The sequence below is a fragment of the Adelges cooleyi genome, unplaced genomic scaffold, assembly GCF_023614345.1.
Source record: "Adelges cooleyi isolate 19-005CV unplaced genomic scaffold, UGA_ACOO_1.1 ACOO_flye_CR_arks_rails_tigmint_CR_PRNA_23, whole genome shotgun sequence".
NCBI classification, from domain to species: Eukaryota; Metazoa; Arthropoda; class Insecta; order Hemiptera; family Adelgidae; genus Adelges; species Adelges cooleyi.
The window spans coordinates 11,439,424-11,727,781 of record NW_026095893.1 but is presented as its reverse complement, the minus strand read 5'-3'; the positions used below and the strand labels follow the sequence as shown (position 1 = coordinate 11,727,781).

At 30.7% G+C, this 288,358-nt stretch overlaps 10 protein-coding genes, 1 long non-coding RNA gene, 1 other non-coding gene and 1 pseudogene across 18 annotated transcripts; 6 read left to right on the top strand and 7 right to left on the bottom strand.

Moving 5' to 3' along the window:
• Window positions 1-54,454: 54,454 nt before the first annotated feature.
• Window positions 54,455-59,908, bottom strand: LOC126835717 (uncharacterized). Its single transcript, XR_007685242.1, has 3 exons — window positions 59,307-59,908; window positions 54,895-55,069; window positions 54,455-54,801 (listed from the first exon to the last, which is right to left on the bottom strand). It is a non-coding gene; the product is annotated as an uncharacterized LOC126835717 (long non-coding RNA).
• LOC126835715 (uncharacterized) lies at window positions 59,651-63,443 on the top strand. Its single transcript, XM_050568479.1, has 2 exons — window positions 59,651-59,934; window positions 62,832-63,443. The coding sequence occupies exons 1-2, from the start codon at window positions 59,778-59,780 to the stop codon at window positions 63,395-63,397; spliced, it is 723 nt and encodes a 240-aa protein (XP_050424436.1). The 5' UTR covers window positions 59,651-59,777; the 3' UTR covers window positions 63,398-63,443.
• A 54,862-nt stretch (window positions 63,444-118,305) lies between these two features.
• Window positions 118,306-119,388, bottom strand: LOC126835716 (uncharacterized). Its single transcript, XM_050568480.1, has one exon. It carries the CDS (start codon window positions 119,274-119,276, stop codon window positions 118,698-118,700), a length of 579 nt encoding a protein of 192 aa, XP_050424437.1. The 5' UTR covers window positions 119,277-119,388; the 3' UTR covers window positions 118,306-118,697.
• Window positions 119,389-145,167: 25,779 nt separating this feature from the next.
• LOC126835710 (hemicentin-2) lies at window positions 145,168-196,471 on the top strand. 2 transcript variants are annotated; one of them, XM_050568472.1, is made up of 12 exons: window positions 145,168-145,679; window positions 189,661-189,847; window positions 190,199-190,659; window positions 191,121-192,296; window positions 192,520-193,103; window positions 193,441-193,593; window positions 193,729-194,035; window positions 194,116-194,290; window positions 195,003-195,172; window positions 195,316-195,486; window positions 195,552-195,734; window positions 195,811-196,471. In XM_050568472.1, exons 1-12 carry the CDS (start codon window positions 145,640-145,642, stop codon window positions 195,999-196,001), a joined length of 3,798 nt encoding a protein of 1,265 aa, XP_050424429.1. In that variant the 5' UTR covers window positions 145,168-145,639; the 3' UTR covers window positions 196,002-196,471. The 2 variants fall into 2 exon arrangements, with proteins under 2 accessions (XP_050424429.1, XP_050424428.1); XM_050568471.1 differs by having other exon boundaries at window positions 195,003-195,178.
• Window positions 196,472-198,656: 2,185 nt separating this feature from the next.
• LOC126835603 (hybrid signal transduction histidine kinase A-like) lies at window positions 198,657-202,484 on the top strand. Of its 3 annotated transcripts, none has more exons than XM_050568291.1 (3): window positions 198,657-199,154; window positions 200,632-200,835; window positions 201,428-202,484. In XM_050568291.1, exons 1-3 carry the CDS (start codon window positions 198,888-198,890, stop codon window positions 202,277-202,279), a joined length of 1,323 nt encoding a protein of 440 aa, XP_050424248.1. In that variant the 5' UTR covers window positions 198,657-198,887; the 3' UTR covers window positions 202,280-202,484. The 3 variants fall into 3 exon arrangements, with proteins under 3 accessions (XP_050424248.1, XP_050424247.1, XP_050424246.1); XM_050568290.1 differs by having other exon boundaries at window positions 200,632-201,000; XM_050568289.1 differs by having other exon boundaries at window positions 198,658-199,154; window positions 200,632-201,006; window positions 201,428-202,482.
• A 3,208-nt stretch (window positions 202,485-205,692) lies between these two features.
• LOC126835545 (ubiquitin-60S ribosomal protein L40) lies at window positions 205,693-207,291 on the top strand. Its single transcript, XM_050568210.1, has 3 exons — window positions 205,693-205,812; window positions 206,148-206,348; window positions 206,992-207,291. The coding sequence occupies exons 2-3, from the start codon at window positions 206,159-206,161 to the stop codon at window positions 207,186-207,188; spliced, it is 387 nt and encodes a 128-aa protein (XP_050424167.1). The 5' UTR covers window positions 205,693-205,812; window positions 206,148-206,158; the 3' UTR covers window positions 207,189-207,291.
• Window positions 207,292-210,454: 3,163 nt separating this feature from the next.
• On the top strand, window positions 210,455-210,527 carry Trnar-ccu (transfer RNA arginine (anticodon CCU)). The gene has a single exon. It is a non-coding gene; the product is annotated as a tRNA-Arg (tRNA).
• A 1,349-nt stretch (window positions 210,528-211,876) lies between these two features.
• On the bottom strand, window positions 211,877-216,477 carry LOC126835518 (zinc finger protein 699-like). 2 transcript variants are annotated; one of them, XM_050568172.1, is made up of 5 exons: window positions 216,131-216,477; window positions 215,997-216,035; window positions 215,795-215,936; window positions 215,621-215,732; window positions 211,877-213,878 (listed from the first exon to the last, which is right to left on the bottom strand). In XM_050568172.1, the coding sequence occupies exons 4-5, from the start codon at window positions 215,716-215,718 to the stop codon at window positions 212,132-212,134; spliced, it is 1,845 nt and encodes a 614-aa protein (XP_050424129.1). In that variant the 5' UTR covers window positions 215,719-215,732; window positions 215,795-215,936; window positions 215,997-216,035; window positions 216,131-216,477; the 3' UTR covers window positions 211,877-212,131. The 2 variants fall into 2 exon arrangements, with proteins under 2 accessions (XP_050424129.1, XP_050424128.1); XM_050568171.1 differs by lacking the exon at window positions 215,997-216,035.
• Window positions 216,478-225,890: 9,413 nt separating this feature from the next.
• Window positions 225,891-231,033, top strand: LOC126835292 (facilitated trehalose transporter Tret1-like). Its single transcript, XM_050567783.1, has 8 exons — window positions 225,891-226,038; window positions 226,104-226,223; window positions 226,310-226,454; window positions 228,802-228,937; window positions 229,016-229,300; window positions 229,368-229,750; window positions 229,838-229,964; window positions 230,059-231,033. The coding sequence occupies exons 2-8, from the start codon at window positions 226,216-226,218 to the stop codon at window positions 230,550-230,552; spliced, it is 1,578 nt and encodes a 525-aa protein (XP_050423740.1). The 5' UTR covers window positions 225,891-226,038; window positions 226,104-226,215; the 3' UTR covers window positions 230,553-231,033.
• Window positions 231,034-232,421: 1,388 nt separating this feature from the next.
• Window positions 232,422-237,527, bottom strand: LOC126835293 (UDP-glycosyltransferase UGT4-like). Its single transcript, XM_050567784.1, has 5 exons — window positions 237,120-237,527; window positions 234,120-234,709; window positions 233,178-233,400; window positions 232,881-233,100; window positions 232,422-232,809 (listed from the first exon to the last, which is right to left on the bottom strand). Exons 1-5 carry the CDS (start codon window positions 237,340-237,342, stop codon window positions 232,551-232,553), a joined length of 1,515 nt encoding a protein of 504 aa, XP_050423741.1. The 5' UTR covers window positions 237,343-237,527; the 3' UTR covers window positions 232,422-232,550.
• A 1,929-nt stretch (window positions 237,528-239,456) lies between these two features.
• On the bottom strand, window positions 239,457-242,000 carry LOC126835886 (platelet-activating factor acetylhydrolase IB subunit alpha2-like; annotated as a pseudogene).
• On the bottom strand, window positions 241,869-260,628 carry LOC126835133 (ATP-citrate synthase). Of its 2 annotated transcripts, none has more exons than XM_050567426.1 (13): window positions 260,291-260,628; window positions 246,959-247,124; window positions 246,687-246,872; window positions 246,432-246,622; window positions 246,112-246,370; window positions 245,505-246,038; window positions 245,263-245,442; window positions 245,071-245,194; window positions 244,432-244,547; window positions 244,148-244,344; window positions 243,108-244,077; window positions 242,764-243,037; window positions 241,869-242,559 (listed from the first exon to the last, which is right to left on the bottom strand). In XM_050567426.1, exons 2-13 carry the CDS (start codon window positions 247,112-247,114, stop codon window positions 242,468-242,470), a joined length of 3,279 nt encoding a protein of 1,092 aa, XP_050423383.1. In that variant the 5' UTR covers window positions 247,115-247,124; window positions 260,291-260,628; the 3' UTR covers window positions 241,869-242,467. The 2 variants fall into 2 exon arrangements, with proteins under 2 accessions (XP_050423383.1, XP_050423382.1); XM_050567425.1 differs by lacking the exon at window positions 260,291-260,628 and adding an exon at window positions 249,595-249,777.
• A 3,898-nt stretch (window positions 260,629-264,526) lies between these two features.
• On the bottom strand, window positions 264,527-267,579 carry LOC126835500 (serine/threonine-protein kinase 16). 2 transcript variants are annotated; one of them, XM_050568139.1, is made up of 7 exons: window positions 267,325-267,579; window positions 267,023-267,260; window positions 266,663-266,909; window positions 266,403-266,589; window positions 266,181-266,335; window positions 264,879-265,007; window positions 264,527-264,816 (listed from the first exon to the last, which is right to left on the bottom strand). In XM_050568139.1, the coding sequence occupies exons 2-7, from the start codon at window positions 267,052-267,054 to the stop codon at window positions 264,664-264,666; spliced, it is 903 nt and encodes a 300-aa protein (XP_050424096.1). In that variant the 5' UTR covers window positions 267,055-267,260; window positions 267,325-267,579; the 3' UTR covers window positions 264,527-264,663. The 2 variants fall into 2 exon arrangements, with proteins under 2 accessions (XP_050424096.1, XP_050424095.1); XM_050568138.1 differs by lacking the exon at window positions 267,023-267,260.
• Between the last annotated feature and the right edge of the window lie 20,779 nt (window positions 267,580-288,358).

The window sequence follows — 288,358 nt, the reverse complement described above, 5'->3', positions numbered from 1 at the left end:
TATGTAGGGGTTGTTCCGACATTATTATGCACGGTACACGCTGTACAAAAGTATAAATTAGTTTGGCCAACTAATATGCGATTTTCATATTAGTTTTTTATATTCAATACAACATAAATAAGGATTGAAATTTGTTTTAAAGACTATAAACATTAACACAAGCGGTTAGGATCTGAAGGAGCCAGAAAAATATTGATTCCAACAAAAAACAAAATAATTTGAAGATTCTTCAAGAATATCGCCATTGAATTATTAATGCATAGTAAAAATGCTGCAGTAGTCAAGTGGTCAGAAATCAAAGTTTCTTCCTTGATAGGTATAAAAACCATACCCTTTTGCCCAAAACTGATTCATTTTTACTTTGTTAAATCCTAATAATAGCACTACTATCTTAATTGAATTTTTAGTAAAGCCTTAACAAATAAACATTATTATAAATATATAATCTTAAGCGCATTTGAAGATGTATTAAGAAATAAGACACTCATATAAATTCTCTCAAAATAATTGCAGTTTTGTAGTTTTTTATTTTGGAAACTAGCTTACGTTATTTTACAATATTGTTATATTTTATTAACTTACCAAATTAGAAAAATTTCCTGAAAATTTAGGACGGGAGGCTTCTATCCAAAACTTTAGGCAAGTCAACATTTTTAGAAAATTATTCTTAATTAAAAAATATAATTAAATATATGGTATATGAAATAGACACCAGAGACATCCTAATCCTTTAATTGCCGACCTGGCCTCCAATAATTTTCCTAAAAACCCATCCCGCCACCTAAAAAGAAAATGGTGTAGAGACCTACTAACCCAAATTCCACTATTCCAGCCATTAGAGTTCCATCACTGGATGATTTTTAAGTGATACACTCATAATTAACCATACCATATGCTTATTGTACGAATATTGTAGTGTACAGATTGTATATTTTTCTAATAAAAAAAAAAATTTATATATATGTAATATACGTTACAATTTAAATTTCAAAAGTTGAAAGAGCTTTGAAAAATACTAAATATTTAAATAATATTAAACAATTAAAAAAAAAAATGTAATTATTTTACTGTCGAAAATGTGTGTTTTATCTTTAATACATAACCCTCTCTCCCTCTCACTCTCTTTATGTGTGATTTAAAACACTTCTAAACACAGGCTTGGCTACCTTATCAATACTACCATCAGGAAATTTAAATACAGACTTCTATTTAAAATATTATGTAGATTCTGAAACAGTCTTCCCTCTCAACGCGCGAAGATAAATATTGACATCCATTAAAAAAAATATTATTAAGATTATACATAAATATATATATATCCACATCATGTACAACAATCTGTACAATATATAACATTAAAATACTTACATATTTTAACAAACGTCAATTTATAGCCACACAGCTGCACGTAACATTGACACGCTACGGTTAGCCTGAGTGTCTTAACACATACGACGGCTGTCATTAATTCTTCGAACATATTCGTCAACGATAAAACCAAATTATATAAAGGATATAGGATACGGGTTTTAAATCTATAAATATTTTATTCTAACAATAAGATATTAACATGTTATCTGCTGAATTATGTGTCGACAGAAGATGTTTATGATATAAGCACATTCAAAAATGACGAGTTACTTAAAATAAATGTACTCAACCATTATAAAGAAGTGAAACAAAATGTCAATGCTGTATGTAACTATTGGATCAAAATGTAGTGATTACAAACAAACTATTGTCTATTTCTAAAGTTATATCTAGATTTGGTATGAGAAGGCGGGGCACGAGTTGCTCCTAAATTATATCATCCGTTAACATAAATAATGCGTTAACAGATTAGTTAGATGTGTGATTTTGTTATTGATTGGGTAATTGATAAATCGTTATTTTTTCTTATTGCAGAATAAAAACTACACTGTTTATGTGCGGGTTTGTAAGGTAAGTTTCAATTGAATTCTTATTTTTTTACGAAAAAAAATATGTTTAAAGATAATAACCTAGGTAATATATTTGTGGTACAATAGTTATGTTGTATATAACCCTATAGCCTATCGTGTACTTCGCCCGTTGTATAAAATATAAAAGTTGGTTAATATTTTTCTACGCGCTTCGTTATATTGTTGTTGTTTGACGATGCTACCGTCCAATCTGAGCGTTACTGCGTCCTTCAAAACTCATTAAAAATGTAATAACAACGTGTTTCTTTAGGGTATGTAATTATGCAGCGTGGGGCCGTCGGTGTAATGATACAGCATGCGTGAGGATATACCTACCAAACAGGACCCATCGTCTGTGGAATTTAATATAATGAACTCTCCGATACACGCTGAAGCGATTGTCCAGCTCGTGTGCATGTGTTTGTATCACGTGCAGTGAAACGGTGGTAATGACGGGCTGATACGAAGGTAAAAAAAAAACTTCCTTAAAAAAATGAAAACAATACAAAATAGAAGAAGACGTGATCACTACTTTCGGTGTATCGTTACTCGACTTATTACACTTTCTATTAAAAATATCAAACGTAACGGCCTCCGTTTGGAAGTCGGCTTAAACGCGCTATGTCGTAACCCCCCCGGCTTCTGCTACCAGCTAGCATTTTAAAATTCAGAAAATATATTATAATAACTAGAATGATAAAAATATGCATGCGAAAACCTAATTATATTATAAAATAAAGAAAGCAATCGTATCGTATAAAATTCTGTATAATAAGTAATGCATTTGTTTGGTACCACCAAAGATACATATTTTTTATTTGTATTCTTCTTCAAGTATTATAGTTGTTACAGCTCAATGTTTTTTAAAGGAAACACAGTGATTGTTTATTTTATTATAGAGTTTTGTTAAAAACCTTATTTTTATTGAAAAAACTTGTTAAACGGTTACGACTAATACAATTTTGCCTTATGCTCGTAGTAGGTTCTATGGGTAAACGAGTTTTATACCAATTAACAGACATATATTATACATATCTTTGTAACCGACTTTTTACGGTTCACAAAACGTAATAATTTATATGATATCGAAATGTCATATTGGCTGGAATTGGTGATAAAGTTGAAAAAGGAGGACAACTAATGTATAGGTCTATCGGTTTTTGAAAACTAATATTAGCTATGAGTGTAAATCAATTTAAACAACGACTTGTAAAAAATATATAGTAAAAACGTTTTTAATATAAATAAAAAAACATTAATTCTAGCATAATCATTTTTAATATGTAACAAAATATTAAAAATATAACTACTAAAAATGACCTTAACTTACTAAAAATTTAGCGGGCTTAGCTTATCCAAGCCGAAAGATAATTCCAGCAAGGACACGTGAGCTCACATTTTTTCATTTCTATATGTGGACGAACTGTTCGTATCAAAATTCTCTCTTCTTCTATTTTTCTCCTCTAAAATTGTAGAAGTCACTTACACACACTATATTGACTCTATTCATTTTATATGAAATTAAATTATTAAAACTTTATAACATATAATTTTCACCCACTTAATTAAACTGTACTCTTCTATATATTTTATACTACTTTAAACTCCACAAGACAACATTGTATTCCTCTCCTCCTTTCCTCCGTTATAGACGTTCATTTGTCAGTAGAGGGTTTCTCTTTGTTTTCTTTTGCCAATATGCAAAAACAAGAATGTCGTTCACGGTTCACAAATTTCCTAAAACGACTAGAATAAAAAAGAAAGCAACTCTAAAAGGAATTCGAAGATTGAATTCTTTAAACATATTCCCTGTGTAAACCGCAATAGAGACGATTAAGTTGAATATTTAATTTGTAAAGAACGATGTTTTTTCGCTTGAGGCGGCGAGCAAAGTTTGGCAAAAAAACTGAATCCTCTTTTTCCCGCTTCACCGAATTTATCATTATTTATTTATTCTCGTATGAAATACCACCGGAATATATCAAAAATTGCAAAGGGCTCACCACTCGATTCTCTTTTCGCTTCTGCCGCATTTCCTTTCAAAATCCCCCCAAATAAAGATGCGACTACGTTTGCGTTGGGTTTCTTCTAAAAACGAATCACGCAAGGACTTAGTTGGCTCGAAGAGACAAACAAAATCGGTAATCTGGGGGGAAATTTGTGCGGTAGAGCATCTAGAGATCGGATAAAACAGTTTTCCTTTCGATTTCGAATGTTTTCAATCATTACACTTTATATCGATGTATGTGTAATACTATAACAAAAACATTTTTGCCGTCGTAGTTAGATTTTTCATTATTTCCTAAAATGAAAAATGTGTTCAGCGTCTTTTAGTATACATTATATTTGTTTTAACACATACTAGAAACTTGGTATTTATTTTTCTTTATTTCAGCACTATACTTATAAGAAAATATTACTAAGAATAGTACTATTTTCTCTAAAATCTGAAGTCAAACTTTTTTTCTATTAAGTAAACCCCTCCCCCTCCCACAAAAAAAAAGGAGGTAAATCACATTCACGCCGTTTAACATTTCTAGGTTACTATGTGTAAATGCATCGACAGACGACAGGTAACAAAAAAAATATTTTTATTATAATAATGTTAATTTTCAATTACTATGTTGGGTAACAATAACAACAAAACATTATAGACAGAAGATCAGCTGTAATGACACCTATTCAAATACCAAAAATACAATTGTTTAGATTATCATTAAGTAATGCACCACCAGGCTGGTTCCGGGGCCACCTGCGATTCAATCGAAAAAAAGATTATCAATAAAATACTTTATTTAAGGAAATTATATATTTTGATGATAAAATTATGTGATATGGCGACGGAATGAAAACATAAAAGTAAGTGGTAGAAGAACAAAAAAGGAAAATGCGAAAGATCTTTAAGGAATAACAATAGTCATATTTGTTTTATCCTTCTGATGTAAAATAATGAAGAAGTATGCTACAGACAACTGAGTGAAATTCAAAGATAGCTAACCTTATTCTCACTTCGGGGAAAAATAAGTAGAACAATAAGAAGGAAATTTACATCCCTTAGAAAATGGTCCCAGACATGTTTTCTACACATGTCATTATTTTACATGCCGTTCCACTTGATATCACATGAAAATTTAATAAAAGCCAGAACCGTGTAAAATGTCAACACAGTCAACACGACTACCGATTTGTGCACAGTAAAATATATGAACACAAATTGATAAATACCTTTTTGAAAAAACGAAAACGTTTAGTTATGAATCTGTAGATAGTGATAATATTTATTTTCGATGTATAAGTTTTTTCTTTTTTTGTAATAGTATATTATTTTAACTGCATTTTTAAAAAAAAATGTTGTTAGACTTTTGAGAATAGTACAAATATTTAATACATTTTTTCCTTTTGTTATATTGTGTATGTTTCTTAAGTAAACGATTATCTTTGTAATCACTTATATAATATTAATGGTATTCAAATCTCCTGTCATGTCTAGACTAAAATTAACGTTGTTTAAATGTTGTGAGGAAACCGAATGGTTTAATTCGATGACAAGCAATAGATATCTGACCTTGTAGTTTATTGATAACGATTTAATTACACAAATACAAATATCTTCAAGCTAATTAAAAAAAAAATGAATAAAACAATTTTGTGTTTTAAAATATGGAATGTATATTGTATACGCAAATAAAAAAGGCGTAGGACCTTTCCAGTCCATCATAGTTTAATGAATGGTTTATTTTTGAGATTAAAATATGTATGGACTACCTACATTCGTGCATATCTATAGTATTTATAGAAGTATGATAAACTGAGAATACATATTATATATTAATTTATTCCTTAATAATTTATACAAAATCGCGGAATTAACACACATTAATAATATTTGTTTAACATTTATGTGATTAAATACTATTTTGTTAGAAGTGTTGCGTTATGGTGTATGGTGTATGTTGGACGGAATAACAATTGCTTTTAACTGTAAGCACATATTTGCACCAAAGCGTTTTTACTATAGAAAATATATTTTAATAACATATTTGATATTAATATGAAGTAATTGTAGTATTTACGTACATTCAGTCATCCAAAACAATGCATACTCCAGTGTGTATAATATCATATAGATAAAGTTTACCCTTTGCCTGTTTTTCCTGTGCAAACAAACGACTACCCCGAATGGCGAATGGAATCTAACCCTTTTATTGAGAGTTGTTTGCTTTTCGTGTACATCAAGTGGATACCTTTGCTTAGTTATAGGTTATTATAATAAAGAGAAAATTAATATTCATCTACGTGGGTTAATGGTTTTTGTAAAACTAATGTAATTACTACTTCAAACGTCAATACAGTGTGTGAATTGATTATTGGAAGTTGTTAAATGAATTAAAATTTACTATGTGTGCTTCAAAAACAAATAAATTATAATTATATTTTCTAATTTCCTATTACATTGTATAATAATTATTAATTCCGTTTGATATTTGTTGAAATAAAAAAAATATTAAGCACGTATATTCTTTTTGTACATTGTTTTCTAATATTTTCAATGTTTTGGGTAAACTTTCAAACCAATTTCAAAAAATGCTTTTAAATACGGAATGCATATAATTGTTTATCTAATATTCAAAATTATCGTGTGTTTTTTATAATTTTTTTTTTAACGAAAAAGAAAAAGTGTAAATTCTAATCACAACTTTTCTTTATGTGAGAGTAGGTATGTACTATATAGCGCTAGAAATTTAAGAAATATTACATGTTATTTAGTTTAATCTCAAAAAACTGTGATAACTTTGGTAATACACGTGTGTGAAGCCAAATTCGGATTTGGATAGAAAATCTTGTAAAACCAATAATGATTGTATTTTGTTTCTTGGAGCGAAAAATAAGTTGTACGCAGTGTCATAAGTAAACTAGCGCTCTTATATAAAACTAATTTTTTATACCGAAAATTACCAAATAAAACTGTAGTATAACGTTTTAGACATAAAGTACGGAAATATAACTTTTTAAAAAGTTCACACATACGGTAAAGCGCATTTTTTATATACTTATATTCCAAAATGGCACAACTATCGGGAAATAGCTTTTATGATTTATACAGTTGGCGAAGAAATAAAAATAAGAAAAATAACGAAGGGAGTGTGTCATATCTCTGGCGCAGAACAATATTATGACCGGACATTTGTTGACAGCAGCTATATAACTACGACGGGACGATGTCTATTAAAAACTCCCGTCTATCATTGCCGAAGGGTGGACAAAAAAAAATGCCCATTAATCGAACACAGCTATATTATTTGCGCCCTTATGTGTATCGTAGTCACTATAGTCGCTGCTATAGCATATATTATATTATACCGAATGCTTGACAATACTTTATAGCCCAGGGAAAAGAAACGAACGCGTTTTTATGTTTTTATATGACTCGGATCAATTTGGCCGTACATAAATTGTAAACTGGAAGAAGTAAGGAGGAAGAAACGGAAAAAATATAATTTTGACCATTTACCGAAAAGTGTGCTGTATTATAATTTGATCGTTTCCAAAAAAAAAATAATAGTAATAATAATAGATAAATATTAAGCCAACGACGCGACGTCCAATACCTACAGTTTAATATAATTTAATACTCTACATTTTATAAAACAGTACCGTTTTTCAAACGCGCTTAGAATATTGGCGACGGTCGGCAACATTTTATGATTATTGAATATAAAAGAAAAACAAAATTATTATTTAAATATTTAATTATTGAAAGCAACGATATCCACAACAGCATCCATGCGCGTAGACATGACCGTGCGATTATATTATACTCATGCATGCTAATCAATATGTATGCCAGATCACTTGTTCAATTTTTATCATATTTTTTTTCAGGCTTATGCCGTTATTATCAAGAAAACATGATGTTTTATTTGTTACAGTAATGTTGCATTAAAGCCGGTATATAATGAGTAGGTAGTACATTATAATTGAAAGGTCACACAATTTTATTACAGACAGATTTAATGTAAATACTACACTTGACTGCGTTATATTTATTCATTTGGGTGCAACAACCATACCAACTATTATTGTAAGATAAAGTTGACTTATTATTGTTCTGTAAAAAAAATAAATTCTTTGTTAAATAATAACAATGAGTTCATAAATATTTATTTCAAAATCTCTCCCCAGTACTATTCTAACCTATTCTGATTACAAAATAAAGTATTTTATAAACTTAAAAAGTGATTAATTCAGTTGTAGTACTCAAATCTATGTAGATATTGCATCATAAACAAATAAAGTTATTTTAGTTTTTATTCATTTTGTTTTTTTTAATAATATAATCATATATTTATCGAATTGAATTCGATAAAAATTAATAACTGTTTTAACGCCAGCTGTACGTAGAAAAATAACTAAACTGAATTTTCATTTTGTGGCTTGGGTCGAGAAAGGCAAATGTCTAGGCTCTATTGTGTTGCGTGATACGTACTAAATACAATTCAACAAGTTTGATTTTTATGTAAAAATAACGCACTAGGTTAAAAACTCAAAAATTGGTAAAAGCATATGAAAAAATTAAGGCAGAGCCTTACAGAATATAAACAATTTAAAGTTAATTTTCCAAAGTACTGACAAAAGGTAAAATTACCCTTCTTGTCTCAAACCACCGGTATTAATTATTACAGTTATATCAAACATTAATAGCTATTATATACATTGTTATTTGTTAGCACACTGAAAATTCTCGAATGATATTTTTATAATAAGATAATTGGACTTGGCTCGTTTCCCATGAAACTGTCTCAGTTCTACACCAGACGTGTATGCCAATTTCCAACGGTCGTTTGTATTGTAAGCCTTGTCCGTTGTAGCAACGAAGATTTGTGTAGCTTGCGGTCAACGTTGTCGCGACCGTCGCCTAGGAATATTTTTGGACGTGTCAGACCTCAGGCCGGACATCCGGTCCGACTACCTACTAAGGCCCTTAGAAAAGAAACTCGTTTTGACCTTCTCCCTAGCACAGTGTAGCCGAGTGTGCAGTGCGGCCGAGGTGGGGACTTTAGGATATTAATCGTTGTCCATTATCTGCCGTTTCCGGTGTTCATTTCGGGTCCGTGTACTAACGTACATTTTTAGTCAAGCGTGGGGATAGAAGCAACTTTAAAGGGAGCTTCAGGATATGGCTGCGATAGTATTCGCGTGCGAGCCAATAACCGCGTGTCGTAACTCAAAAACTAAGGGCATGCTGCAGAACCGATCTGTCGTCTCACCGCTTTGAGACGCATTGTTTACAGTGTAGGGGGGTTAGTTTTTGGGTTTTAGAGGGATGGAAGGGAAAAAACATATTAATGTGTCTGCCACCGCTGTTATAATGCGTTCAGAAAATAATGGCCCTGACGACGGGGAGAAAACAATATACGCAACTTTGGTCGATTTGTCACGGTTGTTCCCACGTGTATAAAATGTGTGTAAAATAAATTGAAATCAAATGTCTTTATTTCACACATCCTGCACCACGGTCATAGCGCAGAGCCAAGTAAAAGTATACATACATTGTTTCCTTCTTAAAGAACAAAATAATCGAATATTCAATTGAATATGACATAACTACATTGGCTATTCAACGCTCTTGTATCTTATAGTTAGAACTTAGAAATATACTTTAATTTTACAATTTACTTCTAATATTATAGTTCTAATAAAGCAATTTTCTTTAGTTAAAAGTTCCATAATTTTAACGAGATTTTAATTTTAAAACTGTCGAGTAAAAGGAGATTATAATATTTGTTTAATTTATACTTCTTGTGTACTGTATATTACATAACTATACATTTGTTATTAATAAACTTATTTTGATTAAATTTCATAAATCGCAAAATGATTAAAAAAACTTAAAACGATAATAAGACACTTATTAACTAAGAAAGAAAAAATTGTGTAGCTACAACACTCTATATTGTCTATAATTATACTAAGAAGTTTTAGTTTATTAATTATATTTTTAAGTAGGTACTCTTTTAGTAAGTAGGCACTAGGCGGTTGGTAGTTACATGCAAACTATTGTCTTACAGTATGAAAATTATAATTAAACACACCCAACGATGTATAACAATAGGTCCTTCTAAAGTGCGAGTGCGTACAAAACAAAAGTATTACTCTGAGCTTTGCCTGGGACCATAAGGATATTTTTAAGTAAAAAGTTGATTATGTTGCCTTTTGTACAGGAGTTAAAACCAGTGGCCGGAAGACATGAAGTGTACGGTCTGTACGAAGCCGAAAACAATGTAATTACTTCCTGGATAAATAGGGAGAAGGAATACTGTCGGACCAATGGGTATACCACGTGAGAATAAGAAAATAATTTTAAACGACCCTTTGTTTGCCCCGTAAAATATATTAAAAATATGCTTGTTGGTATCCTGCGTGATTAGAATGTGTTTATGTAATAACCATATTTGTATAATAACCGGTCAGGTAAATAATTTTGTGTTATCTAAAAAAATACATTTAAGTTCAGGCATAAATAGAAATATAATATTACTAAGGTTAGGTCAATAAAAGTGTGTGTTTATTGTCTATTGTGATAAAAGTTGACTATTTGTACCTATATATACCATATCGATTAAAGCGCGATATTGTAATACACGATATTTAATATTATTAGAACATATAATCGGGGACATAATGTAATATTTTACATTGAAATAATTAGAAATATGCGTGTTCAGGCTTTGCACGAATTATATGTTATCGGAAACAAACAATTATTTTTGTTTTTTTCAAAAAAACTCAATCATAATGGATTTAAAGATAACGTGATTTTAAATTGTATTTTGTTTTTTTGTAAATCAATGTCAATCATTGGGTATATTAATTTCAATTCACCATTTTCCAATGAAAATTAAACACTAATTTAATTTTCATACATGCACATCCTTTTAGGAATTTTGCCACCGTCATCAATCAATTAGGACATGCAAAATAAAATGAACTACCGCAAGCGGGGTGGTTTATAAAAACCACAAAATGTTTTGGTTAGGTTTTAAAGTATAGATATATCGTAGTTTAGAATTGAATTTTTTTTCAAGTGTTTGTCGTTGCACATTTTAAGCTTCGATGAGGAGCAATCAATCGTCTTACAAAACTGGTCTATGCGAAGAGGATACAACAAAAGTTGCTACCTATATAAACAACCCAATATTTTTAAGACCTGTATAGATAAATGTTAATACAATTTTATATTTTATACATAAATTCATATATATCGTTCATATTATGAAGTTTGTTTGTATAATGATGTACTGAAAAAATTGCTTACAGTTGATCTTTACCATTAGATGGTAGTATTTTCAATAATAAGGTGAATTATTTAAAAAAAATGTATAGTTATATCTTTTTATAAAGGTGGTGAATTAAATTGTTGTACAAATTAAAAGCCAGACATATATATTTAAAGCTAGATTATTTGGTCATACAAAAACATTTTTTTTATCAAACTATTTTGATTCACACAAATTATAAAGCGATTCAAAAAAATATTTATTTATTTTAATAGAACGTTTTGCTCTTTATATCTAGGTGTTAAATTATCGCGTATTGTAGTGAGAAAACGCTAAAAGACATTGTTAGTTTAATTATTGTAGTACAATAATATATGCCCGATGTTATATTAATGTATTGATGCGAATCATTTTGCTTACACGCGTGAGAATGCTATAGCTGCACACTAGTTTTAGTAAGTAAATTGAAAAAATGTTCTGTTAATGGACCGAGAAACAGGAAAACATATTAATATTTCAGTGGCGGCGTATTCACCAACTGGAGTCATTTATCACTATATATGGATAGCATAATTTAAACGTGTGTTTATAATATGAGTAGGCTGAACACAAAAATTGAAATATAAATAATGCGAACAGATGCACCGTGTCGGATTCTGCGGTGGCGGCACGGCGATGACTAGACTTACCCTGAAATACGAAGCACGCGCCATATGGTCTTTGGAATACCATCTCGTCGGCTGACACGGCTAAACGGAAACCTCAAATCTAAATTATTTTCAGCGTTAAATTATTATTATTTAGGTAAACCATGATTTCTTGACCACATGTTTTAAGGTCTTATGTGTATTATGTTGCCTAATAGTTAATTACACAACCACAAATGGCGCGTCTATCAGCTAAATCGTGATCGTTTGGATGTTACATTATGGACATTTTTGGCGATATATAATTATATTTTAATACTATGTACTAATTCAACGCAATAGATATCATTTCAGCGTGGTCGGTTCGTTATAATTTTGATGGTATGATATTTAATAATAGTTTTGAACAATTTACCATAAAAATGTGTAATAACATGAAATTATTTATCCGTGAAATTACGTACCGTTTACGGTTTAGTTCGTTGTTCAAGCTAAGCTTTATCGAAATTCATCTTGGCGCAACTTTTTAATAATGCCGTTCAATATATTATTATTCGCTTAACATTTTAACTTGATTGAAGAGCTGATTACCCGTTTTGATTACCCGTTTTACTGCATAAGGAAGGTATCAAAATAAGTACAATGATAACAAACGCACAATATTAGTTGTATAGACACGATTTTCTAGAACGGATGGATCTATCTGAGGTATGCTTTTTTCTTCTTTGTAACCAGCAAAAAACCAAAAATATATATTTGAGTTTAAAAACTTTATTTTAAAAATATGAAATCCAATTCTACAATATTTCTCTTGGTTAATTTAATTTTCTAATGAAACTATTTTGGGTTTAAAAGACTGGAATTAATTACTGGTATTAAATAACTACAATAAATCAAAAACGTAATATCATCCTAATTTATAGTTCCTAATCAGCATATAATCATTTTTAAGGACTATAATTTATTATACTGTTAAAAGCTAACGAAAAAAAAACATTTAAGCTTTTAAGTTTTAAAATCGAGCAATTAGAAATTTACGATAAAACAAACCAGTACAGTGGGGTCGAGGCATAGTGGGGACGGAGCATAGTGGTGGCGAGGCATAGTAGTGACGGGGAGGTCACAGGTTTACAGGAATTTTTAAATTATGTTTAAAATGATAAAATCACTTTCGAAAAAACGCTTCGATATGCAAATCAGTAGTTTTAAAGACAATACAGACCAAACCAACTACAGTGTAAGCCAGCAAAGTTAGTAAGTATTAAATTTAGGTGCTGTATTTACAAATAAGCATCAAAGCGTTTATTTGAAAGTGGTTTTATCCGTGATGACTAGTACAATAGAGTATAGGCATAATGGAATCAAAGCAACGAGAGGACGGAGAGGTCACATGTCTACAGGAATTATTATAAATAAAAGTGATAATATTGAATAAATAAAGGAATTGGTCCAGTATTAAAAAAGTTACAGTGTATACAGACACAAAAAAAAATACACATAATAGTAAAACTAGTACCTTCGCTGCTCTGCATCGAAGCTAAAATGTATTAATATTCAGGCTGATAAATTTTAACGTAAGACACTAATTTTCTCAGAAAGTTATTACAATTGTATGGTTCTTCTTTTTGAAAAAAATTTTTATTTATGTTAAGTATGGAGTTAAATCTATGAATATGTACAAGTATTTTCAACCGGAAGTATACATTTAAATTTCGTTAAACTTTTGCTACTTATCTGTAAGTTAACTCTGTAAATCCCCAAAATTTATATCACTTATATTTATTATCTACTCATGTAAGTTTTCATTAAATTATTAATTATATTTTGTATCCGGGTAGGAGTCCATGTATGCTTATGTGGATGAAACTTCTAATATGCTAGGTGTATCTACTATTTATAGCTTCTACTCAGTAAAAAAATATGTACCTCTATTGTGTAAAATACAATAGGAATTTTCGGATTCTGTATTTCTTTATACTTTTTTGTTTCACGGGAAATACAACTTTTTAAAACTTATTTTAACGATTATTTTTAAGTAACAAAATACGAAGGAAAAAGCGGAAGACTTTATTATAAGTTATAATTTATAACCATAACTAAAGAATTTTTAAAGAGTTTGACGTTAACAAAAAAAATATACTATTATTCAAAAAAAGTAAGTTAGTTAAAATTAGTTAGTTAGCTCTAAAGAAAAAATTAGTAAGACGTTAAGGCAATAAGGAGAGTGGGAGGTATTAATGATCAGCTAGACACTTAAATTATAATAATTTTTTTTTATAATTTAAGCAATCTTTATTATTTTCAACAAGACAACAAGCAATTTGTATAAATGAGTTATAGTGTCCGAGCACTGTCGAATTTAATTAGGTATATTAGGGTATTTTCACATTTGTAGTTACGATTGGGAGAAATGCATGGTATATCGATTAAACTATGCACACTTTATATTATTTTGTTTAGATAATGTTCATATTTAAAGCGAATACAGTTAATTTGATATTTTTTTAGAAGAAATCAATAGGATTCCAAGCCTCTAGATCAAATCAAATCGTGAGTCTATTCGAGCCAATTTATAAAAAAAAAAACATTGGTTCCATACGGCGTAGTCGAAAGAAAAGGGCACAATTTTATTTTTAACTACCTGAAGTTACATAGTCTAAAAGAGCAACCATTGTTCATATGTTGTCATATCCTAAAAAAACACATAGGCAAATTATATTTTATTTCTCTTATTTATTTTTGTCTATACACGATATGCGCGTGACTCTTCACACTTGTTTTGAACCTACAGTCACACTTATCAACATTTGTACCACTGTGTTAACTCAGCTTGAATTCGTTAGGTATCAATATGATATCAAAAGTCTGGGGGCCGGGCTATGTTCGCACGCATGCAAATGTACCAATTACAATGCATTATTTCCTGCGAAGAGACATTTGTTTTATTTTAGTTAATCAAAAAAATGTACGCTGTTTTTGGCTGAAGTTTAATGCTTTTTGAGGCATTATCGTTTTTGCCGGTTTAGGTTAACATTTGGGTAAAGTATGCTCTTTCGGGTAACGCTCGTCCCATGAGCCGTTAATGAGCTATCGTGATTGATCCGAACCCAGCTTATGCTCCCAAAATGTGTTGTGCACCACACCGCATAAAAATTTAAAAAATCAATTAACGAAGAGTTTTGATGATTTTAATTTTGAGAGAAAAGGTTATAAAATCTAGTGTTGCAAAGTTAATTTTGGATTTTTATAACCGTTTTGTTACTTATGTAATTAGGTATCATTATATGTATGATCGAGGTGTTTGGACAAATGGGGATGAGTTTACATGTTATGTATTTTCTTTTGTATAAATATTATAGTTTAACTTTACTTAACTTTACGTCACTAACCAGTACCAACAAAAAATGTAAAATATAAGTGGTTATCTACATTAATCATCAACCCTCAGTGGCCTAATGATTATAGCTACTTTTAATAACACGCGAAAGTGCTAAAAACTGCAGTACTAGGCCTAAAGGTAAAATGTAAAAATTAGTATTAATTTTAAAATGAAGTTATATAAGTTCAAAAACTATATGTGTTTGTTTATGGTAAGTCGTACTTGTTAACGTCGTAGCCAATAAAATACATTTTTGTAAACACACCGGTCTACCGTGACCTTGTCAGATTTCACGGTCTATGCCTTTGCTGCTGTAGTAGTAGCGAGGAGTCGACGCGACGGTGGAAGATTTAATGAGACGTCTTGGACCGTTGGCCCGGAACGCGATCACGTCTACTGTGAGCACCCCGGTCATCGTTGTCAGGGTATTCTCTTTTCCTATCTATTCAACTGTATTCTTTTCATTATTTTTCTTTTATATTAAGTTTATTTTATTTATTGATGCCACTACCTCAACCGCGGCCGTCGGTGATGACGATTATCTGCGATCATTGTGTGTGTGTACACTAGCGCGCGCCATGTTCCATTAAGAGTTGATGGGATCACGTTCACCGAGACAAAACCCAGCAGCGCCCGATTTTCTTAAGACCGCGCGAGGGGGAAAACAAACACGGGAGCACGTGCGTACCAAATTGGTGTTTCCGTCCACTTTAGACTTGGCTCGTGAATAAATACGGCGAAAAAAAATTGAAAAGAAAAATATCAAACAACATTATAACATAATAACTATGATCAAAATAATAATAGTAAGGTGTTCCAATATTGTTGGAATAGTGTGACGAAGATTTCAGTGGGTCACCTCCTCTTTGTGGTATGGCAATACAAAATAAAGAGGATGTAGTCTTGTCAAATAGGTAATAGCTTATTGTGATAGATATAATCTATATTATATAACATATTATTAATATTATATACATTTTAGTGAAGTGATAATTTTTGACAATTTTGTTTAATAGGTAATCAAATGACAATTGTTTTAACCGTTTTCATAATACCTCACAAAAGTAGCGTCTTAAAATACACAAACCTAAAATTAAAAAAATATATTTCCTTCACCATTAGTTAAAAAAACAAATAGGTATTTCATAAAACTATTTAGATTTTTCAACGTAACTTAAAAAAACTACAAAAATGTAGTTTCACATGATAAAAAAAAAAAAATACGTACATTATGCCATGTGAAACTTCATTTATTTACTTTCGGAGTATTAAAACTTTTTGAGTTATTATTACTAATCTAAATATTTTTACTAAATATTCCTTTTTTGACTTGGGCCGGAGGAAATATTTGTTTTGCAATTTTTTTTTTACTTTAGTTTGTATCAAAACACCACTTTAATGTGGTATTATAAAAAATATTAAAAAAATTTCTTTTTTTGGATTCCATACTAACATTCATAACTTCGCATAAAAACTTACAATTATTACTACAGAATGAAGGCCTATGACCAATATTATTTTTATAGATATAAAATCAAGTCATCCCTTTACCCTCGTTTATGTTTATTACGTCTAACAATCATTACGTTAGCTGTTAGCACTAGCAATATATTTACGTTCTCTGGCGTATCAAAACTTGGCGTTTTTAACTTATGGCTTTGTTGTAGCGACGACACTTTGATTCATTAGGTGTCTACGAAAAGGGATCTTGTACCTCATTTCTGCACTTGTGTTTATAACTCCAATCTAATAATGTAATTATAATATGTAACACAAATAAAGTGTAATAGTTTAAAGGGCACCCGACGCAATCCCACCTATTCAGTTGTTTTACTATATATGTACGTATATACCAGTATATTCTTCTATTTTCTTAAGATAAAATATGAAAAAAAGCTACACACACTGGATAATGTTAAGACTCTTGGCTGTGTTGCCCACTGTGTTTCGGCTAGTCCGATTTCTTCGCGGAAGTCGAAGAGCCGTCGTTACAGTTAGTTAATTACTGAGATAATTAATGTAGGATAGGTACAAGTGCGAATGAATCGAAAAACACTGGTACGTGATAAGGAAAAGTACACACGGACGGCTACAATCCTATACTCTTGACTGTTAAACATGCGGTATACTGAAGACAACTAATAATGAATAATGAAATGTTTTGTATTTTTATATTAGTATGTTTTTAGCAATTAATCGTTGTTTTAAATAATTTAATTGTTTAGCCATCAGCCTCGAGTCATTGGAAGCGCTGCCCGTATTTTTTTATAAATACAATATTATATCGATGACGTGATCGTCCTTCAACAGTATTTATTATACTTATATACAATAAGGTAATGTCAATAATAAACAAGGGATACTCTTAATCGAGAAAGTATAAATCAACTTTTTTACTTTGAAAAGATTACCCTTAGGGTATCCCTCAGGACTCAGAAATCATTCTACACCAAAGATAGATTGCCTATTGAACTATCAACCCACGTCAACCTCTTCGAGTTTCGACGTCTTGTCGCTTCAAGTTAAAACCAGAGAAAAGAAAAAAGTTCTCGTAACACATTGCATGGTATGTCACTATCAATGTCAGGTAATGTATTAACGAAGGTATAGCGGTCAACCCATTTACCAGAAAACAGATTTATCGAAAATATAGAATTACTGATTCATACACACATGCTTTGTAGTTTGTATTATAGTATATAGTATGTATACATACCAACTTTTATAGTTAAAAAAATATATAAGAATGTGTAAAATAAAATTTAAAAAAAAAACACTCTAAACGTAATAAAATGTTTTCAATTAAGCTTAAAAATTTAAGTAACTTATCAATGTGTAAAAGGTTTTTCGAGAAATATCACAAAATAATGTTTAAGTTATTCATTTTTTAAAATTTTAATTTTTAGATAGGAAAAATACACAGTACGACTATTTGATGGACTATAATAATATTACACCGTTTATAATTATAATTAATTCAACATTTTTATTTTGTCAGGATTTGCTGCTATTGCTTGGCCCGGATCTACTTAATATTATTATGTGTAAACACCTATAAAAAAATATGTAGATATAATAAAATTGCGCGATGCAAGTATAAACGTGTAGGTTACAGGTAATACTATAAGCTACTTAGAAATCAACAAATAATATAACAAATCCGGATTAGGTTGTACTTTCTTCTAAATATCTACTATGAATTTATACGATGTAAGAAATAATAAGTACCAGTTATTATTTCTACCTTCAGTAACATTAAGTAATGTATATTTGATAACCGTCCATGCTATGTCGTCAATACAAGAACTTAAGTAAGACAAAGAAGATCAATCTGTTTGTAAATAGCTATATTGATGTTTTTACTTATCCAATAATAACCAACTAGCTTAGAATTCAAAAACATGTTTTATCTGATATATTTAGGCTCTCACTACATGTTGGCTCAATAGTAACTATATAGTTAACAATTTAAAATGGAAGTTTTAATTAACTAGGTATAAAATATTATAGGTATGTTGAGAAATAAACTATTTTTAAAAGTGTTACTTGGGTAAGTTATCATTTTTTCGATGACTGTCATTAGAATACATTTTAATATGATAGAAATGTAAAATACATTTTAGTTCATAATAGTTTTGTATTGGCTATGAAAGGTAATATATTTTATTTCTGCAATATGTTTGAATTAAGAAAACTATAACTAAAGTATTGATGGTTAAGAAGTCATTATATTATGTTATCAAAGTCTCGAGTGTGGTGATCAAAAGACGGATGAGTTGAACAGTAGCAGAATCTCATTTTGGCTAAACGGGTATTATTAGTTTGTGTTTCCAGGGGTGGTGAAAACGCCGTGGGCTCTATAGCCACTGGCTCTTTGCATTACATTGACCCTCATTGATAATTTGTTTTCCTCACTCTTCGGCTACATCTACTACAGCTCTTGCAATTATTGCTGTAAAAGATTTTGTATTTTTCTTTTTGTCTATAGAGCGACACACGCTCAGTTAACACTACACGTCACAACTAATATCATCATTATTTTAAATGCATCAAGAGGTGCTTGACGTCGTCACTCGTCACCGTAGACATTTGGAGTGATGCACCCCACAGCAAACCCATCCTACCGACAGTCTTAATCAATGTGCTTTCATGTAAGTGATGCCTGTTAGCCATATTAAAAACAGTGGAACTAAAGTTGAGATTGTAGCAGAACGGAACTCTTTTCAAGTTCTGTAAATGGTCATTGCCAAGTATCTGTGATTGTAATTTTTAATCCAACACCATTAAGATAATTTTACTTGCCTACAGACCAGTTATGTTTTTTTTTACTTTTGAAATTATGTACTTGATTTGCCGTCAATATATGCAGTCGTTGCGTTAACTATTAAACAATATTATTTGATACATTAAATATCTATGGACAAAGCGCCGTGTAGGAAAAAAGTAACCATCTCTTGACAATAAAATGTGAAAAGGTTAAAATTTGGCGATTCGTGTAGGTGGGGATAATATTATAACTGACTATTAGACTTGGCCTATATATGCTATTTCGGGTTAGGATTCGCTGGCGACGTGTCACACTCCTAGAAATAACTTGAGAGTAGAAATAGGAAAATGAATAGAAAATATAAAGAAATTGTGTAGTATGCAGGTAGAGAGCTCATAAAAATGATACATGGGGGACACTTTTAGGAATCATAATATTCAGGCTTTGAATGTACCTAGTAATACCTGTAAAGCAATTTAAACATTTTTTGATATGAACAAATTATTTAAGTCTTAAGGTTTTTAGTATCACAATCATTTTATTGGTAATTTTATTAAGGTCTTGTATGATTCAGCAAAATCTATTATATTAACAGATTTAAAAAGCTATAATGTATTTCCTTTACTATGTAGTCCTGGAGCATAGACGAACTATAATTATTTGACCAACCTCAATTCTAAATTGATTGATTAAGTTCACATCGAAACTGAAGAAGGTATGAACAATTAATGATACGCATAAAAAATGACGATAAAATACGGTCGTGCGTTAGTGTGTGTTTGCTTTGAGATCATTAGATGTTATAGTATAGTAACCGACAGTCCGTGATACCGGTTAAAATCAAAAAAGAAAAACGGTTCATTAGCCGAGTGAATAAGACTTGTTAGCTCGTTAGCAAGCAACACGTCATAATACATCAATGAACCTTAACCACGCGGTGTCTGCACATAACAAATAAGGTGTGAACTTCTTGATACCACCTAGTTATGTTAAGAGAACGCTACTCCTCATCCATAAATTATAATGTTGAATACGGCTATAGCAAAGGAATGCTGTAGAGGCTGTGTTAGTAAAAAATTCAGAAAATGTTCATAGCAAAATAGACCAAAATATTATATATATGCTAAAGCATGGCAATATTTTGATTGATCGAATAATTGTTTTTTATATGAAAAGTTTTATAACCTAAAAGTTTAGATTTTTAGTATTTTTAATAAATTATTAAAAACTAGTGGATTGAGTTATCGAAAATTTAAAAAGGCTTCAGCACAATATAAAGTAATGTTCAATTTGCTATGGAAATTTGGTAATTTTACAACAATTCCAAAACAAAAGTGTTTTGATTCACGCAAAACTGTTTTGTTGGAAAATTATTTTTCTAAAAAAATGACTGTGATAGTTGGAAAAAAATAAGGTATATCCAATTTTGTTCAAAATAACTTTAAATTAAAAATGTATATATCTATTTACAAAATTACTATTGGTATTGCTACAGTAGTGCCAGATATATTTTAATTTTACATTTTAATTTTGGTTTACGTAAAACTATTTTGATGGGAAAAAACTGTAACTTCTTCTATAGAAATAACTGTGATAGCCTGCTTATAAAAATAACAACTTCATTTCGGTATTAATAAGTTTACACTATAATTTAACATTTTGCGAAAAACTGTCTATAATTTACTACTTAGTAAATGGGTTAGTAGAGTCCTCTTATGGTGTCTACCCTCCAGCATATTTCATAATATCACTTTATCTAATTTACGGACAATTTGATATTATAAGACATCTTCGGTTTATAGAGAAAGAATGTTCACGAATATAATACATATTATTTAATTACAAATTTGCAGGATTTTATTGCAAATGTTCTTAACAGTTAGTTTTGCAAAAAAGGAGGGCAATAGGTGAAAAAAATTCTGACCGGTTCATAAATTAGAATTTATCATATTATCGGCACCCATGACCAGCCAGACGCCGGTATCCGGGTATCAGTGTCATTTATTTGGTATTTCACAACATCTGGTTTTGTCATGTCATTCTTAATTCACGTATTAAATGATTTAAGTATTTGTGTTATTTAAGAATTTTCCAAACATATTTGGTCATAAGTACAAGTAAGGTTAATCAAGTTCAAATCCTTCTAAACTCTTTCAGGCTCCCAACAAATGTCAGCAACTAATAAGGCACAGTCCGGCATAGTTGAGGTTTTAAATTTTTACCGAAATTCTAAACAAGCTTTATGAGTTGATTAAGTGTCTGTACTTCATCAGCTTTCTCCCCATTTAAGTTTTGGTAATTATTGTAAGATAATTAGACTAACGGTTTAAAATCAGTAAATAATATTAGCAAATAAACTTAAAAATATATTTTAATGATACAACATAATATAAAAACAAATAATTATGTAAACGTGTATAAAATAAATATAAATTTAATGAAATTCATAAAGTAATGTATTTTGTAAGAGCGTGAACACCAGAGATCGTCTTGTACTTATTTCTGTAAACTGTAAAAGCACAACATGCGAAGGCTTAACACGATAGCATTATAAAGTCTATGACTTGGTAAAGACATTTAAAATCAACATAATCTGGAAGGTAAATACGTTGCCAACGTTTGAAGATAAAAGAGAATCTATAAAGACTAAAGAGTACACATATATTTTATTTGATAGACATGTAAATTTTGTCGTAGCAAAGTTACATCCTGTGGATGACGTAGGTCTTATGTACATTCTTTGTGTATTAATTATTTATTATAGAGTTCCTCACTCAACCGCGTAGTCCACGTAGAACGCCATCGCACTTTGGTACTTTATACTAAGCTAAGCAATTGGCTAATAATTTATTTAAAAAATCCACACGTGTAGTTTGAAGTGTACTACTCGAACTGCAGTGTGTAATATTTACATTTAGTGTGTTCGCCAAAAATAATCATTTCATCTATATTAGAGCGCATACCTTCTACTCATACGTTATTAACGTGTCACTTACTATCACTCACGGACTTTTAAATATGTGTTTCTAAAATTAGGCAATGGTGTTTTCAACCTTGAAAAGGTTAGTGCAATGGTCCATGATTAATCGGTGACCGGTGTAATATTAATTAATATAATCTTTTCTTTTCTTGTTGTTTGTAAAAGAAGTCAACCGCAGACATTTTGCAAAAAAAAAAAGTATTTTACCTTGAAAGAAAATTTGACGAGTCGGTGATTACAAAAATATATACTTATTAAATCACCAGTAAAATGCATTACAATTATTTATTTTAAAGTGTATATAACAGTTTGTAGCAAGATTAATATAACATAGTGGCCTATAGATGTACACGTGTATATGATGTACACGTGTATATGATGTAAGGCCCTAATGGTTGGAATTTCAAATGTGTTTGCTAGTGGAGCTTACGTTTACAGTCAATAGAATCTTAGAGATTCTCTGACAACATCTCTCGTCATGTATTTGACATGACATTTCTCAATACTAGAATTTATTATCATAATAATATGATCAGTAATAACTAATAAACGTATCGTGTATATGTTTTGTTGCGTTGATAGATGATTTTATGTTGCTGTTTTTTTTTTTACTCTACGTTCAATTAAATTGAAGTAATTACATAAAAACGACTCGCGTGTGCGCAAGATAAATACCATTTGAGTAGTCCTGTGTGTTGGCGGCCGTTGGCCTTCACTCGTGCTAGGAAAATCATACAAACGTAATATAAAACCCGTCCGAGACCTATTATAGAAGGACAAGTAATCGTTCCTCCGTATTTTTTATTATTATTTTTTTACCATCGTACCTCCTTGCGCCGCTGCTGTAAATAATATATTTTTTTTATTTTCTCAAAGAGCGTCAGTAGCTTATACAATTAGGATGCGGACGCCTTCGTTGCCTTCCGCTGATATAGCGTCACACACACACACACATACAGGTGGAAGATTGAAAGGATATAAGAGTTGTCGGTATAACTACGTGTGTTTGTTTTCACGGACGATTTCCTGTGTTGTGGATTTGTTGTTGACTTTTGTGTGTTATATTAGTAACGATTTAGTAAGTACCGACTTGTCCACGGAATAAAATACATTACACCTACTGTATACAATAAGACCATTGTGGTCGACGTTTGACGGTTCCAGACACGTACCAAAAAAAAAGGGAAAGAAAAAGAAATAGTCTTGACGACACGAGGGAGAGATCTGTCGACGGATAATTATCACGAAAACGGTAAACGCTGCGGTCGACCACAGTGATAGACCGTGCCTATAATATAACTGCTCCCATACGAAAAGCCGTTGGGCACGAGCGACTATAGGTTATGATGATACGGTTGTTTTGTGTGCATTTCCATCATCATTACGTCCGCCTCGTTAAAATAGTATAACACTTCCGATGCGCGTTTACGTTCCAGTCAAATATCGGTACGTGTTATCGTTGTTCGATTACCACTTTGCATTCAAACATGACATGGAATATGTGTGAAACTGCTATGTAGGTCGAGTCGCCTAATACCAATGCACCAGACCGGAAAACACACATTGGCCTTTTCCATAATTATAGTAATGGCCGTACAGCCCCTACCGGCGCGGCAGTGGGGATGGGTTTTTTTTCATGTTACCTTTCGTCCAAACTAAATAAAAAAACTTTAGTTCATTTATCGGAAACGGCAATAATAATTACCGTTTGAATTAAACATGTACATGTTTTTTTAGCGTCAAATTACTGGTAACACATTTTTATTTTTCATTATCTATTGCCGCCATTGATCGTTTTGTTATAGATTTTATTGATTAGCCATCTGTTTTATTATATTAACACTCCAGGCGGATAGAACGCCATTCGCGAATGCAGTTGGACATCGATTGGAAAATTAAAGCAATAATAAATTGTACTGCGGTTTGAAATGAGTATTTTTTTTTTAGTTAAGTAACCAATTAAAATGTACATGGGCCGAAAGAATAATATTGTTATACCGATAAGCGTGCCTCCACAGTCCACATGTTACTGTTCCAATGAAACATGTTCACATGTTTCATTTACCGTAATTTGGCCAACTTACAAGATAAAGTATCGTTTATCCGTATCAGGTGGGAAAACATATCAAGTGCGGGATGTTTGTCTAAGAGCATTTGGGGGGATTCGCTGTCAGGATTTATGTACGTGTGCACGCATGCTGTGACGAGCAAGGATTAGCTTACACCAACCTTATTCATCTCTGGTTGCTCTTGTGCATTAACGGTTGTGTGTAGAATCATTTCCTGGAAATCAGAAACGTCTCTCTGCTTTAGACACATGACACAAAAAGAACCAATGCAATGTAGTTAATCCGTAATTATATTTTATAGTCTGTTTTTTTTCGCATGAACATTTTTTTTTACTTAATTTGTTATACTTGTGGAGGTTTAGTAGATATGATAAATCTTCGGATCAGTTACAAGGAAACAATAAATCATAATCGTTATTAACTTAGGGTTTTAACTTACTCCCATGATGGGAACTTGTTAATTATGGCTTAATTATAACTTTGTGAACATTATCTTTGAGTAACATCCCGGACAGCAAAATATAATATTAAATTGTATTATCTCTAAAATATGACATAACAATATTTGTATGTTATTATGAAAACATTTTTTTTGTGCTGTTTGTGATGCATATAAATATAAATCAAATTTGTTGTTGTCTTTATTATTTTCTTTATTACTAAAAGTTTCATCTGAAATGCGTACCAATTATATCAAATATAATTTTTTAGAAAAAATATCGATTTACTGATATTTGTCTTTGAGAATTCAGCTCTGATTGTTAGACTGGTATGAAACGTTATTTAATGTATATGTCGACTTGATTTTGAAAAAATTACATATTTATCGTCTCGATAATAATACATAGTGTATGACAAATATAATAGAATGTTACGCCGAATGTAGTATGCAAAACATATATGTGACTATTGTTGTTTGTTTTTGTAAATAAATTGCTACTAATTGTAAAAGTTAGGACATTTGGCCGATGGTATGATACGGCAGGCAGTACATTTTCTGCGATGGTTGCCTTCTTTTATAGGTTCCACTTCCGCCCTTCGCACTTTCTTTAGAATTAAACCCGTCCCTAGAGAGGTTTACTTTTTATACTTTCAATTGTCACCATAAAAAAAATGAGGTTTTATTGTTATCCTTACGAAAAATATTTGCAATTTATTCGAATGAACTGTAAATAGTTTTATTTAGATATTTAACAATCTCCGGTCGTCGTAAACGTTGTGCGCGATTTACGATTCTTCAAGTTCAACGCTATGCTGTACGACGAATTGCAAAAGATGATCTGATAGCTGTGGCCATCGCCGTGCGCTAGAGGTTTTTGTCGACTGTAAAAATCAAACAAGGGCCCTACAGTCCTCTGGGAAATAATGAGAAAATGTTTGTAGTTGACGACACTGATCCTCCCTCCTGGTGCTTAATATCTCGATAGCAGTTCTCAGTAGTCTTACATAAATCCCGTTTTACTCTATCCCTCATCCTTCTTTTTTTCTCCAGAGAAAACGATTATTCTTCAGCTATTCATTGTTAATATGATTTAAATTGCTTTTTTCCAAACTTCCAATTATTGTTTTTCTTTTTACGATATTCCATTTTAAATTTTCCGTTGTTCGAACTTTTGTTGTTTTCTAATAATCGACTTTATTCCGAATGATTTATCAAAATTGAGTTTTAAAATTTTTTTGCAACACCCAAATTAGTTTCTTACGTCAACCAAATTACTATGCAAAAGTACTAAGAATTTATGAAATGAAAATTAGTTCAACATTTTAAAAATAAAATGTATTTTTTTTAGTTACACAAACTTTTTGTGTGTACTACAGTTATTTTTATTAAAAGAAATTCATCAAAGTTTTTTGTTAAAGGCCGAGACTTTGACCAGCTCAAAACCGAAAATCAGAGATAAATAAGATGATTAAAACGCTTATTAAATGTATTAATGTGTTATTATAGTTTGTTAGATTTCAGGAAACATTCTAATATTACAATTTTTTTTTAGAATTTTAAAGGTACTTTTTAATTAAGCATTTTATAAACAATAAATGCATGTATTGGTTTTGAGATACATATTATCGTGTTCTTTATTTATACAATGTAAAATTGTCAAGAAACCAAAAACATCAGTTGTGAATCAAATGGTTTCCACTCGACGTTTTTATATTATTTAATACAATATACATTTTCTCGATGGAAGCTAAAAGGCCGGTTTTTTATTTATGTTTTCCAAAAATATTTATAAGCATTTTTATTTTTACTTTATTATAATTTTTCTAATACATCTAACTACTTTTTTAGTCGTTAAATCAAAAATCGGCCTTTTAGTCCCCATAGAAAAAATAGTACGCTTCGCATAAAAATAAAGAAAACTTGAAAGCCGTCCAATAGATACGCCAGAAATTACTTCTACGAAAGTAATTTTTTATCAAACATCCGTCATAACAAGGAGAAAAATAACTTTAAAAGTATTATAATTAGAAAATTGTATTATGTGTTCACTTTGAAATTAGAAGGCATATGAAAAATGGCTATTAAATCAATTTTTGGCAAATATTGCCTATCCTTTGCCCCTTAGTAAATAGCGCTTTCCGTTCCCCTTAAAAACGAACATAGAACTAAGTTTTATACTTCAACAAAACTTAGAAATCCAATGTGATTGCAACAAAACGAAATCATTATTTCCGCTTTAACTTGGGTACGAACATTCAGGAAATTTAATTAAAACGTTCACTGGCGAAAGAATGCATTATGTATGCAAAAAAAAATAGTTCATAAGTACTACTTAAACTGCACTTTTGTGGTGTATCAACGAGACATTCACTAATATCAGTAAGGAGGTATAATTATCATTCTGATTATTTTTATTATTATTACTGCTTTTTCTCTATTCGCATACTTTGTTTAATATACAGATATTTAAGTATACGGATTCATATATTTGTTACGTATGTAAAGTATATTTTTAAACGGCCGTAGAACACTTACGGCTTACGCTGTTGTGAACTTATTACGAAATGATAAAACAAGCTTTCTTTTATAAAACATAATATTATATGGGTATCCGATAACAACAGCCCACATCTTTACAACAATACAATCTCGTGTTAATCAAAAAGTTAGAGCTTACACGATATCAAGTATATTACTAGTGACCAGTGTGATTTATAGTTTATTGTTGGAATTTAGTTGTTGTATTAATAAAGACTAATGACTTCTGTAGTTTTTCCGAACTGAAAACTTCTAAAATTGAGTTTTCTTTGAGAAAAAAAACCTGATCAGGAAATAACCTGATAAGATTTATTAAACGGAATTTGTAATTTGTTATCCATTTTTCGTGGATTGCATTCGAAATTTAAAACATTTTGCAGTATCTATCTGTAAGGTTTTTATTGGACATACAGTAATTTTTTCATATTTTGCCCTCAATATAAAAATAAATATTTAAAAGTTTTAAAGTAGTTTCTAGTACATTTCATAGTAATTATTTACCCCAAAAAAATAAACTTGTATCATTTAGACGACTAACAAGTAAATAATACAAGTTATTCATATAATTACAAACTAAGGTGTGGTGTAAAAGATAACAAACATTACGATATTAATATTTGAAATCCTAGAAAAAACAGAAATTAAATCGAAATGAAACACTATCATCTTAACATTGATTAAATATAGTTATAATATTATGTTGGAATCTTTCACAGCTTTTATTTGTTTTTATTAGTTATACCGCATAATGCACCTTGACATCGAATTGTAGCCAATTGTTAGAGACTTACTTTTCTACCAAATGCATCATACTCTATAGTTACCTAATTGTTTCTTAATTAGTTATTTAATTCGTATTGGTTTGCTGACACAGCCTTATAAATTTTTCCTTTTTTTATTTCTTATATTGGTCTTTACCATCGCCATACAAATAAATAAAATAAAAAGTTAAGAGTATCCACATTTCATGCAGATACATCAATACATGAATATGTCCTACCATAAAATGATATGATTATTTCCGATCTATAATCTCCTTGCGATATATGATGATAGTATAGTCTTAATTATATGTTCTGGCCAACCGTTTTTAGTAGTTTTATAATATCTGGCCTTAATCGATTTACTGGCAACATTTATCAATATTTAACGTTCTCATAAATCAATTTCCGTGGTTCGCTAGTAATTAAGTGCCTACCTAACAAATTCATTTAAATATTCTAATCCATATATATTATCTCTAATATATATATATATATATATACACATTGAAGTTATGATAATGACGTCAGCACTGTGATACTTACATGTCACAAATTTTCAGAAAGACCCTAGCCATAAGACATGTCTATGTCAAAATCGCATTATGAAAGTACCATGTGCTGAGTAGATATATATTGTGTAGAATTTATATTATATATTTAAAAATTTTAATGCATTAGCATTTGTCACATTATTTTGGTTAAATTTGAATTGTCATTATATTGTGTTAAGCATGTTGTAAAATTGTTGTTTTAATACTAACACTGAGCCTATTATTAATAATTATTCGTGGAAAAGGCTGATAGTCTAAAATAACTTAACACTTTGAAGGACCTTTATGGACCTTTATAAAGTTCAGTGCTCGTTAGTAATATAAAAAAAAAATATATGCTCTTATATAGTTAGGTATATTAATGGTAGAAATAATTAAATTATGTTCACACAGATAATATGTTTCTGAAATTTGTAATGTGATTCACAAAAAAAATTTTAGTTTGTCTATAAATAATATAGTATAAATTAATTATTTAAATAATAATGTTGTGTTAATACAAAATAGTTGTATTATTTAGAAGTGTCTTTTTAATTTAAGGCTTGCCAATAAGAACCGCTTCACTACACTTTTTGAATTTAATGTTCTAGTACCAGAGAGAGGTTCCTTTTATGGCGCCTTAAAATGTCTTAATTGACATTACTCTTAAAAGAAGGGGATAGTATAAAAAAAGGTCAAATACTGTTATAGCCTATAGAAAACCTTCTTTTTTATATTGCACTATCGCTCGTGTATATCGTAGAAAACCGCTATGTACTACTATTACTTTTATTTGGAGTACCTAGTTTATTTTTGGTATGTAATTAAATTTTGATATATCAAATATCATATCACGAAAGAAATTTTAAAACGATTGTTTTTATTCGAGCGTTAAGTTGTATCGTCTATTTAGTTTTTACAAGTAGTGTAACACATATAACATTTTTACAAATATTTATTGACTTGAAATAACATAAACATTTCAATAGTCAACACTTAAATAATAAATATAGATCTAGAGTGCAAAAACACTGACGTTTTTGGACTTATAATCAATACATTTGGCCCATTAACCACCCTTTGTTGTAAGGTTGTATCAGATGGGTTCATATAAAATATTGCATTTTGGGAGAGAAGGTGGTATGTGACTTTTGGCAATATGCCATGACCTCTGGATTTCCTTCCTGAATTCATATACCTTATATACCTCACAAGAGCATGTAAAGTTCAATTAATAAGAAAAATTACATTCCACTATAAAAATATTTACCGCAGTATACACCTATTTTTAACAGTAAAATTAATAAAAATGTAAGTACATTATATTTAAGTATATCTATCTATTTATCTATAAATATTATATATATAAAAATGAATGTATGTGTGTGTGTGTGTCCTTTATGCATTAGTACACCATTCATCCGATTGCCATGAAACTTTGGGACGTTGTTTAGTACACTTCCGCAAAGATAACTGGAATAGTACTTTTTGAAAATTCCACCCCTAAGGATGGCCTCAAACACGAATTTTCTACTTTAAATACGAAATATTTTTCGTTGCTAACCCAAAATAAAAACTTTGTTTGTACTTTGCAACCATGAGAACCACGGTACTCGAGCGAATGGTAGGGGAATGGTGATGATTAAAGGATTAGGCCGATTCTGGGGACGCTATAAAACTTGAACTGGATCTGGGACTGGGATTTGCACGTCGATCGTCAGCGGCAACAACTTACGCGCAGCAAAAATTACATTATTTAGTTATTAATGTGACGCAAACTGTAGGACTAAAGTCAGTCTGTTAGAAGAAGAAAAATATCGTGGTGAAAAGATATCAATGATAATAGTATCTTAAAAAAACAAAAATATTTTAAGATAAGGGGTAAAAATCTAGAAAAAACTTAAGCATTAAAAAAATTGTTTTTTACAACACTGTGTTTGAGATCAGTTTAAATATTCAAGTTATTTGATATTTATACCATTAACTATTTATTGCATTATACCTAATGACATTATATCTAATGACGTTTAAATTTAATACGTTTGATGGCATCAAACGCAATTATCGTCTTAGTTCTTACCATTTACATATGCTTATGCCATTCAAGAAAACATGATTAATGAACCATGTAGACCTTTTATCCTTTGCTCTTTGGTTTTCTCGACAAACCCAAAATAATTCAAATGATTTTTCTGTGCGTACAAAAAAAAAAAAAGGACTAGTAACTATATTATCATAATCATATTTTGATTTATATATTTCACACTTGGTTACTTATAAGTCAAACGATATTTGTTACGTATGATAAGATGCATTATTTTTAGTGAGTTGTACTTATTAAAAATTCCGGGTACGTTTACTTTTTACTACTATACAAATGTTTTTTTTGTAGCTTAACGGGCCATGAAGGCTCAACATGAGATGGTTTCACACTATACAAATGTAATCAACAATATTTATACATTGATTTCGTAACTAATAAATATATTTTACTCAATGCATCAGTATTATTACTGTAAGGCGTAATGAAAACGTATCGATTATTAATATATATCTGATGTATATGTAAGAGAATAACTTGATCATATCATAGTTTTAAGAGGACGCTACATTGTTAATATGAAATCGAAAGAGAATAGAGGGAAAGTCATGTCCGTTTTATAAAAATATTTTCAAGAAAAAATGTGTAAATGTTATAAAAAAGTAAATAATAAATTTTTAGCATAAAAAAAATAATTCATATACTGATGATATTAAGTATTTTTTTTTTGAGGAAATCGAGTAACCTAATAAATATTATCTAAATAATTTTTCGTTTACCTAAAACGTTACTTACTATTTATTTCATTCATAACTTATTTTTTATCGCTTTGCATGAGGTCTTAGCCTTTTTTTTGGCGTTTTCGTAAATTGTTACAAAAATACAAGTAAGTATTTTGTGTGTTTTTTTTACCAACTACTCGTATTTATTAAAAAAATGTATAACACAATAATAATAATTATGTCATTTTCGACGTAGCGTTATCATACAAGTATCAAATAGGTTTTAAACTTTAGGTTTTAAGTAATTATGGCCTTTATTATTCGAACCGCAAAAAAGTCATCTCGTATGTACATTATAAATGTATAAATAATTGGTTTCCGTGCTATCGGTCCCCAAATGACCTTAGACAATAATAGTAGTCGTGTTTAGCAAGTTCACGCACGAAAATCATAAATATTCTAAAATAATATCGTTTCATTGGGGGGGGGGAGACAAGGGGTAAATGGGAGGTGCTATGGTCTCATTATAAAATGCGAATACGTAATCATTGATCACTTGTCTTGCATGCAACAAAATTCATTCAACCGCGTAAAATAATAAATGTATTTTTCCAGTCAATACAATATTAGAAAATATATTTGGTAAATTATAAATTTAAACTTATTTCGGACTGGATTGGATATTACACCTTATGTTTTTCCAAGTATCACAGGCAATTTTATAGGAAAAATTGTTTTTCATCAGAACAGTTGGGCGAGAATCAAAACTTAAGTACCTTGGAACTGTTGTAAAATAATCAAATATTCTCAATACATAGAAGAGAACTTTATCTGTTGCTTAAGTGTTTTTAAATTTTCGATAACTCAACCCACTAATTTTTAATAATTTATTGAAAAATACATTTAACCTAAATTATGCACAGATAATATCCTCCTCTATTTTGCTATGAAAATTTGGCGAATTTTGTACTAACCCAGCCTCTACAGTATTCATTCACACAAACCCTGATTTCACACTACAAACTATGGATGGGTAGCGTACTCTTTTTAGGAGGATATAGAGGAGCCTATACGCCCTGTACTACCTTTTATTATTTTACTCATATTGATTTCATGGTAATATATTTTTATTTCCTATAATAAAATAAACGTTTTGTACTTTTTAAAATTATCTAGGTGGATACGAGTATACCCAAAAAAATAATATTAATAAGAAAAAGTTAGACCGAATATTAATAGAGTCCTGTACGTTTTATACGGTATCGCTATACATTACTTAAGTTTTCGTTATACATATTTTAATTTAACTAATAAAAATTCAGTACATTGGTGTCGAGGTATAGGTAGGGACGGGGTATATTGGAGCGGGTGAGGGAATGAAGTAAATATTTGTAAGAAAACCGTGTATGTTATAGCTTCACTCTAGATCTACCTTCAGCCTAATTTTCAGACCTTAAGTCTTAAAATGGGTTAAGGCTTAAGTTAAAAAATATGTACATATAAATGAGTATTTTTTATTTGTTAAGTATAATTATAAATTATACATTAACGCTTGTTTGTATATTTTGACAAGGGTTTTAGATTCTCAATGTATAATTCATATTGGTAATGATCTAAAACTATTTTAATAAGATGAAAATTTGAAACTAGTTTAAAAGCTGGTTTTTTTACACACGAACGGCAAATATAAGCCATTAGACATGCAAATAGTTAGAATAAGTACTCTCATATAGGCAACTTTTACTAGGGTTTAAAAGATTTATTAGAGAATAAAATACATAATAATTTTACTACGGACAGATTTTTAAAGAAAAATTATCTTGTAGTAAAAAATAACATAATAATCTAATACAACAGTAAGTTATGAATTGTGTTAATTTATACTGATGTTTTGTCGGCATCATTTTATTTAATACTCTATGGATGTTGATTTTTAATTAATTTTAAATATAATTTTATGTCAGGTACTGTTAGCCTGGGGTCTGGTAAACAGAAAAATCAATTATACGTTAAGTAGTACTGTTAAACAAATAGTATTTTTATAAGAAAAACAAAGGGGTAAAAATACTAATAGAGCGACACATCACGTCATGGTTTTCCTAATTTGTATATTCTCACATTTGTATTTCTCACTAATAAAACTGAAATTTACAATCGTTACGTGATTTTTCCTTATTGAAAAGATACCGATTTTCATTAAGAAATATAATTTAGGTAAGTGTTGTTACAATGGAGTACATTGCATTAGTATTTATAATATTAAGTTATCTAAGCTGAAACCAGACTATAGGAAGAAATAATACAAACCACTGTTTAGAAAAAGGATAAACTCTTAGTCGAGAACGTTAATTGTGTCGTTAAAATATCAAGATAGCTGAAAGCTGGTAATTACATACGTATATTTTATTATTTATTACCTATTTAAAGTAAAATACGAATATTAAATAGTAAATTTTACTATATTATACCGTTCACCCCTGTCAATTTCACTTAATCATTTTTGTTTGGGATAAAACACTAATAAATAATTTCTAAAAGATTTTAGGTACCAACATTTATTATTGATCGGGTCAATTGATAATTTGATAATCACAAAAAAATACATATTTTCGTCTAAGGGGCTTTTCTTGACACAACTAGAATACTACATTTCGAGTAAGAAAAACAGTAGTTTTTGCAGTGTAATTATTTTTGTAACTATTTCAGTCGCTATCCAATCTTTGATATTTGTTGTTTTCGGCTGAAATTAAACGTGAGTGCAATGTTGTTACAAGTCAATTGCAGTGTTATAAATTGTAGTTTACGTCCATTAATATCATTACAATTGAATAACCCTGGTGTACTCTCTAGTGTATGTCTATATATTTGAGTGGTCTATTTTGTCTGTTGCTATAGAAACACTCGACATTTATCTTTGGCTCTCATTAAATTTATTTTTTTTAATTGGTTTTTGTTTTCTTTCACTTTGCTTAACTAAGTAACAGTATCATATTGAAAGTTTTTGATTTGTTACAAATATTTTTTTTTATATAAATGACCTACTCATTTCTTACACACTTAAGCACATAAACATTAAAAAATTTGGGTGTTCATATACGAACACCCAAATTTTTAACTCCCATTAGTTATTTATGTCTCGTAATGCTATGAATCTCTGAATTATCTTCAACGTTCGAAGTTAGCTTATATGTTTAGTGTTGACTTGACTAATGTAAGTAATAAATATTTACAAGAGTCGAAACTAAACATTAACATTATTGTTGAGCTCCAAGTATTTTAATAGACGGCTAATAATATATAACAGTATTATATTAGCAAGTTAGATAAAGTTTCTTTGTCGAAGCAACATATTTTATTTATTTAACGTACCTCTTCTTCATGTTTGTTTAAGAATTTTAATTATGCTTGGTAAAGTAAACATTTACAAACATAAAAACAACAAAAATCTATGATGTACACGCGTGGTTGTTCTTCAATAAAATGTTCAAACTGTTATGCGCCAAGAAGTTTATGTTAACGGAATGTTTAAATCCTGTAAAAAAAATGTACGATGAACGTTGTAGTCAGACAAGAATGTACGAAAATCATTGATTAATACACAAAACAATATTTTTGTAATTAAAACACGGAAAGCGGTGTTAAAAATTAAAAATTAAACAAATGAACAACCTACTGTGATATTTGAGAGTTGAGACGCCCATTTTCCCACACCACTTACTAAAACCAATAGAAATAAATTACAATTTTTTTATTATTATTTTTCTATAACACGATAGTGTAATAATAAAATTATAGTTATTAAACTCAAGTTCTGATTTTGATTTGAATATTTCAGTGTGAAGTATTGAAAAAAAAAAGCTTTTTACAAATACTTTTTGTAGATTAATACTATTCTTACTCGTCAAAACTAGTATTGCATATTGAGTTATATTGATTAGTATTAAATGAATGATGGACATTTTACTTATCCATAATAGTCAGTTTTGGTTAAGTTTTTCTAGTAAATTTAGAAAGTTCATATAATTAATGTTTTTATCTACGTAAAATTATCACAGACCTGTAAAAAGTGTTAGTATTGATTGCAATGTCAAAAATAAAATAGAAATTTCATAAAATATAGAATATAATATTATGACTTTTTCACTTCACAGATGTGTAGTATGATATACAATATACGGCTACAGTTCATGATTTACGGCTGATATCACTTTACATACAACATTATAAATTATAATTACTCTATTTTAGTTGCTGATGAAACCATTTTATTGTAGTAGACGATGGTTATCTGCAAATCGTATACAATATAATTACTGTAAAAAAAATTCTAGAACATTATGTTGCACACTAATTTTATGAGTCTTTTTGTTTGATCTTCTTTAAACATACATAAAATATTATATAATACTTGGCCATAATTAATTTTTTTTCCCATATGAATAATTACCCAAGATTTGCTGTATTGTCTTCTAACTAAATTAAAAGTTTATTGAACTTAAAAAAGTAAAAAGACTGAAGTCAGATTTCAAGATAAGATGGTCCATAAAGTTAATTTATCATAATAATAACAAAACCGTTAAACCGTAAAAAATTTACAGAACCTACTCCTTATGAAACTTTGGGACAGCCCATAAGATAAAGATACTCTTATAATTAGAACAAGATTGATACAATACAGTCTAGTTCATATTACACTTAATTAAATGCTAAGTCAAGTATAATATATAATGTATTTAACGATTTATACTTACTGTTATATGATAACATAATTATTATATTGACTGTATTTATTTATTAACGTCGAGTTGTATACTTACATCATAGTCGATATCGGTAATTATTATTATATAATATTAGTTTATACGATTGGCATTTTGCTTATTGTTTTGAAGAACAAATTAGATTTATATTGTACAGTAATCATTATAAATTCTTTGAATCTTATTTTTTCTTCATCGTATTGAGTTGTTTTATAGATTAAATAATGTATCTTTGTTTAATCTATGATTATATTAAGCAATATGCCGGCTGCGGTTTTAGTGCGATTACAGGTAATTATATATTACTAAATTTATTTGAACCGTAGTGATTTGCCAGTGATAATAACTGTATTATTATTTCGGCATAGACTGAAATACAATAATTTAAAGCAAAACCTTGCTGCATCGTAAATATGAAGACAGCTTGACTCCAATAGCCGTATTGCTAGGTGTTAATCCTGACTATCAAACGTCGATAAATCCCATAATGATCCATAAATAACCAATCGAACCATTTATTCAAATTACACTTATAATTCAGTATCAAAGGCATAAACCCTCTCTCATATTCATACAGTTTACCTTTAGACGTAATATGGTAAATAATACTTGATAACCATTAAATAATATAGTTGTATTATTTTATATTAGTTTAGGACTCGAGTGTGCTGATTCTGCGCAACCTTTTTGACCTGTCACTGGTCACTTGTTCTACCTATAATATTTTAAGATATGTGACCTGAATACTTTCACTCCATTTATATTTACTCAACAACATTTTTTTGAATTGCAAATAATTATTATATTTCTACACATAATAAATTAAGCGGACAATTTTTTATAATATAATAAAATCTACTAAAACGGTTTTTTAAAATCTAACACATTTTTTTTTTGCCTGAACACCCTTCTATATGAGTAACGTCATCTGAGCTAAATAATAATCGGTTATTAGCATTTGGTATGACGTTTTAGGTGGAAGACCAGCAGGTGTTTTTTAATAACGTTCACGAGTGTAATAAAAATAACACCTATACTATTCGTTTGTCAGATGTAAGTTGTATTCAATTACAACCGCTAATAAAAGAGCTATAGCTGTTATTGAGTACAATGTTATTAAAAACTTTAAAAGTAGAAAATAAAAGGCATAATTATTCATATTATTTATGTTGTTAAATTTTTAGTGTGCTAAAATATTTAGTGCAAGATAGTATTTAAATGAGATTTTAGCAAGTATGCATTATTGCAAAACAACTACGAACTACCAACTAATAATAAGATTAATAATACTAAAGTAATCCTAAAACTGAATATTTAATACTAATAATTTAATATTAATAATACTGTGTTTATTGTAAAATTATAATAAAACAATATTTGTTTTGTTCTGCTAAAAATACTGCAAGTAAATAAAACTACTATAAGTTTTTTAAGAATGCATATTATATTAATTTTAATTAAAATCATAGAATAGTGCTTATAGTATTTCTAGAATGTGCAATATCTATATTATATTATAATTCCTTTGTACAATCATAATTATTAAAACGGAAGAACTGCAGCATTAATAATGTCAGTAAGAACCGGACGCGAAGAGTCATCGTGAAAAATAAGGGGGTGAAGATGTGTATAGAGAGAATGAGAAAGACGATTTTTCAAAGCACAATTTATGTCTGACGTTGGATGACTTGGAGTTTAAGTGGGGGAAAAGGTCTAAAATAATACAAAAAGAAACGAGTAAATTGAATTTTGACGTGTAATTACCTACGTGCCAACCACATGGCTCTGGCGCAGCGGCTAGTCAACGAATTTTTAAACAAACGGCGATCACCACCTGAGTTACCCTTTTATTATTTTTTCCTTTCATAACTGCTATACCCTTTTTTTGGGTACCTATCATTGTGCTTATTAATTTTACTACAACCAACTGTTCTTGTATGTCATGTGCAGTAGTTGGCACTAACCGCTATTTCCCCACAATCGGGCTAATCAATCACACCATGTGGTGTAATACTAATTTATAAGCAACTGTAAAGAAAACGGTTAAAATAAAAATATTTTGTCTTATGTCTACAAATTACAAAATCTTAATAATCCTTAAAACAAATAAATGTATGTATGAACTGGCTGTCTAGTAGTATACAAAAAAGTACAGTATGTAGTTGCATTGTATGTGCAAAAAAACGATACATGTTACTATTATCAATTATTGACCAAATTAATATTAATAAACAAATGTCTAAGAAGAAATGTTGTAAAAACAAATTGTTTGAAGAAAGCTATGTATAGTGAAATATATAAATTGATGAAATATATGTTTTTAATTACAACAGTTTTTCCATTCAGCAATTTTTTAGGAAATACTTTTACTTAGAAAAGTAAAAATATCTAAACCCTGTATCTTAGTGAGTATTTATAAGACTAAAACTACAAATTTTAATTATTATATTTTTTTTAAGGTGTATAGAATATATAATAGCTAAACTCCATTTCTTAATTTTTTTTTCGTGAAAATTAACACTTTAAATTTAAAACTTTCAATTTGATATACACTAAAAAGAAAACATTTACTTATCGATTGTAATAATACATATTTAAAAAACGATACATAAGCAAGAAATTAATAAGTTATTATTCTTAAAAAGTCTATAATAATTAAACAATGTAAGTTTGTTTTTTAAATAATTAAAAAAGTATTATATTTTTGGGGGTACTATAACAATACTAAACGTAAGTGTATAAAAGACTACAAAGGCTATAAAGACTTTTTTTTGTAGTTAATACTGTGTGTACACAGTTTTGCACCATTATTAAGTTTCTATGAGTAAACATAAAACACATATTGTCATAAGATAATTAACCATTTTCTCGTTAAAAGTGTAACAACGTTAAAAACTTAAGTAGTTTTGTACAATGAAAAAAATTAATAAAAATAATAATAGACGTATTTCTTGTTATAGATTTTTGTGTCGAACAACGGTTATAGGGTATAATAGCGGAGCCTATAATAGTCAAAAGAAGGCGATATATTATGGTTTCTTTAAGTCTTTGTTGTGGCAAGAAAGTAGGTAAACGAGAAACAATGCGATCTTTTTAGAACTATTTCGATGAAATACGGCTACTCGCGTTTTTCTTTTAGTATATATAACAATATCTTATCTTGTATAAAAGAACACTGGACATTATTTATATATATATTTCTGGCTTAGGTCAAAAAGTGCCAATGCTGTTTTTTTGGCGAAAGCCGAGAGCAAGTTAAGTTTCTTGTCATTTACAGTGCTATACACTTTACTTTTTCCAAAAAATGACATTCACTATGTTATGTTTAATATCATATAAAAGTTACATGTTTATTTCCAATAAATTTAAAAGCATGTACCTTAATGGAAAATGAAAACTTCAATTCTCATTTTCCAAACGTGACATCAGCTCGTTAAGTATCACATGGTCTACCAAAGCAAAATGTTCTTGACGTTGTCCGCCGACTTTTTACACGGGTATTTACAAAGGGAAACCGCAAAAAATGTATGTTTTCTTTGCCTGTACTGCAGGTCAGAAACCGTAAACTACTAACAACTTCAGAAAATTCTTGATAACATTTCAACGTCTTTCATTAGGGGAGTGTGTTCGACATTCGCCCTTTTCCTCGACTCGCCTAATATTTAAAGGTCAAATAATTAATATACACGTCAGTGTAATATTATAAATGTATATCTGTAGTAAGTGTATAATATAAGGGTAGCCGTACTATTGCGTCGCATGCGTTTTTTTGGAAGCACATTTTCCGATTTATTATTTATTACCCGAAACGACGTATGGATATTGTCTTTTGTTATAATAATATATTCGTGATAGAAATCACTGAAAATAAAATAATAATAGGTATTGTGGTTTCTACTTTTGAATATATTATATTTAACCTAAATCCATGAACTTAATTATACATATTTGAAAATGATATCGTTGTCGTTTCTCAGGCAAAAATATGCAATTGATTGAGAACCTAAAATAAAAGAGCATTAACAGTAATCGGCTAGATCATTTTGACAACATTTTTTTCGTAAATCAGAATGTGCATGTTAACCAATAACATCTTAAATTTAAAATTATTGCGAAAACATTTCCTTGTAATTTGCTATAAGCTGTGCTACATTATTATATTATAAGGTTTAGTCATAGTCCATAGTGCTTTACAATAAATACAGTCGTGAAACCTCGTGTAAGTTTACATAATTCCAGTTATTAACATCTAACTTTTTATAAAACGTCTGGAAAATGAAATCAACAACCGTTGTTTGTATAAACATAAAGTACAAACAAATATCCCTTTCTGTTGGTTTGTACGGTGGAAGCCGTATAATAATAAATAATAATATTAGGTTTTGTTCGAAAATCAGAAAGTTCAATAATTGCTTAAGTAGAATATATTGAAGTTTAGTAAAATAAGGCAATCCGGAGTTTGATTGTACCCTCCGGAGGAATAATATTGCGCAAATCGAATTAAAAACTAAAATTATTAGTTACATGTGATGATGCTTTTCCCACTTTCTTTTAACTCAATACCTTCCAAAGTTCTAATGGGCAATGAAAAGTACACCACGATGTAAATGTGGAGATTTTCTAGACAAAAAATTTTGTCAATTAATTATTTAGATCTAGATAAAACTAAAAACTATTTGAATAAAATATTTTACATAACAATTGAAAATTCATTAATTATTATGAATACTTATGTCACAACAGAAAATATCTATAAGTTATTTCAAAAGGTAAAATCGAATCAATAAGCACCAAAATCCAAATGAAAGAGTATTTTTTAGAAGTCTGACAAATTTTAAACAATATAGTTACCGAGAAAATGTGTTACTCAACAAGGTTTTCTTTCACTTGAGTAGAAAACGTTGTATTTAAATATAGAAGATTAATTAATTGGTTAAATAATGTAATATGACATAATTTGCTTAATTACAAAAAGAAACCGTATCAGTCTTTTAAATTAAAATAGTGCTTAGATTTGTATAGTTATGTACATACGTGTATCATAATATGTATTTGTACAGTTTACATAGTTAAACTTCAATCAGCGAGTAATTATTCTATAATTTTTTTTCAACTGTAAATATAGATCGTTCGAAAAGGATATAATATTAAAAAAGTTAAAATTTTATATTATGTGTAAAAATAGTCATTATCTTACAAAAGTTCGTTGCATTCATAAACTATCATTTAAACCCCTGAATATTAATTTGAAGATTAAATAATAGTATTTTAGTTGTGTGTATAGATATTAAAAAAAAATCGATTTAAGAATGCTTTAATTTTTAGAGCTAACGGTTTGTATGGTATAAGCTTAAAGACAATAAAAAAAAATGCAATAAAGATGTTTGCATGCCCAAGAACGTTTTTCTGCTTAATTTATGTTTGGCTTAATAAACCATATTTCAAAGGAAAATATATTAAATCTATTATCTGGTGACACAAAATGCGATGTATACAGTGATATATTATATCATACAAGTTAATGTTTTATGGAATATTACTATTTACACGTATTTTGTAATATTAAAAGTCCACAATAATCAAAAAGTGTATAAAGCTCATGTCTAGTTTAGGCCCCTTTTGTTTTTCATTATTTTAATATTACTTTTTTATCCTTGCTAACACAGTCAGCTATGGTCAGTAGCTGTACCCATTTGTTGTACTATGCTTTTAGCTAATGAAAACAATGGAGCTAGGCTTTGTTTTGCACTCCGTACTGATACTGAGTTAAACAACAAATGTTTTGTCAAAATACACTTTGTTTGTAGCTTATATCTATTATTTTTTAACTTATTTTTAATTTGTGCGAGTGTTCTGTAATAATATTTAATTTATTAAGAATAATTTATTAAGAAGTATATACATTTTAAATGTTCTCAAGTTTAAACTGAAGTGAAATATAATAAATAAACTATTTAAAAGGTTAATTTTTAATTATCTATTTTTCGTCTACAGTTTTTTATTGTTTTATTACTTATAGTAAAAACATAATTCGTTTTTTAATATTAATAAAGGTACATTAATAATACCATTGATTTCATAATAAATTATAATATAATCATTAAAAAGTAGCATATCAATTTTTAACACGTTTTTAAAGCTATTTTCAAAGTCTCTTCTTTAAAAAAAAGATTGATAAAGTTAAATTAATTTAAGATCAAAATGTGTTTTAAATATCGAGCTATAGTCTGGAATAATAACAACAAAATGTGAACAAATTAATGTGTATTATATTTCAAGAGAGTTGCAAGAATGAGATTATGTGAATGGATTTATGTGGATATGTGTTTTTTGAATTAAATTTATAACATAACAGTTTGGATGTAAAAAATAAATAATAAATGATAATTAAATTATAATTGCAATACAATGTTTGCAAAACTCTTCATTAATCAATTACTGCCCAATACATTTAATTGATTTTGTCTTAAAGCCTTTTGCGCCCTAAGGAATAACCGATTAAAATTAGAGTAAGGGTTCTAACCAGCAAACCCAAAGTAATGTAGTCATTATAATTTTCTAGTTTTAGAAGAAACAGATTAAATTTATTATGGTCGATTTTGTGGCCAAACTTGTATAAGTTATTCTTTATAAAATATGATATTTTACGTTGATGAAATAAGAAAATATTATTAATAAAAAAGAATATGATTTTCAAAAACGACTTTACCGTAGGCTTTTTTAAATCTGGATAATATATTGAAATTGCAATATTATTAAACGATTATTGATTTTCAATCAGTTTTTACTTGTTTTACTTATTTGTAGTGAATAAACTCAATTTAAATACGATTTGCTATTACTGACTATTTTTTTTGGTATAGGATACTGTTTTTTTTTTTTAAAATACAAAGTTTTACTCAGGTGAAACAATCGTGTAGCAAATCCATAGATACCTGAAAGGTACCTTATTGAAACAAAATTTAAATGACATAACACCGCTTTCCTTTTGAAATTGATAAGGGTTTCGACTTAAAAATATGGCACTTTATAACTCTCTAAAAATTAGTTAAAATAAATCCAAATTATTTTGAGGTACTTATTTCTCAAGTATTGCACATAAGTTATGTACAATTGTCATTTTTTTTTAAACTATAGTCTCACATCTGTTAGTCAGTGAATTTAAAAATGTTTACAAACACGGTTGCTTAGAAACTTTGTATCTTACTTCGTCATATATTTTTGTAAATTATAGTGTCAATCACTAAAACACAGTTTGATTGTTTAGCTTGCTTGCTAAAATTAGTATAGCTATATAGATAGACGATGGTATATAATATGTCTTGTTTAAGATCGTACTAATCAATTTTAGCAATAGCTAAAAAAAAAAAGATAAGGTATATAATTTACCAGTACTGGTAATTATTAAAAATTACCTAGAAGTAAGAGCCTAGTATTAATAATGGGGAGAGTCCAAGGGTAATTTGTAGGAAGTAATAAGCTTGGAAGAATGATTTTTGGTTTTAATCGCTGCATATTTTGTTTATATTTATGTCATAATGCGAATTTTTCATTTTTATTTTGAAACAAATTAGTTTGGCATGTCTCAGATCATACAATCCAGTTTTTTTGTAAAAATGTATTAGAAGTATTTCATAATAAGGTCCTTCGTTTTTTAGAGATAGTCCACTAGTTTCTCGTAGTATATCTTTATTTGGCGTTGGCCAATAAACCTCAAAAAGCCATTTCACTTGAAAATAGTATTGACCATTTGTATCTTGCACCTTACTAGTAACATATAATAACTGATGATATTATGATTGGTGCCTAATTATTTATGGTTAGATAACATTTTTATTGGGTTACGTTCAAACTGTTGTATAATAATAATACAATTATATTTGTTTAAATGTTATGCTGTGATATATTTTATTTGTAAAAACCTTGAATATACATGATGTTACATAATTGCATCTAATTGCAGAGCAGTAGTTTTACTTATGAAACACCATAAGCGTAAACAAAAACAGAATAAAGTTTTTCAGAGTTTATATTTATTGTGCCAAAAAAATAAACTTCCATACGCGTTGTATAATTTATGAAAAAAAAAAAATTAACTTTACATTGTTGTGTTAGTAGAATGTATCCGTTGATCGAAAATTAACTTGAAATTCCAGAGGACTTCCCTGGAAAGTTTACTCTGCATTTATTCAAGATATATATTATATTATTTCCATTTGAATGGAATTGTCTTTAAAAATATTTAGAATTGTACGACGAGATTAATTCTGCCACAAGTTTTGAATTCCATACAGTTTTATGGTAAACAAATTCGGTCTATAATTATATCAATATATATATAAACTACTCTGTACCTATACCTATTCTGTATTAGGTGACCGAGCTTTTAGAAAGCATTTGATTTGGTTTTATTCTGAGTCTGTATATCATTGTCGACGGAGAATATTTGATTTTTTTTTTTTTGTTCAGCCACTTCAACTCTATTGCATCTGTAAACCATTCGTGCCAAATTTTTTAGTCTAATTTTTTTTAAAATTTTTTTTATTATTATAAAGCCTAAACTACTGAGTTATTAAGAGTCTAATTTTGTTTGCATAGCTGTCAGTTTTACGATAATTAAACCTATCTTAGAACACTCCTGGTAATAAAAAATTATTTTAGTTTATTTTATCAAAATCGCTTTAGTAGGTAGTAATGAAGAACATACGTTTACTGCTATTTTATTATAAGCCTCGCGAAGGGTGAACAAATATTGCTTTTTATATAAACAAAGAGCGATGTCAAAATAGGTTTGAAACAAGATTGGAAACAAAATACGTAGCAGAATAGGGACGCGCCTTATCGAATTGTGAATCCCCTTTTATTGGACAAAACTACAACGATGTAGAGGGGATTTCTCAATCTTTAGACGCTTTTGATCAGGATAGTAAGTGTTTTTCTTCTTTTATTATTACATCGTTTTATTCTTAATGAACAGTAATAATCAAATGGAGCAATTGTAGAGCGGAAAACAAACTTGGAAAATGCACTCGTAGTAGCCACAGAGAAGAGAGTAAAAAAATACAAGGAAAAAAACACTGTGTTTTCTGCAAACTGAGGAAAGTGCAATAAATCTTTATTATCGCGTAAAAAACCGAAGGGAAAACAGAAAAGTAATCTCCCAAAACGGCAAAGTCTTGTTTCAAGCGAATTTACCGCCTTTGATTTAGCACACAGCTCTTCTATTGCTTTTTTTTTTTTTGGCAATGCGCAATTTTATTTTTATACATTTTTTTTTGTTTTATACATATATGTATGACGTGTTAAATTCAAATGCAAAGCTACAGTGATTGTGCTTTGAAAACTATAGTAATACAAATCGTTGGCATTTAATTTGTTAAGTTATAAGTTTTGGTCTGGTCTTTTTACGTCTAACGTTTTTATGTTTTTAATATTTTTTTAACCCGTTTGGTCTTTAATATATGCTTCAGTTTTAAAACTTGGAGAAATAAAAAGTATAAATCGTTATTGACACAATTATTATTTTATGTTGATTATTTTTTCTTTCTTAATTGCACAATAGCATAATATATTATTATTTTTTATTATCGTATTGTGAAAATATATTATGTTTATATAAAATATATCCTTTTTAAAAGGTAATTTTTTATTTGTAAAAAAAAAATGTTCTAACAAATTTAAAGGCTTAACGGGAAAAGCAATCGATTACACACGCTATAAAACATTTTGTCGTACAACTTGAAACTCGTCTGTCGATCTGAACATTTCATTCTATTTTTAATTTTAATTTTGTTTAGCTAAAAGAAAAATACGATCATAAAAATATTCTTATAAAAGAACCGTAGTGCATTTAAGAATTGACCGTAATAAACGAGCTGGTTGTAGAACCTATGACATTGAACTTCACCGTCGGTTGCCCGAGTGAACAACCTGTCACTAATTACACACCATTAAAAATTATTAGTATCCGCTCTATGTGTCCGCCGCAAACTACATAAACAATTCCGTTGAAATATTTAATAACTCCCCCTGGGCTACTAATATAAACTGTGTTCTTTTCAAGAACGCTGTATCTTCGAAGTCTTCCAATTTGAAGCAAGTGTCCATACATAGTTAACGATTACATTAAATGTAATAATAATCATTTTTATAATACATTTTAACATGTGGTAGTATTATGTTTTATGAAATAGGATTTATGATTTCCTTCGCCATGTCTTATATAGTAGCATACATAAAACGATATTACCTATGCATTGGACTGCCTATATAGTCAATATAGCCACAAGCTGTTTATGCATTCCAATAATAATTTGATAAACTATTTTATATTTTTTGCACAATGCATGTATGTATCCACTTGTGAAATGGCTTCACAAAGTCACTGTTCATAAAATACTGGAATTATTTTGAAATACCTTGGTTGGAAAAGAGACAAGTGAGACACAATTTCATACGACTGATATTTGTATAAAATTATTACTTCTAAATGGCGAACATACCGAAAGCCGTGTAGGATCTCAACAAATATTGCTTGCAATACAACACATTAATAACAATATTCTATTCCTCGTTATATTCATATTCAGCAAGCGATGTCTTTTAATAACACCAACAACTGTTTTGCCTGTGAACCCTATTGTTGTGCTACCTATTGATAAATAGAATTGTAGAAAATGAGAATGGTTTTAAGCTGTTTACTTGTTAATGGTACAAAATAATTTTTAATCATTGAGTATAATAATATGTTATAAGCCATTAGTTTATAATTTTTTCCATCAACGTGACGGCGGTGGTCTTGTAGCTTAATGATTATAGTGTCTTGTAATTACCGAAGCACCGTGTTAAAGTCAAGAGTATAATTTACTTACAGCCTACTGATTGTGCTTACCAACAGTACATATCATGTGACTAAAATAATAAATATTTATTATTCACTGAAAGTATTTCTGTGGCTTGGAGCAAGAAGGGCCAATGTCAATTTTGTGCATAAACGAGTACTAACTGCTAATTGCGAAAATTGAATCATTCTTTATATACTGTGAAAAAATCACACTCTGAGGCCAAAAAATGAATTACTCATGAAGAGTTTGATGAAAAAATTAACATAGAGCCTAATGAAAAATAAAAACTTCAAAGCTCATTTTCCGAAAGTTTCAAAAAGTGACATGGCCCTTCTTGCTCCAAGCCACAGATTTATTCATATTATTTATTCACTTAAAATTATGGTATGTCTCCACGCCACGCCGGTGTTACTTTGCATTTCAATTGCCTTTGAAAACGTTTTTAGGAATTATACTCTCACCGTTAACCGCGTATCATAAACATTTTTGTTTATTTTACATAATCCACTTATTAATTTAACTGAGTTACTAACTAGTGTTTAACCAACAAAATTGTATTGCAGCTATTTGGTATAATTTTAATAATACGGTATTATTTATGAATGATATTAATTATATATTATTTTAATTCATCATTACCGAAAAAAACACGAAAAATGAATATAGCTTTATTGATGACTTCCTTAAATTAAAGATCATGTTACTTATTGGAATTTTCTTATCCACATAATATATACATAACTTATTATTTGTTATTAAAGCTTTATTTGATATTTTTTAAAAATATCGTCTAAAACAATGCTTAACATCAAAAACTGTTTCTTATTATTACATATTATTATATGATATTATTTTAAGTTTTTGCTTAGCAATGGTATAGAAACATAGAAAAAATACTGTAACATCAAATTTTAATAAACCTGTACATAAAATATAAAAAATAATAATTAATATGACTATTGCCAATTGTCTAATAAGAAAGGAAATACATTGTGGCACAAATAAAACAAACTCTTCAAAAGTCCAATTTCGCAGCATGTTATAAAGTAATAATAATAAACTTAATAGCATTATTTTTTTATGATTTAATCCTTTCTTTGTCTTTAATACTATTGGTTGAGCTACCTATAAAAAGTAAATCCCACATTTTAGCCAAAAAATGTGTTTTAAAATAAAATGCTAAGATGAACCATTTTAGTCGACTTATAAAATATATACTTAAAATTACACAATTATAAAAGTGAAAATAGGATTGGTTTTCATTTTAGTGATTAAATTTAGTTATGTTAGTAATTGTTGCATAGATGATACGAATAATATGTGTATTATTATTTATTTATATTGAAAGAGTCGATAAGTACAATAAAACGGCGGATATTGTATGCATCTTAACAGCCGAAATGCTGGTGCTACTTGAAGCAACAAAACTAGCTGAATCGTATCATCCAAAACTCGTCCTTATCATCAATGACTCTCTAAATGCTCTAAAAAAGAAAAGCCAAGTTTTACTGATTATACAATAGATTATTAATAAAAAATAAAAAAAATAAATCGGGATTCAATATTTAGTGTATTTAGAAATTTGGAATTACATACTAAGAGCCCTGGTAATGATTATGTTTTTAATACTCTTGTATTCCTTATATTGTCCATCAATTAAATTCAATTTCCTATTTTAATTTTTGCTTTCATTTTAAATAATGTATTATGTATAAATAAATTATGGTTAAATCGACTGGTAGAGGTTCATTTTCCATCACAATTTCCTGTGTGATATTGTGTAAATACAATTTTCATACAATTTGGTCAATCTATATGGTTTTAAAAACTCAATTTATCCAGATAACAAGTCTCTTGTTTTTCTCCCATTCGATTTGGGCATGAATTTTTTTTTCTCATTCGACATTCCATCAAGCTTTCAATAAACAACTATTCTTTTAGCACAGTTCATAATAAAGACTCATGGTAATTTGTGATATCGGTCATGTATTATTTGAATGCCTCCGTTATCTACATTACAAAATGCATTCTTAAATTATCTGCAATTTATGAACTCTCTAAATATTTTCTATAAGATGGCGTATTTTAATATGTATAAGGTATAAACCTTTCAGACCCCACGAACCATTTAGTTCATAACATTAAATTTCGCGGACCACGCGTTGTATAACTTATAATTTATATAAATATTTTTATAAAAAAAATTGTAAAATAATGATCAGAGAACTCCCATTTTATTATTATAAAATAAACCATTTTTTAATATAACTTTTTTTAAATAAAAAATTAGTTTAATTACTAAAAAATAATTGAAGCTTATTTAAGGATTAAACATCTTTGATGTATAACATTAATTATTACTGCTTGTTTGAAATAAGTTTGTGGACTCTTGTCTCTAATGAAGTTATTGCAAGAAAGAGAGTTCTACTTTAAGGTTAAAAAAATAAAAGTGCAAATAAGTCCAGATTTTTCGGCGGGCCACCAAAATTCTACATTATATTTTTAAAATTTTGGACCACCTGAACGACCATTAACACTGTTTAAAAAATAATTTTTTTTCCATCGCTGAGTATATTCATTTTTTAACCAAGCAATAATAATGTGAGATTTTAAATTCCTTAAAAAATATTTCTGTTGACAAAAAAGTTAAATGTCTTTAGCCAGTGACATCCATTATTCAACTAATAAGTTGTCGGTAATTTACGGTTTTAACTAAATACTTCAGAATTAGTAAACAATGTCATTGGTTATATTCATTTATATTCATTCAAACTTTCAAGCGGCGCCGTCTTTTTGTTTGTTTATATCAAGTTGGCCATCGGTGAAGTGGATTTACATTAACATAGTAATTTATTAAATAAACAAGGAGGCAGTTTTAAGGTACAACGGTTATACAAAGAAGAATTAATAATTTACTGACGAAAATTAACAGCTGCCTGACAAAATCTTTTTGTTGGCTTATGTAAAAAAGTATATTTGCAAATTTTCGGGAACAAACATCTAAATAATTATGCGGTAAGCTCCAAAGAAACAAAATCCTCCTCAACCAAAGTCCTCTTAAAAAAAGTTAGGTAGGCTGATACACCCGCATAATGTTAACGTAAATACGTCACGTGTGAAAATTAGGAGGATCGAAATTATAAACATTTTATCAAGTTGGCCGCGAAAGGAAACCAAATTATCCTACAAAGATATTTGCTGAAGAGACAAGATATAAGTTAGACATGCATTTGAATCTTATCAATTCGCTTTATCCCTCACTCCCATAACATATTGTGTAGTATATGTTTCATCGTCAAATGATTTAAACAACCGAATACGTCGTATGTACTTAAACTTGGATTTTCCTCGAGTATAAGCTGACATTGGTCTGTTCATTTATTTTTTATCACAGATCAATCCAAATTAAAAAAATATTTACATAACAAACCGCCATTTCCACGGGTTAGTATCCATAGTTTGTAGTGTGAAAACAGTTTTGTGCGAATGAATACTGTAGAGGGCGGTGTTAGTAGACAATTCGCCAATTTTTCATAGAAAAATAGGGGAGAATATTATCTATTCTAAAGCATGACAACTTTTTGATAGAGCAATTAATTTTTTTTTATACGTTTTTAAAGATAAAGGTTTTTTAGTACTTTGCAATAATTTTTTAAAAAATGAGTGGATTTAATTTTTGAAAATTTAAAAACGCTTAAGGAAAGGTAAAGTTCTCTTCTAATTAACATTTTATTATTTTACAACAATTCCAAGATACTTTGGTTTTAATCTGCTCAAGACTGTTTTTGATAGTAAAAATGTAATTTTTTCTATAATAATTACTGTGATAGCTGGACAAAAAAAAACTAATAAAGAAACCGTTATTACGGTATTAAGAAGTATAAAATATAGTTAAATCTCAAGATTAAAATTTTGCGAAAAATTGCCTATACTTTACACCTAAATTAATGGCTGGGTAACGTCTTCTTTAGATTTGGTTATTTTAAATTTACCATGACATGACAAATATTTAACACACTAAACCAAACAGAATATATACATAAATAGTAAATTTAAAATTTGAAGCGCGCCGTCCATTTTGTGACATTACATTTCACAGTAAGTGAAATAAATTATTTGGATTTTTAACTATCTTGTGGTATAATATGTAAATTATATTATACCGCAAGATAGGCAATCACAAGTTTTTGAGCTACAATGTGAAACTTAATACTTCGATTTCGCTATCATAGTGTTTTTTCATGTATACTGACGTATAAGATATAGTCACATAAAAATATCACGGCATAAACAAAAATTATTGCATGGACCCCACACGAAGAAAAATATATATCGCGATGATCTTTATTGTACAAATAAAGCTAAACATTCACAACAAATATTACGATTTATTTTCGGGTTGCATAGTGGCTTTGCTAGACCAAAATACTTGTTCAAACCGGTAAACTAAGGAATTAACGATTCTTTTTTTTTTAACGATTAAAGACTTTAAATGAATAAAGTATTTATCTAATAAATAATAAACAAGACTCGGCATGAAACCAGTATAGCTAAAAAGCTATAATAATTTATAATTATTTACAAGATTGGTCTAATTATCAGACAGATTTATTAATTTTTTTTTATTTTCATTTGTTTTGCATTTTAAATACCATCATCTTTTGTACAACATAATTTTAAGTTTTAGATAAGTTAATTTTGAGATTCTAGTAATCGTAGAAATAAATAATTATAAGCTGATATTACAATAAAAAAAAAAATTTTATCTATATTTTATCTCTTGTCAATCTTCGTTTCTTCTTAAATAAATGCCCTTTTATGCACACGTGTAATTATTTATTATATTTATGTCTTAATATATTATATTTATAAACAATGATATAATTATAGTACTAAATAGGTAATGCACAACACAATATGTATATACAAACTAAAAGTATTTATTTACAAAATTGTTTTGTAGAAATTAAGCTAACCTAATAAACTTAGTAGGTATTTTGTAGAATTCATTAACCTATTTTTAACTATAGGTGTATCAGTTTACTTATCAGTGAAATTATTATTTTAATTTAAAGAAATAGATGAAAACAATTTATTGGTGTAAGAGATGAATAAGTGTATTGCTATTTATGGTGACCGGTAACGACAGCGTACGCGCATTGAAGAAGTTTGGTTGAGTTTGGTTTCTCGTGGTGCTATATGGTTATGCTAGCAATAAATCGAAATTAATTACCTGCTAAACTAAAATGCTGCCACTGCTGTAAAACACATACGTCACTATAGCAGCCCCTTTGGTTTTCTTCATACTTGGGCGAGACCTACCCCTCGTCTGAAGGAAGGTCCGTTTCCGGATGATAAATAGTTTTGTCTCTTCGTTCTGCATATTATTCCCTTTACGTATTGCTAGCAGGCAATAATTATATTATGGCGAACCCAGTGTCGTTATAGTACCTCTCAAAGTATTGTAAAGACCATAAGCGAGAGCGACTCTTTTAAAACAATAAAAACGCGTTTTACAAGCAATGACCATATGGCCACGGCGGGTGATCCTATATATTATAAAAGCCGATACACAGTCATCGTTGTCATACCGTTGTTCTCCAGGTTATCCAGAGCGAATGTATGGCAGTTGTTATAGTTGTTACCATATCGCGTGGGGGATCACCACGCCGACTATTTTCAATTACATTACATGTATTATTCAGTTTTCATTTGATTTTGAAAAGCACACCTGTGCACGAAAACATCCGACACACTGCAGTAGGAGTTGATTGACGTTACAAAGGATAAATTATAGTTTTTCCTTAAAAAAAAAAAGTAGGTAACACGTTATGCTAGTTTAAAAATAAACGAGAAATTATAAATGAACGCTCGGGCGAAAATATGTGGTGTACGCCTTTACTCGATTTTTTAATCCGTTACGGGGCTTTTAAACTGTATTATGTAATAATAATTTCTATGTAGTAGTATCAGAATGGAAAAAAGGGATAGAATTGTAAAACTCTAGCTATAATCGCGTGACACCCTTATTATTAAGTCCATGTGATCCGTACTATACATTTAAATTTGGCTACTAAACGAAATAATACTTAAGTCTATATAAAACAAAACTTTGAAAACACACGTTTATGTCCAAAAATATGCATTTTTGAAAATTAAAAGGCGAAACAAATTGATAAATTGGCTTTTAGAGTTCAAGCCTATAGTTTCAGTACTGTAAAACTATAGTTATGTTTTAAGTAAAATTGATGCAAATGTAAACCGGCCATCAGGCTATCAATGTTAGAATAATATATTTTACTTACATTCTACATTATTCAAGTTTCAATGAAAAATGACAAAATATGTTTTTCCGTTTTACTATCGCAAAATCAGTTATTTGGTCATGTGGTTAACATTTAACGACTCTGATTCCGAAAATACAGTGTAACGTTATTAATAAATATAATTTGGTATATAATTTTGGAGAATTGTAAGATTTTAAGCATTCGAGGTTTTTGGATTATTGCCAATTCTTGTAACTTGTTTGCTCTTTATACTGCTGAACGTATTCTAAAACGATTATGCCAAGCAAAATACAAAAACAACGAGGATAAGTTATTGTAGATACAAAAAACACACCACCGCATAAAATATTATAAAAATATTTTTCCTTAAAGTCACAAACTCTACGTGAGTCGCGTGACGTGTATCTTTATTATTAATGTAGATTGTGTGGAGTACTATGGTCTCGTAAATTTTGTTCGGTGTCAGTTAGGGAGAAGCTTTTTGTTGCTAAATTCCTCACAAAGGGAAAAGAATAAAAATATTTAACATTAGTATGTATTATGGAAAAAATATTATATATTTCTATTTTTAGCGGGGAAACGTTTTATAATGATCGTAGTTGTATAATTTTATTAAGGAAAATTATAATACTATTGCACGTTTAATGGCCGTTTAAAAGACCAATTAAAATTGGATACTTGTAATTATTGGCAATCGCCGCTAACGGTTTTTACCAAACAGTACCGTAACGGACTTGAGTCAACAAGAGAGAGAAAAGAAAAAGCCATAATTTGTTTTTTTGTCGTGCGAACCTCAAATGAATAATTCATATTTCCATCCTCCCTTTGACACTGTAACGGTTAAAAAAAGAAAAAAATAAGAATATTATGGTATATATTATATCTTTCCGTTTACAGAACAATAACAACGTATTTAATAATGATTATATTATTATTATTGTACTAAAGTTTATAAGCGATGGGTATAAAATATAATTGCCGCGCCGCAAAAACAAAAACGAATGATTAAGTCGATAAACTCGTTTTTTTGTAATGTTATGAATATTATATTATTTAAATAACGCGGTTCTTTATTTAAAAAAAAAACTAATGCGCAGCCAAGACGTTTTTAAGAGGGATAAAATTCCAATATCCAAGCTCTTCGTTATCGGCACTTGGCCGAGCGTCCGAACACCGGAACTGACACTTTCATTAAATCCTATTGTTTTTCATCGGTGTTCAGTCATCTCGAAATGTCATTGTAACGACGGCCAGCTATAACTTTAATCGTATATGGTATAGGATAATCTGGTTTCACGTGCACCGGTGTAAACCTGGGGATATAATTTAATAATAGTACATAAGAAAGACGGATGCACCGAACCCGCCCCCGGGGTTTGGAACCGTGTATGCCTGTAAACACAAACCATGTAACATTGTATTTATCATTATAGTAGGTATGTCCTTAGCCGGCATATTGTACTAGCTGGCAATGGAAAACTATCGTGTCCAAATGATTGATACGACGCTTCAAGTCTTCTGGATCGATCGAACCGACATCGAGTCGACCGCGGATACCTTCTTCCGTAGTCGAGCATACAGCTAAAAAAAATTAACGCATTATTAATAGAATTATTTATAATACGATAATATTATATAAATAATTCTCCCCCCCCCCCTCTGAAAGTCGACAGTATCGGACTTACGTCCTACGTCATAAAAGTTAAAGTGGTGAGTGGATAAAGGTGTACACTGACAATTTTTAAAACAGCAACATTTTAGTCGAAATTATAACATATTCATTCAAATAGTAGGACATTTTTTCATTTTTAAGCTCAACACACATTCGTCTGCTATAATATTTTGCTAAATTGTGTAATAATAATATATTGCTAACATTTTCATTCATTCAAACTAAAAACTATTTAACACAAAATGTAAGTTAACACTTTCATCCACTCACCCCTTCAATTATTATTCATACCGGTTCGTACAACGGCTGTGCGGACTATACAAATTAGGAAGTATATAATAATATATTATGATACACTATGAAGTAACGGACGAGCCGTACTGTGGCGGATGATCGATAAATCATTGCAGCCGTCATATTATAAAAGACACGTATATCATAATGTACATAATAATAACAATATTATCGGCGTCCGGAACTCGAGTAATCAAGTAACCGTTTTAAGAAGATGGTCGTTTTTACACGTCGTTAAGTATTGTAACGAATATCACTCGATGAACTTATACCTACGCTGTGCGTGATGCCGCACCTCGTCGGGTAGGATACAAGGTACCTATAATCTATCTGCCGGCTCGTTACCCCGGCCGGTGCCAAGGCGTTTAACTTCGTTTGTAGTATTCACTAATATCATTCGGTCGATTCGTCATGGACCACCTTGGCCGGTCGTCGTCGAGGCCCGGCTCTGATGTCAGCAGCGGCAGCGCGCGGGTCTATTTCACTGCGGTTGATGGATGTTTGAGCTGATTCGTTTTCTCTCTCATTCCCCCGGTGGTACCTCGCAGGTCGTTAAAACCCATTACGCTTCATATTTCTGGGTCACCGATACTTTAAACGGGCGCGGGACAAAACGCAATAATTATATTACTATTCTTATTAATATTCACTGTGAAAACCGCGCCCGCTGACGGATGTGTATCTTTTCATATCGGAGTCCGCGTGTTAACGTCCATCCGATAGTACACCATGATATAGAATATCTCAAAACGCGTATAGTCTCATAGTCGACCGAATACGAAACGATGACGGTGTCGAACAAGGCTTTACGGACGTTTATCGAAAATCAAATTGGTAAGAAAGTAATGATAATCAACAAATGAGATCAGGTAAAGAGTGGTCGACCGAGCGTTTTTTAAATTCATAAGCGCTTTGTGTTCTTCTTTTATTTTAAGCGTGATAAAAATATTCACTGTAAAAATATACACACGACGGCATAGTGCATGCAAGTGCAGTTCCATTTTTACCCTAAGGGTACGTGAGGCACCAGTCCAGGGCCCCCGGCCTAATGGGGACCCCGAGTAAAACAATTTACATCTTTACGTTTTCTTAAAGGACCCCCCAAACTCTGTGTGCCCAAGGGCCCATGCGTGGCTTAAGACGGTCCTGTGCAGGTGTCATAAGTGCATTTCTTATAATTTTACCAGTACGACGTCTGAAAATGTATAATACTATCAATATCATTCTATGTATTTAAGGAACATAGGCATTGCCTCTAACAGAAAATAGTTGTAACTTACTGGCTTCTAAAATTTTACAAAACGCGTAGAAAACTCTTGGGTTAATTTATGCTATACATAATTTAATTTTTAAAAAAATGCACTGTGTCGTTGATATCAGACGTTTTATAAAAATGTACCGTAGTACACGAGCTAAAACAGTATAATGGCCAATGTACCACCAATTCAATTTTTAGTTAAAAAAGAAATTAGGTCTTCAAACGATAAAAACGCCGATGCTATCACTAATGTCCTTCCTCGTAGTTACTTTATCTTCCATCGACTTACAACATAATATATTTTGGGATACCAAACCCCAAAATATATTATTGTACATGCAACTTTTACCATATTTTCCCACTGTGTCTATCCGACATCACACTTTCATCTTCTCATATTTGTTATCCTTTAAATGACATTCAATACTTTAATTTTTTCAGTTGCAAATATGATATAATATAATATTCGGGGTTCGTCAATTATCGACATTTTTATATCAATATAATGCTCATTATTGTTTTGTATCTTGTAGCTTTGATGTTTTTTTTTATGTAATCTACTTGGTTAAAATATTTTATGTAAATTATTCTCTCAGAAAAGGATTTAAGAGATACTGAGAAAGCGCTAAGAGAATTTAGCATTGTAATTTTCTGACAATCGGTTTGAGTGATTATTTTTCGCTAATTTGTTTGCTTCAAAAATGATATAAATTTCAAAATTAATTTTATTCGAAGAAGTTTGTTGTAACATCCGTATTGGCAAATTTTATCTCTAGATATTGTGAAATGTTAAATGAAAAGTGACAGTGCTTCCAATTATTTAACATATTTTAAAATAATTAGGTAAATTATTAAGATTTTTATTCTAAAAGATTTCCGTAAATTATGTATACAGTTTAAATGCTTACGAGAATTATTTATTTCTTCGTTCTTAAAGATTTAATTAACGAGTACACAATTTAAGTAACATCTTCGTTATTATTTTTCTACAAGTCGTTTATATTCTAATGGTTTTTACGATTATTTTCTGTTCCTTATTAAATATTATTTTTAATTAGTAGACCCATAAAGTTAAGAGATAGGCCAAAAAAATTAGAGGCTTGTCTTTATTTATCCGTTCCTTGAAATGGCTACTTTTTTAAAATGTTTATGAGATTCAGTAAGTTTGTATTCATAACAAACATTTGTGAGTTCTTACATAATAATGTTATTTTTTTTTTAGGTTATAATTGTGAACCCCGTCTCAAATGTTAGAAAATGTTTCCCTGCTCTTATACCATTAAAAATAAGTTTTTAATTTAAGAAATAACTACAAAAATGTTTTTCTAAAAAGTTTAATTGTGTTATTTCCTTTGGTTATCCTGCTTCTTACTTTTACTTTTAATACTTATGAGCTTATACATAGATATGATCTATTAAGTATGAATAGTAAATAAAATTACTTTTTAATTTGTAATAACATAAGTAGTCATTGCAATATTGTTCCTTACTCTAACTGCTAACATGTTGTATACTACGCGTATATTTGAAATAATCTAGAGTTTCAAGCGTGTCAAAAATCTAGAATTGTTATATGTAATTACACTTTAAGAATTTTATGATACACCCTTTTTTCTCTTGTTCCCTACACATTTTCTTGGTAAAAATGTATAAAAAAAAACGTTAATGTCTCTCTTCTTTGAATCGTTTATAAGACAAATATTTTCTTTTAATATGTTTATTATACAGGTTGTTTGATACCTACGAGGTTTTAGAGTTCTTTCATGTAAATGTTCACGAGTCCCGAAGGTAAAAGGCCGCCTTCCATCGTTTTATGTCACCCGGCGCCATAGGCTCGTAAATATAAAACAGGCTATTACCGCTGAAGTGTGATTTACCTGTAGGTATGTACACAGCGACTGTTATTCGCTGGTTTTACATGCGGGCAAGAGTTATCCAAGCGATACTTTGGATAAAATTATCCATAAAAAGTTGAAGATAATAGTTTTATGAAAGATTATGACCGTGTTTGTAAATAATATCGTACCTAGTCACTTTATAAAATATGTTATCATAAAACGTACATATTGTTAAACGTTATAGTTTGCACACTGACCTATTCGGACAGTTCAAAAATTTGTAATTTGTAACAATTTTTATTATAATCCTTAGCTGGTTTTTGTTTTTAACTGTGACTTGCAAAAAATATGTATACTTAAAAATTTTCCAGTTTGGCGCTTGGCATCACTAAACATTTGTAATTTGTATTAATTGATTTGATATTTAATTGTACAATGTTTTTTGTAACACCTTCAAGGGCACCCACGGGGAGGGCAGGGTGGGACAACTCCCCCCCCCCACTAGCTTCTCTGAAACATCTTCTCTTTTCATCTACGGGCGCTTTCGGTGACCTTATAACATTATCTGACCAGAATTGGGGACTATTTTAGAAAATGGTTTTCATTTTTACCCAGAGGTCGCAAAGTCTCGACACCTAAATATAATGTAAAATTCGAACTTTTAAGCGTACATTTCTTATCCTTCTAAATGTATTTAATAAGTGGTAGGTGTATGATTGCATCAGTAATTCTATTACTACTGTTTAATACACTCACTTTGTAATCATTCGTGGTAATAAGTACTTTCGTTGCAGTCAAGGTAACTTTATGGAAGAATCATATCCATGGACAAGCCATAAACCAGGATAGGAACAAAAGCGGCGCCATTAGAGTGCAATAAACCGCTAAAGTTGCCAATACCCATGTATTATGGTAATTGGCGATAAAATGATATATTGACCAGCGACCGATCGGTGGTGACGGCGGGGCGATTTCGTCCGGTAACAGCGGCGGCCGACGTTAACAACGTTGGCAAGACTGTTGCCGCCGCCGAATCGACACAAACCGGCGGCGACGACGGTGGCCGCCCGCTTGCAGCGGGAGCGGGTAAACGTCCGGCGAGGCTCACGCGTATACGACGTACACACTATAAATTGCGATAGTGTTCTTATCAGATCTGTTTGTCACCAAGGTCCGTAGATTGTCGTGTTGTTTTTCTGGGAAAAATCGCAAATCAATCGTTTGGAAATGGCCGGTCTAAATTCAAATTTGGTGGACACGAAATGCCTGATTGCAGAAGTCTTGTGCCGACCGGAACTCTGGGACAGGCAACATCCCCAGCACCATAACAGATCCGTACTAGACCATCACTGGGACGACGTGGCCGGCGCTCTCAACATTACCGGTAAAATCACAATCACGTCATTAGTCATTAGGGCATAGTGTATTTATTGCCACGACAAATGACAATCGATATAATAATATGTAACAATTATTGACATTACATTAGACGTTTATTAAGTAGGTACTGCAGTTATCGTTACGTTATAATGTATGATTTTATTGCAGCGCTTCTATGTCGATAACTTTCCATGGGCAGACACAACGTACGCCGAACTGCGTTGTTGTCTCCTGGCCCCGCGCGCCCACCCGTGACCTACCCGTTCCTCGTAACCGACACTATCCGTAACGGCCGGCGCGGTGTGGCGTCGGCGTCGGTGGCGGCGGCGGCCAGACGCTAGCGGCTGCAATGACGACGCGTTTTAGGACGCGTTCACACACGTCTGGCGGCGGCTACCCTAAGACCACGTGGACGCAACCGTCTATCGCCTTGGCCGCGTTGTCTGAATTAAAGCCTGCCTAGTTCCAAACTCGAGCGAATGTGTCCCCTGGGACATCACTCTCCACTCTGACATCCATGACTCTTTCCCCCCTCCCCTAAAAAAAAATGTTTGACTATTTGTAACTGGTACCTATAACAATATTAGACAAAAACATTGATAATAATAAAAATAAATATGTTTATTATTTCCTAAATGAAACGTTGCTAAATATTAAGTTTTAAGGTAGGTAATTACCAGACCAAAGATCTGCTATTATAAAAAAAAGAACCGTGCAGTTTACAGTTATTTATAATTTCTTACTTTTCTATATTTTATATCTATAATAATTAATATCAATTTTATTGGAATACTAATGAGATGCTTGAGCCATTCAACTATTTGGTTAGATGCAGTGACGAATCGAGTTGACCTAGGTGAATGTCCTAGATCAGGGTTCTGATTAGAAACTACAGTATGAGGCCACTGTGCACTATATAACACCAAGGAACATCGATGAAATATGAGACGGTACCTTCATGTCTCTCGGTGCCATCTACACTCACAACTTTGCTTCACAGTTTAGTTTAGAAAAAAAATTAACGTTTTTGCATTTAACACATTATAATATGTTCTAAAGAGTTCTGTTTAAAAAAATGTTACTACATTTTTTTTTTGCTCTTTTAAAAATAATTTGGGAATTTCAAAGAGTTTTACAAATTGCATTAATTACCCTACCATCCTGTTGTCCTACGACCTACTAGGATTAATGGTAATTTTATTTTTAATGATAAGCCGAGATCGGCTTTAAATTAATTATATGTTTGGGTTTTGTTGGTAAAGCTAGAACACTTATAATTCATTGTTGCTGAGAAAGTCGATTTTGACAGACGACATTATAATAGGCAAAACATTTTTATTTTTTTGTAAATTTAAGGAGAACTAAAAAATTCAGACCTCATACTATAGGGTGTTCCAGAAAGCAGGCACATTTTGAAAATTCTATAACTTTTTTAATATTTGTCCAAAAAACAAATAACACATACCATTGTGTTACTCATAAGAAAAAGTCGCAGGGGGTAAGGTCACAAGACTGGTGGCCACGGAAATCAGACGAGTGATGGGTGATCTAGACGTCGAAATCTGCAAACGCGTTATGGCTTGTAAGGCGAGGACAGACGGTCATATAGCCGATGTTACGTACATAAATCTCAGGAGTCAGGACCTCCTGAACACATTGGTATATATGTGTTATTGTTTTTTTGGACGAATATTAAAAAAGTTATAGAATTTTCAAAATGTGGCTGCTTTCTAAAACACCTATATAATACTATCACGTTATTAAAAAGAAAATTAGTCATTCACTGAACATAAAACTACAATGGTTAGACTTTTCACATACTTGAGAGGTCCTTTAAATCTCTGCCCTGTAATCTCCGACTATTACCTTACCGTAAGTAAGGTATTTTCTTTTAATCGGTATTAAACGGCATACATGGTCATTGTTTTGAGTTATAATTGGTATCTTTGGAATTTTTTAATACATCTTTAACGAATTTAAAATGTGTCATGCACTAGTAAAGTTCACAGGAATAATATATTTGAAAAACGGTATACCATTACGCCAATTTCTCAAAATTATAATAACATTATCAGATACCAAACCATTAATTATTTATTAATATTGTTAAGTAGTAATATTAAGTGTTATTAATCAATAACTAAATATTTATTTTATTTTAAGAATTCAACGAACAGCTCTGTACACCAAAACTAAACTGCCATTTCCAAATTACATGCATTATTACTTTAATTTTAAAGCTTTAATCCTTTCTGTGTCCCATATGTTTGCCTGCTTACTAAGTCGTGAAATAATGATATAAGTACTTAATATTTTTGGTATATTGTGGAAATAATTGGTACAAAATATCTGTTAAAGCGCATATCCTCTAACCTCAAATATTAAACACTCAAGGATACATTTTACGTTTTTTCTGTAAGATATCAGAGTAATTTTATTAAATAAGAGCTGTTTGATTTTTTTGTTTTGTTTTACTCAAAAGTTTAGACGACAAATACCCAAACAATTTTTAAACTATTTCGACTATTTTTCGGATATATTAAGCGTTTTTATGGTCATGTTGAAAAGGACGTCAGTTGTTAGTGAATTTTTCTTGATATCAAAAGGATGAGGTGAGTTTTTCAAATTTTAGCCTTACGTAATACTCTTAAGGCTTACGATTTTTCATCGATTGACTTTATATGCGAACAATTCGGTTCAGTTTTTAATATGTTACTGTGGATTCATATACAAAACATCCGTATCAAAGCTAATATAAAATCGGGTCCTTTCAAATTTGAAGATCTCATTAATTTCCTGATTACAAAATGAATAAAAATATTATTTTATAACAGTTAATGGTAGTTATGAAGTTCTGAGTGGAAATAAAATAATTTTCCTCACTGTGTTTTTCATTTACAGGAAAAATTGCTCGAGGTAAATGGAAAAACTTGAAAGACCACTTTCGCAAAGAATATAAGCGTTGCCTAGCTATGGATAGTGGCCAGGAAGTATCAAAGTGGCCATATTTTCAAAGCATGATGTTTATTAAAGATCAAATCACCCATTCCGCATCGACTTCGGTATACATGTCGGATATGCAATACCAAAATATTTATCCTGAGATAGAAATGACTGAAGAGCCTCTAAAACTGTCATATTCTTCAGTAAAGGATCTATCAAGTCAAAACGATGCCGACGTCGTTGACGCTATATGTTGTAATCAGTGTGAAAACTTCTCTGACGACAAGCATTTCTTACTTAGTCTTTTACCTATGTTTTCCGCACTTTCGCCAGAAAATAAACTAAGAGCCCGAATTGGCATTGAAACGCTGTTACTCAATATAGCGTTTCCAGAAGTCAGTACCGCTAAAACCGATGATAGTATTCAAGTGGATAACCACGAGGGTAACTCTACTAAATCACCAACCACAAAAGTTGTCGAAAAAAGAAAACGAAAGTCTGCAATTACACGAAAATACTGTTGACAAAATTTGTTGTTAATTATTTATAAAATTTGTTACCATATTTTTAATGCTCATTTTAATGTGAACTTAATTAAAACTCAAGGTTTATATTATTTTTGTAATTAATATATTTCTATGACCTTCATCCTATTCTATATTTATTATACCTATTTAACAAAACTCCTATTTTCCACCTACCGATGCCAAACGTTGGGTGAAGTTATAACTTCGATTCCGACCAAAGACAGTATTTTTTTTTTGAAAGTGATATTTTTATCTTTGCATTTGGTCCCACGACATCTCCTAAGCCGCCGAGTTAACTACTTTTTAAGAGCTGACTATTCTTGGGCTTAATTTTAACTTATTTGTGGTATTATTCTTATCAGAGCTCACTTTTCACCCCATCAACATTTTAATATGTTGTTTAACATGTTAATATGTTATACATTTTAAATGAAATACTAAAAATTGATCCAACAAAAATGATAGGTACTAAATATAGACATCTTTTAGTTTTTTAACAAAGAAATACATTTTCGTGTTAATAATAAATCTAATGTCATACGGCAATGAATCACTAAGCCTATAAATGCATGTACAACAGACTTTAAAAAAAACATAAAACAATTTAAAAACTACTTCTATTGTGTTGGACGTCCAAATGATACACTACTGTATAAGCAGTATACTGTACACACATGCGTTGTTTTTATTTTTACTAAAAGCAAACAACGATTTCTAATTATTATAAATACCATCATCAAAATATGAATTGTAACTTGCTTAGAACGAATATTATTACACACTTGAGCGTGATAAAGCTCTTTAACACATTATCTAGTATAGGTAGTGCCAGCAGTCTTAGTTCAAGTGATTCCCAAACAACTGGACTCGGACACCTGGCATCTAACGTGCTAATGGGTTTACGATTTTATGAAGACAAAACATGATTCAATTTTTGAAACTTAAATAACTGCAAAAGATATCAAGTTTTATGTTAACAAGATTAATAAACCGTTTATTATTATGGTTATCTTTTATATCATAATTATGTATTTACCAATAAGATAAATTACTAATTATCATAATAATATAAAATATTGAATATTAAATAATGTTATATCACCTAAACAAAGTCTTTTTTTTAAAAACTTTTACACTTAATTGAACATAGGGAGTACTTACGAAGAATATTTTACTCTCCAGACTTCATTGGCCACCGAATCTATGTGTCGTTAGCCGGGCTTAAATCCCTTTTGGGTAATACAACGCCAAATACGGATGACCGTGTCGCTAAGCTCTGTTTAAATGGGATGATTTGTGGGTACTGGGATTCGAGATACTTTATCTCTACAAAGTCTACTATGATTCGGTCAGTGAACTAATAGCAAAAAATATCTTTGATTAACTAAACGATATTGAATTGAACACTAGTTATTATTATTATTATTATAAGATTTAAGATTTTAAGATTTCTTAAAATGGGTACTCGAAGAAGAATTTGTCGATTCTAACGTATAAAAAAACCTGGTTGACTTTACAAGGGATGACTAGAGATAAGATAGCGATTGATATTGTGTATTTTATACACTATGAAGGTAACGTCCCAAAGATGTATTACGCTTTAAGTTGACGAATGTTTGATAACCCTATTGAATCTAACAGAAATTAAGTCTGAAGTGAACGACGAACCGCTGGTCTAAACTATATAGTAAATAACGCGAGTTGTACGTTATTCTAATTTAGTGGTTGTTGTAGAATAAATGTGTGTCTAGAGTTTAATTATTGCTTGAGTGGATAATTTTTCTTTAGGGTTTAATATCTTTGGATCATGCTAGTAAATGTATGTTTAGTTTTATCGCAGTCACGTCTTAAAATTATATGAGACCAAATATCTATTAATAAACCAAGTATCTAGTATTTTTACATTAGTTCGAACTTTCTGCACTTGTATTTCTCGCCCTTTTTTTTCGCTACTGCGTTCAATTACTCGGATGCAATCGGTCCCCATCTACCACGTCGTGCAAGCACATACGAGTATCAAACAAATGTCTTTTGTTACTCGACATTCTCTCCAGAGACCATTAGACAGACGCGTCTACTACACATGTGGGGTACTATAGACCAGTAGTTTAATTGGGGTTCGTAGGCAATATCTAATTTTTGATTAACAAAGTCTCCTGATGTAAATAAACAAAAACCTATCGAGTATAAATCACGAGGGTCAACTACCAGTAAGTGAGATCTAATTACGAGGCTCTTTGCAGTCCTCTTGAAGTTTTATAGTGGACCAACATTATTACGGGTGCTATTTGAGATTTATAATACGATTTCTCTCAAACAACATACTTGTATATGCACTTAATTATGTGGTAATGGTTTGACAGATATATACATGTGTATAATAATGTATATATATATATATATATATATACTCTTCGGTTACAAATTTATGTCCCAGAAACTACTGATAGGATTCGGCTCATAATCGCAATAATAATGGTTTTGTTATAGTTCTGCAGTTTTAATTGTGAGTTATAACATGAATATAACCTATAAAGTATAATAATAATAAAGTATAATAATATAAAGTATAATAATATATGGCCAAACAAATATTTTAAAAATATTTCAAATATTTGTTTGAATTATTAATTTTATTGATTTCTGTCTGACCGTGAGTGATTGAACAAACGTTATTTGAATATAACTGTTAGCCTGAACTATGGGTCTCTTAGGTGTTAAAAAAATATAATAATATAGTTTTGTTATAAATATTTTAGAATTATCATTAAAATTGATTAAGTAACAGAGAATATTTTTATTGTCCTCATGGCTCACGTTGAAAAATAATTATTAACTCAACTAATTAATTTTTCACTACAAAACTCATATTTTTTATTTGAGCTTAGAAAACTTAGGTCATTATCTTTCTTGTTGTTTTGTACTTTGTGCACAAACGGTAGAAAACGTAGAATGGGCCGATGTTAAAAATCCCGGTTGGTCACCCATCTAGAATTAATCAAAGACAGACACAACTTAATTTCAGGTACCTCTCAATTTTCATAATTAAAAGTCAATTTGAAAAACAATTCTCAACAAGGATATACTTTTTAAATTTTACACTTGGCGATTATTTTACAAATATTTAACAATGTGTTGCCATGTGTAAGACTCTTTATCATTTTTAAAAATATAAGAGGGAAACCGTAAATTTGCTGTTCAATAAAACAAACGACTTTTTTAGCAGTTTATTTTGTACTTATATACACATTATTATATAGTTTGTGCGGTTATGATTATAACAGATAGTACTATCTTTAATCAGTGATTATACACAAAAATCAGCAATCTAGCATACCTAACTAGCAAATTATATACATAATAAACTTACTAAAGATAAACTTTTTCGAATTGTTCAACCTTGAAAATGTTTTCCTATAATTATTTACTTTTATAAAACCCAGATAAGTCAAGATTAGGTAACTCGCCCTAAATGCAAAAACTTTATAAATATACTTTACCTACCGCTCTATTAAATATATAAAGCACCAATTTTAACATTTTTTATAATTTCGACTAGCTTTCTGATTTTTTTTTTTCGATGATAGTCATCTATATTGACATTATTGTGTAATATGTTTTGTATTATAATCTATTTTTAGCTTTACTGCAAAACTGGAAGGTACAATATATAATTTTTCGTTAATTTTACATTTTTATGGAAAAGACATGATAGTATAAACTATAACAGAATTTAAAGATATATATTTGAAATTGGCACCACCTAACACTAATGACAATCTATGACATTTTTTTCTCACTGTGGCGTTGAATAAAATGTACATGAATCACTTACTGCAGAAAGGGGACATATTCAATTTTTGACAAAGGTTAAGTTATCATTGGATTTCTTTTTCTCTAGCTTGAACACATGTATTGTGTATGAACAAGATTAGACTATAAAACCATAATGGAAATATCAGCCGTTAAAGTTAGTATTTTATGCAGAAATGGGATTTAGTTCAGGTCATGTGTACATGTCACCTTTTTGCACTAAATTTCTTGATGTATGGTAAATATCATAATTTTTTTAATTATTATTATTCAAAAGCCTCGACTGCAGGGTCATTGGCGTACAATTTTGGTATACATATATCATAACTTTTTTTTAACTCTTATTAGAAATGTAAATATATAAGCTCTAGAGACTCTTAAAAATATATATTCAAATTAACTAAAACCATGTTTTTATTACAATATCTGTATTTCAAGGGGATTGCAAGTGGTCTGTTTTTAAGGGTTTTGTATAGGCAAAATTTAAGTAAAAAAGAGGTTTAAATAAATTTGGACCATGTTAATTTACCGGTTAATTTGTGTAAGCTTCAAGGTATTATTTTAATTACATAGGATGGTCCAATTTTAAATTCTGTAAAGAGATTCGAGTTCTTTGGCTACTTTACTATGTTACAGGTAGATAATAAGGTCATTTATTCAAAATTGACAACTAGCTCCTTCCCAGTCTTGCCTAGACATTATGTTGTGCCACCTGTAAAACTTGGGTTTATACACATATTTTCTTTCTGCAATTATTATGACCGATTCATATTTTATTTCAACATTCGTTAATCACGTGTACTTATGCTGCGTGCATATTACAATGATAACAATATGTACATGGGAATAAAATCGCCTGTGAGTATCTTTCGAACAGACTTCACAAAAGTCCGTTAATGTTACTATCGTTTTTTGTTATTATTATTATTATTAATGAAAAGCGTATAATTATCGTAGTCATAATAATTATTACAGTAGTCCATGGGAAGTGATTCGAACCAGAACAACGAGCGTATAAGTAATTCTCCTTAGTGGTTCTATAGCGACAACGGTCTTAGTCATTTCCGCCTAGAAAAAAAAGGGCGATTGTTTAGTTAGTCGTTACACCTCATACGTCGAGGGCTCGCAATGATACGCCCTACTCTCACATACATACGTGTGACACATTACCACCGAAAAGTAGTTACTGTTTCATGGTCGGTTACTACCATAGGAAGCATGTATACCCATGGTATTGTTTATTTTTTCACTCGGTAACCAATTAAAATTTTCGTTTACTTAACTTGGACGAGCCTAGCTCATCCGTGCGAGACTCATTCGAAATTTGTTCCACGGATTACATTATTAGTAGAACTTGTACGTTATCATTATCACCTAACGCGACGGCAAGTGTGTGCGGGTTTTATATCTCGGTTTATATTAGTGAAAAAATAATAACAAACAAAAAAAAAACCGTAGAAACCCTAGTTTTATCGCTGACGAAATGCATGACAGTAAAACGGATGTAATTTTTCAACTATTTCATACTTTTGAAAGAATAAATTTAACTTTTACTGTCGCGTCGGTAGTATAAAATATTATAAATAATATTAGTCCAAAGCAACTATAATAAAATAACAAAACCTACAACAGTGTTACAACACTGAACCGATTATAATTTGTAGCTTCAATAACACGAATGTATGGAATTTTAACAACACGATTATCATTAAACAAAAAAATTGTTTAAACCACGAATTAAATATTTAAAATAAGAATCCAACATTTAGAATTTAAAAACAACTTAATTCATATGTGTTAAGTAAGTAAAACAACTATTGTTAGTTAAAATAACTCTTCAATCATTTATCTATATTTCAACGTAGTATATCTACTAATGCACACTGTGAAATAAAAAAAAATCCATACAATTAACAGTGTTATCAATAATTGTGTTTTTAAATCAATCAATAGAGAAATTATTGAATTTTCTAGGAGATTTGGTTCAGTGTATTGGAGTAGTTGAGAGCAAGTTGATTTTAGTTCACATTGTATACCATAGTTTTATATTATATTTTGTGTTATTTAAAATTAATTGATTAGCGAAGACGAACAATTGTGTTTGCACAGTTATTTCGTTTTTTCGGAGTATGCCGTAAGCCATATTATTCTTTATAATACAATCAATATTATTATTATACTGATGTACGTATAGGTGGGACACATATGTTGTTAAAGACAAGTGTTCACAAATGAACTGCAACGTTAAGGAATAATACTATAACGAGGAGGAAAAGAAGAATTGGAGTAGTTAGTTTTTATGGTACTGCTGCGACGCCGAATAAAATCACTTCAGAATATTTAAAAAAAACACATGCACGTACAAATTGTGACTTTACGGGCAATCTTTTAAAGAGTCACCATAATATAGTGACGACGGACAACAAAAGCCGACTTAATAGGCTATTGAATGAATAAAATACCTAAATCTTGAATACATACAAATTATGCGTGTGAGTTGGGTAGTTTGTTTTTTTTTTTTTTGTCAAGTTATGTGAAAAGGGTGACTCTGACGCACCTGCTGCTTACCAAACGCCCCAGTCATTGACGCTAATTCGGGGACAAACATCGTGCAACAGTCACCCACGCCTAAATAAATCTGGTTAACAGGTAGCCGTTGAGTGTAAGGGCATTTTTTTTCATTGTATAATAATCAATCCGTTCGCCGTATGTTGTATAAACAAAAGTTACATTTACTTACACAACAATAATATAAAAAAAAAAATTACTTCATTTTTTAATAAAAATAAACTTTTAGTTGTCAGGAAAAAAAATACTTCATTGTTTGCATATATTTTATTTTATTATAATATTGTTCTGTCTAATGATTTATAATAATAACTCGAGTGATAACAGAAAATACAATGTTTTAGAAAAATAGTTTAGATTGTTCCATTCATAATGGTAAAGTGTAGTTTATGTATACTGTTCTACTTCGTGTTGAACCGTCTTGGTAAACATACAGGTTTTTGAACATTGCCTATATTGAACTCCTTAATAACGGCTATAAAATATTATTATTGTTTTACTCAAATTAATTTTAAAAAAAATGTTCTATAATTCCTAAAGTGTTGACAAAATACTTAAAAACATATAAAAAATGTTGAATGTTTGTTTTTAATTATGCTTAAAAATAAAGAACAGATTCGTTTTGTACCAAAACGAATTTTATAACAACAAAATAGTTATTTTTAAAAAGTGACTTGCCTATTTTATTCCATGTAACCTTCAAATGTAAAGAAATATTATATGTATTAACATTAAATTATGTTTTAAAATATTTTCCTTAAAAATGTCGATTGAAATTTCAAAATATTTAAACTAAATGGTCTCGGTTGCTAATATTTTGATGTACATTAATTGTATTTCCAATACAATGTGCTTTGTTTATGTTTGAAGTTTTATCAAAGGACAGAATAAAGTTGAATTTTACCTACAAATACTTTATTACACCCATCTAGCATGCTCGTCTAATCAGCTAATGCCTAATGTACAACATGTGAAAATACCTACTTTGATCCTACGCAAATTCGATGTAAAAGCAATTTCCTGGTTTATACACATAGGCGTATGCATATTTATTGTATGTGTGTAATGAAAAATTTACCACACTCATTTACATATTATTCTCAAAACTACACCGTTCAATTTTCTATGTACATTTCCTCTATGCCGCTCGTTCACAGCCGCAATAGGAGGCGGCAATGTAACACTAAGTGTTGTATAGAGTGGGTATCGAGGTGGAAGTAGATAACATAAAAAGGGAAGGAAAAGAAAATTAAAGTAAGAAAAAACATGTTAGATTGCTAGACCGTACGCCGTTCATTCAATTGTTCCACAAGCATGTGGGCCGCAGGAAATGATTACCATATCATCGTTAAAAAATACAAAATGAGATACTGCTAATGTTTAAACAATCGTCTTAGACCGTTTATTTTTATTTATGTACTCCTCGCTGTGGCGATGTTAGTGGTCACAGTTGAGTGCCACTAGGTAGCAGGTACCACATTATGTATTCATAAGATATTATTATAAACTCATTCGGATTCTTGGAGACCTTATTGGAGTGCCTGTTTTGTTAACAAACACAACATCCTTCAAGTGTTGTCAAGTCGAAACACGCTCGATAGGTAATTTCGACTTACATACGTTTGTCAAATGTAATTTTTGTTTGAGAGGAGGTCGCCCTCTCCATCTCCCTCCCCTCGTCTTTTAAGGTTTAGCTAAAACAATTTTTGGATTGAACATGTTTTATTTTTAATCACTTCTCCCATCTTGAATTTATAGGTCTATAGATATCAATTACTTTATCGTAGGTTATTTAATTTTGTAAATATGTTTGTTATGGATTCATATAATATCTACCTGTAATTTTCAACAAAACATTTTCTGCTAAGGACGTATGGAGTGAATGAATGGGGCAAATGTATAAGCAATTTTTCAGGGAACCCAATAAAGTTTGAGTTTTGTATAAGTGTGTAGTATATTAAGAAAAAATTCAATCAACGTAAATTTATCTGATATTTTATTTTTATAAATGTATTCCCTATGTATTTAGAAGAATCCCACTTGAACCTAAAACTTTTTTTTTAAATAGGATTTATATTAATTTACATGACTGGCTAGTGGTCAATAGTTAGAGATTATTTTTAAATTTAAATTTCCATATTTTTTCAATTTAAATATTGAATAAAACTAATTTGTAAATGCATAACCTTCTACGAGTAAAAATATGAAATTATGAAAGTAAAATTAAAAAAAAAATTAACTCCTTAACTTTCATAAACTAATTTTTTAATTTTTACTCATGTACACGTAAATCATCTATAGCGACAGCCCTCTGGAGTCCCGAGTCATATAAGCTTATTATACATACCTTCACTATTTGACATCGGGATATTATTACTATTATTATATGGATCCAATTAACTGCATTCAGTAGTTTTAAAATCGATTAGTTTCCTTTTTATCACGGTTATTATTATAATAATATGATGTGCTAACGAAATCGTAAGCGTCGAAGTTTAGGTTAAATGTTATCTTTGTTGGTATTGAATATTTTATTACATTTCGATAGCTAGCAGCTGTTGTAAAGCCATACGGCGTCTTATTTGTGTTGGTAAAAGTGTAGAACATGTGCTAAGTGGTTTATGTTATGTTATTGACAACTTTATAGCTTAATGACATTAACAAGTAAAGGTAATCGCCCATTCCAAGAACAACAATAACTCACACAATAATATTATTCTGTGCATAATATTAATAAATTACAACGATGTATTGGGGTACTTATAATCATAGTAAATTTGAATTAATTTTATTTTGATATTCAATATGTTTGTTGTATCATCCAGAATATTGACTTTGATGATACATTTTATACAAGACCTACCTTCGGCCTGTAACACTATACACCGTCAAATTACAATTCTCAATATGAAGTGGGTACTCTTCAGTAATTTAAAACCGTATATGTATTTACAAAACTCTCAAGAGTCAAACATTTATTGATGTTTTGTTTGTAAAAGACCTATGGATATTGATAAAACAAAATGTGTTTAAAAAATCGACAATGGTCGTAAGAGTATGTTATAGATGATAAATCTATACACAAAGCACATTGAGCTACAAAACGTAAAAAACGATAGAAAGGTGTTTACATGTTTATTAATAATTATACATGTACACAACAATATAGTTGTATTAATATAATGCTGGACCGGGTTTGGTGTGTATGTTTCTGAGAAATGTTTAATTATTCTCATAACGAACTATCTTCATTATGTATAAGTTGTACAACTATTATTGGTAGCTACGAACTAGGTAATATTAAAACGAACGATTTTTTTTTTAATTAACCGTCTTTATTTATTTTTATAATATAACACGTTTTATTTATTTTTTAAAAACATAAAACTTCCTAATTAACCATAAATAATTACTAACGTTGTTACGTTTAATAGGTTTTAAGTAAAATTAATAAGATATATATATATATATATATATACAGGGTGATTCTTTTATTATAAACCACTTAATATATCACAGGGTGTAATAAGAAATTAATTTTTTTTTTCATATTGTTTTTATACAATGTGATCTCATTTTTAAAAATAAAATTTTGTTTTACCCATCTTGCAACTAAGCTTTTTTATAGCAACTTTTGAAACTTAAATGGTAACGTAAGTATTTTATTATTTTTTTTAAATTGAGAATAAAATACTTAAAAATTTGACTAGTCGATAACCAGTTTCGGATAACTATTTTTGAAGTTATTAAAGTTTCAAGTTTAGGACAGAAAGAAGAGTGTAGTGTAGTATTATTTTTATCTGCGCACATTTCCCAACCGCACTTCCCCTCCCATTCGAACTTTAAAACTCTTATAACTTTAAAAATAGTAATCCGAAACAGGTTGTCGACCAGTCAACATTTTTAGTAAATTATTCTCAATATAAAAAGTTAATAAAATATACACGTTACCATTTAAGTTTCGAAAGGTGCTATAAAAAAAACTAAGTTGTGAGGGGGGTGAAAACAAAAAAAATTGCGAAATATTGAGATCACATTGTATAACAACAATATGAAAAAAATTATTTTATTTTCTTATGAAACCCTAAGAGATATTGAGTGGTTCATGATAAATATATACATATATATACTATATATAGGGTGTTCCAGAAAGCAGCCACGTTTTGAAAATTCTATAACTTTTTTAACATTTGTAAAAAAAAAAAAAAAACACATACCATTGTGTTCAGGAGGTCCTGAGGTTTATGTGTGGAACATAACATCGAGCATATGACCGCCCCTGCTCGCCCTACAGGCCATCAATTCAACGTCCATGAAATTTCTGATGACTCGTTCGCAGATTTCGACGTTTAGGTCAACCATCACTCGCCTGATTTCCGTGGCCACCACGGTCTTTACCCCCTGCGAATTTTTCTTATGAGAGTGAGTAAAGTCAAGAAAACGTCACAGGGGGTCAGGTCACAACACCGTGCGAGCAAGGGCGGTCATATGTTCGATGTTATGTTCCACACATAAACCTCAGGACCTCTCCTGAACACAATAGTATGTGTTTTTTTTTTCGTACAAATATTAAAAAAGTTATAGAATTTTCAAAATGTGGCTGCTTTCTGGAACACTCTATATAAAGGAATGTATATAATTAACTTTGTTCTTTGTCAATTCGCTTTGTTCAAATAAAAGCTATAAGCTATATTAGTAAAAGCTAATAATAATATTAATTTGAAACTATATAATGGGAGTGTATAGTTACTTTTAGCGAATTCGCCAGGAATCCACCTCTCTAGGCTGTAGCGAGGCCCCACATAGACTGTTTAAGCTGTATTCATAGAATTACCTAAACATAAAATTAAAGTTTGGGATCTCTTTACAATAATCTTCTGAAATAAAACAGTTTGTTCTTTAGCTAATTCTTGATTAATTAAAAACTACCCAATGTAAAAGTCATCAACTATCGAATCCTATAAAGAATAAGGACACTGATATTAACAAAAAAAGTAAATGTATACACTATCCTAAGATTTGGTAAACATTATGCGATGACGATGAAGTTATATGTGTGGGACTAGCATGAGAATGAAAACCAAAACTTGTCTACAGAATTAGCTAACCCGTTTTATCACATATAACTTGCAAAGCGAAAGATATAGTTTACATCTAAGTAATTGTTTTAACTACTAGTATGACTTAATCTTATCATATTGTTACTTACAATTTTAATACAATGAAAAACACAAGACAAAGAAAATATATTTTAAAAGTAGGTATAAATGACAAAAATTTGTTCCTAAAGTATTTATTTATTTATTTATTTAACTTCCTTAATATTTTACACATCAGGGTCCCTGGTTTTAAAGTAGTAATAAATAAGAAAGTGATAAAATCACATTCCAGAAAACCGCTTTAGTACAGGAACTTAAAATATAAGTATTTAATATCCACCTCGATTTTTTTAAGTTAATTTATATATATAATTATATAATATATTTTTTCAGTGCAGCGTTTAGTATGAAAGAAATTGTATATCATATTGCGTGAAACTGTTATCTTCTACTCACCACGTCGGATTTAAAACATAGCTTTCGTTGTATTGACGTTTTAAGCCTATTGGGTACCGGCCAACTTTTAAGGAGTTTTCTATAGGAAATATTTAAGAAAAAAGTGGTTTTAATAAATTTCGGTAGGTATTCATAAATATAATCATAGCAAATAATAGTTTCAATAGCTTTAATTTCAATGTTATATTTTGTTTTTTTGGCCAATTGTTGTGTTGAAACATGAAATTGTTAGAAATGTATAAAAGAACCGCCGTTTTGTAGTAACGTTAATTTCCTACATTTTTTAAATTAACTTGAGATGTAAAGGATTTCTTGATTATTTTAAAAAGTTATTTTTATTACATCTAATATGCTGGCGGATAATTAATTTACCTTATTATTTATTAGTATTAAGCATAGGCTTACTCAACAGTTTAAATTTATTTTCTTTTGTGATATATTTTAATATACGCTCATGCTTTATCGACCCCTTAAGTAATAAAATATCGGATATGGTTGTGTCTGCAAGTTGCATGTCAAAACTTTAAAAGGTGATCGTTCTTTCACGTGATGGTATCGCAAAATAATCATCTCGTGAAAAATGACTTTTTAGCCTTATTGTCATCCCCCTTTTATCCTCAGTAAATCGCTTTACAAAGTAAACTAGAAGGGAACAAATGGTAATAGTTAAATATAAATGTATAGATATACATTTTTAAAAAAAAAACGTCTTTAGTTAATAATTGTGAAGTTTATTTGACTATTTACTATTCACTCTACTTATAATTGTATACAACATAACAAATCTAAATTCCCTTAGATATCATATTTTACATTATATGGGGTGCTGTGTCAGTAGGTTTAAGACGCGAAGTAACGGTCAGGTGAAATATGATCGTCACAATAAATAGATAGAGGTTTGAGAAGAGAACAATTATGGCTAGCTGACTTCATTTGTATGAGATAAGGTTAAGTTAGGGGGAAAAAATAAAGGTTTTTTATCATTAAAAATAGTACTCAATTTATCCATTCACAGCACTATGTCGTTCGCTTATGAAATATTTCAAGAACTGCGGTTCTGTGTTTTCAATAAACAAAACCGCATTGCTTGATCGCCATAATGGATTAATACTTTAGAGTATATAAATACTAGTGGTGGATATTTGATAGATTTGGAAGGAATAAATTGAAATATTAATATAATTTAATGAACAAAAATAAAATTGTGTATGTTTTTTTAAATAATAACTCCGTTACTTAACCCCATTTTGAAAATTCACTAACCGCCAACGTACAGCCCTCTGAAAAATAATATTATTGAGCATTGAAAATAAGTGTTCTAAAACAAATCAGAACGACCATGTTTTCATAACAAAATGTTTCAGCGTCCTCTTAATATTATGATAATTTTAGGTAAACTACAAGTTATTATTACCTATTTGTATTAAACTCGTGTTCCTGTTGTTTGTGCAAAAAATGTATATTTTATATTTTATTTTATTGGGATGACGGATCTGAGTTATTTCGACTGAGTACCGAAAACAACGCAGACATTGATCGAACCTCTATCAGGATGCTATTTGGCATAATATTATAATCGGTCATAGTTTTGACAAACGCCCCTTGGCGTCGGGTGGTTATGTCATCAGTGACTTCTTTGTTAACCAAAAATCAAAAAGGGAAGCGAGAAGCGTCGAGGAACCGTTTAAAGGGTTCGAGGAAAACAAGGGTGCGCGATAAAATAACGACGTCGAATAATTATTGATCATTCTACGCCTACACTGACATCGTCGTTCACCGGCTATTGCAACGAGACGCTGCGCTGATGCGGTGTTATTTATAATATGTGTATAAATGCATATTATAATAATAATATCTATGCATATAATATCCGTTTGTATATGCAACTCTGAAAGGGTGTGCGGGTCGCCGCCAGCGATAATCACGTGCCGAATTCAACGATGGGGTGACGAAATTCTGTTGGCGATGAGTCACTGTACTATAATAATAATATAAAATGCACAATGGTACATAGTGGCCGGAGGCTGTTTTTTGAGGGTGAAGGGGCCATGAAGTATAGTGGTTGTACGCGAAAGGACGATGTTGTGGAAAATGTATGTTTGCTGTTCACTTTGTATTTGCGACGTAGAAAAAAAAATACAAAAATGATAAGCCGAAGAGACTGATTCGACAAGGCCTCGGCTACCGAGGGTAGGTGACACAAAGCTGCCCGGCGGCAGCATACTCAACATCGTTCATCAGATTGAGACCAGAAATGATATGCAAATTGGCTGAAAAACATAGCCGCGGTGTATAAGAAAGAGAAAAAGGTTTATTTTTAATTTTATTTGTATACCGTCTATACTCTATCCTATTATACTTAAACCGGCTTTGGTTTCTGCGACTTATAGTATAAAATAAATATTCCAAATGTATGTGATAAGATGTTCTTTAGCGTGCACAAACATCATAGTCATAAGTCATGACCAGAAGGCAGAAACACAGCCTTATGCTCATGTATTATTATAAAATATTTATTACTATTATCTGAGGATTATCTTGAACCACAAGCAGATTAAATACTTACGAGGATGCCCCACGTCTGTAATTTTGAGTGTAAAGACTAGCTTAAACTTTTAAGAGAATATGATACCTCCTATTTTTTAAGGCGTAAGTATAGGTAATTTTTCGAAAAATCTTAATTTCGAGCTTAAACTATAGTGTGTACTTTTATTAATACAGTGATGAGGATTCTTTATTGACTGTGTATTTTTTTGTCTGGCTATCATAGTCATTTCTATAGGATAAACAACAATTTTTTTCCATCATAACTGTTTTGCGAGTAACAAACTTATGAAGTTTATATGACTTCATGTGTACTCACAGTGAAATTACTATATTTTCCCAATACACAAAGGAGACATTTTATCTGCTTTTTTATTTTTTCTATATTAATAACTACTATTTTAATAACTTGCCGCCAGTAGCTATACAATTTTTCGGTGTAAATTATTATTACTATTAAAATAAGATAAATAGATTTCAAAAAAGCTGTTAGCTTTTATAAATCAACCGCCAACTTATCCGCAACGTATTTGACTTGTATTGTTTCAGTTTTGTACGTTACACGTAAGATCTCTTTGTTTTTATTCCAAAGTAAACTTTATACCGTTGGAATCGATTTAGAACTTTTTCTATTATTACTTTTAAAGAAAAACAAATGGTGTGTGTTATTTTTATTTTTACAAGTCACAAACTAAAAATTGTATTACAATATACGAGGCAGTGGTATAATCTAATGATACATTAGTTTTAAACCTCAACAAATTATTCATTATTATTTATTTTACTTATCAATCTTCTAATACAATTTAATGCTATAAGTAACACCATTGTTAATAAACTAATAAAGCTATTTTAGGAAAGTAGATGTTAATTTGCACACAATTTGAACTTTCTTGAGATCAGAGAAAAAATGTCCAGATTTCTACTACTCTATAAAAAAAAAAGTAGGAGGATTTATACGTTTTTTATTTTGATTAAACTTTGTTCTATTTTTATCGTTTATTTTCATAAAAATATGTTGTAGAATAAATAAATTAGTTTGGTATAAGTAGCTAGTATGAAATTAAGCTGTATCGTATAATATAAATAATTGTTAATTAATAATTGTGTATTTTTATAACGGGTTTTTTAACATTTTTTTATCACGTTATGCCATCGAATTTGAATATTTGAAATGTAAGGACCAAAATATTTTTTATTACTTTTTATGGACGATTTCTAAGGATAAAAATATTATGTAACCATATCATTTGTGTTATCAATAATAAGTGTGACAACTGTAACTTGTATATGAGTAGGAGTTATAAAACACAAATATACAACAAGTGGCTATTATGAAGACATTAGGAAATAAATGTCAAGGGGACTATTGTAGTCGGCGTAGTTACCCTTAACAACAAATCTTCTGTATGCCACAGTGAAATATCACCCCGTACCGACTGCAATACGATTACTTGCATTAGGCGTTAACTGGAAATACTATTATGTTATCAACACAATACCTACACTATATTATACACCATTTGCGGCAACAGTAACTAATTAACCATTAAAATTGTAGACTATTTCTCTCACGTAGTTATGTCTGATTACGAAATTAACAATATTTGTTTATTTTTTAATCAAGTTAAATTAATATACCATAAATTATAATCACAATGTTCAGAAGTTATTAAAGCAAAGGTACTAATTAAATCAGTTTTTTAACTAATTAAAATATTAAAAATAAATATATTAATAAATAAAATATAACAAAGGCACACAGTTTTGCAAAAAAAAAAATATCATTGCCCCATGGTCTTTAAGAACACTTTTTACTGGTCGTTAATCTCCGTTAGGTTACGGGACACATGATAAGGGTCCCGGGTCCCTAGATGAGTGGTATGATGCTATCCGACGACGCGATGGCACTGTATAGTCTCAAAATTTGCAACACCACGAGAAATGTTGCTATGTGTTGGGACCTGAACTGTGCTCAGGGGCTCCACATGATTAGGTTAGGTATAGAATTTGTCGTTTTAAATAATGGTATTTAAGATATTAAACTTATTGTAGCAAGCTATAAAAGTATAAAAGCATTTCCTATTATTTTTCATTAAAAGTAAATAAATAAGAATAAGTGTCTAGAAAAAACCTAGATTCGCTTGTGGTTATATAACACATACCCTTGGTACTAAAATTCTAATTTAATACCAAGTATTAATAGATATAATAAAATATTTAAAACCCTTTCGTCGCAAAAAATAATACATTTTAGCGAATACGCTCACAACAGACTACGCAGGCTGATGATTATAGCACTTCTACCAAAATATACTCTAATATAATCCGCTAAGGGGTATTTTTTGTGGTAAAAATTAAAATGTTGTTTAAATATTTTAATAACTTAAGGTTGAGTGTAGAAATCACACTTTTCAATAGGTATAAATAGAAATTTACTGTTATTTTTTTATGATTATTGGAACTAACTAGCCGAGAAATCAATTTATAAAGTACAATGAATAAAATTCATGTCCTTGTTTTTACGGTTGTATTACCTAATAAATGTGGACAAGATCATTAGGTAACATTTTACTTAAATGACTCAGTTTTGATTTTACACTACACATTTGTAAGTATTATCTTATACCAAATATATTATCTGATTATACTGAATCGTTTTATTAGTAATTAAGTGTATTTCATGCTACATGTAATCGAGTGTACAGTTATTATGACGCTTGATCAGGATAAATACTATTTTACAGCGACAAAATAGTAAATACTTATTACTACTTTAAAGGAAAACACTCGATGGATGTTAGAGCACATTAAAACATATTAACAAATAATAAATAACATTGTACTTCATACAAAATGAACAGAAACTTTTTATTATCCGAGTTATTTGTAAATAATAGACATTTAGTGTTGTAACAGCATCGATAAATGTACCAGATTTTCTTATTGGTTGAATTAATTTAGAAGCTAGCATTTTATATAAAAAGTAGGGGGCATGAAAGGTAGTTTTTTGCATTTGATAAAAAAGAAATTCATTAAATAAATGCATAAAAAAAGAGCTTTCAAATAACAAATGGTTTTTAATGAAAAGAGTTTGTTATTTTTAAAAGCAATCATTAAGTTGGTGTAACGAGGTCAATAATGTTTGATTTAGTAAAATCCAATAAGAGATTATTTCGCAATTTAATTAATTTGAATTAATAATCAACCAGCCTTTACATTTAATTAATATCCTAAATAATATATATCACAAATTTAAACACGATGTTTTTAATATAGTGAGGGTAACTCGCAATTAATTTAATCAACTTAGGTGTTTTATAACATTTCCCTTTTTTAACACTACCAACAATTGGATACATACCTATGTAGATGGAAGTATACTTTTTTTTAAATAAGAAAAAACGTTGTTTGATTGAACAAATTAATTTTAAAGCGTGCATCCTTTTTGCAGGAAATCAATGCCAGGCGAAAAAATAAACCATAAATAAACATTTTATTCGCTGCTAAACCGGATAAACCTTTCACGAGCCGCCGGCAGGTACAAAAAAAGTTAAAAAAATATCTTTTAATTTACGTCGTTTAACTTCCGGGGTTTCCACGAAGATAGATATACCTTATCCGTTTTTTTTTCATTGAAAGCTGCTGTTGTTTGTAGTAAAGCTCAAAGTCTCCTTTATGCGCCACAAATAAACACCAACAGGATTAGCGTCAATTTATCCAGGAACGTCCTCGGAGCTTAACTAAAATTAATCGAAGGAAATAGGAATTGCATAGAAGAACAGTGAAACGAACACACACATCCACGGGCAGTTGTTCTATTTTCGATTACAATAAGACATTTTTCAGGGAACCGTAGCCTCTTCCTCTTGAGGTAGTAAAAACAAAAAATATAAATTATCGGTTCTCTTTTTAAATCACATGAAATAAATTTGTATGTTATTAAGCTAAATTTTAATTAATTAAAACAACAATGCAAAAGTCATCATCGTTTATAATCTCGTAAAGCTACTCTTAAGTACTTTTAATTTCTAAGGGATAAATGGTCCAACAGCTTATCAGGTTAAACACGGTTAATTATTTTTGTCAATTGATTAACCGTAAACATTATATTAGGGGAGTTTACTGTACAGTACTTCTCGGTAGCACTTCATGCGTATACAGCTGTATACATTGTAGGTATATTTTTTTGTGCATGAAAAACTTTATTAGTTTCTCAAGACCTCTTTTCACATTACAAACCATTTACCGCACTTGAAAGTAGACTGTAGGTGACGCAAGCGATGGACACCACGGCTAATATAATAGGGTAATGTAAAATACATTAAAACGTATTTTAATAGGTAATGAAATTAAAAACGCATTTTAAAAATATCAGAAACTCTCAGGGTCATAAAACCGATTGATTTCTCCGGGGACTGTGCATTTTATATTTAAGCTATCCCGTTGTTACTCAAATATAATAAATTGTTAGCAAAAAAAAACAAAAACTGTGTTTAAATCGTTTTGATAGAATAGTCTATACCTTTTAAATGAACACCTATTTCGTTTTATTACTTATGCATACGTTAACATATAATAAACTCGTTCATGTTAGGGTCATTATATAGTGTAGAATATACATGCACTAAAGTTTGGTTTTAATTTCTAAACGTAATGCGGTCTGTCGTTCTATGTACAAAATAAAGGATTTTTTTTAGAAAAATGGAAATGGAAAAGTGCACAATTTTACGGACATCTACGTTGCATATATCGCACACCTAGATCAAAAGTGTAGCAACTCAAAAAACACATTTTTCAGGAATTCCAAAAAACTTATTTTCTAGTTTAATTACTTAACTTGTTAATTAAACTTTAACTGTTTAATTTAATAAAACAGTGTTGTACAACCAACGTACGTGCACTCCGCTTGATGTCTGAGCAGAAACTAAAGTTTTAAACAATTTTGGTAGTTAGGATTATGGGGTTAGTCATTTTTACAAAAAGTACCTACAGCGCCATATTTTGGCGAATAATCAAGATAAATTTAAATTTCATTTTTTGGTTTATGCATCTTCGTTTGTAGAATCAGAATATACAAATAACTAAAAATACCTGTTTTGAGTTGTTACAGTTTTGATCTAGGTGTGCGATATGTAAAATATTTTAAATTTACTAAGCGATAGAATAAATATTTTTGGCATGTTATATGGCATAAACTTACACAATTATTTAGTAACTAAAATTTAAAAATATTTAAGTAGGTTTTATTCTTAACGATTCGTTTTTTTATAGTTACACTAGTCAAAGAAAATAATACACTGATAATTGATTTTATTCTGCATACAATTATATTCTTAAAAAAACATTTAAGCTACATCTGCCGCTCGCTCGTTTCTATTGACTAGCGGTAACAATAAAAACTCCACAATCGTTATTTAGATCAAAGCAATTGTGGACGGTCAGTATTTCTATAATTAATTTTTGATTGACCATTTCCTTTTCTCCCCTCGTTGTTATGGTATATTATTATACACCAAGAAAAAACCACTTCCCTTTTCGAGTAAAAAAAAAAAGGAAAAAAGAAGAAGAATTGAGTTAACTAAATTACCTTGCATGCGTTCATGTATTACATGTAATTGCAGTGCAGGTCAATACAGAACATTCTACTTAAAACCAAAAAATATACCGTAGACTTATTTTGACTCACGGTATTTTGTACTTACAATATGGAACACGCGACATCATTGAGTGTAACATTATATATATATATATTATATATATATATATATATATATATGTAATATTAATATATCTCTGTATATATATAATATACAGATCAATTTAACACAGACACTCATTTTCTCGAAAAGTAATGACAATATTATAGTATTAGATTTTGAAAACTAAACTTTAGTGACTATAAAAATAATTAGCCAAAACTGGGTATTGACCATTAAAAAATTAATCTAAAAAGTTAATATACATTAAGTATACGTTACCATTTAAGTTTTAAAAGTTAACAGAACTCTGTCAATAAAATATAAAAAAAAAACAAATTTGAATATTTCAAAGTGATATTAACTTAAGTGTCTCCAAAAGAAAATCTACAAAACCGAAGTTATTTTACATTAAATTGATCACCCTGTAAATAAATGCATATTACACCTGCTTACAGTTGTTTACAGTTATATTTAGTATTAGGACGTACTATTGTTTTTTACTATTTTCTTTTTTTACTGTGTAATGTGACATTACACGCGTATAATATCTTTGCGGGGGGGGGGGAGTTTATACAAAATTAGAAAACGATCCGGTTTGAGGACCACTCGGATTGAAACGCAAACATAATATTCGCCATAATCCGTTATACATTGGTATCACATGTACGGTAACCACACTCCCACGTCATTAAAATCCCCGGTGCAGCAATTTGTTCTCCGCCATTATATTATCTCTTTCGGTCGGCTAGTAATCGTTTTCTACCATAACCCATCACGAAACACCACCACGGTGCATCCAGATATTAATTCTGCCCGAAAAACCGACATTAATATTATAATATTGAAGCGTTTCGTGGCAAAGTCGGCAATCTCAATCTCAATTTTTATTAAAAAGAAAATGTATGTTCATAAACATTGCTTTTGAACTTTTCACGCTTCGTCGAGTGATAACACTGATTTTTATCACAACTGCTTACCCGCAGTGATAAAACGGTTTGATAGCGTCCGTGGCAAAACGTGGAAATCCGATTTTCAAAATTTAATTTAATTTTAATTTAGAGATTGCTCACTTAAACGCTAATAAATTCGTAAATAATGAGACTAGATTCGTCATCAAAGTACCGTTAGAAAGCTCTAAAGCAGACGTATTTTTTAAAGAAAATGTTTGATTCTAGTTTGTAGACACTAAACAGCTAACTATTTACTGTACAGCAGTTTCAGTAGAGAAACCCAGATAATAAACTTCGCTTTTAGTAGTTTAAAGTTCAGTAAATAATGAAACACCCAGTTACTAAAATAAATGTTGAAAATGTTTAAGATGCAAACATCTACAAGTATATCATTTTTCCAAATAGTGAATTTGAGGTAATTGAATTCGTTTTGACGTACTACATTTTTAAACATGTTTTTCTTAGGTTAAATTTTTGCCGCACCCTTTATATTTTATACAATTTATAAACATGAAACTATTACATAATATTTGTCGTATACATATTTCAAATGGTTGGGTGTAAAACGTTTTCAATAATAACTCCTATCGGACTTTTTATTGTTCATATTTAGGTAGTTATTAAAATGTGTACTCAGACTAGTTATGGCGAAGGGTTTTTACAATTTCCACATTCAACTAATAATTACAGTCATTCGTCATTTTTACTTCACTATGTTGAATATTTTCATACTATGTCTTATCGTTTTCTTCAGATTTAATTATATAATAGAATATGTTATAACTTATAATGTTTGTAAATATTTTGGTATTTTGTATCCAGCGTTATTTGGACTCAATAATGTAACTCGACCGTCTAGTTTTAAATAATAAATAAAGGTCAATCAGAGTTGCGAATTTTCGTTAGCACTACTGAAATAGTTATGATGTTAACCTATAACTTTGCGTTACGCTTTATTCAATTTCCAACCTGTAATCATTGCATTGTTAAATCTAGAATGGCTATATACACCTGTATACGTTTTTGATCTTCAGTTATTTTCTTGACGTTGTCTTTACATTCTTGTGTGTATATATCAGTTTCACGTGTGTACACTTATACTCACATTTACTATACTTATACTTATATATACGTCATGACTACAGTGGAATGCCCATGAAAATATGACTAGGTAGCATAGCAGGGAATTATCTTGATGGGTTTACAAAATTCACAAGTACCGATCGGTGATATCAATAATAGTAAGCTCATAGTACATTTTGGTTTAATAAAGAAATTACATTTTTTTTTAAACTTAAACAATGACGGCGACACATTCTTATAAAAAATATTTTTAACGATACCTTCACTTTAGGTAAGTACCTACTAACTACGCGTTTGCGAAACCAAACCGAAGGCGTGGTACTCGGTTTATACTGTGATGGTTTTTAAACTTATTTAATTTATTCAGCTCATAAAATTAGAATCATACGAGTACTTATAATATTTATAAAATACTCGTTTTGCCTGTTATTATTATGTCGAGAGTATAGGTGTAATATTAGTGTAATCGTTAGTTCATTATACAATTTTAACTTTACAATTTCATTGAAATGTTACGTTTTAAAAACATGTATATTAAAAATATTTACTATTAGCATTGGACGATTTTCTTGTTTCTTTAGTGTCTCGCCATTTGTACAGAAGCCCTGAGAACAAAACAACAAAAAAAGGTATCACAATTTGAATTTCTAATAATGTATGCATTTAACGAAGGCGTTTCTATACAATTGACACTGCCAAACAGTAAATTGAACAGTCGTCCCCTTTTGGTCTTCAATTTTGCCATTATTACCGGAAACGTGTCCATTGCGAAGTGGCTAATTTGAATTGTTGATGAGCGTGTCGTCGGCTCGTTGGAATATTCAACATCCGCTGTCATGGCGCAAAGAAAATGGCTTTCAAGTGAACGGCAAACAAACGGCCGTATATCTGTTCTAATCGGTCGCCGTCAACAACCGTAGACGCAGCACAAATCCAATCAGACCCCTAGACCGGCGCATAAGCTTTTAGATGGCTGTTGCACCCCTAGTCGTACGGCAATAAGTACATATCAACTGAGTTTTGGGGTCTGCGGAGAGGGTGGGTAGTATAAACTTCAAATCTAGAGTTCGGCGGCCGTCCAAACATAAACACGTATTAATTGTATATACTGCATTGGAGTTTGTACATACTACGAGGACAAAAAAAAAATAAAGATATATTTACTCAAGATACGATTGTATACAGAACATATAATATAGGTACGCTCTACTATTTGCTCTAGTCCGCTGGGTCGAAGAAATAACGTTATAATATGAGCGCCGTCTTTTATCGCCCTAACCCTCTGTTTGTACGATGATACGATATTATGACAATATTAAAGACTGACAAAGAAAACACATAATACTATAATTAACAATGAAATATATACCTGCAGTGTATGCTATAATATATCTGTGTGTAATCAAATCGAAAGTTTTATAGTTAGTCTCGATAAAATAAACGATCAAACCTTCGTTGTTTACATAAATGTCTATTAACATTGTAGACTTCTTGAAATTATTTTCTTTTATAAGTATTCGTTATTGGAAGTAGTGTTAATGGGCGCTCCCTTCCTACACGTCGTCTTGTCTAGTTTCTATATTCAGCTCATTTACCTATTGTATTATTTTGTATACAGATTGTAAATATTGTCTTTATTTTAATAAAAAAAAAGTATTCGTTATTGAAAACTTTTTGTTTAAATGAGTAGATTTTAAAAATAATTGTGCAAAAAGACTTACTTATGTTAAGTTTATTGTCGACAAAAGTATTTGTTGCGAAAAACAACAAAATAAATTGAATGACTTCAGAGCATATATTTATCTAAGCTTAAAACCTTCTTACTGAAAGTTTAACGAGGGGTAGTGAAATATTCTTTGATGACACGGACCACAGTTGAAGTGATTTTTAAATAACCACTTCAGATTTGCAGCAATTACTGTAACAAAACTATTGTGATGCACGACGACCCTCTGACAGATTTAACGAGGTGCCTATAAGGGACATACTGTCAAAAACAGAATAACAAGGGGACATCATAGTTATTACAGTCATGATGAACAGACAAGAATGAGAGAAAAATAAAATTACAAATCGTGATTCATAATATTTGAACAATACAGTAACGACATTACTTTTGGAGTTACTGATAAGTAGTACCCGTTTTTTAACAAAAAAAAAATAACGAAAAATCTATAAGCTGAAAGATAAGTATTGTAATAAATAAGATATGTAATTTCTATTTAATTTTACACTGTGAAGCTATACAGTATTGTTTTTAATTGTAATTTACTACGATCATTTTTTTTAATATTTAAGTTTGACGTCTGTATTAGTTTATTTATTTACATATTTATACTAAGCAAAACATTTGTATGATCTGATATGGTACGGCATTATATAGTGAATCAAAAGTGAAAATCTTGAAGTGATAATTATCTAGCTTTTTAGATCAAATAAAAATGTCTTTGGTTAATATTACGTCGTACGGCTCTACGTAATATAATGTTGATACTTGAATAATGTTACAACAACACAATGTATATAAACGTATAGATTTTTTATCATAAACAATTTAAAGAAACCATTATTAGAACCTAATAAACAATTAATTATTGTTTGTTTATTCGACTATATTTTGAAAATGGTGATCGCATAATTTCTTAAGCGATACAGCATTATATCCATTAAGCATTGCATAGTGAACAGTTATGCATTCTAACATTTATCGAAACATATTGTTTAATGGAACACCGTCTAAAATTAAGTGATATTTGATGTACCAAACGATAAAACATTAAAATCTTGTATGTTAATTCTAATTTTCTTATAAAATCGATTGGCCGCTTACAAATAATTTAAATCTAGACGGCACTTTTATGTAAACGAATAATATTGTTAATAATTGATTATACGATAAATTGACATAAAAATATCATTTTATTTCAAACCTGTTTAGGTTTTTACAAGGATTCGTTTAAAAGATTTTATGGTTATACTATAGGTGAATTAATGCACAAATCAAATTGATCAACTGCAATACTTTACAAAAGATATAATTAATAAACATGTTCATAAAACAGCTTATTATCCGATTAACAAGATCAATATCAACATGTTAGCAGCTAAAATGCATGATGAAAGGTAGGATTAATATAGGTACGTGACATTATTGATTTCAATGTTTGTAATTACTACTTTTTTATTTGTTTGAATATTGTTTAATAATAATTGATTTCAACATACTATAGAGAAGTTTTTTAGGGATATTTTAATATTATACAAATATCTACAATAAAAACGAGATTAAAGCAACGGGGACACAGTAGACTTGAAGCGGTCAAACTTTACGGTTAAATTTTAGGTATTTATTTTGAAAGAATTTGTATAAAAATATTTTTCATATGAAATGATTTGTTCAACAATTTGAGTTATGTAATAAGCGGAAGCAAACAGGAAAATAGGTAGTTCTTTCCGCGGTATTAGTATATTTTAATTTTAACTATCTAATCAATTAAATTACATTTTTAAAAAACCTAAAAGCTAAAAGATTTTGATCCTTTAATATATCCTTGAATTAATGTAACATTCTAGATATCACACTAAATCAATTATTATCAAATAAGGGTAGTTAACTCTTTCGATTATACTTTGTTTAATTTGGTATTTTATCATTATGAAATGCACGTTCTTGTCAAGTTGTGTACTGTGTATCTCGTTTTAAAACAGGGCGGGATCGACTATTTTTCAATAAGCGTAGGGGTGCTAAACCATTTTTTTACGCTTCGTTGAACGAATGATGTAATGATGTGATGGATCGAGACACATGGTTCTCGCTTCTCCTGTCATATACGGGATTCGTAATGATCAAAAATTGTATTTGACAAGAAACAAGAGTATAGTGTTATTTCAAATTTTCCAGTGGGGTTTAAAATATAATAATAATAATTTCGACAAAAACATGTAAATGAACAAGTGGAAATTGTACGGATGAACGATTTGAATTTCAAAGGCTACCACCGCGCTGCCGGTTTTCCTCTTTTCTACTTAGTATTTGAAAAAGTTAACCGTTAAATGCAAAAATATTCCTGTTTATACTTATAATATAGTAATTGTTTATTTTATTTGTAAACCTAACATAAATGCAAATTCCAACTACACGAATAAATTAAACTACATCTATCTTGCCCCTAAAATCAGAACAACTATTTTTGTACTATCGAATTAGTTTAGACTAATTGAAAACACATATACAAGTATGAGTTCATTAAATAAATTGAGGTATTCGCATTTATTGCTTAATATACGATACAAATTTGATTTTTCTAATTACAGTAATTTATTTAGTAACAAATTATGTTTCTGTTTAGGTTTAAATAGTAAACATTTTATTTGACTTTTTTAAACCGGGTTTAATTTAGGAGACCTTCTAAACTAAAACCTCTTATAAGTTATAAGTGAGGTAATAACTGTAATCAAATGAAGAGAATATAAATGCAGTTTTTTTATTAAAAAATAAATAATTGTATTATTATTTTTATTATACATATAATTAATTTAAAAAAATAATTACTATTTCTTACATTTGTTTATAGCAACCTTACTTGACAAAGCGGTTGATAATTAATAATACATTTACTTAGTTATATTAATTATTCTTAATTAGTATATATTATACATGATTGTTTTTATAAAATTATAACTTTTAAGTAGTTAATTAATTTAGTTCTACGTCAAGTCTAATGAACTGTTTAATACAAGACGTAGTGTACTACTTATAATTTTGCTTCGGCGCAGGCGCGGCTACAAGGGGAGCCATGGAAGCAATGGCCCCAAATCTAAAAAAAAGAGGCTGGTGAAAATTATAGGTATACAATATACATATACAGTAATAAAGCTATATGTAACTTTATCTTCTATAGGTTAATATCAAAACTTGTATGAGAAAAACATTAAATTATTCTTATTACATACCTATTTCTATACTTAATATAATATTTTGTTAAAATTATATTGGTTTTGGGTCAATTCTATTTAAAATTTGTTTTTGTTTATTTATTACAATAAAAAATTTAATTAGTTATTGATGGTTACTTTTTGGAACTAAAATATAATGAAAAATAACAATCATTTAGGGCACCAATAGTCTGCACGTTATATTTTAAATTTTGGTCTACTTAAATAAATAATTTCGAGGTACCTAAACTTTGTCTCAATCATAATTATCCTGATTTCAAAAATGTTAACATAGTAAACCCTGATAATCTCTATTGATATTTTTTGATACTCCCCCCCCCCCCAATCAGACATCCTGAATCCGCGCCTGCTTCAGCGCGGAACTGAAATTACTATTATAATAACATTATTATAGGAAAGATATTAATTACTTTTATAAAAGTCAATTTAACTTACTTTAAAATATTCTATAATCAGTTGTTGTTATTTACCTATTTACGATATACAGTATATGGCTGTTACAGTATATACAATAGATACAGTACATATCTATTGGCTATTACCTGCTCCAAATTGTATTGTTTTAGAACAACAAGGTATTTCTAGTGCCAGTTTGTATTTTTATAATCAAAGTGTGATACTCTACTAAAGTTTAAACCGTTCGATCCTAAGTGACGTCTGTTTAGACGCGTTAACACGCGGTGCTAGTTCGTCCGCGATACATGGGGTGAACACGGCGGTATTTATTCCTGAGACACTCAACTTACCAATGTCAGAATTGTTCATTCACGCTCTGTGGAGCTTGCCAATCTGATCAGTCAAATCCCCATGGTACATATATGTGGATAGCGTTTAGACGTTTTACAAAGTGATCGTAATGACGGATAATCATTTTTTACCCTCAGCTTAAGCCGGCGTCACCAGTACTCGCCGTCGGATCAGAGTTGAGTGCAGGATTTGTTCCGGAAGACAACACATTTGTGGGCTATCCTCCCGACCGTCCGGGTTAGTCATGTGGAAAATTCGAGCATTGATGGTTTTTTCGATTTTGTATACCCTTGCTAGCAATCTAAATTCCGTCGTGATTAAACTTAAAAATCAATTTATTTAATTATTATCTGATTGGTAAAAACCCCGTTGTTCAACTAACTGTGTTAGTAAATCCTGTTATAGCTATATTATTCCGCAACGCATTTAAAGATTATCGATTGAATTTCGCAAAACGCGTATGTTGTGAAATGTAGTGCAGTATTTAATTCGAATATAGAAATTTACAATTTGTAAATGATCTCTATAAAATTGTCAATGTTGTAGTTAAGAAAACTAAGTATTTTTTCCAACACATTACTATTGAACAAAAAATGATTTTAGGTTAAAGCGCATATGAAGGCTAAAAGCTGATTTTTCATTTGGTTTTTGATAATATATATTGTACAAACTATACAAATGTAAAAATATAAACGCTTAAAACTTAAAAAATATAATATTGGCCTTTTTAATTGATAAAAAAAAGTTATTATCACTCTGAGTATTTAATTAAATATAGAGATTAAATGACCCTTTGAGATGTTTTCTTTACATGGTATTTCGTATTTCTCAATATAATACTACTGTTATGACTAATGTCAACCTGTTTTCTAATTTCGGACATTCTAAATAGTTTTAAAGAAACTAACACCGGTTGTACCGGATATGATAGAAGTGGGTAGGATAAGGGAGCAAAGCCCAACACCCCCTTGACAAAATCTGAAAAACGCCACTGGTGGCAACCCGATTTAATAGTTGATATGATTAAAATAAACATTCCTTTCGAGTAAATATTTATTACGGTAAACTAAATTAAAGAATGATGATTTTAAAGTAGGTAACTACCTACAAGTTAATAGTAATGATTTCAGAAATAATTAGACTATACCAAGACGTTATATATATTACACTAATAGTTTTAAACGTTAGAGCTGCAATAATTATTAGCATAACAATAGAAATGTACATAACCTATATATGTATGTACTTATGTCGGGCTTTTAAAACATAGAGTTTATCTAGTTGCTACTTCCTTTTCCATTAGTAAGACATATGGTCAATTTTCCCGCGCCAACTTGGGGTGAGTTAAAGTAATTATTTAAACCGTAGCGGTGTGCCGTATTTAAAAACTACATCTAGACGGTTGTCAATTATTTACGACCGATGAAAGTTCCTTTAGAATGCCTGATGTTTTTTACTTATTTATATAAGTCGAAATGCTAGACGGTCGGTTTTAACTTCTTAAAGTTTGTAACTTAGTATTAATTATTCCACACTTGCATAATTAATTTAACAGATCGATAGTGAATACATTCCTTTACTTCCTAGTACTACATGGAAACTCAAGTTATTATTAAAGCTATCGTAGTTAAAGAAAATATAGACAGTTTTATTTAGAAGCTTTTTTATTTGGCTTCTTTAGATATTTAAGACAAATTGTATTTAATTGTGGTAAAATCAGAAATAATACCAACGCAGTGGTCCTAGTAGTTGTAAATTTGTAATCAATATCATTAATATTATATTTAAATTAAGATAAACTAAATGATGTGGCTACAGTAAATGTAAAATTGACTGAACTAACACACAGCGGTCGATTTACTTATGATTTAAATTACTAACGTGAAGCTGTCAGCTGACAATCGAAATTGTTATTTTTATTATTGTTACTGTGAAGCCACAGAGCTTCTTACTAAAATGTAATATTTCAAGTAACTTTCCACCGTCGTGACATACCGTCGTCGCGCTCATATCCTTTTTTGCTACCTTTGCACTTTAATATCCATTCTCTCGGTACTCGCGTTACATTATATGGTTGACATATTTTTGTAGTTATCTTCACATGTGTTTTTCGTTTAACCAGGAACAACTGAAAATGAAAGCACGGAACAATAAAAATAACACTAAATAATATGTTCAAATCTTTTAAAAGGTATAAATCGAGGTTAACGAAAAATTTGTGTCGTTTCTAAAGAACAGCTTTATAATATTATGTTTGTATAGCGTATATTTTTATCTTTTATTTCAATTTAATTATTTTAACTTATCATTCTTAGACTTTTTAAATTATCAGTGATGTGTTATCATAATGCTAAAGAAATTAACTGCGTTTGGTATGACAAGTTTTGAGAAAATTTAAAACAAAAATCTTTAATTTAAAATTTTTATATTTTCCATTGTTGTATTAGTAATTTTTTTACAGTTCCATTTAAATTCATTTTTTTTGCGTTAATCGATACGTTCTTAATATTATTTTCTACATAAAATTACTTTATTATTGACAAATATTTCTTGTGCTAGTCCATTAGAACGCGATAACCCTATATAATATTAAGCGGCTTCGTATAGTCTACTTTTCATAAATTAAATATTAAGTGCATTTTACTGTTTTTACTGTGGCACGCAAACGATAAATTTGTAGTAGGTACTACCTAGGATATTTTATTTAGCTCGTATAGAATTTTTTAATAACTATTCAACATAAAAACATGTCATTGGACTTCTATTATAATACTACAGTTAAATTACCGTAAAGAAAAGACCAAGACATACTAAATAAAAGATTATAAATGTTTATTCTATAATGTGTAATTACAAAAGCAATAAAACCTTTTTAAAAAAAATGTTTATTAATTTCCCAACGTTTTTTGCCGATAAAATTATTTGACTTAATTTAATACACACATTAGTAAATTATAAGTCAAATGTTTGGCACAGTTTAGTAGCTAAATAATACCATTTAATATTTTCTTATCAATCAAATAGTTCAAATTAATTTTTTTAATTTTTAGAAAAAGATTAAGTAGGTATACTATTATTGTTCAAAGTTGAATATTAATGCCTTTATAAATCAAAGCTAAATAAAAAATATTTTAAATTTCAAAATTTTAATGCGATTGCAAAAGATAAGGAAAAACTCTTTATTTTAATTTTACTCGATATAATTAATTATGTTAACTTAAACTTTTCACTTATTAACAATAAATTACAGTAAAATTAAAGTTACAGAAAATGTAATGGAACTTAATTAAACAGATTACGCTAACACGTTTTATAAACATAATCTAACTTAACATAATAAAGTTAATATAAATCATTAACTTTCCAAGCTTTATAATTTTAGAAGAAAGAAAAATTGCATTCGTTAGAAATGTATACAATATTACTTTAACAGTTAGGCACTATAGAGTATAGTTTAATAACGGAAGGTTCGCCGCAGCATAAAAAAATATGCTATTTGTATATTTATAAAATTAAGATAGTTTTATACAGATATGGTTAAGTACTAAATATATTTATTCATATTTTATTATACGAAACAAACGAATAAACATTTATGTCCATTGCATTATTGAAATATTATGGATAACCAAAAAACTACAAAAACAAAACAGATTTGTTTAAGTTGTTTAACATAAATACATTTATAAATACTGAGCATAACGTCTGAATGTTTTTCAACGACATGTCGACCGAGGTACAAATAACAATATGTGAACAGATGCATGTAAAATTAAATTTGTTATTTTTAAGGCGATAAAACGCGCCGAACGAAAACCATTCGAAATCGGTTAGTTGCCCTCAACTTTGTTTCGTTATTTCCGACGTTTTATGGATAAAAAGTAAAATTTTTTTCTCCCTTTTTATATGTAAATGATCAAACAATGATTTTCAATTACCATTGTCACGCTTTAACGCGTGTATAATTGATAGGCCACGCATTTTCCTATGTTTATTTCATTTGATATTATACTGTGATATGTGTCGTTCTCACATCACGGGTCATTTGGTCCGAATTATAATTCTTATTACTGTTATTTGTAACAAAACGAAAAGCTGTCTACCCATGGAGATGCATGTGTACTGTCTGAATCATATACCTACGCCCACATTATATTATACAAACGACAAATTTGTCGACAAATACACATACACACACACACACACATAAAATATGTATACATACTATTGTAGAAATAACTCATATGAATACAATCTCATTTGACGGAGGGGTACGCTTAGTTAGTACATATTGGGCTACCGACAAGGCACTTGTTTTTATTTTACCCTAAGAAATACGGTCTGAATGGGAAAAAGACGGGAAAGGAGTCGGTATTGTCTGAATAAAGAAACAAAAAATCGTAAAATAAAGAATACGCTTTACTATAGTTACACTTATCAGCAGCGGAGACGAAGGACAATACCGCGATAATTTGTATGGCCGGGCAACACGTTTTTCTTGTGGGTACGTGATGAGTGTTAAAAAATATAAATGTTACGGTGCACGCCGTACTGTGTATTCCTATGATATACGAGCATTAATACAAAATATACATTTAAATTATTAGTGTTAAAGGAAAAAACAGTGTACGCTATAAATGTGTTGGATTAAGAGGAAGTTATACCCCCCCTCCCAATTTCTAGCGTAATACTTAAAAACGCAGAATACTCGACCCATAATGGTTTTAGTGCAAAATCAGAACATGTTGGAAATTATAGAAAACAATCAACATTTTGTAGACTAATGACAGATCCTTTTTTCAAAATATTTCTTAGAATAAAGTTATCACTGTTTTAATAAAGTAAAAAATATTTATTATTAACATCAAGCACCAAGCATATTATTAAAGAAAAAATATTTCGTTGTCTCTAAAATACTATCATCTATCGATTTTATAGTAGGTGTTTAGGTTCTAACACCACCGTGGACCGAGTAAAACGGATTATGCGTAGGTATGTTGACATTTAGATGACAAAGATATTTAAAATCGCTGTCAAGGATGTTATAATAGTGGGAGGAGGGAATTAACTACCATAAAATAGTAGTTCTTGCTGAAATAAAAATTACCCACTACAATTTAAGCGTTAAATTAAGGCAAATTTCGCAAAATTGGCTTATACTAACTTGAAACTATATTTTTGCAGTGTTCAATTTCAAATACTCATACACATAGAATTTCATAACAATCGTGCTGTTAAAACTCGTGCTGTCAATGTGCTGTTAAAACGTGTTTACTAAATATCTCATAATCATGTTTTCCTCTAGCTTGCACATTAGGCTTAGGTCAGTATTAACTTGCTTTTCAAACATAGAGACAGAAGTTTGATAGCTACACTACAGTACTAACTCAGACTTAAAATTGGTATTATTAAAGCAAATAGATAGGAAATATATAAATATATTTTTATAAGACCAGAAGGTGTCATAATTATCTTAATACAGCGTGACGTAGTCAACGTTTATCACGTACCATTGTTGAATGAACATGAATAAAGCAAGTAATTTTACGCTGGTTATTAAATTAGTCATAATATTTTTTCCCCTATTTTTTGCCATTTTTTTAGTCGTATATTTGTTCATAAGAATTAATTCAGTTTTACAGTTATGATGAAGTATCCTGTTATCATAATAACTAATAAGTATGTTCAAAATTCGTAGAAAGAAGCCTTGTTATAATAACATTAAGGATGGCAGTGTTTTTTAAATTAAATTAAATCCATGATAAACAAATAAACAATATATCGAAATGTAGTTTCAAAATGTAGTGTGAATCATTTGAGATCATTTGTAAAGGTGTAATATTAATACAATTTTTTTATTAAAAACCTCATTAGTTTTCATAATTTTTTGAATTGTGGTAAACATCACAAATTATAATTAAAGTTTGCCATTTAATTTAATATTTTTCAATTATTTTACTAATAGAATCTCATTTTTCAAATAAATATCAATAATAATAAATAAATAAAATCAAAAATTGCTTTAATAAAAATGGATTACTACATGTTTCTAATGCACATCTACACGGTTGAAGTCAAAATATACTAAAGTATTCTGTCTTTTTTTTTCGTTTCAAGTAACGAGAATTCTATTTAAGCAAAAAACAAATAACACGTTATTATGTCATAAACTCATGCAACTTTGCTACAATGGTCAATGCGCACTCCAAACCATTAATACATGTATCTAAATGCATTTTAAAAGTCTGCGGTAGTCACTAATTTAAACAAAGTAGTGTATTATATTAAGACGTACAAAAGTGTTATGCCTACAAAGTAAAATATTGAGGTAATGAAACAATAATTTCGCTTACACGTTACTGTAATACATATCGCGTGTGTTCCGGCATAATACATTTTACTTGTTTACACTAAAAGATAATATGCAAGTTACGTGTCTATATTTTTATTTTATAAGTATTCTATGTAAGTTTCGGCTAAATGCCTAAATCCTAGTCACAAGCTATACGTATCCCTTATAAATTGCTTACGGAGATCATGTTATCATCTTATATCATGTTTCTGAAAAATATAACAGTGGCTTTCAAATGTTATGTTTAGTTAATAATATATTAATGGAAACAATAATTATTTATTAACTCTGCTTATCATCTACATGCACAACAAAAAAATTGTTTCTATAATCAAGCACTTTATCACTTATATTACTATATATAAGTAATATAATATTATAGCAATTAGTAATAGTTAATACATAAACACTAAAAATGTATCAAAACACATTTGGCTTATAATTTTGAAAAATCCTTCTATGATAGGTGTATGTGTATATAACACCTGGTACCCACATGGTGAATATATTTTCATACTATACAACACTAAGGTAATAATAATAACTTTCAAAAATACTATTATTCGTACCTTAATTATTTTACTTTTCTTATACATTTATACAAACCATAATAGTCATTAGAAAAAATAAAAACTGGCGTGCAGAAACTATGTTAAATACCATATTACTTCTGCATGCAAGGCCAAAGTAACCAATTAGCAATTACATTTCTAGGAACGACAAAAAATTCTAGCTTAAGTTATTAAGCATAATAAGCATAACGTCAATAATATTGAGCTGAAAGTAAAATGTAAATATTATAATTATATGGTGAATAAAATCGAAGCGTGAATATACAATCAAAGAATTGATGTTACTGATATTATAGTACATTATACCATTAACCTGATGTTCCTTGGCTTTAATGGTTCGCCCCGAAGGGATCCCCTACGACTGCGGACCGACTAGTAGCACTATGTGCTAATTGCGGGCCGAAGAAGGTGTGTCTCAAGATGAAGTGACCAGTCAGAAGGCCACTTTTCGGAGGGCTCTACGTCACGTTAGTCGCCTTTTACGACAGGAGCGAGGACCTTGGTAGAATTCTTTCTCCCCTAACCACGGGGATAATTATACCATTAACCATAAATAACCGGCGCTAATATGATATTATAGTCCGTAGGTGAAGTTACACTTAACAGTGTCATAATGAACATTAGTCTTGACGATGCGGTTGAAATAAATTGAGAAGAATTATTGTTTTTTTGCATAGCACTTAATATATGTAGATTAAAAGTACATTGATTCTGCAAAACGGGGAAAAAATTATAACTGTAGAATACTAAATTAGACGTACCAAAATGTTACTAGGTGTACGTTCAGCGTTTTAATATTTTCTTCAAGATATAAAAGGTTAGTCCCTGGAGACGTCATGTCAAGTCATAAGACCTAACCTAACCTACGCATGCATGTTCTCTCGCCGGATAGTGCCGACGGAACTGCGCAGTTTGATAAAGCCTACTATTTAAAATTAAAAAAATACACTACTTCCTTAGGTTTGTTATAACATTGATACACCCTTATAGTTATAAAGTAAGCCATTTTTTTTAATACCTACTGATATTTTTTCCTACTAATCAATAGTATGACCAATGAACAACTTTTCTTGGTAAATTAAGTGAAAACAAAGATGCGTAATTTTTATTGATACAAAAGTTTAATTTTATAAATATTCATTAGCGTTAATTTTATATAAATATCAATCAAATGTTTCATCATAAATATCTAAATAAATAATATATTTTGTAGACATCTATATGTTTTACGTTTGATTTTATTCGCAATGTGATACATTTTATTTCTATGTCAACTGCATGGTTTTTATTAATATTTCTTTTACTTGTATACTTACTGTATAGGTAGGTGTATGTATATTAATAATAACTGCTTTTGCGGTTTATATTTTTTTTTTACTTGGCTACGCTGGTAAGTTTTTTAATACGAAGGGTAAAGTTTTCCAAGATATCTACTATACCGTTGTCTCTTTTGCTCTCTTACGCTCATATACATAGCACCAGAAGTATATAAAACAATGGACTACAAAAAAGTTTTCTTTTAAAATAATAGTTATGACAATTTAAATGTGGTTTTATTCGACAGTTGTTTTTTATTTAACTTTAAACTTAACCCAAGTTTTTGACTGTTATTGCATTGCATACAAACAGTTTTAATAAAACCTAGTGAGTGACATACTAACACTAGTAATTAATATATATTTTATATACTCAGTTTTTATTAAAAGTTATATCAAGTTTAAATATGTACATTTCTCTAAATTGTTTTAGGTACATCCAGTAGCAGGATTAAAATGTATAACTTAAGTTAAATATTAATTAAGTTCGAGAAAATAAATAGAGTTAACAATATATATTAAGTTAATCGATTTTAAGTTAAACAATGTTTTATAATATCTATAAAGTATAAAACCTTGGTAATGTTATTTTGAAAAAGCCATGATTTTATTGAATTTTTCCAAATTAGTCATAATTTGTTCGGGCCATATCTCGCAACCAGTATATATATATTGTTTGCAGGCTCATCATATAACTAATAGTATAAATGTGTTTTTATTCTATAACGCGTGAATATATATATAAATTATCTTTAGTGGGAGCACTTTTTTGGTTATGGAAACTGATATAAAAAAAAGTTGAGGTTTAATAAAATACTATAGAGAGACATGTATATTATATATTGTATACTTTTTATAGTATATACCCAAAGGTGGTGTTTGCTAATGCCTTTTTATCGAGAGGAAACACTCGCTTTCGTGAAATTACACAGAATACACTAGCGTGAACCTTATACGGGGCGACGTAGCGTTTAAGAATCTTGGAAAAGAACAAAATTATTTTGATAATGTGGTAATCGCGATACGCCGAGGTACTGAGCGCTGCCGGTATCAACTGCATGTTCCAAAAGTTGAGCCAAAAGTGAAAACCTCTTATTTTTATAGCCAAAAACTAACGCAGAAAGTTCTTGAAAATAATCGTCAAAAGATAACATTGTCATATTTTCGAGATTATCAGTTTTTATGCAAAGTGCGATTGAAATGAGGCGGGAGCATGTTGTTCATACAACAAGATTATTGTACTGCTATATGTCAAAATAAATTATACGGTTTTCAGCTTTGAATTTTCTAATTACAGTTTAAGTTTAAGGATCATTTTGCATATTATAACAACGATAGAAACCCATTGTCACGCATTATTCTACTTTCTACGTCCTAATCGCATGGTTTTGAGTAATTTAGTCCAAACATCTGCAAAGAAAAAAAACTATCGTTTTTATTATTCTAGATTTAACGGTAGCAATACATTTAATGATTTGTAAATCTCACAATAAAAAATAAAGAGAAAGAAAATATATTTAAGGTATTTAAAATAGTACTTTGACAATTAATCAATAATTATTCTAAATGAAAAATGAAAAGCATTGCGTTTATTAAATTGTGAGTAAAATTTTAATTATTGTCTAATTTAAATTATTTATTTTGGAATTGATAGACGCAATTAAAGTTGTAACTAACAATTAATAGGATAATTTTACATGCAAAAAAATAACAAACATAATTTCATTATTTACTTTGACCCTACCAAGTTAAATTTTGGTTTGTGTGTTATTGAATACTTACAAGACACTATCTAAAAATTATTTTTATTTGATGCGTAAAAAGACACTTCCGCTATGACAGTAATAGAGTTATATTTTTGTTGAAATCGATAAAAATTGGTTTGAAAGGTTTCTAAAATATTTAGTAATTGTGAAATCTACTTCAAAATACAACATGTTTGACAGTTGACAAAGCCTGAATAATAGCAATGGATTTTATTTATAAGGTATTTAAAAAAAACTACTTCTGAGTTTTGTATTAAAAATTATATACATATTAACTTATGTACAACTAAAGCTATTATAATATATAAGTCCTCTAGACACTGTACTAGTGCTGACTTATTCTTTACTAATCAAGTCTAAATTAGTTTAAACCCAGGTTTTCGAATAGGACTGAATGACTCTTTTTTATTGCAGTTTTATTTTATTTTATTGTGACCCACTAACAACAACAAAATGATACACTTTAGCCTGTATGCGTATTTCGGTAGCAATGCTATCATCATCGGCGCTCACAACAGACCAAGACCAATTACGGGCAAACAACCTCCTTGTATATCTATACAGCAGTGTCGTACCACACGGAAAAAACTATATAGTTGTCCCAACCATAATTTTTGGTTAATTTAGGGACACAATCAATTTTTAGTTGGGAGTTCTAAACTGAAATAGTTAACAAATATAGTTGGATCAACTATATATTATGGTTGGATTGACTAAGTATTTTAGTTGCATCTACCTAATGCTAACTATATACTAAGGTTGGATTTACAATAGTAGATTGTAAATATAAACAAAACCAAAATAAAAAATGCATTAAGTATTAATGTGGCTAGTATGTGCGCCTGAGCATCGAACCCGCGGCTACTTACATACCTATCATTCTACAGCCTAACGCCTAAACCTACCAACCTTGCCTAATTGCTACTGATACACGGTATTTTGGGGTATTTTTTATGAAGTTTAGTAAAATGTATTGCAATGAACTTAAGTCCCAGTTACACTAATTGTTCTTATTTTTCAACATTTTTATTGCTAAAGTGTATTATTTTTTTGGTTAAGGTTTTTTTAATTATTTAATTATTTCATTCTTTATATTAGGTGTACAATTTAAAAATGTATTGTTCAACTTTTTGTTTTAGTTGTTTTTTTTTTACGCCTGTTTACTTTTTTAAATTTGGTTAATGGTTGGATTTACATAACTATCCGCCCAAATATTTGTACTTGATTAACAAATATTGTGCTTTTGTAGGTCAAAATATTGCAACATATATTTAAAATTTTGAGTAAAGGTTTTTTTTAGTTATATGAAAATTATTATACGAAACATGTACTTATCGTACATAAGCAACAAAAAAAACGGGCTGTTTTAAATTTCGCCGTTAGAAAAAAATATTTTTTTACCAAAATCTATAAAAGATTTAAGAAAATCCAAATACATAGCAAACGAACGTAGATCTTTACAATCAATCTCAATCGGTCAGAAACAGATGTTCGGTAAGAGGAGAAACCCCACATCAGATTCACGTCACTTCGATGAAGACGTTTTTTTATTGAAATCACTCAACGCGCGCACCGGTATAATACTATATTCCTTTACATTACTATTATATTATTATTATTCATGCTTTTTTTCTTTCTAGAGGGTCTCTCGAACAAAGACCGGCTTGAACCTCCATACAGTCTGAGTGACCGACCGCGTTACTCTGTCATCAGCTGTCAATACGCATATTATATCATACATTGTGCGTGTGCGTTAAGGCACGCTTCTTCTCAGTTCAGAAAAAATAATAATAACTGTACCTCATCACCTCAACAGCCGTAATTCTGGAATTCCTTATAAAGTATCCAATAACACAACAAATAGCCCAAATAGTTATAAAAATGCATGACTGCCTCCACGTTTATTCTGATGCAGAATCGCAAAGATACCTATAATATGGGTATTATAAGCTTAATATCTTATAACAGTTTTGTAAAATACGAACGAGTAGGACAATATTCAGGAATCTACTCGTTACAATAAATATGTTGGTTAAACAACCTGAATTGTTTATACTAACGTCCCAGTTAGAATTTCACCCTAAACGAAATACTGCGCCAGTACTGAACTTCAACTAACATATCAAGTCTGGGAAGATTACAATATTCTGTACTGAATTGTCAATATTGGCCCAATAATGCGCCAACGTTTGTTACCATTGCTTGTTTTCAAGTATGAAACAGCACTATGAATTGTATTGTAATCAGTACTATGGCTGAACGGGCAAGTCGAGGGTTGGAAGCCATATGTTTTATTGGTGCAGTACTGCACTACCTATTGTGAGTATTGTTGTAAAACTGAAACTTTTGGTTGGGAATTTAGGGTTTGCTCGCTGTAAATTTATAAACACTCAGAAATCAGAACTCATAGAAAACACTTGAAATTATTTTTCTATACTGCCTTCTTTCTAAACACTAAATGTTACAATACGCACACACTATTAATATTCCATTAGAAAATGTTTGTAGTACATGATAATCTTGAGTGGGAATAAATTAAAATGGCAGGTATTATCAAAAATGTACGATTTACATATATTGTTAAAAAAACTTGAACTATTATTATATACACGTGCGTTTAGGCAAAATCCTACCAAAACTGGTTCGTAAAATACTACTAACAAGATATTATAATTTTTTCTAAAACCATAAGTATGTTATGCTAATTTAAAATGGTTATTTTAACCGTGGTCGAAGCCAAATAGTCAAAGTAGTGTTGTGTAATTTACAGTTTTTAATATAAATTTAAAACAACTTTTGAGAAATTATTATTTATTTTATTTTCATAAACGGAAAACTAAAAACAATATTATTGAGTTTTTATAAATATGTATTGTGTTAACAAATATGATTATAATATGTATTTTAAATGACATAAGGCACTTTATTGTGCTCATATGTATTTTAGGAATAAAAAATTAATGTACTCAAATAGTATATTTTCACGCTAATATGTTGAATAACAAATAGTATTTTTTTTATAAAATAACTACTCTCGACACTATTTTGTAAAAGTAATTACTAATTTGAAATCGAATAAAAAAAAAATTATAAAACTATTAAATAGTTTACCACGCCATTGAATATATTATGTTTTTGTGAAATGTCAATTACTCCAATTATAAAATGCATACTACCAAATTACTCTTTTGGATATGATCAAATTAAAGTTTACAATAAAATCCCCTTGTGTTCGCTCTATCATTTTACCTTGCTACGATATTAGTTTTTTAGGTATCAATCGACTCTCCTACTAAATGGCAAAATGCAAATAACCATAATTTGTAACTGAGTTCAAAGTACACGCAATACATAAAACGAATTCATTAGCCTAATACTTGATTATTTCGTTAAAACGAAATTGCTTGTCTGAATATCAATGACGTTTTTTACCTCTAAATAAAACAAATAATGCAGCATAATGACCTATTATATAATACTACGAAATGGGCAATGACAAATTTTTGATTTAATGAATTAAATAACTGCAAATCTTATATATTATAAGCTGTATATTATATTATACAACTTAGATTCACGTTAACACTAAATAGTGTTGACATAGTTAAAATTGCTAATATTTCGAAAATATATAATATAAAATCACATTTGTGTTACGACTAAGAAATGTAAAGCTTAAAAACAATCATCAAAATTACAAAACAATTTACTATGCTTATTTATCAGTAAACTATTATAAACGAAAACTTTAACCGTTTGAAATATATTCATATTTCAAAATTGTACACCGAAAAGATAATTTTTACTGTTTATAAACATTATATTTGTATAAATTTTGCTTTATAACTTTAAACCAATAAAAACTATGCTTACAGCTTAGCAGTAGCGTAATGAGGAGGACTAGGAGGATTAAATGCCCAACAAGAGTTTTAAAGAATTTACTCACTGTTGGTCGCATTGGTTAAAGACAATGCCATGCACCTAATCATAATTCATAATTATGATTATAGGTGGGATAAAACTTCCACTTCCCTTTACACTTATATTATATGGGTCAAAACGACAAATACGAACGAACGTTTGGTGCGAACTCCCCTCGGATTTTTTTTAAAAATTACACTCAGTGTCTGTTACGGTGAATAGAATGTTCTCAATATTTTTTTCTATTATTTTGGTCATGGTTGTAAAAGTATTTTCAGTTTTTTTTTCTTGACACTTCTTTTTTATTATTTCCTTATAGCATCTTCGGCCGTCAAATATTTTATTAAAAATCAGTTTCTTAAGTAAAATAATCTCAGCTTTCTGAAAAAATATTAATTTATTCTTTCGAGTAACAAAAAGTTAATAAAATTGAGTTTATAATTTAAAAAGTTTATTTTTTGTGTTGCCCCAAATTTGAGAATTTTTCTAATCTTTTTTTAAAGAAAGCTAAGATAATTTTACATAAAATGTGTGAATCTAAAATTGGGTTCTCCATGAAAACGCTCAGAAAAAACAAAAAAAGAGGTGAAATTTCATAGAAAAGTCGAAAAAACGACCACAGTAATCAAAATAGTTGAAATAATTTTTAGTAAAAATAAGATAATTTTCGTTAAAATTGCACTACTGCAGCCGACTAATGCACTATTCGAATGATTTAAAAACAAACATTAGGTGTTGTACGTACAACAATGGTTTATTGTCCATTGTATAATGGCAAACAATTTTTCAGGCAATACATGTAAACAGTAAAGATGCGTTTAATGGCAGTGTAGATAGATAGTTATTAGAGAAATAGTGACAGATATTGAACGCGTGTGCTTTGTAGAATATTATCGACGTGCATTTAATTTAGACAAAACGATATAATGGTAGTTTAATATGTATTTTTCTATTGCAATGAAACCCCATGTACTTAGGGAATATCAGTTTGTGCCGGCTCTAAAAAATAATCCGGGACATTGATGTGACTACGGTCATTTTTTAAGGGTACGCAACACATTTTTCAACGTTCCCCTTTTTGTAAAACGGGTGAGCACATACGCATACTTGGAGACTAAAAAATTATGTAAACGAACAGTTGCATTGTGTGTATAATATAATAAATAAATCTAGATTCCTATTACCCAACTACTACGTCGTAGTAGGCACACATACCAGGAACCTGGAAACATTTATGTACACTCGCGGAAATTTAACCGATTACATTACTATATTAAGGCGTAGGTTATTTTGTATATTATGGCGACGGTACAGAGTCGGTTAAAATTCCCTAAAACATATCTACGCGAAATAATCTTCGTTGTAAACGAGCCTATATAGTATATATTATATACAAATGTACTGGTTGTAAAGTTTTAAAATATTTACGCCCTTTCCTTCAACTAAAAAGCAGATTTGTACACTTAACAAAGTAGCCGCGTTCGTGACTCGGTCTGAAAAAAACTGGTTAAAGAAGTGCTAATTTATTTAGATGAAGATAGAACACTTGTAACGAAACAACATATCTATTGAAATCCGATTATAATAAGATTTTATTCAGACATTTTTACACAAGCCGCCTACACTTATTTTTTAGTCTAAAATTCCGCAAAGATAAATTGTGATCATAACTGTATTATATGAATATTAAATAAAAACGGGAAACACTTTTTTTTGGTGTTCCCAAAATATTTTATTAGGTAATTTTATATTTCAATTAGACTAAGTACATAAAATAACTTAATTTGCATAATACTTAATATAGTTGTTGGATTTGAAGAACATTTAAAAAAAAATCATGTATCAACAAAATTAAAAACTCGTCGATAACACCCAACCAGTATGGTGAATAATATTCACTATATAAAAAAATATCAATAAAAAGTCTAATATTTCAAAACAAAAATGTTGCTTAAGTTAATAACGGTACAGAATAGCGTACTATGTGTGGCAAATAAAATGGCCTCTATACAGGTGATCCACTTATCGTGAACCACTCAATATCTCTTAGGGTACCTATAAGAAATAAAAATACATTTTTTTCATTTTGTTTTTATACAATGTGATCTCAATTTTTCACATTTTTACCTTCCTCCCAACAAGTTTTTTTGATAACAACTTGAATTTATACTTGAAGTTATTGAAGTTTCAAGTTTAGGGCAGGAAGAAAGGTGGAGTGTAGTACGAGTATTATTATTATCTGCGCGCATTTCCCAACCGCACTTCCCCTCTCATCCTAACTTTAAAACTCTTATAATTTTAAAAAATGTTATCAAACAGTTATTAGTTTTAAAAGTTGCTATCAAAAAAACTTAGTTGGGAGGGAGGTAAAAACAAAAAAATTTGTGAAAAATTGAGATCACATTATATAAAAATAATATGAAAAAAAATGTAATTTCTTTTAAACTCTGTAGTATTTATTTTTTTTTTTGTAGAATGAACAACTTGTAAAATCATAACGAGTACTACAAATTACTTGTGTGTTTATACACAATATAAATATATATACTTTTTTTTTTAATCACTTGAAAAATATTTTTTTCCCAATTGTAATTAATCAAGACACTATAGACTATAAACATAAAATAAAGTCCAAATTATAATCCTATTAATTACGATTTATTAATTTTAACATAATATTTTATACCAGAAACTAAGATAAATGATTATTTCATGTTTAGGAAATTTCAGTTTATAAAATTACAAATATTTTGTTGTTAAGTGTTTGTAACAAAATCTTATTTTACCAAAAGAATAATGTACTCTTAAAAAACCATCATACACATAATACGATTTAGGCGAAAGTTGATTATACTAGCAATAATTTGTATATTTTTTGGTGAAACTAATACATGTTATAATATAATTATGTATCATAAACTCGATTCTAACCCACGGAAGAGAACATATTCTTGCTTGTACTGGTAAATGAAAAAACAATATTAGCAAACCCATTTCAAAATAATTAACAGAGTAATACTATACGATTATAATACGTATGCAAGGTATTATTATACAAATACAGCTTATATGATTTCACTTTTTTTTCCACTAGTTTCACCATAATGACTGCATTATGCACTACTAATATTAGAAGTTCTATGAATTACTTATTAGGAACAAGTATTGAATGATTGGATGAACTAGTAGAAATGATTCAACGCAAATTATTGATATACGTTCAATTTCCATGTTAATAAATACATTGACATGGACATAATATACGGTTTCTTTTTGGTGTGTGCAGTGTGCATAATATCTAGATAACCACCACAGACCAACTAGTAAGGCCGAACAAACATATATTTACGGTTTTCATTACTCGTATTACGATTGCGATGCATATTCAAATGTTACGTTACACGTGTTATATTATTATATAAATTTCAATTTCATTTATTTCCCAGATACTTATTTACACTCATTCGACGATTTGTATTAGTTAGATACAAAGTAGTACGTATACAATAATCATTCAATCATCCGGATGTGTTGAAAAGCGGATGCAATTTAAAACCACACTTTCGCTTTCAGAACCAAGACCAGCTATAGATTTTATTGTACTAGCGGCGTGGATAATTATTTATAAATAAGTGTACCTGCATGTAAATATACGTAAATAGATACAAACAAAGTAATCAAAAAAATTAATTAATGAAATACTACTAAAAATAATCTCGAAAAACATTGTAGAGAGTTTGTATGATCTACTTTTAACTATTCTAATGACAAAAAAAAAATGGAATTTAAGAAATTTAGGGAAAACAGCATAAATCATAATTGTCTATTACTCAGGAGCTCCATAAATATTCTAAAGCGTTGAATGTTTAGTGAATTAGAGTTAACCCTGTACATTTGTACAGATAATAAATTTAGTATAGGTTTCTTAAACTTCGTATTTTATTTTTGATGGTATTTCTTATATAGTCGTTTAGGCCCGTTTTGGCCTCTTAAGTGATAAAGGTCTTGACTTGTATCCATTTCACAAAATTAACGCCAGTAAAGAATTATACTTACTACAATAAATGAAATGAAAATATAAATAGCAGTGCTGCCAATCGATATATATTTTATATAATGCATAGCTCCTATAGCCAGAACGCAATTTATTTACAAAAATAGATTTTGTAAATAACAAAAGATTAAACGATTTCTAAATCTCTTTTGGTAGAACTTTCAAAATATATTTTTCCGAGATTGATTTTTCATTCAACTTGTAGTTTTTTTCAAGATAAATATTACTTGTCTGCGGAAAATTCTGTCACAAAGCGATTTAATTCGAATGGGAAAAAAGTGTTTTTCGTTTAAACTAAAAGTGTTAAATTTAGTGCTCGGGACATTAACTTTATCCGAGTGTATTGTACCAACAATATTGTATATATATATATATATAGATATATGGATTTCCTTGAGCTCTTGGCCAAACACCATAACGCACACATACACATGCGTAACACACTGCAGTGAATGCTCGGTTTCTCGTCTTCTTAAATTCACGCGCGTGGCCAAACAAATATTTATAATATGAAAAAATACATACAACAGTAATCAAAATAATATACCATCTCCATAGTTTACACACATGACAATTATTGTCATTGTGCCCTATTGTCGAGAACATACCCGAGAACGAATCGCTTTACGCAATAATAACAATAATAATAAATATAAAAAACTTGTTTCATGGAGAGTCGGGTTTTAAAGTGGACACTGTGCCGGTTAGGTATACCAGCGACCTCTTCTTAACTAAAGAGACGCAGATGTTTGCCTAACCAGTTTTCTGAGTGTACGACACTAATAAAAGCTTAATATTCAGGTAAACAATCCATTAACGAACACACAATCCAAGACAAAGACGTCCCGAGTGCGTTCTCCTAAAAACGCCACTATATAATATGTTGGCTTCTAAATGCACTCTGCGTTGTTTACACATTGTTTATGTAAATATGCACCCCGACCAAAGACCGTAAAAAATATCTCATCGTGTCGTCACTGCACCAACAAATTAAAAACTTACGACCCTATTCTCTTCGACTGTTATTATTGTTGAGAGTAAAACCTCAACATCTATGGGACGTTGTTTACAAATGAAAACGTTTTCTTGGCACATTCGTTTATTGCATATTGCTATAGCACCGTTTTACTCCAAGAGAGTTTTAATAAGTTAGTTGTGCAAGCGGGGGGGGGGGGGGATTAATATTTAATTACCTACCTAATCTAAAATCATTGAAATAAAATATTAATTCTAATCCGCCGAGTCCTTACTGAAATAATAGCTTACTAGTTTTGTTTGAATACCGGTTTTACTAACATCTACTTTACCAGTTACTTATATCCAAAAAATATGAGCATTGTTTACATCTACATTTTTTAGTATTATATGTATTATTTTCATAAACGTATTCTTACCATAATATTAAATTATTAACTCATGAACCCTCCTATGAAGTAAATGCTGTTATAACCCAAACACGATTCTAAGCAAACATACCGATATGTACTAATGTTTAATACTACATTTAAATTATTATAAAATATTCACAACTAAATGAATTTATTTGGATTTCTAATAATTTGTATGATATTATATCCACACAAAAGAAATAGGGTCAGCTGGAGAAATTATAAACGTACAGGCAAATGACATTTTTTTAATAAAGTAATCAACAATTTTCAATTTCAACTCCATACAATATTAACTTTAAGATGTTAATATACCACATAATTAAATAAAATACGAACACTAATTGTTCTTTCTATAAAAAAATTGTATTTACATCTGCCTCGTTCGTTTTAAAATACCCCAATTGACCCTACAAAATGTGTTATGTAAATATATTATCATCACTCTGTAATAATATTTATGAAATTCCGTACTTTGTGTTTTTTACATTGTGAATTTACTCAATTTTATGTTTGTAAAATAGTAGAAAATATGTTAGACCGAGGAAATACCTACAGTTTTTTGTGTTTGTTGTGTGTTTGACGTATTTGCCACAGGTGTTGTTTTTTTACTTCGAAACACAATTGTTCGTCTTCTCATACTTAATACTGTACCTAATACAGAAATCTAACATGATAATATTTTGAAATCATACTACCTACAAAAACACTAACAAAAATTATAATTCGCATAGTGACTGTAGATAAAATATTTAATAATTATTATTGCAGTTCCTTGGTAGTTATTCATTTTTGCTTTTTTTTGTACTTAAATATAATACAATAATTCCGAACGAATCTAGTAAATCTTGTATTATTATAGGTTAATTATTGAACATCAATGTAATAAATGTATAAGGAAATATGTATTGATAAATAATATTACTTTATTTTTCTGAAACTCTTCCCTTTATTAAATCGAAAACAAGTCACAAGAATACCTATTTATAAAAAAATATTTCGCCTCCAATACGTTTACATAATAATTACATTTAACCGTTATCAAACGGTTAAAAAAACTAAAGCTAAACCAGTTTTAAAAAAATATTTAAATTATATTAAAATTTAAACGATTTGATCTCTATATTCAAATACGGCCAACCACTTATATTAGAGTTATTATTATTACATCAACAAGATCGCTATAGTATGATGCACTCGAAATAGTTTTAATTGTTACGATATTAGTCTATAGAATTAGACAGAAGGGTGATAAAATTATAAATGACTTTTTTTAAAAATTACTCTGATGAATATTTCTCATTAAACTGATAAATATCTCACCACGGTACGGCTTTTAACCGTCTCGTAAATCGTTTAACAATATAAATTTGTTGTATAATAGAACTCAAGCTGAGATCGAGGTCCGTGTAATAATACCAAATATTATGTGATGCGGTGTTCCAGAGATCCAAATCACGGGCATTGTTGTCTGCACTCTGCAGCCCGTCGTGATGAATAGGCCCAGATATATATACATATATATATATATATATATATATATATATATATATATATATATATATATATATATATATATATATATATATATATATATATATATAAGGGAAGTTCGACTATAATATAATATATTGTCCAAAAAAACAAAACGGATATAAAATCTCGCGAGCCACCTGACACGGTCCTTTTATTTTATGTAAACCTATAAAACGTTTTCAGCATTCATAAATCATAATCACGGTGCTCATTGTGACGTGTGTATTGAAACAATCGATACCCATTGGAACTATTAACATGCCACACTTGGGGCTATGGGCACGGATGGTTAATATGCATACGATGCAAACACAATGGTATTGTAATAATAATACTGGAATATATAATAAAAACCATTACATTTATAAATATTATAATTTTGTACACTGTGTACGTCCAAGGCATTGTTTAAACGTTTGATTACTTAAAGTTTAAATTATAATGACAATGCCATCCGTTACGAAATCATAAGTTAACCGCTAAGAACCACGGTAAAGCGTAGTCTATGGAACATATACCTTTACTTTTTACTACAACTAATTTTTTGAACAATTATTGCAAATAGACTCGTGGTAAAAATAATTAATATGAACACCAATAATATTTGTAGTTTGCACCTATTACGAAACGTTATCTCAAAGCGTCTCTGATTAAGTCCACACAAAAAATGCCTTGTTAATTAATAAATAAATGTTATGTTAATTGACAATTTACACTTGTTTCTATTTAAAATATTTAAATGTATCGCTGTACCAATCTAGTTATAGGAAACGTGACATTACGTCTGTGCTGCCATAAACTGCTACTATAATCAGCACACATATTTTGGTATGCGACATTTTCTTTATACACTATTAAGTCGTATGTATGATTATTTACAATAGTACCTATATTATAAATAGTTTATAATTGTTATTCAATGTAATAGCCACGAATGCAATATTAGCACAACAGCGTCTAGTTAGGAAATAATTCGTTATATGCCAACAATATAAAAAATAAACCAATTAACATTTAACGTTTGAGTATAATTTAATAGTTCTAAAAAATACTCTCAATAATAATAGTTATTCGCTCTACGCCGTTCACGTTTAAACCATCCTAATTCTTAGCCAGTAGTCGCTGTCATATTAATGGTTTTCCTCCATACAAAATATTACATTTTTTAAAAAACCTGTCCTTATACTGTATACATAAAAATCATTAGATATCGTCTAGTATCATTACAAGTATTTAGCCACAACATTTAGGTTAACACTACGAGTATATGTTAAGGCTTTTAACTAGTTCCATATATTATTATTATTTACACATTAGTATACTTTTGTAATGTCAAGATAGCCATTTCTCCGTCACGATTACTAATTGGTCAATCATAACGCCAAACAAATGTAGTTATTTGTGTATATATTACATAACTTCTTACAGAGTAAATTACATTTTTTTTAAATATTATATAAAATACACCAGACGATATATAGTTTAACGTTACACTAGTATAATATGAGTCATAAAATATGACTAATATTATGGTTAATATGGTTTTCCGAATAGGTAACTCAGTTAGAATTTACTTAATAAACGTAGAATAATTATTTCGGCAACATTTTAAAAGCCATCATTATACGTATTCGCTATGCTTCCTCTCAATAAGGTTTTCATTATACAATTTATTTTATTAGGTTATAATATATTATTGAAATTTATAATAAATTATAACTAATTTATGTGCTTGTCCTTAGATCAAAACGCATTCTAGTAAAGTAAAATGCATTTTTATAGTTTATTTTAATATTAACACATGATGTGTATAATAGGCAAACGAGTTTTTGCATTTATCATCTAGGTTTTCCTACTTCTTTAATGATATAATAATTTACGGAGTTAGTAGTATATTAGTAATTATACTTGTTAAGTTATAGTGCTATACAGTTTATACAAAAAAACCGCAATAAAAAGGCACATATATTTTTCATGATGAGCGTATGTTTATTTAGTTGTGAAAAAAAAACCTGTTCATGTATATGGTTACAAAACAACAACTGCAGTTGTTTTTTTTAAATATTTTACGACGATATTCGATGTATTTTTTTTCGGATTATATTTTCAAAGACATATTATTACAAAAACAAAGAGGTACGTTAGGGTTTAAAAAAAAAATGAAAACAAGTTATATTAAATTTGCTATATCTACTCGAAGACATAACTTTGTTTTTTTTTATTTTTTTACAGACGAAACATACATAAACCTAATAAAAGTCATAAATAGTATCATTAAAAAGGTATTAAAGTCTTACGAAGTTTCCTTTAAAGATATCGTCAATAGTTTAGACTTGAGTTTTGACCAGTAAATTTATGTTTAAAAATCCCTATAATAGATATATAGTTTACCTAAGGCCTAAATTTAAAAAAAAACCTACAACAGTCTAAAAGCTCTTTTTTTCTTTTAAGTTTTGCTATAAAACTATACTTCTCAGTGCCATTTGCTATACCTCTGAAGCGAAAAACATAGTATTTGATGACTGTACGATATATACATATTTATATATATAGAGGTATAAACTACAAACCCTACAAGTTGGCCCTCATAATAATTCCAATTAAAAATATAGTAGTGAAAATACATTTTGATAAAAATAGTTGTTGCAATAAGTAATTGGTTTATTTAAATACAGTAAAAATAAAACGATAGATACAATATCGTACGAAATATTTATTTACTTTTATTATTTCAACTTTTTAGCTGTTTACGCGTTTATACAATTTCTTTAACTCTTAAATGATTATCCTGGTAATGGTAGCATTTTAATATTATCACAACCGTCTATTTCGTTAACATGGGTGACATTGACAACGTATGTATAACCAATAACCATTCAATAGACCCATTGGGCTTACATTGACACCTTGGTAGAGTCAAGACTCTTCACACGTCATGCCCTGTTAATTGCATAAATCAATCTGCATAACTCATAAGTACCTGTGCTCTTAGTCGAAAGTGACAAAGCTACTACAGTATATCATTGCGGATTGCAACGACATCACGTTGGACGCTACCCTAATGGTGAATAAACACTTGACTATAGATTGGGTAGGATCGTGTGATCCTATGTGACCCCGTCTTCGGTCCCACAGTGTATGCTACAGGCACACGAACACAATGAGATGAACACGTACGTTTGTCGAAATTCATTATCGTCACTTCATCGATGACAGAATTAAAAAAAAATTGTAAATGACAATTATAGTAAATTTTTTTAGAAAAAAATATTATAATCAATTTACCAGTGAAATTCGAAAAGGCTTTACAAAATTGAGTTATAAGAAAAAACACAAACGTACATTAATCATTTCAAATTAACACTTTAAACCCATTTATTATTGTTGTATAATTAAATTATTATTAATTATCGATGTAACGTTATAATAAAACTAGGCAAATAAGCGTTCATGACGAACATCAGCATTGAGCAAAATAGCTATGGTTAAAAATAATGAGTAATTACATAGAATGATTTCTTTTTTAGTACTATAACTTAAAATATATAAAATTTAATTGTCAATTCTTTAGGAATAAAGATTTGGTTTTATCAAACTACGTAATACATACTTTGATACAACTAAAATTGAAGTTAGAAAAACTTTGTTTTAGTAAAATGAATCATGCAGATGATTAATTTCAATAAATAGCGTTTATCATAGTTGAATTACTCAGTGCCGTGGAAACCGCGGTTAGGGCGGGTCCTTGCATCAGACTCATCGCTTCAAGTTCTTGTATGAGGCCCCTACTTATAACTTTTTTTTATAGTGAAAAGCAATAGAAGACAAACATTTGAAATTGAAAAATTATAATACCGTCTGGGGGTGATAGTAGAAATATATTAACAAGAATACTAAAATTTATTTTAATAGCATTACGTGAGAATGAGTACAAAATAATACTCTGAGAGGAATTTTCTCAAACTACTTAATTTATTTGCTGAATTGACCCTGTTTACGAATGTTGTTAAATTCAAATTAATATTGTACTTCAGGCTAGAAATACAAAATGAACTGATTACAATTTGATGATCAAGTTTGCAAGAAGTAATTTGTGACGAAATTAGGCAATGTTCTTTGTTTGAAATTATTATGGAATCTGCCCAAGATATTACTAAAAATTGAACAACTTAGTGTTATAACTCACTATTTCTTAATGTATTTTTTATGAATTACGCTTGAAATTCACCTCAGCAAATATGACTCAGTATTAGATATCACAAAATGTATATTTTACTGTGTAAAATAAATGCACATTACTACACAGCAAGTTAGTGAACGACAACGTTATGCTAAATTATAATTTGATGAGTAGATATAGAAAACGATACGATGTGACTGAGGATAATTAAAAACATGTTTATTAATAATTAATACATACATTTTATTTATTTATTTATTTAAATAAAATATGAGTGATTAAACAAACGACATATTCAAGTCCCTTTATGATTATGTTTTAAAATACAAATGTGGCATACATTTTTATTTTATGAGATAACTTTTATTAATAATTAAAACATTTATTTATCCAGATCTATCTTCTTATGTTTTATTTTTGGCGTTAAATATGCATATTTAATAATCCTAACAATTCCAGTAACAGTGCTCTCGGTAAAAAGGTCGTTTCCAAACTGAAATTCCTTAAAAATTATTTAAGAAATTCCCTGTCTAAGATAGAATTTGGAAACATTGCTATTCTTAATTTTAAAAAAACTACACTGTTAAACTTAATTATTAAAAAATAATTGACAATTTCACTGATGCTAAAGCCAAGGAAAAAATGTTTTCTATTTAAATAATTTTGAAATATATAATATTATATAATATTAGATTATATTTATATAAAAATATTTGTTTTGTTATCATAATTATAGATTATTTTATAATTATCAACTGGATAATTATAATGATGAGATATCTAATGGATTTATATACATTCTTTGTACTGTAATGAATAAAATAATATTATTAGAAATAATATTTCTGTCATGTGCAGTAAAGAAAAAAATTAATAATATTTGTATTTTATATTTTAAAACGCTGTTCTTTTTCAAATATTTTTTGACGACAGTAACCACTATTAGTTGCATTGAGACAGCTAAGTATACTTTTTCTACTCCTCAAAAAGAAAAGTCAAATATTCCCTAAGGATGTTTATTTGTGGAAATAACATTTGTGACTTACCTTTTTACCTGTGCCCTTTATAAGTTTATATACCAGATGTTTGACCAACGCTTTTCTATCAAAATATATTCTCTTTTCCCATGAGTCAAATCGTTTTGAATAATAAAAATGTGAACTTTTCATACGTTCAACAATTTTGCATGCCCATGAGAACATATTAGAATATTTTTTTGAATATAAAATCATGTGTATGGTCTCATATGACTACCCTCGAACACATATGAATGATTAGCTTTGGGTGAATAAAATATACCTTGACGACCTAAATAAAAAGATGAAATAAACTAAACATTTTGTCATAACTAAAATAAAGTTCTTTCTTGTCAAACATCTCAATTTCATAAAAGTATTATAAAAAAATCTGTCTTAAACAAATACATATTATAAAATTGACTTTTCTAAAAACTAATTGGAACTGTAGTTGTGAAATAAATAGATACCATTCAAATAAATTCAATAAATTTACCATTAAAAATATTTACCTGTTTATCTGTGCACATGTATAACATTACCCTTTGTTCTTAAATAACAGCGATGGTGTCAAATACCTATATTTTTTAATAATACTTTGTATAAAAAAGCTTTAACTCAATACTATAACAATCAAACCTGGTCTATTTTTATTGTAGAATAATTGTTTATCGTGCTTAATATTATTATGTTTAATACGACGTTTTGCTTAATTGGAAAGTACCAATATTATGTACGCTATATTCTTAAACACATATTGTGTTGAGTTGACCGTAAAACAAATATATAACCAAACATATGAGAATATTTAAAAAAATTAAAAAACAATCGTTTTTTATAGTTATAATTATTTTTTATTTTTTTTACAATATATATTATATTGTATTACATTGGATAATAACTCCGCTATACTAAAAAAACCGTGATTTTCAATAAAAAAAAAAAAATAATAATAATGTAATAAAACAATACAACAAATGGTGCAAACATAAACAAATATAATAAACTTATTGACGTGACTAAAAAATGTACTGTATGAAAATCATAACATACAACGATATACAAGAAATTAATTAACGCTATATGTGTAAAAATTGAAATCACGGAGAACATGGACGGATTACTCATTTTTCGGCTTATTGATAATGGACTGGAGTGTATCCAAAACGTTATCGATTGTTGTTACTTTGTCTACCCACGTGTCGACCTGATGATCTGCTAACTGGACTTCCACCTGGTCCGACTTGCACATTTGGTTGTTATCTTTCACTACTTTCATTATAGACTCGGATATCGTTTCAGCGTTCTCAGGGTTGATGACCGTACTGTACCGGAGTACAGATTTCTCGTACACTTTTTGTATTCCGACAACACATTGGTTACTTTCGTTATGACCGTACGCAAAGACTGATCTCCGTTAGTTTCTGTCTTCAAGAACTGTGACATCATGTACAACTGGTCCATAACTACGCACTTAAGACCTTCTTGGCATATTTTTTGAACTTCGTCAATAATCGTGTCCGGCCATTGGTCAACCGGTAGTGACTCGTACTTGGCGAACGTCGCGGCCAGCTCGGTGGGGCCTTTAGCCGACAGTGCCTTGGTCTTTACCTCGTTCCAAAGTTTCGAATTCTTGATTGCATTCACATATTGCTTGCTCACCATCCGATTGCCAAAATCATTTCCTGACTTAATACCATTGCTTCCTAGATCCACGGCCACTGCATAATCTTCGCTGCTTTGGGTCTCCTTCGCCTCGATATTGAATTCTACAAAATCTTTATTCTCTTGAAAAACTCTACCAAATACCGCAGTTCCCGTCAGTGCAAACGCCAAAAAATACACAAAATTACCCATAGTTAATTATTTAAAATATTTTAAACAAAAAAATTATATCTGTGTTACTATATGCAATAGAAGACGTTTGGATAGGAAATGAGTACAAAGTCTGACATAGGTTTGCAAAAACAATATCGAGCTCTCCTGCTGGCGCGCTGACTTAAAAAACGTAAACACCTGAATACACATACAAATTAAACAGTTGGCTCGAATCGCACTGCTTTACAATCAGGCTCGTACTTTTTTTAAGCAAAATAACATGTTATTCTATGATTTTCGTACTCAACAATATATTTTACGTCGTCTTTAGCCGAAAAAATATTTATTATGTAGGAAAACGAATAACTGATAGTAAAATACGAAAACAATGGTATTGGTATTATTGAGAAAACTTAAAAATATAAAAACCCTTATTTAAAATGTATTCCATTTCTTAAATGATGACAATATTATTTTAGGCGGCTATCATGTAAATAAATTACGCGGGTATCCATTATTTAGCAGGTGTCTGAATTCTATAGAATCTTATTAGAATTTTATCTGTTTCTGTTATCCGGTTACTGCGGTAATATTCGCCTGGTATCCGAGTATTAAAATGTTTTGATGATAAATAATTATTTTAAAATAATTGAGATACTAACTTTGAGTTAATGTGTTGCCAAAATACATATAAACCTATTATAACTGAGTTTATTTTGAACTGACTTGAAAGCTTTATGTAATCGAAATTTCAATATGACCTGTCTTACTTATTTCTAAGTATTTTTTTTTGGTATAGAAGTCATCAATAAATTGGATGATATTTCAATTTGTATTTATAACATAACACGAAGGTTTTCGGTTAGTATGCATATGTGTGGGGTCGGCGAATTTGGTAGTTAACTTTAGGATGGGAGGTATAGTGCGGTATAGTAATGCGCGCAAATAAAATGAACTCTACCGCACTCCACCTCACGTCTTAACGGTTTACTTTTAATAACTTAAAAATTAATTATCCGATACGGGGTATCGTTCAGACAAAATTCTTAGCAAATTACTCTCAGCAAAATGGTTATCTTGAATTTAAAAAAGTAAAACACTTAAGTGCAATAAAAAACGCGGTGTTTATAGCGCAAATGAGTATAAGTTAATTTTAAAAATATTTACTAGAACAATAGTTTTTTATTTGTCATATCTTTGTGAAACACTCTGTATAAATAAATAAAAATAAAATTATTGACTATGGTCTATAATAAACTTTTACATTTGAGGTGGTTTGTAAATAGGGGCATCCAGGCATGCAGAATAAAATATATTCTATAAACAATAATCCTACTCGATCCGACCGTTTTTCACTTAGCTATAGCAAGTCAAAGTTGAAGTTTAGGTTCAGGTTTTCCCAGTTTTGGAGACAAAGGAGTTAATTTTCTCTACTTTTAATCCACCAAAATACCAATCGATATATCTGTATACGATTACAGTTGATATAGTTGCTACTCGAGTAAATCGATCTACAGAAAAAAAGTTATCATGACTTCAGAGACAAAAAAACACACCATTATAAAATCTATCCCTTCATAGCTATCGTATCAATGTTAAAATGTGTTTAAAATACAATTGTTGACAAACATAATCAATAAGTAGTACAACAAATATTTTTATAAGTAACTGTTCTACACTATCTTGCATGAGACTGGCTAGTATATTTAATTAATTTCCATTTCTAATCGTTGATGGTTGTATATCGAATCATCAAAAATAAAATTTAAACTTATATTTTAACCAATGTCATTTGGCGCTATTGAAACATTAATCGTGAAAGTATAGTATGTTGTTAAGGTTTTCGAGTGTATAGGAGACAAACCAAATGATAACTAGCATAATTCGTTTTAAAAAGGATACTACATTTCTATACTTGAAAATAACAGTCAAGTTGAAAAAAGTAAAATGCCGTTCTTATTTGTTAAACGATTTTAGACTACCACATGCATACGATCATCTTCTATTCGAACTCTGGTAAAATATTACTTCTATAAATCAAATGCCCACGTTGCATAAAATACGTATCTAAAATAATATATTCACGGTACGGCACGAGCGATGGCAAGCGTGCAGGGTACTTAGAGAAGTTTTAGATCGAACTAAGTTTGCTTACTTTATTTCCTCTACCATACCGGGGTTATAGTACATGTATATATAATATTATGTGCGGTAATCTTGCGGGTCAAATGGTCAACGTTGAAGCCTTGGAGCGTAGGTACCTACTACTTGCTTTTCTAACATTAAACAGTAAAGCATCCTAAATTTTGTTTCACTTTTATGCATAATGTAATAATTATTATTATTATTATCGGACACGATCCGCCAAACGAGACTTTGCACTGTTCCATCAAAAGTTTAAGCTGCACCTTAATGACTTTTCAGACCATTCGATTATCGGTAAATTCAAATTCTAAAGATAAGGTCTTGGTTAACCATCAACGTTGATAAACTATCACTTAAACAAAATCGGTTTAAGTAGAAGAAATTAAACTGTATTGTAAGACTTTTTATGATATAATATGTATATTTTCATGTAAAATATATATACATATATATATTATTATGAAACTATTACTTTTGTTGTCAGTTCTTTTAATTGAAATTACATTTTTTACCGATGATACGGTTTAAAATATACTTAAACAAATTCAAATATTTGTTTAGTGAGTAGACTTAATCAAGTATTGAAGTTACAAGTATGAACAGTATTGTGTGTATTTTATTTTTAAGTAAAATAAAAAGGGATTTTCAGTAAAACTTTTTATTTTCATCAGCCTTTGAGTCGTATACACATTTTACCTAACTTTTTAGTGGGTCGGTGTTTTTATTTGAAGAGCCTGAAACGTATTATTTGTGTATGCGAATACACAAACATTGAGCATGACAGCAGCTGCCGTTTTTAGTTACGTTTGAGTTATTCAGTGACTCAGAGTAAACGGAGTGTTCAAACTCACATACTAATGGCCGTCAACCGGCTAAGCGAAAAAGTTTTAGGCTACCTGCGTCGACGTTTTGGGGTTTTTATTCAATATTTAAACGATTTGCTCCGTACGACAAAAATAAAACACTTGGAGACCGTCGAAATCCAACGAGAGGGGCTAAAGTTGTGAGGAAACACGTACGCATGGCCACGGGACCCTTTACTCTTATCTCTCGGCTATGCCATACACGCAAATAAGATAGATATTACCGTAAATAAAAGTTTTCGGCAACACGTTAAACTACAAAGTCGCTGGAGATAGCTTGTATCTGGAACGTCCTCGTAAAATGACTTTAACACGTGTCACATACTGTATATATAATCGTATGCTTACATTTAAAGTCCATGTAATCGGTCACCGTTTTATTTTCGATATCGCTATCAGCAGCTTTCACTGTTTCAGGAAAAACGTCTGACGTCGGCTACTAAAAGACGTTTTCGTTTAGCTTATCTAATCTATGTATTAAACTTGGCTATATACTCGTGTAACAACAACTAGGCCGTTCATTATTATTATTTCTAATAGCCAATTAACAATAGAGATAAAGTCGCACACAGAATCTGCAACGACCGACCGCGTGTGGCTTTTTTACTTTTCAACCATTTTATATATACAATACAATATATTCCTCAGAAAACAAATTGTTTTATAAATAATACAGGAAATAGTATAAAAACTTTTTTTTTTTATTTCAAGAAGAGCATAATATTTTGTAAATTGGAAACTCTATAAAAATCCTCTATAAATAAAATAATGTTTAACAAATGGATGTAATTCACCATTTTATACGTAATAAATTACCATTTGTTTAAAACGAGTTAGCGATGATACTTGTTACGCTCTTTACCTCTAAAGCTGTTAGCTATGATGAGGAGCTGAGCTGCTGAGGTCTAGATTTTGAATGATATATGTTTCTTTTTATGTCTGTAAACACAATAACTTTTGCCTCTAGACCGATTTACTCGGCATAGCAGTTTAGAGATCTAAATTCGTATGCGATTGATACTTTAGTGGGTCAAAAGTCGAAAAAATCAACTGCTTCACTCACAAAACTGAAAAAAATTGGCCGGTTTTTTAACTTTTAACTTTAAGGGGCCTCTACACCTGCGTATTTTTAGTCGAAAACAACTCATTCTAATTCAAACGTACTGTTCCTAAGAATACTCCGATTTAAGTTTTGAAAAAATATTTGAATTCTTCAAAACATTTTCAAGGCATCGGTCGTGGCACAATTTTAAAATTATTTTTAGTTAATTAATTATTTCAGTTTAAAAAAGTTAAAAATTGCATTTTTTTACATTGAAATAATTAATTACTGAAATTAATTTTAAAATTGTGCCACTACCGATGCCTTGAAAATTTTGTGAAGAATTCAAATGCTTTTTAAAAATTTAAATCGAAGTATTTTTAAGGACAGTACGTTTGAAGTAGAATGATGTATTAAAGTGAAATTTCAATTTCAAATTTTGTGGTTTCAAACAGTTTATTGAATTGTGCCTGCGAGTGCGTGACATTCCTTATCGACCGCTATCGTCGTCGTCGCATAGTACCCGCAAATTGCAGATAAGGATATTATTTTTAGATATTTTGTCATGTACGGTGTATAACAAAATACTATTAAAACGAGGATCATTGGCAGGGCATTGCAATTTATACTTAATTGTAAAAATGATCGTTTTAGATTTTAGTCATTCGAGTATTCGACTAGCGTTGTTGATGTTGTCCATCGTCAGGTCGTCTTATACTCACACAATTCATATTTTATATAATTTATATTTCATATAATAATGAATAATAAGTCTATTAGGAAGTATTAACCTAAGTATAGAAAACCCTTATCTCGCAGGATAAAGGCTAAGGGAATTTAAATTCGCTGAATACAAAAAACTGTCCAGAGAGAGGTTAGATCATGCTCCGCGAGTTACATATTATTATGTCTAATTATGAATTAAACGAGTCCTTATGTATTATATTTTGAAGAACGGCATATTTTACCAAAAAAAAAATTTTATTTTAGCTTCGATGCGTAGTTGAGAAGGTATTGTTTTTACAATGATGTGGTTTTATTTGTATTTATTTTTGTTTTTTGTGTCTGGACGTATCTTCTATGCCGTTAACCGATTTCTTCGTGTACTTACTTTATATATTAGAAATCTAATCTAAAAGTTAATTTCTTGGAGCAAAATTTTGAAAGTTCACCTCTCCCCTTCAAAATTGGGAAAACACATAAAAATGTACATATTACATATTTATTATAACTTTTTTTAAAATAGTCGATTTTGTTCCAAATTTCTATGGAATATTCTTCGGATAAAGTACTATACAACGTATACGGAAAAACGTTGACAAACCAAAAAAATATCTTTATATATTAAAATTGTATTAATTTATTATTATAGTTATAATTAAAATCTTTATCAATAACTGCTAGTCTGTTGTTATTATATTTGTCAAAAGTAAGTATTACAAACTCGTAATTTTTAATGTCTAGTAATAATCATTATCTTCGTGCTTCTGTTTGTCAGTGTATATACTCCTACAGAAATAATATAAATGCGACCCCAGACACAATTAAAGTAATATCATTTACCTGTCCGCGCGTTAGGCGATAAAATTTTAGATAGTATGGAATCAATAATAGTAAGTTATTATCTTGTTATCGCACTTTCGCGGTCGCGACTCCGTATACGGAGAATTATGATGTATATGTATTATATACATAAAATTGCTCACTAACACTAATGTTCATTTACGAGTAAACAGTTACTAACACAGTGACAAAATGTTTTTTGAAATTGCCTATACAATACGCCTTAATAAATGCTGGTGTAGAGGCCCCTTAAATTGCGAAAAAACTATACTAATTTGGTCTGTTCTGGTTTTACTGTGCTTAGTTTATACTACAGTTTGAACTGTACTGGCTTAAACTGTGTTTGGTTTGAACTGTACTGTAAAAATTAGCTTCTATTAAAAAAAATTTTAAAAATTGACCCTTTCTACCTGGGACCGAAGAAATATATTGTAGTGGTTAAGCAGTAAGCCTTATAAAATATACCCAAATACATACTATATAACTACAATAATTCAACAATTTTATGGCTGCTGTAATATTCACACTTTAAAATAAATATTTATTTGAACAGTAACGTTTAACATCATACAATGATTTTGCCTAACATGTGGTTTAAAAAAAAAAATTTGTTTTCATTTATTTCAAATGGTTTTATATTGATTATACACATGTGGTAACGGGTAAATATATTGTTTTTTAATTTACAAAATCTAGAAAAATAACGATGCTTATAAATTTTATACTAAGAACAAAGCTATGGCCAAAAATCAAATTGTACTCACTAATATAAAAAAAAACAGTGGGACCTGTAAAGCTAGTACAATGGGGTCGGGCATAGTGAGGACGGGGAGGTTACAGGTCTATAGGAAATATAATAACTGAAATTGTTAAAATCCCTTTCAAATTAACCCTTCAATGTGTGGATAGTATGTTCAAACTAGTACAGCCCAAACCAAACGTAGACCATCACAGTAAAAAAGTATTTTAGTGAGGTTCAGTGTTCATAGATTTGTATCAAATCGTTTAATTGAAAGTGACTTTATCAAATTCATTTTTAATAATTCTGTAGACTAGTGACTATGCTCCATCCCCACTATACCCCAACCCTATTGTACTGGCTTAAAAAAAACTATAGTGACATAAATCACACATATTATGAATGTCTTATAAAATCTAGTTTGAATGCCCGACGATTTAAGTAACAATAGCTTTTACTCAATAAAAATATATATTTCCATTACAATAAACCATTGTGATCTGAACATAATGTATCTCAGTAACAGTCAACTACGTTTTTGAGTGTCAAACAACTGAAATTTTAAAAGTACACTGTACTGTTTATAGACACTTATTACAAGAAATGTTAGGTTAGGTACCTCAATTCTCTATTTTAATATATGGTTACTAAATGTGTTATACATATTTTTCTATCAAGATTAGAACTTAGGTAATAAAAAACTGACACTATATTATTGACCTACGTATCCTACTTTTTTTACAGTCGAGTGAATTGATATTTGAAAGTAAATAATGATATTTGTTGTTAAATATACTTACTAATAGCAAAAATCCAAGACTGTTACATTTAACTACAATTTTATAATTGAATACTTCCAGAAATATTGTAAATGGGTTGTGTGAATGAGTATTCATATATTATAGTCATCATGTTGATGATAAAGAACCATCAGTCGTATGGAGCCAAAATAATAATTATTAAAAATATATTTAAAAAAAACAGTAAACATCAGACTCCAGACTTTAATTATGTAAAATCGGTCTAAGTTTTTAAGTTTCTTTTGTTGTTTCAATTACTTTTTAAAACGCCAGTTATTGCGTGAAAAATAGTTTATTTTAAAGTAATTTTTAACATTATGAGGGGCTAGCTTGGAACATTTTTTTTATTGAATATTTATAAATCCAATTATCGACGACAACCCCTCGCCCCTCCCCTCTGAGGTTGGAAGTATTTGTTTTTTGTTTTATTTTTGACGTGTAATTTTAGGATTTAAGAGCTGAAAATCAGTCAGACGATATGTCTATATATAATATATACGGAGGAGTGGCCGAGTGAGTAAGGGCGGCAGTGTGATAGCGCTCACCGTCGCCGTTTCGACACTCAGTGAAAAGTAACCGTCACCGCCCTCTCCGGCGACAGAGTACGGACTGACGACCTGTCCCGGATAGCGAATTCGTCAAGAAACCATCTCATGATGGCAGCGTTGGGCCTTCTTGGCCCGTTTAGCTACATGATGATGATAATGATAACATGTGTAAAAAAAATTCTGTAATCTTAAACAACACTTTTTATTTTTTATGAAAACCTAAAAAGTTACTTAAACACAATAAATGTGAATTTCAAAGGCTATTAAAAGGTTTTCAAACTTAAAATTACTAAAATATAAACTACAGATTTATGTAAAGATGGGGAAACACAGCTTATTAAAATAAGTTATTTCTACTGATGTGGAACTTGATTAAATATAATAATAATTTACCTGACACACTTACAATCGTGTAAGTTCATTTAGCCCCGAACCATTTTACCGCTAACCGTTTTCGATCCGTATGGCGATCAAATGATAAATAATTAATGATTATTCATTCGCTAGTAACGGTGTTGACCATACGGAATTGGACATAGCTCCCGATCGAATATTTTTCTTAAAAATACCATACTGAGGATATCCTTTCATATAGCCCTGACAAGTGCTGACCGAAGTGGCAGTCACATAATGAGAATTAGCAACATAATGGCAATCAACTTAAAGATTTAAGTAAGTGTAGGTATAGATACATATACAATATCGTATTATTCTTGTTTTGGTAGCCTTGTTTTATGAATTATATTATGCCCAGATAGTGTTCCCACGGCAATCACGACCAAAGGAAGTATATTTTTTCACTTAGCCGTTTGCGATTACAAAGAAACCTACACAAACGGAGGTTACTAAGCGACTCAACGACCGGCTTGCTCAGTCGCAAACCTAATGATAATGCGATTCTAATAATACGCTTGTAGCTCCTGTGTATATTCGTAAGTATAGTAAATGTCATCCTTAATACTACTATAAAATTCTTTATGTACACATATGTATTATAATATATATAAATTACGCACCAAAAATGTTCATATGTATGTCGAGTTAAAATAGCCCAATAAGCATCTCAGTCGTTAGGTAGTAGTCCGAGGAAATACTCAAACTAATATTTTTTAATTATCTATGTTTTTAATTATTACGAAACGAACATTAATCTCGAGTTTAATATTATTCAAAATCATTGTATATCAATCTACAAATTATACTACTATGTAAAGCATAGCCATTTTACAACATTACTTACATTAAACAAGTAAAGTTAATGTTTAAATATTAAAATTCTAATGAAGAAAAAATTGTTTGAAAACTAATCTGTACATCATTATATTTTAAATAATACCTAACCTAACCTATTGTTTGAATCTTACACGGAACAAATGTTTAAAAATATATTATCATTTTTTCTACAGAGTTTTCAAAGAACATAAGATGTTCAAATAACACACACTGTCTCCGAAGAAATAACAAACACCATCTGTAACACTAAGTACAGTTGTTTAAGCATATTTTTTAATTATACTTGTTGAATTGAAAATATTTATTAATTTTGTATGAGAAATTACTGTGGCCATTATATCCAATTTCCTTTTTGACATATTTTACATAATTTAATTTTTTTAAATCCTTTTTTAAAACAATTTTAAGGATAGGAGATCAATTAGTTAACATTATACAAATTTTCTAATTCATTTGACATTTTAAACGTTTAAAATAAGAGTATTACTAGTCAATACCAGTTATTACAATTGGCTAGTCAGTCGTTCGGTTTCTTTATTGTTATATATTTTCCGTACTTCCAGAACCCAAACAATACCTCATCTCATCTTTCATCTTAGCCCTTTACACAGTAGTTATTGTCATATCGTTTTTTACCACCGTAAAACTCTATGGAATATTATTTCAATACGTCATAACAGCACGATTTTTCAATTCTTTTATTTTTTTCTAAGTTATCCTCGCTAAGAAAACATTTAAAAAAAAGTGGGTAATGTTAATTTTTTTTTTCTTTTAGACAGACGAGCTCTTCTGGAGCCGTCTCGCCCACTATCCGCACTTCCATCAATTATTCCATAATCGGGATCACGCTGACCGCAACCAGTTCTTGGATTACAATTATCTTGTCATTTTATGGCTTTTGCGCGAAACGACAAGGCAATACCTCTCGTGCGCCGTGTCGACTATTATTATCATTGACTTGTGCAGAGACTATAATAATATACGTCGGAATGCATTTTTCTAAACATCCTTATTTTTTTTTTTTTTTATATACATAAATCATTCCTATATAGTATATAATATAATCTACAACTATTTTTCGCCATTTGACCGGCTAACGTCACTTACATCAATCGTAGTGACCATGGTCATATCGATTTGCTTCTTTATGAGTTCTTTTTATTTTTACATCGTTAGGCTTGGTCGTTGTTTACCGACCTAATCATACAATGAACAAACTGAAATGTAAACGTATTGAAAATAATAATGCTTATTTTCCGACGTTTGTCCTATTTCTCTTATTATTTCTTTTTAATAATAGTATCATTCGCCGATTCAGTGGGATTTAAACAACAATAGAATCATATTATACCTTCAAATTGAAAAGGAAAAAACTGATATTTCATATTATTATGCAAAATATTTTTTCATGGGCATCGCTGATTGACGTATGTAGTTTTACCGTTTTATTAAATTGTCAATGATATTTCAAAATTATTATACAAAAAATATCCATAGTATTAACAGTTATAATAATATAGTTTATAAGTTTTAATAATTCCTGTAGGCCTGTGACCTTTCCTGTTCTCACTACAATCCTTCACCACTATGCCCTCGCCCTACTGTACTGGCTTTTTAATATAAATACAATTAGAGTTGTCGTTCGTATTTTTTTTTTTTTTTTTTTATGTTAAAATCCCTTTAATTTCAACGTCAAACTATTCTACTAAAGGAATTAGTTTTAATTTAGTATATTTTTTCTTTTAGTTCCTGGTTTTCGTTTAAGGTAAAAGAAAATAACTTAATGATTAATCGGTGGGACGGGCCGACGGACGTCTTCGAAACCGAGACCGGTCGTGGCAAATAATTACTGCCGCGGTCGTCTAAAAAACAAAAATTATTAATCATTTTGAATATGTGCCAGACAATTATTAAAGAGATTAACCCACGACAGGGGTTGGTCAGCATTGTTTAGATCGAAATCAAGTCGACTTTAATTTTTCTAACGCACTGTGGCTTACAAAATAGCCTTGCATGATTATGTTCCACTGTACATGCTCGGTATCAAAATAAAGGTAAATTCTTTGTTATGTAGTTATGGAAAATTGAACGAGTCCCCTGTCATGAGTTAGTAAAAAAATTCTTTTCCGCGCGGTTAGGTACCAACGAGAATTGTAAAAATAATTATTATTATACATTACAAGGATTGTATTTTTCGTTTATTTTAGTTTACTTTTACCCTTAAAACTTATCAATATGTATTTTATAAAAAAAAAACTATATACAATTTACTGAGTAGTAAACTGTGTCCAATTGGCAACTCACTTGGTGAGCAGTCCACCTTTATATTTTAATGATGTTGTTTATATATAAAAAAAATTAGTCTGTAGAAAAAAATTAAGAACTAATCTAACATCTTTTTTCATTATTAAAAAATTGGGTAAATAATATTAAAGTAATTAAGTCACTGACTCTGAGTCAGTTAAGACATTAATCAAGCAGATACCTAACTCAAAGGTTGACATTTTAATAAACAATTAAAAACATTTTTTATGTCTTCAATTTAACTTAAAACTCGTTCATACTTCATTGCGATGTAATATTCGTCCATTTTCGATGCATTTACTTTTTTTTTAATAAACAATAATGTATAATGGAAATTCGAGAATTAATTTAAAGAAACTATTTTTAGAAGCTTGTAATTAACTGCACATTTATATAGAAAAATATAACAATGCAGTGTTTGTAATATTATATGAAACTACATAAAAGGTTCTAGTTTTCGTTGTTAGATTTTTTTTTTCACAATAATTAATATTTATATTTTTACAGTGCACCATTTCCTGAATGACTTTAACTAGATGTAGATTTTTACTAACCGATTTGTTAATTTACATATAATAAACAACATGTAATTATACTGTAGACTATAATAGAAATACAGCGATGTAGTAATTACCTACTTATAATTTTATTAAAACCCAAATATTTCAGCATAAATTAATTTCCACACATTACCTATTTCAATATAATGAAACGGGTAACATAGTATAGATTAAAATCTACATAATAAATCCGGTTATTCAAGAAGTTTTAAATGTTTGTTGGTCATTCAATCATCGAATTATTTTTTATTGAAATAATTAATATATGTTTACAAAAAATGTATGATAAATAAAATAAGTGTCATAAAAAACTCTCTTTCAAATGAACGCGCTATTAATACAATAATATACATACATATTTTCTATTTTCATAACATAAATTCCAAAAACTATCACAATATAGAAATATACACCCTTTAAAGCTAAAACCAACAAAGAGAATCTTTCATTTAACGCTTTACTTATGGCGTGGGTAGGTATACCAATTAAATTTTAAATTTAACAATTTTCGTAATTCGTAAAAATGAATAATAAATTTAAACAAAATTAAGACGCTTGGACTATTAATAATTGTTTATAATACTTTATTTAAAATTATCAATTAAAGAATGTAATAAAAAAATTTAAATTAAAATGTTTTTGTTTTAAATAATTAATAGAGCTACTAATAAACACAAAAATCGTTTAATATGACTCAATGCCAATTTTTTACAGTTAGCCAATGTCATTCGTTGGGTGTGTGAAGTCGTTATTGTGAATTATCACTTATCATTTAAATATTATTATTATTAATTATTTGTATTAATAAGTATTAATGAAAATGTACACAAATTAAATCGTTTTTGAAATTAACTTTCGAGTGGTTAATAAGTTAGATTCAGCTGAATTCAAAATTGATACGATCAGTAAAATACATAAAAAAACAACAGTTAAAACACGTCATGTGATAATATAGATCAACATATAATTAGGGTTTATTAGACGCCTACTTAGACAATAACAAATAAAAAGGAAATCAGAATATGGTTTATTATTTATGGCGTACACCATAACCAGAAGGCTAAATATGTAAGTACTATTTAATAACCGAAAACCGTACAGAAACACACATGCACACGATAGCCTGTTTTTTTTTTATTCCTTAAATATTTTCATAGTATAATATTGTATGGCCTAAACCTATAAAGCCACTGACGGCGTAGTAGTACTGCATTAGCTTTTGAGGGTAATATTTAAAAGCGTTTCCGGTTTCTGTAAATGAATGCAAGCCTTTAAACCGCCACGGGCAATCTGGCTGGTCCTTAATGTATTCATAACGTTCTACGCTCATACACACTAATCATAAATCGTACTCTATAGTTGGAAATTGATTGACAGCTAGTAGCGACCGAGCCCACTGAAAAGTTTCTACGCGTGACTTGGCTATCAAGTGCAACTGCTGCAGCACATTACCCGACAGCCGCATACCTACCATCCAATCTCATTATTCGCGTCTGGTGTAAAATAATCATTACTATTGTTATGTTATTATACAACGACCGTCGACAATACAAGCCGATACTGTTTTATTGTTTTATAGTCAAAATTATAGCTTATACATATATACATGCATACCTATATAACATAATAATTAATGGTATGCTTCATACACAATATATTATAAAGCAAGCAACAATGATCGGGGCCTAGGTTTTGCGGTTTCCGTAATGCATACTATAACCTAGGTCGTACATCGTCCTTTGAGTTTAAAATCAGGACAGACCTACAGATCGGGAGACCGGGAAATTTCCTGATGGGCCAGCCAAATTGTGCAAAAGAAGGGGCTGAAGCCGCTGAGCGAAGGGCGGGCGTGAGCCTAGACTAGGAACAGAAAGGCAGTTGGTAAAAGGTAGATAAGTAACATAACCAGTCGCATCGAAGCGGTTATTCAATATTACATAATAATTCTTAAGTTAATTTGTCACAAATTTATTACAAATTAAAGTCTTCAAGACTTGAAGTTAATAAGTCTTGAAGACCTGTCACCTCCCAGACCCAATATGTTACATTCTCGCTAACCCAAAATATTTCTATGACTTACTCCTCCAATTGATGGTCGCTTTTCTAAGTAAAAAATCCCCAACATTTCAGACCTCTAGATGAACTCAGTACTTTTTTATTCATGTTTTATGCATTAACTAAAATGGGATATTTACATTTTTTATTTATTAAATTCTGACTTGAAAACTAATCAAAATGTATAGCGGTAATGTGACATTTGAAAATCCCTTAAAAAGTTGTTGATACTCGAACTTGATAAATGATACTTGAACACTTGAAAGATTGAAAAATTAATAAAAAAAAAATTTTAATCATGAAATATCATGAGAGGGATTTTCAAGAATCACATTAAGCTTTAAGAATCAATTTTTAAGTTATAAAAGTTTTGATTAGTTTTCAAGAAAGAATTTAAAAAAAAATGTATTTCCCATGATAATTAAGCGCAAAAAAAAGTGCTTCAATTGTTATTTGATTTTTTCTAAGTGCTTAATTTAAGAAAAATATATTTTGCACGATCCTACTACAAGTCATAATATTTTATATAATTATTAAATGGCATCCAACTTATGATAATTATGGTAATTGACTTGTATATGCAACTATGAATAATTATTGCCTTATAATATATAAACTAATACTATTTAAGTAGGATTTATAGGAATAACATTTATATTGATTTTCCATATCCACACAAAATATCACAACTGACAACTCGACCCCCTTATGTGAGATTAATTTATTGCCTAGACATTACTTCTTAATAAATGTTTGTGTCGAATTTAATAAGGTTATAATGTGCGTTCAGTTTTTTTGAGTAACCCTAATAGCACAAGAAAAATATGCTGCTAGGAGGATTAAATTATATATTAATTTAAAAACAATTAAATTCCCTTATTTAATGAAACTTTTATCTTTTGCATCTGTTTTTTGCGTATTTGAAATGTTATTCGTATTATATTTTAGTGTTTTATCGCTTTTATGTCCAAAGTCCGCATTCTAAGGTATGCTGCTTAATAGTATGCTGCTTCAAACGTTAACCACATATTATTGTTGTTCAATAGTATATGGCTCTACTTAAATATAGTATCTATCTATACCTCGGAAACATTTGGGAAATGTAGATGAAAAGAGGTCATTATAATCATTTTTAAGACGATCTTTCAATTATGTTCATTCATGTGATTATTCTATACAAAGGCATACGTCATGTAATTTTGTAAAGACGTGATGTGAGATTTAGGCCTATACAACAACAAGTAGAAAACTAAACGAAGACGTCATACCCATGAGCTTTAAAGGGCTTTTCTACTAAACCCTGAAAAAGCGTTTTTCGTCTCCTCTTTCTTCACCTTACCTTACTCTTTTTCTACTCGCCACTTCGTGTTATCCTTAAATGACTCGCTTTGGCGGTAATCTCTAAATTGAAAAATTAATGATCCGTTAAATATTATATAGCCATAGTATATTATGAGTAGATCTTGGTAAACGATACCTATTTAATTTTCGCGGCTTATTTTTAGAACACCTAGCTTGCGATTGATACATTCACGCATTACTATAACAATAAACTAGACTTAAATGACTTCAAATGTGTATTCTATGACAAAGTATGACAGTTTTTTCCGTTAAGCCGAAAAGCTCAAAAACCGCAAACACCGTCCGTCGATAAAAGTAAAATCCGATTTATCGCATTGTGACAAGCAATTTAGTTTATGCAATTCATTTTTTCAGTTGGGGGGCCTCGCGACTGTGATTTATTAAGGGGCGTTGTGTAGGCAACTTTTCAATAAAACTTAATATTTATACTAAAATTTATAAACAAATACATTAATACATGAAAGAGGGGTCTATTTTGATATTTAATTTATTTTCTTCTATTATTTTTCATCGTCTATAACACATAAAAGGGTTTATTTTTGAACAAAATAAACCCCTGACATTTCCACCATCCTGTGTTCCCATAAAGTCTGATTTCCATTCTGAACAAATTGTTGAATTCCTGTGGTTTGTAGTATCAAATACTTTTTATTATTATTTGTTTCCATTTTAAAGAATATTTTGTAAAAAAAAAAATTTTATCTATTCCAAAATATTAGAAAATAGTAACAACTTAAAGCCAAGCCGACACTACAAACCACAAAAGAGACATTTCTGCATTTACCTGCATTAACTTAATATACCTAATGACGGTGGTTGTTAGGCGGCTAAAAGTCCAAATCGTAAATACCGTATAATAATAATAATAATGTGTAATTACAGTTTATAATATTATAAAACATATGAAAATGCCGCGCCGTCATGTAAAATCTGCAGTTTACATAAATATCATCCTCTTGACATCTAAAAGGAATGTGTTAATATATTAAAACTGTAACTAAGTATTTTAAGTACCTAATATATACTCTTGTGACGGGTACTGATTATTCTGTACATACTCGTACTGCGTACATAATAAAGGTTTCATGTAATTAATAATGTAGTTTTACAATATCTCTATTACATTTAATTGCTTAAAATAAAAAATTAATAATTTTAGGGATACAGGGTTGCTTGCGTTTAAATGGCAAAACATTCAACATTTAATACATTTATGGTCAAATTAAACACTATGTGGTAACTAAAACCCCGTTGAACTAATGCATTTTTAATATTTTAATTAGCTACTCGAATTTATATAATGCACATTGCGTAAAAAAATACATGTTAATGTGCTTATACACTGGAAACATTATTTTTAATTGAATTCTTAAACGCTATAAGGATACAAAGTATACAAAATTGTGAAGTTCTATTGCTATCATCTAGCGCGCGCAGCCTAAACATATTATTTTTGATAAATGGGTAATAATATTAGTGTCTTATGTAAAGTATGTATACCATATGACAAATCGTTTGATATAACCCCCAAAACCTGATACCATTTTTATTATATATTAAAACTTAATGAAACAATAAAATACAAGAATGTTCAAATATATCTTTAAAATATTATGCTAGATAATATTTTACCATTTCGTTGGTATATATTTGTAAACGTATTAAAATAAAGTATAGTTTTCCCAAAAATCAATAAAAAATGTCAAATTACTAATTGGGAAAAACATATGGTATATTCATATAACATTTTTATAATATTAAAAAGAAAAAATTATATGTAATCTTATATAAGAATTAATCAAAATTTGGTTTCATTTTTTAAGATGAAATTTAAGTACATGAAATGCATTTACAATTGTTTACCGGCAATTATTTTTATGATAATTGCCTTTTTTATAGTGAAATTTAATGTACTGGGATTAAAAATTAATCTGTACAACTGTACAGTAATAGTAAATAATAGTAGTCGGGTAAAGCAGCATAACAATGAATTATAATAATTATACGTTACGATTTTTATGTTGAGAATTTTATCCGTAAAAACCATTAAAGGACATAATATAACATGTTTTGCAAAAACCTTTTAGCTCAAGTAGAATTTTGACCAAAAGAAAAACAACAAAATAAATTATATATGTAGTTTACACAGTGTAAATACAGGTATTATTTGTTTATCTTATTGAAAATCTATGAACAAATGACCTTATTGTACACAACTTTTATCAGATTGCCAATTTAGGTAATTACATAATTACAATATACTATTGATTTTGTTAGTAATAGAAAAATAGTTTAATAATCCACCACTGTTCTTTATTCTTATTTAGAAAAAAAGAAAGCTTAGGAAAATTAAACAAACAAATGTATAATAATAATTTAATTATGAAAATATTAAATAATGACAGGGGACCAAGAAATAAAACTTCTCTTTAAAAATGGAATTTATTTTATATATCTTTCTTTAGAAGTAGTTTGAAGAAGGCCTGATAATTAAAATGACAGACAATTTTAAATCTTTGCCCTTAATTTACGGAATAAATAATTCAAAAGGCTGCATAATTGCATTTTTTGACGGGATAAATAAAGTGTTCGCAGATGAAAAAAATAAAGAAGTTCAAAATTATTTTATGTAAAAACAGAATTTTAATTTTGTTATGTAAATAGTCTGTAATAATCTATATCTTGGTCTATAACCATGATGATATATTTGTTTTAATAAAATGGTATCAAATATAAATCGTGTCATAACAACCATTCAACATACATTTTCATTCGTTTATTTCTTTATCAAAAATAGTACTCAAAATACTTAAAACGATATAACGTTGATTTTCCGTACAATATACTACCAGTATAATAGTTTATTGTAATAATTTTAATGTGTTCAAGAGTCAAGCACATAAACGTATCACGGGTTTTAAAATCCGCGAATCGATCAAATCATTGCACCTACTATTTTTTATATTAGTATAAAGCCGTGAAGTTAACGTAGTAGAGTCAGGGTAACCACTATATAGTCTATAAGTAGGGTTTATAATAAGTACTAAGTAAGTAATAATAAATTTAAGAAAATAATAAGGTAGAGATAAAAAACTTCCGATGGACTGCATCGTAGTGACTATGTAGATAATGTCATAAAACATTTAATCATACTAAAAGCACTGTTTATTATACAATAGTATTGTCTGTCGTGCGAATTAAAGGTTAAGAAAAAATTGATGATAAAGATTAGATTAAATTTATATTCTAAATATCTTCAAATATTTCTTAAATCTGTACGACGAATTAAAAGTTGTGCTCCTCGAAGCGCTATTATGGTCGTATTTTGGGAGAAATACTTGACTAAGGAAATGTATATGAGCTAGAATAAATGTTAACTTGACGCACCTTGAATGATATATTTTAGCTTAACAAGTTTACCTAAATTACTTATCTATATAATTAGAAAAACTAGCGTAAGACTTAGAAAAATAACTTCTTTATTTTATTCTATTACTTTATAAAAGTTTATGTCGAATGTTATAATGTAAAAAAAACAAATGTAAAAAGTCAAATGTTAAAACATAAAAATGTTATCTGTATCTATGTATATTAGGTAACTGCGCGTTAGTCTAGTAGTTGAGGTCCAGGCGGCTTACACTAACTTCTTGTTGGCGAAATGTACCGAAATCTGGTCAATAAACTACACTTGCAATTTTGTGTCTTCGTTAAATCGAAGCCAATATTTCACAAACTATATCTCAACATAATTTTTCGACCTAATACAACATATTATTGTGTTCATAATGTAAAATTTCAAAAATGAGTTTTGATAATGGTTCCATGGTAATATCCAACTATTAATTAATATAAGCTTTGTACAATGTTTTTAAATTTAATAATTTATCATAATTAGATTCCATTGTATCTCAGTAAACAATATTTTTTTTTTATTATCCCTCGTGAGAAAAAAATAAAATCGACACAGTTTTTAGCACAATATAAAAGTGTATGATACTGGAAATAATTCACAAGTACTTGGGTCGACGAATAGATGGTGCCATTCTCCGACTATATAGCCTTTATAGCTTTGTTTAAAGTGTATGACATTGCTTGTTAAAAAAATGAAACGAACTGAAGTTTATAATGAAAATAAACTGTGTATTTCGCTATCTAAAAAAAAAAACTATAATGATTGTTCTACTGTAAGCTCTGTCATTGAGGTTTTACTTTAATTTATTTATCCAAGTGTTAAGCATCTTTCTAGACTGTCTCATCGTTTTTAACAATTTATTACATAAAAGGAATGAACCGTCTTTCTGATGAAAATGTCCGACTACAATACTTAGCGTAATTGGATTAATTTGTCATCCAATTGAGATCAACCAACGTGAGGGATCCCAATGTCCCCCACGCCCAATCCTTATATTAGTGTAAGCTCAACTTTCACCGATTAAAGTTATTTAAAAACATTGCCGATTTTCCCACCATAATTCCGATTCTACGATCATAAAATAACATTTAGTTTATCGTGCAAAAGTGAATCACTATATTATAATTTAAATATAAACAATATCATCATCAGGCCCAACTCTAGAGTTTAACCAAACCTAGGCAACTTTAAGTTTTCAAGGCAACATCAAATAATTGTTTATACAAACATAACAAAAATATACAAGTGCTGTGTAAAATCGATTGAGAGTACAATTATACCTTTTTTGTATCTACACATTTATTTGTCTTATATCTATATATTTCTGGAATTACTCGCATAAATATATGCGATAATCGGATAGTACTTTTTAGAGCTAATAATCTTAAAAGTCTACCCTTCTACAAAGTAAACTATAGAAAGTCACCTTTAACTTTTACAGTTACCGTATTTTAAGTGTCAATTTTAATACAACATAACTTTAAAACATGAATGATATGTATGTGGCTAACAAACATAACCTTTAATTCAAAATCCGATAAAGATCCTGCTTCAGGAGTAAAATTTTGCTAAAAATGTACAGCAATGCTTATGGATAAAACCTATGTATTACACTAAAGCAGTGAACGTATATCTGGTATAGTGGTATATATTATACTGTATCGAAACAAAAAACGGAAAGTGCCGTGTGAGCAGTGTAGTGCCCAAGCAGCAAGTAATATAATGGTATAAAAGTAATAATCAATAATCAATTTAAATATTATTAAATTTGTTTTGGAAATAACGATTTGATGAGAATAATTTGTAAAAATTAAAATTTCAACGAATATTTTAAAAAACCGTTAAACGTCTTTTCCTTCCACAAGAACACACAACAATAGTAATATTTATAAATGTATACTCGTAATTTGAAAGCAGGCCGTTATTAATTTAGTTAATAATTAGAAAATACTGTATTGTGTATATAAATCATCTGTATTATTTTTACGTTTTTATTTTTCGCTCTATAGGGACATGTGTTTTTATTTTCTTGACCCTTCTGTTGTAGTATTATGGTTAGTGGTCAAAATTCGGACGGCGCAGTAGCAAAAAAATAAAGAAAAAGACAACACACTTTGGATGTATTCGAACACACCGTTCAGGGTTATATTGTAATGTAAAGGTATTCCAATCATTATGTTTCACCTGCCTGCCAGAAAACGTGGCCGTACCCAAGTATACGCATTATAATAATAATAAAAAATAAATATTCGTTACTTACACAAATTAATATTCAACAAACGTTTTTTTAAGCCGCCGAAAAATAAACACGCATACGTTTTAAAACGCCCTGCATACATTTTGTTTTAAAGTATTACTATTGACGTCTTTTTTTCTTATCGAGCGATGTCGATGAAACGTGCCCAGGCGATTGGAAATTATAAATAAATTTCTCTAATTTATAAAAATTAACATAAGATTGGAGTAAAAATACCGGTTGGATAACAGCTCTTAAACGATTATTGACAAAAAAAAAATACAAGTTTATTTGTATATTTTTAAATTTATACACAGGTCAGATATAAGAATAAATTTAATTTCTGAATTATAATAGAATATTATTAAGGAAAACCCCAAAAAAATGGTAAATTGACTTTAGTTTGACCGTAGTCAATTTCCAAGATAATATTACGATTTGTCTAACAATTATTCGATGAATTTTATCTGTCTAGTCTTCTTCTTAATACTCTGTAAGAGTAACTGTCTAGTCATTTAATAATAATTGAAGCATGCTGTTTTACATGTTTAACTTCCTTTAAACTATCTTAGATTTTATATTAATTATTATTGTGACTATCAGAGTAAGTAAAAAAAAAGCTTTGTAAAATACGGTGTTATATTATAACAGAAATGTATTTAATAATATTATTTCGGATTATTAAAGTGCAGTAAAATCCTATAACCATTTTCTGTATTTGAAATAGCATTTCCAGTAAATAATACTTTTTAACTTATTGATTGTTCTGTTTTTTGTTAATTATTAATAGCCATTGAAAATCGTATTGTTATTTTTTTAAATACGTTTTTGTACATCAATAAAAAATAACGGATAATAATAATTATTCCACGGTTACAAGACAATATTCATATGCTCCTGTGAGTTATGAATATGATTAATGCTTGTGAATGGTAATTTTATTTAACATTTATCGGTTTGCTAACTCATATTATCATCATTGTTTTTTTTTAAATTGGAATTCTACTCGTGTAATAAAACCAAGATGTGCGTTTTAATTTGATTTATACAAATGTAAAAAAAAGTCCGGCAGTAGAGGAGATAAATCCATTTAAACTGGCCTGTAGAGTGTAAGTCTTGCCAAGTAAACAGAAAAAACTAAGTACTATTAGAAAGTATAACGAACCTTAAATCGTATGCTGTTGGTTGGCAAATGTGCATTGCTCTTGGGTCGTAACTCTATGCATGTACATAGGTATAAACTCATGTATAGTATAATATAATGTTATGACCAACACTAAAAGCGTATACAACATTCCCTCCAGCTCTCCCCTCCTATGCTAATAATTTCGTTGAACCGATATAACTTAATATACATATAAATAGTAGCCATGACACAAATGTCTTTAGAACCTGCATAGATATGTCGTACGTTATGATGTTATAGCGTTTTAATTGAAATTATCCAATTTATATTGAACGTGCGTATGTATTAACTTGCTAATACCGCGCTCACAAAAATTACCTCATGGCTCATAAAACCAAATCATGTGTAATTAATATTTAACGTAATGTGTAGACCTCATTAAATAGCCGCATTTCGATCGCATTAATCGCATTTTTATGATCATTTAATATAGTTTTCAAATTCGTATTCATATTCGTAGTATACCTAGTTTTGTAGAAATTAAAAAAGCAAATATTCTCGGGTAATAACTAATAAACGATTTACCTGACGTCTTGAAGTTCCTGTTCGGCAATAGTTTAGATTGGGCCAAAAGCCTATTGGTATCTCTATAACAACATGTGATCGCAGGTAAACAAATTAACGACAAATCACGTAGGTATTCCAAGCAAGCGAGGGAAAATTTATTGTAAAAACGTTTTTGATTTTGTACGTGCATAACGAGCGCGACGAATTTCTTTTTAACCATTCCGAACACCAATCAAACCAAATATGTAAACACTGTTTGATCATGCAGAATACGTGCTCGGTCGAATGAAAACTCCCGAAAACGCTAAACGAAATAATTAGCTATGGATCTCGTGTACATAAACATATATAATATATGATAGTATACATATATTATTATCGTTATACATGTATATACGAACGCATAACGACATTATTTTTTAGCATAATAAAACTTATATTCTCACAAAACTTAAACGTATATGTTAACTAGCTATTGGCTATTGGTTTTATAGGTTTTCTTATTTAGATATGGAGTGCTATTGCCTAAAATAATATTATAGTATACCTAATGAGCTGGGTAACTTGTACAATTTAGTAAAAATAATTAGCCCGACTAAATATATAGTTGCTTTAACTAAAAATTTAGTTATTCCATCTGGAAATGTATTGTATCCCCCATATTAACAATTATTTTAGTTGAACCAACTAATTGTAAGTATTTTTTTCCGTGTGTAAATCGACGAAAAAATATTTTATGATAAAATGTCAACTCTTATGTCACTTGATGGATTTATGTTTAAGAAATAAAAACCCTATGCACAAAAATATTAATTTAACACAAATACATTGTCCTATAGTCACCAAAATACGTAATCATGTTAAAGTGCATATTTTTGTGGATAGGATTCTTCTTTTTCGGATTTTAGATAAATTAAACCGAATAAGCTTTTAGGTGAATGTAACGCATAATTTTATAGTGGATAAAATTGAACCGTTGATGGTCAATCGGTTGGTATTAAGGGGGTACGGGTTGGAACGGGTAGTGAAAATATACGGATACCCAGTTGTTTTACGGGGCAATTTTACGAAATAAATTATAAGCCCTGGTATTTATAATTAGAGGAGTTTTAGTTTCTGCGAAGGTTCCACCGGAGTATGGTTAGTATGTTAAATTGATTGCATTACAAGTGTATAGCGCGCACTTGTAATAAAGCTACCCTACAATTCTATCATCTGGATTTTTTTTTTGTTAAATACATACTATTTTCTACTCATAATAATCGTTAACTGGCGTCAGTCAATTAAAATCTGTCAAAAATCTGTTTTGCGATGCGATTCTCGCACAATATATCAAAACACAGAATATCCTATCCTATCCTAACACAAGAACTGAGTGTACTCTCTCTCTCTATACATATATATAACTATGATACCCAATTTAACACATGGGTACACAATACACAAACATATCATATGTTGAGGTAAAATGTAACGTGCAACAATTATGTGCAATCGAATTTTGTCGTTCTAACTCTCGTCTTCCATAAAGGCGAACGTGTTGAACTACCCTTTGACAATGGACCACCCTTAGGGCCGAATATTCTTGTTCTCTAGTTCTTTGGTACTTGCACCTATAACTAAACCTGACGTCATTCCACAAAATGGTTCAATTCACGTTTTCGAATTACTACGCTTTGGAATATCACAGTTGGATACATTACGAAACTTGACCCTTTATTACCGAGCAACTACTAATGTACCTTTACAATATTGAGAAAAAACGACACGGATAACGTCGAAATACTTGGTCTAACCCCCTTTTTTTATCTATTCAAAAACTCCTCCTATATTTCGAATATACATATTAATGCCAGTATGATAATCCAAATAAATAGAAAAACTATAAATGAATGTATAAAACAACAGAAAAATACATAGAACACATATAACAATAAATTATAAAACTGGTATAACCTCTCACCTCCAATTAATTAAAATATGTTTTACCGTTAATATGACCAGTAGGTATACACTAAATTTTTAAATGAAAAGTTTACAAACGCTAACATTTTTATAGCGGTCAATTGGATTTTAAATTCCCGCATAAAAACAATAAACTATGTTATGATAAATCCAGTAAACAAACACAACAGTGTAGTCGAAAAATTAAAATACAGATAAAACAAATGTACCAAATAGCCTAAAGGTTTTCCAAACGTTTATTTGGTTAATCGAGGTAGAATAACAATTAAAACAACTTCACTTTAATTTTACAAAATTATTATGGCGCAGTTTCACCTCCCTTCCATCATATAACATGAAACGGTTTGGGAAATTAATTAATATTTTATTGTATTAACCAATTATTTAAAGTATGGTAAGTAATTATTTTTTGATTCAGCGCACATATATAAATTTAGTATTTAAATTAACACCTTCACGTGTTTCAATATGTTATTATTTAAGATCGGTGAGTGTTGAATTTAAATTAATGTTTTTCGGTCATTGTTTTAAAAATGGTTTTGTACATATAAGGGGGATTTAAGGCAAAAATTAATGAATCTGCAGAGTACAAACCGATTTACTACAGCCAAAAACGTACGTTAATTTAAATTATTTTATTTTATTACATTCATATTTGTCTTAAAAAAACTAATAGTCATGCTACTTTTTATCATACTTCAATCATCTGATCATTATCATAAAAATCTAATCTATATATTTTATCTATCTACACATGTGCATGTACTATATTACCTAATCTGTATATTATATGTACCTAAACCATAAAATATTATAATTGACGCCTCAGTTTGCATCAACTTAAAAAATACTCAAATACGTGTCCATATTTTTTGCCATTTTACAACGATCATAGTTCATAAACGTAATCTAATGTAGCTATATTATTGACTATTGTGCATAACACAGCATTTATTTCACCTTAGTCCTACCATTTAATCAAAAATAATTTTATATCATTACACCCGAATAAAGTTTCGAGTTGTCGCAGTTGTGCAACTGGCGCGTCAATGTACAAATAAGTTTGACTAAAGACAACATGGTGTTTTTAACGGTGCACCCATAGGTTTGGAGACCTGGATAATTTTTTTGTTTTTTTTAACAAAATTTGTGTTAATAAAATAATTGGAGTTCTGACTTTTGTGCCCGATTTGTGTAAACCTTCTTTACTACCTGCTGCTATTTCGGGCGCAATTTTCGGCTGTACACAGTTGTTGTCATTGTTGTTGTTCTACAACACGGGCCGCTTGGCGTCGCCACGGTACGGCCGCAGTGGCTGCTCCGGCCACTCCGACTGGAGAAGAAAAAACCGGCTCCGACCCCACCACGTCCTCGTGTGGCGCGCGTCCGCCGGCTCAGCATTCGGCCGGTGGCTTCCCGTGTTCGTTGTGTGTTTGTGTGTATCACCGCCCGAGTGTCGATGTTAGCGTTGTCAACAGATTACGAAACTAATATTAGATAAATAACAATACAGATTTCGCGTGTCCATCGACTAATATAGGTGTTATCTGTACTAATATCTTATTATTACGTATTATTTAGTTTTCCGTTAAGTCGATTTCGTGTCCGAACGCGCAGACCGCAGAATTATTTATTTATAGTTTTTTTTTTTTTTTTTAAATCATATTTCGGGTGATCGATTGTGGAGTTGGATTGAAAAACGATTATTAACAACAACAATACAACGAAATAATTATCCGGGAACATGCGGTGAACGTTGTCGACCGAAAACAACTCGGGCTTGTGCGTTTTTTTTTTTTTAATTTTCATTAGTATCTCATTTGTTTTCGTGCGTTTTCATATGGTTTACATCTAGAGAAGACATACAACGGAAACGACAACCATGAGGATTCCGCTGTGCGCTTTTCTCGTCTACTTATCAGGTTAGTGTGTTTCCGGAAAACTTTTACAAATCCTCCCGCCTCGGAGATTTTATTACATTATATCCCGGCATACCGCCCTGCGGTTTTACGAATTTATTGCTTGATCGTCTTAAGCCGGCCAGCAAATCCGGAGTTAAAAAAAAAAAAAAACACCAAAAAAAAAGATACTCGGTCGACACTATAAATCCCGTTTTATGTGGCAAAAATAACCCGCACCCAACATCTATTTCTCCTAGTGGAAAATTTTGCCTGAATTAAATATAATCCCGGGACGCCGCATGGTCCAGTAACCTAAAGGACTGAGAAGGCTATTTACACCGATTCGACCATGTGGGCAGTTTGAAAAAAAAGATAAACCTTATTCATTTTGAATATTTAAAATTTAAAAACACCCGAGTCTGCTGAATGTTACCTACTTACTGAATAAGGCTGAATCACATTGTTGTCATCGTTGTTATCGTGTTTTTCGAATGCAATGCGTGCGCTTAGATACTATATTAATATTTACATCAATACATAAACACGATTGTCCAGTGACCGATAGGAATAAGCGAGATATGTTTCAATTTTTTTTTTTTTTTGTGTAATATGATATAAAACATAATCATAAGTCGATAAATAATTAGTCATTTGGCGGATGTCGATCGGTTTCTGCGAATCTATTGAAACATTTCCCATGCAAATAAATTCACGTTAACGCAGCTAAAATATTTCAATCGCCCGTTTTTAATTTGTCACATTATTGTTTTGTCTGCATGATTTCCATGTAAAAACATCTGACCCTTTTGTCTTGTCTTGTAACCGCTTGTCTTGTAATAATGTAATGCATTGTGAAACTGTAGCCCCGCGCGATCGAACCCCGGCAAAACTGTATCATTTTGGAACCACTGGGGAATTTTATTTCTTACCTACATTTTATTTTCACCGTGTATTTAATATAATGATGGGGAGGTAGAAGTAGGTACAGGTAAAACGCGCATTATATTATTACCGATCGCAACATTGACGGGCATTGTGTCCACCGAAGGTCTCTCGTGTATATGTAATAAAATATATAGGTCCTTTTTTTTTCCCCCGTTGGTTTTAACGTTTGGTCTCCTCATTGTTGATTGTTGTATCCCTGCGATCTCATATGCCATAATATTATAGTCGGAATCAGCTTTCTTGACCCATGTAGATAAAGGCCTATGCATTATGTCGGTTGTATTTTATATACGTACATATTTTATTCACCTAAATCCTAAAACTTATGTATGTACAAACGGAAACTATATTGTATTGTGTATTTTTATTTTTATTGCTATATATAAAGTGTATACAGTTTATAAGTGTGTAGTACATAAAGTAATGTTTCCAATCGATAAAAATAACCTTAATTGTCGACCATCGTCATAGGTAATTAACACTGTATGATTGATAATATTACTGTTGCTGCTGCTGTTGTTGTTTGAACATTATCCAAGACTTCTTTCCGGTCCGCGTGACCGTCTAAAGATTTAATATATTCAAGCGCGTAAATTGCAAACTCGATTCGGTCGTTCGTAGTCACGTTCCGATGGTTAAAAAACATTTATTATATATATATTTTTTTTTTTACTCTTCAAACCCCTTAAATTAGCGCACATGTTGCTTACAGCCGCCGGGGTGGTCCGATTATCGTACGGTTTTTTGCTCGAGGGGAAAAGACAAAATTAATAAAATCCAAAAAATAAAACATTTTTGTTGTTATTATTTTGTCGTGGTAAACCTTACCCGTTTTAGCGTTTGTAATTTTAACGGGATGCGTAAAAGAGACGACCGAGACGCTATTCAAATAACATCTTACATTTTATTATTTAGAAACGACGTAAGCCACATACGACAAGGCGAAAATTGCTTTTATTCCATAATAATGTTCCGAATGTATTATTTAATATTAAATTTTGGTACAATATGATAACGCGGACGGATATGTGTTTCATTATTCGACATTGAAGAGAGCGCAATTATTTCGTTAGGTACAACGCCATTGAACGTAGTAATAGTAATATCGTCGTCGTGAAAACATATTCTTTCTTTATACGTTAAATGAAAAAAGTTATCAAATTGACTTGGATTACTGAAATCTCCCATAATACTCGAGGTGTATAGTAATAATAATATGACTATTATGCAAATATCTATGAACACAACAATGTACAAGGTGAGTGTTCTCTACGACGCTCGTGTTTACGGCGATAATGTTTCCGTAGAATTTTCGAAAATAATACTAAGAGGTCAATTTTCTAGCGTTAAAATATACCTATGCAGAAAGTGTTTTACTCTCACTATGATAATTTTAGAGCAAAAATAACTATAACAAAAACGAAAGATGACAAGATTTTGGAGACAATGTCATATCCTTTTTTTGATAAACTTACTATTTAACATTTAAAAATCACATTTTTTACTTTTTTTAAAGAGCTATAACTTTTTACGTTGTTATTCGGATACGACATTGTCACCATAATGTTGTTATTTTTCGATTTTATTTTAAGTGTTTTTGCTCTAAAACGACCATGGACTTGGTAAAACGCATTCTGGGTTAAAAGGAAAAATTATTTAAAATCGCTGACAAAGATGTGTAAGTTAACTACCAAAAAATAGTTCTAATTACTAAACTAAAAAAATTGCCTATGTCTAACTCCTAAATAAATAGAGGTACCACGTTTAATAAATATTGTAAAGCGTCGTCGAATCAGCCGCAATGGAAAAACTGGCGCTTTTAAATTTTATAATTCTATTTTATAAATACGCAAACGCGTTTTAAAAATTAACTTTCAGAATAATGTGAAATAAAATTGCTTAAAAAAACGGCCGTTTCATTATAATCGTAAAATTGTTTTATTAAATTTGATTGAGCTAATTTAAATATTTATGTTTTTCCGCAGCAGTCGATGTCTCATTTTACGACGACAGTTATACATTAGGCGTTGAATATATTATTATTATATTGTTTCCGGAGTTGTAAGTCGTTAAAAAAAAAAATAATGATTACTTACAAATAATTTTGTTGTAATCCGAGTAGACCGAGTCCACATTTAATATCATAATGCATACTATAGAGTTTTTTATTTAGACAACACAATGACACATATATATATATATATATATTATTACTAAATAATATACTATATATTTGATTACCGGTCAGGGACGCCATTTTAGTCATCTCGTTTATATAATATTTACTTTTATTGAAAAAAACACTTTAATCCGATATGGCTCACACACACACTTTCTCTCCGCCGCGCCGGTCGGTATTTCCGATGAATCAACTTTAATTCGGCAGGTGTGTAGGTATAAAGTATTTTACCAGAAATTACATTTTATATACAGGGTGGATATCAAGAGCGTTATTTACTTTTAAAACTTAAAAAGTAGCGTATTTGCATTTATTTAACTTTCTAAAATAAGAATAATTTGGTGAAAATCTTGACTATCGATAACCAGTTTTAAATAGTTACTCTAAAAGTTTTTATAGTTTAAGACAAGATGGAGGGTGGGTTAAGTATTATTTGTAGTCATGCGCGTATTAATAAGCCGCGCTCCACCTTCAGTCCTAAATTTTAAACTCTATAACACCTTTATAATAACTTAAAAATAATTATTCAAAACTGATTATCGACTAGTAAAATTGTTTACAGAATACTGTTCTTATTTTATAAAGTTAATTAAATATATACGTTACCGTTTAAGTTTCAAGAGCTGATCGCGCTCTAGAAATTATCTAAACAAGTTAATATATCGTAATTTTGTAATATTGTAAAATAACATAAACAAAAACGTCTTCAAAAAGAAAAACTACGAGTTTTATTTATTTTCCAACAAATTTAGCGTCTTACGTTATATGGATCACCTTGTACATTTATATATTACGGGGGGTTACACGCATACGTGAGCACAATAATACTACACGTTTGATGTTTCTCGAACGAGAGGTAATTGAATGTTACTTTTTAATTTCTATCCCAGCTCGTGGCGCAACGGCTGAAGGTGACTGTCGAGCATGGCGCCCGTACTTAGGTATACGCCATGGCACGTTACAATACCGAATCTTTATTTACAATTATCTCGATATATTCCGTAAACGATTGCGCAATATCTGATTATCATTGTTTCCACAGCTCCGGTTATATTTTTCTATGCGGCCCGCAAGATGTGTTTTTCTCAGGCGTCTTGTTACTAATTATTATTGTCGCCACACGTCGACTTAACGACCATTTACACGGTTTTGGCGGCTTGCACAATGCAGCGGTGCGCCGGCATTGTTCTCCTAGGCACCCGTCGTGCGGCGCCCCAGTTCTCTCCTGGAGATTCGCTGAAGGAAGGACCGTTTACTACCTGCGACGAAACGTTCTAGTTTATGTTTTTTTTAAAAATTGTCTTTTATTCGTTTGACCAGAATAACGTCAAAAGTTCTTCGACCAGAGACGTGGATTCACTATATAATCCGTTTGGATACACATTATTTCTACTACTTAATCGTTTCCGAACAAAGATGACCCACGAACATCTCCATTATAATTTTTATCTCTATCTATCCGCCAGAGACAAACTAGTTCATGTCAAAATGATACTAAACACAATAGTTGTAGAGGTGATTCCCAAATATTGCACATTATACTTATATCAAATTAAAAGGTTACATTGTACAGTGGATTTACTGGAGAAAGACCGACGTTTGATACCGCGATGCCGTTTTTTAAATTTAATAAATAATTTTCGGTATCGTTGCTCCATCCAGTACCGAGTGATGAACAGACGAGTTAATTTCAAATCCAATGGTTATACGCGTACGAACAAAACTTTATTACCGTCAACGGCAGCGATATTTTTCACAGAAACGTTATTCTTTTGCATGCCACTCATTGTTAGATCACTTGGCATATAAGGGGCTCTATTGTCAATCGGCTTCGACTCCGCCCGACTATCAATATTATTATTTCCTCAGTATTGCATTGTCACGAGATTAACTAGGTATACCTACAGAAATAGTGTGGTACTCACAGTAGCGAAAGTCCACCGCTTACGGTGTATACGAAATCACTTTATCACGGACCAATGAGCTTCGGGCAGCCGTACGTACGTTTTCGTTTCTTAATAATATAATAATGTGCAACGCCCGAGGTATTAGTATTATACATGATCGAAGGCGTTGGAGAATATTGACAATACACCGGCTATATATACATGATAACAATAATAATAATATACATAGAAGTGATCGATTTACTTGCTGTTATTTAATATATTAACGTTGCCAAATATCAAATTCTACGTTTGGTATACGTAAACCAGTTTTTTATATCATATAATATGATATAATTCTTATTTGGTCCTACTTTACTCAATTGCATGCATTGAATGAAATTTAGTTCAATTTTTATTTGTATTATATAATATACATTATATAGTTAGAATATACTTATCATACATTTCCTAGTAAAAAAATATTATACTTATTTACAACTGAAAAACCTTATAACACCACCAAAGCCTTATGGAAACGAAAATGACATTATGTTTTTTTTCGAGATTGACATCACTCGGGATTGACCCTTTTAAACCCAAGATCGTTTATTTATATAATAATATTATCATAAATGAAATTCGTTCAGCGTTCAACGAGAAACCCAGGGTCCCGTTTCAATTATTGATCCTATCGTTTTTTTATTATAGTTTAAACAGTAGTAATTATATGTATATGCCGTATACACGGAACTGATTTTCACGTTTAATTGTCACCGTCCTTGGACGCTACCGTGTGCGTTTAAAAAGGGCTGGTGTATTTATGTTTTCAATTTGCCCGTCTGTAAATCAAGACGGCCAACGGGGTTCTGCTCCTGCCGGTTGCGCCGGGACATGTTGCACGCCGGGGTTCTCCAGTAATAATAATATACCGTCGACACTAATGTCGAATCTCATTACCGTCGAATAAATATCCGGATAAGAACACCATAAACAACGCGACGTTATTGCCTTGTATACAATTTTATCTCCACGTCCCGTGCGTGTGCGAGTACACCGTGGGCGTAGGTACACGTAAATGTGGATATGCACATTTTATCTATCGTACTATACGTATATTATATGATGATATTTTCTAGTAAAAAATGAGAAACCGTTTTGGCTAAAACTGGTAATACACCGTAGCCGATAACTCCAAACCAGTTTCCTATACTATGAGGACGTGTGGGCAGAGCCCCTGGCCGGTGGTGATCAATAGGGCGCCGCGTATAGGTTCTTTTTGTGTTTTTATTATAATATTATATATCCTGACCGGTCTCCGGTGTAGTAATTTATCATAAACGACAAACGTTAACGGTACGAAACCACACGACGGGTTTTTGACGTGCCTGGCGACTATGTTGACATTTTCAATATCATACAGCTATTAAGATTTTAATGACCGGCTGATTAAATATACAGATTCAATAGTATTGTACGTGCAACCGGCGATCGTGTCCAACGCATACCACCGCGGGTTATTGCTTAACATTATCGCGCTTTTTAACTTTTTTAGTGACCCTCACCCGCATGTGGACCTCGGTGGTAATTCCAATGCAAATCGCGCACAAGTCTCTATAATTACGTCCGAGTCGCGGTCTGTGATGTAACAGTCTTATAGCCGGTGTGTGTGTGTGTGTGTGTGTAAGTTGTGTCTTACCATTCCGAAAGCGACGGCGCGTGTGCGTGCACGACGGTGGCGACGGCTAAGGCACACGACTTGTCGTGACCGTCTAGATGGAGAACAATGGACGCAACGGTGGCAGTAGTGGCAGTAAACCCTTTCCTCGTCGGCGTCGGACCGGCCGTTTAAACGTAGCCGTTGTCGACGGTTTGTACTGCAGCGTGTTTGTCCATAAGGATTAAAGTGAGATGAACGGATTAAGAGATTAAGAAAGATAGAAAGAAAGAGATAGAGAATGGCCGAGAACGGAGCAACAATAATAAATGACGGAGAAAAGAAAAAATTCTCGAAATAATAGTTTTTGTTCGCGTTCGTGCCACGAGCCGACCCGGGGGGGACCGCGTGACTGGCGACAATACTTAAAACATGCCCTACGGCCACCTACCATTACCATTAATATGAAAAAAAAGGGGATGTTAATTACACTTTGGTGATGGTTGTGCAATTGCGATTAAATTCTACGGCGGAGATGTCAAATGATGAAATCTTATAAGCTGAAGAAAACGATACACACACGAAAACCGGTTGATGTTATTTCGAGTTGTCATCTTCGATAGTGTGTTATGTATATTATATTTTTTTCACTATCTAGGGAAACCGTACGGATTGAAAGCGCCACCTGCACTTGTCGGTCGCTGTGTAGTGTTCAAACGAAATACTCGGGCTCTTATTAATACTCGTGAAGATAGTCCAAAAACTCGTTTTTCTAGTATCTCTCCGGTGACAATCCCATTTGAAAACATTTACTTTACGACGACGATAATGTGAATTTATACAGAATATCGTATATGGCAATGGCGCAATGGCCACGACGGTAATGTTTAAATTATAATATTATTATATTATGTAAATCACCGTGTTTGAGGTTTTTGACCGGCGATTTCACCCTTTCGTTGAACGCGCTTCTCGTAATTAAAAAACCCCCAAACGACCAACAGCGGCCAGCGCGATGACACGTTTATCCGCATCCGAAATTTTTGCATGTTATTCTCATTGTTTTCCCCTATTGGAAGACCGTCCAAAGTCACTTTGCTCCTAACTCTCGGGTCTGATAATCGGAGGAGGGATATTGAATTTCGTCCGGTCCTATGGGCGCATTGTACACGGACAATAATACTTGCGGCACACAAACGCAGCAACAAGAAAAACGACGGCCATCTGCCAGATTGCTTTTTAATGCAGCCCCAAAGCGATAACCGCCGGGACAGTTTCTGCAACAACATTCCGCCCTCGTTAGATCCGTTTACACACACTATCAAAGAATACATACACCGTTCACGCAAGCCATTTCAATGCAAAATTAAATACTTTTATGACCGTTGCCGTCCATACATGACCAACAGTAGTAATATTTTGCCTGTTAAATAATAATAATATGACGTACATTTATTACTCGTGAGTCATGACGCTACTAAAATAATATAAAATAATCTACAGAAATCAATTACGATGGAATGAAAAGGGTTTTTTTCCAATTCCGTGACAACATTAAATGTGGGAATTAGCACGTTTAGGTTATCATTTAACTCAATTAATTTAGTTAGAAGATGCGTCGGAAATATTAACAAAAAAGTCAACGTCAGCTTTTATAATTGGAGATCATGAAAAAACGTTAAAATGAAGTAAAAAGTAATTTTAAGAAAAGTAAAAACATTTTGTTTTAGTCTTCCCTATTGTCTAAAAACTTATTCTTCCAACAAACTTAAAAATAATTCATCATTTGTCATTGAATTATGAATATATCATGTATAATGTATTGATTCCTCCCTCCATTTACCTGGTAAAATTTAAAGTATTTCATGCTCATAATTATTTTTCACGCAAATTAATTAAACAAATCAAAAAGCTTTTATGGGATAGTTACATTGAAAAAAAAACTTCAGATTTTGGTGTATTGACTTTCTACTTGTCGACAGTTTTAATATTATAGTTATAAAATTGAATGTATCAATAAAGTTTTATATATTTGCCATCAAAATACTAATTAATGATGAAACGAGACGTCGGAAGAGCTGACTGACAGCATATCCGATAAAGAGTCCACTTGGAAAAACGCCGCTTTTTTTTATTTGTTTGCCTTTAATAACAATGGGTTTTTATAGAGAAAAAAAGGATAATAAAATTGTTTTTTAAATCTATGCGACATTATTAAACGAGTACCGAGATTATTGAAACCGGTTTTTATTCGAGTCCTGTGTATTACATGGCTGCGACGGTCTTTGTACACAAAGCCCACGCTATTGTTTTATTTGTAACACCCCCGTGGGTCTTAATAAGTAAAAAAAAAAGGAAAAAATTGTACTTCTAGACGGCAGTCGCTGCCGCCGCCGCAGTAGGCGTCTGTAGGTCCGGTGCTCCGGTTAAATCAACCGTGACCGACCGGCTGAAATGTTATTGAAGCCGACACATTTTATCCGTTAAGGACTGGATTCAGTGGTAGCTGACCACTGTGATTATATTTATTATTTTCCATAAATTATTACGAACGTCGTCTGATATTTTTTTAAAAATTGTAATTGTCAATTTCTTTACATACAACCAAAGCACTACACCGTTACTTTTGTATCGCACGGACACATGCATTCATTTTAATTTACAAAACGTACCTACATGTACTGCAGTCTGCAGTTAACCTAATCGAGATTAACGTTGTATTAATTCGGCATCACTAACTAGTAGAAAATATACACCGAGTGAGAGATTTCTCATTTGTAAAACAAAAATATATATATTTATATATTAATCCACTTATACTCGCGTTATAATTATAATTTAACGTTGTATATACAGTGTATATGTTGCATACAGTGTAATATAGACCGTGTGAATAAACGAAATCGATTTGCGTGTGGCGACTAGGTAAATTACCTATGGTAAATGAATAACCTGTACTATGTAGCTGTATTTTTGGGCATTTTATTATTCTCACTTTGACCTGGCTGTGTTTTGTCCAGGTCATTAATAAGCATTCAACCCCAGGATTTGGGAGCGCAGCGAATTAATTTCAAAATAAACAAATAACAAACAGAAATGAGTGAAAAAAAGAACATAGTAATAACAGACTCCCTGGGCAATTTATTAGTCGGAATCTTTTGGTCGTTAGCGGAGCTTTGTCAAAAAAAAAATAACTTGGATCTGCCCCTTGAGAAATTACTTTGGAAGAGTTTTTATCGGTACATCACGTGGGGAGAAGACGAACAAGGATATTAAAAAGGTCGTTATCAAGTTTTTTTAATAGAGATATTTCATGCGTTCCAAATGCCAGCAAAGGGTTTCGTGATTTCCTTTGTGCTGGGGTGCTTGGGAATGAAAAATGGTCATGCAAATTTGTTATTACGTAGCGTTTGTTCTCAATTGCTGTTGTTACTTGTTGAATGAACTAGAAACTAATTTCTACATTATATAATAAACAAACACCCGATATGCTGGTCAGATTGACGCTGATTGTAAATTTATCCCGGCCACACACTGGTAACATAATGATGAGTGTGGATATTAGATTCACAAAAACGTCGCCGACGATAATATTTTCTCCCGGGGACACCCTAGGACGTTGACCCAGCCAATCTGATGCAGCGTTGACGACGGCCAAGTTTACGGTCGCAATCGCCGTTAATCGCCATCCATATAAGTATATATATACATATACCGTATTCGCCGTCTCTGTGGGCAAGGTTTACATATATGTACTTGATACTATATGTGGATAACGATATAGAAAGAGAGAAAAGAAAAAAAATTCGATACCTGGTTTTGAGGTTATAAAACAGAAGTGGCAGCTGCTGTAGCTGTCTGCGGCGAGCGTGTGCTGGGGAGAGAGAAATATTGAAAGAGCGAGAGAGAGAAGAAAACCTGTGGAACGGGTTAGCAGCATTGAGGCCGGCTCGAGTCGTTGCCAGCCGCTTATTATAATATCCATACGTCTTGGGGCTAGTCAAACCGCTACGTACCACGAGACCTCTCCTCCTATTGACTTTGACCCGCGGTCATGTGTTACTTTTTAAAAGAAACACACGTGGATCCGGCTTGGTGTGTGTCGGCGTCTTCGGCGGCCGAGACCTCAGCCCGCGGCTTGCATACTTCCATTAAGTTCATGAAATCAAGAGGTCCTCGAAGCTCTGAATGATTATAAGATGCATTCTAATATATTATTTTTGTTGCAAACGGATCGATAGAAATCGCCAAACACACGCGTTACATTGCACTTAACCGGAACGCCGCGTGTGACCAGGGATGAGGGGGGGACCTATTGGGTAATGTGAATATGTTTCTTGTCGCCTGCGAGGGTAGGTATATCGTATAAAACTAAACAGAACGAGATACAAGACGTGTGCATTAGGACAAAACTCTTATTTTAATGAATAATGTTATACTATTTTATAATGTGTCGTCGTAATGCGTGCTTATAGAAGTTTCGAAACGTCATGCCGTCGGCAAAATCGAGTCGTAGGAAACTCGGCCGTTGTTTTGTGTACTACACCACCCACGGTCATACGTAATGTGTGTACCGTGTACACAACAAGTATACACTAACTTCATCGCCGGGTTAAGCTTGTTGTCAATTGCTTTTTATGTAGTATAGTTTGAAGATTATCTACATAGATCGGTCAAAGGAGCGTGTGTTAACCGCAAAAATATCAATTCTTCATTTACACATTTGTACTTTTGCCTCGTACAATCACAAAATAAAGTTGATCGCACGCACCCGAAGTAGTAGGATCGTATAACGTTGTAGGTATATGTGTGGCCGTCGTGCGCGTGTTTTGGACAGTCAAGTAATAATCTAATAATTATATACAGGTATGTGTGTGTGTAGTTTTGCGGAGAAGAAAAAGAACAAAAAATAATAATTATATTTATAATAACCTCATGTATATATAAACCGTATAAACGGAGGAATGTCTATAAGAATAATATATAGGTACGAATTATTGTTATTATGTATAGATATACTACTAAATCCGTTCAAAGAAATTACACTGTGAAAAGGAGTCGCGTCCGAGTATAATAATTATTTTATGCACTCATCTCGTGTGTAGGTTACTCTGTGTATTAAATATTACAACGCCGTTATAAATGATCGGTAAAGCCTGTGTCTATGTATGTTTGCGCGGACCCATATTCATCTTACCGATGATTCATCTTAAACACAAACGCACTATGCGGTTTAAACATATTTTTTTATGTTGAATACAAGTACACAATAAAAAAATATTGTATTGTCTTAGCACTTACACTTTCTATTTTTAACACGAATGTGTACATTTTTTAAAAGTTTTATCGCAAACACAGTAACGCATAATACGATGGTCGCGTATCCATATAGAAAGCGGCCGTGGCTCTGCAATGGGAGTTAAAAAATAAAAATTACACTTTAAGGTGAAAGCAAACGATGTCGAGATGAAGATTGATGCGAGTAGTACTTTACTTAATTTACGTGTCCATTATGTATATATATATATATGTTATATGACACCACCCGACGGTGGTACTCTGGATATTGTGTAGACCAAAGACAAACTATTCGTATTAATATTAAGCTTGTGGTTTACGACCATCGTAGATCTCTCTCTCTCTCTCTCTCTCTAGATCTTGAGGCTTTAATATTAATACTAATAGTATATATATATCTATATATATATATATATATATATATATATATATACAACATACCGTTTAACTAACACACTCATAGCACTTGGATTCCGTGATCCTTTTTATTAACTATTAACGCAGAAAATAATATAATTTCATTCTAATAATTGTATATTGTTTGTTTTTTTGTTACAGGTAAGATGTGTTTGAAAATACAATAAATAGATATATTGCTTTGATCTCGGCGTGTCGACTAACGTACGAAACGTATACATTTGTTTTGAATAACGATGTCAGTGAGTATATATTTACATTCGAAAAAAAATGCCCCGTTTAAAAAATGCATTTTTTTTACACTTCCTCTGAATTGAAAAACGTGTTAGTTAAGGTAATAATACTATAGTCTTCCAAGTGTGAAATCGTGTTGTAATCCTAATGCCTAAGTTTTTAGTTTTTGCGATGGCGCTAGGAGAAAGTTCCTTTTTACAAAATCCTCTGTTTGTAAGGATTTTTGTTTGTTCATCGGTAATAATTTTGTGAACCTTTAGGTTGTTACGGATGATCCTCCGACCAAAGGTTTCTCTGCAGTGATGTGAGTGGTGTTTTTTTTTAAGATGCTTGATTTTAAGCGTAAATAATCTTATTTTCGTCTCAGTAAAAACTGACGTCGCCGTCGCTTTAAGACTATGGACGGACTCTTATCAAATCCGGTCACGTATTTAATAATCTATTATTCAGCCAACCGTCATAATATCCCGCCTCTACGTTTCATTTTAAGATAGACAATCCAGATCGAACTCGATGCATCACACTACGATTTTGATAGATCATGTCCTCGGCATAATCCGCGACAAGTACCTATAGCACCATCAAGCTACGGGTTAATTGTAAAATAACTTCCCCTGCGCACTTGCCGTTTGTTGCTTAATTATCGTTGTCATAAGATATAAAATCTGCGAAATCAATAACTAGGTATAGAATAATTTTTCATTCACTGTAATAATATTTCAAATATTTAATAATGTTTATGAATAATAATATTATAAAAATAAACTAGTTTTTTTTCCGAATACCACACGATCACGTTGGACAACAGAGTCCAATCATACACATTTTTACATTTCTTGTTTGACCAATCAGCTGACCCGGACACTGTACTTTTTTTCATTAAAAATATGACGATCGTCAATTTTATCACATTTATATTTATTTTTTTGTTACGGATTATAGCTGTTGAACATATTATGATGTAGCCAATGGGTTTAGTATAAAAAAAACAACACAATTTAATTATGAACACTCTGAAACGAAGGGGGGGGGGAATGAGTTTATTTACGACGTTTTGTTTTCCATAGAACAATGTATAACACCCCCCGGAGTGTTAAAAAAGCAGAGGGAGAATATTATCGATGGTCTTTGTTATTTACGAGCAAACGATATTAAAGGGATAAACGGCGGCTGGAACTTTTATCATGCTCTCTGATAGTACCATCAACAATTACGTTTGGCACTTGATAAATAGCGCTCTATAATTCTCTCGAATCCCCTAAGGGAAGACCTAACATGTGAATGAACTAGTTTCAACAACAGTCGAATATATAATATACAATCGTAATCCGAGTCAACGTTGGTTGATTCGCTTTGCATTTAAACGCGGGTAGTGTATGTGTGTGTATGATATTATACATTTATTATATGTTTGACTTTTAGATCGAAAGTGACAGTTCTGCCACGTATCTTATTGATTTTGACCTATTGCTAAATATCATGTCAAAATTACATATATAATTCCGTTTGATCGTTGATTATAATATTACATATTCATCAATCGTCATTAATTATAATGATAAATAATATACGAAATTATATTATTATTATATCTCATTGTAATCATATGTTCTACCTTAACGACCGTTTGAAATAAACACGAGCATCCTGTATAATGTATAGGTACAATTATCGCCAATAGGATTTTCAGTAGTCGTTTAAATTATGTTAATCATGTTTTCTCAAGACTTTACCGAGCGAAAAAAATTATTTATTTCCAGGGAGAAGAGTGGCTTATTGCGTTGTTAAGGATGCATATTTTAATTGAGATGGTCATCATAATAAATGGTTTCCCAAATAAATATTGTGGCATATTATACCATGTCTTTCGATATTTTACTAACCGTTCAGTACTTATTTCTTAAACATTCGACACAATTAAACGGTGTGGCTGCTATACACTATATATACATGCATAGAAGAAGTCAGATGGCGGTAACAGGTGAACCGTAAAGCTTCGAATGGATAATAATATAATAATACCGCTGCCACTTGCTGCCTGAAACGGCAAATAATATTGTTAATGACCGTCTCTCGTTTAAACCGAAGAAATCGGTGGAAATTTGATCACCAACTCACTAGTCATCGCAAAATTTGCACAAAGCCAAGGTCTAAAGCTTGGCGAACTTGAACCGCGTACAATAATAACGGCGATGGTTACACGAGAGAGTGTGAACACCATAGATTCTTATAATTCTTAACGCATTAGTGATATTTAATGAGCATCGACACGAATTTTTGTAAAGCGGTTTTGATTGTCCGACACCGGCTTAAACGTTCGCACAGGTATCTATAATCTATTATATACATACATAGGACCGGTAATACACCGTGTAGGGGATCAAACAAACATTATGGTTAGGCTAGCTACGTATAATATAACTAATAATAGTCGATCCAAAGGATTTTGTGTGTGCGTAAACGTTTTACAAAAGAAAAACGTGAGGTCGAGAGAAAACAACTATCCCTGTTGTTTTTTTTTTTTTTTTGTAAGCTAGCGTATTTTCCACATGAGTGGTTTAATTTTGGTGGTAGTATATCCGAAATAATTTTGGAAGCGACCCAAAAAACTGTAACGCTTTTACAGTATAGACGCACTGATTAAATTCTACTGTTTTCTCTCTCTCTCTCTCTCTCTCTATACATACATATTATAGTACGCCTATTAATGTGGTGGTAGTCCCTAATGTCGTCGTGTACAAAATATAACAATGTTTCGTAAGCTTAAATTTTTTTGTACAAAAAAAAAATATATAAAATACGGTCATGTAGATATGAGAGGATTATGCACACTCGGTGGCTGTTTAAATCGTCATTGGCCGACAGCCGTAAACGGCGCTGATTAATTGTTATAGTCATACGGAAAGAGGGAAAGGGTATTATAGCACATAACGGTCGGTTGGCTTGTCATTAGTATTTACATACAATTTTTGTGTGTAATACGCGTGCCGCCATTAGCGTTCGTTTCATCGCATCTGGGGATCTCTTGCGCCCTTTACACACACACACATAATGTATGTATTTATTATGTGTGCCTGTATATATGTTTTAATTATGGACGTCCTTCTCGAATTTGACCAAAATCCGTAGTATACCGTTTTCCAAGATAGTTTGTTTTGCAGGCAGGCGGTTCGAGACCGTTACTAATATTATTTTCACTCCAGTATTAATAATTGTTCAACGAGGACACAGGACAAATAGAAGGTCGGAAACTTTTTAATGAAAACACATTGTTAGCTGTTTCCCCGAGTCCATAATGAAAGAAACAACTTGTACAAAGTACACACACACACACACCCATATGTATATATATATATATATATGTATATATATATATATACATTTATATATTTCTTGTTTGCCATATATAACGTCAGTATAGATAGATTTTTGATTCCACTGAACGCCTAGCTCCGAGTGGCAACCAATCGAATACTTCAGGTGGTTTTATGATCAGAGTGTGTATAAACAACGCATAAAACCCCTTTGCAAACGTATCTGTATTCAAAAGCAATCGTTTTAGCATTCACGACCGATCGACACGAGTTTATGATCCATTAAAAAGAGGTTTTATTTTTCTTATATTTATACCGAAATAAAGTACAACCCGGCATGTGCGACTTTTATAAACCATATTTTACTTTACGCCCTGCAGTTTTCGGTCCGTTAAAACAAAAACATATTAAGTAGAATGTATTCATTTTTTTAACATTCGCGGTGGCTATAATAGTTTGATCATGACATAAAAAGTATCGATCCAAGCATCGTGTACTGAACATTTGTTTACTCAACCGTTAAATCATTATTTTGTCGATGGAAGCAAGCTGAAGATAAAAAAAACGGCGATTTTTACTGTTATAAGATTAGCGGAATAATACGAGGCAGTTTTTTTTCTGGTGGAAGGGGTCATTTTTCTCGCTGTAATTGTGTCTCCAACGCTTTCGCAGTCTGCCGAACGGTTAATGTCAATAATGATTGGCTGTTTAAGCGAGGAAAAAACATGCTCCAAATTGTTTTTATCTTATCGGTCAGTAGGTGAAATGTGGAAAAAAACCGAATATTGGTCACTGGTTTCTGTTGTGATAACATTGACAATAGCTAGTTCCGAGACACGAGTCCCATGCCCGGTAATGTTCCGGTCGCAATTTCACGGCTAATATTATATCGCCCGTCGAGTTTTTGCACAGTGTTTACGAGCAAAGGAGACTCGTTTAAGACTACACACCGGACCGCTGTGCCCTAATAACACTACTATTATAATTTAGCGAATCGTGTTGTGTTAGGAAGTAGCTTTTTTTTGTGCTTAGTTGTTATCGATGCTGGGAAAAACGGATATTCGAAAGTTACTTGTTTGTTTATTTAAGCGCTAAATTGTTTAATTTGGCGTGTGAGCTTAAATTATTATATGGATTATTATGGACACTTATGGAGTCGATAAAATTAACACTTATCACGTATCCGCCGAAGGGTTTACCTTTCTTGGGGTGCTCATCATTTTTCAAAACGCCTACAGGTCTTGTTCAAAACATATTAAGAGAGGAAAGATAAATATAAATGAAACTGCGGCGGTGTGATGTCTAAATTTAGCGAAAATCGTACTACCCCTACCCTTACAGTCTCACCCACCTCTCGCGTGTATTTTCAGCTCAAAACCCCTTTTACTCGTGAAAATACGTGCGGCTGGTTCGTTCAGTATGTTTGAAAATTACAACGGTATTGTGCTACTGTGTATGTCCCACCTCTGTCTGAATTATAGCACGTAGCTCAAAGGTGAAAAATTACTTCCTCGCATTCGTCGTACACTCTGAATTCGTGATGTTGCCCGCGATAATGAAAATAGTTTCGCATGCGGTATATGATGATGATTAGGATGATTCCAGAGTCGCGCCTAAATCTCATGCGACCTAAGCAACGCGATACATACGTCATCATCATGAAGTAGCTTAGCATGCGTTGAAGGCCTGACGCTGCCATCATGAGATGGCTTCTTGGCGAATTCACTATCGCCACGTACTTATATATATATATATATATATATAAATTTGTTATTATTGTATATTTTAGTTATAAAATACATATTATATAGGCATAAAAGATTTTGCAGACTTATTACGATGCGAGTATCCGGAGACCGTTAATTAATTAAATTCAAAGACCGTTTCCGACGGTTAAAAATATAAAAAATATTCATAATATAAATTCTGTATAATAATACTGTTTTCTATTTTGCGTTTTTTTACATCCAAAGTCAAACGTTGCGTACACGCGTATAGTCAGTGGTGTGCAATGTACGAGAGTATATGTGTATATATTAAGAATTGTGTAATAGCTTTTGCAGTTTAAAGGGATGTATACTATATAATACCCCTTTTCCGGTCTCTTGATTTCAAACGACGTCTGCAGCCTGTTGTATTTTCGGTTGTTACTGCTACTGCTGCTGATATATCGGTGGGGAGTCTGTGTTCTAAACGTTATGTTATATTACTATGTGTAGTCGGTGGCGCGCCAGTAAAAGAGTCGGCGGTTATCGAGTAAAATTGATCTGTGCCCATTTTGTTTTTTAATATAATTGTTTTTAATGCTTACACCGCTGGCGTATTGGTACAACATAAATCTTTTGGAGTCGACCAACAAAAATAAAAATAAAATGCCCATTCTGAAATAATTAAACGGTTCGTTAATGAACGTCAAAAATACCTGTTCCGTTTTTTAACGGGTACAAGAAAAAAATGCAGTGCGTTTAATTTCGTTTTGTTATTAAACCTTCGGTCGGAAATTAATTTACACGCAACTCGATTAAACATCCGAACTAGGAGTGGCAGTGCCGCCGTATCCGTTGAATAATTAAAAAAATGTATATATATGTATGTGTATTATTAATATTTCTGTACGATATGTACGTTTAATTGGTTCGCCTTCTGCTTACCTACTTGAAAACAATAATTCCACTTCGGCGTGTGTGTGTGTGTGTTTATCTATCAAACGATATTAAGTTTTTTTTTGTGTGTACAGCGTCCATGTCGTCGAAAGGCACTATAAAACTGTACGTTGATATAGCGCAAGAAAATATACTTACTAATGGGCCAGCAGGGTACCAAGAGATTGCCATCGCCGAGCCGTCCTGTAATAATAATATTAATATATGTAACATCAAGGTATATAGTAGGGGCAGGGGTTAAAAGAATATACGACGAAAGAAAAAAATAAATAACCATAAAACAGGTGCACATGCAACGTGGAAAAACTGGTTACCGATCTCCGTCTTAATACCTAGAAGCCACAAGTGTATAAATATATATGTACATATTAACGTACCGAGACAAGCGGTCATCCACTCTACCGGCCGCGTCCCGTCTATGGCCTCCAGAAGCGTTTTAATTGTACTACGTTCTGGCTACCCGCCATCGTACATGGATATACTATGGGCACAGCCTCCGAATTGCTCCCGGGTAGACTCTAAAAGAAGGAAACCAGCAAGAAGAAAATAATAGTAATAATAATAATAACAAACCTAGTGTTTGTATGTGATTTCGCCGTATATCTGATAATACCGAGATTGAAGAGGAAAAAAATTACAATAATTACGGTCTGCTGCCGCCGTCAGTGCCGGCCTTAGTTTATAACATGTAATAACATCTCCCCGGGCCCGATACCGGAGGATACACACATACATGCATAGACATTTAATTAATTATATGCGTGTACACTGTACGGTGTTACCTAGTGTATTATTCGAGAAATGATCAAGAGCTACCACGTAAGATGTATATTAAATATTTTTATAATGTTATACTCTGGATTTCGTCAAGGCGTAGGCACAAAGTCTTTTGTAAAAAAAAAATATCAAGTATAATAATATGATATGTATTATTCGTAGGAAACAAGTAACAACCTAAACAAAGTATCTAAAATAGTAATACTTAACTCGCCGTATTGGAATATGGATTATGTATACAAGCGTCCACCAACCACCAGCGAAGACTGCATTTTCCTTATAAATATATATTTATCCATCGCGGTTTGAGACTTTTCCATTCATGACGTGTAAACCAAACGGTAATATTCAAAAACTTCACCCAAAATAGCGACAATTTACATGCATATCATTTCTCCCGTCATAGCGGATCCGTTACCTAAGCGAACCGGCGTGTATGAAAACTGTCGTACAATAAAAATAATTGTGTATTGTATTCCATGTTGGGTATTTTTTTATTAATCGAGTATATCACATGGTCGTAACTTGTAGTGTCACACCAACTAGAAAAACCGTCTCCCGCTGTCAGTCACGTGACATACCACCGACAGATTTTCTTTCCGGTATTTCCCGTTGCGCAATCATCACTTATATATCAGCTGTATAATACACAAGAGTCTATAAATCTATATCGCCAAACAAAACTAATGCTGTTTTGAGTGTTGTGTGTAATATCACTTTTATTGACATTTTGTATCGTGAAACGAGGTGTAATTTTATTTTGCTTGTTACTGGAAAAGACTACTTCGCCGAAACCGCTGGCTATGATGATTATTTTTTTAGTTTCGCCGAGAACCCCAAGATATTTAGTTTTACAATAACTATAATATAATTGCGAGACCGGAATTTTTTTTATTTCATATGAAGTTTATCGGTTAGAAATAATAAAGGGTATTATAGAAAAAAAAAGGTCATAAGTTGAAAAAGTATTCAAACGATTTTTCTCCAAAAATGGAGAGAAGGCTCGTCGATGATATATAATTAATAAATTAGTAAAATACATAATAGTACAGAACAAACTACTATAAAAATATGAATTTATAAAAAAAAAGGAAATAATAAATCTTTTAATTACTTATTCTGAAGAACTAGATTTATTCATTAACGCCCGTTTAGTAAAATATTTCTATATAGTAAACTTTTCCAAGGGACTTATCTTGCATATTAAATTATTCCTAAATTGATTATTTTAGCTGCAAGGATAAAAACCCAAGAAACTTGTGGCTAAAACAGTGTAGGTGTTAAGTTAAGGAATCAAGTCGTTCAACGTCGTTGACCAGTCTAAAAAACTGTTACCACTCGTTTCAACATTTAATATTTTGTTATTTTTCACTCCAATCTTTGTTAGTGTAATTTTTAATTACATTTTTCAAAATTATTTGACGCATCATTAATTATTCATCATACTGTTCCGTTAACAGCGTCTAACGTTGACAGTCCGTCCACAAAGTAAATCCTGTTTGCTCGCGTTTCAATTAGCCACCGTGTAGGAATCAATGGCCCCAGATGGCGATTAATTTTCCCTGAGGAACGTAAAAACATTTTACTGGAGTATAAAAAAAAATACCATCGCCTTCACACGTTTTGTTGCGTTTACAGAAGAATAGAGTTTTATGAAGCTTATAAAAATGTAGATCGACCTAAACAGAGGCAGAAGAAGCATAGCGAAGGAGCACAAGAGACTCGGCGGTTGGCGGTGAGCACGTTATAACCGAGACGAATTGTATTTGCTCACGGACTTGCTGCGTTCAATTGGATTTTGTTTATGTTTATACATCTTTTTTTTTATATTCATTATTATTATTATTCCAAAGCGTTCATTTTTTGTTGTGTGTGTACTACACAACACAATAGACTCATCTTTTATTATTTATTTTTTCAAAACACTGTACGCGTTATTATCGTGTTATACAAAGATCGGAGCCAATTTACAAAACAAATTGTTCCGGAGGCGACGACGGCCACCGTCCATTATTTTTGTGCGTGCGTGCACTCCTCTTTTACAACACAATTCGCTTAAAATATTCAATTACCCCCGTGAAGAAGAGCATGTGTGTTTGTGTGTGTGTGCACCACCATCACGTAATTTTTGCCTTGTCCCCTCGAACCGTGTAAATCGCGGTTGGGTGGACGATTTTTCCACGGCGACTTACAATAAACAACATTTATTATTTAATATGCGATCTGACGCTTGGTCCATAGCCGTCTCACGATGGTCACGAACCTCTTTTTTACCCGTACACCAAAAGCTGGGTTTGTCAGTTTTTCCATCTTGCGAACAAACACAAGACCACCACGCGGACACTACTATCGCCATCCGATCCCATTTTCTCGGTTTGGTATTGTCTGTATGTCTTCATAGTTCATACCATATTTCAAGATAATATACTATGTTGAAATCATCGACTTTTGGGCATTTCTCATAAACTGCCGTTTTTTAAGATTTAAATAACGTTTAATTGTAAGAATTCAATTGACTGGGTTGGAAGAAATTATAATCATAGTCAATAGTTTGTCGAGTTTATATATTTACAGTCATTGAATTTCTTCCGTTTCAGCGATTTAAAGGTCTTTATATGTAATGTTGATGTTCGACTCGACACTTTCTTGCTGTTGTCGTGTACACTGCTAAAATTTGTTGTTGTATTCTCTATTGAAACTGAGTGTATTTCGAGTCGACTGCGAAAACTTATAAGAAAAAAAATACTTTTAATATTCCCCCGATAAAGCATAATATAACAACGTATAGTTACCGCAGTCATTATTATTATTATGTACGTATGAAACTACTCAACGGCAACGTATCCAAAAGGCAGCAAAGCGGTTATCTGATGTAAAACAAAATGGGCGTATGAACCGAATGGTCGAGTCGAAGGAACAAAAGGGGTATTTGGCAATTTAAAAAAAAAACTGTTCGTTAAAATTTAAATAATTATTATTGGTAATATAAATACGCTGTCGCGTGCTTGGTTATACGAATCCTTGGACTTCGTTAACAACAGTTCCGTGCAAAATTATTGAATTTTAAAAGGTTTTTTTTTGTATGAGTGTGTGTGTGTGTGACTTCCCGGCTAATTGTTTTAACGGGGTTTTTCGCTGATCGTTAAGTTCAGTATAATACACACATACTTATACTGAACAGCATTTGCCAAGGAGGACGGTATTCGTTCTACCGTTCAAGTTATTGAAATTCGTCACGCCATCCTATTATACAAACCATCCCCCTCTCACCTCCTAGTCAGGGACCGTCAATGTCATACGCGGGCCTAAATTGATCAACGAAATTGACTAACTAATGTCGATAATTATTATTATATTATATAACTTGAAATAATTCACCGCCGTTTTCGTTTTAAGTATCCTTATCTATACAAAATCGATGCCGTGACAAACTGCTGTTTTCGCGTAAATTAGACGACAAAACACACACAGTTTATCTATAACGAAAATAAAAAAAAAAAATAATAATAATCGTCGCCGTTATTATGTTATATACTGGTGTTGTGAGCGACCAACGAAATTAAAAAAAAAGCTATTTGTCAATCGAATTTGGGTCATCGTTCGTTGTTTTCGTGAATTGACCGCGCTATATTATAATAATAATACTATATTGTATTATTATGAGAACCGTTTGTCAGTTGGTCGAAACGCATGTTTTGCATAATAAAGTACATATTGTATACATAATGTACATAATTCTAAGTATTATATTTTGTTAAAAGATATGCAATGCCCAATAATCATATTTCAAGCTAAATTATCGGATCACCGTGCAATATGTGCAGTTCCCTTCTACATAATGTATAATAGTATTAATTTTACTTCTTAACGTCCGACGGTGATCCATTGATACATGGCAGATAGGTATGAGGGTATGGCTTGCCACCTTATGTATTTGGTCTTAGGTGTGCGTGATTCACGTTCAATTTCCTTTTTGTCAACTGTGTACGTTTGTGCGAGCCTATCGTAACTAGCATCACGAGTGTTGGAACGGTTATACTATTATAATGTTTATTCTATTCTGTATGTTAATATGTGTTAAATTTCCTCGCTGTTAAGACTAGAATGTTATAATGGTGCTAGAGCAACTTAAGAGAGAGAGAAAATTTCGGTTTTAGACCCGTTTCATAAGACGTATACTATTTAGCTAGGTAGAGTTATTTCAAGCGAATATCATGTATCCAACGTGCTTGGACACACGCGAGTTTTCTGTTGTGCTTTTCTCCTTAGTATGTATAGTTTTTTTTTTTTTTACTCACAGTCATTGTGTCCAAAAACGGTCTGAGGTCAAATCGTTGACCAAAATCGTACAGTACCTAATATATAATAACATAATTATAATAATAACGTTGAAGAGTGGACGGATTAAAGAGAAAGAAAGAAAAAGAAAATATCGAACTAGCTGCATAGTGTATGGTAACGTTATGCAGTGGTGGTGTTACAGTGATAAGGAGAAAGCACTTGGAGTGAAAGGGCACACGGCCACTGGCGTGTGTGTACAATTTAAATTGACAGCTACGGAGAGCCGCGATTGCCCCTTGGGAGATTACAAAGTTAACGTGTATAATCTCAGTGGTGTCTCGACTGCCGCGTCGCTACCATTAACCCCATAAACTATGGTAATAAATCGGTTATAATGACTTTGCATTGTGCCAAACCCCCCTATTTCCCTTTTTCTCTGCATAATAATGTACAATATAATGATTGAAATCACAACCGTTATTTAACGCATGTTTGGTTTGTCTTGTTTCAGGTATGTGTCACACGGTGCAATCGTTTATTTTAAAGTGGTCAATAACAGCGGTATAAACATTTGTGAGTATACATGGAAAATGTCTTAATTTCTATCACCAGTAGCGTAATGCTATAAACTATCATGTGTGTTTTTATAATAATTACTCGAACGATCCTGTGAATAATTTTCCAAGTCCATAGGTAATAAAAAAAAAAAGATAAATTATTTCATGTATACGAACAGGAATAAGTTCAACACGCCCTATAATAGTAAATAAGTCATTATTTTTCTTTTGTATCTCGCAGTGTTTTCTGTTGTGTCGGGTAAATACCGTAAAAGGGAAACAACTAAACGCCAGTGCGGAGTGATGAATGGCACATCGTAGGGTTTAGGGAAAACATAATTATCCAGTGCACAGTTGCAGGCGTCGGCGGTAGTGGAACAGCTATACATTTACAACGCTCATAGCCGTGAATTTTAAAAATCTACTTGCCTTGAGGTAAGTGGGCCGTCCGTTTTCCTCACTGTACGTCTCCAATTTCCTGTTACACTTTTAGAAATTTAATATAATAAAGTATTTTCCAGAATAATTAAGTATGCAACGTGTCACGAGAGTAGACCGCCTTCGTCAAAAAACTTAATGCGTGATATTCCCTGTAATCTAATCGATCACTATATGTCTATATGATATTATGTTATATAATAAGTATACACCGTAAATACTATACGGGTACCCCGAGCAATATTGTCTCACGATATTGGATGTCAACACTAACTTGATCCTACCCAGTACCCACAAAAACTACTTAACAAGTTGTATTATTATATTTGACTACAACCATACTAAATACCGATTTGAAGACTGTACAAGTATTAATGATAAACTTGTGGATTTTGTAAGGTGAATGATATGCCTGGAAAATGCCGAAAAACTAAATAGCGTTCGCATGTTTATAAATCTATCCCATTATTCTTCTAAAAGTAACATAGGGATTTGCTAGCGAATCCGAGAATAATGGCGGCTTGAAAAATACCATGGGCGTAATACAATTCCGTCTCCAGTAGTCTGAAAATGACCTTTATGATAATAGTGATGCGGATTCAAATCATTGGCGGTCGAAGGGAGGAAACCTGAGAAATCCTACCGGGAATATCAAACAGGATTAACGGCACACTATGTGAAACAAAAGATATTTCTCCTCTGCATTTGAGGATCACAATATATATGTGCATGTATATATATGCATACTATATTATACTTATAATATATATCTATAAAGGAGTATATCATTACGCACGAGATACGAGATGAATGTGGGTTCATACAATATGCATACCAATACATGGCGTTTTCACATACATAATCATATATACTCATATGTAATGGCTTACCTAAAAGCTCTAATATGTATATTAGTTACTTATATAACTGTTCAAAACCTTAGACAAAGTCAACTCTATTGCTGTTCATCTTATCAGTCGTATATTTAATATGATTTCCTCTACATATAATATTCTTTTTAATGACCAGCCCAGGTGTTTGATGTCCCAATTATCACCAATATTGAATTATACATTCGTTATATTTTATCGAATTAGTGGTTCAACAGTAATGCGTTAAGTACTTGTTTTCAATTGTATACAAACTCTTGACTCATAAAGGGACCGTATAATATAAGTAAATAATATTTTAATGTCTCTGTATTTTTGTATAATATATATTTTAATATTGCTCGGAGAACTAAAATAACACATCCACCTGTGTCACTCGCTGGATACGGTCTTTTCAACGTTAAACAAAAATTTTTTTTAGACAATATACAAACGATGAATTGTTGAAAGAAGTCATTAATTTAGTTGCATTTGGACGGAAAATGAAATTTCCGGATATATGTTTGTAGACAATCACTGATGGTAATGCCTGTCACAGGTCCCTACAGGATAACAATGTTGGGAAGGTAACGAAAAACTTAAAAGCGCTAAAAGTTTACGCCGAAGAGATGCGGCGGAGCTTTTGACGGGAAATAATGAAGCCATCATCCAAATTGCTTTTTTTATCATTCTTTATTTCTTTTTTTCTACTTCTCCGAAGCGTTTTTAAGGCCAACGACCAATAAATAAAATTCATACACCCCCATTGTTTTTGCCGTATCAAGTTTTCGTTATTTTTACATTCAAATTGAAGGAAATCGTAAAGGGGAGAGGTGAAGGAGGCCAAAGTTCGACAAGGTCCGAATTGATTAACGCAAAAACTTTAATTGGACGTCGTCTGCGTATACATTCGTCATTTATACAACTATTCAGCGGAAACTGTCGAAAGTTTAGCCAGCACGCGGTCTTATATGTAATTGGAAAACATGATGAAAGGTCAATCTGCTGACATTTATCTTGCTAATCGGCTTATGCTAGTGCCACGCTAACTGGCAGACATAGTTGCCCGATATCTACATGTATATTGTATATACGATCGTTTTCCTTTGCCCCAGCACATTAATCTGATTATTAATTATCCTATAACAACGTTCGCATTGTTCGAAACACAATCCTGTTGTCGCAGAGCGCCATCGCTTTATTAGCCTCCCACTGACTTTTGCGGGTGTTTCATACGGCATATCGATGACTTGTTATCAACTTTTATCCCGAGGCTCAGTATCGCTTAAATCCAAATATTCGACGGCAAAACATGCTGTTGTGTGAATCTGTTCTCGAAGAGGGTACACTATAGTTACCTATATATATATACCTTGACGACCGAGATCAACATATATAATAACAATTCATTAATATAGTCCATGCAGACCATACTTGCGTAATGGGAAAATTTACATGATTTTGGATTTTCGTCTGCTAACTCCCTGATTGACAGTCTTGGCTCTCGGTCAACTCTATTTTACCATATTTTTTTAATTTGTATTCCGATTGCACCTTAACTGATTTTGTTTTGTTCTCATAGTTCACATGACGTTCTTATAAGAAATCAAAACATGGCTTTAGACATTTTCATGTTTATTTGTATTAATAATTGTCTACGTGACAGACGCGCGATTGGACGAGCGCCAAAAAGCTGCCAACAATCGTGTGACCGATGGACTTGATTCCGATAGCTTGCATCGTAGTGTTATTATTTTTTTTTTGAACTATGTTAAACATTTTTAGTTTTCGGAGTACAAATTATTTAATTTTCTATAAACTGCGTCGGTGTGGAAGAGAACGCAATTTTTAAAAAATACACAGTTTTTTTTTTATTATAATAATATGTGTATGTATAGATAGAGATAAGTGTTAACGTCAACCAGGGTGGTCGTTGGATGTGATTAAACATCGTTTGCCGCTCATATATGTCACCATTAATGTCACGGGAAATGCTTTATTTTTTAATGTATGGCTCCGATTATTGCGGTGTATAATTTATTTTATTTTGTTGTTGGACTCGCACCAAGTAGTTTTTAGCAATCGGAGGAGTGCGCGGACATAAATAATTGAAAAAAAAAAATACGTTATACAGGAGAGAGAGCTTGCGTGGTGGTGGGAAAGTGCTCCAGTTTCATTTAATATGTGTGTACAAAACGCGTAATAACGTTGTGTTATTATAATACGAACAGCCGCCACTGGCATATGAAAATATTTATCGAGCTCTTGTCCAAGGATTACGGTGGCCCCCGGGAGTGTCGGTTCTCTTGTGTGGACCAGAACAACGCGGCTGTTGTGCAATTATTGTTGTCGAATGCACCGCGTATTTTCGGCATACAAGGAAATTGAAATACCTCTGCGGCTACCTACTTAGCTATGCGCAATGGGCTCGTATATAAATAGAGGCCGTTGTTATTATATTCGAAAAATTAAATATTTGCCAATCATCGTGACGCGAAAACCGGGTGGAAATAAATGTTGTGCCAACGGTTTATTTTTTCTATACAATACCACTTCCTCCGCATCCCCTAACCAAAACATCTGTAGACACTATATATATATATATATATTTCGTTATAAACATATATTTATTTTGAAAAGTACCTACACATTCTCGCTTTACATCAAAGCTATACAACCGTGATTAGACTAGATACTTTTAGACACATTTTGCATTATCATAATATTAAATAAACAAATCAATTGTATTATAAATAATATTATAGCTGCGTGTATGTCATATACGCGCGATTTAAAATGTTTTTTAACGACCGTGGCTGATCTCGTATTTTACAAAGCGATTAACTTGGGTTTAAGAAGTCTAATTATTTACGAAGTTTAATTATTTATATCTATACACAGCATCGAAGAACGCTTTACAAACCTAACGCCTGGATCGAATAATAACTATTATTACAACGTTGTGTCTTACGGTACTACGACTGCCGTGTATCGGCTTATTATTCTTGTACAACTTATATGGAAGGTATCAATTTAATAAAGCGACGGCGACGGCGATACATATGAAATAGAAACCAGCGTGAGCGTAAACCGTGAACCAGTTTTCGCGCCATGGCCGCCGGTTTCGGTCAAGAGTTCAAGCGTTCGGTCTCTACAATAATAATAATAATAATAATATATAGCATAATATATTTTTTATTTATATATCTCGTGAGGGGCGCGCCTCGCACATAAGAGAGTTTGTCGACCGCGCCCTGAACGGCAACACAACAACAACAACATTATACTCTAGGAAACTGTCAATTGTCTTTTAACAATGGTCCTCTACCACCGAGGCGGAAAGGTTCACGGCAAAATCCGTAGGTACACAACAACACCTCCTACGCTTACGAGCGACACAAGCGCACTCGTCGCAGATGGCCAACATTAGGAGGCGATACCATATACATTGCGGTGTTGTGCGTTTGTAAATCGAACGTATTACAGCAATGTATGGTCAACATCTTAAAAGTATGAAATATAGATATGGCCGATTAAAAACTGATGACGGTGATTATCAAAAAATCCTACGAAACCTGTGTTTTAACGCAGTAGGGGTATGACGAGTAGTGTCTATAAGAATATGATAACTTCAACGGCCTTTCGACGTTGACAGGTCTTAACCAAAATTAGTTACGTATAACTTGTTCAAATACCTACGTACTTCTGTACCTACACGTTTGGAAAGCTTCAATTAATTTGATTAATTTGCTCACGTTTTCCACAAATACATTAATATATTCATGCGTAGATACGCTTTCTTATCCCTATAGTGAACTCATTATGTGCAGTGGTAGTCAATGTGCTGTTTTCGTATCGATAACATGATACAAAATATGTTTAGCCGTTTGATTCTTATAAAAAAAATCTCAAGAAAAATAATTTAGTATACAAAAAATAATTTAAGTATTCATTTTTAAAAAAATTATTCAAATTTGATATAATTTCTAAAGTGAGAATACAACCAGACCATATTATCAAATATTACCTTGGGACCTTGGAGATATTTTTTTCCAGGAATTCGGTGAATCGTCAGTATCAGTTTACTAATATATTACTCGAATCGTTGTATTTAATAATAATAAAAACCGTGTTGATAATAACAGTAGACGATTTTTGTAGGGAAAAACAAAATACCGTCGTCGGCAGCTGATGCGAAAAAAAATAGGTATCCTTCTTCATAACAAGTTTGAAGTATACTATAGGCGCGGATAGGCCTATACTCAATGTTTATTGGTTGTATAAGGCTCTGCGCTCAAGTGGTGCGTACCGAATTTCGGGATACTATACATACGAACAATAATAGTAATAATAATAATAATGATAATAGCAGCTGAATAGGTTATCCGCCGAAGTCATTGGAGTGTGAACCCCCGAGAATCGATCCGACATATTATAATATGCATGTGGGGTGGGGAAATTTGATTTCTTTATGTGTTGTCCGGCGGTGGCCGTCTGCCATACGCCTCTCAACTCCACCCCGGTGCTCAGTTCGCCTCGCTTGACATAATATAGAAAGAGACCGTCGATAAGAAAAAATATACCCCATTTCTTTACACCATGTTGACCCGAGTAATTTTCTTACTCGCCTAATAACAACAATAGTGCGCGGGTCCTCTGCGTCCGACAGGTATCGACTACAACGGCCACGCCGATGGTGTTTATTATAATAATTTTGTATGCTGTTATATATATATATATATATTATGCAGTGGAGGGAACGCCTTATCTCGTCGGAGTATCGTGACAGATGGTTTTGCACGTGTTATGTGTACCGGCTTTGCTTTACGAACAGCACTTCAGATGTTTTCAATTTCTTCCCTACTTTCTTATCGAAAATTTAAATCTCGAGCGTATCGAATTTTCGAACGTACAACATTCACGTTTTTTTCCAGGTTTTTTTCGCTTATAACGGTTTTTGCACTGCCATTACGAACACATTTTAGGGGTGCGATGAAATGAAATCATTCATTGTTTGTGCGAGTCATTCGTCGTTAGCTTTAACCCCATCGCTCTTACATTTATAATTTATACATAAACGAAATAAAATGCTCCGAGAACAATAAGTTCGTTTAAAATTTTAAAAAATATTCTCAGGTCTTGCTGATTTCGGTTGATACGACTCATGTTGAGTTCCATTCTCCCGAGAACTACAAACAATAAAATATTCTAATATTAGAGCTACAACAAACCTTAAGCCTCGTAGAATACTAATAATTGTTGAGTTTTTTTTTATATATGTATATTTATTGTGTAAAGCAGTCGGTACAGAAGTACAATTATTTTACAACATATTCAACAATCGTGTACTGTTGACTGTTGTTAAGGCACATTTGAACCTTTGTACCATAGTACAAATGATTTCTATAAGAATAATCAATCGGCTCGGTGATTTACAGCAGTTATAATAGCAAATGCACGGTGAATAATATAAAGGTAGGTACTTCAAATAAAAAAAAAACGGCCGACAAGGGCTGATCTAGACGACGGTCATCATTAATATTTTTTCGACAAATACAATTTTATTGCATTGATGTCTGTACCCAATCGTCCGTGAAATATCAGAAGAGTTTTTCTTTTTATTGAAATCAAAAATGAATATTGCCCATATAATACCTGGACTGGACCTCGCCATCGTTGCACCGGCACCACATGCTGCGCGTGAATCGTTTCTTACAACAACCCCAAAATCCCCTATCGACTCCTCCCCTCCTCGAGACCATCAATAAGAAGCATTCGGTTGAAGCACCGTGCGAACTGGCGGCTGCTATCGCTTTGTTATTCTTTTATTGCAGTTTTAAGGGAATTTGTCAAGTATTTTTATCGGGATAGCTATTCCTCCACGACGTCGTATAGATATTATTTGAAAACGACTTGAAAACATTCATTGTAAAAAGTCACCGATTATACTTTCTACCGCATATGCGTGTGCCCGTATGCGTTTATATATGTGTGGCCAGCTCACCTGTACCGATATCGCATTGCCTAAGGAGCCAGTTGTGCCACTTTCCACGCGGTTCCCTTTTTTTCTTCAACATCGGCCGACACAAACCAGCCCATTAGGTTTGAACAAACGATTTCATTTTGTCCGGTGTAAAAAATACCAGTTCGAGCACATGCAATGAATGAAGTAGCTGAAAAATACTTTTACAAAAAAAAATAATGTATATCATTATATTGAAATGGAGTAACTACACAATATTCCAATATATACAGTACAACATATAGGTGTATTATAATCTTAGATGCATTACAAAACAACCACATAGCGCATTATACACACGTTTTATTATTATTATGTATATCTAATATCGTTACTTTTGTGTTAATAATTACTGATGTTGATAGTGCTCTTGTATACTATCATTGTAAATGTTCGGTTTCTAAAAACTATTTCAAACTCTCGAAAAAGTTCTTATAAACGCTACAGCTGTTATTTATTTTTGTTTTATTCTACAACCCTAATCTGATTTATTTTAGGTATCTATGCATAAACATAATTATACGGTGTTTCTTAAATAGCACAAAGCGTAACCCAACGTGTCCTTGCAACCCTCGAGGGTAGAAAAGGGTTCAGATTTGTGAACTTACCCTTCGTGTTAGAAGATAGGTTTACTGCAAGCCTACAGATATAATTTTCCCTAAAATCATCTAGTTAACATGAAATGTTGTACACAGTAAATGCAGTTTCTAACTATACAGTTGTCTAATTTCGCACAACACCATTTTACTAATAAAAGCATATTGTTCCGTCTGCTCTTAGCGAGGTAATAATAATACTAATTAAAATTTATGTCCGAAAACAAAAAGAAAAGGTAAATATTATTGTTGATATTTCAGATATGGTTTTAACAATTACATTTTTAAAATATTGACTTCAATAAAAGTAAAAAAAATAATCAGACGCCGCCAGAATAAATTAAAGGTATAAAGACACGGAGTGTTTTAATGACATTAAAATTCCGTTTTACTTCTGAATTAAAAGTCGATGTTTATCTTCATTAAGAAATATTTCCTGTCTCTTAATTAGAAAGAGTGAGAGAATCCCTAGATCTGCCAGGGTTGGCGGATGTGGCAAAACGCATTTTTTTTGCTCCGTGATTTATCATTACACTTTTTGCTAATTTTTACTAAAAAAATTACCGTTTATCAAATTAACTTTGTGCTTCGGAAACGACAGTGTTTTTATTTACTAACCCTTTATTTAACTTATGCAAGTAAAGTTTTTCCAACTGTAAGGTCGATGTAATTAAATTAAATATCGTCGAATCGTTTAAATAAATTAAAAATGACAATAAACATTGTAGGAACGATCCGAATGAGTTAAAAATTGTAGAGCTTGGAGCAACAACCAGACAAGTCCACTTTTTAAAATTGTTCAGGACGATCAAAATAAAATTCCTTATCCCATTTACTACCATTGGCGGGAGAAAATGTGTTTTGTATTATCTTTGTAACTAACAGTCAAATTGTACTGTTCGTTCCACCAAGATGTAGATTATTTTTCGTTGATAAACAATTTTTTTTATAAAAATGGGCTCTTGACTGGTTATTGCTTCAAGCTCTTCAATTATTGTTCATCTATAGTTCTAAAATAAAAACAAGTATTCATTATACTTACGGAGCAGAGGTTATGAACATTGAAATAAACAACTTGTACGTTTTGTATGCAGTATGTGTCAAACTTATTTGTTGAGATTAAGGATAGTATGCGGTGTATTTAGAATATGTTCAGCAGAAAGGTCAACACATAAATTATGAACACGCTGACAAGGATGCATAGAATGTCATGATGGTATTTGGGTCCGGTAACAAGCAAGTTTTCCCTAGAACACCAACCGATAATAAAATATGTCCATCGCGGAAACAATTCGAGAACGAAGAGATATTATCTCCTATCAGCCCTTGATTGGCGGTTACTCGTGATCCGTATAAATTACTACCGCTTAAAGTACAATCATCAGCATAATAATATATAGGCGCTGTATTATATTATAAGTTTAGTTTAATCAAATCCAATAGGGTTATTTAGTCACGTGCTTGTCTCGAAGTTAAATTTCTCTAGTTTCGACGATAACTAATTGTTTTTATTGACCAACGTCAAACGCATAAGAATAAACTGCAAAAATAAAAGCTTATGTTTTTTTTTCTAGAATTTCTATAGACCGGCACTGCTGGAGATACAAACGTAATGTTGTTTTGTTTCAACTTTCTGTACCTAATAACAATAACACTGTACCTTAAAATGGTCTTTAGGGAGCAAATGACTTTTCCACGGAGTTGGAATGTTCTACCTTAAGAAAATTAATACTATTTCATTATCTCATCCGAGATATAACTCGACTTCTAAAGTGGAGTTGGTGCGCAGAGAAAAAATAATAATAAAAGCACAACAGTGCTGTATAGTAGTATTAGACTTAGACTTTATTGTTTTTCGGCGAATTCCTCCCAACAACTGAGTTGAGTGCACGAACTGTTAAGTGGACATTAATTCATCCGTCGCATTTGAATCTGTATGAGAACGGTACGCAGACTACTTCACCTACAGGTTTTGCCCACACAAAAATATTACAAACAGTAAGACGTTTACAAAATTGAATATACCGGTGTATTTTTATAACAGGGCCACTAATGTGTATATGAGTGGACCAAAGACGTTTTATTTTGTATGACTTTTTACGTACTCAATTTGAATTAAACTAAAATTCCAGAAAAGGCAAGTGAAAGCTAACCGAAACTAAAGAACAATGAATCATAGTGGGTTTTTATCGGGTGTATGTTTGAGTGTGTGTACTTGAACAAGTGTGACCAAGGACCCCGAAGACTGCTGTCAACCCAGCAACACTAGTCCTCGTGTCAACACTTAAGCCAGACAAATTGTTGTTTTACGGCGACAATGTTTTGAATTTTTATTTATTTAAACACACGAGTGTTATCCCATATATATATACATATATATATATATATATATATAGATACGTCTCGAACTATGTAGGCAGTCGTCTCCGACTTGATTTCAAGAAAACTGTATAGGTACCTTAACATTACGAAAATTGTATAACCACTCTTATATCTTTTAAAATGGAATTTTTAGCGCCGTTCTTCGGATCTCGAGTCGTCTTTAATGGCTATTAAAATACACCTTTTACCTCTACGTTAAATGTTTTAATTTAATATTTTTCGAATATATTATCACATATAATATACCTACATCACTGCTGACAATACAGTTTATATAGACAATATATATATATATAAACTTTTATGTATATAGACTAATATTTCGTGTTTTGGAGACCCCGATAATCCGTCAACACGGCTGTCGACGGATAAATAAAACCTGGAAAGAAAGAAACACGGGGAAGGTTGTCAGAACAACTGGCAATGGCAATATCTCAACCGCGTTTGAAAAGTATAAGCTCTGGCAACAATACGCAGATGGCACTCTCCGTTTTCGCACACAATCATCCGACAAATATATATATAAACACATAAGCGCCCACCTTCGACGGTCGGCCAACGGAAATCTGTGGGAAATTCCAAATCCCTGTGGAGAAAAAGTGAAGAGGGGCCGATATCCCCGTAAATGGATTACACCGCTTAGGGCGCGCTTTTCGCCAGTAATCGAATAAAGATGTAGTCGAGTGTCCGTGCACACTATTATATATATATACGTATATAAATATATGTACCAACCCCTATATTGTTGTCGTCCGCGGACGGCGGGCAAACGTTCCCGTCCAGTAGCAATAACTAGACTATATTGCAGAGTCGACACGTTTACACATATATGGCAGGATTTCCATAAAGAACTACTACTACTTACTGTGCGTTGTGTGTGTACGACCCGACAACGGCGGCATGTCCATAACACGAGATCCGGTCCTCTGAGTTTTTTAACCTGGAAACTATATCTTTTTGACTCGTATGTATGTTTTTTCTGTTATAATAATAATAATTACTACCGTGCGAACCGATACTGATAATGAAACGTCGTGAGAATGAGTACGTTTTTCTATTTTTGAAGCTCTAGTTTAAAAATAATAATATTACTTACTACCGAGACGGTAGTATGTAATAGTAGCCGCGGTTCTCGTTCACGGGTGATGCGATATAGTGGTGGTGGTAAAAGTCCCCGTGGACTACCACATCTATCATGTATTATTATTATTATAATTATAATAAGCGCACGATTGCCCCTATACACTTGCTCACTTGCTACGATTTTAAACAAGTGCTCGTCATTAAAACAGCCGCTGTGTGCTTGCTTTCTGATGCGTGTCGCCGTGGGAAGCGCATGCTCAGCCCTTTGCCCGTCACATTATACATATAGCAGTCCATCTGTCCGCGAATTTCATTCAACCCCTCCTCAATGGTGGTTTTCCACTGATTTTTCTAGTTTTTTTATTGTTCTAAATACAATGCCGAGCACAGTTGCCTTTTTTTAAGGTTCGATAGTTTTTTTTTATACTAGGGTTGTTTATTCTTTATTATTGTCACCCCAGCCATAATATAGGTATTGTCAGCTAATTCAAATCCTATATGGGTGTATCTTTTTTTTTTTTTTTATTATTATGTACGCAAATCAAATTCAATAGAATTAAGTAAATTATGCTTTTTGCACGCATATGTGTCAAAAACCACCCTTATCCTGTATGATCTTAAATTTTAATATATTATTGTAAAAAGTTTAGTATGTTGGTTACAATAAACAATACGGAAATACGACTTACATTATTCACTATATTATTTTCTCACTAATTATTAGTTTATATCGAGATCTTATTTAGGTTGGAGAAAAACGACGACCCTCGTATGAAAGATAATATTTTTCTAGGCCCGGTTAAAATCTGTAAAACAAAACGGATGGTCCGCGGTTAGTCTGGAACAACGGTAATAAAACGCGAGAGGATCGTTAAAATCGTAAATGCAGTTATCTACTTTAAAAAAACGGTCAAAGAGAAATAATGCAGTATCAAAATAATAATTTACACCACATCACGCAATCTCTTAGTATTTTTCCTTTATTATAATTATTTCTCGTTGCCGTTCGTCACCTCCGCCCTCCCTCTGATTTTGCTGCTGCTTGTCATTACTTTTGTATAATATGTATTATGACACCAACTACTGGAGTGTTACTATTTATTTGTTGAACGAAAAGCACACAGCACGCGATTCCAAGAGAGGAGGAATCACGTGCGTGCGCGGATCCCGTAAACTATAATATCTATGTCGCTGAGAACAGCCTTCCTGTCATGTCCATTATATTATACTTGCGCAAATAATATTTCAATTGACTCATGCTGTTATATTGTGTTGTATCATCTATATGCTATTTTAATTCCACGCATCTAATTGGCTCTGATTTTGTGTTTTTCCAGGTAAAAACAATTCTATTCAAAACATTCTTGTAAGACCGGTATAGTGAGTATTTAAATCCGGCCGAGCACGGAACACGACGTTTATCCGGCGGCGATAAGTGGTACAGGCTGCAGTTGTCGGACCTATGTATAAGCGGCTGCTGTGGCATTATACGAGTCAACCAGTTTATCAAGAGCAACGAAAAGCGCTAATACTATTTTTATTATTATATTATACAATATAATGTATACATTGTATTAATATAAGATTTTATCCTTACCTTCCATTTGATAAATCGCGCCAAGAAACTCGGCCCCGATTACACAACACGTTAACATATTTTCTGTAGTAATTATCGTAAAAATTATAATGATTTTACTATTATTATTAAAAACTAATTTAACAGTTAGACACCATAAAATATTTATATAATTTAATAGAGTTCGTTTTTATAACCATAAGCATACAAAAAATTAATTTCGTGATTTCCAGTTTTCAATTAGCTAATTAGAATGTATACTATTTTTAATATTACACTGTTATTCGGGCTATGTATGCAATTTCCAATAAAAATACAATTAGATTGATTATTAGTTTTCATACTGAAAACGTCCATCAATTTTCCCGGACAATATTAATATGACTGTTGCAGTATTTAATCACATATGTCGTTGGATCTGTTATTAAATATTTAACACAATGTTGTTGAGCTAACCGGTAAAACACATAATAATGTTGTGTCGGAGTATATTAACGATTTAATTCGCCTTCAATAATGTGTATTTCCTATTAAATTCCCGTATAATAAATTGGTAGGCAACAAATTAACGCTTTTTGACGTCGAATTAATGGAAACGCGTTTGTGACGTGTTTAACACACAGCCCAAAGGGTTGTTATAAAAATAAAAAAATTAATTTATAATGCCGTTTCCGGTAGACAAATTAGCTCGGCAAAACAGTCATTACACACGAGTCTGTATGAACCGAAATTTGCGGCAATCCGACCGTCACGTCATCAAAACAGATATTCGTATAAAACGTATAAATTTGGCCAAGGAAAACTATGAAAAAACTTGGAAAACTTCTCGAGGTACGGCAGATGCTGCCGTAAGTTTATGCACAATCATTTATATTTCTCGGCTCGTATACCTAAACGTCCGAGAAATGATTTACAACCACACTTGCTTGCTACGCCATTTCTCGATCAGATCCGGAAAACCCGCACGCACTTATTTCCGCTGCTTTTATTCTGCACACACAAGAGGCGCGTTTAAACGGTTGATAACTGTTAATTTAGTGGTCGGCAGCATCGTTCGTGACTGGCACGCTCTCGACGAGAGCCCAGATATTGTGTACAACTGCTCTGTTGTACACAATACTATTAGAAAAGTATAATATAAGCATATATTGACATTGTGTGTTCTGTCCGTGGTGTTCTATCGCCTTGATTATAGGCATTTATGTTTTGTCCGTTGTCACTTGTAATTTCTCCCCCTCCCCCCAATTTTGGTTACTTACGTGTGTCTATACAGAGTTATACATCGTTACTACCGCCGCAATCCCAAGTTAAGAGTACGGTGTTTCTTGTTTTCCTTTGTTTGTTTGTCGTTTTGTAACGTTTGTTTTTATCACTTTAGCGGTCGATTACCGTACTCGCGTACGCAGTCAACGGACCATGAATTTAGTGTATAGTATTTAACCAATTTTTTTACCTTCAGTAACCATTGCGTTTACCGACAAGAAAACCAGTATACAGTAGTGGTCTTCAGTCTTTAGATCAATATAAAATTGTTTCCACAGTATTTTTGATTTGTGCGTAAGTACGAAACTTCTAAAGTAATGCCTGCAATTCAGCAGACATTACTATGCAAATAAAATACGTCGATATCATATAATAATCCTTATCTGCTTCATGCACGCCTCAAATAAAAAACTAATAAACATGCGTCGGGTATGTTTATTTTATTCTTTCCATAAATGTCCTATTCATACCGTCACGTTTTTAATTTACGCTATTGGCGTTATTCCGATAACATTATCCGATATAAGAAATTGTATAGGAACATTTACATTTTTCACCTTTGAGCATAATATAATGACCTCATTATTTTCCCGTGCGGTCGTTGTGTTATCGAAGTAAAAAGTTTCTCGGCTTCGACTTCGTCGTCATCGCAGAGGCGTAACGACTAAGTAAAAAGTTAAGTTGGTTTTTCTTTCTTCGGTTGCCAGAAGCAAAGTAAAAAAAAAGTTTTATTAAAAAAGAAGCAGTTTCGAAAGTGACGGTTCGTGTGAAACAATTAATTACTCTATTTATTAAGAATTAGCCGCGACCACTTTCCTTGTCGACCGGTTGTTTGAACTTGAATAACAAACATTCCATTACTCCCTAGTGAATTCAACTCAATATGCTCCCTATATCATTATTTTATATACTTTTCATGATGGAAACATCTCATCGTCTGATTCGGACTGTGTCTAGTAGACCACGAAGGCCACTGTTGTAAAGCAGATGTTTTTCACCACTAAAAGGAGAACGTACACCGTCATAACCATCATAGTCATAATAATTATTATTTATTTGCCGTTTGTAGTTTTACCATTACCGATACGGTTAGGAGGGGAATGATTAAAAAGTCACGTGTCTCCTTTACGCCAAAAAAAAATGTGTATATATTTGATTGATGAACACAGAACACATCATGTGTTGACAATTGAATTCTGCGCTAGTGATTTGTCATCTGCCCCAAATATGTTATTCTGAACTTTTCGAAGAGGTTTTATACAAATTACAATTTTTAAATATAATTATTTTTGGTTAACGCACGCTTATAGTTTTTAAAGAAAACCAGATTGATACATCCTTCATTTAGCAATAATATAGTTCCAAATCTGCAATTCGTTATATAGTTGGTAGCATTTTTCTATTCTCGAATTTCGAAAACACGCGGTATGCTTTGCAATTTTTGGCCATAATTAAATTGACAGTATATCTCAAAACCCAAGTATCGTATCAAATTTCTCTTTTTTTGTTACCTGATCAAGCAAAAAAACAAAGCGGCGACACAAACACAAACACATCTGCCACGTGAGCAAACACATCACACGAGCATTGTGCCTATAGAATACGAGCTACCCCCCATATGGGTTGTTGGATGATGATAAAGGTTCTACTAGGGTAGGCCGTTGTTCAATATTTTATTTGTAATTACTAGGGCGGGAATGACTGTACATTTTTTGCTCTTTGCCTGAGTAGGAGGGTTATTTTTAAGTTATTAATTTTCTTTTGTATTCACATTCCTCCTCATACAAATCCACCCACCGACCCCAAAGCACAATTATTAAGATTCCACAGTGACTTTAAGAGGAGGGACCTGAATGAGCAAAATACAATCTCAACTCGTGTTCGAAAGAAAAACATAAAGCGGCGAGGGGGCTGAAGTGGGGTTTTCGAAGTATGAATACTAATGGTAAAATTTTAATTGCGGTAGCGGTGAGTGTTGTTTGGAATGTTTTTATTTATAAACCACTGCAACACTAAAAAGTTATCGTTATTATCGTTTTGGCAATTAAATATATATCTCTTTTGGATGACAATGTTTGTCACAGTTGGGCATTTCGTTTTTTGCTTCGTTGTTTATATAAAAACGACTTCAGCGGCGGTCATTAGCATAAAGATTGGCTAAACCTGTGTATTTTTACAATGTTTTCACTTAGTGTCAATAAAAATGTGTAATGTAATAGTTCGAATTATAGGATGTTTGAAAAAATCAATTACATTAATTCAATAAACCACACAAACATATTTACATAATTTATTAAAAGTATCGATTGCATAGTGCACAGATTTGGTGATAATGTCAATTGTCATGCATTTAATAAATTCCATACCATCAACTAACATTGAACTAACCTTCCGAAAAATATGCACTTATTACATTTGTGTAACTATGCCATACAAATATTATAAATATGCGTTAACGACATCCAATGTAGATGAATTTAACTAGAAGTCATTAAATTTTAATTGTTTATGTATTTTGTACTATGCATATTTATAATTATGTGGTACCGTATTAGTAATAGAATATAATACAGTTTTAATAGTTATACGTTATAGCTTTTTAACTATGTAAATAATAATATAGCGTTAAATGTCGTGTTATTAGTAAAAACAGTAAATTGCAATAACCATTGTCCATTGATTCTTGCTCGTGTCGTCCACGTTATAATACCTTAATCGATTAAGTTTACTTGTTCTTATTATCTGCACTATTAGACGTAGACCGTTAATAATTTGAGGTTTATTACATAGCCGAATTGTGGCGAAAAATACCATGTATTATAAACCATTATTTACACCTTTTCCCAAAAATATAATCAAGTATATGAGTTTATATATTTATATAAATTACCCCAAATTCTAGTTAAGGGCGTATGGTTTCTTTTATTACCCGTAGGTATGATTACGGAGCGTTCAATTTGGACGTTTCGACTTTTTCGCCCTCGAGCAAATTATACGATTATACGAATTTGTCGGGTATAAAATTAATAACCGACCAGGTCGAGGGGGCGTATGTAACAAACGTGTTTTCATCCCGTTACAGTCATTTCATTATGTCTTCGCGATGGGGGTTGTTAAAACCAAAAAGAACAAGACGGCCAACAAAACAAAAAAAAAAAGGCCGTGTTATGATGACGAGCGCCGGCAACAGGTGCCAACGTTATCATCAGATCCTCTGCCGCCGTGAGGGCGTCGGGCGTGAAACCGACTGGCCGCCGTTAAAAACGTCTGGACAGATGTTAGGTCGCACCTGCCCTACTCTTGTGTACCTACCCCGCCGTCGGTCTGACCCGCGGGCCATCGGGCACTGATTAATCGTGATGGCCTTGAAAATGGTTTTTAGTAGAAAGAGGAGGATGCGGCTCTAATCGAAAATCAAATCTAGGCAATATAACATTGCGAGACGTGTTCTTCTTCTGCCCTTATCGCGGCCGACGTTCGACGACTACGGTTGTCGAACAAAAGACCGTTAGTGCCGCCGAATACCCGGCGGAGAACAAATTAATTGGAACTCGTTTTTTAATGATTTTTCAAAACCAACTACTACTCGTCGGCGTATAAAACAATTTTCGCATTGAGACAAACGCTCGTAGATAATTTCAAAGCCTACAAACCCCTTAAATGGATTTTTCTTATTATTACGCGGTTCGTGTGGACAGATGGTCATCGTACACGGCGCGTCTTACATGTAAAATGAGCTCGGCGGAGACCATTGAGTCTCCCTCTGTGTGTACCACCATTACCACAGCCTACACTCTGCCGTCATCGGATTGAAAACAAATATACAATGCGTCTATAATAATGTATACAACTTAAGGTATATACATGTGTGCGTGTCGTTACAAAGCACTACGGCGACGGAGGAATATCCTTTTATATTTTATCCCCTTACATGTGTGTAACCCTTCACATATATTTCACCGTGCCCGGTCGCCGTTAACCCGAAGCAAACCATAATATTTCATATGCACAGCGGCCACCATAATATAGGCATTTGTAATATGTTATTATTATAACTCGTGCCCGCAGTACAACACCACCGACCGTCTCTTTCCTCTGCGCCAAAATCTAACCCTTTTATGAAAACTACCTATACCTATGTGCGTGCACGGCTCGTTACATATCCATATTGTCCCGCCACTATGTCCTTCCGATGATAAGAATGTGTCGTCGCCACCTTACATATGCATGCGTGATGACGAATTTGTAATGGCTCACGGTCGCCGTCCTGTGTGAACAGTCTTGTGAGCTGCATTAGAAGAAATGTGTATAGAAGACATTCACACGTTGTACACAGCAGCGGTTGACCCACCGTATCTGATTTGGTTACCTTCGCTATTATGAATAACAATGAGCTTCAAGAAATCGACTCGCTGCTCTCGGACACGTTGAAAATATCTAACACACACGCCTGTATCATAATAATAATAATAATATGTGTATTATGTCTTCTTGGTAGATGTAATATATGTTAAAATGTGTTCGTCTATTTTCGAAACGACGGTGTTGATTTCTGCAGCCAGCAAAGTTTAACGCCACTCATATTATATAGACAAAAATAAAACAAAGCGTGGGTATCTGCGAAAACAAGAAAAACATATTTAACTGTTGGATATAAATCGAAATTTGTTTTACCAAAAGGCATACTACATAATAATATGTCTCATAAATACCTGTAGAAAATATTTATGTCGATATCCTCTGATTTCCATATAACAGCTGAATTTAAATCACAAACACCTTGTATTTGGTATAACGATGTCTTTCACTGACATTTTCACTTACCTCTTGAATCGGTACTTTATTGCCTTTTTAAGACACGAGTATATTTTTCATTCTTTATATTACAATAAACGCATGTATTCATCGCCCCCGCTGTTGATATTCTTTACCTATTACTACATTTTGTCTAACACGATCGATATGTTTGAAAATAATTTCAATAATACTAGCACAGTGTTTGTATATGAACAAAAATTAGTTCTATAATTGTATTCTAACCAAAAAATTAAAATATTTTCAAATATTACCAATTTGGCTGTTGTTATCGTGTGTACAATTTAGGTAATACTGAGCACAGATACTTCATCTCCATCATAATATTACACTTGTATACCTGCACCTCGTCGCTATCAAGAACAATACTAATTTCTCTTGATTACTATTAAATGTGCTTAACTAGAGTAATAGATAATATGTAGACTTCTCAGTTTATGTAAGCAGGACATCGTATAGCCCGCCTGTCACGGCAATCGGATAGTCTTATGAAATATACTCTTTAGCAAATTTACTAAGGATTTTCCTAAACGTACACCAATATCAAGCGTAGTCTTATGGGCGGACGGCACGCAGTGCGCTTTATGGATCCCTCCCGATGAACTGATGATGATTTGAAATAGTGTTTCTACGAGACCATTAAACACATTATTGTCATATTGCCGTAGTTCACCTGTACTAATATTTAAAATATGTATTAATTTCAATGATGTGTCAGTCTTTCTTATGATTTTGTTTTGTTTTTTTTAGTATGGTCATGTTATGGTCAGGAAGGGATGACCGACACACGAGAGGGCGAAGACATCTCGTTAAAATGCCGGTTTAATGGTCAGCTGCCGTCTACTGTAGCAGAAACTCAATATTATTGGCTTAGGACAAATAAACATAATCAAGATAACGTAGCCATCAAAGCTACTCCACTGGAAGGCAACTACAAGTGAGTACATTATTTTTGCTCCCGCAGTAAAAAATTAATAATTACTCTTTTCAACGTATGTCTTCTGATGTTACAACAAAAAAATCTTAATTATTTTTAATCACACGATTTACTTAAATAATACAAACATAATTTTAATTTGATTTGTATATTTTACTTTTTCGCTTCTCGCGCACTAGTTCAAAGCAATTATATTATAATAATAATAAAAAAATGTGGCTATAAAAAGACGACTATATCGAGAAATACTATGTTTAAGAAGCGTGTCTTTTATTTTTTTCTTATGTTTTATGTCTGAATACTATACACACGTACTGTAAAATAATCTGAACGTATCTGTGTTTATTATAGACTTGATTTCCGTCCAGAATTGGGAATTTATGACCTGTTAATATCAAACTCTACATACGAAAGGGATAACGGAAAATTCGAGTGTCGACTAAAAGCAGCCGGTACCGGTCGTGAAATTCATTCGCAGAGTTTTCAAATTACAGTCTTAACACCACCGAGTCCACCGAGGATCTTGCCAGGTCCGAATCCCGTAGCTACCGAAGGACGTCCCCTAGAGCTGTCCTGTACGAGTTCCGGCGGTAGTCCCGACCCTGTTATTCGATGGTATCGCGAAGGCGTTCAAGACCCAATCGAATCCGTGACTCGGATCGCCAACAGTAATAAGGAAACGACGACGTCCGCTGTTGTACAAGTAACTCCTAATCGTGAGGACGATGGCGCTGTTTACAGATGTGTAGTTTGGAACAGGGCTATGGCCGAAAGCGTAAAATTGGAAACCAGAACTACACTGAGCGTAAACTGTAAGTATAGCTAATGACGTATTTATAACTTGTAGACACTAAAAATAATCGATATCGAAAGAGTTTTGAGTGAAACAAGAAACACGTGGCCGTATCAGTATAAATAGATTTGTACATTGATCTCAATTCCTGATCTAACAATCGCGTTGATTGACAAGACGGCTGTGTAAAGCTATCGAAACAGTGTGCTGTTTACCCTGTTTTCCGTCCCTTTTATAAAAGAGGAAGCCCGAGAGATTTATATACTTCGCGGTCTTAACTAAACAGAATAAATTACGCATCCGGTTATTGCGTGCTCTCGGCCTGAATACTAATTGACGTACTAAATCAAGCTGCGTACATTATTCCATTTAAGACAAATAACCGACAATCTGTACGAAAATAAACATTTCATTTTTACACGCGTGTCTGTCTTTATATGCTCATTTTACATAAAGTATTAATACTGTGTACTGTTACAGATTATCCACGAGTTCAGATTGGCCCAGAAAATCCTCTGCGTGTCGAGAGAGACGATTCAATTACGTTGCAGTGCAACGTAGATGCCAAACCTCGTGTAAACAACGTCAGGTGGATGCGCGACGACCGTTTTATAGCTACCTCGTTCACTCACGTCATCCAAAAAGTCACCCCCCAAGATGCTGGTACTTATACGTGCATGGCCGACAACGGTTTAGGACAAACCCGTGAAGCTGAACTCGTGTTGGATGTTCAATATCCTCCACAAGTGACCGTCGAGACCGGACCCGGCATGGCTAGACAACGCGAAGCCGAAGAAGGAGAGAGCATCACCATTCAATGCAACGTGTCAGCCAACCCTCCGCCCGTTTCCGTCGAATGGATCCGCGAAGGACGTCCCGACTTCCGGCAATCTGGAGAAGTTCTTCGCATACCCAAAGTCACCGCAGACGCAGGAGGCGTCTACACTTGTAGAGCTGTCAACATACTTTACCCATCTTCTCTGACTCGCCAAAGAGTCAACCGCATTGGAAACGCATCCGTAACTCTGCTCGTCCGTCATCGACCAGGATTGTCGAGGATCACGCCAGAAAGACCGGTGGCCACCGAAGGTACAGGAGTAACGCTTACTTGTTCAGCATCGCCTCCCGGCTGGCCGACGCCTCAGTACAAGTGGTGGAGAGAATTCGACTCGGCCAACCCGTCCACCAGCGCAACGATTTTAGCCACCGGTCAAAAGTATACCATCCAATCCGTACATCTAGGCAGTGAAGGTCGCTATAGATGTCAAGCATCGAATGAAATGGGAACCGGAGAAGCGGCATCTGTCCAATTGACCGTACATCACGCACCGAAATTCGTTACCAAATTACAACCACACGTCACCAGACGCGCTACTGACATTGGATTTTCAGCAATCTGCGCCGTTCAAGGCAAGCCAAAACCGGCGGTAACATGGTTTAAAGACGGTAAAGAGGTTTCGCGCGATTGGTTTGATGTGAGCACAGACGAAACGGAAAACCATAATGGAGTAACCACCGTGCACAGTACTCTTAAGTTTCACGGTAAGGAAAGGCCCCGAGGAAACCAGCTCGTACCATCTGACCGCGGTGTATACTCTTGTGCTTTCGAGAACGACGTCAAGAAGGTCGAGTCCAGCATGCTTCTCAGAATTGAACGTAAGTATAGTGTAACAGTTTATTATCATAATAATCACAATCGGATGCCTTTGAGATAAATCAGTTGCTGAGCGATTACTCTACCAATGCACATATCTTATTTCCATTCCCAGTTGGTTCTTTATTTTAGTCTTTAAATGAAAAACTACGATTTTTGGCTTCATTAATAAATTCATCCTGTTCATATACACATGTTTTTTAATACGACTCATTTTCTTTTTAGACGAACCTATCGTGTTGCATCAATTTAACAAAGTGGCCAGCGATTTGTACGAAACGGCTGAGGTCATATGTAGGGTTCAGGCGTATCCTAGACCGGAGTTCCAATGGAGCTATAACAATCACTTAGCTCCGCTTTTAGCCGGCAGCGATGGTCATTATGAGATCAATACGACCATCAACGAGAGCGGCGGTGACATCTACACAAGCGTTCTGCAAGTGTCCAATCTTCGGGAAACCGACTACGGGGATTACAGTTGTCGTGTAGCCAACACTCTAGGAAGCGTACGACCCACGATAAGACTTCAACCCAAAGGACCGCCAGATCACCCGGAAAACGTGACAGCTGTGGATGTCGGCCACAATAGTGTCGTTTTGCAGTGGAACAGTGGGTTTAACGGCGGCGTAGCTAGTACCAAACACTTTGTCAGCTACAAAAAGGTGGCTGCGGACGAAAACGAAGTCGACAGCGATTGTTACACGGCCAAGAAGTCCAATCAGCCAGAGAAATGGCAGGAATTCGACTGTCAAACAAAAAATCCTTGCAACGTTACCAACTTGGAACAGCATCAGAGCTACTTATTCAAGGTAAATAAGCCTCTTATCGTCACGTATATTAATAACAATCATAGAACGTGTAACGTGTTAAGTGGACGCGAAGTGTTAAACAAATGAAAAAGGTATCACGGTTGAACGAGTTTTTAACAAAAGGGTAGGAAGCAACATAGTATAGTTAGATGTGATGTCAAATCACCTGTGAAAACAATGAGCACAGCCAGAATTGATACTGCACTTTATAACGCAGAATACCTATTTCTCCCCATCTCCAGTTAATAGACTTTTTTGTGTCGGCATTGTTACTCGTTTTAATAAATTTACAAGGGGAAAAAATTGTTAGATTAACAGTTCCTGCTTTTATTTTCAGGTAAAAGCGTACAACACGAAGGGACATAGTGAATATTCACAGGAGGCAATTTTCATGACCAAAGTGGACCGTATACCAGCGCCACAACGTGTAACATTCGACCCCGAATCCCATGCGTTAACCATCAACATAGGAGCAACTTGCCTACAACTTGTAAGACATACGATTTATTGTACTTTTTGTTGTCAACATTATATATATATATATATATATATATATGGTTGTGTGTGTGTGTATGTAAGATATTGCAGTATTGGCAAAAGTTAACTTATTTTAACATTTTTTTAGGTGGGAGTCGTTGAAGCAATCATAGGTGGAACTGGGAATGGTGCTAGAGAGGATTGGCATTTAATTGAAACTCTTCCTTTAGCCGTCAGTGGCAGCACGTCGACACACAGAGAAGCTACCATAATATCACTTGTTTCGAGACGCCAAAGTACAGGCGCTCGTTCATTAGATGACGACGACTTAAATTTGATTGCTAACAATGAAGAAGAAGACCCTATTGACAAACCAGTAGATGATGTGCGCATAAGAGTCAGATTATGTTTGCGGTCTAGTCAAACTACATGTGGTGATTACACAGAGGCAGAAAGTAAGTAAACGATTTTTTCGAATTGGATATAGCTTTTATCACAAATTGTTATACTAATGATATTTTGTTTTGATTTTTAGTTGGAGCTAATTTTGTTAAGGAACAACAAGCCATTGCCACTCCGACACTCATTGCATTGGTTGTATCATGTGTTGTATTCATACTGTTTATAGCTTTACTTTTTGTCTTTTGTCGTTGCAAACGTAAGACAGCAAAGAAAAGTACTGGAAAAGACTACGAGATGGATTCTTCAACGTAAGTTCATGTCATCTTTTACTCGACTCTAATCCTCATCATCTTGTAATTACAAAAAAACTTTTCGTGTTTAAACAATTATTTATTTCCTATCTCGTTACCTATGTATTATCTTTTAGTCAGTTATATGTTCATAAAAATGATCAGTATTAAAAGTCTTTATTAGATTTCAAAATTGCTATTTTATTTAGTAATTATACAGACTACTTCTTGTCCTTAAATATTTATAAGTTAAGCCCTAGATTCTTTAAAGAGAATCTGGGGTTATTAGTATTATAATATAGGGAGAATTTATGATGTAATTGTGAACAATTTGTATGTCTTTTATTTTGTTCTTTACAACATTTTATTTTTATAAATAACAACTTTCTAATATTAGTTAAATAGAGTTATAATGTGTAGGTGCTTAAGTAGTTAGTATACACGTCACAAAAAGATGTGTCATCTATGTTTTTATAAATATGATATTACTTTTAATTAATAGTATGTATTTTACATTATTCTCTCTATGATTACACGCTACATACTGGCGTTTTTGTAAATTGGTAAGTATTTTTTGTACTTAGTGGGATTGTTTTTTAAATTTGACAATAGATGCTTTATTAATTCCATTATTACTTTTCAAAACATAATCTAGACTTTTTATACATATTTTTCATATACATTTTATTATGACCATTTGATTAATCAAATTTGTTTTATATGTTTATAGTGTTCACCCTAGTATTATACATGGACCCCCACCTTACACTGAACCCGGACTTGAAAACAAAGCTTTACAACAGTCTGTAGATTTAGTCCATGATGTCACAAAGAATGCTGTGTATGGAACTCAAAACGATTATAACACCTATCACACGGGCAATGAATTACGTCCAAATGGTGAATGTAAGATTTGAATAATAATAGATAAACATGAACACAAAAAAAATATATTAAATTGATATGTTTAATGTAATTTTAAAAGTATTTTTTATTTATATATTATTTTTACTTATAAAACTTTATATTTTTTTGTATTGTAGGGGTAAATGTTGGTTATATTGAAAATAGCTATTCTAACTCAAACAATGGTGGATCAGTTAATTCACAGGATTCCTTATGGCAGCTGAAAATGGGAGGCAATGGTAGTACTGGAGGTACTCTCATATCTCGAGACGATCCTTTACAAATGGGCGATCGAATAAATCACTATGGTAATTTTCAAACAAACAATTTTTTTTTTATTAAATATTCAAGTCTAATTATTTATTTTAATTAGGTGGCTATGATCCCTTAACTCATGGTGGCTATGGTAATATGGATGATTATGTTCATTACCCTCAACTGACATCTGCTAGTCCCGATTATAGCACACATAGTCACGCTCCGTCAAGACAAGATTACATTCACAGCGGTCATCTACAACCTGTTGATAAGACTCGTAGGCGGGAACCACATCTTGGTAAGTGTATTTTTATTATAAATGTTGTACCATAAAAACCAATGTAATTAATATATGTTAATCTATTAATTTACAGAATCACCTTATGGCGATGTGAGTGGACTACCCGATCCTTATCTTGAACAGCTGATTGAAAATGAAGAACACATGAAAACTCAACCCCACCCCCACCCACATTTATCCATGTCATACGACGAAAGCCTCGAATCTGGTTATTCAACGCCAAACTCACGGACAAGACGGATTATTAGAGAGATCATTGTATAAATATGTCTCTGTTTTCCTACATGTATAGTGTTTATTTTTAATTTTTGACATTGTTCTTGTAAATAATCAAACGTTATTGTGTTGTTATGGCGTCATCAGATCTCAACATTTTATTTGTGCTCAACATCCACAGTTTTATAATATTATGAAGTTTGTTTACATCATAGTTTGCATCATGTAATTTTTTCCCATTTCCACTACACTGCCTATGTGTTCTTTATAAATATGTGTGATTTTTTTTTTTAATTTAGAAACATCCTATACTGAAGTGTTTTGTTCGATAACTTAACACAATAATTTTCATTATAGTCTTGTTATAATGTTTTGATAACAATTTTAAATTGTTTAGTCAAGCGTTTAATACAATTTCTTTTAAAGTAATATTATTGTATCATTTTTCAGTTGTAATTATAAATTACGTAAATAACTGTAAATGAAGTTCTACTTCGCATCCGCCACTTATGATACTATCACATAAAACAAAATATTTTTCAACAAATTTGATCTTTAAATTTAATACAAAAAAAAATAGTGTTCACTCTGATGGCCGAAATTGTAAATGGTTGTAATGTTTTAAATAATTAAAAATATTTGTAAGACATTGAGCCAGTAACAGGATTAACTTTTGCGCACATTGTTAAAAAATGAATATGTTCCTAGATTTTTTCTTCAATTTAACGATCAATAATATTATTTTTGTTTAAATGTTTTGTTTTTATATTTAGTCGTGTTCTGACTTAAGACTGTTTTATCTAAATTTCTTGACCTCTCGTGTACACTCATAAGTAATTACAGGCAATATGATTAATCTTACTTTTAATATGCAATTAATAACTAGTTCCTATTTTCAACAAGGTTCAAAAAGTATGATGAACAAAAAAAAATATTATAAAATATGAGTGTATATTAATAGGTCAAGAACATGGTGAAAATTATTATTTTATAGTAATAATAATTTTTATTATTTTATTTTTATTTAATATTATTAACAGATGAACAAAATTAGGTATGTGCCATTATGTGCTAATTTTAAAATTGTAAAACTGTAGATATGTTTTTTTTTATTTAATACTGTCACTATATTTACATAAGTTTATTTAAAAAAACAGTCAAATATATTTCCATGAAATTGTACATTTTTATGATTCGACTGCTGCAAGTACTTCTCAAGATTGTTTATTATTATTTATGTTTTGTACATTTTGTTTTTATTTTATTTGTACTTAATAGTTATATTAAAATGTACATTCATTTAAAATACCATAAATTATAGTATTGTTTTAGCTTAGTATTCTTTAATTTTATATTTGTGAACAAATGTATGGATATTTATAAATATATATTATAAGCAACACATTTATTATGGTCTGCTTAAAAATACACAGTCCATAGTTTATGTTTTACATTACTGAAGTATACTTTTCCAGAGTATTATTATTTTTTAATAACTATAATGACATTTGTTTCATATTAATTTTGCTCTTAGTCATTATACTTCTCGTGCAATGTGTGGAATATTATATTAAAATAAAAATATATACTATACAATTATAATTTACTGTGTTAAAAGTTTATTTTCCATTAAAAAACAAAACGTTAATTACTTACCTAAATAAGTATTATTGTAGTTTAGTTCGTTTGGAATATTTTTGAGATGATGTCTGCTTATTATTACAAATTTACAATTTAAATGAAGTATACTTATATAGCCCTATTAGTATCCAGAAATCAGTTATTGCTTACAATTACTGAAAACAGTAAATTGAACCAAAACTTATATTTTACCCTAATCTGAACAGTAACAAAAAAAACCATGTATGTGCCAAGGCAGTTCACATTAATTTAACATAAATGAACACTTTTATGGACAATAACAAAAAGTCAAAAAAAAATTATGCTTTATTAATTCTTAGTTTAACAGCTCATTCAAGTCCATCACTGCCACTTTCGAGGAGATTTTTAATAATTTAAGTACTCTGGAGTCTTGTTTATGTAACAATTTATTAGCAGTTAATGGAGCCAACCATAACCAAATGACGAATCTGTTACAGTGAACGCTATTACTGTCGCCTAAACTATTCTAATGTTAACGCCTCCTATTAATGTAAACTGTTTTATTTACTAATTCGATTTTAATACCTCAGATATAACATGTTTTAATAATGATAATTAGAGAGCATATCTTTGAACAGAACTATTACTTATATAATTACATATGGTCGATCAGTGAAGTTCACTGAGTGAACTATCATTACTAAACATTTCTTTAAAAATAAGTAATAAGTAATAACATATTTTCATATGATAAAATAAATATGAATCATTACAGATAGTGTTTAATAATATCTTATTAACTATTAATAAACTGCTGTTTGAGACTTTTCGCTCTAAAATAAATTGATTCAAAGAGATACTTTATTTTAATAAAGTAAAACAACGTTTTACATGGTATAAAAGAACAATTTATTATTTCTGGAAAGTGGAAGAGTTAATATCAATATAGCCTGTTTCAATCATTTAGATAAGAATAATATATATTTTATCATTATAATTATTATCTCGGTGTTCATTTGATTTGCTTATGGTTATTTCATTATCGATAATATTATTAAAATCCCGCCATCAGCTAGTTGCAATATACTATATAGGCCTAATTTGATTATTATCAGATAGATGTTTTCGTGTTAATTATTAAATAAATAAATATGTAATAATAACTCTTATATTTTTAATTGGCGTCTGTGGATGCGCTATAATATTACAAGTTATAAGTTATGATTTTATTAATTGGAATGTTTGAGGTTTAAATTGTTAAAATTACGTTTTGGAAAATATAAATAAGTACCTAAATTTACACATCTTTTGTGATCTCAAATCTGATCGATAATGGAAAACCATTCATCAAATAAACGATCTCTAGACGTTGTCGACCAAGATAAAAAAGAGGAACCGCCATGTAAAAAATTGAAAAGTGAACGTAATGAACAAAAATCATCCCACTTCGGTAGTGAAGACTCTAAACAAATAAATTCTGAAAAAGAAATTAAAATATGGAATTTAATAGCTTTGATCGTGTACGAATTACTTGTGATGTTGAGACAGAGTGCTCAATATTTAGCTGTTAGCACACCATCAACAACATCGCTTGACCAGGTAAACTATGGAACAACTATTAATAATACAAAATTTCAATTTGAAATAGAACCATAAATTTAAAAAAATGTATCCAAACTAATAGAATTGATAATTATTTTAGAATGAAACATGCTTTAGTCTTGTCCTCCAGCCCAAAAATGACAATAAATAGAGATACTCTAAAGCGCTCTTACTTTAAACGTATAATAACGAATCGTCGTCGTCATGCAAACGTTTGGTCAGAACTTATAATTAAGACTATACTAACATCATGAATCGCAAGGAGATTTAGATCAGAAATAATGACTATTCAGAAGCCAGCAGGCTAAAGCATGTTCCATGTTTTATAATTTTAGCAGTTAGGCTTTAAGTAGACTGTAATTACTTTTAAATAATTATCGTTAAATCAAATATTATTTATAAAATATTGTTCTAACGTCAAAACCTATAAATATAAATGTAAAAGGCATAATTTTTTTGTAATGTTTTAGTTTAGTTTTTAACCTGATATTTAAATAAAGTCGAGAAGGGGGCTGTCAGGATTTTATGGATCTTCTGGTTATATGTTTAGAAAATAGTAGACGACATCGTAGAAATCTGCTAAATGCATGTAGATAGTCCTTCTGCACCTCAATAATATTTTACTTAAAACACCCAATGCAAAGTCCATCAGTATGCCATCAGATTGTATATTGTCTTATTTCAGTTTTGAAACCATATTTGAGCTCACGGTAGTATTCTAGGTATTTAAATTTTCACATTTTCCACTATAGCATACCTATTGTTTGGTTTTGATTTTTTTTATGTTTGTTTTGTGTAAACGGGAATAATAAGTGTGGTAAGATATATTGGTGGACAACTAAAAATCCAGGGCTATCCACTTTTGCGATCAAGATATGGTATCATAATATCATGTCCATTAGTTTTGTTTAATCAGTAAACTAGATTTATAAAAAAGTATAATTTTAGCAGTGTAAATTTACACATTACAAATCTATTTTTATGAAACAGAATATATGACAATTATTATGGTAATATTCCAAGTCCCAATTTAAAATGTTTATCAAAGCTTTAATATACTCCAGATAAAAGTTTTTCAATTTTATTTTTCATACCTAAATTAAACTTGTAATTCTGTTTACATAAATATTACATACTATTAATTTTTAAGTATTGAAAAATTCAATTATTTATATCTATCAGATTTTATCAATTTTAAGTAATAAATTTCTATTGTTTATAAATTTGATTCATCAGTTATTTGTCGATCTCCTTCAGTACCAAGTGCTTAGGTGTGACTTAATTAAATGACAACACAATATAAGATTGTTATACAAACCTAATTCAAAAGTTTTTCACTAATTAAGAATAAATTAGTGTATTTTATAATTTTTTTAAATTAATTTTTTCTTATTAATATGATTTACACTACTATAGTTTTAACCCCCATATTTATGTATAATATATAAATAATCGGCACTTTTTTGTTTTTTAGAACGAAAACAATAATGTTCAAGAAAATTTAAGTAATGATATTCATCAAAATGATAGAAACAAATTATCAAATAGCACTAATTGTGCGAAGAAGCTCAAGAAAAAATCTGTAATGGGGAAAAGGAAAAAAAAGAAAAAAACTTTATCTGAGTTGGATATTATGGAAGCTGTTAACCCAAATAAAATGAATAGTTTCAAGTACACTGTAAACAAATCTTTAGTTAATCTTAAAGATTTAGATACTTATATGAAAAAAACAGAAAATATTTCAGTTCAATCTGAAAGTACTAATTTATCTAAGTCATTAAGAGTCAAAGAACAACCTACACAATTTATTTCAACGCCATCTAATGATATAGATAAAAAAAATGTATTGGTAATTTTTTTTTTAATTTAATTGTTATCTAAAATTTTAAAATGTATTATGCAGAATTATTTTTGCAAAACAAAATTTCTATTTTACAAGGCTGTTCAGCTTATAGTAAGAACTCGTCTTATATCAATTTTATGGTTTGAATATTTGAAATTTGATCAAGTTAGAAAACTTGAAGGAAAATTAACTTCAAAGAAACTGAATTACCATCAATAGTTATTACGAAATTAAACATGTTTAATATTTTAATACATTGACTTAAAGTTACCCTCTAAAATCTTAAAATATTTGGAACTTTTTGGGCTAAAACAAATATTTTATAGGAAATATTATTACCATAACATTATTTGTGAATGACCTTTTATATAGTTTATTACTTTTGTAGGAACTATATAAACAATATTTAAGTATTATATTTTTCCAGATTGGATATGACAATAATAACTCTACAAATAAATCAAATATTGCAAGTGATGATGTTCAAACAAAACTTCCAATGAATGATATGAACAATGTGGCAGTAGTAGACAACCAAACTAATAAACTAACGCAAACAAAGGCACATTTAAATTTACACGATATTTTAAAAATGGATTGTATGGAAGGACTTCTAAATAGACCCAAAACTAAACCTGTACCATGTTCTTGTAATTATTGTGTATTTGTGGATAATTTACCTAATAATGAATCACTAGCGATGGTAGTACTTAACAATAATAGTTATAATAAATTCTCTAATACGCAACATCTTAATTTACCTTCAGATCACTTAAATATGTTTAATAACACTTTTTACAATGGAGCTAATGTCCCTAATTGTCAAAACTGTGCTTCTAACAGCATGTTTGGCATGCCAAATAATTGTTACTGTACAATTTCAAAGGTCGATTTAAGAGTACCTCTACAATCCATTGATAGACCTGCTAATAGAAGTTGGGTTGATAATCTAATTTTATTGATTAAGACAAATCGTGAAGTATACAATATTCCTAAAGAAAACAATATTGATACAATAGAATCGGAAACATTAGAGTCTGAATCTGAAGTTCATATTACAGAAATAATGAACAAAGTGCGAGATGCAGCAGAAAAAATTAAAGCTTACCTTCCGCTGTGCGAATATTGTGGCAAGTCAAAGTTATCCTATTCGTCTGAATGCGATTGTAGTCTAGACAATGTGGAATCGTTAAATTATGACAAAGCGCCAATAGTAGACTTTAATTGTAATATTTTTAACGATAATGTTAATAAATTTAGAAAAGTTTCATGGCCATAAATTGTTAAAATATGTTTATAAGTTGTTAATTACATTTATAGTATGAAAGTTAATTTTCGTATGTGAAAAAAATTATGTTATTTGAGGAAATGTAAAATTTTACTCTAATGTATAGTCTTATCAAATATTTATTTCAAATTATTTAATTTGAGTTTCTTCAATTCCTCAATTCAAAGTAATATCTTTACTTTGTTAGTTGATAACTTTATACCTTTTTCGAACAAATAAACATTAATACTTATTGAGACTACACCGAAAATATAATTCTTAAGTATCACTATCGATCATATTTATTTCATACATTTTTTTTATTTTAATTGGTAATGTCTAAGAGAGAGAGTATGTCATAAATACATTTATTTTGTAACAAAATCTTTTTATTTCACGATAGAGAATAATATTATGTACTAATTAAATAATTAATTTTAAATATATACATATTTTGTAATGTTATAATATTTAATACATTTAAATGCAATTAAAAATATTGTTAATTTTAATTAGATATTTTAAAGTATGCTTTGATTAAAAATATGCATTTTATAAACTTAATAGTTCTCAAATTTGATGGAGACTGATATCAAAGAAAAAACATGTTTTTCTAATTAGTGTTTAGACATTTTATTTAAGAATTTGTTAATTGAATATGTAAATAATTGTACCAATTATTTTATTTTATATAGTACATATTAAAAAACAGCTGATATTATTAATGCACATAGTAATAATTGGTACTAATATCTTGAGGTAAAACTCATTTAATACTGTAAAATGTAAGTTATTGCCAACAATAAATATAATGTAAATTTAAATAAAGCTACAAATTTGTCATTATAAGTCATAAGACATAACTACTTGTTTAAAGTTGTTGATATCTACAGTTTGTTCCAAGCAGCAACATATTGCCATTTAAATCCCTGGTACAAATTTTCAACCGATTATGTTCATAGATATTATGTTTCGAACCACAGTAACATGGTAATTCTTGTTCATTATTAAAATTAGTTGTTAGTTTTTGTTTATTTAAATTCTGTATAAAAAAAAAAAACTCTAAACTAAGAGTTTACATATGAAAAAAAACGTGTTTGAATTTTACGTACAATATCTATTGTTTTACTCTTCGAGTTGTCACGTTTTACGAGTGTTGATGTTAGATGGTTATAATTCTTGTCACTGCAAATTCTTCTATTTTCAGCCAACAATTCTGAATATTTGAAATTTTCATTGAATTCATCTTTATTCCGCAATGGATAAGCCATATGAGCGTATTTTTCACTCTATTTTAATGACAATGCACTAAATATATTGGTTTTTAATAAACCTATTTCTTCATAGAGACATTCGTAGTAAAATAATGTCATCAGCCCAATAAAAGCTATTAATATTTTGCACACCTAGATCAAAACTGTAACAACTCAAGAAGTGGGTATTTTTAGTTATTGGTATTTTCGTATTCTACAAACAAAGTTGCATGAGCCAACAAAACAAATCAATGCTAGTATGAATTTATCTACATTTTTAATGAAGAATAATTTGCTGAAAATTTTAAAATAATAAACTTAAGTTGTATGAGTTTTTAATATAAGAAGGCAGGTGGAGTGGGGTTAACGAACGCACAAAATAAGAACTCTAAAGGTAATTAACCAAAACTGGTTATTGACCAGTCAACATTTTCAACAAATTATTTTTAATAAAAAGTTAAATAAATGTATTCGTTATGTACCATATAAGTTTCAAAAGTTGATAGAGCTCTGGAAAATACTAAAAAATGTAAACAATTAGTAATATTACAATATTGTTTAATTACATAAACGAAAAGGTTTCCAAAAAGTAAAACTACCAAATTGCAATTGTTTTAAGATAAAATGAGTGTTAATGAACCACCATGTATGAGACAATTAATTGAATTAAAACACTTTTTTTATAGGGCAATTCGCAAAGTTTAGATTTATACGTTAAGTAGTTTCGTTACCACAAGTATTATTAAGAAAAAATGGCGGGGCAATATTTCAATCATGTGTCATTATTCAAATAACCCAAGTAAAGTAAGTTTATACCAAAAATATTAAATATTTACGGGTTTTTTCGTGTCTATTTTGAAGAAAAACAAAAGTTATGACATCGACGATTTTCGCACCATTGATAATATTATTATATGAAATATGAATTATCTCACTCTGTAGTCAAAGTGGCTATCGAAATCTCCCACACATTCTTCGCTGCTGTATTGATAAAGTTTTAAACACTTCCGAACCGTATCTAACATGTTATCAGACTCAACAGTAGGGTGTTCTGCTACAACTGTACCCTTTTTGAAAAAAGTTTTGACAGGCAACATGCGGTCTTGTTGCACTCTCTGTGCAATATCTGCATCTACAGCCAATTCTAGTACTTCCTGTAGTCGTTTGTTGGATGTTTCACTGAGCAGACGGTCTGCCAGTGGCCCTGGTCTCATACCCGTTATAAATTTGTCCTTTACGGCGTCATCATCCGAATCAAAATGACATTTATCTGCTGTTGCCCGAACTCTTCGGAACCATTCGTAAACCGTTTCAGCTTCAGATTGTCTCATATCATAAAAATGAGCTCTTACATGAAAATCTGGTGCCATTTCTCGTGAACTACCACCAATAGAATATTCCATAATACTCTTTTTTTTTATTATTATTTGAGAATCGGTAAAGTCCACCAAAAATGCACTCGCGAGGTGATATATAATAATATTAGTCTCCACAGTAACAGAAAATTCCGTAGTCAATATATATATTATGTATATAGCTAATTGCTACGACGTAAATATTATTGTACATTTAGATCATTTGACCCACCATTGTCACCCATGGGTGAACAAACGTCTATTGTTATAATAGCTTAAATGTATTTAGAGAATGTCGAGTGAACCTAAAAAATAATGGTAGGTATGGGATGCAATATCAAACAAAAGACCCAATGCAGTGTAGAAAAAGCAGCACAATTCTTGCAATTTTCAAATTAAATATTTTTTTAGGGCTTACAAGTTACATACGTTAATTTTAATTTTTATCTGTAGAACGTGACATGTCATGCTATCCCTCGTCTGCCTCGAAAGCACAATGAGTATGTAATGACTTATGACCCTCTTCGCCCCTTCAGCAGTCTTTTATACTTAGCGCATACCATTCAAAGTTATGTAACGTTATTTTTAAATGTATGCATAGAATGGACAGTATAAAGCCAATCCCGGCATTAAAGATACATAATATCAGACAGTCATTAACTTAAAATTTAGATATATTTTGAATATCATAATTTAAATATTTATTTGATATTTCCCGCCATCGGTTGAGATTTCTTCTACCAACTATATACAAGTACAATTGTGGTGCTAACTTTAAAGCTGGTCACACTGATTTTGTGATGTTTATTGATAAGAAAATATTTGTGATAGCACTACGAACTGAGTTTCGACACATTTTCATGTGTAATTAGACAATTGGGTTTGAAGCAATTCTTTTGCATAAAGATTTTTCTACCTAGCTCCTACTTACAAGGTGGTAAGTATTTATATATTAGTTACTTGTATTTTAGAAAATGCAGAGCAACTATCATTGTTTTAATATCATGACATTGTTTCTTTTAACTATTCAGAGAAGAATTTCTATAACTGTAGACGTGTGTATGTGAGTGTTATTCTGGGGTAGCATGTGTAGTTCGTGTACTTTTTACTAACAAATCATTTATTTATGTGTAATTCAAAGTTAAGTTTACTCAAATTATGTTAGCCAAGTATAAGAACTTAATTAAAATATTAAAAATTAGCGAAACCTGAATGTACACGTTTTGGTATTTTGAGGTTATGTTATTAAAATTTTTTACTTTGATATTTTAGACAAGTTCAATATGCAAATTTTCGTAAAAACCCTTACGGGTAAGACTATTACCCTAGAAGTTGAATCTTCGGATTCAATTGAAAATGTTAAAGCAAAAATTCAAGATAAAGAGGGGATCCCACCTGACCAACAACGTTTGATTTTTGCTGGCAAGCAGCTTGAAGATGGACGTACACTTTCAGACTACAACATTCAAAAAGGTATGCATTATTTACTGAGAATTATTATTAAATATTTCCAAAAAAAAAAATGATAGTTCCTGCTTAAACGATAAATGTTATATTTAATTTCTGGGTAATTAACGAACATATTATGTAAATTTGTTTTTTATTAATTTGTATACCCTCTTTCTCATTTATCAAAACTATAACATGAAACGAAAATAGAAATACATTAAGAAATTATTGATACTTGAATGGGATATGGTATTTACACTATTTACATATTTTTCAGTTACTCCCACTTGAACAGATTGACTTGTCTGCCAACGTATCAGAACACTCGCACGTTCCATCTTTAGGGCTGTAGTTTCATGTTGCTCGTACCGTTTTTGCTTGTATAGTCTACAGGCAAACACGGTATGAGCAATATTAAACCCTGAAGATGGAACGTGCAAGTGTTCCAATACGTTAACAGACAAGTCAATCTGTTCAAGTGGGAGTAACCGAAAAATATGGAAATAGAAATAAAATTACTATACATTGTATGTTATAATATTGTATAACATTATATTAATACTTGTTAAACATGATAATATCAAAAAATGAGACAATGTATAGTTAATACTATTATATAATTTTTGATTGATTTACAATAAAAAATTAATCATAATTTTTTTTTTAGAATCAACATTGCATTTGGTATTGCGTCTCCGAGGTGGTGTCATTGAACCTACCTTACGTTTGTTGGCTCAAAAGTACAATTGTGACAAGATGATCTGTCGTAAATGTTATGCACGTCTTCATCCGAGAGCAACTAATTGCCGTAAAAAGAAATGCGGACATACCAACAATTTGCGCCCAAAAAAGAAGTTGAAGTAAATGTTTTTCCTTATATACTGGGGAAAATTACACACTTCCTTGGTCTTACATTTTTTTCATTCAAATGTTGATATTTTATGAATAAAAAGTAACAACAAAGAAACTCGAGTATTTTTATTAAAAATAAAATATACCTTATTTATTTTTTATGTATCCATAAACTCATTGTTTCTTACTCCAAGAAAAATCTAATATTTTGCAATTGTTCTAAACTTCAATTGCAAACATGATAAGAAGGGTGCCAAAAAAAAAGACTGTCTACATGTATACATTTTTTGGCTAATAATTTATTTTCTTCAACATTTTTGTAGTTTTATATTATATTTTTAAGTACTATAAGTATTAACTATACTTGCTTATCTATCCGATTGTCAAAAAAACTAAATTTTTCTGAATTTTAAAAAATTGTTTATTTTTTGTAAAAACAAATAGTTTTTTTAAAGAATATTTTTGTTTAATGTTTGTAGACTGTTATTATTTATTAAAAAAAAAAACTCTAATTATGAACATTATTAATTAGGAGGTACCTACGTTAAATAAAAAGGTAATTTCTATGCCTTCTACTTGGTCAATGAGTCGGAGCAAAACACATATTATAAAAATTAAAGTTAAAAGATGATATATTAAAGGAATGGCATTTGTTTTATGAAACATTCATTATTTGACTTAATTACAGTAACGCAGAACAAGTATAAATCGAGTGCGGGGAAAATTCTTAGAACTTTTATGGGTGGGTAGGTGGTAGATAAGATATTATTATAATTTGTATAGCATTTCAGTCATTTTTGCAAAAATAAAAGTATAATTGATAATTATACAATTTTTTTGAAGTAAGTGGTTGTAAACTATATTATTTCCTTGGAAGTTATAGCATGAGGTTCAGCGCCATTGTCTTAATATGTAACGTTAAAAAAAGGAATTTTACTTTTTTTTTTTAATGGTAATAACTTAATTCTAGAAAATATACTTTAAAAACCAAATATGATATTCACTCTAAAAAGTTATCCTTTTTTTATTTAACCTTTTACCTTATTTTATAATAGGTGTTTTTACCGTAAATCCTTCACTCAACAAAATCTTGCAATTTGTATGCTAGAAAATTAGGTGTATAACATTTTATTTAACTCAAATTAAATCTGAATATCCAGATAATATGAATTATAAATTTTAGTTCAATCTCTATTATGAATAGATTTTGTCGCTGTATTTTAAAAAAAAATCACAAACTTGATTTCAATTTTAGATAACAAAAATAAGAACTATATTTAAAATGTAGAAGGAAACTTGTGTAAAAGTAAATTGGCAACTTTTTTTTAATACCTTAACAAGTATGAAGTATCAAACTCTTCAGTTCTTGTTCAAGAGTAAAATAAGCATAGTTTATATTGATGACTATCAAAGGACATTTAGGCATTTGGCTCAAAGCAAGTTATTATCATTCGAATTCAACCAGTCATAACATGACAAATAAGTATATTCGTAAAAATTTTGTTTCTTAGTTTTTAATTTTTTTATGGTATAATTATTAATTTTAAACATATGTGGTTTATATAACAAATCATCAGTAGAAAAAGAGGAATAAACTAGCTCTTACTACAACTTCCAGGGAAATAATATAGTTTACACCCACTTACTCCAAAAAAATTGTATAATTATACTTTTAATTTTGCAAAAATGACTGAATTGCTATACAAATTATAATAATATCTTATCTACCACCTACCCGCCTATAAAAGTTCTAAGAATTTTCCCAGCACTTGATTTATACTTGTTCTGCGTCACTGTAATTAAGTCAAATAATGAATGTTTCATAAAACAAATGCCATTCCTTTAATATATCATCTTTTAACTTTAATTTTCATAATATATGTTTTGCTCTAGCTTCTAAGACTCATTGGCTAAGTAAAAAGCATAGAAATTACCTTTTTATTTCCTAATTAATAATGTTAATAATTGGAGTTTTTTTTTAAATAAAAAATTACAGTCTACACTCTACAAAGTGTAAACAAAAATATTCTTTAAAAAAACTATTTGGTTTTACAAAAAAAAGACATTATTTAAAATTAAGAAAAATTTAGTTTTTTGGACAATCGGATAGTTAGGCAAGTTTAGTTAATGTACTTATAGTACTTAAAAATATCACATATAACTACAAAAATTTAAAGAAAATGAATTCTTAACCAAAAACTGTATAAATAAAAAAAAATTGTTGAAATGCGCCAATCCAATCTGGAAAACGGAAAACAAATTGTAACAATAAGTCATTTTTTTTGTACAGCAGATAATTTTTGACATTTTCATGTCTTGGGGTTAAGCTCTGGCACATAACCCTGGCAAATATCCGAAAAAAGCGTTACCAAAAGAGCGTAACGAAAAAAGCGAAAGGGTTGGGGACGGGAGATAGGGGTGGAATAGGGGGTAGGAGATAAGGGTGAGATTTAGCCGGTAAATAACCGAAAAAAAGCGTTACGCTGTTACGCGCCGCAATGTAACAAAAACTACGAAGCAACGACGAAAGACAATTATTGGAATGACCATTTCGGATCTATTTCGAATGTTAATCTGTTACGCTGTTATCTGATTTGAGATAAGAGATATGTTGTACGTTCAACGTTCAAATTAGAACTAAATAATGAATTCAAAACAGTTTAAGAGCCCAATTTCTCTATGAATTGTTTTAAGCTAGCAATAAACACTACAATTTTAGCTAGAAACTTGACGTTTTATTATACTAGCTTGTTACCGCTCGTTAATTTACTATATCATTATCTATAATTCCACCACTACTCTAAATTTATTCGGTACTTCAACGAGACATGAAAATGATCTTTCGTGGTTGCAGACTCGGCTGAAAAACTGTCTTTTTATTTTAGATTTCATGAATCATACTTGTTTTTACTTATTACCTAATCATTTTTGTTCTAAGGCGTACGTATTACAAAGGAGTATCTACTTTTTTAAAAAAAATAATAAATTTATAAAAGTGGAATAACTAATAAGCGAGTAAATATAACTTTCGATTTTTAGTGTTGTCAACACTATATGTTGAATAATATTAAATAAAATATTTAGGTAATTTTAGTTAATGGTATAATTTGGATTATATGGTGTTGTGTATTTATGTATTTTGCATCATTCTTAGTTCATTTTAACTGTTAACTATTAAGTGTTTAGCTATAAAAAATAAATATTCGTTTATCGTAAGCATTTTACTTCGAAAATATACTGCCATTAAAATATGACAAAATCGTCAATTTTCGCCACCAGCCCCTGTGGCCTAATGGATAAGGCATCGGTCTCCTAAACCGGGGATTGTGGGTTCGAGTCCCACCAGGGGTACGGTGCAAACTTTTTGCATTTTTCTTAATGTTTTTATCCTTTTTATTTGAAAATGTTAGGCAATAGCCAATGGTCATCATATTGTATTTTAATATCCAAATGTTTAAAAGATCTACAACTTGTTTTATTTATATTCCAAATATTAATTGTTGTAATTATAGTATTCGTTTTTCCCAACATTTTTTACTAAAGAATTCGGTCACAAATTAAATTAAGTATAAATATATTATTTGCCTTTTTTCCTTCCATTCCTTAAATTAAAATAATATACTGGTTTATCCCTTTTAAAATAAAAATGTTTAATTTATTGCTGTAATATATTTTACCAATTCCGAAACAATGTGAAGAAAATTATTGTAATCTAAATTATAAATTACCTAAGTATAATAAATATACCCAATAGAATGTAATTTTATATAGAATAAAATATAATTAAACAACTGATTTGGGTTGGTTTTCTTGAAAACACAAGGTCGGCTACAAAGATTTGTAGCCGACCCAAAACAAATGTTTTAATAAGTACACGAGGACGTTAAGTTTTGTCCGACACAAAAATTCATATTAATAACTAGCAAGTTCAAAAGAATAACAACCGCTTACAAGTTATAGTCTAAATGGTTATTACATTAATTTACAATTGATAAACATTTAACATAATGAAATTGTTATTAAAAATAATTTTCTCCTAAAAGTAAATACCCAAGATCAAATTAAAAAAAAGCTAAAAAACTTTTTAGCTTCGCATTGAAAACTAATAAAAACTTCTCACATTTACATACTAAAATTTTTGGATAACATGGACGTGTTTCATAAGCAATAAAACTGAAAATTGTAAAAAAAAATTGTTGGAAAAAAATTGTTTTTATTTTTGTACACTCAAAATCACTTTATTACATAAAAATATCTTTTGTTCATTTATAGTCTGTAAAATGATAAATATTTAAAAATTCTCTTACATTCAATAAGAAGTAAGATTTACGTAGAATAACTTTGTAGATGAGTTTACAAGTTTGACAACTTAATTTAACTATATATTTAGACAGTTAAAGTTCTAAAATTGAATCTAGAAGTGCTTGTTTGTACTTGAATTTTAAAAGTAGAATTCAATAAAAAGTTAATTAACATTAAAAAAGAAATAAAACTAAAAAAAGTTAATTTAAGTAAAACTACAAAAAAACACAAAGTATTTAAAGATTAATTTATTTGAGGAACTGTATCATAAAAAATATTGAAATACTCAACTACTTAAGTTTACATAAATATTTAATACAAATGTTAAAATATTTTTAATAATACTGATAACAAGGTTTATATTATATTAATACTGTTTATAAGTTTTAAAATACATAAATTAGTATGTATATTGTTTAATGATAGATGACAAAAAAAAAATAGTTGTTAAGCCAGCTTAAAGACTGTTTACATTGTTTTTTTAATAAAATAAACCTTTTGTATTAACTTAAAAGTATTTTTTAAATAGTTAGAAATTGTTTAATTTATATTTAATAATGTTACACTTACATTATCTTACACATTAACATTGAATCTAAGAACTAAATTTTTATATTTTGTTTAGACATCTCTCTTATTCGCTACATAATCATTTAACATGAGAAATAGTTTTTGTGATGAATTCTTGTATGTCTACATAAGTTTGAGGTGGAACTGTAACTTCTCCCACACAACTTACACATACTTTTAGAAATCTTTGGTTTAATCTTCCATTTTTGCGTATTAGCGTGAAACTTTTTATAGTGCACTTGTAAATACGTTGTTGAACTAAAACGAATACTACAATAGGAACATTGGTATGGTTTTCCTAACGGATCACTGTCTGATTTGGTCAATACTAGTTTTAGTTTTAAAGGCTTGGGTTTAGTTTCTTTATTTGTCGGCAGCTGACTCAATAATGTTTGTACATTATTTTGTTTCTCAGTGTGATGCGTTAATAAATGATTTTTATAATTCGCCATTAAAAAGAATACTTTGTTACAAATTTTGCAAACATTTTTTTTTAAATGCATTCTGCGGTGAACTTTTAAAGCTTTACTTGTATAATAGATTTTATGACAAAATTCACACACATGTTTTAAACTATTATTCAATGTAATACTGTTTTCAGTTTTTATTTTCTTAACCATTCCTTCAATTTGTTTATAGTTTTTCTTGATACTTTTAACATTTTTATATTTAATTTGTGTATTGTGTGTCGTTAAATGAGCATTTAATAAATTAAGTTTAAGAAAAGACTGTCCACAAATATTGCAATCGTACGACCAATTGTTAACGTTAGGACTGAAATTTTGTTGAGGACATTTATTTTTATAGTTAAATTTCACGCTATGTATTTTCAAATGACCGTTTAATGACTGACATTTTAAAAAAGATTTCCCACAAAGGTGACAACTATAAGACATATTGCCAACATTCTGGCCGATTGTTTTGAATTTTGATTTTTTATTGTGCACTTTTAAATGACTATTCAATGACTTAAGTGTAAAAAATAATTTGCCACATATCTCACATCGGCAAGACCGATTTTCAGCATTAGGACTAATTATACCTTGTGTTCTATTTTTATAAACAACTTTTGTACTGTGAGTCTTTAAATGTCCATTTAGGGATTTTAGTCTTAAAAACAATTTACCACAAACCTTACATTTATAAGAAACGTTAACGCCATCAGGGGCAATTACTATTTGTTTTTTTTTATCAATATGTAGATTTATACAACTATTATTTCTGTGGTGCAACAATTCAATCTTAGACATAGACACAAATAAACAATCGGGGCAAGTGAACGGTTTTTTGTCAATTTTTTGCCCACTCGTGCGGATACACATATGTATTTTCGAATCAACTTCTGCAGAAGTTTTAGTTGTAGCTCGAAGTGATTTATAATGCTGATTATCTGTTTGTCTTTCTAATAAAATTAGGTCCGAAGCTAATTGCATTTTCAAAGCAAAGTTTGTAGGGCCAATTACGATCCTATTACTATCACGGTGGCTGGACATAATATGCGAATTCAAATGAGCAGAGAGAATATACTTTTCGTTACATAGCGGACAAGCATAAGGTTTGTCAACGTGTGATATTATTTTATGAGCTATTAAATCATAATGGTCGTCGCATGTTTTATAACATAGATTACACTTCAGGTTGCTTTTTGAATAATCAGAACTCGATTCAGTCTCAATGAGTTTACTGTTAGTAGAGGAGTCATCTTCTGTGTCAATGAATTCCTGTTTGACTTCGACTATGTCAATGACTTCAGTTTTGAGTTCCGTTTTTATATTAACGTTATTGTACTGATACGATAGTGTTTGCAACGATGACTCTTCTAAAGAATTTCTAAACAAAAACAAATATATAATATTAGATAAAATTTAAATGAACAATTTTAAAACAAAATAGCTATAAAAGCACTACAGTTGCTTGTTGTGGCACATAAGAGAGATAATCAATTTAATTATGGGAAATTAATTAGCTGTAGGCTCTTTAACCTTCAACCACTCATGCGGGCGGCAACTTGGATGCCCTTTTTAATTTTTGAGAATACTCTTTTTCAGAGTGCCAAGCGAGCGGTAGGGTAGCAGGGGCATGTAATCACTAGTTACACATTAAACTCTGTGGGGCCAGTACAACAGCCAAATTGCCGCCCTAGTGAGAGCGCAAACGAGAATTTATGCCCGTATGTTTTATACTTATGATATGTATGTGTAATCTGAAAAGGGAGGCATAAGAGGCTTGAGGGCATGTGTATATAGAAAATAAATGACCTTCCCACCACTCCATCGGCACTTTGAAGAAAAATTTAAAAGGACGGCCAATTTGCCACCCGCGCAAAGGGGTTGAAGATTAAGATTTATTTTTATTTTTTTAGTAAATATTTTTGGTTAACATTTTTTTGCAATGTATTGTTAAGAGTTAATAGGTCCTAATTATTTCGAAACATGCATGTTAAATGAAAAAAACTCATGAAAATGATAAAAGATCATAGACGGCCAAATTGCCGCTGTACCGAGCAGTAGTGTTACTTTAGAAGGCGTGAGCGGATGTAGGTTAAATAAAATAGTGTGATTTTCGAAATGGCTAGCCTCAGATTTGATAATGTTGATATGTTAAATAATAATTAATTTCTCTATTCTAGTCTCTTAAAAATAATTTCGAACATTTACAAAATTTGTATTTGCAAGTTAAGGCGCTTAAAAATTAAAGTAATTTAATAGCAACTGAAATCAACCCAAGTAAATGAAACCAATCTTATTTTAAAAACTCAAAATCAATTTAATAACAAAATTATATTTTTGCACGCTAACAAAAAAAATGTTTAGTACTTTTTGTTGATTAAGGCTTATGATAGTTTTAATGATTTTCAAATGAAAGTGTAAAAAATAATAAATTTTATCATAAGTAAAATATATATTTTGTTCCTTGAATATAAAAAGAAAAGTTGTCATTTTTAGCAAAAATGAGTCAGTAATTCTACACATCGACACCCATTACCATTGGTAATATGTTTCAATTGAATTGTGAAAAAATAGTACTTATATTTGACCACAAAAACTATTATTAGTTTTTCAATTCAAAATGTATTAAAAAAAAGAATAAGTTTTGTTTTTTTGTCTTAAAAGTAATATATTTGCACATTGAATGACAAAACAATGTATGTTTCATTCTTTGCTTAGTAGTACCTAAAAATACAAATCAATGGCATAAACAAAAAATGACCCCTTTTTTGAGTTTACAGTACACATTTGAAATTTCAGCTTCCAGTTATGCAAAACATTATATTATATACTGTGAAACATGAATAGAACAATAAAATGAAGTTGTGTTTGTTTGTTTATAGAGCTAAAGTTGGAAATCAATAAATGTATGTAAGTTATAAGAAAGTGTTTGAGGTAATCAAATAACTTGTAGTAAGATTTAATTTTTAAAAATGTAAAGTTAAATTTAAGGTTGAAATTTCTTTAAATTATCCTTTTGATATATATAGTTTATTATTGTCTATTGGCGACAATAATGAAAATTAAGTTAACGTTTTTCTTGATAATAAATCTGTGCATACAAAGTATTGTTCATCGACTTACTCGTCTCTATCAACATTATAATCTTCCAAAGTATGGTCACTTTGAGGTTCACGCTTGATAAAAATTGATTCTTGACATACTTCTCCGTGATTTTGCATTATTGGACTAGGTACTATAATCAATAATATATTTTATTAAAATTGAAATAAACTAAAATAAATAATATAAACTTACTATAATTATTGGAACACAAATGATCTGTTACTTTTGGCAACTTTAGGAACCATAGACGTACTTAATAATAGATTTGACTTTTGACTAGACATAAATGGACCACTAAACTGACAGCATACATCAATTCAAGCGACTATGACGCCTAGAACGAAACTTCAATTTTATTAAGGGTTTTACATAGTATGTGTATAATAGTACATACAATAGTACATGACCCATTTTTGCAGCAATAATGAGCAGTCTGCAGATCATGAAAACGCAAAAAAAATACCGAAAAATGGGACAACACATCTTTTTGAAATTGAATATTTATAAGTTAAATTAATTCATAAATACCTCGAAATCTTTAGTAGTTAACGCCATAAGTGAATCCTGATTGATTACGATCAATAGTGATCGCGTCGGATTTCGCATTCCCTCTATCAATATACCAATCAAAGGAAAAGTCATGGATATACATATAACACAACAAGTTATAATACAAATATTATCATAATCTATGAAAAAAGTATAATGAAGAAGGACAAAAAGTATAACACGTCTTTACAGACTTTGGAAAAAAAAATCTGTGGCATAAACAAAGTTACCTCCACGTTATCAGATAACTGATAAGAAAAATCGGTACTTCACGTTTTCGGAGTAAGGACCAGAGGGCGATAACTGTATTGCTTCGTAGAAAATTATATTTTTTATTTTAATATAAGCCTAACGGTGGACGTTGGTCAGATAATCATTGCAATTACCGTGATTATTTATAGTATTTGTTCGTAGGCAAAATATTTTTTGTAAGGAATTCCCTAATGTATACATATTATTTGAAGGTGTTGGTGTGTTACGCGGTTCACAGTTACGCCATAGATTAAAATATATACCTACTATATACTATATACTGTGTTTAATCTATTGCAACACGAAAAATAACGACTAGTAAAGCATTGAATTCAGTTGACATATCAATAAATAAGAAAGTGCCATAATGAAGATTTTATATTATCGAAATTTTGGAATCTAGACAGAAAGAATCAATGTTCAGGATTGTACTGATGTGATAATCTCTAAATAGTCTCTACCCTTTATAGGGTAACCGGTAAAGTCTTATGATATTTTTTTGGTTTGTCAACATTTCTTGGTAGTACAACTAGTACAATGTCTAAATTATAATCCATACAAATTTGGAGCTAATTTAACTATTTAAAAAAAATGTGATTTTGAATATTATTTAATAATAAAAAAGTCAAATTTACCAATTAACCCTTTCGTCACTGACATCCTCGTACAAGGATTTAACTTTAAAAACCGAATAAAATATTAACTACGTAGTATCATTTTCAAAAATGTCTTTAAACTCGAGTTCTAGTTTAGATTAATGATAAAAAAACCGACACAGCTATATTGATAAATGATAATCAATATCAGTTACAATCAATATCAATATCAATATCAATAGAATCAATATCAATTACAAAAAAAAATTCCAGAAACGGAAGGGCTAATATCAATGGTCAATGTATCATGGGTCAATTACAGAGTAATAGCTTATATTATTATACTATTCGCTGTTAGATATTTGCTATAAATTTGGCCAAACAAAACGTTGAGAGAAAATAAATGTTTATAAATATATATATATGGGAAGTGTAGATTACATTTTTGTTTTAATGCGTGTGATCTAAAAACTAATGAAATTATGAATTTGAAAAGGTCTAACATATTCTTAGGCTATTCCAAGTTTAAATACTAAAATCTCTATAATTGTAATACAAGTTGTGTTATAAAAACAATACGAAGAATGAGTGGCTACATATATAGTATTAAAATAAAAAGTATGAATGATGACGTTAGCATTGGCATTGAAAGAATTATTTATATTAATTATAAATTGCCATAATAGTATTTTAGGATACATAAAACATAAAAAATAAGATCTACTGTAAGAACGTTGTTAGCAATCATATTATTGAACAAAAGCTAATAAAGCATTATCGAGGTTTGAAGTTTGGGTTCATTTAGTAATATTTCATAATATATTATATCCAAGGAAACAAATAAAAATGACAAGTATGTATAGTTAATTTAGAAAAAACGAATATTTTATACCGCTAAATAACACAGTTTTAATGGTCACACGACGCATTTTACGGAAGTGAGTCCAAAAATGAAATATATTTCTGGGTTTTTTGCAAAAAAATTGTTTGGCCTATAACACTTTATTAAATTAAGATATAGACAATTTTTTTTTTTAATTTTAAAAGTTGTAAGTTTCAATGGCAATGTATAAATAAATATATAAAATAACTAAAAAAATTGTTTACATATTTATTCCAGGTGAACATGCAGTATCAACTAATAGGAGCTCAATTGCTGCAGCTAAAGTGAATAAACAGCTTTTAGATTTGTACTCCCCCCCACATTCAAATTAACTCAAAAACATATGAATTAAGAGGAGTTATATATTTCCAGAAGGGCAAATCTGCATTAAGAAATCCTGTAGGACACTTTAATACGTACGTCAGATTGAAAATTAGAAATCAAAATATGGTATTACGCATTGGCTATATCTAAACAAAATGATAAATACCTTAAATATTGTACGTAGTAAATTAGTAGGTATAATCATAAGCGTGCGCGGACATAAGATTCATACAAAAATTAGTATACAAATAAATTCAATTAAGAAAAAGTATAAAAATAAATAATATCATTATTTTTGTATTGAATTTTTTTGTCGGACGATTACGTTTATTTGTATGGGAGTAATGAAAATTGTTTTTTTTTTTATAAAAGCTTATTATTTTGTATTAAAAATGTTGTGCTTTATTTGGAAGATATACATCAATAATGGTTACAAGATAATAAATTTATGTTTTTTTGGAATAAAATTCTTAAGTTAACTTTATTAATATTTACAATATGTATTTATAAATTATAATTTGTGAACAAAATTTGAACTTTAAATTAGCTTAATTGCTCTGAAATAATTATTTATTTAAAATTAATAAAATCTTTTTAATAGTAATAGTTAAGTATTCTTACGTATTGATGTATTGTTACGGCAGGATACTTGTTAGGTTGTAAGGTACTCGAAATAAATTTAGACCAAATATATTCATTATCCAAAAGCCAAAAAAGTGAATACCAATGTGGAAGTGAAAAACATGTACCAAATTAGTGATGTTCTTTTCTAGGAAATTAAACATTTCTAATTATTTTAGAATTATTGAGCTGTTTCTTATACTTTTGATAGTAAAGGGATTTCGTTAGATCTTGATATTATATTAATATATGTCAGGTGCAGTCTACTGCGTTGTACAATTTAACGAACTACGCAGTATAAGACTTAACAATAGTGGCAGGTGTGAATTGTAAAAATTCTTCGGAGATCTCTTATATTGTTGGTAAGACGGATTTGTTGTAAAATATTTACTTTAAAGCGAATATTTTATATTAGTTATACATAATATATGTATATAGAAGTATTGTATTGTGTTGCATACATTTATCCAAAACAAAACCTATAATCTAGTATGATTTTTTTTTGTAGAAATACAGGAAAAGCTTTTGAAAAAATATATATGAATTATGTAAACAGAAGTTGCACATATGTCTCTATGTTAAACAAAGTGTATTTGATTGCTGGGGAGTGTCAATGCAGCTGACGTTTAATAATAAATCATATATAGGTTAAGGTATCACTAAAAAAACAAATTTAATTTTCTCTTTTGTGTTTGTTTTTGACCGTAAATAATGTTCATGTGCAGATAACTATAGCACTGTACATGTGTTTCGCATTTTAAAACAAAATTTTAATCCAATATAATTAGTTGAGATGTACGTTGAACAAACCGCACGTTCTGTAATCGATCATGATTCGTGGCATTAATCATTATTATCGTGTGAAAATTACTGTACAACCGATTTAATCAGGCTAATATTATATAATAAAACGTCATTTTAGATATAACTTGAGTTTTAATAATTATAGCTAATTAGTCTCACTGGCATTTTTAATCTTCAACGCTTTTTTCTTTAATTGATTAGAATTGATATGACATTATTCTACAAACCACGCATGCAAACGATTAACAAAACACACCGAACAGTTGCAGGTCATCTAAGCTTGTTTTTATTGTTAATTATAATTTATTGGCCTTGCTCAATGTCGACTACGAAAAACAAGCGTGCATTTAAATTTAATGATTATTGCAGTGCGTATGTAAGCCGTTTTATTGTATGGAGTTGGAAATTAATGAACAGCCCGGTCGCTATAAGAAATTATAACTAAATAAATAGTGATAATAGCTGTTATTGTTATGAGTTATCCCGCCCGAATCATATCGAACTTAGTGGTTATTATGAGAGACAATGTGAACAAAATTGTTTGCATACAATTAATTATTTAAACGTAATGCAAACTATTTTATTGGAACGATTAGCGGTAAACGATTAACGGGAAGATACATTAAACAGCATTGACCCGCATAATAACCTCAAATAAATTGGTTTAAAATTTACCGATAGGCGATAACTTTTTCTCGAAATGACTCATATTGTAAAATAACATATATTATTATTATAAATAATAATTGTTGACTATTTCCAAACATCCAACATTACTCTTGAAAATAATTTTTATAAATATTAAAAAACATTAAAACATAAATTTTTCTAAATTTGAAAAATACGATAATTGAATAATTATGAATAAATGCATGGATTATGAAATCCATTTGAAGTTTGTAAAATAAATTTAAAACTAAATCACCAAAATTCTTTCAGACTGAATCATCAAATTATTGTTTGTTTTAATATTTTATCGAGTAACAAAATCACTAGTTCAATGGTAAACCAAAATAGAAATGTTCTTTTAAAAGTCAAAACCGTTTTGGCAACAGTCCAACATTTTTTATCTTTTATGATGGCAGTTAAAATAAACTAGTCAGCACATAAACAATGAATGTGATTTGTATCATGTCTTTGTACTTCTAAACTTATTACTCATAATATTAATCATTATATAGGAAACAAGTTTTAAAACATATACAAATCAGTCATCTTATAAAATACAAACAATATATTTTGGGTAATTTAGAGTTTAAAGGTAATCTTTAAATTATCATTGGCGTTCAATTGAAGTTTAAATCAAAAAATAATTTATTATTTAAATAAATAGAAAAATTTGTTTTTGCCCTGCTCTAGGAATTTTAGTTTTTAAGTATACGAGAAAAAACATTTTTTCCCATTTCCGGTAATTAGGTATTTGTATTACTAAAGAATATTATAACGAGTGATTTATTTTGTATGGACATTTTATAATAACAAATCCACAATTTTGTTTTATTGATACTTAACATACATAATATTAATCAAATATTATATGTACAATTTTATCAAATATAAGCGACTCTTCTTAGCAAGCTCAACGCCCATTATATCCTTAATTTAATGATCGTGTAATTTTTCATGTTTTTATTAATAGATTGTTATTGTATTATGAAAAATAAATGTAGTTCAAATTAAAAAGGCTATACTGATCATATTCAAATTTGCTATCTTTGTTTATGACCCATCTATTACGCAAATTTAAATAATACAAATAGCTGTTGATCTATTAAGAGATATTTTGATTTTTTAAATCAAGAACATAGATATTGAATGTGGAACAAAAACTTAAACCTTCGCAGCTGCACAACCAAGTTATTAGAAAACTGCATACTTGTTCTTACCTTCAAAATAATTGCGGCTATAGATACAAGATGTAAATATTTATTTTCTTTAAAATTTTAAGCAATAATGAAATACAAGTATTGTATTATGCATTTACTTACTTTACTATCTGATCAACGACATTTTTAGATAATATTACTGAATCATCTTACTAATTTTAAGTACCTGCTCGGTACACTATATAATCGTTAACACTATGTACAAACCATACTACATAGTACATACACAAAAATAATTATCACAAAAATTGTGGCACTGAGTTTATAAATGGCACGTGTATGATAAACAGAGATGAGACATAATAAGTTTATTGAGACGAATTTGTCTAATGATGAACAATAAGTTGTGTAATTACCACAATAGGTTAACCCTGTGTAGCATTTAATATATGTGTTAGCATTATATTGGCTTGCTTTGTCTTGAAGAAACCTTTATTTTGATTATGTAAGTCCTGTTTACTTTTATTATTTTATTATATCTTTTTATAGCCCTTCGGTGCTAAAAGCGAGATCTATGTCAATTACCAATTCAATAAAGTAGTTCATATACTAAGTGTTTAAGTTTTTATTGGCCAACTTGTCAGAAAAAGAAGTGCCGAGTTAATGATTTATGTTATTAGCCATAAGGAAGCCTCGTGATACTTAATTGTTTCCCAATAATTGATTGATACGTTTAATAACATCCACCAACTGTTGATAAAAGTCAAATTAAAGTCCCTAGTAAAATAATGTGTCATGACAGTTCACACTATTCGCAAATTTGTTTTTATCTGCCGATAAATTCATAAATTAATATTACTACTTTACTTTTAGAGACAAAAAAAATTATGTGTTCTCGTTAACTCATAAAATACTTTTTATAATGTATTTGACCATTACATTTAAAAAAAAATTATATTATCATAAAAACAATAATTTTTGTTTAATCAGGTAGCTGCACATTGTCGAGTGTTAAAAACAGTATCAATTTTTATTGTTAAAGCGGTAAAAAGAAAAGTTATTTAACGAAAGTCACCACAACTAACATATCGGACTTGAGTATAACAATACAAAATAGTTATGATCATTACCGTAATTATGGAGACATCGTTTTCGTTATAATTTGGTATTACGATAAAAAATTGTTTTGTTTTATGCTCTTAAATTAAACACAAATCTATCTTACAACTTTTGGGTTACAGTAATTTTATTTTATTATACAACAAAGGGTCATTGTATACGGTCAATAGATGTATCAATAATAAAAACTATTCTATGAACATGACTTAAATAAATTATAATGTTTCGTCAACTTATGTGTTAATGAAGATAAACAGTTGGTAATCAATCGTCTCACTCTGGTCTCCGTGTTTAGTTGAACATCTGGATATTCTTACTGACGAGCACGCTTGATATTGGTCTAATCGACGGATTGCAATTACAGCTGACTCAGTCAACTTATCGATAATCAAACAAGTTTGATATATTCTTTAACCATTTAATTTTGAATACATTTCATTTCGCAACATAAAAATATGGTGTATAAGTCTAAATCAAAATGTGTGTTTTAAGGTACTTTTTTAAATATTTTTGGACAGTGCTGAATAAAATTAGAAAAACCACTATATATTTAATATATAGTGTTTTATAATATATATATATATATATATATATATCATCATCATCATCATCATCATGTAGCTAACGGGCCATGAAGGCCCAACGCTGCCATCATGAGATGGTTTCTTGACGAATTCGCTTCCGGGACGGGTCGTCAATCCGTCGCCGGAGAGGGGGATGGCGGTTCCTTTTTACCGGACGATTGCTCGCCCAGCAAACGGAGCGCCTGTGACCGAGTGTCGAACCGGCGACAGTGAGCGCTAACACACTGCCGCCTTACCCACTCGGCCACTCCTCCTCCTTCTTTAGCTATTGACTATTGTATTAGCTGAGTACCTTGACCAACCAAAAACCATTTCCCCCAAAAGCGGTGGAAACTTTTATTTTACTTTTTCAATCGTTGTTTTAGGACTTGAGGTCTGAGAGTTAGACTAAAATAGGGCAACTACATCAACAATTTTCTCACAAAACTGTAAAACTTTTTTATAAAAGGAAAAAAATTATTCTTTGGCCGTAATAAATTTCCAGGTTTAAATATCAACCTGGACCATTCACACGTAAATATCCGTGTAAATGAATCAACAGTTAACAGCTTTTTAAAAAATATGTTAAATGTTATTGATTACCTTATTGGTAACAACGGCAAAGAATTAGGAAATACATACATACGATCAATCGTATCTATTTAATACTAAAATACAGCTTTAAACACATTATTGCATTTACAATTCGTTTATCGACATTTGAAAGTGGTTTCAGTTATAATAATTCTTGCAAATCTGTGACTATCCCGATCACAATAATCAATATGTTCCATCATTCCTCTAAGCCCCGGCTCCATTGTGTCTTTGTGTCAACAATTGATATATATATATATATATATTGATGGTCTATTCAAATCATAATTGATACACGTTGACTATTGACCATTTGCAAATCACATAATAATGCAATACTAAGGAAGCGAGATTTTTTCGTTTCATACAAATTATTATAGATTATTTATTGTCTTATGTTATGCTATTAAAAACGATATTCATTATAGCTGATCATAGCATTAAAAATATGTATGTATTTGTATAACTGCCATTTAAAGCTACTAATTTTGTTTTGGTAATTGGTTCGATAAATAGTGGAGATGTAGGTAGTGTTTTTACTAACTAATAAATATCAAATTTAATGCATCATAATATATTAGCGTATGTTAATAATTTCGAAGGATTTAGACTATAGACAATTGTGGGAAATAAATAATGTTAAATTTTAGCGTATTGTTTGTTGTATTGAAACATATCCAGGTTCGTAGTTTATCGGTGTCACGAGTCAAGGTTATAATATAAATATTATATAAAAATTAAAAGGTTATACATAAATATCAAAATACATTTTGTAATTTAGCATACCATAAATAATATAATATTATGTACAAATATGATTTATATAAGCTTATAAATAGAACCCATAAAAATAATTACATTAATTGGAACTAAAACGTTAAAATAAAATATATACCTAATCTAATGGTTTATTATTTTGTTACCAGCACACCTCAGCCATCTAAACGAGTTATGCCAACAGTAATCTCCTCTTATACATTACAGAATGGGTCATCGAGACAATGATTGGGATAATAATAAATTTAAACCGATAACACGTATAGTTGGAATGTTGTAGAATTTGTATGCAATTTACTTCTCTACGTGTCATGGTAAAATTGTTATACATGTTATTTGATTGGATTATCTGTAAAAGTACACCTCGCTTCTTCGTATTTAACTTAGAACTCTATATAGTTCGTTTTACGCTAGTAAATGCTGCGTTACCTCAAATTACGGTTAGAATACTCAATACACTCATAAGAATGATTGATTATTGAACACCGACCTTGATCATAATATTATATTATTATTATTAGTAGAACTGTTTTTATTTCATCATAGAAACCACTTTCGATTAGTGATGTACTAATACAATATTATATTAAATACCTGCTAAATGTTTTAATTTTTGGCTTTTTTGAAGAATTTTACAGACATTGCTCTACTGTCAACACATAATATTCTATATAAAGATGTCTGTTATCAGATGTCTTGTAATTTCTTTGTAAACAATTATTATTTATAAATCCTGATGGTTTATAACAATTTAACCTTCTTTATGCTGGTGAGTAATTGGTAAATTATCGTATGTTAACAAATAAGAAATATTATAATTATCGACAAGTGTTTATCTATCCTTAATCCTTGGATGAACCAAATCACGATCAAAAATCCTTCAGTACAGAAATTAGATTTAATCCTAAGTATTATTAATATATTTACAAGTTGTTTCTTCTGTAAATAGCTGTGAAGTGGTTTATGGTACAAAAAAAAAAAATTCCCGATATTAATAGTATTAACAATCGATTAAGTTAAACATTAATAATCTGCATATTATATTCTAAAAGGTTAGGGTCTGAGCAATGAAATGGTACAAACATTGTTAATATTTATATTGATTGTAACGTATAGAAGTGCGTGAGAAAGGTCATTTTGAAATTTCGATTACAAAGAGATGCCAAGCCAGCTGTAAACACAAATAATTGTAATCGTATCAGCGAACATATTTTGCAAATCGTCGATGGCCAAAAAACGAGCAATACCCGCCGTAAGCCCCGCCTGACCCGCACCGTTAGCGAAGGAAAAAATATCACAGTGACAAGCCGTGGTATATTTTTTTTTGTACTGTCCGGCAATCCCTCCCACCACTAAGTGCACCACAGCCGTTTGACCAGCATTATTACAATCCGAACAGTTGGCCATAGCCACCGCATTGACTTACACCGTCGTCTCCTGACGGCCGCGAATGTTAGCGCCAAATGTCGTTATTTTTCGACGAACAAATTATTTCGGATTGGTGATTTTCCGAAATTTTGGTTCCCTCGTGAGTTTTGTTTTTATTGCACTAAACGAATTTTACCTGCGAGTCATGATCCACGGAATTTTTAGGTTTAACATCTATTGATGACAAGAGAATATCACGAAATCGCAACTTTCGTTAGTATAGCGTTGTGCACGTTGAAAACATAATTGACGTTCGGTGTGCACACTCAAAAACAGAATGGCCATGTAAGTAATAAACGTGAATACAATTTGTGTAAGAAAAAATGTGGTTTTTGTCGAGGCGACGTTAACCGATGGTGACTTTTTTGCAGCCCGGAAATATGTAACGCCGAAAAAATGATAGGTTCCGAGTTACTGTACCTGGATGCCGTTGGGTTCCAAGAGAAGAAGAGACCGTTGCTAAAGGTCGACACGTTGGAGGAACTTAAGCCGAAAAAAGGAAGTTCGTTCAAACAAGTAAGTCAGCGAAACCCGCGATTTATTTTAATAACCGTATTACCTGTTGTGATGATAGTTGTAAAGTATAAACGTGAGCTGATAGTTATTGGCCGTGGATCGTGGTCATTAATGTAATAAAACGTAGGCGTGTTATAATTATAATTTAGTTTATCTATTAAGTACAGCATAAACAATTATAACGCTCACGCTTAACTCAAGGTTGGCATGTTTAAAACATGACATATTGTTTACATTATTTGAATATATAAAATACAAATCTATTTTTTTAAATTAAAATGTTGTACTCTAAGGATAATTAAAATAACCGGCGTACTTCATATAGGAAATACAGAGAGAAATAAAAAAGAAAGAAAGAATCCTGACCCAATCAAGGTTTTTTAGGAAAACAAAACACCGATAACACGTCATATATTTTTTAGTGAATAACAAACGTTTTTTGGACTTATACAAAAATAAACCCAACTGACTTTTTTGGGTCTAGGTTTTTTTTTTGACAACAGGAAATATAGTTTATTTCATGTTTTACTGACAAATTTATGTCGTGTCTAAAGATAATTGTTGTTTATTACATAATTAAATGAAACAATATCGATTTAACAGTAATTATAGTATTATATTTAAAATTAATAATCAAAACCATAGAATATTAGATGTTTATTCAAAGTAAATTATTATGTTATTCTATGCTGATTGTCGATACTTATTTATAAAATTATTATGATTGTTATTATAGATTAATAACACGATAAATAGTATGATTTTAGATACTGTATTTATTGTACACAGTAACATGTGGTAGATAACAAACGTCGCGACGAGTTCCCAAGTTTCTGTAGCAAGTAGACGAAATACCGATAAAAGTTAAATACTGGGCGTCGCACCGCCCATTTTTAAGGAGTAAAGATTAGGCAATTTTTTACAAAATCTTAATTTAAAGGTTAAACTGTGATGTGTAATTATTAATTCAACAACTAGGACTCTATTTTGGTAGTTAATTAATTTTTCGGACTACCACAGCATCCTTGAAAGCGATTTAAAAATGTTTTTTCATCTCTATATGTTTAAGCAGACTGAAAATAACTCGCTTAACTTTGGTTTTAAAGTAAAAGCACCTATTATAAAATTAAAAGAGAACAATATTCCGGAGGGCACCACGGTGTTTTTTTTTCATTATTGCAAGTATAATTCCCAATATATCGTTTAGAAATAACGACTATTTTAACATTTTTAAATGACGATAACTTTTCAAAAAAATTTTTTTTTTTTTAACGCACCGTGGTGCCCTCTGGAACATTCTTCTCTTTTAATTTTATTATGGGTGATTTTACTCTAAAACCAAAATTAAGCGAGTTATTTTCAGTTGACGTTAACATGTTTTTACCACTGAAAATCACCGGTGCGACGCCCTCTTAAAATAATATGTTAAGGGGTCTCTACACTAGCATGTTTTAAGACGCATTGTATAGGCAATTTTCACCAAATTGTATACACCAATTTAAAAAAAAACGCTAACAAATTGTGGTAATAAAATCCTTTTTACTTATTTAAATTGATTATTAAAAAAATTAAAAATATTTATAAATACAAATATTAATTTATTTATTTAAATTAAATTAAATATTAATAAATCTTTATTAAAATTTTAGTATTAATATTTAAAAATAATTAAAATCGATTATATCTATTTGTATTTATAATCGGAACTAATTATAAGTTCTGATGATATTTCATCATTTTTTCTGCGAAGCATGTTTTTGAACAAAATAACGCGCCGAGTTAATACATTTAAGATTTTTGTTGAGTTAACGGATTTTTATACCACAACACACGCGTTGACCATAATATTGAGAGTGGTCTTTATTTAAACTTTAAATATTAAACATAATATATAAACAAAATATTTAGTTTTCTGAGGAGCGACCACACGTTTGAAAGTATTTACCGAGATTTTATGTTAACGTTTTGATGCAAATATGCAATTATTATATCAATTATTATTACATCAAGAGGTTACATAAGAGATCCAATGACATTATTGTATTTTATTATTGAAAACTTTTGATCTATTTACGTTCTTAGCTTGGTAATTTTCGAATGTCTTTGTTCGTGTGATGACAATTCGAACTCGTTACAGAGTTCATCTTCAAAGGATAGTCACCGTTCTATGTCGCTACTATACTTACGTTTAGTCGTTAATTATTGATATTTAAAAAAACCAATTGGGTTTATATTTTTATTAATTTTTTATTTAAACTACAGTAATGTACATTTAGGAGGAGAGTGAGTGGTTCAGTGGGTAAGGCGTAGGTAACTATCAACTATATCAAAGTATTATATTTTACAGATAGTCGTAGCGCTGGCTGCTAACGTTGGTACCATGAACACCGGTCTCGTTTTTGGGTATTCTGCTGTGAGTCTACCACAATTGCAAGCAAAAGGATCTCGTTTGCTCATAAACCGACACCAAGCCTCGTGGATAGGTAAACTTCTTTAAATATTCGTCTATTTTCGTATTATTCAAGTACTCGAAATACTATCTATTGCTTAATATTTTTTAGCGAGTGTATCGACTATTGGAACTCCATGCGGATGCATTCTTAGCGGTTATCTCACCGATTTAGTAGGACGCAAAAAAACTCTCTTGTTCACACAGTTACCCGCCATCATTGGATGGATAATGATAGGTTCTGCGACGTCAGTAGAGTGGATATATGTGGGTAGATTTTTGGCCGGCCTTAGTTCCGGTATGATAGGTGCGCCTTCCAGGGTGTACACATGTGAAGTGTCGCAGCCACATCTCCGAGGTGTGCTTTCGGGATTCGCATCCGTAGGAACTTCTCTAGGTATAAATTGTAATAACCCCACCCCATAATAGGTGGAAGGTGGTTTCAAGTATTGACCTTTGTACAGGAGTGATGTTGGAGTATTTGGCTGGCTCAATATTAGACTGGTATACGTTAGCGTACTTCAACGCTTTATTATCGACAACTGCACTGTGTGCGGCATTTTTCATACCGGAATCGCCATCGTGGTTGATATCGTCGCAAAAAGACGAAAAAAGATGCAAGGCTAGCTTGAAGAGAGTCAGGGATAGCACCTGTGACGTGGACGTCGAAGTTAATAACTTGGTAACTTTTTCAGAAAACAACACAAAACTATCCGCAAAGAAAAAATTAAAGATGATCTGCCAGGCGTCTACCGTAAAGCCGTTTTTAATACTCACCACTTACTTTATCCTAAGTCAATATTCTGGACTAAATGTAGTCACCTTCTACGCCGTTGACATTATCAAGGTAATCGAGGCTCTTGATTGTTTCTCATTTTACCTGATGCTAATCTGACGTTATATACTCATCACCCCGCTGTGCGTATTCTTACAGGACTCTGGGTCTACGCTGGACAAGTATGTGGCTACAATATTGTTGGGTGTAATCCGATTACTGTTTACCGTAATCGGTTGTATGCTGATGTGGAGGTTCGGCCGCAAGACTCTTTCCTACGTATCAAGTGTGTACATATTTATCTTAGATATTATGCAAAAATGGAGACAAGCGCGGTCAGTGGTAGAGTTATTGACAAATGTGTAAACGTTTTGCTTCAGGTATCGGATGCGGTCTTTCTATGGTGTGCTTTGGCGGATACATGGTTCAACACGACATTTGGAAGTCACAAGGGATAACGCCTCGCGCTACTTGGGTGCCGGTCATGAACTTATCAACATTCTACGCAGCTTCGACTATAGGTTATCTGATCGTGCCATGGGTGATGATCGGCGAAGTTTACCCAAATCAAGTCCGAGGAGTGGTCGGAGGGTTGACTACGTGCGTTGGCCACTTTTCGCTATTCGTAGTGCTTCAGACTTACCCGATTTTCCAAGAACATTTCACGAAACCCGGCACGTTTTTCATTTACGGTGTTGTAGCTCTTAGCAGCACGTTGTTTATCTACTTGTACTTGCCGGAGACCAAAGGTAAATCTTTGCAGGAAATCGAAGAATCGTTTGTGAAAAAAAAGAAACCCGACATTGGCAATAAAGTCGTTGTTCCCGACATTGTCAATAACTTGCCAAAAGCTGCACCGAACGTGGTTGTATAAACACTTTCAGTTCGTAGTAGTCAGTTGAAGTTATAAGGAAATTTCTCTGTAATTAGTTCCTTTAAATTTGATCTTGAATTTTACTTGACTTCGGTGTCTTCTAATATGGCTAATGTAACGAGGTGTGCTCAATATTTATGCAGACCGAGTGTCTTAAATAAAACGTCATTAAGTATTAAAATTTGGAGACTTCAAATTTCGTATAGGTTATTCAAATGTTTATCTTTTAACGTTTTACTATAATTGTTTAATTTTTGTTGGCAAGTACATTTAGTTTATGATTACTTTACCTAATAGTTTCTAGATGTTTCTTAAGACTGATTTAACAAAATTATTTATTATTGCTAAAGAAAATAATAATTTTACAGTTTTTCGAGAACACGTTAATATTGTTATTATAAAATAATTAATACCAAACATTCATTTTTTTAATACAAACGAATGTGACGACTTGTTAGTACAGGTAATTTTTTATGTATATTATTTGTTATGGATTTTACTGATAAATTGTAAAGACACGAATATTGTAAAGTTGTATATGTTTTTATTTGTAATATTATTATTGATTGTTAATGAAAATAAAAACAATATAATTTATATTGATGTATATTTTTTTCTTACATTCTAAAAATTATAAATATAAATCATTTTATCATTTTTATAAGTTGTTATAGTAAACTTAGTTCCTATAATTCTTGAAAATACAACGTGAATGACTAGAAATAAATGTACAAAATAATTGAACTAGTAACCCATTATACATTTATGTGTTTATAAAATAACTACTCTCTTACCGGTTGAAAGTGTATACAAATAGAACAACCGATGTAAGGAAAAAATATTGTACGTGGTACTTAACTTGTAACTGAACGCGTTTATATTTTGTTATAACTCTTTTATAGTATTTATCAAGGGTTTAACTATACGAATTTATTTATCAATAAATAATTAATTAGAGGAAAATAGTAATTTAGTTAATAACGCAGTTGTTTCCCTTTTTTAGTCTTATTTCTTTTTATTATTTTGTGTAACCAAAGTAACAAGTTATTAAATAAAGGAGTTATTGAAATTAAAGCAAGTTCGAATAGAAAACATTTAATGGAATTATTTTTTATGCAGATTTATCTTTTTTTATGTATCCAAAACGTATATTAAATTCTTTGCGTAAATACTGTAAGTTCGGCTTTAAAAAATACAAATTTATCACAATTGCTTTAGTTAATTGACCTCTAATAGTTTGACTACATGACGCCGAATTTTAGCCCAATAGGTGATCACAAGCAAAAACAGACTTGGTTCCGTCGTTACTTTTATTGGACCTAAAACCTCCAAAAAAATTATTTATTTGTCATGTAGTTAATTATAATGAATAATTGATACTTATCTTCCTACCCTATCTCAAAGACTTATGTATGTTTTTTTGAGTCAGAAGAAATATTAAAAATTATTTATTTTTAGTAGGTATTACAATTGATTGTATATTTTTAAATGTGTCAAGTAGCTGCATATTGCATATGAAAACACAATAATAAATCGAATGGTATAGTTATGTTTTCAATTAATACAAACTTGGAATATTTATTTAAGGTAGATGTATTGTATACTGATGGAACATTCTAATATTGCACTAAGCACTTCTGCTAGCTATTTACTTTTCGTGGCTTAGCACTAACGATAACAATATTAGTTAATTAACCACTAAAAATGAAAAACTCAATGACAATTTTAGGTAGTTTTGGAACCCCGGGTTCTTTAGCGGGATGCAACTAGTATCATCAAATATTTAATAATGTTTCGGATATTTGTTAATAGATGCCAAAAGACTGATGTTTTCTTCTTTACACTAATAACATAGTACATAATATCATCTTCAACTATCATAATTTATTAATGTATTTAGAAAAAAAGCTTTCTTAATACATCAACAACATGTATACATTTCTAAACATTTTTCAAGCGGGCAAATAATATAATAAATATTAATGTTGTAATTTTTGTCTACCTCCAAAATAAAGGACATAATAACTTTTTTGATCCATAATAACAAACGCAAAAAAGAACACCCGTTGACACAAGAACAGCCAATACAACATCAATTAGGAAATATTGGGAATCGTTTAGATCTAAAGAATCACTTTTTAAGTGTTCAGCTCCACGGTTCCGAATGACGTACTCAACCCAATAAACAGCTCTCTCCATAGGACTCGTCGGTTGATCTTTGTATATCAAGCTTTGCTTCTTCATGTTTTCTTTATACCTGCTTGAAAACTTACTTTTTAATTCAGGGATCCATAAATTAATAAGTATAGATCATAAAATCATACGTACATAGAATTTGTTAGAACTTCATTAACGGCATTGCCAAACGTCTCTTCGGTCAAATAATGAAATCCTTCTAATTTGCCGCAAAACTTATTCTCGACTAGTTTCACATTTGAATACTGGTCAGCAAAAAATGGCACACCTACTACAGGTACCGCGTAGTATGTAGCTTCCTCTAAACTATGAAGTCCTCCGTGAGTGATGAAAAGTTTCAGATTCGAATGTGCTATATGATTTATGAACATAATTATTATAGTTAGTAAAATGCAGAGTTTAAACGAATCGGTTATTAGGACAATATACCCAAAATATCTTGTTGAGGAATCCAAGCTTCGGTTATAATATTGGAAGGCAACTTAATATTTTCGTCTGGTGACCATTTGATAATTATCTTTTGCTTTAATTTAGCAAGGACGGTGATGATAGCGTCCAATTTAACTTTCGGCAAGTCAGACAAATTAACAACCGATCCAAAGCTAAAAAGTATTACTCCTTCTGGTGCTGAGTCCATAAAACTTTGAATATTCTATAACATTTAACAAAAATTAAATTTATCGTATTTCAGTTCTTTTGTTTTTTTTAAACGGTTAGGTTTAGAAAATAATTTAACAACTATGTCTGCCGGTATATTCAGAGGAAAATCCATTAAAAGTGTTTTTTTTTTACATGCCCAATTAAAAAACCTCAGCCAAGTCTGCAACCACGAAAGAGCATTTTCATGTCTCGTTGAAGTACCAAACAAATTTTGCGCCCTTTCTCTTACCCCTACCCCCTACCTTCCATCCTCTATCACCATTATAATTCCCAACCCCAACCACATCCCTCATCTATCATCTCTTATCAGATATGCTTTTGTAAGGACCGCTTTTTTCGGTTATGTGCCAGAGCTAAGAGATGAAAATGTCAAAAAAAGTGTAGGATCCTTATAAACACTAAAAATATCGTTGGCTTACATGTGAAATACATTAAGTCTAAAGTCGATAATCAAGATATGACTTAACAATGGATTTCGTCAGTCTAAAGATCACAATATTTTAGACCACCAGAAAAAAACCAAAAAAACTAAAATTATAAAAATCTCGATTTAATGTATTTCGCTTGTAAGCCAACGATATAATTAAGTCTCTCCTCTTTTTGGTGGCACGGAACGCACACAGTTTTGGATGTACTGGTTTCAAAATTAGTAGTGCTAAGTACACCTAAGCATGCTTAATCATCCTGTGTCTAAAATAAAAAAATTAGAACCTGCGGTAGCCGTTTCGATGGTCTAATATGCATTCCTCCGACTTCAATGACACCTGGTAAATAGGGTCTTGTCACTCCAACAGCATAATGTCCATTGACCAGTGTCAAAGAAACATTTTTTAACATTTCTTCAAGACTGGGTCTAGTTTCCCAACCTGTATACTTGAAATACTTATCCATAATTTGTTTAATTTTGGGCATGTAATGTAGATTTTCCACATATAGCTGTATAACTCCACTTATAGTGTTTTTTAAACGTTCGATAAATGTCATTTCGTCAGTTACACTCGAACAAATATCTGGTATGTATGAAAATGTAGAAGGCATGTGTAACCATTTGCTGATACTTGGCCATAATGCTGCGGGTACAAGGTTAATGACGGGAGCGTTGAATTTATGCCCAATAGCAACAGTATACTCCTGCACGAACGTTTCAACCATAACCAAATCGAAGGAATAACTTTCAGAATGAATAAATTCCATCATTTTCTTGTGGGATAAAACTAAACTGCCAAGTTTAACACCTAAATTCCATTTTAGAGGACTTGAGTTTAGAAAATTCATGTCAACCAACTCCATAACATTTCTCTCTAAAATGCATACATAACATATTGTTTATTAATTATAAAGTAAAAATAAAAAATAAATGAAATATTATTTAATAATTTTAAATTGTCTGTTAGATATTTCATTATAATAAGTTATGATAGTACCTAGATGTTATAAGAACAATGCATGTTTGTTACTACTTAATCAAAAATCCATTAAAAATGTTGGAAAGGCTACTATTTTTTACATAAACCTAAGCCGTAGGTAAACCGTCGCCCAGTTCACACTCTCCACAAATTCTCCATTTAATATTAAAATAAATTAAAACGAATTCAAACAAATAAAATGCTAAATGTATGCATTTTTACCTAATTGCAAATAATCTACTATGCGAAATCGGTCCTTATGGATTAATATTTCTGAATAGGTTAATAGTATTAAGAACAATTTAGAAATGTAAACATATAAACACATTATTTACCAAAATTTGTATAGTATAAAACTTTGTTAAAATACTACATACTACAAAGTAAGTAGAGCTGAGAATTATTCAAATAGAAATTTATCTAAATAATCATCTAGATAATAAATTACTCACGTGAACATTTTTGAAATAAGTATTAAACATATTATTCAAATAATTTTCAAGTGAGGTTTTCAACTCATTTTTTTAAGAGAACATGATACCTCTATATTTATTAATGATAAATATATATATATATATATATATATATATAAATGTATTTTTTTGCAAAATCTTAATTTGAAGCTTAAACTATTATATGCAATTAAAAGTATAGTAATTATAACTTTTTTTGGTAGTAAATTTATTTTTCGGACTATTACAATTCACAGCATCTTTGTCACGATTTTAAATATTTTTTCATCTATATATAATTACGCAGAATATGTTTTACTAAGTCTATAGTTATTTTAGAGCAAAAACGCCTATTATGAAATCGAAAGATAACAACGTTTTGGAGACAATGTCAAATCTTGTCATCTTTCGTTTTTGTTATAGGTATTTTAGCTCTAAAATCATCATGGAACGAGTAAAGCGCATTCTGAGTAGGTATGTTTTAACGATAGAAAAATGGCTGTATGACGTCCTCTTCATAAAATAATTAATGAGAACATTCATTAATGTATACTTTATAAACTGTTTGTTTCAAAAGCTCACTTTGACTAAGGCAAGTACTTCATACAAATTTAATTTTGCCTTATCTATAATTTAATATTATATTTACAGTGAAATGTAACTCGTTGTTACTGTAATGTTATAATAACTAAAGTAGATAAAAAAATTAATCTAAAAATAACGTTTTTATGCGCCTTGAGAAGTATAAAATAACCCTCCGGGAGTCTTGATAACCAAATAGGACAGGTGAACTAGAAAAACGTGGGGCGCATCTTTTTACTTAGATATAAATCCTAAGCTTTCATGCTAATGCATTAAGTTGTCTCTCATAATGCTGTCTCTCTAACCGAACGGATCAGAAAGTGAATTTTTTTTTAACTACCTACTTGCTAAACATTTAAAGTAATGTGGTGCTCAATTTTACACGACATGTCATTAAGTATTATTTTATGTAGAAGAGAAAAGATGATTGTGCACGAATTATGAGTTAAGGTAGTTATTAATGAGAAGAGAATGTTATTATATATTCAGACGTCTGAAGTAGTAAAGATGCGCCCCACGTTTTTCTAGTTCACCTGTCCTATTTGATTATCAAGACCCCCGGAGGGTTATTTTATACTTTTTAAGGCGCAAAAAATGTTATTTTTAGATTAATTTTTTAATCTACTTTAGTTATTTTGTTCTTTTTCGTTTTCGTATGTACGTATCTATATATTTAAATGTACAATGTTATATAATGAATATACATGATATAATATACATAATAAATAATAAATAAATAATAATAATAAACTTGTATTCTATGGTATTAAAATGCAATAATTCTATAAACTTTTAGATTTCTTACAATATAAATTGCTACTAAGGTTGAAAAAAATTGTAAGAAAATGCAAAAAAGTGTATAGATGGGAACAGGTTTGAACCTGGTACCGCTTATATCTTAGTACCGTTCACGACCAAATGCACCACGCATAATTTTTGCTGGCGAGTGAGAAATAAGTCTTTTTGAATTGCAAGATTCCACTCGGAACGACGGACAAGAAATTGACCCCATTTTAACCCCCTTTAGGGGTGGAATTTTAAACCTCTTGTGGACTAATAATGCATTGTCATCGATTTGTGAGCTACCCTGAAAGTTTCAGCCGAATAGCTAATCGGGAAGTGCTCGAAATTTGAGTTGAAAGATTCCACCCGTAACGACAAACAAGATTGTGAGTTCATAAAAACGTTATAAAAATGTACTTTTCACACCTGTGTAGTATGTCATTGAAAATATTGTCATTAGTCATTAGCATTTATTTTAGGGTACGTACTTCTTTCTCCCTCCATAAACGGTCCGACATCAGTATAGTTTGGAATTGTACCGTTTACTGGAAAACAACTTAAAACCGTGACATTGTGACCTCGTTGGGCTAGTTGTTCAAAAAGAGGCTGAAAGCCACGTATATGACTTTTAACAGGTAACGGCGTGAAGACCAATATGTTTGCAGCATTTGCAATTATTGGAAATGTCAATAAAATCCAACTGAACGACATTTTACACACAATTTCTATTACTTTTATTCAAGTTGTTACATTATACTACCATAATATTTAATCATAATCAAAATTAAAAATAAAATACAATCACATTGAACATTTTAACACTAAGCGGCACAATGTAAACAACTATATTTTACAAACTGCATCTACGCTGTACACATACATCAATACTGTTTTTTCCTGTGTATCGACTATAAAATAAGTTGTTCGTCAACAAATAATCTCATTAATACCTAATCAAATTAATATAATATTAGTTATACATGTATAATAATAATAAAAATGATTATTATTATTGCTATAGTAACACTTATAATTTATATAACTACATTTTTGTATAACATAAGATTAGCTAGACACAGATTAATAATGCAGTTAGTATTAATGTGTTATAATTAGGTACTCAATGGCATATTTCTGTATTAGAAAGGAATTTGTTATCTCGATTCACGGTCAAAGTATACAGTGGGTACTCTGTCCACTAAAATCTAACATTAAGGTTAGTCCATGGTGAGTGTAACTAAATATGAAGTTATCTGTATACAAAATTATGGAGAAGTTATGAAATTATAATGTAGTACATTTCACGAAAAATAATACAAACGAAACTTTCGTTTCGCATTTGTTTAGCATACTAAAATTATGCGATGTGTCTATAATACAATACTATTAAAGTCATCACTACATTAGATTAAAAAATAACAATAATTTTAGTAGCTAAAGCGTTATAATAAAATTAATCTAGTCATTACACACTGGGAGGCTATGAGTCTTGCGGCTTCTTTTGAAGTCAGCGTAAAACTTAAAGATATATAATTATAAATTTCATTCTACTATAAAAAAATAATTATATTATTTTTCTTCATTTAAATTGATTATCATAAAAAAAGCTTCCAACCATGATAAATAATACACAAACATATAATATATATATATTTTTATTTAATTATTTATGTGGGAGCTATATATTATATATCTTCAATTGACGGTAAATTATATTATTTTATCTAGTACACGATATTTGACTAAAGCTTTTTTTACTAATTTTAATGTATTAAAAATAGGTTTTCCAATTGTACAAAAGTCAAGAGAGGGATAAAGTAAGTATTCCTTGATTAAATAGTAAAATTAAAAAAAAAAACAGTTCAGGACTAGGTATCTATGCCTGAATTAATTTCAAGGATTTGCTCCCGTATAGCTAAAGCCATTAAAAATCTAAATAAATGGTAAAAACCAAATATTCATACAACCCGAATGAATTTTGTGATGTATAACCCGATACATCCAACACCCGAATTAATACTAGTTTTAACCTATAGGTACCCATATTCTAAACAAATTACATTTTGTAAATACATATTGACATGTTTGTATATTTCAAGGAGAATTTAGTTTTTTTATAATTAGGGGAACTGTGTTAAATTACTTCTAATAACGTGGATAATGACCTATAATGACTACCTGCACGCTAAGTGTTAATAACTAATAATTCTTGTTTTATACAATGTGCGTTTTAAATAAAAATATTTTTTTTTTAATTAAAATGTTGTTTCTCTATATAGGTCATTAATTGTAAAAGTGGTGAACTCCAAAAGTTAAAAGTATACATATTTTTGCTTAATGAAGTTACATTTGGTCATATTTTTCGTAAAAGAAAAGCGACTCCAATAATTACAAAACTTGTATTTGTTTTCCTACACATTAATTCACCAAAATATCGTTATTTCAAAATGGAATTATAAGGAGTTATTTCAATTTTACAATGAACAACACATATATATGTTTACAATAACACGTGAACAGTGAACGTGGCATTTCCTGGCCTAAAGTTATATTATATGTAAGTTTATTAGTACTGAAAAAGTCAATAAAATATAGGTATACAGTTAATTAAATTTAGTACTTTCAACGCAACAAAGTTCATTAACTTTTCTATTCAAAAGAAGAAAATCATAACTCGAATAAATATATTTGATAAACTAAACCTATATTATTCAAAACGGAAAATACTGAATTTATCATTTAAATACTCAAAATTACAAATATATTCTCTGCATACAAAAAAAAAATAACATCAATAATAACAGTTATCAATATTCTTTTATGAGTTACTTATTAAGTATGGCTAAAACTGGGTAAATAGGACCAATGGATTTTTTTTGATAACATAACTCTGACGGATGCAATAAGTCTGGTGAATCCTTTTCACTTAATGTACCATCTATTTGTAAAATGTCAGGAGTTATGAGATTTACTCGAGGAGTTTGCATCACTTGATTACTAAGAATTATGTTAACTTGTTCAGCACTTTCTCAAAGAGGATTGGAGATGCGACCTACGTGGTAAAATACCCTTATCACGTAATCAATAATTTTGGAATTAATTAGGTATCATTATTAATTTCATACAATTATTATTATACTTATAATAACAAAGAAATCTATTAGTTCTTACTATAATAAATATATAATATTCAGGAATTTGTGATCTTATTTATTTTGCGATTGTCCATATTCCTTCGGATATATCAACAGGAGAATTATCCAAATTATTTGATCCAACATTAAGAATACAAACCTAAAAAAACGAGGGTTATTTTAATAGTTAAGGTTATATTAATATAAGGGACGAGATATGGAGTGTAATATTAACATTTTCCATGTAATAATAGTAAATTTGTTTTCACTTTTTATTTAAATGATTACTAAGTTTGATTTACACACTACACTTTCTACCACTGCATAACTTTAAAAACTCATTTGACTTGAAAAATAATGATTCAAACTGGTTTATTGGCAAGGCATTATTATTAGGAACTTATGTTTATATTATTAATTAAATATATACATTTTTAATAAAAAATTGTCTTACTATATAATACTGGTTTAAGATTTTATATATTTTTTAAAAGTATTATTAATATGTATATTTATACAAAATGATATTTTAAAATATAATTATTTAAAAAAATAACTTACAAACTGTTTAAATAATACGTTTAAAAATGTTGCAAATAATTAAATTGCATAATAATTTTAATTAATCGTAAAACTTTTAATTGAAAATAGATGATTATTTAGAAAACGTTTTATTCGTTTGATACACAACTATGTTGCCACTTGAAAACCTTATAGCATTATAATTAGTTTATTCCTCGAGTATTTAAAAAATTAAATCTAACAAACGAAAAATTTGGTTGTCATAAATACTTAAACACCGCAATAATTGTACCAATTTATACAACACAACAACTATAATTAGTTAGTGAGAAATAAAAATGTTTTATCTCTATTTATTATAATACACATATACTATAAAATGAGCGTGTTTGTGTAAAACTCAAAAACTATTAATCTGATTTTCATCAGTCGTTCAGTATTGGACTTACTTATCATCACCTGATGAACATATACTATATGCAGGGTTGGGCATTATTTGAATCATTTCTTAGCCAAATTAAATAATAAATTAAAATTAAAATGTATTAAAATCTTTTATTTATTAATTTATTTTTGGTTGTTTATGACAAAATTGTTTGTTATTTGTTAAACATTTTCAATTTTAAAATAATAATAGTTTTCAATATAGGAGTAGTGTAAATGTCTTTTTACAAAACTTAGGCTTTATACGGTCAAGAATTTCGTTTTTGACTCCACCAAATATGTTAGGTGCAATCTCCTGAAATGCCAAAATTGACACTATTTAAATTTTAATGGAACAAACTTTTTTTCCAATATTGGAAATCATTGGATAAGTTCTATTATTACGCACCGATCAGCAAGGCATCAGGATTATTAAATTTGCTTTGGCTTGAAATATAAAATTGGAATTACAATATCACTAATAAAGGTAGTACGTATACTAATTATATAAACAAAACAGGGTACTTAAGACCATAGCTTATGGATGCACAACACAGTTATAAAGAGAACATTTATTCTTTTATAAGTGTTTAAACCGAGTTTAAAGAACATTAATCGATACCTTAAAGCATACAAGTGCTAGGTCCAATTTAAATGATTTTAAGTTATACGTCTATAGAGTTTAACTCTTGAGCTTTTAAAAAAAATCCACTAAGGACTTAGAATTTTACGGTAATTTGTAGTAATTGAACAATTATTTATATTTTATGCTCTTTGGACATATCACTGGTGTTCATTTGATTCAGTTTTCTTAACACGAATTCAGGGACACCCAAAATCACAATTTTGAAAAAAATGGACATAGCACTTGTGTTTTGTTAATTTTGTTCTTTATAATCGTGTTGCCCAACACTCATTTATTTATCTAATTTTTTTATAATTTTTCATAGATTCTTAGAAATGATTGAAGAAATTCAATATGCCAATAAGAAAACGGAATTACAATTTTCATTTTGCTGACCTGTAAAATTGTGTAAAAGTTACTTTCCCCCTATTGGTTTTTACTACTTAAAATATAATGCACAATTTCGCTTAGAGCTTTTAACAAATAAAATGTATTAATGGTTTAGTTTGGATATCATTAAAAACATTGTAAAATGAAAACAAAAAAATATAATATATTCTATACCAAAACAAATACAAATAAATATTTAGGTATCATTCTGCCAGCAAAAGTTGCAGAGATTTTATTTAACATCTTGGAAATTATGAGTGCTAATACATTGGCATGACACTAAAATACGAAAATAAAAATCTAAATATTGAATATTATCACCATTAATTAAGTCAAAATTTAAATTTGTCAATTATAACAAACTAATTTTATTCATTATATATTTTTCTAAAAAAAAAAAATATTCGTAAAGGTAAAACAAAAAAAAAAACAGTGCACATGTGAATGAACATATTTACCTGAGTATTATATATATATATATACCTAAACAGGTACAAGTTTACATATAAACCTGGCATAAAAATAATTACTATTATTCTATATACAAAGAAATAATCATTATTTGTGGTATCTAAGAAATGCAAGAATGATTAAAAAATTGAAACCAACATAAGAAAAATGTGTTAATTTATCTGACTATAAATTGTGCGCTTCAAAACTTCTATTGGCTTGCAGCATACAGTTTTGTTCACTTGTCGGCCAATACATATTAAAAACAAAGTATTAAAAATAAAAATCAGCTTTAGTTGTATTGTTCCGGTAAAACATAAGATATGTCGTCCCATGGATGACGGTAAAGTCCTTGCTTTAATCTTTTCTGGTCCATATAATGTCCTAAAATCATCAAGATAAAATGTATAAAATAAGATTAATTTTAAATGTACTTCTAAATAAGTTTATATTGATGTTCCTTATTAACTAAACTAACAAATATACATAGGTAAAAAAAATGCAAAAATGTTGGTGAAGATCGAGAAAAGTGTCAAGAAATGTTAGTTTACATTAGAGACGTTGGTATAAAATATAAATTGTACGTACCAATAAAACCAATACTTCGTCCAAGTACGAATAAACTATTAATAGAGCCCATTTCAATATATTCCTGGGCTTCTTCTCGTGTGAAACTACCACTATTTCTCAACAGGTCGCAAAACGATACTGCTATACATCCATCTACGTTCAAAATAAGGTTGGGCTTTTTAGATGTAGTAATTTTCTCTACTTCTAGAGCATAGTTTAGAAGTGGAGTGGCCGGGAAGTTTTCTAACACAAATTCTTTGATAATCTTAACTCTCATGTCAGGATTGTTGATCTTTAATTAAAAATGTTAACATTACAGAAAAGTTAATGCAAACACAAATACTATTTATGTTAAAACTTACAGATTTTACTCTATGACCAATGCCCATGATGAGTTGTCCTTTCTTACGCATTTGGTTGACAAATTCCATCGGAATCAATCCAGAGTCATATGCCTCGGTGAACTGTTTAGCGGCACCGTCCAAAGCACCGCCAAATCTGTCGCCGATAGTTAATAACCCCGAAACCAATGACGACACTAAGTCTTTACCAGCACGGGCACATACAATTGTGTTGTGCGCTCCTGATACTGCTGGACCGTGATCGGCGGTAACCAACAAGCACATTTCTAAGAATTTACATACATAGGGTGGTAACGATCGTTGGAACCACAAAAGTGAGATTACACCACCGATGCCCATATTAGCCTTGAGAACGTCACTAATAGGCATGCCGGCATAAAGAAGCTCTTGACCACGTTCATCGCAAATACTAGTCATGAAAGAAGCTGGTTTACGAATGAGACCGAGCTCGCGGGCCCAAGAGTAATCCATAGGAACAGTCGGTGGTGGTACTTCCGGTGAAGGTACAATAATGCCTTCTTTGACTAATTTAGTATAGACTTCATTGATAATGTCACCCAAGAAGTCAAATGAAGTAGGTACAAATGCACCAGCCGCTTTGAGGTTAGCATTTTTTGCAGTAGCTGTTTCTTGGTCAGAGTTGGCACACGAACCAGCGTGACCAAACTGAACTTCAGACGTGAACATGCTGGCACAAGTTCCAATACACCAGGCGACCAAAGGCTTGGTAATCTTATTTTGTTTCAAAGCTTCACAAACCTCATATTCTTCAACTCCTCCTACTTCTCCCAAAAGTACGATCATTTTAATTTCTGGATCACTTTGGTATCTCATGATATGGTCCATAAAAGTAGTGCCTGGATAACGGTCACCGCCGATAGCTACACCTTCGTACGCACCGTCAGTAGTTCTTGAAATGATGTTGTTTAATTCGTTTGACATACCACCAGAACGAGAAACGTAGGCAACACTGAAAATATATTTTTAAAATATATATTTAATTTATTTTATGGAGATAATAATTACAATATCTGTATTACCTTCCGGCTCTGTATAATTTGGAATGTAAAATGTTATCCATCATACCACCGGTATTACCAATTTTGAAACATCCTGGTTTTAATCCACCGACAGTAGCTGGCCCAATAATAGTAACTTTTTTCTCGTTAGCCAACAAAATTAATTTCCTTGTCATATTTTCTGGAATACCTTCTGCGATTATAGCAATAGTTCTGATCTGTTAAAATTAAAACATTTATTAAGCATATACAAATTACATACTTGTTAAATATGAAACTTAATAATGATAAAATATGTATCTCACTTGAGGATAGTTTAATGTTTCAATTGTACTATCGTATGCCGATCGTAAGGATGCAAAGTTTACTAAAACATCAGCATTACGATGTTTTAACATAGCGTCTTCCATTTTCTTGTAAACTATTAAAATTCAATTACACATGTTTTAAAAACCAAAAAACCAAATACTATCACAATAATATGTCATTATGTTTATCTATGTACACTAATAGGGTGGCCGTTATTTTGGACTTGGTCACAAATTTTTATTTCACATAATTTTTTCAGTTTTATATGCTGAAAAATAAATATTCTCAAAATTTCATAGCTATATCTCAATATTATCCTGTGCCAAAATCAATTCAAAGTCTTAAGTTTAAATAACATGGAAATTTCAATAAGCTATAGTTATTATTGTATTTCACATTCACAGAAAATTCTAAAAATGTTGAATATGATGGGATAGATCAGGGACCTCAAACTTCTAACATAAGATGGTTCTAAAATAATTTTTTTAAATTTTGTCTAATAAACATTTTGTGACAGTCCAAAAACACAAAACAAAAATTATGTACCCATGGGAAGAGTACACGATTATTGTTATGAGTACACATATGAAAGTGGGAGATAAGACTACAAAACTGTATACACATAAACTACTAACCAGGAATCAACACTTCTTTATGTCCCCAATAAAATTTCAACTTGTGATCCCCAGTAAATGGATATACTAGACAAGCGACTGAAGGCTCATGTCGTTGGCAGACAAAATCAAAATCAAGCATACTCTGAAAGATAAAAAAAATACTATAAATTTAAATGACTCAATGGTAAACAAATAATATAAGCAACTTACCTGTACAGCTCTTGTTTGCATACCCCAAACAATAGCTTTAGTATTATGACTGAACAAAGGTTTTGTGGATGGTGCAGTGGAAGAAAATTTTGGTTGTGATGGTGAGGTCACTGAAGGACTTGTTGCTCCATCTTTGGAGCCATCAACAACTTCTTGTTTAGCGTTAACAGTATTGGCATCCTAAATAGAAAATACTTTGATAATAACACAATTTTAATTTTAATATAATTATAAACTCTAACTTGTCCGCCCGGTAACAAGAAGTTAGCAGTGACTGATTCTTGTTCAGTTTCTTTGGGGATAGACTTTTTGCCTAAAGCATATCCGACAATAGCAGTCATGTGAGTTTCTGGTCCGAATACATAGATGGGAATGCGTAAAGTTTTTCCAACTTCTCTGATAATTCTAAGACCTTCTTGGTAATTAGGACCGGCACGACGAACGTAAATGGTGATATTATGGTCCAAAATTTTTGTTTGAAATTCTGTTAGAGCAGTGACAATTCCCTTGAAAGTGGCTGCGACGTTAGTAAAGTTTGCAATTCCTCCTCCCGTGATCAAAACTTTTCCTTCAGGATGCTTTTCTTGAGTCATCAGACTCAATATGGTCTTAGCATATTCATAAGTCTGTTGTTCAGATGGAGCTCCACTATATTCTCCGTAGTTGGCTAATTCGCTAGCACCACCATAATCACAAATCGTATCAGCGTAAATAACAGAAGCACCACCGCCAGCAACCATAGTCCAAATACGACCTTTTTTGTTCAAAATTGTCAACTATAGAAAAATAATTTAAAAAAATGAATAAAAAAAAATGAACAAAATCCATAAGATTTTTTTGTTATTTTACTTTAAGTGATGCTCCACTTTTGGCATCTAAATCAGCAATATATGCCTCTTCTGGAAAAGCATCTCGTCCAAACGGAGGTGGATATTCAATTTCTCCCCAAGATGCCCGGCAAACGAAATCGGCGGTTGAATCGATTTTCGCAGCCAAGTCCAATATGTATATAGCACTGTCTGTCACCACCAATGGATTAATTTCCAAATATGTGAAGTAAAGATTGACGTACATTTTGTACAATGCTACTACAAATGTCGCAATTGTTCTGAAACAATCATCTTGTGTTTAGTTTAGAAGATTAAATTAAAACAAAATTTTAATAATACTTTTGCTTTGCTGGGCTGACTTTTGTTAAAAGTTGTTCTAAAATTTGTTCTTCGGTGACATTCTGTCCGATGGGTACTTCAAGTTTTAAGGCTTTAGCGTCAACATCTCCAATATCCACACCTCCTTCGTGATGAAATAAAATAGTATCAGCATGGCGATGTGAGTAAATGCACACGTATGCTTCTTCTTCCTATTCATATTTACTATTAAGAATTAACTTACATAAACCAAGTACTAAATAAATAATAACATACAGCTTGATGAGGAATGAAAGGTTCAATAATAAAATTCTTTAATTTTCCATTCGCTCGTCCAATTTGTTGGTCTTTGCCCAATCGTTCCAGAATCCATTGTTTAGCACCTGTGTAGTCAGTTTTTACCTTGATCAAACCCAATTTACCACGACGTTTTATCAATTGATCTGGTTTTGCTACTAAGCTCTAAAATAAATAATAGAAAAAATACTTCAATAGTGCTTTTTATTATAATATTATTAAATTTGATTGAAATGTGACAAAAAACATACTTCACTTTTTAGCCATGGGTTGTCAATAAGGAGATCTTCCCATTTGGTATTCTCATTAACAGAAGCAAATCGACATTTTGCTGCAGACGTCAACGGTGCTAAATTCCTATTTATAATGTCTTTTCCAGTTGCTTCGCTAATTGCTTTGGCTGACATTTTGTAATAACTAATAAAAAAAAAAATTACGATCATTATAATTATTATACACAATAGTTGTGTGATTAAATAAAATCTTTTTTCAAATATATATATATATATATATTTTTTTTTTTTGCTATAGAATTAATGAAAATGATGACAAAATCTGTGGGGGGCCCCTTAAAGTAAAGGTTATTCAAATTGTGTAATTGTTAAAAAAAATACTAAAATTGTACATTCTTCATAATATAATAAAAAAAACGGCTGCCAAATCATTGACAAAAAACTTCCTCAAAACCGAATTCTATTTATACTAGAAATAAAATCACGATAAAACCAAAAAAGAATATGTTCTTACAGTAACATAATAATAACAAATCTATTATCAAGTTCTATGAGTTTAAGGTAAGTTCCGCTGATAACAACAAACATATTTATAACTTATACAATTATTGATCTAAAGCCGAAATCTTTAACACATTTCGAGTTCAGTCAACTACATAAATTGTGTGAAATTTAGATATCTACGTTAAATATATCTCGAGAAAAAAATTCCAATCAAAATAAAACCCTAGCATCACCAAGTTTTAATCAGTTCATCTATACTCTGTTCTTATTCCGAACAGAGTATAGACAACTGAACAAACATAATGGTTAACGTTTAGGAAAAAAATTTAATCCGACTAGTCGCTCTCGAAAGACATAATAATTGCACATACGAACTAGACACATTCACGGAATGCCAAGTTGTTATATTTCGTTTACAATGCATTTATAGTCTCACTCTCATTCTGATATTTATAAAAAAAAATTTCAGGGAAGCAAAAATATTTAAATTTTTATTAAAATATCTTTCCTATTATGCAATTGAAAATGACAGCCAATAAAAGCTGCTTATTAGGGTTCACAAAACATAAAATAAATATTCAAAGTACCGAAAAAAGAGCACTGTGATTTAAAAATGTGTAGCCTTTTGACTAGACTGTGAGCTGTTACGTTTAAAATTAAATATTTTACAAAGTAGTCTAAAAAACGAGGAATATATATATTTTTTTGTTACGTGTTAGTTATCAATTTCTGTTGAATTAGTTTGTTATAATAGCTGCAATGCTAATATTATTATCAATGCAAAAATAACAATCATCCTACATAACTATATACAAAACACTGTATAGACTCGCTTTCAATAACATTGAAGTTAAAGCTACGAACAGAAAATAAAAAGTTAGCTAATTACAATATATATATATTTTTTAGATTGGCGTTTTAAAATATAATATAAAAGTAATTAAGAAAGATCCTCTTAATATTGTATAACTTATTATATCAGAAATTGACTATAAAAAATAAAAATATGAAATTAAGATAACATAGGGGTCAAAGAAGGTCAATTAACAGATTTACAAGACTTCTATGACCTTAAGATGTCTGACGTATTAAGCTAGTTGCCATTTTACAAATTAAATTCAGTAAAAATACTAAAATGTTTAAAACCGGTTAGAATTAATTTAAGTTAATTATAAATAATAAGGAATACTACTATTTTTCAATGAAAAATAATAACGTACGTCGGTCGAATAAATTTATATTTAATTTTTGGTAGTTGTTAAAATATTGATGTATGTACTAAGGATATAAATAAAATAAAATAAAACAATACACATATGTTGTGCAATTTTTCAATAACTTGTAAATACGAAAATCAGGTGCGTTAACGATACAAAAAAATTATTGTCGATTTCAACCATAATACCAGACTAAGGAAGTAAGAGTATCGTGGTTAATGGCATTAAAAATACGCACATACATATTATATAACGTAACTGTAGGCAAATTATAACTCATTACCATTATATTTGAATTCATTATTATACAATAACATATTTAATTTATTTTGTTTTTTATTAACGAAAAATAGTATTCATAGTATATGAATACTATTTATAGTATTCACTACTATAAATACTACTTTTTATACTATTTACTATGGATTTTTCAATTAATTTTGCTATAAACAATTTATGAAAATAATAATTGACGTTGTACAATTTAAGTAATAACCTTTAATATATATGACAAAGGTACATAATTAAACCTACACAATTTTGTATTTATTTAATTACTTTTGACAAAAACTAAGTAAACAAATGTTTAGATTACAAAAGTTTAACATAAATAAAAACGTTTTAGACGCCTTTGATACGGGCTTGTAACAATGTAAACCAAATTTTTTTATTTTTTTTAAGGTATACATTTATTTAATTTAAAATTATATTTCTTTAAATAATTTATTGTTATGAATAAAGAAATCGCTTGTAATTTTGTTACCTTTGATTTAAGTTGGTAACAAAATATGTTCAACATTAAGTTTATAACAAAAATGTAAAAACAGACGTATACAGTTCAGTTTTATTTATTTTGGTGTAAACAAATAATTTATTCTAACTAAATTGTTAAAATTATTTATATATATATATATTTAAAAAAAATATTGTTACCTATTAGGTCGCTCTCGTTGGTCGACGGCAGTATTTTTTTTATTAAGAACTAAGAAGTAGGATATGATTGAACAGAACGAATTTCCTTCAACGATGCCTAACAAGTAATAAATAAAAGAACACAAACACTAGCAAACAGTGGGACGAACACCGTCTATGGCGCGAATACGACTGATAGGAGAAAGTTATTAAGCTCGCCCTTTCTTACGTGACCAAGGTCGCATGTGGTACCCGAAGTAACCTATTGACTTAGACCGGTATTGATAATGATTACTAACAATGAAAAGCCTGTTTAGATAGATTAATTTATCATAAAGGAGTTAAGTACAGACAGTAAAATATAATATAAAAAACAATGTACTATATTATCCCAAACCTGGTTTGGAGGGCAAAATAATCATTAGGCGTTTTCCCTAACTATTGAAATATTAGAAACTATTTTTAATTTATTTCTCTTTTAAGGTTTTGGTCTTATGTTAACTTTATTTTGCATCGATTGCACAAATCATATTTATACACATCATTCCCCAAAAGCCTCATAATAAATTAAAAACCTATGTACTTAAAACGGAATTTAATAACCAAAAATTAAATTTATTGTCTAAATTTCGGATTAAACGACATTGTGAAGAGATGGCATTTTCAACTTTTACTGTTCGCTTAAAATATTTTTTTAGTTCAAATTTAAATTTCACCAGTATCTAGGAACTTTTGTGTCATACTGTACATGTACAATCTGTTACATTAAAATGAACAAAATATTAAATCTATGTACTTATTGTGGTATTGGCCAAAACACTGAATACCGATTTAGAATTGGATACTCAACGATAATACTAAACAACATTTGTTTAGTTATTAGAAGACTTTTATTTAATCAATTACATTTATTGGCCGTCGCCCGTCAGCGCAACTAAAGTAAAATTGTTGAGAGGCTGTAACCTTTATGATAATTTATATTTTAAATAAACATAATAATAATTGATAATTTTTAACTGTAATAATTATAATAATACATGAATGATATGCATTTACTATGAAAATTCTAAAAATCAACAACTTTTAGGGGGTTCCAGGGACTTTGGCGAACCTTTCAAAACCCTACCTAGTTGTAAATTTGATGACATATAATTTAATACAATGGCCTACAGTATATTGAGTAGCAGTACTCAAAAGAAATTAATCTGTTGTGACAAGTGTAAACAATTTTCTAAATTAGATAGGTCCTTCAAAAATATAATTGTGCGAACAACTTATTTTATGACACCGCACACAATATTTTTATATTATTGAAAATACATAAGCAACTTACATAATAAGTCAATAATGTTCTATTTAGAATTTCATACACAAATTCATTTTAAAAATTAATGTTCTAGTCAGACATATTTTTGAATTGTTAATTTATATAATTATGAATGTAAAACAAGCGATATAGATGTAGTAATTAATCTCTAAGCGCATGCGTTCGCGGTGTTAACACTACGACTTTGATACTTTTTAAATACAGAAATGAAATGGCTAGGCGATGTAAATACTGCAGCGCGAGCGCCGAGATTTTTTAAGCACAGCATCTTGGAGGTTAAATATTCTTGTATACAAAATTAATAACTATATAAAATATTATTTAAATAACACAAATGGTATGGACGTTTAGAATTAGTCATATCCAAACCACCTACATACCAAAAGTGTTAAAAAATAGTTACCATTAATCAGATATTATGCTAATGATATACTCATGCTTTTTTATAAACAATACAATACCTAAGAGTAAATTTTATAAATATTTTTGTTTAAATGATATCAGAAATGTCTGATTTCGGTAAAATCTAAAAAAAAAACGTAAGATGAAAACATTAATAATCATTATTGATTATAATATAACGTTTATGGTTTTACTAAACAATTAGAAATTTCAATATTGTTTAATTTGAATGAGTTGTGAATTATCATACAAGCTATTGAATAAGGTTATAACTTATAAAGAACTTTTTGATCTGAAATAATGTTTTTATGTACTATTCATTTAAAAGAAAAAATATATAGTGTTATTTTACAGTAATAAAGGTTAACTGCCTCAAACTTGTTTGTTGAGTGATAGAAGGACATCATGAAAATGCGAAACTAGTTCAAAATAATGTGAACGAAGAATAATAATTGTTGTTAGTATTACGTATCATTGCAATACATTTACAACATTCAGTAAAACTAGTTGTATTCGATAAAACCGCCTCGTCAAGTTTTTGCAACTAGCACTTGGTTTAGTCGTTAGCGTACATATGTTACTAATATTTATGTTACCTCCTATGAAATATACGATTCGTAAAATAATATTATAATAGTACCTGATTTTCTTCCGACCTTACTGCAAAACAAGGTCGTTTTATCAGCTTATTGTACAATACAGAGACGGAAATATCTTGATTGACGATTGCAAATCACAATTAGGACGTATAATTTTTGTTAAAATATTAAATTCATTTTTATATTATATAAAATGTGATAGGTATCTTTATTTCACTGCAACATAACGTGTGATTATTTTGACCATTGTTTAACTCCTTACTTATTATAAAATACAAATTCATTATAGCTATAATACCCATTAAAAAAAACAATATACAATTTTAATATTAAACATAGGTACAATCTAAAATTACCCATAAATTAAAATTAATTAGTTAATACAATTAACCAATTTATAAATTAACAAAATTGTATTTTATGTATATATAAACTTTGTTAATTTAAATAAATATATGTATAATAAATTATTAATTGTATTTAAGTTATTTTTAATTTATTAAGTTGGTTAATTTTATTAACTAATTAATTTCCATTTATGGATTAGGCCACTTTTGCCACATAGCCTCAATTTAGAATCATTAAATTTTTCATAATTAAATAATGAATAGTAATTAATAGTAAGAACCTAAATTATGAAAAAAATGTAAATTTTCAGTCAGTTTTAAGGAAACGTCTAAAGCATAGCATGCTATAAGCATAAAGGTCATACTGTTGTAAGTAATAACCTTGATAATCACCAAACTTGAGACTTAAAAGTATTTAATGAACTGCTAGCCCCGTGGGTTGTAGATAGACAACGATAGGTTTTATAATTATTTCATGACACGAAAAACCCCGAAATGGAGAAATTGCCATTCCCAAATTAGTTATAAATAACATCTTTACAAATTTAACTATTTTTTAACACAGTTATTTCGACGTACAGGTAAAAAATAGTGTCCACGGTTAACTCGAGGAAGTCGACCAGTACAGTTTACTGGAATTCCTTTATAATGCGTTTTTTAAAAATGTAGCCTTGAACGTCTACTTTATTATTTTCACTTCAGCTGATAGATATGTACGACAACCATACAATGATTAAAGTGAAAGTTAAACCGGCATAAGCTAACAACGATGTAAAAGTAAGGAGAAAACAAAAATATACCCAAAAAATATTTTGAAGTTTAAAAAAAACGTTTTCTTTTAAATCTATTTAATAAAATTCTGTGTAAGATATCCAAAATAAATGTTTTAAAAAAACTACGTCTGGTCAAAAATACACAAACAGACTACTCAGCATACACTTCTATTATATTTCCTGTTTCATTATCAAATAATAAAAAAATATTATTAGCTGTGCAAAATAAGAATTACAAAATCACAGTTCATACTAATTATTAAAAATAATAATAAGTAGAGTCGATACATTTTTTAAATCATTACTAGAACCATCTAACTAGATGGTTTAAAAAATGTACTATATTACTACTTTAACCTAACTCGCAATAATAATTGCAATGTAGAACTGAGTTAATAATTTCAATAACGTATTTATCAATATGTTATTTTTTTGAATTGGGCCTAATAAATTTACAGTAATCAAAATTACACGACCAGTATGTTTGCTATAACTATTGTACATAAAAATAAATGCAAATAAATTGTTTTCATAAAATACTAATTTGTCATCAAAACATGTTTTTTAATATACTTTTGTATATTATAACATTTGGAATTTTCTTTTGGACGTTAAAATTTATTGCTGGTTGTTTTCTGTAATTATTATTAATAATAATAATTATTAATAATAGTTATTATCGTTTTTGATCATACACAATGACGCACACATATGTACTAGATAATTATTTTTTTAATATTTATATTTGAGAACATTTTATTTGATTATGAAAACAAGAATGTTTTATAGAGGAAAATTACCAGTATTTACATTTCATTAAAAGAAAAGAAAAAACATAAACTAGGAAAAAATGCAGTTCCATAATAATTTTTTCTGAGCGTAAACTCTACCTCTACTATCATTCCATCTAGGCTGTAAATAATAACGTAGTATAAATAAAATAGTACGTACAGATGACCATCTAAATTTAAAAGATGCTTTTGAAAACTAATTTATTATTTATATTTTGACCATTTTCAATAATTTTTACTTGAAGTTTAGTTATTGCAAACATTTTATATCGCTAAAATTTACTAAAACAAGTTTTTACATATACCAGAGTACTAGTCTTAAAATTGTTTAAACCACAATTTTTAGAATTATTCTTTTGAAAATATATTTTAAATATTAGAAATTTAGTTTTAACTTGGCACTAATTCGTCTAAATTACTTTGGCTATGGAGAAAACATGCACGTACCAAGAAATTATTAAACATTACTCCAAGGACTCCTTGACATTGATAAACCCTAACCCTACCGGTATCAGTGTTTGATACGCCTATTTAAAAATCTATATGCATAAAAATATGAAACAGGTAAACGTTCTTACACACTAATTTATTTAACTTGTTGTACTCTATGCTGATACAACATACAATTAAATAATAAAATATAATTTTATCAGTTAATTGACTTTTTTATTGTTCAGTACATATACTATAAATAGTTTATTGTTTTTTTACTGTGAAAGTTAAGCCATGGTAAAAAAATTGCAACACAAAAGAAAATAAGAACATAACTTATTATATTTTTTTGCTATTTAATTTATACAAATAATACTTATTTATTCTGTAGATTGAATAAAATATAAATATATATATATATTTATATTGAATAAAATGCCTGAGAAATAATGTTATTAAGTGCCATAAGACAAAAAATAGATGATAATAAAATGTTCGTTAAAATATATAATACAGATATTTACACTAACTATTCTACATAATATACAATATAAATACGAACAATAATTCTCAAATTACATAATTATAATATATTGTACCGCGTACGACAATGATCAAAAATGATCAACTCATTTTTTGCAGGGTCGATTTTTTACTTCTGTAAGGGATCTAAGTTAATGGGATAAAATAAATTTAAGTTTCGGTGATCCAAAATAGAGTAAATTGTATTTTGGTGCGAACAGCACGCCCAATTTATCCAGCAAGATATAACCCGTCGATTTTTCCATTTACAACAATTGCCTCAAAATTGTTCTAGCATGACGTTATTTTTTAAATCTCCTTCAAAATTGTAAAAAAAACACCGTTTTGAACAGTGTTCTGTACTATTGTACGCAAAACCGTAATTAAAGGGGGGTTTTAGGGGTCGAAATTACGATTTTTTTAACCTAATACATTAGGTATACATTTAGAGGTATTCAAACCTGAATTTTAGGTATCGTTTTCAAAATCTATTCAAAAAGGTGTATATACCGAAATACTTGTTGAAAACTGTACACAGGAATATCTGTTTACTGATATTAAGGTATACGGTAAAATTCAATAAAAAAAAAAAGTATTTAGACTAGTCGACAAGAGTATTCAACCAACTCGATGAATTCTGAAAAGTGTCATGTGCGACATTTCCATAAACAGTTTTATACTAATTAAACTGTATTAAAAACAACTCTCCATTTAATACAGAATGCGGTATCAATAAAATCCAGAAAAAAGCTAATCTGCTTTTGGAACACAAAATACCTAAAAACCATACAACTTCTTAATGGAAATTGGAATATCTCCACAAATTGTATTACATTTGATCTTTATTTGAATCGATTGAGATCGCTGTAGATGGTTGATGGTAGTCTGTTTAATTAGAACTCAAAAAGTTAGTCTTTGTTACACAAAGGCATTGATTTTAAAATATAAACGCTGCTATACACAAGAACGGCGACCGATTTTATATGGGATTCCCGCCGTCAACAGTGGTACCCTCGTAATAGTTTTACCGGGCGGATCCGTCCATAAAGTATGACGTGGGTACCTCTGTTGACGGCGGGAATCCCGCAAAAATCGGTCACCGTTCTTGTGTCATAGCATCGCTTATACATTAAAATCAATGACTAAAGCAAAATAAACGAAAAATTTACGATCGTATTAATTGAAACGTAGTTGAAAGGTATTTTTTTTTGTTTAAAAAATATTCGTTGGAGTGATACCGAAAAAATACAAAGGGTTTACGAACAACAATGACGAACTACATGTTTGTTTATTCGGACTGTTAATAAAATCCTACGTCTGTATTCGACCAACAAAAATTACGAACCCAACATGTAAGGCTTTTTATTATTGTTATGCTACATTCTGATGTTATTAACCGTGTTATTAATAGTATATGCTTGCAGTGTAATTTTATTGATTATTGTTAATTTTTCGTTGTAAAAACATCTGTTATTTTTAAAAATGTTAAACAAACATTATACCTAATACCTACTGCATTATTTTTATTTATTATAATATACTATATGGGATTCTCCATTTATAGTCTCTAGTACAGTGCAAAAAAAAACTATAACCACGAGAAAATTATAAATCAAAATAGGTTCAAGACAAATAGGTCAGGAATCTGATTCATTTAGTACAAATAACCAAGTTCCGGTGCTTTATACTACTGCGTCACAATTATTACACGGCTGACATGCTTTTTATCGATTTGTAAATAAAAGTTAAAAACTATTTTTGTACAAAGCACAAATAAGAGTAACTCCCGTAACAGACACTTTACTCAATAAAACGGTAAATTATGCCTTGGAATCATTGATCGGTGGTGCAACAATACCAACAATGTTACGCCTTGCAATATAGTATTATGACTGGTAAATTATTTTAAATAGGTTAATATTAAATTTACTTCAAATTCATAATCCATTCAAAAAAACTAAATTAGAAATTAACATCGATTTATTAAAATTAAAACTTTTAAATATGTGTACAACCTAAATGTTCAGATGTATGTATGTACACGTTTATGTACGACTTGAAACAGTTACTACAGTAGTTTGCCGATTTGAATGAAGTGAACATTAGTGCACACAAGGATCGCGCAAAGAATATTTATTTTACAATTCAAATTGGTAACCTCTATAATTATATATCTACTACGTGTTTAACACGCGTCAGCGCAAGGTGAACTAATTACACGATTTTCGTCAGCAACACATTCTATGCAATATTATGATTATCTACAAATATAAAATATCATTTCCAAAATTGAACGTTACATATTATAATAATAAAACAATTTACAGAAACATTAAAATGACCTAACGGAATTTTAAAAATGATAATTTATGTATGACACGTTTACAAAGGTCAGTATTAAATGAATTAATAGTTATTTAATAGCGTAGTTTATTGAAGTATTTAAACTAATTAATAATTAAGAACAAATATACAAATTGCTGATAAAGTAAGTCATTTATAGTAAAAAATGTGCGTAAATTGGTGAAAGGTAGCTAAAAATATAATCTGGCGGATAATTTCTACATGACTTTTATTAAAATCCAGTCAAGGAGAAAAAATGATTTATATTTTTATTCACGCATATAGAGTTAATATTTAGATTTAGATTTCAACTAGGTAGCTGAACTCTGTTTCAGAAAGACTATAATTGTAGTTTTTTTTAAATTGTAGTTTTTATACTAATATAACAAGCCAATATTTTACAGGCCACTAAGTGGCATATTAAAGACTAATCGATTTTTGATTGCTAGGCTTTCTTGTGTGGTTTTTATAGAAAAATGGTTGCTGCAAAGTTAATGTTTATTTAAAAAACACAAAATTATATACGCGGAGAGTATATAATTTTAATGGTTAAGGGTTTTTTATTATTATTTTATTACATATAACCATAAGTGCTTAAGCATAAGTTTTTTCTAGAAAACACTTAAGTCTAAATTAAGTTATCTTTAAGTCAAAATAGAAAATTATACCAAGACTTTTTTATCTAGAGGGAGTACTTTAAAATTTAAGAAATTTGGCACTATAGCAATTGTTGATTAATTTAGATCAATGTATTATTTTTAAGGCTTATTAGGGTTAAGGCTATTAACCTTTAAACCAAAATTTGGCTTACTAAAAATCTTGCACAGTATCTTAATTAACAATATACATAGGCATGAACTTATTTTAGTTGAGTTTTGCGAATCACGTCTAATTCTATTGTATTTCAGCTTGCAGCCAACCCAGACTGTCTGGAAATGTTAACATGTATTTTCATAGATAAGAAATGGTATAAAGTGAGGTAAAGGAACATACCATTAGATAAGTTTGATGGTGGTTTAAAGACTATTAGATGAAGGCATTGAATATTTTCTAAGTGTTCGGGTTAGAGGAGTAAAACCCGTTTTTTTCAGGTTTGAAAAAAAACAGTGTTTAATATTGATTAAGTAACATTTTTTGTTAATTACTTCTAAAAATTCTTGAAAAAGTATTTCGTAAGTTATTCATGATAAAATGATAAATATTTTTCTTGCACAATTAAGGTCTATTGTTTAATTTAATGTAATACTCTTCAAACCTCTCTTTCGATAGTATAAAAAACTAGCAAGTAAACAATACTTATAAATGGACTGGACAAAAGATATATCTTCAAGTTAACTGTTAAAAGTTTTCCGCTTCTTTAACATCTACTATGATGTAAATTTACTTTGTTTTTTATAAATCATAAAAAATTGATCAGTTTTCATACAAATTAAAAATTCTAGGACTTTATTACTATACTATTCTAAGATTAGATATGTTGAAGTCTAATATAGTCTAATATACACCCTTAATCTACATGGCAGGATAAAACAAATTTGAGACTCCAAAAACTTAAATACCTGCCAAATGAATCACTTATTCAAGAAAGGGTATAAGTAAAAAAAACAAATGTTGGGGAAAATGGTTTTTGCTATCTACAAATATTTTAAAAATCTGAAAACTCCTAAACTCTTTGTTTTGGCATTAAAAATATTTAATATATTTTTCAGATGTTTAGGCACACATATTGTGTATTTTTCAGGCTGACTTCTTCCTTTTCCTGAATAAAATATGAAAAACATGGTGAAACAGAAATTAAAAGTGATTTAATGAATTAAAAATGGTTAATTTGCCAATACACCCCTGAACAAAAAAATGTAGTTGTAAAGAATTTTATTGTTGACACATTTAATCATAACTTTAATTTAACTATAACTAATATAATTTTAAATTAGACTTATTCCCTTTCACATGTAAACAAGATTTTTGAAAGCATATTTTAATGGCTTCAGAGCGTTGACTTGTTCCTTTTGATATTCAACTTGTTTGTTCACTCTACATAATATTTTACCTCAAAAAATTTATTTTTCGAAAATAGTAACATTCTCTTTCTTAGATAAGTGATTCATACGTAATCACTGTGCAACATATACTTGATCGCCGAGCTAACAAACTGCGTGTGTGGGGAAGGAGCTAGTAAAAACTGTAATGTTCACCTGCCACTGCTATCTTATGCACCTATATATAAGATAGCATCTTATGCTATCTTATTCTTAAGGACCTCCTGTGGGGATTACGTTTTCAAATATCTGGATAAGAAAATATAACTTAATCCATAATTGAACCTGATACTATTCTTTAAATAGCCAATGGCCTAACGAGTTTATACTGATACTAGTTTAAAGGATAGTAAGTAAGCTTATGTGCAAATGTTATGTAATACGTGTATGTTCAGGTATCTCGTCTATACCCTGACGGTTGGGTACCCAACACTCCCTAGTCTCTATAACTAAGGTAAATGTTATGATTCTTAAAACAGATTGGTTTTAAGCTGAATATTATGCAAAACAACGGAAACCAAAATAGTGGTCATTAGTATGGTACTTGTACCAAACCTTCAATTATTAAAAAAAACCACTAAGTAGACTAGAACATTCATCGCAATAGGTTTTACAATATGTTCTAAATTACTAATTACTAATTACTAATTTATTGCCAATATTTAACTTTTTACAGATTACAAGTGATTTCATACGTAATAGATTGTTGTTGTTAATCACATAACATATTGATGGTATTTAGTGCTGGATAAGCAGGGCAGCTATGGCAATGCACTGAGATCCTTCTGTAATACATCATACCTAAGGATTTTACAAAATTGTTCTTAGTTTAAACCTAGGTCTTGATTGTTCAGACTTAAGATCTAGCACAAGTCTTGAAAAGAATACAAGATATAATAGTAATTTTTCATTACTCAAGCAGGTATTATATTATGAAATGTATGTGTAGGAAATGATTATATAAATACAATTATTCCTACTTCGGATATCTCACGCAACTCCGAAAAGGCTTTATGAGTATATCAGAAAAATAATATAATGTTTTATCAATGAACACTATAAGAGAACCAATTAGTATTATCATTACCATTATTTTAAGTAAAAACAGATGACAAGAGAATGAAAAATGAACGGATACTTACAATCGGAAATTATTATTGCAAATGCGCGTTATCAAAGTGTTCGATTCTCACGTCGTTGTTGATGGTACCGGTCGATTTTAATCGGGATACGTGATTTTTGAGAAACCAATGGATCGTGAGATGTTTTTCTCTTTTACAATCGATTAAACGAATAGATAGACGTTACCGTACGCAGTGTATGCGTGTGTGTACTTATATTAAGGTAAAACATAAAATGTCAAATGATAATGAATGCAAGAAACGGACGAACGACGAGTCAAATATTATAACGTTGTAACTGTTAACAGGACAAGGCGGGCGGCAGCCTAGCACTGGCTGAATAAAAACAGTGGGACAACGACAACTCACGCCACCGTATGGAAAATGTGGCAGATAATTTGGCCACTGTGGTCGTTATCATGAACGATCGGTATATCTCAGTGGGGGCAACATGACATATTGTTTTTATTTTCAGACGACGAAAACACTGCGTTTCGGGAAAAATGCCTATATTTTTTTAATTAGCAAATTCGATGCAAAAACTGTCCATAACTTCATGACCGTGTTAGGCAAATGGCAATATTTGCCAGACGCCCGTTGCCGGCCACAACCATTGAAAATAATTGGTTGTTTGAATATTGAACAACTCTTCAACCACCAGTCACCACTACTCTCGGACTTTTTTTAATACTACTTAGGCAGACCGAAAAAAAAATTTAATGAAAATTATGCTAAAAAACGTTTTGTTTTCTCTGGCAGTACAATTAAACAATCTGGAATGTTAAACTATAGTTTATTAAGATTAAGTACCTATATTTACCTTTTTTTTTAACACTAAATAAAGCTGATTGAGGTAATTATGTTATTCAAAAGCAAGTGCTTCTAAATTTCTTTTTAACACTGCCCGTATAATAAAACTTTCAATTTACTTTTAAGTCACAAAAACTATCCTTTAAAATTCATAATTCTATCAAGATATACTTCTTTCTTTTGCATAACTTATCTCTCAATAGATATGTAATACGCGATCCTAAGTAGCTTTTCCCATTTCGCCCCTACATTCATTTAAAAATGACAGAAAATATGGACACATTAGGTATATTAACTAGTTATTAAGAGGGCGCCACACCGGCCATTTCTAAGGAGTAAAGCATAGGCAACTTTTCGAAAAATTTTAATTTAGTGTTTGAACTATAATGCATACTTATAATTACAGTACTGAGGATACTTTGTTGATTGCCATTTTTTGTCAGACTATCACAGTCATTTCTATAGGATAAATTACAATTTGTTTCCTTCAAAACTGCTTTGCGCGAATTAATTTTTCTCAGGCTTCATATTTTGTTAAGGAAAGAAATTCATACATATTATTTATGACAAAATTATCTATCCGTATTTTTTCGATATACCTAATAGAACCAACGCTATATCATTTTTTTAAAAGTCAATAAAGTCCTTTCTTAATTAATTAATTATTCATTAACTGGTTGAAATATTAAAAAAAGGGCGATGGTAGAACATAGATAATGTTGTTGTCTATATTATGTAAAAAATTGGTTTCTTAGTTTTGATTACAGCCTTTGTAAAATTAATCAAGGTGTTTTGTTTTCCAGTAAAGTAGTTGTGTTTTATGTTTATCGAGTTAAGTGATTCTTGAATAATGTCAAGAAAGTATAAATAAGAAGCTGACAAGTTTTGTTATATTTGTGGTGAAATTACTTTTAAACCTCGATAGAGAAATTTTACACTATCAGTAAAAAAATTGTATGAAGAATTTGTATTTTTATATGAATTTATATTTTGGCATTCCTGTCGGACAAAAGACAAAGTGTGGGTTCATCACATCTGTTGTGTTACATGTGTGGGGGCTTCTTACTGAATGGGCAAAAAGATCACGTCTTTTGGAATTCCAATGATTTGGATGGAACCCACATTTATTACAATAAAATTATTCGTATCCAAATTATTTTAATATCAATTATATTATACTAAAGTCTAAACCTTATTCCTAATATAATCAGTCAAAAGTTTTCATGTTACACACAAAAAGTGAATTTTTGTTGACCAGTGTTATTATAGTTATTACTTATTAGCGTTACTTACAAAAATTTGCAAAAGCGTTACTTGAAAATTATATTTTGGTATCAAATTATTTGTATTGACGTATAGTATCTTTTATGCGCTCGAACCAGGGAAAAAACAGATTAGTCGAGAATAACGACCGCCGGAAGTTTAGGCATACAGGCAAAATGTATTACGTTTTGAAATTAAAAACATGTTTTTCTCAGAATCAAAGAAAATTAACATTGATCTTTTTTCCCGCAGCTCTTCATATGAAGTGTATGTGATTTTTTAATTAAAAAAAAATGTATTAAAAACAATACTCTCTTAGCTTTACATTGAAAGTTGAAACTTGTAAACACATTATTTATGAATTATGAGTAAAAAGTGAAAATAAAAAGTCAGCGGTTGCTAAAATTGAGGTTAGAAATTTGATGGCTGGACATTGACTAAAAGTTTCTATATTTTCAAATATTTTCCTCTATTTCTAAATTCTAACATATAGGTATAGGTTATTTACATAATATACTACGATGTATGTACTTATCTAAAAACGAAAGTAATAATAAACGACCAATAGTATTTTTCTCGGGTGATAACGATTAATGTGTGTGAATCTGAGTGTTACTCAGCTTTTAATTAACAACTTTTTAATTATTGATTGGATAGGTAAATGCATACCTATTGCACAATAAAGTGCTTACGCTACGGATGGTATCAAGTATATTATATACGTATAACTACTATTTGTATGGGAAAAATAATAGGTAGTTGATAATAATAATCTCACAATTAATAAGTAGTATAACAATTTATAAAATGTATTATAAAACAATACCTAACCATTAAATATGTCCGCTTTCTATTTTGTCAAAATTGAATTCATTATTATAGCATTATTATAATCATAATTGCCGACAATTAAAGAGTCCAGAGGTAAAACTATTTACAGCACCAAACTTAAATTTGAAAGTTTTCCAACACATAAATGTTTGAAACATTCAAAAATATTTTATTTGTATAGTAGGTATATCAGTATATGTTTTTTTTAATTATAGGAAAGTATAGTATATAACATATTATTTACAAAATCAAAGTATAAACAAATTTATAGATAAATAGCTGTAAAGTTGTTTACTCCTTGACCCATTAATTATAGTCGAGTAATCATTAATCTACTTAGCTTGTTTATAGGAATGAAAAACTGGAAAAGGTAAGGGTAGTACTAATATTATGAAAAAATTAACTTACTTGCAAAAAAGCCTTATTGGGTATCATTGATTAAATGTTTAAAATTAGGGATGATTATAGCTCTTTATTTCCATTGTACATTCAACTTATATTTAATTGTAGTCTGATATAGTTCACATTTAATTTCTATTAACTAACATTCAACACCTAATTTGGAAGGTAAAAATAAATTTTCCTCATTTCAATGTATATTGATTATTTTTATACTATGTAGGTACTAGGATATTATAGGAACATTTTTAAAATTTTGTTCATGTATATAAAACATGATAAAACAAAAAGGGAATCTACTTTCTACATCAGCAAATAGTAAATTTACCTATAATAATATCTATTCAATTTATCATATATTACCTATGTCCAGTGTCCTCAACATTTAGGTCAATGATGTAGGTATTTTACAAACATACTAATAGGTATTGTATTTTGAAATAGTCAGCACTTTAGTTATTGGGTCGTTTGTGGTACTATGTACAAGTTTTTTAATTTTGTGTTAAAATGAAAAACTGTATTATTTTTGCACAAAAACCCTTTTGAAGTACCTAGGCATAGTTTGTAAAGAAGATAATTGAATTTAATGTAAAATGTTTATCATAGACCATAGTTATTATATGATTTTTTTTTTTAGTTGATTCCTAAATCTAAAAATGTTGCATTAAGAAAATGTTATACGGAAAGTTTTATAAGATCATAATAATGATCATAATAATTCTTACCTTTAGTTTTAAGTAAAACATATAATATACATACTATATATTCATCATAAGAATGTACTAATGTAAAAACTAAAAAAACGTTACTACATGTTGTACCAAGGTAACCAGGAGTAACACATTTTGTTTTTTGTGGCGATTCATTCTTGTTGAATATAGTATAGAATTACATCAACACACTTAAGTATATAAAATATTAAACACACTTTTTGTGGAAAATATAAACAATGAGTAAAAAAAAAATATATATATTGTTATTATTTTAGTATCGTTATATAAAAAAAATAATAAGTTATTCCTAAATACAATTTGCATACAATGTAGCAGCACATGAATTTAGTTGTATGATGTAAAAACTATAAATGGTCTTCAAAACAAATATTTTTGTGAAGTGAAGTTTTGGTTGATAGCATCTTTGTTTAAGGAGTCGTCTAAAATGGTAAGATATTCTAAAACATTATCGATATTTGGCCTCTTGAGGTGATCTGTTGTAAGCATTTTCATTATGAGATTGTTAAAACTCTGTAAAATGGTTTTATACAGTAACAATATATATACACTATTTACTAAATATATTAATTTACTTCACAAGAATATGATGGAAAATTTATTTTCCCACTAATCACAGCCAATGCAACGGAATCCCCACGTTCATACACCAAGTCAAAAGGCGATTTTTTGTAGAGCATGGCGTATAGCAAACATCCTAAAGACTATAAACCAATTAAATCAGTACCAAAATAATTAAATTAAACATATTTAAATAATTACTCCAAATGGTTCACACATAATCAATGAAACAATAACTTCTTTTTAACTTGATCATTTTCGGAAGCATATATTTTGGATTCATTGCAGAGTCCAATACTTCAGCAACAAATCAAAGACATAGATACATCCGAAGATTATCAAGTTAGTAAATACTTCAATACATTTTATGTAAATTATATACTTCTCTAGCTCTTTTTCTCTTTTAAATGCTATTATATTGTTAGTAAATATGTATATATGTAATTCATTTTTATTAAATATATATTTTACTTATGAGGAGGAGTGGCCGAGTGGGTAAGGCGGCAGTGTGTTAGCGCCGGTTCGACGCTAGGTCACAGGCGCTCCGTTTGCTGGGCGAGCAATCGTCCGGTAAAAAGGAACCGCCATCCCCCTCTCCGGCGACGGATTGACGACCCGTCCCGGAAGCGAATTCATCAAGAAACCATCTCACGATGGCAGCGTTGGGCCTTCATGGCCCGTTAAGCTACATGATGATGGTGATGATATATTTTACTTAAAGCATTTATTAACTATGTAAATCCCCATGGATAATATATTTTTTTAAACTATAGTTTAATAAATAATTTTTTATACTAAATAGTGGTTACCAGCCTCAGCACTCTTTCTTACTTAGACATGAATATTAAAAATAATAAATATAAATATATTGGGATGGTTTTTATTTTGGGTTTGGTGGAATTTCAATGGGGACTCTCCATAAATTAGTTTGAAATGGTTAAAACGGGCCAAATATTCAGACTACAACAGCTGAGCAAGGGGGTGAACGATCGTATTTCAAACTAGTAAAGCATCGAATCAAGGACAGTAACAAAAAATAGATGAACTTTGTTTAATGGGACATAAAATTGATAAAAATAGTAGAAAATAGTATATAAAAATACAATTTTACCCACTTTACATTTAATAGAATAAACCTAATGTCGGTTATTACTGACAGGGCGCACTATTAAAATGTTAGTTTGATGGTTATCCGACTGTCGCAGCAAATGTGTTAAGATGAACTAAGTTTATATTTATTTAATGATACAATAAAACAATACAAATACAATTAAATAGGATTTTAATTTTTATTAAATAAAACATTTAATTTTTACCCAAATATCTATCCTTTCATCAATTACAGAATCTATGTCAATATTGAACAATTCCGGAGCTCTGTATGTCATTGAACACCTTTCACTTACTTCATCGAGTAGTTTTTGTGCTTCTTTTTGTGAAGATATTGTTATTTTGGCAGGGGCAGCAGATCCTTAAAAAAAATTAGTTCAGGAGTAGTATAAAACTGTTAGAAAACAATACAGCCAAAATATATTCACCTAAATCTATAATGATTGGTTCATTGTTGTTATTAAATAATATATTAGCAGGTTTTATGTCTCTGTGTGCATAAGACATATCATGAAATACTTTTATACCCAAACAAATATTACGAAAATATTGCACAATTTGTTTTAAATTTGTTTGATTAGGAAATAACGTTAAACGATCAAGGAGAGATCCACTCTGAAAAAAGAAAAAGGTGGTTTAAACTTATAATTATTTATAAGTAATACACAATAAACAAATAATTAAATACCTTATAATATGGTAACAACATGAGAAATGTATCGGTAGGTGTTTTTGAAAACTCTGTAGATTTTTCAAGCATTTTACATCCCATTAATTTGATTATATACTGATCATCATAGCTGTTTTGAAAAAGTTTATGTAGGTGAGCCTCATTCCAAGCTTTTTCTCGATCACCCTCATCATGGCAGTAAATACATTTTAGTACATATTCCACTTTGTTAGAGTTTTTAACAAGGAATACTGAACTAAAACCACTAAAAAATATAAAAATTAATAAGTAATAATATTGTTATTCACAGAAAAGTTAAAATAACTGGTTCTTACACCTACAGCTATTTTAGACATAACATAAATAAATATGCATTACTTAACACAACAGACAATGGAGTTGGCAAACATCTAACTCGATAAAAATTCAGTGGGTTTTTAAAATCAGCAAACTGTGGGTATTTACCAAAAATATAAGTTTATTTATGTTTATCCAAATCATAGCCTAAATATCTTAAATGGTTTGGGGTTTTTATAATAAACATAGCTTTTTGTAAACACTGAAGTGACATGTTAAAACAATATTATTTTTCTAACTGTTGATTTATTTTCAAAAGCTGAAAGTTTAAGATGAAGAAATTATATGTTTATAATATAATAATTGATATTGGTATAAATTACCCTTGTCCGATTTGGTCTATGACATGGTACTTGTTATCCTGTATAGTGACATTTTGCTTTTCACATGCACAGCCCATGATTCGCATTAAGCTGTTAAATTAAATTAAGTCATAATTGTATTCTGATTTATAAATGTGGGTGTACGTTGTCTGTTAAATCAATAGATGATTTACATTAGAAAAATGGAAATTATACAAATGCATCACAAAAAGAATAGAACTGAAATTATTGCCTTTTGTAAAAAATTGATAATACTAAATATTAATGTTTGTACTCAATACTTGTTGCTGATAACATTATTACAGCTGATAACGTTTATTAAAAAAACGATAACACATATTTAATTAGACAGAGACATCTAGTAGTAAGTGTAAAAAGTATTTTCTAACGTTCAGTTACCGTCATTTCATTATAGATAGTGTTGATTTAAAAAAATCTCTAACGACTATTGCAATAATTACAGGTGATAATAATATCCATTATCCAAAATGTTATTATAGAATAGTTATTACAATGATAGAACAGATTTCCTAGTTTTCTGTTTTATTATTATTTTTTCTTTTGTTAAATAATAATATCCCAATACAAGTAATAATAAATAATTTAATGTTATAAATTAGGTACCAATATATCTAATGGAAACCGCACTTAGTGACAGACGATTTGCTTAAAAGTGGCCGATAAAACCACTTCAGACACAACACTTTATATAAGAGCTCAAATTGATTTTAGCTTCAATGTTAATCTGTGACTGTATTGGTTTTTCTATAATCTGCTTGTTGCGTGGTATCAAAGCCCATAGTATGAATAAATAATTCTAGCTGTACAAAATATGTGTAAAATATACTACGTCATTTAAAAAATCTATTTGGAAAGTATTTTGGGGAGAAAGGGGTCAAAGTTAGCTCCTCCGCAGTCTATACCATTTTACAAATCTAGATAACCACTAAAATTACAATTTGGCGCGGTGTTATGTGATAGAGAGGCTTAAATCTTAATTAAAAGTAAATATAACGTAGCGGAGAAATAATAACTTATAGCAATTACAAGTATTTACATAAAGATTAAAGAAACTAGCCCAACCAAATCCATGAATATATAATGTTACAAACCAGCATGTCTTAAAATAAATAATAACAAATTATCAGCTCAGGAAAAGTATATATACTAACATACTACGTGTATATCTTGCAAGTCAAATAATATAAAATACCTGAACCTTACCTTAAAAGGAACGATTGAAGCTAAATGAGGGCGTAGAAGACCCCGGACACTGTGGATGCAGAATATTAGTATAATTGTTCTTAAATGCACCAGACAAAGAAGATGAAGCATAATGATAGTCAGCGGCTTTAAGGATAGGGCACGACGTAGTCCAACAAAAGCCATTTTGAAAATGATAAAATCACAAGAAAAAATGTATTATTAATTTTGAATCTTTAGATATAAAAGGTTTAAACATTTAGTTTGATTGAAGTATACTTTATTATATATAGGTATTAGGTATTTACACATTATTATAGACATATATCATATCATACACATTATGTACACATAGTAATATTATGGGTATAGATTATTATGTATTTTTAGACTCCACTGAAAAAATTGACATTATAATTATAATATTTTGTTTAATTGTCTAATCTCTAAACTATGATTTTCTTCTTCAGAGTGTGTTTATACTGTGATAGTTTTTTCATCAAAGTGATTAATAGTGACCCAACTGCGTTTCTGGACTATAACCGAAGTATTTATGGGTTTGAGCATGCAGGAAGTCACTTTCCTCTCAGCGATATTTTAAGGGTTAAAAATTGGTAGGGTAGATGTAACTAGTAGTGTGGATAGACTTTACCCTTAAGAAAATTAACTCGGACTAATTTTAAATGCAAAAAACACTTATTGTAATTTTAGTTTTGGTTAAATTTGTGAATGAACTATAGTCTTATCTGAAATTCAACTGAATTTTATTAATTTATAAGAAACCACTTATATTATACAACTAAGAGGTCAACATTTTAAAGATATTTATCACAAAATGTTATTTTTTTACTTATTGTATTGACTATTGATATTGTGATGTTTATTAAATATTCATACGTGATCCTGGACATTTTCAAAACCATGACAGACTTTTTTCATTCTCATTTCTCAGGCAGTGATTAGTAATATGTGCTGATTTTACTAAAACCGGACGTCTGTTTGATTAATCGGCATCTAATTTATAAGTTATAACATACTGAAAAATAAAAAATTAGCTGTCGTTAATTTTTTTATTCCGTAGTTTTTGTTGATTGTTCAAATTCAAACTTAAGCTCGCTATAACTTCGAGAAAAATGGTCATATCGAGTCGACACTTTTATTGATCCTTTACTTGGGAAGTCATTTGTAGTCGGCCATTCTTCCAAACGGTGTCTCTAGAACAATGTCTTCACATATCAATCGATCAGAAATTGTAATTTTAAAATTCAACTGTTGAGATAAAACTCCTTCCCATCTATAATCGAGAAACCCGAACGTGTTTTGCTAGTATAGCTGACTCGCTATAACTTCTAAAAAATAAGAATAATAATGTTCACACACAAGTGTGCTTTGTAGCACACTTTGTTAGCACTTTTAGTAGTCCACTTTACATGGTTTTGAGGTATAGAATTTAACTCTTGAGCTCTTAAAAAAATATGTACAAAGGACATATCACTGGTGTTTATTCGATTCAGTTTTTTTATCACAAATTCAGGGACACTAAAAATCACGATTTTGAAAAAAAATGGACATGACACTCGTGTGCTTTAAGCCTTAAAGAAATTTAAGTACTGATTTGATGTATACATTTGGTAACGTTTTAGCAACGATATTTTGGATGCAAAATACTTTTTAGCGTTTAATCATCATTTTATCACTTATATAAATCATTGATTGAGGACAAATCTAGTTGGGTTGTGCATATAATGAGGAATGAAACAATAAAGGGTCAACAAAGAGAAAAGACAGTAAAATAAATTAATGTCTAACGAAAGACTTATAGAGGAAGGCTATTATGGTTGAACGTAATTAATAGTAATAAAAGAGTAGACAATATGTGCGTGGGGGATGTTACAGATTACGTTGAGTCACTTGGCAGGCTGGTCCAAAAATACGACAAATATGGACAGTAACCAAATAAACACACAAAAATACAAAAAATATAAAAACTTATCATTGATAATTCTATTGTCACAAAATTATCGTGGGTAGTATAAGCGGATGAGCTGAAAATTGACCTTCTCAGCTCCGACTCGAAGCCAAACTAACAACAACAATAATTTTAATTAGAAAAATCGAATTAAGACAAAAATATCGAATGTATACTGACCAGTGTTAAATACAAAATGTTTTAAAATAAAATTTGAAACTTTCAAGACCGTCCAGTACTTAAATTTTATCGCCTTATGAAGATCAATGTTATATATTTAAATATACTTACTCTGCGTTGAGGAGAAACCGTGCGGTCGGTCTTGTTTCGGACAATACTTTGAATGGTCGACAGTGATGGGCGGGGGCGGGGGTTAGAAACGGCGGTTGTGTATAAAGGAAAGGACGCAAACACCGTAAGGACACACAGTCGAACAATAATAATTATCTCCTCGAAGGCATCTCATCCTCGTTGTCCGACTGTGTGCGTGTGTATGTGTCTACTACAATGTATAAATCAATACGGGTACAACGGACGGCGGTATCGGTATAGAGGAAGCTTTGTGAGGTAGCGGTGGCCGCTGAAGGAGACGGAAAAGGGATCAGTCGGGTCTTTGGTGTGTGTGTGTGTGTGTGTGTGTGTGTGTGTAGGAGAGTGTGTATTTACAACGATAGATGTGTACGAACGCCACCTCAGCCGCTCGCGTCGCAGTAATTTGCATTTCACTTCCTCGCCGTCTCTTTCTCATTGTTGTGTCCGTTCGCCTTGTCCATATGCATGTAAGACGGCGGCCCGGCCAAAGTACCCTTCTCAAGGATCCCGCCGTTCGGACATCAGCCTCTATCCGCCGCGTCCCTCCGCACACGCAGTCCAGTAGCAAATCCCTTTGGGGCCCTAACAACGACGGCCGGTATTACAGTCCCCTCAGATAACATATCGTGAATAATAACCAGGGTATGCTCTGCTAATTCCTGCTTGGGCTGCATCAGCTCTTTACTATATACATACAAACCAGACAAACAACGCAGTGTATATATTAAATATAGGTATACGCACCGTAACACGTCGGTTTTAAACTCTACTGCGAGTCCAAAATTTGATAACCCTGTTGTTTATCACGTTATTGTAGTATGTACATATACATAAATTACCGCTGTATCCAATCGATACACGAAAATAGCACCCCCAGGCTTTAAAGTATAAAATTAATTGTTAAAAACAAATTGTAAAAATACAATTTTAAACGTATTTCAGTAGCCCCATAAATAATTTAAAACGTTTGAATGGCCTGTGTTATTACTGTTTGACAATAATTCACAATTCTAAATGGCAACCTTTTTTGATTTTTTAAGTTCTACTAAAATTTGAATGATAACGAACGATTTCATCAACTTTTTAAACAGCTATTTGGAACTAACTCACTTATTTTTGTAAAGTTATTTATTGCCGTAATTTTAAATTGATAAAATGTACATTTATTGGGCGTCATTCTTGATTTAAAGAGAAGGTGAACTTTTTTAAATATTTTGGCGTTATGGAGTAACATTCGGCCATGATTTAACATCTATACATTTACTACACGAATAATAAAATAAGAGCATTTTTTTAGAAAAAAAAAATCGCACCAGAACAAAAATAAACAGCCCATTGTATATTATGTTTAGTGTTTACAATATTTCCACGATATAAATTACTTAAAATATTAATTTTTTATTTTGCTTTGTATTATAAAAAAGTATAAACATTAAACGTTGAATTATGTCACACGTTTTTTTAAACCTCATGTAGATTTATGGTGGTTTTGCGCCTTCAGACTTCAGTTCCGCCCATATTATTATTAGTTATTAGCGCCACTTATCATTTTTCATATCAAAGGTGCATTTACCAAATACAGCAGCTAATGTTAAATAATTTGCAAATTTCTGGTACTGTCAGACGTTGTATCAAATTATCCGGTAAGTATGTTAATGAAAGCAGTGGTTCAAACGACTTCTAATTTGTTTTCTGGTTGAACACTAAGTTGACAGCTGTATTTTTCGCCCGTATTTTCGTAAATTAAGAATTACAAGTTTTTAAATTGTCGTTATGAAGTATTAAGTAATAAGAGGACAAATACTTTAAAAAAATAATAGTTCAGACTATCATGAAAAATAAAATATTGTTCATAGGTTGGTAATTCAAGTATAATACAGTTGTGCTGGATTGCATGAAACTTTATTGACTCTATAATCTTTGTTAGAGCATTGCGATTAGTTTAAATACGGTTCATTGAACCAAATAAAGTTTGTGCAAATCAGCATTAGTATACAACAAAAAAAACAATTAACAGATCGCTACTAACTTGCGATATTTCTATATTTTAGAGTATTTAGCTAAAATGTTATACTTGAAACCAACCTCTGCAGCCAACTTTTTTCACCCATGATTTTATTGAGACTTGAGTAATATTTTGTTTAATTTGAATAATGTTGTTTATTTTATTCAAATTTGTTAATCTACATTGAGATATTTGTATTATGTTGCGTCTGGACAAAATGAGATAAGGTAACTTATTTTGATATGCATAATAATATGTCTATTGGCGTATAATCTGTGCGTGCGTGCATTTTGCTGAACTTTAACGAGGAAAATTTGTGCGTGTGGCGCGATCTAGCGGTTGTAAGTGATTATATATTAGAGATAAGAGATTAGGTACGCCGAAATCCAAATTAGGCACACCTAATTAGGTACTCCATAATATAAGGATATAACGATATATATATAGATAGTCAAACGAATTTATTAGGTAGGCACTTACTTACTGGCGAACCATGTAAATTGATTTATGAGAAATGTTAAATATTGAGAAATGTTGACAGTAAATCGATTAAGGCCAGATATTATAAAACCACTAAAAAACGTTTGGCCAGAACTTATAATTAAAACTATAGTATATCGCAAGGAGATTATTGATCGGAAATAATCATATAATTATATGTCAGGTCATATCCATGTATTGATGTATCTGCATGAAATGTGGATACTCTTAACTTGTTTTTAAACTATTCTTTGGATATAGGTATGGAGTATGCTTTAGCATTTAACCTAAAAATCAGCCATTCGGCAACCGAATGTTATTTTAAAAACAGAATCATTCTTAAGGATATATTCTGTCATATGAAATTATTCATTTAAGTGCGATAACATATTAGACAAATAGGGTAGTACTAGCTTCTCAATTGGCCAAGCACATAACAACTAGAAAGTTTAAATTTTACATTTAAAATGCACAATTTGTCTTCATAGTTGCACTTTTTTATTTGCTCGGTTCTTTTTACCGATTAGACAACAATTTTTTTTATAAATGAAAAGACCAGGAACAGAAAGTCACGTTTTTCTCAGCATTACGTCTAAACAAACATTTTATTGTAAAATTATTTAAAATCACAAATTAGCCTAAATTATTATAAATGTAAAATTTATAATGTATATAATATTAAATATATTAAAGTTCTTCTTAGTGTTTGTTTAATTTTACTTAGTATACGCTCATTTTTTAAATTTAATATGGTAAAGCATAACCTGGAGAAGACTTAAGCCCTTATAACATTTACAATACTCAAGGCTAATTGTGATTTTTTAAATTAAATTATTGTGCTAATTAAAGGTTGGTAGAGTTGAGTAGCAGGGTAGGTACACAAAACTTGAAAAATATCCATAATAATAATATACTCGTTTGAATATAAATATCCGAGACCACAGCTCGTAAACGAGCTGTCAAAATCGTTCATCGCTTAACTTTTGTTGGTTTTCAAGTTTTTCGCTTTTGAACAGTTTGAAAGATTTCCTATATATATATATATATATATATATATTGCAATACAAGTTACCGCGAGTATTTAATATAATATAAAATTACTAGAAAGGATTTTGTTGTTTTTTACCCCGAAAACTCACGTCGTAGCCCGTGAGTGTAACACCATCGTATGCGGTTCGGCGAAGGTGCGACTTACCCTTTCTTTGGTCGGCGGCGGGAGCAATAATAATAATTATTGTTGTAGAAGGCGCAATGGCGAGCGGGTTTTTACCGGCGGCGGCGGACTTTCATATTATAATATACAATAATATTATTATATACATCTACCACTATACCACCTATCCGTCGTGTCGTTGCCGTCTTAGTTCTGATAACTCGACGGCGGCGTCGCCTTTGTGCCGGTGTGTCGGGGCGGCGGTGGCCGAAATCTTAACGCCGAGTTATCTGTTTTCTTTTTCGCCGAATAAATATGACGTTATGTCAAAGGGACGTGGCGTCGGTGGAAAAGAAAAGAGCTTTACGCGAGCAGAGCTGACGGGCGAAAAAGAGAAATGACGCTTTCTTTGCATGCACGACCAGTGAGGTGCGGCCGGGCGGACGAGCGGGGAAATTAATTATATTTGGATTTCGAACGGGCGCCGCCGCGCACACTGCCTGTCCGCCGTTGTGCCGCGGAATGGAAATTAAGAATAAGCGAGAGCGAGGGTCTTGATGAGCGGCCATATTTTCTTTTCCGCCGCCTTTGCCTTTACTCTTTTTCACTCTCCGCGCGTCTTCCCGTGCCACGCCGAGATCGCGAAAGAAATTTCCTTCTCCTCCACCGCCGCCTCCATACTCCCCGAGCCTTTCTACATCGCGCTCTCACTCGGTTTCTTTCTTTCTTTCTTTTTTTTTGTTTTGTTTAAAAACTCGCCCCGAAATACGTGTGCCACGGCTACATTCTTCGTATTATGCGTGTTACTCCCCCCTTCCACACGTCGCCACGCCCGATGATATTTATATGTATATACACTACCCTGCGGCCGCCGGTATTTTTTAATGTGTGCGTTGACGAAGAGAAGAAAACGGCGACGGGGGTGAAGGAGAAAAAACACACAATGGATCCCGACGGGTATGCGTGGAGTGAAGGCGGCGGAGGAGGCATACAATATTATAATTATTGCCACTACACGTGCCGCCGCCGACGAATATTCCAACTTGAGGGTATTATTGTTGTTATTATTTTGATCATCGACGACCAACACGCGCCTCACCGAAGGGACAAACAGTAGTAGTAAACTAATTTATATTATTATACCTATATTTTTCTCGCTTGTTTTTTATAATGTGATATTTTTTTAACGGTTGTCACGTAATCACCGGGCGGATATTTTAACGCGAAATATGGCTTTTCGTTTGTCCGCAGGTCAATGATAACCTCGAATGGTAATCCGATACGCTTTGTTTGTCCGTTCGGACGACATCCTACGACCCTCCTTTTTTAAGACACAGATAATAACAGAAGGAAACAACGTAGTACGTCTAATCCAGGGGCGTCATTACAGTTTTGACATTTTCAGGTCTTAGCTCTGGCAAATAACTGAAAAATCTGTTAGCAAAACTTGTTACGAAAAAGTTGTCATGAAAAACTTGTTACGCTGTTATCTGATGAGAGATAAGAGATAAAAGATTAGAGATGAGGGATGGGTGGGGTTGGGAATGGGGATGAGGATGTCTTAGCTCTGGCACATAACCGAAAATAATTTTAAGAGCAAAAACTAACTTATGAAGAGTTTAATAAAATAATTAACATAGAGCTTAATGAAAAATAAAAACTTTAAAGGCTTTTCACCAAAAGTTACAAAATGTGAGATTGGTCTTTTAAGACTCAAGCCACAGTTGTGTATTTTATTTACGGCCAATAAAACAGTTAAAAAGCCGCAACGAACACACGAATTCATACGCAAATCCGTCTATTTCTTCTATATTTAATTCGGAGCTAAGAATGCATTGGTCTTCCGTCTTACAATGATAGTGTACTGGCAAAGGAGGTATTGTCCTGAATTCTTCTAGAACAAGCTGTAATCACTTTTAATCCAATATATTTGTACGGATCAAAAGCATTAATATTCTTCAGTTATAATTATTGTTCTTCTTTGTTTAGCTGATTTAGTTTATCTAGTTAGTTAAGCTAATTATCTTATTTTTATTTTCATTATTCTACAATTTATGTTTTCTGAAATGTTTAAGCCGTACGAACAAATAAATAAATAAATTGTAATCATTAAAAATATCCTAATAGATAAGAAAAGCTAGGTTTGGGGAAGTTGGCAAATAATTTATGACATACGTTGTAAGGACGGATTGGTAGGTACTCAACGCTTATTGTGTATTTTATTTTCTTTTTTTTTTCTTTTTACACAAAGACGTGTTAGTGTCACCTGCTTATTACCGTAATCACGTCGCGGTACGACTGGAATATACGAGTTGTAGACGGCGCAAGGTTGTGCGTGTTTACTGCCGGATTCTAATCATACGGCCAAGAAGATAGTATGCACTTTTAGTGGATCTGTGTGTTGCGTGACAGGCGGTAAAGCAATATTATAACGTAAAAAGTGGGTGGTAATCAATAGGGGTAACATGCATTTTTACTTCGAAGGCGTAAGGTTCACATGTGCATTATCTTTGCAACTCAGTAATAAAACAGAAAGCCCAACACTCGTAAACCTCACCTAAGTCGTTGTCCATTTATGTTCTTACCGACCGGTACCGTCGTTTAATATAATTAAAAATATACTTATATGTGTCTCCGGTGTTTCTATATTATGGACTACGCCCTATGCAACACGAGAAAATTATTTTTAAAATGATTTAAATTCCTTTAGCTCTATGAAGGGCAAGAAATGTCACCAATAATAAACACCTTAAGGGCCAAGCTAAAATAGATCATATTAGCAAAATGATTGGATAAAAAAATATATAGATTAAAACTATACAAGTGAGAAATTAAAATAATAAGTAACCACATGGTATGATTAGTTGACTATTTTATGTGATCATCACTTATCACCAACGAAAAAAAATATATATACAAAAGTGATTAACTAACCACCGCTATCATTTGAAGACAATTAAAGGGGACTAAAATAAGGGGAAATCGAATGTACATTAGGTGGTCCTTATTTTGGTTAGCTGAAATTTACCTAAACGGTAACGTCCCTAAATTTATTCAAATGGATAAAAAAAAACGGATCGCTAAATCAAGTTTCAAAACTTAATTTTAAAGTCAACAACGGTAATTATATTTAATAAAATGATTTTTTACGAATTTTTTATTAAATTATAATGTTATTAACAAAAATAAATTATTCTACGATAGGTATACGTAATTTAATAATATTTTGAACCTGTAAACATTTTTTTGGAAAATTCATAATATAAAAAAAAATTTGGTGGCTCTTTTATTCATTTTAAACCAATTTAAGGAGTGTGGCGTCCTATTTGAATTTCCACCAAGCCCGAAACGCCTCAATGTATTTTTGTTAAATAAAATAGTTGTATGTTAAATGCATTATTACAAATTTTGTATTTACATTTGAAGGGCACAGGGGAAAAACGGTAGTTGTCACATTATGAACATTTTTTTTTTCAAATAGTTTTTTTTCAATTTATGCCAATAATTTTTTTTATTCATGTCAATAGATTGTATAAATAATTACATTTATTATTAGAGTAGCATTTAATGTGATTTTTTTTGTTCTTATGAAAGAGGTAGAGAAATTCACGAACTTTGTTTTTGCTATACTCTAAAATTTTCATAATGTGACTACTACCGTTTTTCTCCTGTGCCCTTCATTTGTATTAGAAAAAAAACTTAGTGTAGTTATAGCTATAGCATATAGTATATATAATATAACCCTTTTGCATTTTTTTTCTTCGGAAAATATGATTCTGCATAAATGGTGTTCTGCAAATTTGCGTAAGCCATAACTTAAAAAGTTCTACACAAATTGAAATCAAATTTAACGAGAATCTCAAGCTCTCTCACGCTACTAGACTATTTTTTTGTATTGAAATCGTTAATATTTTTTTTCTACAAGATCATTTATTTAGAAATATATTAACATTTCAAAATAACTTTTTTTTTTAATTAACACCATTATTTTAAAGTATTTATTTACTTTAAATTTGAATAGTTTATTATCTTGTCAATTGATGAAAATTTTTTTTATATTTTGCATTTCCGCCAAATTTAATTTGTGGTATATTACATGCAAAACTATTTTATGGAATTTACAAATTTACAAAATAGTTCAATTTTCATATTTTGTGTAGGAAAAAAAAATAAACTACTTGAATTCTATGCCGAATTAAAAATATGTAAAAACTAAAAAGATCATGGAATTTTGTTTAAAATTATTTTTCTTTATTATGCATGTGCGTATCCCCTGTCCCTTCCTATCCCTCTAAAATACTGAAATGTTTAAAAAGTAGAATATATGTTTTTCATGACAAAATATATTCTAATATGTTTTCATGTGATATCTATATTTTAGTAAGACATTATTTCTGGCTTGTGTTATGATTATGCGGTTTATTACATCCTTGCACAGTTTGGAAACCGGACGGTGTTTACATAGTCTTTTATTTATAAAAAAAAACCAAATACGAATCTTAGAACCATTATTATTGAAAGACCACAGTTGAATAAACATAATATTTGGAACTATTCGTTTATGATTCAAATTATCTATATACGAGTACTACGTACTATATGTACTTGCATATAAAAAACAATATATCGGTAAGATTACTGTTTCGCTGTATTATAAATTCTCTACGGCCGCGGCCCAAGTCAGTTACAGCCAGTTTTTTAAGCGTTCTTTAAACGCAATATTTCATACTGGTATCTAAATAACTCAATATACTTTTTTGTCGAAAGATGATTGAAGTTTAAAACAACCGAAATTGTCCTGAGCTATAAGTATTTTGTTATGTATTTTTTTTAAATTTATTATTGACTTTTTCAATCCTTAAGTAAGGTAGGTCGTATAAACTAAATGCCTTCGCATTTTGCTGCCACAACAATTCACTTTGACTCTTGTTTTTTTCTCATTATCACTTTCAAACCAATGGCACCGGCACCATTTATGAATAGGTCGAACTAAAAATATCACTTACTAGATTCCAGCTCATCTCACCGCATTTGACCTAATATGTAAATTTCTACTACTACAGAAGTTATGAGACTGACAATTTTCGCTATTTGAAATCTGAATAATGTATTCGGCACCACTGCTATTCCAATAATAAATTATATGTAATTTTATTGTGTATTTTTACGTTATGTATTTTTTTATCATTCTCTGATAGAAATTTTAGTTATTTAAGTTTTCTTTTATAAACCTGGCCAAGTCAAAGTGTAGCGTAGTGATTTTTTTTACAGTTTATAACCGATTTACAAAATTAAAGAAGTCGATTAAATATTATATCTTTTATACAGAGACTATTAAAGCATTTGAACTTTACGAGAGTCTAAACAAAAGGCCAACATCTCTATCTGAAACAAATATTGTAAAACTGATATCCTGTCCGTTACATACCAAAGTTAAATAATTTAGGTCTATAGTTAAAGAAACACTTTCCCAATTAACTTCATTCATTCATTATATACTTTTCGCAAAGACATAATTTGCTAAGAATTAAATACAATTATATGTTATTTAAGGTTTACGATTGTGACGGATTTTTTCACTGTATTCAATAGCATAGAAAGTATTATTTCTGTGTTCAGTAACACGGAATCAAATATCAAGGATTATTATAACATAAGAAGTTGAACAAAATAAAAATATATCATCAAGTCGATTGTCAATAACCGTTTTAGAAACTAAACAATAGGTAGAATTGTAAAATTTGTTGACCAACGTATGCGATATGTAAATGTTTTTTTCTACAGCTTTTATTTAAATGATTTAACTATGTGTAATATGTGTTATACTAGGTGTACTAGGTAACACTTATTATGTGCGGTACTAGGTGTACGTGTATGAATATATAAAATTATATTGTTGCGTTATTGACCGTTCGGTTCGGTTGACCTGTGCCTTGTACAGTAATTTACCGGCAGTTCACATTTGTATTATCATAAACGAGCGACGTAGTTATAAATGTCAGAGCTATATTATTGGTTTTTTTTTTGCTGACATTCGTTCAATTTTTTTTTCGTGTACCGCCTCGTCTAGTGTAAAGAAAACGCGTGTGTGTGCGCTATGGTGAGAGTTAGTTTAACGATGGACGTGTTGGGGTATAAAACGTGTCGTCGACGGTTTCGGGGGAAAACGCGGAAAAGCGTAAAGCCGGGAAAACTCTTTACACGACTGAGGTGGCGTGGGTCGTATACATGCATTGACTTGCACAAACAAACACACATACTTATGGTCGGGATAAAAGGCGAGAGGGAGAGAGTGCCTGCACAGACACGGGAGAGGAATGGTACAAGGGGAGATACAGTATGTGTTCCCTTTTTGTGTCTGCCGACAACGTCACCGCCACTGTCTGCACGTCCAGACAGTTGTGTGTGTGTGTGTGTATATGCACGCGTTTGAATCGACTGCGCCGAACACATGAGATCCTCCTGGATTTGTTACGCTTGCTATATACACACACACACACACACACACACACATATATATATATATACATGTTATATTACTACTACAAGCCCCGCCGCCACGGCTTCCTCGGTACTTGTCTTTCACACCTGTTTTTGTATGAATGAACGCCGCGCCGCCTCCCGGGACGAGTACAATATATTTTTGTGAATGAAACTCACGATCATCGTGGTGTTTTTCCGTGTACACTATTATAATACATACGTGTATGGTTTTTGTTTTTTACTTTTTTTTTTTTTTTATCAAAAAATAATATCACGTTACAAATATTTTATATAAACGTATACGTATAACGTATTCGAACGGACGAAAGGATAAAAAAAGAAAAATACAGTACGGTGCGTGACGGACACGAGGTAGGTATTACCTTTTTTTTATACATATATATTTTTAATTTTTTTTATTTTACACTTGTCGCTGAGTTTGGACGCGAGAGAACTATTTCTCGTCCATCTCGAGATTATCGAGAAGATTTTCTGTGGAAACCTTGAACCGCATGTTCACACGAGTGCTGTAATTGCTGTTGTTGCTGCTGCTGTAGACGCGTTGTTTCCACCATCGACCGAATAAGTGATTTTTTTTTAGTCGTGTTTCTCTTTTTCCCTCCCTTCCGTTGGGTTAACACTGCACTCCAGCAGTGTACAATAATAATAATATCATCATCGTCATCATAACGACGGACACGTGTTTTACCGACGTGGTCAGGCGAAATCATCGCGATAACGGTGTACGGATGATCCGTGTGGTTTGAGTTTGTTGTGCCAAAACACAAACGGTTTGCGCGAAAAATACGTCGTCGTGGCAGTCCGGGATCACTGATCTAGTTAATAAGTTTTTTTTAAGGTTGCTGTTTCTACTATCGTTGTATGGGAGGGGGGGTCTAATACAAATATTTGGCTTTTTCTTGTTGACTCGCCGGTAAACTATACGTACATTGTACCGAGGTTCAAAGAGAGCTTTTTGGGTTTGTTTAATATTTGCACGATCGGTAACAAACGAAAGCACACCTACAAACAAATCACCTTGAATACAACTGCCCATAATGGTACAACCGTCTGAAAGATCAGTGTCAAACGGTCAAACGTGTCGTTTTTATTGCTATTGATTTGATGTAAGTTCAGCGAACGAAATATGTTCGATAAGTCTTTCGAAATTAGGGCTGTCTACGTCACGTTATTTACGGATTCTCATGAAATTAATATCCGGTACTTAAGACACGTGATTTATAATTGTCTGTGAGACTTTATTATCCTGGTCTATGAATCCGTATATTTGTATATTTACTTGTTTATTTATTTATTAAAATATTAAACCTAACCTAATAAGCTTTTGGTTGGGGGTGGAGTAAGGTTACGTTAGATTGAAATCAAATTTACAACACATAAATAATTATGGAACGGGTCTAAAAAGAGTCAATGTCACGTTCTATAATTTGTTGTACTGTGAGTACATTTTTTTTTGTGCGTAGTAAGGGTGTTTAAATTTACACGTTTAGTTGTCTAACCAATTTTAATAAAAAATGTATACTTTTTAGACCCAATGTTCAGTTATTATTAACACGTTGAGCGCCAAGGGTTTTTCTACATAGTGACTTAAATGTGCCATGATACCCAAAATTGAGTCTCACCATAATGCAAAAAAATACGCAGTGAGACCCAAAATGAGGTCTCACAATATATATGTTATTAAAAGGTGATAGCCAGAAACGGGTCTCACTTAACAATATTTTATCGTCGGAATCGAATTCTACAGTGTTAACACTTCATATTGGTTTTTGAAAAAACTAAATAGCTTATTTACTTTTTTTGCTATGATTTTTTTGATTCAACAAAAGTTTTAAGTACGTTCTTAAACATAACCAACTTAAATATATGGTAACATTGTTTTTTTACATATATAATTCATACACTTTATCAATAATATGTAAAATATATTTTATCACGCACGTGTTGTGTTATGATAAGACATTTCATCTGATTATTTTGTTTTTATATGATTATATAATATAACCGTGTTAACCAAAATTCAATGAATTCTACATGTTTTTTTCTAAATATTCTTGATGTAAACTAGTTTTAAAATTTTATTTTTTTAAGAAATTAAAAATAAGATTTTTTTTTTCTTTTAGATCTCAAGGATAAAGATCTTAAATTACTTCTAAGTTGAATTTGTATATTATACATTTTCAGTTGTTATAATTTTCTTTTTATTTTGGATCTCAAGGATAAAGATCTCAAATTGGTTTTAAAAAGCCATTGCATACTTTATACTTTATTGGTATAATAAAATTTGAACAAGAATTTTTAAAAAATTGTTGTGTTAACTATCTGTGTAAATGTTATTTTGATACCTAATTATGTATTACATTATTGAGGTTCAATAATGGGTCTCCCTACAGTATTATTTCTTATTGAGGGTCAAATATGGGCCTCATGATAACAGGGAAAACAATGATTTTTTGGTAAGTGACATTGTGTGGCCATGAAACCCGTTTTTGAGTCTCACTCCTAATTGGTTAAAAAATATACTTAGGCCAATCTGTAAACAATTTTAATAGTATGTACATAATTTCAATTCATTTGAGCAAAATTTTTTTTCGAAATTTTTTTTAGTCAATCATGACAAAACCCCCTTGGCGGTAAGGGTATAGAAACGTGAGACCCAAGTTTGGGTCTCATGGCGCTCAACGTGCCTCAACGTATAACGTGTATTATAAATTATTTTGTTGAGTAAATTAAAATTGCAAACACAGTTATATTACTTAATGAAAAATAGAATAATGTTGATACAATAATGAACAAACTTGATTGCAGAAATAACGAAACTGGAACAAGGCCAAACAAATTCATCTAGATTAACGATGCGATCACTCTTGATTATATCACTACATGTCTATATCTGTCAGACCATGCTGTGATAGTCAATAACAATGATAAGTATTTTAAAACAATTAATTTTTGTCGCGTCTAGAACCTAAATTTTGTCACTCCATCATCGGCATGAACAATTAATCAATAAAAATAAGCAAGTAAGTATTCGTGCAGTGATGTCGATTTTAACGAGACCGTCAAGTTTAGTCGTTATAGGTCTAACGTTGGTGGCTGGCGTATTAGGTATTATATCATTTATACATAGGTATTTATACATATAAGTCGATCCTTTCGTGCAATGTTATTTTGCAATGTATCTACACAAGTCGGATTTCAAATTGGACACTAATCGAATCCGTTATTAGCGTAAGGTAATTATTTTGGTCTGGCCGCAGGCGCCAGAGTACACATTATACTTCGTGTTCTTCCTATTATTCAGGTAAGAGATGTTTTATTTTTCTTTCCGAGTTGTGTTCCCCTCCACTGACGTTTAACTTGCAAGGAAAATAAATAATAATAAAACAAAGTAATAATACGGGAAGAAACTATAGAAAAACGATGATTATCTGTAATTTTCTTTGTTGTCCCCCCTTCCATGTGGGGCGCCTAACACTAAAAAAATCATCACTATGGGTCTCACAACGAGCAAACTACCTATTATTTAGTGCGAACGCCGAGTTCCCAGAAGAAACCCAATGTGCACCGGTGCATCATTTTATGCGCTGAAAATGACACTCGTAAAAGTGATTTGCTACACAAGGAGTAATGTAAAAAAAAAAAAGAAGTATTGGAGTGTAATAATAAAATTATGAGCAATGACGAAAGTATCATAATAATTAATAACACACGTCACACGTGTGTAAGTCGGCGTTATTATAAAATTATATTATCTTAGAAAGTTTCCCCCTTCATATGTTTACAGCAATATAGTAAGTTAAAAGTTATACCTATTACCCTTATGCGATTTGCCCGATGACTTCAATAGACACTAAATACGGCGATTGCACTCACCAGTATGTATTGCACATTATCCAAAAATAAGTTTTCCTAGACGATTTTCAAAATAACTAGAATTTTCCAGCCGTACGGTATGGTATAAATTACTCGGTTACGTACGAAGTTGGAATAAATATAAGAAAAATACATAAATTCGTAAAAAATAAAAATCGGTTTTATTGAGAACCGAATTGATGAAACGTATTGTATTAGTGTTGGGATGTCAAGAGATTTTCAAAAAAATCGACATTAAAAGATTGAAAGAGGAATAAGAAATCCAATTCCTTTAATGTCCGTTCCAAAGCTTGTGGCGTAAAAAACGGAGCGGTGGATAGAAGCTTTACTTCTGTACAAATTATATTTTCCTGTCAATTGTGTCAACAAATTTCCTAGTATGTAGTCTCTTTATTGTCTTATTGATATATACTAAGACAGGGTTACACTCCATCACCCAAAAGATTACAGAAGATATTTTAACCATTTGGATTTCAAGCTATCGAGATTTTGCTCAAATATTTACATATCTGTTAAAATAATGATAGTATAATAAATCTTTTAATAGATCTTAGTGTTCTTTTACTCAATACCGTAGTCAATGGGTACTTATACCTCCCCCTTAATTCTTTTACTATCTCATTAAACGATAAATAACAATATAATAGCATTTGTAAAGGAAAGTGTGGTCAAGACACTATAGGTAATAAGTTGATAAAGTTAGGTTTTCCAAACATAGAATTCGAAGATGACTTCTATACAGACATAGGAAAGGGACAGATCCGGAATTTACAACGCAACACGCTGTTATTGTGGAAATGTATTTTGGTTTTTGTTGCAAAGTCTTGTTATCCATACAATGTTATAAAAGACGACAAGCCCGGTCTGGGATGAACGGGCCCGATTGCGAAGAATGCGCCAAAGGGAAAACAGTATACTTTAATCGCGGTCGTTCCGGTCATTATCCGGAAGCGACTTGGCCGGTGGTGGCCGACGAGTATCCATCCGGCAGCGTTAGCTAATAAAACGTTTGTCTTGTAAACAACAAAAGGCGTCAACGGCTGTGTGCTGTATTCCTTGTAAAACGAATAAAATTCAGTCGCCGCAAAGCTTGGATCTCCCCGGAACTGGGCCAACCGTAATTGTTCTTGCGGATATACATGTAAGGGGCTACGCGGGCACACAACCCCTTTTGCCACCCCACGACTGACCGGTCCATTGTGTCGGCCGTGTACCTCCGCTCCCTTAAGTCTTTCGTTTCCTTATTCCGGTCTCGTAATTCTACGGAATTCGCTCGACGAACGGAACAAAACCACACCACCCTCGTCAGTCTTGCCAGTATTATTATAACGTTTTATTATCTCCTCTAAATTCATTTCATCCGGACTAGCCAGCGGGTGATAATTGAATAACATATAATGTAATATGCATTATTATTATTATTATTGTACGCCGCTTGAAAATCACTATCCCTATAGTAATAATATCGTTATGAATATATAAAATATGTATATACCTCGTTTTGGCAGTTTAGAAAATATCGTTGGAACAGTGGACAACATAGTCGTCAAAAGTTGTCGTTTGTATCGTAGCTCCTCCTAAGTGAACGCTTCGTTATGTGTATTGTGATTCATGTAAATATTTTTTGATTTGATTGTATGCCAGTTCAGAGTATTTTCTTTAAATATATGTATTTCCAGAACTTTTTTTTTGTATATATTTCACACCATACTGATATGTATGAAAATATTATTTTACTATGTATAGTGTATACTATATTAATATTACTATTGCGCGTGATAACTATGTAAAATAGTCCATTTTTGTGAACACTAGGTACCTTTAGAGTGTAGAGCGTAGGTACAAATTGGGATGTGCTCGATTTAGATTTTCCCGAATAGAATTTAAATATTTAGTTAATTACAAAGAAATATTCAGTTCCTTGTTATAAAACTCCTGCGAACATTGAAGTGCCCTAAAGGCTACAACTTTAACTAAGCATAAATTAGTCATAATAAAAAGTTACCGAGTACTCTCAAAAAGAGTAAAGTTACACCTTTGAGGCAGGGAATGTTTCGTGTTCAAACACAGACTTCGCTACTTTGTAAAGTAGATACTTTGAAAAAAACCGTTGGTCAGTAGACATCCGACTATTGAGACCTCTACTGGCCACCGTAATAATTGTTTCATGTTGTATCTTTAACGCATTGACAATGCAAATTAACTATAATGAATAATATAGTATCGATGTACAAAATTAGTATTTAAATTTAATTTTACAGGTGGAATGAAATTACAATTTCAAAAGTTACTATACCACGGTGAAGCACGGACTTAAATACGCCAATCGCCATAGTTATAATTGGTATTAAATGTGTATTAAAATTATTCATAAAATGTAAAATAAAGGCATACTCTTTCATACTTACGCATTTGAAATTAAATATAATACAATTATTATTATATGTATAACGCCATCCACCGTCTGATCTACGACTCGTCGCTTCCACGAAGAAAAATCTGTATAATCAACACAAACTATAGGAAGTTAAACAAGTATTTGGTAAGAAAAATTATGCGTTGCAATAGGTTCTCAGACGTAGAACGTCGTCTGCGGACAAATTGGCGGATCTAATTATTTTTTCTCGCTGGAACATTTATTGTTTTGAGAATTTCAAGTGCAACTCAAAGAGAACGCGCATTTTTTTTATATTGCCATCCCTTTTGTACATTGTAAAATTAAATTAAATACTTTCCTGCGTTCGAAAAGTAAGTGCAATCGTCGTAACTTTCAAAGACGTTTGCTCTACAATAATAATTATACTTGCTCATTTAAATGCAATTAGATTCCCTGCATAAGGCAAAGGGTAATAAATGCTAGTTTTTGGAAAAAATCCCCATCGATAAATTATATAAAAGACAGCCCTCTACAATTGTTTCATTATTTAACAAGCGTTCGCTATTATTTGTATTACGAATTTCAGTTAAAAATTCTGCTACAAAAAAAACCTTGGCACTTCCTAGCGATTCTATTAGAATTAATCATTTTTGGGCTGGTTACAAGTGTGTAATAAATAATAATAATAGGCTTGCGTCTCGTCGTCCTTACAGCGGCTCCGAATGTAATAACTTTTAATGTATTGAACACTTTAAGAAAAATATGAAAATTTAGTTGAATAGGGTATGGTGGGTAAATTTGAATAGTATAATTTTATCTGAATAATCACATAAAAAAAATTACAAAGTAATAAAATAAATAATAGTTTTTGGTGAAGAAATTAAACTATACTTCAACTTCATATAAAAACCAAGTATGCGTTTTCGATATAATTGTTTTTTAATTTAATGGAAAATAATATATACATTTCTGCTCAATGAATGTCGATGCGGAGCTGAGCTTTTGAAACTTATAGTCAAACTACAGATCTAATCTAACTTTATGTTTTTAAGGAAAAAAATGGAAAATAATTCTTTGACCGTTTTATATTTCTTGGTGGTAACTAAGTGTGAGCATAGGAATTAACAGGTTAAGTTAGGTTAGTCAACAGGTATA

What these genes read in the sequence shown, in the direction of transcription:
- LOC126835133 (XM_050567426.1), bottom strand. Translation starts at nt 247,114, where the DNA reads ATGTCAGCCAAAGCAATTAGCGAAGCAACTGGAAAAGACATTATAAAT. An exon ending in GTCAGCCCAGCAAAGCAAAA is followed by an intron (nt 246,371 to 246,431) that starts GTATTATTAAAA and finishes TGATTGTTTCAG; the next exon opens with AACAATTGCGACATTTGTAG. An exon ending in AAATTATACAGAGCCGGAAG is followed by an intron (nt 244,078 to 244,147) that starts GTAATACAGATA and finishes ATATATTTTCAG; the next exon opens with TGTTGCCTACGTTTCTCGTT.
- LOC126835545 (XM_050568210.1), top strand. Translation starts at nt 206,159, where the DNA reads ATGCAAATTTTCGTAAAAACCCTTACGGGTAAGACTATTACCCTAGAA. An exon ending in AGACTACAACATTCAAAAAG is followed by an intron (nt 206,349 to 206,991) that starts GTATGCATTATT and finishes TTTTTTTTTTAG; the next exon opens with AATCAACATTGCATTTGGTA.
- LOC126835293 (XM_050567784.1), bottom strand. Translation starts at nt 237,342, where the DNA reads ATGTCGTTCAGTTGGATTTTATTGACATTTCCAATAATTGCAAATGCT. An exon ending in CATCGAAACGGCTACCGCAG is followed by an intron (nt 233,401 to 234,119) that starts GTTCTAATTTTT and finishes TAAATGTTATAG; the next exon opens with AATATTCAAAGTTTTATGGA. An exon ending in TCCTCAACAAGATATTTTGG is followed by an intron (nt 233,101 to 233,177) that starts GTATATTGTCCT and finishes TAAATCATATAG; the next exon opens with CACATTCGAATCTGAAACTT.
- LOC126835603 (XM_050568289.1), top strand. Translation starts at nt 198,888, where the DNA reads ATGGAAAACCATTCATCAAATAAACGATCTCTAGACGTTGTCGACCAA. An exon ending in CAACAACATCGCTTGACCAG is followed by an intron (nt 199,155 to 200,631) that starts GTAAACTATGGA and finishes TTTGTTTTTTAG; the next exon opens with AACGAAAACAATAATGTTCA. An exon ending in TAGATAAAAAAAATGTATTG is followed by an intron (nt 201,007 to 201,427) that starts GTAATTTTTTTT and finishes ATATTTTTCCAG; the next exon opens with ATTGGATATGACAATAATAA.
- LOC126835500 (XM_050568138.1), bottom strand. Translation starts at nt 267,410, where the DNA reads ATGCGAATCATGGGCTGTGCATGTGAAAAGCAAAATGTCACTATACAG. An exon ending in TGTTGTTACCATATTATAAG is followed by an intron (nt 266,590 to 266,662) that starts GTATTTAATTAT and finishes TTCTTTTTTCAG; the next exon opens with AGTGGATCTCTCCTTGATCG. An exon ending in TTCCATCATATTCTTGTGAA is followed by an intron (nt 264,817 to 264,878) that starts GTAAATTAATAT and finishes ACCATTTTACAG; the next exon opens with AGTTTTAACAATCTCATAAT.
- LOC126835710 (XM_050568471.1), top strand. Translation starts at nt 145,640, where the DNA reads ATGAGGATTCCGCTGTGCGCTTTTCTCGTCTACTTATCAG. An exon ending in CATGCTTCTCAGAATTGAAC is followed by an intron (nt 192,297 to 192,519) that starts GTAAGTATAGTG and finishes TTTTCTTTTTAG; the next exon opens with ACGAACCTATCGTGTTGCAT. An exon ending in ATCAGAGCTACTTATTCAAG is followed by an intron (nt 193,104 to 193,440) that starts GTAAATAAGCCT and finishes TTTTATTTTCAG; the next exon opens with GTAAAAGCGTACAACACGAA.
- LOC126835715 (XM_050568479.1), top strand. Translation starts at nt 59,778, where the DNA reads ATGGCCGGTCTAAATTCAAATTTGGTGGACACGAAATGCCTGATTGCA. An exon ending in CGGCGCTCTCAACATTACCG is followed by an intron (nt 59,935 to 62,831) that starts GTAAAATCACAA and finishes TTTCATTTACAG; the next exon opens with GAAAAATTGCTCGAGGTAAA.
- LOC126835716 (XM_050568480.1), bottom strand. Translation starts at nt 119,276, where the DNA reads ATGGGTAATTTTGTGTATTTTTTGGCGTTTGCACTGACGGGAACTGCG.
- LOC126835518 (XM_050568172.1), bottom strand. Translation starts at nt 215,718, where the DNA reads ATGCAAAATCACGGAGAAGTATGTCAAGAATCAATTTTTATCAAGCGT. An exon ending in TATAATGTTGATAGAGACGA is followed by an intron (nt 213,879 to 215,620) that starts GTAAGTCGATGA and finishes GTTTTTGTTTAG; the next exon opens with AAATTCTTTAGAAGAGTCAT.
- LOC126835292 (XM_050567783.1), top strand. An exon ending in ATCCGTAGGAACTTCTCTAG is followed by an intron (nt 229,301 to 229,367) that starts GTATAAATTGTA and finishes ACCTTTGTACAG; the next exon opens with GAGTGATGTTGGAGTATTTG. An exon ending in ACGCCGTTGACATTATCAAG is followed by an intron (nt 229,751 to 229,837) that starts GTAATCGAGGCT and finishes GTATTCTTACAG; the next exon opens with GACTCTGGGTCTACGCTGGA.